Source organism: Phyllobates terribilis, unplaced genomic scaffold, assembly GCF_046119375.1.
Source record: "Phyllobates terribilis strain yellow unplaced genomic scaffold, ASM4611937v1 Scaffold_2__4_contigs__length_985480577, whole genome shotgun sequence".
In the NCBI taxonomy this organism is placed as follows: Eukaryota; Metazoa; Chordata; class Amphibia; order Anura; family Dendrobatidae; genus Phyllobates; species Phyllobates terribilis.
In genome coordinates this window covers 378,761,770-379,050,127 of record NW_027362762.1, presented here as the reverse complement: position 1 = coordinate 379,050,127, position 288,358 = coordinate 378,761,770, and the positions used below count along the sequence as shown (strand labels likewise).

The following is a 288,358-nucleotide window of genomic DNA, read 5'->3' as shown; positions in this document are numbered from 1 at the left end:
TTGGGTCGTTCTCCAAGTTGGGATCTGCCGTGCCTGAGGAGGAGAATTTTTCCGGTGATTTGGAAAGAGTTTGGACGGATGTGCGTGGTAATCTTCAGGAGGCCAACAGAAAATCTAAAGACTACTTTGATAGGAAACGACAGGAGGTTTTGTTCGCTGTTGGTGACATGGTTTGGTTGTCCTCTAGGAATCTGCGGTTAAGGATTCCTTCTAAGAAATTGGGTCCCAAGTTTGTAGGGCCCTTTAAGGTGCTTCAGGTTGTCAACCAATCTGCTGTTAGGTTGGAGGTTCCTACCTCCTGGAGAATTAATCCGGTCTTTCATGTCTCTCTGTTAAAAAAAGCTGTTGTGTCGGATGGTGACGCCTCTGCCTCTGTTCCTCCGGTGGTGGAGGACGGGGAATATGAAATTTCTCGCATCCTTGACTCTAGACGGTATAGAGGTAGTTTGCAGTATCTTGTGGCCTGGAAAGGTTTCGGACCCGAGGATAACTCTTGGGTGAGGTCAGATGATGTTTCCGCGTCCAGACTTATCAGAGCGGTTCACAGGAGATTTCCTGATAAGCCTGGTCCTAGGGGATCCGGAGGATCCTCTTAGAAGGGGGGGTACTGTTAGAACCTTGCTGTTAGTTTTTTTTTCCTTTGCTGGTCACATGACCTTGTTGGCCTATTTAATCCTGCTCCGCCCTTCTGGCTTTGCTGGACTTCATTGTATATCTACTTTCTAGCTAGCCTGTGCTCTGTATCTACTCTGTTAGTTTGCTTGGTCTACGGACCTCTATGTTCTATCTATTTTGTTTGTTCTTCTGTCTGCTACTATTTCTGTTAGGAGGTGTCCCATATTCCTCCCAGTCCTTAGTACTTGTAGGGATTCCCTCCCCACATCTATAGGTCTTCGTACAGACTAGATTAGGACTTTAGCAGGTCTGATCGCAGGATCAGGTTCCCTGTTACATCGTAGGGATTCAGCTGAGTCCTATAGTAGGGACAGATCTCCTCTCTTTCCTTAGCTTTGGTAGCAGAACATAACACTCAGCCAGAGAGGGCTGAGGGGGAGCTGTGGCTCCGTCTGGGCCCAGCTCCAGAGCCAGGCCTGAAGCAGAGAGAGGAAGAAAAGGGAACACAAGGAAAGGCCCAGAGACGCAAGCAGAGGGAACCCTGAGATCCCACGAGTGAACCAGAACGGGTGAGGGGTTGGCAGAGAAGGGTACCGGATACCAAGCTGGTGGAGGCAAATCATCCTTAGCCAGAAACCGGAGGTCGTGGTCAAGCTTTGGCACGACCCCTCGCCACATCCACCAGGAAGGCACGCCACATAGGGTCAGGAAAACCGGAGAGAGGTTTTGCCCCATAAGGCCCGAGGAAGCCGGACATAGGTGGGTCCCTGGTGAGGACGGCCTGTAGGAAGGACGAGAGGGGAGCTCAGGACCACGCTCTGGAACTGCCTGGGAGTTGGCCAAGTCCCGCACCTGGTGGACGCAGCACGGCTCGGGTGGTCACCCTTGGCCGAAGTGACCGGAGCAACACCTGTGAGTAAAAGCCTTGAAACTGCACCACACGTCTCTGAGCTTCCTTGCTGCACCATCACTACCACTATCATTCACATCTGCTACCCTGGGGCCATACCCCTCCTGTTGGGGGTTATACCATCTACGCTACACAACCATATCACCGGCCTCAGCGGTCTGCCCTGCAGCGGCGGCTCCATAGCCGCATTCAACGGGTGGCGTAGTCGAACACTAAAACATCATATACTAATTCCGCCACTTAGTTTGACACCCTGGGCACGGACCGGGTCACCGCCACGAGGACTACTACCCCCAACAGATCCGGCTCCGGGTATTCCTCAAACATGGCCCAGGGGGCGCGTCACTGGCCAATCAGAGGTCAGCAGTTGCCATCAGCACGTGACTGAGGGAGCATGGCAGTGACGTCATTTGCTCCCGTCGCTTGCACACTGAAGTCAGCTGCCTGCTTCAGAAAAGGACGTCGTGTGGCAGGGGAGCCAATGGGAGGTAAGTGTAATTGTTCATTTTTTTCTTTGCATTAAAGAACAGCGCCAGAATGGGGGACATAGACCAGGATGAGGAACATGGGGGATATACAGTTGAAACCAGAAGTTTACATACACCATATAAAAATACACATATGCATGTTTTTCTCAATATCTGACATGAAATCAGAATAAACCTTTTCTGTTTTGGGTCAAATAGGATTACCATAATTTTTAATATTTGCCAAATGCCAGAATAATGAGAGCTAGAGAATGTTTTAAGGCATTTTTATTACTTACTGCAAAGTCAAAAGTTTACATACATTTCATTAGTATTTGATACCTCCAGACAAAACTGGTGTAACTGATCCAGGTTTGTAGGTCGCCTTGCTCGCACCTGCCTTTTCAGTTTTGCCCATAAATTTTCAATAGGATTGAGATCAGGGCTTTGTGATGGCCTCTCCAAAACATTGACTTTGTTATCCTTAAGCCACTTTGCCATTTTGCATTATGCTCAGAGCTTACTCCTTAAGAAAACAGACAGAACGACAGCAAGCTGTGCCTTCCAGAACTGACCAGTGAACAGCTCTCAAATTCTGTTTTTTATTAGATCAAGATTACGCCCACATACCTCCCCTTGATGAAGTCATGTGGGGGCTGATTGTGGGATGTGCTAGGTCTTTCAGAATTTTATAAGATCCCCAACTTACAGGATACCTTCACCCCTGGAGTGACCATGCAGTAGATATCGTTGTCATGTTTCCTACTGTCATTTTATCTTTTTTTTACAGATGAAACATGACATGTATACAGTGGCTTACAAAAGTATTCACCCCCGTGGAATTTTTTGTGTTTTGCTATGTCACAACCTGAAATTTCACTGTTTTTTTGAGGGTTTGCATCAGTTCATGTAAAGAACATGCCTACAACTGTGAACATTTGGTTTTCTTTTTATTTCTTTTCTTTGAAGCAAACAACAAATAGGACAAAATAACTGAAAACTTCAGTGTGCATAACTATTCACCGGACTAAAGTCAGTACTTTGTAGAGCCTTCTTCTGCGACAATTACAGCTGCAAGTCGCTTTGGATAAGTCCCTACGAGCTTTCCACATCTGGCCACTTGGATTTTTGCCCATTCCTCAAGGTAAAACTGCTCCACCTCCTGCAAGTTAGATGGTTTCCTCTGTTGAACAGCAATCTTCAAGTCTGACCACATATTATCAGTTGGATTAATGTCTGGGCTTTGTCTAGACCACTCCAAAACATTTACACATTTCCGCTTTAACCACTCGAGTGGTGCTTTAGCAGAATGCTTTGGGTCATTGTCTTGTTGAAAGGTGAACCTCCATCTCAGTCTCAAATCACTGACAGACTAAAACAGGTTTTGCTCAAGAAAATGCCTGTATTTTGCACCATCCATCTTCCCCTTGACTTGGACCATTTTCTCAGTCCCTGCTGCGGAAAAACATCCCCACGGCATGATGCTGCCACCACCATGTTTCACTGTGGGGATGGTGTTCTAAGGGTAATGAGTTGTGTTGGTTTGGTACCAGACATAGCATTTACCTTAGTGACCAAAAAGTTCAATATTGGTCTCATCTGACCACAGCACCTACCTCCATACATTTGGTGAGTCTCCCACATGTCTTTTGGAAACTCAAAACGAACCTTACAATTTTTGTGTGTTAAAAAAGTCTTTTTTTCTGGCCACTTTTCCATACAGGCCACATCTATGGAGTGTACGGCTTGTTGTGGTCATATGGACAAATACTCCATTCTCTGCTTGGGAACTATGCCGCTCCTTCAAGGTTACCTTTGGTCTCTGTGCTGCCTCTCTGATTAATGTCCTCATTGTCTGGGCTGAAAGTTTTGGTGGGTGGCCCTCTAATGGCAGGTTTGTTGTGGTACCATGTTCTTTCCATTTGATGATAATGGATTTGATGGTACTCTGGGGGTTCATCAGAGAACAACTTTGTCCCTGACTTGTTTGCAGATCTCCTTGGCCTTCATGGTGTTTGGTTAGTGGTGCCTCTTGCTTAATGGTGTTGCAGCCCCTGTGGCCGTTCAGAAAATGTATATACTGACAGACCATGTGACACTTAGACTGCACACAGGTGGACTTCCTTTCACTAAGCATTTGTCTGCTTGCACCAGAAATGTTTAAATGTTTAGGGGCTTCATAGCAAAAGGGGCGAATACAAATGCACATGCTATTTTTTATTTATTTAATGCAAGAAATTTAATTTATGCCTAAATTTTTCTCGCTTGACTTCACCAACTTCACCAGAATATTTAGTGAAGATGCATCACACATAAAATATTTAAACACAGGTTGTAATGTAAAAAAATAGTTAAAAAGCCAAGGGGGTGAATACTTTTGCAAGCCACTGTAGCACCATACATTGGAACAATATTAAATTGGAGGGGTTCTTCTGGCCCTATGGTGATGTGAGTGAATGCATGATGTTCGTTCATTCGCTACGACGCCAAAAATATATCTCCAGTAAATATCGGATTGATGCAAACCTCAATATTCATATCTGGACATAGGAGACAAGGGTCTAACTGCAATTGTCCAGTTTTCATTGAAGAGAACAAGAGTTAACTCTGAAGGTGTTAGAATTTCCTCTTCTCTGCCTCTTGAATATACCGGTGTCAGACTTTGTGTCATTTTCCCAGAAAATCTCCCTGCAGTAATTATCTGGTCACAGGAGGAAGCCCCTACTTCAGTGGAGATGGAAGTGTTTTCTCTCTCATTTCCTTGTTTTAATTAGTCTCTCTGTTCCTAGGTCTAATTAATCCCATATGTTCAATGTGAAGGCCTACTTCAATGGAGGTTGAAGTGTCAGCTTTTCTCCCTTCTCTAGAGATGTCTTTATGGAATTTAAATTTTCTCAAACAGCTCCTCACACCTCACTTGCCCTCCCTATATCTGTCACTTTGTGGTAGATATTGTACTTCTATAGTATACTGGAGTTTTTATTGGACTGACCCAGCTCTGTCTTTGATTATTCTCTTGGAGTACAGCAGTCAGTCAGGACTCATGGCATCTTACCTACCGTGCATAACTCTGCGCTAGATATTATATTTCTATATTACCCTGGTGTGCTTATTGGACTGCCATATTAGTATTCTGATCCAGCTCTGCCTTTGTGCAGTCTTTTGGATTAGCCACTGGATGCACATTCTGTTTTGACCTAGGACTGCCTAACCACTCTCTAATCATTTATACTGCTTGACCTCCTGGACCTCCTGGACTCTAACCCATCTATTCCTGACTACTTATTTTACTCTGATATTGTCTTTGTCCCTAAAACACTTATTCTGAACTGGTCCTCACTACCATTCAGCATCTACTGCATATCTGCATCCCTGTTATTTACATCAGATCTCTATATAAGGGTTAAAGGGTAAAAAAACAGAGAGTCCCTTAGACTCGGCTTAGCACAGTGCTCTTGCAACAAAGCTGATCAATGAAAACTCGCTTTGAGCTGACGGAGCATGCTTTCTAATCTTGGACATCCTCTTTAAGTATGACAAAATATATTAGGAACAGCTCAGAAGTCTATGCCCAGATATTACAATCTCAATCTAAGCAACAGGAAAGAAGACAGAAACCAAACTTTCAAGTTAAAGCAATTTTCCAATAATAAGGTATGCTGTGTTTTTCTTCACTGAGATGTTATTATTTTATAATATTTATCAACTTTACAAATGAAGTCCATTGGTTCTTTTATTGATATTGCAGCCAACTAGTATTATTGATGCATATCTTCTGATAACAGTAGGTTTTCTGGAGAATGGCCAAACCCTTCAAATAAGTACACTATGCATAAAATTTGGCAAGACTATGTCCAAAAGTGGATAGTATCATAAATCCCCTCTACCTCCAACCCTATATGTTATTACTTATTAGACATACAACTTTAGAATTGCCAAGTTGAGTCAGACTCTTTACCTGAATACAGGACTGTAATTCTAAAGCTAAATGGCTAGTTAACGTTGCGCTAGATAAGTGTTTCCCAAACCCCATCCTCACGGCCCCCCACAGGTCATGTTTTCAGGATCTCCTTAGTATTACACAGGTGATTGATTCCTTTACATCCCATTTGATGGATTATTTCAGTTGTATTTTATTTAATGGATGTTTCTAAAAGATGAAATAATTCATAAATATTTATTTCCCTTTTGTTATAAAGCACCAACATATTCCAAAGTACTGTACAGAGACTGTCAACATTCACATCAGTCCCTGTTCCCAATGGGGCTCAAAGGCTACATAATTATGTTTTATCCAAGTGATTATCACAGCACAAGGACCAATAGATACTGTATAGACCTTAATAAGGGATCCTAATATGGCTCAGGTCTAAGAAAAGACCTATGAGAAAAATATATTTTATTACCACCTGTGAAAGTGTAAGGAAGTGAACAAGCGAGAAGACTAGTACAGTTGATGCCTGAGTAACTGCAAGTGAACACTGCCATCTGCTGGTCAGAGGACGAAAGAGAAAGTTAAAGCAAAAGAACTGTAACAGTAGGAACCTAATAGTGGAAGTGCATGTTCCCGGAGAAGAGATTGAAGACGACTCCGGGTCAGGTGACACCTGTGTCACAATTACTAAATATAAAAGGCCTGGCTGGGCCGAGAAGGCTGGAGCTGATGCCAGAACCTGTACCAGGCAGGTCGTGTGGCCACGAAGTGAGCTTACAGCCACCATCGCCACAGAAGGGTCCAAAAGCTGTCAGATGCCAGGAGAAGGTCTGAGCTGTGAGGAAAACTGTGACAAGCACCAGTAGAAGACAGACCGTAAGCAGCGCCAGTAGAAGACCATAAGCAACGCCAGAGACCATAAGCTGTGCCAGTTGAAGACCGTAAGCCGATCCGAACCAGGCTCGACTGTAGCAGAGGACCGTTCCTGTGGACCATTACTTCCAGCACAAATGTACAATACAGGGTGTGGGCTGGAGCTGTGCTTCAGGGAACGGAGATAGCCAGTGGAACGAGGACACTGTATACCAAGTGACTCTAATATATAGGACTTGCGGCCTAGCGGGAAATATCGGTGACCCCCGCTAGGACCAGTGTAACGATCATAGGAGTTTACAGAGACTACGACAGGGCCCAGTACTGAGAGTGTCGCCCGTTACGCTGAGGCGTAAAGGCATTAATAGTTGTTTGACTGCTAGATAAGTGTATATAATAGAACATTGCATAGATATTATATTTAGTCGCATCGCTGTGTTCTTATAGTGTCATAACACACTGTATTGACTGTGCTACTGTTACCCATAATATAGTACTTACTTTGTTATATATATATTTATACAGTATAAATATATTTATTGTAAGGCGGCGGTGTTCACACCGTGCAGCAACTGAAGCAGTGACCCAAGCAAGTCCAACATAAACAGCTTTATTCAGCAACTCACGGGTAAACAGAAAAGTCCTCCGGTTTGCAGCCGGGTTAACATGAGTCCTTAAACAACGGTTGCCGTGGGCAACGGCCGGGCCGCTCAGAGCCTGACGGGTGCAGAGCATTCTCAGGCGTTGGTTCAGCTGCTCACAGGCCCGCCAAGCTTTTCTGCTATGTTTCTAGCAGGTCCCAATACTGAACAACACTAATCCTTAGTGCAGGGTTTTTAAAGGACCTGTGGCAAGAGCCACTGGAAAACCCGGGTTGGAGGGAGGAGGCCTCCCCACTACCTTCCTGTAGCCTCCTCCAAGAAATGAAGGCACTGCCGGGTTTTACTACTCTGCCTTAGCCAGATAGCCTGACCAGGCCAATGCTCACCTTCATTCCTGCATTGAAGCCGCAGGTGAGTTTGTGACTGCAATGCACTCCAATGGATTTAATAGGTCTCTGTACACATTCTGGGGGATATATAACGTCCCTTGTATACGATCCCGGTCACTGCCTCACATATCCCCCCCTCTGTTCAAACTTGTGGGGTTGAACATTTGACACCATACAGGGTGCCCGGGACAGGGCATCCGCGTTTGCCTGCGACTTCTCAGGGCAATGTTCTACAGAGAAACTGAAATTTTGCAGTGACAGGAACCACCTGATGACTCGCGCATTCCTCTCCTTGGCATTCCTCACTCATACCAAGGGTGAGTGGTCCGTCACCAAGCGGAACTGATGCCCGAGTAAATAATAACGTAGCGATTCCAAGGCCCACTTAATAGCCAAACACTCTTTCTCTACCACGCTTTCGTTTTTCTCTGCCGGGACAAGTTTTCTACTCAAGTAGGTGACCGGGTGCTCTTAACCATTCACTTTTTGTGACAATACCGCCCCTAGGCCTACCTCTGAGGCATCTGTCTATACAATGAAGGTTTATTTGAAGTTGGGGCTGATGAGGACCGGCTGTCCACACAGGGCCAACTTCATGGACTGAAAGGCTTCTTCTGCCTGAGGGTTCCACCGAACCATTACCGATTTTTTTCCTTTCAAGAGATCGGTCAGTGCCGCCGTTCTCCCAGCAAAATTAGGTATAAACCGGCGGTAATACCCAAGGATGCCAAGGAACGCCCTCACCTGCTTTGTACTTGACGGTTTAGGCCAGTTTTTTATGGCCTCAACTTTATTGATTTGGGGCTTGATAACTCCTCGGCCAATCACATACCCCAAATATCGGGCTTCCTCTAGCCGTCTCGCACATTTTTTTATGTTTGCCGTTAATCCTGCGGCTCTGAGAGAATCTAACATCGCTTGTACCTGAGATAGATGCGTATGCCAGTCGGTGCTAAAGATGATAATGTCATCTAGATACGCGGACGCATACTGCTGATGAGGCTTGAGCACTATGTCCATCAACCTCTGGAATGTAGCGGGGGCCCCATGTAACCAAAAAGGTAAGACCACATAGTGATATAGACCCTCCGGAGTTATGAAGGCGGTCTTTTCCTTCGCCAATTTTGTGAGAGGTACCTGCCAGTAACCCTTGGTGAGATCAAGCGTGGTAAAGTACTGGGCCTGCCCCAGTCTCTCAATCAGCTCATCCACCCTGGGCATTGGATAAAGGTCAAACTTCGACACTTCATTTAATTTCTGGAAATCGTTACAGAAGCGTAACGATCCGTCTGGTTTCAGAATCAGTATGATGGGGCTAGCCCACTCACTCCGTGATTCTTCGATGACGTCTAACTGGAGCATTTGTTTTACCTCAGCTGTGATGGCTTGCCTCCGGGCTTCAGGTACCCGGTACGGTCTCATTCGCACACGTACCCCAGGTTCGGTGACAATGTCATGTTGGAGAACTGTAGTCCTACCCGGTAGCTCTGAAAACACGTTGGTATTCTGCTGCACCAGCGAGCGAGCCTCCCGTCGCTGCTGTTTAGTGAGAGCATCACTTATCCTGACCTCTCCCCCGGACGCATCCCTGGCTGAAGGTAGAGAACTCTCTGACGGCATGCCCGAAGTGACATCTGTAACCAAACACTCTCGATCTTTAAAAAGGTTTTAGCAGGTTTACATGGTAAATCTGCTCAGGTTTCCTCCTTCCGGGCTGATACACCCAGTAATTTACCTCCCCCAACTTTTCTCGAACCTCATATGGGCCTTGCCACTTGGCCATGAGCTTACTCTCGGCTGTGGGTACCAGTACTAACACCCGATTGCCCTTGTTAAAAGACCTGACCGTGGCTCTTTTATTATATGTGCGCCTCTGGGCTGCCTGGGCATCTAACAAATGTTCTTTCACGATGGGCAAGACCGCCGCAATCCGGTGCTGCATACTAGACACATGCTCAATTATACTTTTATGGTGGAGCCGGCTCTTGTTCCCACGTCTCTTTGGCTACGTCGAACAGACCCCTAGGGTGTCCGCCGTACAATAACTAAAAGGGAGAGAACCCTGTGGAAGCCTGTGGTACCTCACGGACGGCGAACATCAAATAGGGTAGCAACATGTCCCAATCCCTTCTGTCCTTAGAAACCACCTTTTTTAACAAGGACTTGAGGTTTTTATTCAACCTTTCTACTTGCCTGTCGGTTTGAGGGTGGTACACCGAGGTGAGCAATTGTTAAATTTTTAGCAGTTTGCACAGTTCTCTTGTCACCTTAGACATAAAAGGGGTCCCTTGATCCATCAGGATCTCCTTAGGTAGTCCAAGGCGACAGAACATGGCAAACAGCTCCCGTGCAATCAGTTTAGTCGAGGTGTGGCGTAACGGTATAGCCTCCGGGTACCGGGTGGCATAGTCGACGACCACCAGTATATGTTGGTGGTCACGAGCGGATTTTACAATGGGGCCTACCAAGTCCATTGTAATCCGTTCAAAAGGTACCTCTATCACTGGCAGGGGTACCAATTGGCTAAGGAAACTTGCGGTGGGTGTGGTCAACTGACATTCGGGGCAGGATTCACAGTACTTTTGGACCTCCGCGGAAATCCCCGGCCAAAAGAACCGCTGCAAGATGCGCTCTTGCGTCTTTTTAACCCCTAAGTGTCCACCCAGCAGGTGTGTGTGTGCCAACTCCAGAACCACCCGACGGTACGACTGAGGTACCACTAACTGTTCCACGACCTCGTCCCTGATTTTGTCTACCCTATAGAGCAACTCACAGTTGACTACCATGCGTGGAAATACAGTATCTGCACCAGGCTGTTCAGCTACGCCATTTACCTCTAACACCCTTTCCCGCGCCCGAGTCAGAGTGGGATCCTGTAGCTGAGCAGTCCCAAATTTGCCCCGGGACACTTCCAGCTCAGGGATCGATGGGGTCTCCTCAACCTCTCCTGCCAGCACCTCTAGGGGAGAACTATCGGGGTCAAAGTCTGTCCTTAGGTTGGACACCCCTACGGCAGGTACCCCTGACTCGGGTTCGTCGGGTACAGTGCCTGTAACAAATTTTTCCAGGGGAGAGTGGATTTTGTTTTTCCACAGAATGCAGAACAGGGGCAAGTCTCTTCCCAACACAGTCCCATAGGGAAAAGTTTTTACCACCCCACCATATGTTTTATGTCGCCACATGGCGTGGACAAAACTACCTCTGTGGTTGGGTACTCTCGGAGGTCCCCATGGATACACACAGCCCCGACTGTCCGTCCACTGGGGTTGTCTCCTGCCGCCAGTGACCCATGTACCAAAGTCACTAGGCTCTCCGAGTCTAGTGACTGGGCCTCCGTGGGGTATCCATTAACCAGTACCTGGCACAGTTGCAGTTCACTGTCCGGTGGGGGTCGGCGCTCGTCGTGCAGACGGTCTCGGCATACATTGAGACCCGGCGGTTATACCCACAGTCCATGGGCTCTGTAGCCAGGGGGCAGTTAGCAACCACATGTCCCGGCCCCTGACACCGCCAGCACCTAATGGTGGAGGTACTGTTAGGTCTTATGACCGTTTGGGAGGTAACCAGTCTCCTGCCACTCTCACTCCGGGGTATCCCTTCAGCACGGGTATGGTGCTGACTGTCCTCAGCAGAGGGACGCGACCTCTTTCCCGGTTCCTGGGTTGGAAGGGATCGGCGTGACAGCTGCGAGGAGGCAGAGTCTCGGACGAAGTCCTGAGTGGCTGACTAGCGCTCAATCAGGCTGAGTCCCCTAGCCCCACCCAACGTTGGATAGCGGCCGGCCAAGTCCTTACCAGCCGGTCAACCACCACCCTCTCCACCATCTGGGCTGGAGTCAAACACTCAGGCTGGAGCCACCTCTTTACCAGCTGCAAAAGGTCATAAGCCTGAGACCGGGCGGGTCGGGTCTCCACATAGGCCCATGAAAATACGCACTGAGCCCTCACATATGCATTGACCCACAGTTGGGCAAGGATCTCACCTTTGAGCCTCTGGTAGTCCTGGGCGTCCTCCTGACTGAGGTCGAAGTAGGCCTTTTGGGCATCGCCGACCAGAAACGGAGCCACCACTTCTGCCCACTGGCCGGCTGGTAGGTTTTCCCGCTCTACTGTGCGCTCATAAATGGTCAGGAATGCTTCCACGTTGTCCTCCGGTCCCATCTTCCTCAACGCTGAGCGAACCTTGTCCCGGGCCTCTCAACGTTCCGGGGCTGGTGCTGTCGGCATCTCCCGCAGGGCAGCAATCTGTTGCAGCAACAGTTCATTTGTTTTTTGTTGCTGCTGATACAGTAGCTGCTGCTGATTATGCTGCTGCTCCTATTCCTGCTGTTGCCGCTGGAGACTCAGGTGCTGCTCCTGCCATTGTCGCTGAGTGAGTACCAGCTGCTTTAACAGCTCCTCCTTTTTGTCCACGGGGTGGGGCTGAAAGGTGGCCGGCCGGATGGTGGTCATGCAGCTGCCGGTGGCGGTATGCCTCAGTCACAATGTCTATATAAGACCTCACAGCTCACAGGGCATGTCAGACCAAATGAGAATTATGAGCTCAAAGGAACTGCCCAAGGAGCTCAGAGACAGAATTATGGCAAGGCACAGATCCGGCCAAGGTTATAAAATCCTTAAATGGAAGAAGTTTGGGACCACCAGAAGTCTTCCTAGACCTGGCCGTCCCGCCAAACTGAGCAATCGTGGGAGAAGAGCCTTGGTGAGAGAGGTAAAGAAGAACCCCAAGATCACTGTGGCTGAGCTACAGAGATGCAGTAGGGAGAAGGGAGAAAGTTCCACAAAGTCACTGAAGCCCTGCACCAGTCGGGCCTTTATGGCAGAGTGGCCCGACGGAAGCCTCTCCTCAGTGCAAGACATATAAAAGCCCGCATAGAGTTTGCTCAAAAACACACGAAGGACTCCCAGACTATGAGAAATAAGATTCTCTGGTCTGATGAGACGAAGATAGAACTTTTTGGTGATAATTCTAAGCGGTATGTGTGGAGAAAACTAGGCACTGCTCATCACCTGCCCAAAACAATCCCAACAGTGAAACATGGTGGTGGCAGTATCATGCTATGGGGCTGTTTTTCAGCTGCAAGGACAGGACGACTGGTTGCAATTGAAGGAAACATGAAAGCGGCCAAGTACAGAGATATCCTGGATGAAAACCTCTTCCAGAGTGCTCTGGACCTCAGACTTGGCCAAAGGTTCACCTTCCAACAAGACAATGACCCTAAGCACACAGCTAAAATAACAAAGGAGTGGCTTCAGAACAAATCTGTGACCATTCTTGACTGGCCCAGCCAGAGCCCTGACCTAAACCAAATTGAACATCTCTGGAGAGACCAGAAAATGGCTGTCCATTAATGTTCACCATCCAACCTGACGGAACTGGAGAGGATCTGCAAGGAAGAATGGCAGAGGATCCCCAAATCCAGGTGTGAAAAACTTGTTGCATCATTCCCAAGAAGACTCATGGCTGTACTAGCTCAAAAGGGTGCTTCTACTCAATACTGAGCAAAGGTTCTGAATACTGTAAGGCAGCGCTAGTCATCATACTGGGGGATACTCGCTGCACCGGGTAAATTAAGCACACGTGCAATGTCCTTCCGGTATTTTCTCAATACAGCAGTTTATTATGTTATCATAAACCGCTGTTCACACACATGATGTCCATCTTAGTTTGTCACCGACATGTTTACACACTTAACATCCGGGAGTCTCTCAAATAGCAGACAGGCCCAATTGGCCAAGGTCACAGCCTTCAGCAAGGTAATACTATAGCAATGTCCATAACTCAGTCCATGTAACAAAGTGTATTACCTTTGCCGAGTTTAGTTGCTGCAGTCCCTTTAATCCACCACCACTGTGGCTTTGTGGCTTCCCAGGTAGGGGTCTCTAGCCGTCGTCCCGTCTAAGGCTACTGGAATGTTTCACTCACACACATCCAGTCTGCGCCTTTCCGGACTCTTCACCAAGCCTCTGCCTTCCAAGGCCACTAGCATCCACTCACAGGATCCAGTCTCAGCCTTTCAGGCTGCCAGGCTTCACTCAGCCTCACTAGGCAGAACGGTGTCCCACACACATGAGGAACAGGCCTCATGTCTCTCACGCCGAACACACCTGTCTCCAATTACCGGGGTTTATATATCCTGTGCACACATACACCCATACTGACAGGACCTTGCTGATGTCACAGTCATGTGATCAGTCAGCTGTGTGTATAGGTCCTGTGTGCTGTCCCAGTCATGTGTACAGACCTTTACTGTGCATACAGGACCTGTGTGATGTCACAGTCATGTGACCAGTCAGTTAAAGGGGAAGGTACATGGTCAGGTAAAACACATCCTGGACCATTTACAGTAATGCTAGCAAGCTGCTGCATTACATATACCCCCCCTCTGTTCAAACTTGTGGGGTTGAACACATAATATACACAATAACATTATAACCCCCAGCTCACATAGAGACCATGTACTTTACAATTGTGCTACTCAGCCCCTGGAACCTTAGTCAATGACATTAGCCCATTCCTTAGGGACCTACCATTTGTCATTGTCACTGACTTCGTCAGGTCCCCTTTCCGGGTCGTAACCTTGTCAGGTCTTCCCCGCTCCCAGCGGTCAGTCATAATCTTGTCAGACCTCCCCCGCTCCCAGCGGTCAGTCGTAACCTTGTCAGGTCTTCCCCGCTCCCAGTGGTCAGTCATACAGCGGTGTGACTCACATGCCCTGGTATCTAAGGTCCGGTTCGACTCCGTAATGTCCCGTCCTCTATTGGGTCGTTTGTATGGGCTGCTCAAACCTGAGTTACTGGAGGTCTCACTACCTCTAAACCCACGCCCACTACTCTCAGGACATCTTGAAAGGTCCCTAACCCCAGCTATAGCTGTTCTGTTATTTAGGGGGCCCTTTCTCTGTCTGGTCTCGTAACTTCTAGACGGCTGCCATCTTCTGTTACTCAGATGATGCTGTCTATCCACTCGCAGTCTAGCGAGATTCAACTGATCTACCTCTCGCATGTAGGTCACTCGGTACTCCAACAGCATGCGTATATATTCTAGGCTTTCTTCTGTTCCTACAGTGGAGAATGATACCATGCCGTCTTCGTCTGGTATCCAGTCCTGACGATTACGTGGACTGCTTACTTTCACCACACCAGACTTCTTGACCATCATCTGCATGGCTCGACCACTTCTCCCAATGAGCTTTCTCACCAGAACATGAGGCACCCGGATGACCTCTTCACGCATACTGTGAGCTTTCCTCATCAGCTCCAGTTGTCTAACGGCTTGTTCCGTCTTCAACCGGAGAAACCGCTTCGTGCGAATACATCGCCAATGCATATCACTTAGGATCGCCACCCTCTTCACTATGACTTCGGTCATGGACAGAACCACCAGCTGTTTAGCTTCGGAGGTCAAGTACACCTTACAGGCTCCCACAGCCTTCTTAAACTCTTCATGCACGGACTCACGGGTGCATTCTTCCCTCAAATCCTCGGGTACATCTACGAGGCATTTGTACCAAGACGTTTCGGTCTCACCAGTGGTTTCCAGACGATCAACCAGCTCAGGGTTCAGGGACAACTGACTTTCAGCTTCTTCCCCCTGTATGCTTACCCTGAGCTGACTCACAGCTACAAATTCACGAATTTTCGTCTTGACCCCTTCCACTTCATATTTATCTTCTGTTATCATGCTCTTAGCTCTCCTCAGGTCCACCTTCTCATGGTATAAGGGAGTGAGTGCAACGTGTTTGCCCTTTTCCTTCTCCAAGGAGGCCTCGTTCACTGAGTGATACTTTGTCTTGCGACTTTTGAGCCCGGAAACCTCTTCCTCTATTTCCGTCACTCGCCTCTCAGCGGCCCGTCTCTGAAGCTCTTCCTGCTTCAACTGCTCTTTTAACAGTAGAGTTCTCTCAGACCTCTCTTGCTTCAAATGGGCCTGAAGCAATTCCTTGAGCTCCCTGATCTCGGCTCTTACTTCCACCGTATCATCCAAGCTCGCATCACTCGAGGAGGTATCTGCTTCATACCTCCCATCACCAGCGGTCAACTCTTGGCCCTGGTCTGTGGCTTTTCCGATGGACTCCTCCATCCTCTATCGCTCAGCTTCCATCTTGCTGACTGTTTCCTTAAGGTACGTCTCCGCCTTCTGGAGAGTATCACAGGACATCTGTAGCTCCTTCACCTGAGCTTCCAGATCTAGGGTCTTTCCCCGGAGACCATCATTCTCCTCACGGGTGTCTTGCAGAGTGGTCTCAACCACTTGGCGCACTTGCTCTGCACCCGCCTTATCCTCCTCTAGTTTTTCTTTTACCTTGAGGAGATCCTCATAATCTCTCTTAAGTTGTTGCAGTTCCATACCGAACTTTTCATCACACTCCTTCTTGGAGTCACACAGCTCCTGGTTGAACTGTTCACGCAATCGTTCTAGGTTTTGTTCACGCCCAGCAACTTCATGCTGCAGCGCCTCTTTGAGGGCAGACAGCTCTAACTGTACCAGGGAGAAGCGATCTTTCACCTCGCATAACTCATCTTCACACACCGCTTTGTCAATCTGTAATTGAAAAACCTCCTCCTTGATTTTGCGGCTGTCCTCCTTAATTCCGTAGAACATTTCCTTCCAATGGTTAATTTCCGCGTTGCTTCCCTCCATGTCTCGCTGCCAGTTCCTCATAACCTGGTATATTTTCTGCTGCTCAGACTCCAGGTTCAGCTGGTCTGAGGACACGTTCCCCAGGTTTTCACATAACTGCTGCACGTCAATCTGACACTGCGGCCTGATAGGCTCCAGCTCTTGGTCATGATTGGCCGCCTCCCCTTTCAGGGCTGTCGGATCCTGACTCGTCAGTCTCAGTACCGTACCGGAGGTTGCTACTGGCAACGTCATCTCCTCTTCTACCTCTAAAGGAGGATCCACACTTGAAGCATAGGCACACAGTACTATATTCTCTTTATTTTCATTTTCAGGGAGTACTACCGGAGCAACCTTTTTGTGGCCCTTGCGCCGTCGACGACGAGAGGGAGACTCTCTCCCCTCGTCTAGCCCCTCCTGACTGAACTCAGTTTTTACTTTCATAGCGTCACAGTCAGCTACGGGGTCTGAGTCACTCCTCATGGTGTTGTGGACTAACAGGTCACCTCCCACTTTGACGTCACCCCCTTCTACTGGAGTTACCCCGTTATCAACGGTCACATTGTCATTTTTAGGAGGTACCAACCCACAACCAGTAACAATTTCCAGTTTTCTGCAGTCCACACTCTTGTGAAAATCCGCCCCTTTTTTTGTTTCCGCCCCCTTTTTAACAACCACACCGGCAGGGTAATTTTTACACAAAAAATCAGCAGTAGTCTTAGGACTCAGTTCACAACATCTCTTACCACCTCCCCGGGCACTCTGGGACAACACTGGCGCCCCCGGAGAGTCCATAGAATGGTCCACTGCCGCCATTCCATATGGTGCCCACAGCTCCTGCGGTTCCTGCACCATGTCCAGTAAAAGTTTCCCAAATACCTGCTCCGGTCCCAACCGGCCCTTCAACCGCTCAATAGCTCCAGACAGATCTGCTGCTTTGCTCACAGCCATCGCGGTACGCTGTTCACACTAGAACTTCACCGCTCTCCCGGAAAAATATTCGTGGCCCCGCCGAGCCACCGCAAACCAGGTTTGAGTGCGACGATAATCTTCGCAACCCCGCCGAGTTGCCGCAAGATGCTTTAAACTTCGTGAGCCCCGCCAAGCCACAGCAAACCAGGTTTGAGTGCGACGCCAATCTTCGCAACCCCGCCGAGTTGCCGCAAGATGCTTTATCCACACTCGTCGTCCTGTGCCGTTGACGCTAGCAACCGGGCTGTCGTTGCCCGCATCCTCGAACCATATGTAAGGCAGCGCTAGTCATCATACTGGGGGATACTCGCTGCACCGGGTAAATTAAGCACACGTGCAATGTCCTTCCGGTATTTTCTCAATACAGCAGTTTATTATGTTATCATAAACCACTGTTCACATACATGATGTCCATCTTAGTTTGTCACCGACATGTTTACACACTTAACATCCGGGAGTCTCTCAAATAGCAGACAGGCCCAATTGGCCCAGGTCACAGCCTTCAGCAAGGAAATACTATAGCAATGTCCATAACTCAGTCCATGTAACAAAGTGTATTACCTTTGCCGAGTTTAGTTGCTGCAGTCCCTTTAATCCGCCACCACTGTGGCTTTGTGGCTTCCCAGGTAGGGGTCTCTAGCCGTCGTCCCGTCTAAGGCTACTGGAATGTTTCACTCACACACATCCAGTCTGCGCCTTTCCGGACTCTTCACCAAGCCTCTGCCTTCCAAGGCCACTAGCATCCACTCACAGGATCCAGTCTCAGCCTTTCAGGCTGCCAGGCTTCACTCAGCCTCACTAGGCAGAACGGTGTCCCACACACATGGGGAACAGGCCTCATGTCTCTCACACCGAACACACCTGTCTCCAATTACCGGGGTTTATATATCCTGTGCACACATACACCCATACTGACAGGACCTTGCTGATGTCACAGTCATGTGATCAGTCAGCTGTGTGTATAGGTCCTGTGTGCTGTCCCAGTCATGTGTACAGACCTTTACTGTGCATACAGGACCTGTGTGATGTCACAGTCATGTGACCAGTCAGTTAAAGGGGAAGGTACATGATCAGGTAAAACACATCCTGGACCATTTACAGTAATGCTAGCAAGCTGCTGCATTACAATACTTATGACCATGTGATATTTCAATTTTTCTTTTTTAATAAATTTGCAAAAATTTCTACATTTCTGTTTTTTTTTTCAGTAAAGATGGGGTGCAGAGTGTACTTTAATGAGAAAAAAAATGAACTTTTTAGAATTTACCAAATGGCTGCAATGAAACACAGAATAAAAAATTTAAAGTGTTGGTCAAATAAATAGTGTTGGATAAGTACCACTATCTCCTCATTGTCTGCTCAGTTGCATCCAAGTATCCTGCTCACAAAAGAACAAAATAAAACAGGATGGACTAAGAACCATCTGGGTACATATATCCTCTGATTTGACAATAGCAATAGTGCAAATATTTCCAACCAGACACATGCAAAAATTTATATGCTTTGTAAACTACAAATAGCTTTTAATATCTCATTTATATTGCCGGCCAATTGCTATTTCTGTGTCAATCCAGGCACAGTTATATACGACACATTTGTAATGTGATTCCTTGCTTTTAATGTGTCGTTGACATTATTAAAAAGTGACATGTTGCTGTCTTTCTGCACATGCAGTCTCTATGAAAGGATTTCCAATACCATAGTTACTATCAAAATGAATTATAATATGAGCCTGGCAGGATTTCAGTGGGAAGGGAGGCTTTGTAATGTATTGGGTATCATGCCTTCTGAGAAATTTATACTTGAAAGTTCTTCCTTTGATAAAATATACTGTTTGAAATTCATTCTTCTCGTGCTGCACCTGTGGTCCGTGCATTATAATTTTGTGCTGCGACTGTTCTTTTAGTCTGGCATTATTGAAAATCCCATTTTGAAAGAATAGATTATAAATTTCCAGAGCTGTCCCCAATTCATGATTCTTTTCACACCTGTACTATATATAAGAAGAGACACATATTTGCTTTCAGCTTTCACAGTTGTATTTATAACATATGTTTGATATTAATAAAGCAGTTATGGCCAAGCAGATTGGTAGCTGTGTGCATTTTCTTATCTTTTTTTGTAAATGTGCCTGGAAGACATTGCTACATACTATTAGGTAATGGGAAAAACTAGGATCAAGAGGTAATATTTAAAAAATACAGGGTGTAGTTCATATAGTCTTTTTTATGCAGTTGTAAAGCTGGCCATACACATGAGATAGTGTAGCTGTTGGCCAAATTGTTATCTCTCATGACTTCCCCATGCGCATGAATACTCCGTGGAGCATTGATGTCATTTATTTTAGGGAGGGGAGAAAGACACTGCTAAATATCTCTGACCGAGGCTTATACTTTCTGAAAAAAAAATAGGATCAAAGAACTGAATAACAGAGTCGGGAGGCCCCGCCATACACATGAGATGGATGGCCAATTCTGCTGTATGGTGGGCTTGGCTGGCTTTTATATAATGTACTATGCAAAAGTTTTTTTCTGGCTGATGGCACCTCAGGAAATCTTCCAGTTTTGATGGGAAATTCACATAAGATGTTTTGTGTTTCTCTTGAGATTCCCTCTAACATGGATAGAAAAATGCCCCCATTATCTCATATCCCATAAATAAAATATTGAGGCTACGTTCACCTGTGTGTCATGGCGTCTCAAAAGATTCATCCATTATGATTCATTAGAGACACACCATGTCGGGACTAAGAATTGCCTGCTCAAAATGCGTAGATATGTAGAAAAGAAAACCAGCTCACCCAGACTCTAGGCGTGTTGAAACACGGATCTCATGGGACAAAATGTAGAAAATCGATAAGGAAAAAATCCAGATTCATAAAAATTGCAAACTTTATTCGGACATAGAGTTAAACATTTTTCATAACATGATTGTCAGAAGCAACACGTTTCGAATGCAAGCTTTTGATAAAGTACACAGCTTGCATTCGAAACGCGTTGCTTCTGACAATCATGTTCTGGAAAATTTTTAACGCGATGTCCGAATAAAGTTTACAATTATTATGAAGCTGGATTTTCTCCTCATCGAAACGCGTAGACCAGATATCTCTTTCCTCCTTTTCATCCAGTATGTTTTTTAATGCTTCCAATAAATACTATGTTTTAATCTAAGTCCAATTTTGCGGTTGCTGGAGCTACATTTTCTTTCATTCTTTTCATCGCCCAGGAGTCGGTCTGGAGCTTCACTGCACAACACCCAAATATGGCATATTTCCTATACCGGTGAGCTGATTTCAGTTATTTTTTCCTTTGTGTCACACTGATGTAAAAAACATGGACTGTGAGCAGTGTTACTTTTAACATCAACAACAAACATTTGGAATCTCCAGTAAATGTGTCGAAACAGATGAGAACCGAGCCTTAGTATCGCATAGTGTACATACAGTATGCATTGCATGGATAAATACTGAACTTTTTATCATAATGTACATATAGCTATATAAATTCTGCCAGGGATGGTGCTGGAGGGGCAACTGGGGCGCATGCCCTAGACATTGGGTGCCAGCAAACCATTTTATTTTCACCACAGAATTCAGATTAGAGCTAGAGCAGTGAACTGAACCTCAGCTCTGGATTCTGCTGCTTGACATAAGCCATAACACCATATTCATCATGTCTGATTAAAATTCTATCAATTTGACCAAATCATTATTATCAAAAATGAATAATGTTTTCAAACAAAACAAAATGCACAGTCTAATAGCTGCAACAATAAATAGTATCATAGTCATTCGATATTAAGATTAAAGGTGCTCTTTCATTCTGCAGGAAATCAGCTGAGGGTTCCATGTATTCATCTATATATACACATACATCCATACAGCTGCGACCAAAAGTTTTGCATTTTTTTTTTAAAAAGTGTGATTACTTCTGTCTGGTTGTTGTGATGCCATTTTCCTGGTGATTTTACTAAAGCAAATGGTTGTCAGCTATAACAAAATTGTGTTTGACATTGTTTTATTGCTTTATGTGTTACTTGTCAACATTTGCTGGGCCAAATGTTCTGCTTATTTTGTCATGGGTTGTCGAATTTTGACTAAATATTTTTTTTTTATTTTTATGTGTGTTTTTAGGTTAAAACATGGCAAAGACAAAGAAAAATTTATCACCAGATGTCAGGAAGCTTATTATTCTGAGAGTGAAGTCAGGTAAAAGCCAAAAAGTGGTAGCTATGGAATTCAACTGTTCTCAGAGTCAAGGGTCACGTATATTAAAGAAAGAAAAAGAAGGTTATGTAACAGCTGACAAACCTAGAAGTGGACGACCAAGGAAAACTTCCTCCAGAGTTGATCACATTATTAAGAAAAAGTCAATATCTGATGTCCATAAAAGTGTTGTACAGATTTCGCACAAAATGATAGAAGAATATGGGGTCAAAGTGAGTTGCCAAACTGTGGTGCGACGGCTAAGAGCAGTAGGGTTGAATGCATGAGTTCCAGTCAAGAAGCCTTTCATCTCTGCAAAGAACCGGAAGGTCCGACTTGAGTTTGCCAAAGAACACAGCCAATGGAAAGAGACAGATTGGTCTAAGGTGTTGTGGTCGGATGAATCCAGTACAATCTGGTAGTGATGGCAAGCACTATATATAACGCCCAATTGGAAAAAATAATGATGTAAGGTACCAAACACCAACAGTGAAACATGGTGGTGGCAATGTCATGGTTTGGGGCTGCTTTTCTGCATCTGCCATTGGCCCTCTGCATATAATTGATAGAAATGCAAATGCCACCATGTACAAGGATATAATGGAAAATGTAATGCTGCCACATGGTAAAACCAAAGTAGGCAGGGGAGGGAAATTCCAGCAAGACAATGATCTTAAGCACACATCCAATTTAGTCAAAAATTGGTTAGCAAAGAAAAATGTTTGTCTGTTGCAATGGCCAAGCCAATCACCTGATTTAAACCCAATAGAGCACCTTTGGGATGAGTTAGGGTGACGAGCTGGGGACCGCACCCATAGCAATAAAGATGAATTGTTTGCAGATTTGCAAATGGAATGGAGCAAGATCCCTCAAGATGTTTTGAATACCTAGTGGCTTCAATGCCCCGTCGATTTGGTGCAGTAATTAAAGCAAGAAGTTATGCTACAAAATACTAAGTTATGGCATTGTAAACAATAAATTATTCTATATGTTGTGATCAATAAATAGTATATGCAAAACTTTTGGCAGTCAGTTTTCTTTAATTAAATGACCATACCTATATTCAAAAGCATTTTGGTTAAAAGTAAAGTATTGCATGACGACAAATTCATGCACTTTAAATTCATCACCAGGGAAATGGCATCACAACGACCAGACAGAAGTAATCACACTTTAAAAAAAATGGAAAACTTTTGATCGCTACTCGCTACTGTATATATGCATATCTATGTAGCTATAGTTAGAATTTCTCAAGCATTCCATCCATTCATTCAGAAAAGGCCCCAATTATTTCAAGCGTTGGAGGCTAATTTGTGTCTCATTCCAAGCATCCTGCAACTGAACAGCAGAACATCTCTGGCTTGCCAGTTTAACCTCAATTCAGGCCTCATTAGTGCCAATCTTGCTTTATCTGTATACTTTGTCAATCATTTCAGTCGTGCATACTGAAGTTCATGAAAGGGCAGAAGTATTAACTACCAGACTGAAATGTAATTACTTTTCACAATGAGGCAGACGTAGTTTGGGATAGGTCTGGAGTTGCGTAGAACCGGTCTTTAATTTAGGTGGCATATGTTAAAAAGTTGTATGGCAAATGTCTCTACTGTGTCAGTCGGTTATAAAATAGATACAACTTAGGTATGATGTGCTGTACATTTATTCCACTGTTCAATATAAAATTCTAATTGGATATTCACGTTGGATCCTTTTTGCAACCCAGTTCCTGACACAATGAAAATAACTAGATATTGTAGCGCTATGCCAGTGTCCCTGCGTGGTCTCCCTCCCCCTAGCAGGGACGCCGACACACTCACCTCCCCGGCTTCCTCCTCCCTGTCTCCTTTGTGCACACAGTGACTCCCGGAGCCTGCACAGAAGAAAGATGGAGACACTGCCCATACAAGGGTAGATAAGGTATCCATTACTGCATGAGTGTATGGCGCAGGCACGGGATTAAGGCGCCATAACTACACATCACAGGGCAGTGTGACGTGCATGGGAGGGGGGCTTATGGTAATGAAAAAAGGAGGCAGAGATTTCATCCAGGCACCATACGCCCTGGAGCCTGGAAGAAATCATTAACATAAAAGATTAAAAGTATATTTCTCAACATCTAGACCGCAGCTATGAGGCATACAGGTAACACTAGTTTAACCATTCTATTACCTGTATGTCCATAGTAAAAGCTTTAGAGCGTCCCAGGGGGTGACAGATTCCCTATAATATGTGGTTGCACACCCTTTGGAATAAATAACTGCAATCAATTGTTTCCTACAACGATCAACAAGCTTCTTACACCTCTCAACTGGAATTTTGGACCACTCTCCTTTTGGAAACTGCTCAAGGTCTCTGATATTTGAAGGGTGCCTTCTCCCAACAGTAATTTTAAGACACTGGGCACTACATTGCGACCAAAAATCCTTTGGTAATCTTCAGTTTTCATGATGCCTTGTACATAGTCAAAGCACCCAGTGCCAGAGGCAGCAAAACAACCCCAAAACATCTTTCAACCTCCACCCTATTTGACTGTAGGTACTGTGCTCTTTTCTTTGTAGGCCTCATCTGTTTTTGGTAAAAAGTAGAATGATGTGCTTTACCAAAAAGCTCAATTGGTCTCATCTGTCCACAAGACTCTTTCTCAAAAAGATTTTGGCTTACTCATATACATCTTGGCAGACTGCAGTCTAGCTTTTTAATGTTTCTGTGTCAGCAATGGGGTCCTTCTGGGTCTCCTGCCATATTGTTTCATTTCATTCAAATATTGACGGATAGCTCGCACTGACACTGATGCACCCTGAGCTTGTAGGACAGCTTGAATTTATTTAGATCTTGATTGGGGCTACTTATCCACAATCCCTACTATCCTGTGTTGCAACCTTTCATCAATTTTTCTCTGCCGTCCACGTCCAGGGAGATTAGCTACAGTACCATGGGTTGTAAACTTCTTGATGATGTTGCGCACCATGGACAAATGAACATGGAGATCTCTGGAGATAGACTTGTAACCTTGAGATTGTTAATATTTTTCAACAATTTTGGTTCTCAAGTCTTCTCTTTCTCCTCTTCATGCTTAATGTGGCACACACAGACACACGATGCCAAGATTGAGTCAACTTCTCCCTTTTTTATCTGGTTTCAGGTGGGATTTTCATATTGCCCACACCTGTTACTTGCCACAGGTGAGTTTGAACGAGCATCACATACTTAAAACAAAGTTGTTTACCCACAATTGTGGAAAGGTGCCAACAATTTTGTTGGGCCCATTTTTGGGGTTTTGTGTGAAAAAAAATATAATTTTTTCTCAGTTTTTTTGTGTTGTTTCAATACATGCAAAGGAAATAAACATGTATATAACAATGTGTAATTGCAATAATTTTCTGGGAGAAATGCATCCTTTTTTGGAACAATTTCAAGGGTGCCAACATTTTGGGCATCCCTGTGTCTCTACAATGAGCCCAAAAACTGTTACCCCTAGCTTCATCCTCCTCAATGTTTATTTGTTTTCCACTTGGCCCCAGTCAGTCTCTGCTATAAACCTGTCAGACTGACAGAGTATGAAGCTGGAGATCTCTTTGTCAAGCACAACATGGGTTAAACATATTTCTTCACATATGGTAGTCATTCTCCATACGACTGACAGGATATGTATTTTTTTCTTTTTTTTATTTTACTCACTTATATAGCGCTGTTAATTTCACAGTGCTTTACAGACATTATCATCACTGTCCCCATTGGGGCTCACAACCTAAATTCCCTGTCAGTATGTCTTTGGAATGTATGAAACCGCTCTTGTCAGTTGAAGCACAGGTCTAGGGAGCTGTATGTCTTCAGTCTGTAGCCAGTACTGACACGTGAGTAGCTGCAGTTTGAATCATATCAGGGTGAGTACCACCTCAGGATGAAAAATGTATTATCGGAAAACCCTTTTAACTTTTTAAGATTCTACATTATTATTAAATAGGGTTACATAGTATGAGCTTATGGAGTGCCTATGTGCTGGCTGATCTAAGGATAAGTCGCCACGTTGCACTAATGTGCTATGCAGCCAAATACTAAATAGTAAAACTACACAAAGTATACCACAAACTTCCACCGTTTTGTGGTGCAGTTCTTTCCTTTGTGTTTTTTTATTAATAAAACATGTTAAAAATGTGTTCCACCTGTAAAACCGAGAAGTCAATAATCACATTGCAAAATCAATGTATAAATCTAAAGCACAAAGACATGAAACAGTACATCCCAAATACTGGGGTGATTGTAGGAAGTAAAATTATACACTTCTAAGTGTCAATTACCATTTGCTCTTGTTAAACACTTTACATACCCACCAAATGGTTCACCTTCATTCTTTTACTTGACATTTGCCATTTATTTTCCTGAAGGTAATTGTTAGGTTAGTTGAATTTCAGTCTTTGCTGCAGTTTTAACAGTTCCACGCTTAGTGCTATTTCTTATTTAACCCTACACTTTGTCATGGTAAATATTTATACTTTGCTTTGATTATTATTTAGACAATTCATATATCTTTGATAACTTAATATTTTTAATTAGCTTTATAAGTGTTATTCATAAAAGCAATAACACAGGGTGTTGTCTCTGATACAGAGGAGTCTTTGTGTTAAGTTTTCTTTGTTACAGAATGCTGTATACAGCCAGTATTCAAGGACGACTTTGTTATTTTCGATTAAAATACTTTCTTTCCACAATTGAAATATCTTCTCCCTTAGGAGAAGGACAACTTTCACACAAAAAAATCCGTAGCTTGTAAATTCACCTTTAGAGGATGTGCATACATGCCTGGAATGCTGCAGATAAAGTGCTTAATAAATGTTAAAAATAATGACCATATGAACAGCAATGTAAAAATAACTTGCGGTCAAAACAAATTTCTGGTCTATTCTTTACGCGGCTTCCACTTGATAGCCACCACTACTCCATATAGAAAAAAATTCTTAAAAAGGAAACAGTGGCTAGGCTGCGGCAAAAAAGGCTATGCAGATGAGAAAGAAAACACCGCCGGCGTTTTCCTGAACTGTCTTCTGCTTCAAAAACTATGCAGGTACGCCGGCATTTAAAAGACACTGTGTGCACATACCCTTATAACCCAGAGCTGCTTTCAGCTAACCCTATAGCATAAACTAGATTTAAGTGGAGAGAGATGCACATATGTCTGGCCAGCTCTCTCGCCTTCGTCTGCAGCCTGAGAATAATAGGACGCCTGTGTTCCTGTGTGGCAATATCCCCAAATTCTTCCAGATATTGATAGAGTCCATGAGATACCCTACATCATCAGTCACTACAATGAAATTACTTCTCTGATCTACTGAGTCGCATGTATTCTTAGCTTAATGTGAAACATACTGTATGTGATGTTATAGTCTTTTTTATATTACAACTGAATTGACTTTAAAGGGAGTCTGTCGGTAAGATCAACACTTACAAAACACATACAGTGGTGTGAAAAAGTGTTAGCCCCCTTCCTGGTTTCTTATTCATTTGCATGTTTGTCACACTCAAATTTTTCAGATCACAAAACAAATTTAAATATTAGACAAAGATAACACAAGGAAACACAAAATGCAATTTTTATATGAAGGTCTTTATTGTTAAAGGAAAAAGAAATCCAAACCCACAGGGCCCTGTGTGAAAAAGTGATTGCCCCTAAACCTAATAACTGGTTGGGCCACCCTTAGCCACCCACTGCAATCAAGCGTTTGTGATAACTTTCAATGAGACTTTTACAATGCTCTGGAGGAATTTTGGACCACTCATCTTTGCAAAATTGTTGTAATTCAGCCACATTGGAGGGTTTCCGAGCATGAACCGCCTTTTTGGAAGTGCATTGAGGTGAAGGGTACATTGCTGGAAAAGGAAGAAGAAAAAAAAAAAAACTCTTTAAATCTCTTAGTTTGCGAGTGTGAACGAGCTGCGTGTGTCCGGAGCGTAAGTGCGAACGAAAGTAAGTGTGTGACTTGTTTTTCTGTTAAGAGGTATTTGGGAATCCTGCAGAAAATACCTGTGTGAATTGCGGTGAGTGCTGCATTGTGACCTGCTGAGTGCTTTTCTACCTGTTTAGATTTATTGGGCTTTTTAAAACCTATTTTCTCACTACAGTTTTAGTTTCTTAGTTTACTACCTGTGTATTTAAGGGTTAACTACATTGCAATAAAATCCTGAGGTGTAGATTTACTCACAAGGGGTTAATTAAGGGGAAGGGGTCATAATTAAGGGTTCATAAGGGGCAGCTGGTTGGACATCAAGTCCTTTGGAAGTGCATTGAGGTGAAGGGTACATTGCTGGAAAAGGAAGAAAAAAAAAAAAACTCTTTAAATCTCTTAGTTTGCGAGTGTGAACGAGCTGCGTGTGTCTGGAGCGTAAGTGCGAACGAAAGTAAGTGTGTGACTTGTTTTTCAGTGACTTTGGATTCAGGGAGTTTGGAAGGGAGGACTTAGGACTGAATTGCTGACTGTGTTTCATTCTTTCTTTACTTTACTTTTTACTTAATTAATCCACCTGACCTACTTATCTGATTCCCCCGTCCATACTTGATACTTAACTGATCCCCCGCCGATATCTAATTGATACACTTGCACATCCCTAATTGATCCCCGTCCATACACCTATATATAAATAATTGTGTTTTGTACTTGTATATATATATACTGACTGTATCCCCATATTTAGAATGACGTCCATGTTGGCCGGAGCCGTGCAGTGTACATCTTGCGCAATGTATGCATTCCGTGAGCAACCGCTCGAGGATCCATACTGCTGCGAGAGATGTGAGCATATCGTGCACTTGGAAGCCCAAATTCTGGATCTAAGTGCTCAGATAGCGGTACTGAGGAGCATCAACAACATGGAATGGAGTTTGCTGCTCACCGAGCAGACACTCAATGGGTCAATACTGGGGGTGGAGCATAGAGGGGAAGTGCAGGCTGAACAGGCAGGGAGCTGGATAACAGTTAGGAGGGATAGAGGGAAGAAGTATAGGAAGGCTGGTTCAGAACCGGCATTATTGGAGCACGACAGATCCTCTGACCGCCGGGGGAGTATATGCTCCAGTAATGATGGGGAGGGGGGAAGTGTAGGGCAGGCAAGACAGGTTCTGGTAGTGGGTGACTCTATTATTAGGGGGACAGACAGGGCAATCTGTCACAAAGACCGGGATCGCCGAACGGTGTGCTGCCTCCCTGGCGCTCGAGTCCGACACATCGCGGATCGGGTTGACAGGTTACTGGGTGGGGCTGGCGAAGACCCAGCGGTCATGGTCCACATCGGCACCAATGACAAAGTGAGTGGTAGATGGAGGGTCCTTAAAAATGATTTCAGGGACCTAGGTAGGAAGCTTAGGGCAAGGACCTCCAAGGTAGTTTTCTCAGAAATTCTACCAATCCCGCGAGCCACACAGGAGCGCCAACGGGAAGTTAGGGAGGTGAATAAGTGGCTAAAGAGTTGGTGCAAGGCAGAAGGGTTTGGGTTCATGGAGAACTGGGCCAACTTCGCGGTCGGCTACAGGCTCTACCGTAGGGACGGGCTGCACCTCAATGGGGAGGGTGCAGCGGTGCTGGGGAAGAAGATGGCTAATAGGTTGGAGGAGTTTTTAAACTAGAGACGGGGGGGGGGAACCAAGGAAATAGATGGGATGTGAGGCAAGCAAGGGGGAAGGGGAGAAGTGAATATAATGAGGGTGGAGAGGGGGGTGGGGATAGTACAGTTAGATCGTTAGAGAAGAATAGGATGCTAAATAACCCCAAAGTTTTATCTTGCATGCTGACCAACGCAAGAAGCCTGACCAATAAGGCGGATGAGCTGCAGGCGCTTATATCGGAGGAGAGGTATGACATCGTAGGTATAACAGAGACTTGGCTAGACGATAGCTACGACTGGGCGGTAAATTTATTAGATTATAGTTTATTTAGAAGGGACCGGAAACAGGGGAAAGGCGGAGGAGTCTGCTTATATGTAAAGTCATGTCTAAAACCCAGACTAAGGGAAGATATAGGAGAGGGAGAAGAGGGGGTCAAGTCCATGTGGGTAGAGATAGAGGGGGCAAAAAATAATAATAAAATATTACTGGGGGTCTGCTATAAGCCACCAAATATAACAGAGGAGAATGAGAATCTGCTATTAGGACAAATAGACAAAGTAGCAAAACATAATGAAGTGATTGTAATGGGGGATTTCAACTACCCGGATATTGACTGGGAAACAGAAACCTGTAGATCTCAGAAAGGTAAAAGGTTCTTGACAAATATTAAGGATAATTATCTCTCCCAACTAGTGCAGGAACCAACGAGAGGGAAGGCCGTGTTGGACTTAATATTGACTAATAGGCCTGATAGAATAACTGAGGTACAGATAGGGGGGCACCTAGGTAATAGCGACCATAATATTATCGACTTCAAAATGCCCTTCAGTAGGGTTATCAATAAGGGAACAACAAAAACATTAAACTTTAGGAGGGCGAAGTTTGATCAGCTGAAAAAAAGCCTTCAACTTATTGACTGGGACAAAGTTCTTAATCAAAGGAATAAGAATAGTAAATGGGAAACCTTCAAAAGAATTCTGAATACTCAGTGCGAGAGATATATACCGTATGGGAATAAAAAGGCCAGAAATAAGAGGAAACCAATATGGTTGAACAAGAACGTAAAAGGGGCGTTAAATAGCAAAAAAGAGGCATTCAAGAGATTAAAACAGGAAAACAGTAAGGAAGCACTAATGTGTTACAAGGAAAAAACGAGAACCTGTAAAAAACAAATAAAAATAGCGAAGGAGGAAACAGAGAGACGTATTGCTAGGGAAAGTAGATCAAATCCCAAACTGTTCTTTACGTATATAAATAGTAAAAGGATTAAATCGGATAATATAGGACCGATAAAAAGTGAGGAAGGCAAAATCATAGAGAAAGATGAGGATAAAGCTAATCTATTAAATAATTTTTTTTCGACAACTTTCACAAAGGAAATCGAACTAACAGGAGAAATGAGAAGTGACAAACTTAATCCTCCACTAAGTATGACAAATCTAACCCAAGCTGGGGTACAGAAATGCCTCAGTAACATTAAAATAAACAAATCACCAGGACCTGATGGCATACACCCACGGGTACTAAGGGAACTAAGTAATGTGATAGACAGACTGTTATATCTTATATTTAAGGACTCTGTTGAGACTGGGTCTGTGCCACTTGATTGGCGACAGGCGAATGTAGTGCCAATATTCAAAAAGGGAGCGAAAAGTGACGCCGGAAACTACCGGCCGGTGAGTCTGACGTCCGTGGTGGGCAAAATTTTTGAAAACTTCATTAAAGAGGCAATTACGGAGCATCTTGATGCTAATAATCTATTAACCCCGAACCAACATGGATTCATGAGGAATCGCTCCTGCCAAACAAACCTGATTGACTTCTACGAGGAGGTTAGCTCTCGAGTAGATCAGGGGGAACCAGTGGATGTCGTGTATCTCGACTTCTCAAAAGCGTTCGATAGCGTGCCACATAATAGGTTGGTATACAAAATGAGAATGATGGGGCTGGGGGAAAATGTCTGCAAGTGGGTAGCTAACTGGCTAAAGGATAGAAGGCAGAGGTTATAAATGGAATATACTCAGATTGGGTAAGCGTCACTAGTGGGGTACCACAGGGGTCTGTACTAGGCCCAATGTTATTTAATATCTTTATTAACGACATAGTCAACGGGATAAATAGTAAAATATCAATATTTGCAGATGACACAAAGTTATGTAAAACAATTAATACAAAAGAGGACAGTGCAGACCTACAGAGGGATTTGGATAAGCTGGGTAGGTGGAGCATTAAATGGCAAATGAGGTTTAACGAGGAGAAATGTAAGGTCATACATATGGGAAGGAAAAATGGAAGTCACCAGTACTCACTGAATGGGAAATCATTGGGGAATTCAGAGATGGAGAAGGACTTGGGCATCTTGATTGATAGCAAACTAAATTGGAGTGCCCAAAGTCAGGCCGCTGCTGTAAGGGCAAACAGGGTAATGGGATGTATCAGAAGAGGTATAGCTGCAAAGGATGAGAACATTGTTCTTCCACTGTACAAATCACTGGTCAGACCACACTTGGAATACTGTGCTCAGTTATGGGCCCCAATATATAGAAAGGATATAAATGAGCTTGAAAAGGTACAAAGGAGGGCAACAAAATTAATAAAGGGAATGGAGGGACTGCAATACCCAGAGAGGTTGGCAAAACTAGGACTATTCAGCCTGGAAAAGAGAAGGTTGAGGGGGGACATAATAAATGTGTACAAATATGTTAGGGGACAGTATAGAGACCTTGCCCGGGATTTGTTCAAAAGGAGGGATATTACGGTAACAAGAGGGCACTCACTAAGACTGGAAGAGAAAAGGTTTCAGCACCAGCATAGGAAGGGGTTCTTTACGGTAAGAGCAGTGAGAATATGGAATTCACTGAGTGAGGAGACGGTAATGTCGGATTCACTACACCAGTTCAAGCGGGGACTGGATGCATTTCTAGATACCAGGCAGATTTCAGCATATACTTAAAAATAAAATAAAATAGTAGGTTGATACAGGGATTTATTCTGACTGCTGGTTTCAGAGTCGGGAGGGAATTTTTCCTCAGGTGAAGATTGGCCAAATCATTTGGGGTTTTTGCCCTCCTCTGGATCAACTTTAGCAATTACAGAACTAACAGGTCGAACTTGATGGACGCAAGTCTTTATTCGGCTTTACAAACTATGTTACTATGTTACTATGTTACTATGTTTTTAAGGTCATGCCACAGCATCTCAATCGGATTAAGGTCAGGACCTTGACTAGGCCACTCCAAAGTTTTAATTTTGATTTTCTTAAGCCATTCAGAGCTGGACTTTCTGGTGTGTTTTGGATCATTGTCCTGCTACATAACCCAAGTATGCTTCAGTTTGAGGGCACAAACAGATTGCCAGATGTTCTTCTTCAGGACTTTTTGGTAGACATCAGAAGTCATGGTTCCATTTACCACAACAAGTCTTCCAGGTCCGAAAGCAGCAAAACAGCCCCATACCATCACAATACCACCACCATATTTTACTGTTGGTATGATGTTCCCTTTCTGAAATGCTGTGTTACTTCTATGCCAGATGTAATAAGACATAAACCTTCCAAAAAGTTAAACTTTTGTCTCATCAGTCCACAGAGTATTTTCTCAAAAGTCTTGGTGATCATCAAGATGTTTTCTGGCAAAAGTGAGACGAGCCTTTATGATGTTTTTGCTCAGCAGTGGTTTTTGGAACTCTGCCATTCATGCCATTTTTGTCCAGTCTCTTTCTCGTAGTGGAGTCATGAACACTGACCTTAACTGAGGCAAGTGAGACCTGCAGTTCTTTGAACGTTATTGTGGGGTATTTTGTGATCTCTTGGATGAGTCATTGCGGTGCTCCTTGGTTAATTTTGGTTGGTCGGCCACTCCTGGGAAGGTTCACCACTGTTTCATGTTTTCGCCATTTGTGGATAATGGCTCACTGTGGTTCACTGGAGTCCCAAAGCTTTAGAAATGACTTTACAACCTTTTCCAGACTGATAGATCTCAATTACTTTGTTTCTCATTCGTTCCTGAATTTCTTTGGATCGCAGCATGATGTCTAGCTTTTGAGGATCTTTTGGTCTACTTCACTTTGTCAGGGAGGTCCTATTTAAGTGATTTCTTGATTGAGAACAGGTGTGACAGTAATGAGGTCTGTGTGTGGCTAGGGAAATTGAACTCAGCTTCCCAAAGCTGTGATAAACCACAGTTAATTTATGTTTTAAGGGGGAAGGGGGCAATCACTTTTTCACACAGGGCTCTGTAGGTTTGGATTTCTTTTTCCCTTAGTAATAAAGACCTTCATTTAAAAACTGCATGTTTTTGTTTACTTGTGTTATCTGTCTCAAATATTTAAATTTATTTTGTGAACTGAAACATTTAAGAGTGACAATCATGCAAAAGAATAAGAAATCAGGAAGGAGGCAAACACTTGTTCACACCACTATATATGGGCATGCAGGTCTTTGAAAGAGAAATCCATGAACACCTTTATATCTTATATCTGTTGGGAAATTCCCTGGAAATCAGTGTTTTAATTATGCAAATGAGGTGTTAAGTACTCTGTGTGTGATAGCTGGGACTAGTTTGGAAAAAAACTTTAGGAGACAGAGGCCACCAAAAGTGCTCTGTCATGCCCAGAGCATTTGATGCATCATTTACATGTGGATTAAAACACAAATTTCTCAGGAATGCAGCAACAAATAGAAGATATAAAGGTGTTGATGTATCTAGCTTTCAAGGTCCTGCATTCCCATATACAGTATGTTGCTAGGGTGGGTAAATCATAATGACAGATTCCCTTTAAAGGTACCTAGCAACCTGACTGTGGTGCTCTGTCTGAAGTAGAGGCAAAGGCTACGGCCATGCTATCAGTATTTGGTCAGTATTTTTTCTCAGTATTTGTAAGGCAAAACCAGGTAAGGAACAATCAGAGAAAAGGTATAACAGAAACAAGTACACCAATTCTGCATTTATCACCCACTCCTGGTTTTGGCTTACAAATACTGAGGAAAAATACTGATGAAATACTGATAGCGGGGCTGTAGCCAAACACTGATTTCAGCAGTCTATCACTAAGGCTATGTGCCCACGTTGCGGACCTGAAGCATATTTTTTACGCTTCTCCCTGGCGGGAAAATCGCATGCGGATATTACATGCGGTTTTCCCGCCAGGTAGAAGCGTTTGTGAGGCGTCTTTGCATGCATTTCCGCATGCGGGTTATCAAGCACTTCTCCAAGCATCACTTGGAAAAGTGCTTGACAACTTGTTCAGAATGGTAAAAAATAAAAAAATAAACTTTATACTCACCTTCTGATGCATTCTCTGCCCCGTCCGGAGTCTTGAGCGGCTCACGCTGTTGTGTGCAGGACCTGCGGTGACGTCATTGAGTCATGTGGTGGGTCACATGACTCAATGACGTGGCAGGTCCTTCAGACAACAGCGCGACGGAGGGAAAACATCAGAAGATAAGTATAAACTTTATTTTATTCTTTTTTTTACAGGTTCTTTGGTACCCAGGTCTGGATGAGAGTCTCCTCTCCTCCAGACTTGGGTACCATCCGCACATTGATTCCGCTGCGCTTCCGCAAAATTAATGAACATGCTGCGGATTTTTGACTGCAGCATATACGCTGCGGAAAAATCCGCAGCATGGGCATTGACATTGCGGAATGCCATTGGGGACCATGGGGTGCGGATCTACATGCGTTTTTCAAGCGTTTACGCTGCGGAAATTCCGCAGCATATACGCTTGAAAAATGCTACGTGGGCACACAGCCTTAGTGTACCTATCTTTTCAGAATAAGTTGTGTGTGTACATGAGGAGTAAGGCTATGTGCCCACGTAGCAGATTTGATGCAGAGCGTTTTTGCCTCTCTCTGGCAGAAAAGAACGCATGCAGATTTACATGCGTTTTTTCTGCCAGAGAGAAGCGTTTTTTCAGCGTTTTTACATGCGTTTTCGCATGCGTTTTTTCAAGCAGTTTTCCAAGCGATTTTGAGCACCACTTGGAAAAGTGCTTGACAAGTTGGTCACACTATATAAATCCATGCAACCGGCATGGGTTTATAATGTGTGAACAACTGATGCTTTAAATGCAGCATCTATAGTAAAAAAAAAAAAGAGAATTAAAACGTTAAAAATAAAAAAAAAAAACTCACCTCTCCGGTCTCCTCTAGTCTGCTCCCGGCGGCGATCCTGCGATCCTCTCTGTTCGGCGTCCGGCAGTGTACTGTCAGGACCTGCGGTGACATCATTTAGTCAGCTGATGGTCACGCGACCATCACCTGACCGCCGACGTCAGCGGTCAGCGGTCGCGTGACCATCAGGTGACTAAATGACGTCACCGCAGGTCCTGACTGTTATGCACACGCCCGGACTGACTGGCGTGTGCGTGTTTAGTGATCCCACTGGACCATGAACCGGAGAGTGCCTGGAGGGGCGTAACTAAGTATCTGCCCGATCCGACCAAGGTCGCATGACGGCATATGACGCCAGTGCACCAGGGAGGAATCGAGCAGAGGGACCAGGTGCTACTCCAGGTCAGACCCCAGACACGGCTGTTGACCCACACCGGGGAATACAGGAACAGGCAGGTTTGGCTGGCACACTGACTGGTGGGTATAGGCAGGCACGACTGGTATGCAGCCAGGCGGGTATGCAGGCAGGGGGTACAGGCAAGCACGGCTAGAGTGGAGACAGGGAGGCTCTAGCAGGTTGGAGCACAGACGGGATAAGGTCCAATACAGACTGGGACTCAGGAACAGAACCGCAGATGCGGTAGACAAACAGAGCAGAGCGAGGCCGCTGGAGCGGTGAGCAAGAGCAAAGCAGGGCGAGACCGCCGGAGCAGTGAGCAAGACCGCCTGGAGCGGTGAGCAAAGGCAGAGCAGAGCGAGGCCGCCTGGAGCGGTGAGCAAAGGCAGAGCGAGACCGCCTGGAGTGGTGAGCAAAGGCAGAGCAGAGCGAGACCGCCTGGAGCGGTGAGCAAAGGCAGAGCAGAGCGAGACCGCCTGGACCGGTGAGCAAAGGCAGAGCAGGCAAGAACCGCCGGAGCGGTGAGCAAGGCAGAGCAGGCAAGAACCGCCGGAGCGGTGAGCAAGGGTGAGCAGGCAAGAACCGCTGGAGCGGTGAGCAAGGCAGAGCAGGCAAGAACCGCCGGAGCGGTGAGCAAGGGTGAGCAGGCAAGAACCGCTGGAGCGGTGAGCAAGGCAGAGCAGGCAAGAACCGCCGGAGCGGCGAGCAAGGCAGAGCAGAGGGGACAGGGCTCTGTTCAAACGGAACAGACTTGAAGGGAAAGGCAGAACCAGATACACACAAGATACTTGCAATGAAGTAGCGAGTGGACTCTAAACTCACAAACGGAAGTACAGCGACAACGAGTAGGAGTTAGGAGCAGGTTCAGACACTGCAGAAAGAGGGAAGGTACGGACATAGAGCAAAACAGGAAACAGGTTAGGAGACAGTTCAGACAGGAACTGTTACTGCAACAAATACAGGAACGAGCCAAGGTAAAGCCAAGTGCTGGTTCAGACAATGCAGGAGAAAGGGAAGGTAAGGAGATAGAGAGAGAAACAGGAAGCAGGTTAGGAGACAGTTCAGACAGGAACTGTTACTGCAACAAAATACAGGAACGAGCCAAGGTAAAGCCAAGTGCTGGTTCAGACAATGCAGGAGAAAGGGAAGGTACGGACTAGTGTTGAGCCACCCCCGTAGTGTTCGAGTTCGGTTCGGTTCGTCGAACACCCGTGTGTTCGCCGAACTGTTCGTCGAACTGTTCGTCGAACACCTTCGAACACCGTTAAAACCAATGGCAGGCAAACAAAAACACATAGAAACACATAGAAAACACCTTCAAAGGTGTCCAAAAGCTGACAAACTGCTCAGAAGACACAACTAACACATGGAAAAGTGACAAGTACATATAGTCATGCGAAAAGAAAAGAGGTGGAGGAGTAAAAGGAGGGGGAGACACAGATATAGGCATGTCATGCCCTTCTAAAATCCAAAAAGTGAGAAGCCGACACGTTCAGTCCGCTCCTGCCCGTGCCACCTCCGTGTCGCCGGGTTTGTGCCAGAGCCGCGGTGAACCCTGACGGCCAGCCCCCCTCTCCCAATACTGGTGCCTGTCCGCTGGTGGGTCGAGCGAGCCCCCCTGTGGTGGAGGCAGCTCTAAGCTTTTTAATTTAAATTGTCTCTCTAATTTGAATAAATACACTTTAAATCCATTTACAAGGATCTATTGGAGGGCAAGTCTCATGCCAGCAGCCGCGTAATTCCAGCTCCAGTAGCGTCCACTAAAGCTGCTGCAGTTAAAAAGCTTTTATAAGGATCGAGCTCGGCTGTCCACCGCAAGGCATCCTACTGCCAGTCCGAGCCCCTATGCCTTGGGGTGCCTCCTGATGCTCTTCACTGAGCATCCCGTGGTCCCGAAGCATTTCCTTTGAAAAAATGAAGTGTCCAAACTACAGGTGGTGTAGCTTGCTTAACAGCCGGGATAATCCGCTGACTAGCAGACCCTGCTACCATGCACAAAGTATTTCCTGGGCTAGATGCAGTTAAAAATTTGTAATTAGATACTCTCGTTGGATGCTGAGAAAGCATTCCATAGAGTCTCCTGGCACGCCATATATGATTCTCTTAAAAAGCTTGGGGTAGGGGTCTAGGGGACCCTTTTATAGCCAAAATCACGGCCCTGTATCGCAATACGTCACCTAGGCTGAAGATAAATGGAACTGTAGCACCCTGAGGGCTCGGTTGCTACAGAGGTATTGCACCTCACCCAGAGGTGTGATATCTCACTCTCAGGTAAGGATGTAGAGTGGATCAGGACCCGACACCTGCATGCATTACACCACATTGCCGTGGGGCAGGGCGACCAATATGCCCCTGAGATGGGCACGACAGTCCCTGTCCCTGGCTGGAGTGGGGGGAGGGAACACTGAGGAAGGGGAACCCTGTAGTGCAGGAGCAGGGAGGAAGCAGTTCCTGGGTGCATTGAGAAGGGAGTATAAAAGGTGTGCACCATCTTAGTTCAGTGCAGAGAAGTCTGAGCAGAAGTGGCAGGGAGCAGGGGCTCTGCATGAGCTCTGCTCCGGAGGCGGGCCTAGTAACAGAGGCCCAGGCCTGGAAGAGGGAGAAGGAAGGAAGAGGAGCGGAGAAGGCTCCAGGAACGAGGAACGAAGGGATCTCAGGGGTGCGGACGGGCGAGTCGCCACCGCACGCCCGAATCCACCTGCGTGGAGGGGTCAGGCCAAAGGGGGAGACCGGTCCCCGAAACTAGTGGAGGCAGGAAACGACCCTCAGCTAGAAACAGGAGGCTGTGACATTTTATGTGGCGCAGCCCCTCGCTACACCCGCTAGGAAGGCACCACATAGGGTCAGGGAAACTGGCGCCAAGTTTACCAAGAGGAGGCCCGAGGCAGCCGGACAGAAGGGTTGGTAAGAAAGGCCAGACAAAGGACACACAAAGGGGGTCCTGTGAAGCACTCCAAAGTTATCTGGGAGTTGTCTGAGCCCCTCACCTGGTGAGCACAGTACGACGTGGGCAGCCGTTACCTGCAGACGTGGTCTGGATAATAAGAACTGTGAGTAAAGGCCCTGGACTGCATCACTGACTCCGTGTCATTACTGCTGCTGCCCTGCACCATCACCCCCATCCTCCGCATACACTGCCCTGAGGCTATACTCCTCCCGTGGGGAGTTATGCTACGCTCTGCTGCACCCACAACACCAGCCTCAGCGGTCTGCCCTGGAGCGGCGGTTCACTCTGACCGCAATCCACGGGTGGCGTAGTCGGACATTTAAACATCAAAACCACATAAATAGTTCCGCCACTGGTTTGACCGCCCTGAGCCACGGAACCGGGTTGCCGCCACGGAGACTACAACCACCAGCATTCACCAAAAAGGGTCCGGCTCCGGGTGTCCCAAGGCCCAGGGGGCGCGTCAGAACATTTTTATCACCTTTCACAATCACCAATGGGACAAGGCAGGGATGTTCTCTGTCCCCTCTCTTATACATCCTAGTGACGGAGCACCTGCTCTCATCAATTCGCCATAACCCCAATATTAGGTGGATTGAGGTGGGAGGCACCGAGTACAAGTGCTCTCTATTTGCTGATGATGTCCTAGTATATATCACTCAATCACATATATCCATCCATGCTGTTACGGCTGAAATAGATCACTTTGTTACATGGTCAAATTTTAAAATCAATGCAGCGAAGTCTGAGGCCCTCGATGTCTCCCTCCCCAAATCCATATAGGATTCCATCCAGTCCAACTTTCCCTTTGCCTGGCCCTCACAGGGTATCAAATACTTAGGAATTCCTATTCATAGAGACCTCTCCCATCTATGTTATCTTAATTTTGGGCCCTTTATTGAACAACTCCATACAGACCACGGTTGGCAAGTTAGAACTGTAAGATTCACTACGTGAACCACTGGTGTTTTGTGGAAAAGCACATGTACACTGTGTTCCAAATTATTATGCAAAAAGTGTTTAGGAGTGATAAGGGAAGAATTTGTTTGTTTGTCAGTTAAACTCATTGATGGTGATGTGTGTCAGGGCTCTTTATATCACTGTAAGCAATTGCAGACACCTGTGCTAATTAGTTTGGCAGGTGTGTCCAATGAAAGGCAAGACTACTTAAGAAGGCTGTCTCACATTATTAAGCAGCCTACATTTTCTGCCAAAATGGGAAAGAAAAAGGATGTGTCGGCTGCTGAGAAGCAACAAATTGTGGAGTGTTTAGGTCAAGGCATGACTACAATCAACATTGTGCGATGATCAGGATGAAGTGTCTTGGCAATCAAGAAGTATGTAGCTGATTCACAGTACACACTTGTGCGTGCTGATAAGGGCAAATTGAGGACTCTTTCCTACAGGCAATTACGTCAGGTTGAAAGAGCAGCGGCAAAAAAGCCTTGTCATAGCAGCAGACAAGTTTTTGAAGCTGCTTGTGCCTCCAACGTCCCCCGAACAACAAGATGCAGGGTCCTTCAGAGGTTTGCAGCTGTGCATACGCCATCCTGTCGACCTCCTCTATCCACTTCACACAAGCAGAAACGGCTCCAGTGGGCCAAACATTACATGAAGACTGATTTCAAAACTGTTTTGTTCACGGATGAGTGCCGTGCAGCGCTCGATGGTCCAGATGGATGGAGTGGAGGATGGCTGGTTGATGGACACCCCACGCAAACACGGCTACAGCGCCAACAAGGAGGAGGTGGAATAATGTTTTGGGCTGGAATCATGGGGAGAGAGATTGTCGGCCCCTTTAGGATCCCTGAAGGCGCTAAAGATCAACTCCATAATGTATGTGGATTTTCTCAAACAGCACTTCCTGCCATGGTTCAAGAAGAAGAACCGTGTATTTCACAGCAAGATCATTTTTCTGCATGATAATGCACCATCTCATGCTGCACATAAAACATCTGCATCTCTGGCTGATATGGGCATAAAAGGGGACAAACTTATGGTGTGACCCCCATGCTCCCCTGACCTCTACCCCATTCAGAACCTTTGGAGCATCATTAAAAGGAGTGTCTATGATGGCGGGAGGCAGTTCACATCTAAGCAACAGCTCTGGGAGGGTATTCTGTCCTCATGCAAAACAATTGAAGCAGAAACCATCCAAAACCTGACAAATTCAATGGACGAGAGAGTTCAGAAGCTCCTTTCGAACAAGGGGTCCTATGTGAAAATGTAACATCACCTAGAATAAAGTTTTGAGTTGAAAACTGTTTGATTTCAGTTTCTAACAACCTGCTAATGCTTATAATTTCAAAAATGACCATTTTTTTGGTCTTTATTAAAATGAAAAGGTTGATCGAAAAGTTTGGGGGATCTAAGAGTGTGGCAACCCAGTAGTCATGATTACTTCGAATTCTGACAATATGAGGGTCATGCTGCAGGTAGTGCAGCAAGAAGGCACTTATGTGCCTTGCGCATCTCGGAGCCCCAAAATTATTTTCCGGGCTAGATGCAGCTAAAAATTATTATTAATTTTAAATCTGGTGAAGCTTTAGTATAGATGGCCTAATAGGATCAGTGCTGCACACTGCTACAAAGCCCAAATTATTTTCCAGTCAAGATACAGATAAACATGATTAGTAATTTTAAATCTGGTGGAGCTTATTATAGATGGCCTAATAGAATCAGTGCTGCACACTGCTACAAAGCCCAAATTATTTTCCAGCCAAGATACAGATAAACATGATTAGTAATTTGAAAGCTTAAAACGGTTGGTAGGGTGATTTTAACCAATCATCAAGCTTTTACTCTCCCCAGGATGACACAGGGGTAGAAAAGTCGTTTCAGATCCATGATTTGTTCATCTTTATGAACGTGAGTCTGTCTACATTATCAGTGGAGAGCCGCGTGCGCTTATCTGTCAGCACACCACCAGCAGCGCTGAACACACGTTCAGACAGAACGCTGGCTGCGGGGCATGACAAGATCTCCAAGGCGTAAGTGGCTAGCTCCGGCCATTTATCCAGATTGGAAGCCCAAAAAGAGCAAGGGTCCAGTGACACAGTCGTGGCTTCAATGTTTACTTGGAGATACTCCTGTACCATCGTCTCTAGGCGTTGACTATGTGTCAGACTTCTTGTCTCCTGTGGCCTTGCAAAGGATGGGCTAAAAAAGTGGTGAAATGATTCCGCAAAATTGATGTTACCAGCAGATACTGTGGTTCTGTTACGGTTTGAGTGCTGAACACTTGACGGTCCCACGGTTGGCAAGTTGGAACTGTGAGATTCACTACGTGCACCACTGGTATTTTGTGGAAAAGCACATGTAAGATTCTGCAACAGTCTCTGCTGATACTCCTGCATGCGTGCATCCCTTTCTATGGCAGGAATAATTTCTGCAAATTTACTTTTGTACCGGGGATCTAACAGTGTGGCAACCCAGTAGTCAGGATTATTTCTAATTCTCACAATTCGAGGGTCATGTTGCAGGTAGTGCAGCAAGAAGGCACTCATGTGAGTTGCGCATCCAGGAGCACCAAGTCCCTGTTGTGTTGGTGGCGAGGTAACAATCATGCTTCCTTCCTCTGTCCTCTCCCCCCAACCTCGCACAACAGAAATGTGATCAAGGTCTCCCTCATCTGATGAGTCTTCCATCAGTTCGTCCTCCACTTCTTCCTGGGCTCCTGCACCTTCCTCACTAGTTTGGCTGCTACCATGCGCCCTGGTAAAACCATCTCCCCCACCCTCACATGCCTGCCGCCTTGGTGCTGCCGACCGTCTGGACCTTGCAGATGTTAGCCCTTCCGCATACAACTCCTCCTCCTCTACTTCCTCCACCTCCTCTTGTGCCACCACCTGACTCCGAATTCTGTTTAACATGTGCTTCAGAATGTAAATCACCGGAATAGTCATGCTGATAATGGCATCGTCAGCACTAAACATCTTCGTCGCCATTTCAAAACTGTGCAGAAGGGTGCATAGGTCCCTGATCTGAGACCACTCCTCCAGCGTGATTTGCCCCACCTCTGGATCTCGTTGGCCCAGGCTATATGTCAGAACGTATTGCACCAGGGCTTGTCGGTGCTGCCACAGTAGCTGCAACATGTGCAGAGTTGAATTCCACCGGGTAGGCACATCGCATTTTAGCCGGTGAAGTGGCAGGCCCAACGACTTCTGTAGAGATGTAAGTCGCTGAGCTGCGGGATGCGAACGGCGAAAGTGAGCACACAGCGACCGTGCCCTCTGCAGAAGGCCATCTAGTCTGGGATAGTGGGCTAAAAATTGCTGGACAACCAGGTTCAACACGTGAGCCATACAAGGCACGTGTGTGACATTGCCCCGGCGAAGGGCCGCACCCAGGTTAGCAGCATTGTCGCACACGGCCTTCCCTGGTTTCAGGTACAGTGGAGACAACCATTCATGAAATTGGTTCTCCAGAGCTGACCACAACTCCTCAGCTGTGTGACTCACATTTCCCAGACATTTCAATGTAAAAACCGCCTGATGACGTTGAGCCCTACTGCCAGCATAGTAAGGAGGTGTGCAGGATCCCTTCTGCGCAGTTAGAAAGCTTGTGGCATGACCAGACAGGCTTTGGGTGCAGGTGGAAGACCGAGAGGAGGTTGAGGAGGCAGAAGCAGTGGAGGAACTTTGACATAAAGAGGATTGACGCACAACTCGTGGGGACGGCAAGACTTGGACAGCAGCCCCTTGTCCTGCTGTCACCATAGTTACCCAGTGCCCAGTCAGCGACATGTAACGCCCCTGTCCATGCCTACTCGTCCAAGTGTCTGTGGTGAAATGCACCCTGTCACACACAGAGTTTCTCAAAGAAGCGGTGATGTTGTGTGCGACATGCTGGTGGAGCGCAGGCACACCTTTCTTTGAGAAGTAGTGCCGACTGGGCATCTGGTACTGGGGCACTGCGACGGACATAAGGTCTCGAAAATCCTCTGTGTCCACCAGGCGGAAAGGCAGCATTTCTGTAGCCAAGAACTTGCAGATGGTGAAATTCAACCTCTTAGCTTTCTCATGGCTAGGAGGAAATGGTCTTTTACTTGTCCACATCTGAGGGACCGAGGGCTGGCTATTGTGCTTAGACGGGGTTGATAAGGGTGTCCCCGGCAAACTGCCGGTCTGTGAGGAAGATGCAGGCGGAGATGTTAGGTTGCCTTGATCCAAAGGTGGTGCTATCGATGTCGGACAGCGCTCAACACCAGCTGGTGTTACCACCTCCAAAGAAAATGATGACCTGCCAATCACGCTGGCTGTTGCGGGTAAAGAGGTGGCAGGTCTGCGCCCCAAAACAGGTGTGACTGCTGTCCCCCCAGTCACAGAGGATGAAGAGGCCGCGGATGCACAAGATATGGCAGACGGTGGTTGGCCCGGCCGGCTAGGCCGCATTGTAGCACACTGAGCTTCCCACTGCAACTTATGCTTCATGTCCATGTGCCGGTTCATGCATGAAGTACTCAAACTATGTATTTTTTGGCCTCTACTTAGCTTTTGCTGACAAATGTTACAGATAACACGAGTTGGGTCATCTTTATCGATCTGAAAAAATGCCCAGGCTATGCAAGGCTTAGCACCCATGCGACCTGAAGAGCCACCACGACTTGTGGTGAGAGGCAGAGTTGTGTTTGAGGATGCAGTTGTTGACGTGCTTCCAGTACTACGTCTCTGTCCAGGAAGGCGCAACCTGACCTCGTCGTCACTAGCATCTTCCTCCACCTCCTCTGCTGACCTCATCTCTTGGCTGACTGTGGGTTGACAGTAAGTGGGATCTCCAACCTCATCATCATCACCCTGTGCGTTATCACACCCGTCGTCCTCAGAGCCAACCTGTTCCTGCCCTGACAAAAAACTAAAGTTGTCGCTCCAATCAGGTATTTGAGTCTTATCATCGTCTTCCTCATTGTCTCCACCAACAGGAGTTACAGTTTGGGAATGAGGGTCTACATTATGGTCAGAACCTTCTGCGTCTGGTCCTGGATCCGACTCATAAAGATTCTGGGCATCAGTGCAGATCATTTCCTCGTCTGGATTCACAGAAGCGCTGGAGTCGACCTCTGATTCCCAGGCTATAGTATGAGTAAACAGCTCTGCAGACTCAACCATCTGTTCTACCTCATACTCAGACGGGCAGCTGGAGATTTGGGAGCTGTGAGGAAGCAAGTGCGATTGGGGTGACACCTTTGAGGACTGGAGTATTTGTGATGTTGAAGTTGATGTGGAGGAGAGCCCACTTAAAGGAGCACTTGATATCCGTTGAAGCACCTGCTGTTTTTGTGCCTCATCTGGAATTTGTAGCAATTGGCGTGGCCGCAAGAAAGGGATCTTATCACATTGTCCGCTAAAAGAAGTAGACATTTTAGTTTGGCTGGAAGATGGTCTTTCTTCTGCAGATGTTACTGTTGCTTTAACACCTACCCCACGGACACAACCTTTTTTCCCCTTCCCAACACGCCTATTCCCCTTTCCACCAGCAGCAGGCCTTTTTCCACTCATTTTGGTGGTTAACTAATTAACAACTCTGGAGTTGTTTGCACAAAAAAACAATGGATGGGAACCGAGCAGAGCTGAGTGGCCAAACTCTGGTATTAGGCCAAAACTATTGGCTGGGTTAGATGCAGAAAAAAATTATATTCAATTTGCAACCTGATGGAGGTCAGTATAGATCAGGGGTGGGCAATTAATTTTCCCGAGGGGCCACATGAGAGACTGTGACTGTTGGGGAGGGCCGAACCAATAGGCTGAAATTAATTCTGCTCAATATTAATATTAACATATTAATTCTAATTATTATTATTAATGATTACATAAATATGAATTGTGTAACTTAATATTGAGCAGAATTAAGTGTGCTGACATCCCCCTATATACAGCTTGAGCCCCCACACAGCCTCTCTATATACAGCATGAGCCCTACACAGCCCCCCATGTCCATTATGAGTCCCACACAGCCCCACAAGGCCAGCATGAGCCCCACACAGCCCCCCCATGTTCAGCATGAGCCCCACACAGCCCCCCCGTGGCCAGCATGAGCCCCACACATCCCTCCCGTGTCCAGCATGAGCCCCACACAGCCCCCTCATGTCCAGCATGAGCCTCACACAGCCCCCTCATGTCCAGTATGAGAGCCCAAGAGCCTCCCCAGTGTCCAGCATGACAGCCCTCCCCAGTGTCCAGCATGACAGCCCTCCCTAGTTTCCAGTATGACAGCCCTCCTTAGTGTCCAGCATTAAAGCCTCCCAGTGCCCAGCATTAAAGCCCCCCAGTTTCCAGTATGAGAGCACCCCTGTGTCCAGCATGACAGCCCTCCTTATTGTCCAGCATGAGAGCCCCCCAGTGTCTCCAGCATGACAGCCCTCCCCAGTGTCCAGCCTGACAGCCCTCCCCAGTGTCCAGCATGACAGCCCCCCCTGTGTCCAGCATGGCAGCCCCTCCTGTGTCCAGCATGAGAGCCCCTCTGTGTCCAGCATGAGAGAGCCCCTCTGTGTCCAGCATGAGAGCCCCCCCCTGTGTCCAGCATGAGAGCCCCTCTGTGTCCAGCATGAGAGAGCCCTTCTGTGTCCAGCATGAGAGCCCCCCCCTGTGTCCAGCATGAGAGCCCCCCCCTGTGTCCAGCATGAGAGCCTCCCTGTGTCCAGCATGAGAGCCCCCCTGTGTTCAGCCTGAGAGTACCCCCCCTGTGTCCAGCATTAAAGCCCCCCCTTCGTCCAGCATGAGAGTGCCCCCCCTGTGTCCATCATTAAAGCCCCCCCTATGTCCAGCATATACTTACCTCACTCCCTGTTCCCCTGGCGCTCCTGTCTGAGAAGCACTGACTCTCCGCAGTGCACAGGCTGACGCCATCGCGTCAGCTGTTTCTAATGCTGATTGATGGAAGAGCGAGGTAGCGGCCCCTCCTCCACCAATGCATTCACAGCGGATTGAGACCGCGGATTGAGACAGCGGTGACGGCGTGTGGGCGGGCAGTGACGGCATGTGTGTGAGCTGGGAAGGGCATAGTGCGGCCCGTGGGCCACTGTTATCAGCCCCTTGGCAGTCTTGGTCCACGGGCCGGACTGGAACAGCCAGAGGGCCGAATGTGGCCCGCGGGCCGCACTTTGCCCAAGTCTGGTATAGATGGACTAATAGAGAAAGTCCCACACACTGCTAGAAGGCCAAATATTTTTTCAGAGCTAGATGCAGATAAAAATTATTTTTAATTTGCAACCTGATGGAGATCAGTATAGATGGACTAATAGAGAAAGTCCCACACACTGCTAGAAGGCCAAATATTTTTTCAGAGGTAGATGCAGAAAAAAATATATTCAGTTTGCAACCTGATGGAGGTCTGTATAGATGGATTAATAGAACAAGTCCCACACACAGCTAGAAGCCCAATATTTTTTCAGAGGTAGATGCAGAAAAAAATATATTCAGTTTGCAACCTGATGGAGGTCAGTATAGATGGACTAATACAACAAGTCCCACACACAGCTAGAAGCCCAATATTTTTTCAGAGGTAGATGCAGAAAAAAATATATTCAGTTTGCAACCTGATGGAGGTCTGTATAGATGGATTAATAGAACAAGTCCCACACACAGCTAGAAGCCCAATATTTTTTCAGAGGTAGATGCAGAAAAAAATATATTCAGTTTGCAACCTGATGGAGGTCAGTATAGATGGACTAATACAACAAGTCCCACACACAGCTAGAAGCCCAATATTTTTTCAGAGGTAGATGCAGAAAAAAATATATTCAGTTTGCAACCTGATGGAGGTCTGTATAGATGGATTAATAGAACAAGTCCCACACACAGCTAGAAGCCCAATATTTTTTCAGAGGTAGATGCAGAAAAAAATATATTCAGTTTGCAACCTGATGGAGGTCAGTATAGATGGACTAATACAACAAGTCCCACACACAGCTAGAGGCCCAATATTTTTTCAGAGGTAGATGCAGAAAAAAATATATTCAGTTTGCAACCTGATGGAGGTCTGTATAGATGGATTAATAGAACAAGTCCCACACACAGCTAGAAGCCCAATATTTTTTCAGAGGTAGATGAAGAAAAAAATATATGCAGTTTGCAACCTGATGGAGGTCAGTATAGATGGACTAATACAACAAGTCCCACACACAGCTAGAAGCCCAATATTTTTTCAGAGGTAGATGCAGAAAAAAATATATTCAGTTTGCAACCTGATGGAGGTCTGTATAGATGGATTAATAGAACAAGTCCCACACACAGCTAGAAGCCCAATATTTTTTCAGAGGTAGATGCAGAAAAAAATATATTCAGTTTGCAACCTGATGGAGGTCAGTATAGATGGACTAATACAACAAGTCCCACACACAGCTAGAAGCCCAATATTTTTTCAGAGGTAGATGCAGAAAAAAATATATTCAGTTTGCAACCTGATGGAGGTCTGTATAGATGGATTAATAGAACAAGTCCCACACACAGCTAGAAGCCCAATATTTTTTCAGAGGTAGATGCAGAAAAAAATATATTCAGTTTGCAACCTGATGGAGGTCAGTATAGATGGACTAATACAACAAGTCCCACACACAGCTAGAAGCCCAATATTTTTTCAGAGGTAGATGCAGAAAAAAATATATTCAGTTTGCAACCTGATGGAGGTCTGTATAGATGGACTAATACAACAAGTCCCACACACAGCTAGAAGCCCAATATTTTTTCAGAGGTAGATGCAGAAAAAAATATATTCAGTTTGCAACCTGATGGAGGTCAGTATAGATGGACTAATACAACAAGTCCCACACACAGCTAGAGGCCCAATATTTTTTCAGAGGTAGATGCAGAAAAAAATATATTCAGTTTGCAACCTGATGGAGGTCTGTATAGATGGATTAATAGAACAAGTCCCACACACAGCTAGAAGCCCAATATTTTTTCAGAGGTAGATGAAGAAAAAAATATATGCAGTTTGCAACCTGATGGAGGTCAGTATAGATGGACTAATACAACAAGTCCCACACACAGCTAGAAGCACAATATTTTTTCAGAGCTAGATGCAGAAAAAAATTATATTCAATTTGCAACCTGATGGAGGTCAGTATAGATGGACTAATAGAATGATGCTATGCCCAAAAGATTTTACTTCACTAGGTGCAGTAAAAAAATTGGTATTCTATACACAGGTGGTATATCTTGCAACACAGATAGGCTACTCCACTGACTAACACACTCTGCAATAGGCCAAAAAGGATTAGCTTTGCTAGATTCAGCCAAATGCTGTGAAAAAAACTTGCACAGCACTGGCACAGACCTGCCTGGCAAAAACTGATAGGAACTGATGTAACCTAGTCCTGAAAAGGACTCCAATTACAATTAGTCTTTACTCCCACAATCTATCTATTTAAGAGCACAGACATGCCTGATAAAAGTCGTAGGAAATGCTGTAACCTAGTCCTTAAAAGGACTGTAATCACAACTATTCCCTATTCCCAAGCTATCTGTAGATTTGTGCGAAAATTGGCTTGAAATTAACAAGGTATAGCGCACACAGCAACAGCGATGCCGTCTAACACGCAGCTGCAGCAGTGAGAAAATGGTGGCGACGGGGAAAATGGCTTGGTCTTATAGGGCAAGGACATGTGACATACACTGCCAATGACACGTGCCCTTGCTTGTGTGAAAAAAAGCACTTCGCTCCGTGTGTGCGCTGCTGATAGGCTGACAGATTGCACCTCCCCACTGTAAATGCGGGAAAGAGAAAAAAAAATGGAGATCTTCATTGTTCCTGCAGAGATCCATCCCCTGCCCCTCCCCCCACCCCGCTGTACACTCAAACTGCGTATTAACATTAATTTTCATCATTACTGAGAAAAAATCCAGTTATGATTTTGGTGCACGAACAGTTATCAAACATAACCTCGAACAGCCGAATTTTTCTCAAATTGTTCGTGTTCGCCGAACGGCTCGAACACCGCCCAAAACAGCTCGAATTTGAGATTGGCGAACAGTTCGAGTAGAACAACGTTCATCTCTAGTACGGACATAGAGAAAAACAGGAAGCAGGTTAGGAGACAGTTCAGACAGGAACTGTTACTCCAACAAATACAGGAAGGAGCCAAGGTAAAGCCAAGTGCTGGTTCAGACAATGCAGGAGAAAGGGAAGGTACGGACATAGAGAAAAACAGGAAGCAGGTTAGGAGACAGTTCAGACAGGAACTGTTACTGCAGCGAGAAACAGGAGCGAGTCTGGGTATGCGGCCCGCAGAGGGCGGGACGAACAGGCTAGGAGCATGTTCAGACAGGCCTGGAAATACAGCCTCCAGGAAGGCAGACAGGCAGGCAGGCAGGCAAGAAAACACAGAATAGGACGTGGCACATTCAGAGTGCATGAGCACACTGAATGAACACGTTGCTCAGGCACCAGGTTCCAGGTGAAGCTGGTTTAAATATCCAGTGACGGACAGCAATAGGCTAAGGACGCATTAGGGATGTGCCCACAGTAGCTACAAGAAGCAGGAAGAGATCGGGCGCCGCCCTTAAGCAGCCAGAACAGAAGCAAGCAGACAGCATGGAAAGAAGCCAGGCTAGCAGACTGGACTGGTGATCAAGTTTCCGATCTTGCATAGTGGGGGATGGAGCACTATGCAAGAACGCCACCAGGTATGTTACACTGACAGTACACCGTGGGACGCCAAGGAGAGAGAACGTGGGCGGGAGCAGACCTGGGGCCGCTGGAGAGGTGAATATACAGGTTTTGTTTATTTTTAACTTTTTTATTTCTTTTTTTTCACCGCATGGTAGCCGGGATGAAGAGGAGTTGTAGTCTCATCTTCATCCTGGGTACCACACGCACCGCGATTACGCTGCAAATTCATGGCCATTGAAACTTTAATTGAAACCCAGCAAATCCACATATACCTGCGGGTTTGCGGCGTTTCAATGTTCCTCAATGGCCGCGAATTTGCAGGGTAATCACGGTAGAAATGGTCATGCTGCGTTTTGCAACGCAATGCGAATTCGGCGCGCAAATTAGCACATCATGTGCACAGCACATCCGAATTCACATTGCTTTGCATGGCAGACTGTTTTACAAGCGTTTTCGCAGCCGTAAAAACGCCGCAAAAACGCTACAAAAACGCTACGTAGGCAAATGGCCTAACATTATTTCTTGCAATATTGTAGCAGGCATTTTTACCAGATTTTACCCCTGCAGGCTCTGTCTCCAATTTTCACTTGCAAATGACACAGTAGCATGAGATTAGCTGCTCTAGGACTTGCATACACAGTAAATAGAGGGATTCTTGAACTTCTTTCTTTGCAGCACACATACAGTAGCATCACCAGCTGACATTACATACACAGTAGTACCAAGCAGAAATGACACTGGTCATGGAGGTAGGTATACGCTTTTTTATTTTGTGCAGCAGAATTCAGCTATTAAGAATGGGTTGTCCAGTAGTGGGACCCCTTTAATTTCTGCAGCCTGTTTAAAGCAAGGAGTCTAATTTAAAGAGAACCTGTCAGTTGATTCATTCTGCCCAAACAACAAGCAGTATGAATCAGAGCCTGTCTGCATGATTGTTGTCATGTATGTTTTTTCCCCCGCAAAGCTATAGGTGATTGACAAGTCTTTCCCTATGTACACACATGAAATAGACCTCCCAACTAGAGCTGTTATGGGAGTGACTCGCCCCCAGGGCCGTAGGGTACTCGGCAGCCGGGCCTTATGACTGCTTTTGGGGGAGATCACGGTGGCTGGCCCGGTCCGTGACCCAGGGCGGTCAGTGTAAAAAGGGGGATATTTATAGGGGATTTGTCGTGATGCCACCTGTGGTGTCTGGTGAGGACCACCAGCGCTGCTACAGTCCTCTGAGGCAGGTGCTAGGGCAGCTTGAGATGGAACGGCTCCCCATAGGTGGAGCAGGCCTCAGGGCAGTGAAAACGATGCAGGTTGCGCTGGGCGTTGTGGTGCAGGGGAAGCGATGGCGCAGCAGAAGTAACGGACAGAGACAGGGGCTTTGCTTCATTACCTTTACTGGTGCTGTTGTTAGGTACGGTCCAGGGTACTCCAGGTGAAGGGCGCACTTTTGGACTTCACCCCAGTGAGCGGGTATAGGGCCTCCTGATCCGTGTCTGTCTCCGTGTATGTTCCTGGCCAGCCTGCAACTGAGCCTACACTATGTGTCCTGCTTTTACTTCACCTGTTGCTCTGAAGTAGGACCTCTGGTTGGTAACCACTTTCCCTGGACGTCGGGGCCTTCGTGGTTCCTGGTCCTGTAGGTGTCTAGCTTCAAGTTTGCCAGGGACTTGTAGTCCTCCTGGGATTCCGGTTATCCCTACTGGGTGTAAAGGGTCCCTATAGGCTCGGACCTGTGTCCGGTTTGTATAACGGGGTGAGCTTACTATGCTCCTCTGCCCCCTTAGCTCCACTCTCCTTTTTCTCCTCGCTGTCGACCACACTCGGGGCCCTCACTACTCGGCAGCTGGCGTGCTGCGTCTTCACCGCTCTCTGAGCGTCGGCACGCTCTCAGCTCACAGACTCACTTCTGTCTGAGCTAACAACTAACTTCTCACTCAGCTGCCTGGCTCCACCTTCCCTATATATATCCATAACTGGCTCCCTCTGCTGGTCTGAGGTGGAAGGTGGAGGTGTATGAATGTAGTGAGGGCCTCTTGTGGAGAAGTCCATTCATACACCCTTCTGGGTTCTGTGGCACCAATGCGCAGCAGGGCGCCACAGGAGAAGCTGACCGGGGACAGTGCCAGACTAGGCTCATCTCTGACTATGGTGCCCAGGCGGATCCTTAACATATCTTTTCTCTGAAATACCGAAGCATCTTAGAAAAACCATACCTGACTGCGGTCGTGTAGCCAAGCTCTCACCAGGCTCTGATTCATGTGTAAGGTGGTAGACAAAACGAGAGATTCCCGCAATTTGAGGCCTAATAGAGTGTCTACAAGCAAGCGCTGCCATCTACTGGCTAAATATTGCAGGACGAGAGAAAGTAGCAAGAGCCGCATTAGTTGGAACTTCAAGTCGACATACATGGTTCCTGAGGGGAAGAGGTTGAAGGAGACACCAGGTCAGGTGGTAGCTGTGGCACAGTTAATAATTATAAAAGGCTCAGAAGGGTACGGTAAAGAGGAGGAATCGACGCCTGGACCTGTAGCAGGACAGACGTGTGAGGCTGTGGAGTTGGCTTAGAGCCGCCTTTACAAGAGACCAAATCCGTGCAAAGGAACCGAGAGACTAGATCCAAGTGAAGGAACCAAGAGACCAGATCCTAGTGACCAGACCAGGAGATGAGAAACAGGAGCTAGGAGCTCCAAGCCGAGTGAGCAGAGCTAGGGCCGAAAGGGAGTCTACCAGGTCGCAGAAGAGAAACATCCGTGTGAGCTGCAACCTCCAGTGTAGACGTACGGTACAAAAATAAGGGATCGGGGCTGTGCTTCAGAGGACAAAGGAGGCCAGCGTGGAGGGGCGTCCAAAGTGACTTTGAGAACTGGGACTTGTGGCCTGATGACGGAGTAACGTAGACTCCCATTAGGGCTTGTATTACGTTTCATATTGCTGAGAGAGTGACGGAGAGTGATGACGGTTACGGGCCCGATAGAGACTGTGACGCAGTTAGCGTTAAGACATTAAGACCAAGACATCTTTGATAATACTAGTGTTTAGTTGTAATAATAAGAATAGGAATGTGCAGTTAGAATTGTGTAAATATTCCATGTAGCCAAATTTACTGTATTTTCACTGTTGTTATATTCATTTATGTGGTGTAATAGGCACCCCTTTGATTGTATTAATCAAATAAATAAGTGTTGGTTAAGTTGCCACTGTCTCTTCATTCTCTGTGCTGTTGTGTTCGCGTTTCTGTTAACACATACTATCTGCGCTTTTTGCAGCATGAATCGATTGACAAGGCTCTCTATTAAATTTCTTCTGCCCATAGGTTTGCATAAGTTAAAAATAAAATCAAGGTGACTCATCCTCCTCATGTCCAGTGATTCCTTTTTGCTGCTGCTCTCTATTTTCTGTTGATAGGCTGCAGCGGTGACATCACCACTACCGTACTTGTGACCACAGCAGCCATTCACTGAGCTCAGTGGCTCTACAGATTAAGCCACACTACATGTATGGTTGATTTTCCTTTTCTTATAAAACCTGTGAAACTAAATATATTCAGTTGTATCTTTACATCACTTGCATTTTGTGCAGTCTCATTACTCAGTTCATTACCATATGTGATTCTGAAATAACAGTTTCAGGAATGGTTGCTCAATAGAAACTTGCTCAGTGCTTTATTTCATAAAGTATTTTAATTACATTTCCCAGTAACTACTATAGTAGTTCTATTGGAGTAATTACTAAAAGAAGGTATGGAAAATCAAAGAAGAGAAGAATTGTTGATAACAGAATGGTTTAGATGAAAGCATATTTATGTGTGTGAATGGCCCAGTCAAAGTCCAGACCTAAATCCCATTGAGAATCTGTGGCAAGACATGAAAATTGCAGTTCACAGACGTCTCCATCCAATCTCACTGAGCTAGAGCTAGTCCGCAAAGAAGAATGGGAAAAAAATGTCAGCCTCTAGATGTGCAAAAACATACTGCAAAAGATTTGTAGCAATAATTGCAGCAAAAGGTACAAAGTGCTGACTCATAGGGCTGAATAGAAATGCACGTCACAATTTTCAGATTTAGGCTATGTGCACACAATCAGGATTTGAAGCAGAATTTTCCTAAGCGTTTCTGCATCTCCTTGACAGGAAAAACGCTGCGGAAAAACCATGCGGTTTTGCCGCAATTTTGACGAGTTTTTGATGCGTTTTTTCAAGCGTTTTTTTAAGCGTTTTTGTACATCAATGAATGCTTTTGGGAGCTAAATAAAGTTATTTGGTGGGACATTTCTTTAAACCTTGGATTACCATCAGATCAGAACTGGGGTGAGTATATTGGTTAATTTAAATGATTAAAGAGTGTGTCTGTTGTATTTCAAATAAAGTGTTTGCCCTTGTCTGTGTGTTTATTTAACTCTTTACACTTTACTTTAATTAGGTTTTGTCATGAAAGGGTCTGATTGACACCTTGTTATCACCAAACAAAAGAGCTAGGTGTCAGCTGATCCCATTCACTCAATCTTCATTAGCATTTCTATTCACATAATTTATGCAGCAGCTGTGAGGTGCTATTTTTAGCCTAAGAAGGTGCCATTAGGCAAACATGGTCCCTGGCCATTATTAACAGCTCACAGCTGTTTGGTTAGTCTCTATGTCCCCATGAACAGCAAAAAGCAGTGGTTTGGATGCAGTGTATTTTTGCTGCGTCCAATACATGGTGTTCTAATGCCGCACTTTTGTCGGTACATGTGAATCCACCGCATATAATGACACTTCAATCGGTCAAAATTTGCAACGGAGACTACCGTGTCTGCTACAGAAATTGACATGCTGCAGGTGAGTTTGGGTAAGTGGCCACGATCAGGAGCCGCTGCAGGTTTGACGCTGCGTGTTTATACAGCGTCAAACACACAGCGTCCAGATGTTACAGCATAGTGGATGGGATCTCTAGAAATCCCATGTCCACTATGCATGCATCACAGGCAGCAGATCACTCGTGGACACTGACATGCGGCGCGTCTTTCAGGACCGTAGCATGTCAAATTCTCTTGCGGAGTCGCTAGTCTCCGTAACAGAAATTTGACCACTAGAAAATATTGAATACGATAAATCCGCATGGTTCAGTGAACACATGTGGATTTACCTGCGTTCAATAGAATGCAACGTTTTGGACGCAGCAAAAAATATGCGTCCAAAGCGCTGCTACGTCCAGATCGTGGGCACAGAGTCTAAAATTAAAAAAAAAAAATGACGTGGGCTTCCAGGTCACTTTTATAACCAGCAGAGGGATACCTGACCGCTGGTAGCTGATACAACCCCTAGCAAAAATTATGGAATCACCCGGCTCGGAGGATGTTCATTCAGTTGTTTAATGTTGTTGAAAAAAAGCAGATCACAGACATGGCCCAAAACTAAAGTCATTTCAAATGGCAACTTTATGGCTTTAAGAAACACTAAAAGAAATCAAGATAAAAAATGTGGTACTCAGTAAGGGCAATTTTTTTCAGACCAAGCAGAGGGAAAAAAATATGGAATCACTCAATTCTGAGGAAAAAATTATGGAATCATGAAAAACACACACACAAAAGAACACTCCAATACATCACTAGTATTTTGTTGCACCACCTCTGGCTTTAATAACAGCTTGCAGTCTCTGAGGCATGGACTTAATGAGTGACAAACAGTACTCTTCATCAATCTGGCTCCAACTTTCTCTGATTGCAGTTGCCAGATCAGCTTTGCAGGTTGGAGCCTTGTCATGGACCATTTTCTTCAACTTCCACCAAAGATTTTCAATTGGATTGAGATCCAAACTATTTGCAGGCCATGACATTGACCTTATGTGTCTTCTTTCAAGGAATGTTTTCACAGTTTTAGCTCTGTGGCAGGATGCAATATCATCTTGAAAAATGATGTCATCATCCCCAAACATCCTTTCAATTGATGGGATAAGAAAACTGTCCAAAATATTAATGTAAACTTGGGCATTTATTGAAGATGTGATGACAGCCATCATCCCAGTGCCTTTACCTGACATGCAGCCCCATATCATCAATGACTGTGGAAATTTGCACGTTCTCTTCATGCAGTCATCTTTATAAATTTCATTGGAATGGCACCAAACAAAAGTTCCAGCATCATCACCTTGCCCAATGCAGATTCGCGATTCATCACTGAATATGACTTTCATCCAGTCATCCACAGTCCACGATTGCTTTTCCTTAGCCCACTGTAACCTTGTTTTTTTCTGTTCAGGTATTAATGATGGCTTTTGTTTAGCTTTTATGTATGTAAATCCCATTTCCTTTAGGCGGTTTCTTACAGTTCGGTCACAGACATTGACTCCAGTTTCCTCCCATTCGTTCCTCATTTGTTTTGTTGTGCATTTCCTGTTTTGGAGACATATTGCTTTAAGTTTCTGGTCTTGACGCTTTGATGTCTTCCTTGGTCTAGCAGTATGTTTGCCTTTAACAACCTTCCCATGTTGTTTGTATTTGGTCCAGATTTTAGACACAGCTGACTGTGAACAACCAACATCTTTTGCAACATTGCGTGATGATTTACCTTCTTTTAAGAGTTTGATAATCCTCTCCTTTGTTTCAATTGACATCTCTCGCGTTGGAGCCATGATTCATGTCAGTCCACTTGGTGCAACAGCTCTCCAAGGTGTGATCACTCCTTTTTAGATGCAGACTAACGAGCAGATCTAATTTGATTAAAGTGTTAGTTTTGGAAATGAAAATTTACAGGGTGATTCTATAATTTTTTCCTCAGAATTGAGTGACTCCATAATTTTTTTCCTCTGCTTGGTCTGAAAAAAATTACCCTTACTGAGTACCACATTTTTTATCTTGATTTCTTTTAGAGTTTCTTAAAGCCCTAAAGTTGCCATTTGAAATGACTTTAGTTTTGTGCCATGTCTGTGATCTGCTTTTTTTCAACAACATTAACAACTAAATGAACATCCTCTGAGCCCGGTGATTCCATAATTTTTGACAGGGGTTGTATTAGTAGCTGGGTAAGGGGCCATTAACCAACAATGTTCCCTGGCTATTAATATCATCCCACAGCTGTTTGCTTAGCCTTTACTGGCTAGATTACAGGGGAACCCCAGAAATTTTTTTACATGGGGCCCCCCTATAAAATCTAACCAGAAAAGGCTAAACATACAGCTGCGGGCTGATATTAATAGCCAGGGAAGGGGCCATGAATACTAGCCCCCTCCACGGCTATTAATATCATTCCCCAGCAGTCCCAGAAATGGCGCATCCATAAGATACGGCAAATCTGGCGCTTAGCCTCCGCTCTTCCCACCGCCCTGCAGCGGTAACAAGTGGGGTAATGGGGTTGGCGTTCACGTCAGCCTTGTATTGGCGACTGATGTGAAGCCCAGGGTAGTAATGGAGGGCGTCTATAAGACCAGTCCGCGATCTGGGTCACTTCTACAGCAGTGACATCAGCAATCACTGATGTCACCGCTGTAGAAGACAGCAATGTATACTGACAGGAGTGTAAAATCACTCCTGTCAGTATACTTGCTGCTGCAGGAGTGAGGTCACTGGGGTTCATCAGCTAAAGATCAGCTGATCAGCCCCGGTAAGCTCACCATCATGGGAACATTCTTCTGAATTTTCCCACGGTGAGGTCACGTGAACGATCAGCTGATCACTCACGTGACCGCAGGTCCTGGCAGCAAAGTACACTGCTGGGAGAGAGTGCGCTCCCCGCATTGTACTGCTGGCTGCCGGGGAGAGAGCATCACCAGGGACCAGGAGGACACCGGGGGCGCACCGGACTAGTGAGTATAAGGTTTTTTTTTTTCTTTTTACTTTTTTTTTTCTTTTTTTACTGTTGGTGGTTCCCGGCTTTGCTTAGGAGAACTACTGCTCCCCTCAGCAAGAGGGGCGGTCGGATGAGAGGAATAGTCGTACTCCTCTGCTGACCAAATGCCACCGCGTTTCGGCTGTGACTTTGCGCCTATTGGCTTTAATTGAAACGCATCAAATCCGCAGGTATAAATATTATACCTGCGGATTTGATGCGGGCCAATTATAGTCAATGGGTGCGAATTTGCGGCGGAAACGCCCACACAATGGTCATGCTGCAGTTTTTACATGACCATTGTAAATGAGGTGCTCTGGCCTCATCATCTTTCTGGGCTTAAATGACAGGTCACTGAACCTTCAATGACCGGCCTCCTATTTTAAATACTGCGCCCGGGCATTTAATATTGTGGTATTCCAAAAAAAAAAATTGGCTTCAACAAAATGGCACCAGTGGCGGTGCATACGCAGTAGCATCTATCGGCAAGTGATGCTCTCAATCAGCACATGCACCACCCACAGTGTTCCGAGGACCAATGCAGGAGCGTTGCTATGTTCAGCGGTGACGATTTCCTGTTCTTGTGTGCGCCCCTACACTGGTCCACAGAACACAGTGGGCAGCGCATGTGCAGATTGAGAGCATCGTCAGCACCATTTTGTTGGAGCCAATTTTTTTTTTGAAGACCACGATATTAAATGCGCAGGCGCAGTATTTAAAATAGGAGGCAGTTCACTGAAGGTTGAGTGTAGTAGTAGAGCATGGCACTCCTGACAACAAGTGCATAAGTAGGAGCCTAATCCGTAGTATAATATCTATGAAGAACTTGGCACTCATTAGATGTAGAAAAAAGATGATTTTTTTGCAATCCACAGTAAACATATACAGTACAGACCAAAAGTTTGGACACACCTTCTCATTTAAAGATTTTTCTGTATTTTCATGACTATGAAAATTGTACATTCACACTGAAGGCATCAAAACTATGAATTAACACATGTGGAATTATATACTTAACAAAAAAGTGTGAAACAACTGAAAATATGTCTTATATTCTAGGTTCGTCAAAGTAGCCACCTTTTGCTTTGATGACTGCTTTGCACACTCTTGGCATTCTCTTGATGAGCTTCAAGAGGTAGTCACCGGAAATGGTCTTCCAACAATCTTGAAGGAGTTCCCAGAGATGCTTAGCACTTGTTGGCCCTTTTGCCTTCACTCTGCGGTCCAGCTCACCCCAAACCATCTCGATTGGGTTCAGGTCTGGTGATTGTGGAGGCCAGGTCATCTGGAGTAGCACCCCATCACTCACCTTCTTGGTCAAATAGCCCTTACACAGCCTGGAGGTGTGTTTGGGGTCATTGTCCTGGTGAAAAATAAATGATGGTCCAACTAAACGCAAACCGGATGGAATAGCATGCCGCTGCAAGATGCTGTGGTAGCCATGCTGGTTCAGTATGCCTTCAATTTTGAATAAATCCCCAACAGTGTCACCAACAAAGCACCCCCACACCATCACACCTCCTCCTCCATGCTTCACGGTGGGAACCAGGCATGTAGAGTCCATCCGTTCACCTTTTCTGCGTCGCACAAAGACACAGTGGTTGGAACCAAAGATCTCAAATTTGGACTCATCAGACCAAAGCACAGATTTCCACTGGTCTAATGTCCATTCCTTGTGTTCTTTGGCCCAAACAAGTCTCTTCTGCTTGTTGCTTGTCCTTAGCAGTGGTTTCCTAGCAGCTATTTTACCATGAAGGCCTGCTGCACAAATTCTCCTCTTAACAGTTGTTGAAGAGATGTGTCTGCTGCTAGAACTCTGTGTGACATTGACCTGGTCTCTAATCTGAGCTGCTGTTAACCTGCGATTTTTGAGGCTAGTGACTCGGATAAACTTATCCTCAGAAGCAGAGGTGACTCTTGGTCTTCCTTTCCTGGGGCGATCCTCATGTGAGCCAGTTTCTCTGTAGCGCTTGATGGTTTTTGCAACTGCACTTGGGGACACTTTCAAAGTTTTCCCAATTTTTCGCACTGACTGACCTTCATTTCTTAAAGTAATGATGGTCACTCGTTTTTCTTTACTTAGCTGCTTTTTTCTTGCCATAATACAAATTCTAACAGTCTATTCAGTAGGGCTATCAGCTGTGTATCCACCAGACTTCTGCACAACACAACTGATGGTCCCAACCACATTTATAAGGCAAGAAATCCCACTTATTAAACCTGACAGGGCACACCTGTGAAGTGAAAACCATTTCCAGTGACTACCTCTTGAAGCTCATCAAGAGAATGCCAAGAGTGTGCAAAGCAGTCATCAAAGCAAATGGTGGCTACTTTGAAGAACCTAGAATATAAGACATATTTTCAGTTGTTTCACACTTTTTTGTTAAGTATATAATTCCACATGTGTTAACTCATAGTTTTGATGGGTTCAGTGTGAATGTACAATTTTCATAGTCATGAAATTACAGAAAAATCTTTAAATGAGAAGGTGTGTCCAAACTTTTGGTCTCTACTGTATATGACATTTCGGTCTCAGTTTAGACGTTCTTCAGATATACGGATTGCCATAGAATAATATAGGACTCAGGACTATACAGGATACAGTGCATCTGAAAAGTGGGAATACCACTAAAGGTATGGCACCTATAGAAGTCAGCTTCTTCTTCAGTTGACTTCTATAGGTGACATACATCTTCTTTGCTCCTAATGGAACTATACAGTAAATAGCGAAAAATTATGCTCTTCGATGAGATTAGACAATACAGTGTTAAAAGCTGTCCTTATAGAGATATCAGTACTGTAATAGTAGAGATATGAAAAATTCACCTTTCCCGTCATTGTAGCATTGTAGGATAGATGTTAGGCACAGTAAACAAAATAACTCATAGGTATAACAATCTGTATTGATGTACTTTTTAAATTGTATAAATATGGATACCACAAACATGCGAAAGGCACATGGATGGAAACACAGATGAAAATTGACTGATGTTTATAGATGAAATTCAGATGTTTTTTTCATGAGCTCATCTGCATTCAGCTTTAGGCTGCATTCATACATCCATATGACACATCCTAGTGTTGTCTGATTTTTTATCGGACAACGATCAGACTCATAGAGTAGTATTCACACATCCAGTAAAATCACAGACCCAAGAGTGAGATCAGTGTGATTCAGAGCAGGTCCTATTCTGATCCGAATTTGTGGATTAGACTCTGTTATTAAAGTCTATGGGGATCTGTATAAAACGGCTGAAACACAGAAAACATACTTAGTATTTTAGGGTTTCATCTGAATTTGATCCATTTTCACTGATCCATTGCTAAGAGGCAATGGATAAAAAAGTTCAGCCTACCTGCTTCACTGAACAATAAAAAAAGATGAGGAAAGAAAACAGAGGCAACTAGGATGACACTCGAGAAAAAATTAGTCTGCTTATCTAAGATAATAGCACACAGATGTGTGAATGCGGCCTAACAAGCTGGAATGATTTAGAAAGATGAATTCTCTGTCCTTGCACTTCCTGGTACCATCAATTGAACACAGTGCATGTAGTTTTTCAGCATCAGGGCTGGCGTTAGGGTGGGAAAACTGGGCAATTCCCCAGGTTCCCCACTCCCCTAGGAGACTCCTAGTGTTTACTGCATTTACTGAATCCTGCTTCGGAATCTGTGGTGATATCACAGTCATGTGACTGGTCATGTCACCAAGATGTCACCGCAGGTCCTCTACACTGAGGGAGTTTAGAAGAACTGAAGAAGAGGAGACAGACTGGTAAGTATTTGTGTGCAAGTGTGTGTCTGTTCATCTATCTGTCTATTCAACTCTCATATCTACAGTTGTGCTCCAAAGTTTACATACCCTGGCAGAATTTTTCCTTTGTTGGCCTTGTTTCAGAGAATATGAATGATAAAAACTTTTTCACCACTCATGGATATTGGTTGGGTGAAGCCATTTATTATCAAACTACTGTGTTTTCTCTTTTTAAATCTCATTGACAACCAAACACATTCAAATGACCCTGATCAAAAGTTCACATACCCCAGTTGATAATACCGCGTGTTGCCCCCTCTAACATCAAGGACAGCTTGAAGTTTTTTGTGGTAGTTGTGGATTAGGTTCTTTAATTTTTTCAGATGGTAAAGCTGCCCATTCTTCTTGGCAAAAAGCCTCCAGTTCCTATAAATTCCTGAGCTGTCTAGCATGAACTGCGCGCTTGAGATCTCCCCAGAGTGGCTCAATGATATTGAGGTCAGGAGACTGAGATGGCCACTCCAGAACCTTCACTTTGTTCTGCTGTAGCCAATGACAGGTCGACTTGGCCTTGTGTTTTAGATCGTTGTCATGTTGGAACGTCCAAGTACATCCCATGCGCAACTTCCGGGCTGATGAGTGAGAATTTGCCTCCAGTATTTGCTGATAACATGCTGCATTCATCTTTCCTTCAAATTTTACCAAGTTTCCTGTGCCTTTGTAGCTCACACATTCCTAAAACATCAGCGATCCACTTCACCGCAGGAATGGTGTTCCTTTCATCATAGGCCTTGTTGACCTCTCTCCAAATGTAACGTTTATGGTTGTGGCCAAAAAGTTCAATTTTGGTCTCATCACTCCAAATTACCTTGTTCCAGAAGTTTGGAGGCTTGTCTCTGTGCTGTTTGGCATATTGTAGGCGAGATACTTTGTGGCATTTGCACAGTAATGGCTTTCTTCTGGCGACTCAGCCATGCAGCCCATTTTTCTTCAAGTGCCTCCTTATTGTGCATCTTGAAACAGCCACACAGCTAATTTTCAGAGAGTCCTGAATTTCAGCTGATGTTATTTGTGGGTTTTTCTTTGCATCCCGAACTATTTTCCTGGCAGTTGTGGCCGAAATTTTTGTTGGTCTACCTGAGCGTGGTTTGGTTTTTACAGAGCCTCTGATTTTCCATTTGTTAATCACAGTTTGAACGCTGCTGACTGGCATTATCAATTCCTTGGATATTTTTTTGTATCCCTTTCCTGTGTTATACAGTTCAACTACCTTTTCCCGTAGATCCGTTGACAATTCTTTTGGTTTCCTCATGACTCACAATCCAGACACGTCAGTGGCTGGATGAAAGATGCAAGAACCTGTCTGGATCCCAGAAACTCACTCGGTTTTTATGCACACACACTGATTACAAGCAAACAGGTCACAGGTGAGGATGTTACCTTTAGTACCCATTCAAACCCATTTGTGTCAAATTGTGTGCATGTTATCAGGCCAAATTCACCAGGATATGTAAACTTTTGATCAGGGTCATTTGGATGTTTTTGGTTGTCATTAAGATTTAAAAAGAGAAAACACAGTAGTTTGACAATAAATGGCTTCACCCAACCAATAACCATGAGTGGAGAAAAAGTTTTTTTGTTATCATTCATATTCTCTGAAACAAGGCCAAAAAAGGAAAAATTCTGCCAGGGTATGTAAACTTTTGAGCACAACTGTATCTCTCTATCTATATCCATCTATCATATATATCTATCATACCTATCTATTATCTATCTATCTCTCTATCCATCTATCTCTATCTATCTATCTATTTATCTATCTATCTATCTATCTATCTGTATGTATGTGTTCTGTGTATATAGCATGTCTCTGTATGTATGTATGTGCTCTGTGTATACATGTGTATGTTGTTTGTGTATATACATACAGTTGAAACCAGAAGTTATAAAAGACATATATGCATGTTTTTCTCAATATCTGACATGAAATAAGAATAAACCTTTCCTGTTTTAGGTCAATTAGGATAACCATAATTTTTAATATTTGCCAAATGCCAGAATAATGAGAGAGAATGTTTTAATGCATTTTTATTTTATTTTATTTTACTTACTGCAAAGTCAAAAGTTCGCATACACTAAGATTACTTTGCCTTTAAACAATTCTGGACAGCCCATATGATGATGTCATGTGTTTGGAAGCTTCTGATTTTTTTGGCAACATCTGATTTAATTAGAGACACACATGTGGATGTATTTTAATGCAAACCCGAATCACACTGATTCTTTGTGTAGCATCATGGGAAAGTCTAAAGAAATCAGCCAAGATATCAGGAAGAGAATTGTGGACTTGCACCAGTCTGGTTCATCCTTGGGTACAATTTCAAGATACCTGAAGGTGCCTCTTTCATTTGTATAAACAATTATACGCAAGTACAAACAAGATGGGAATGTTCAGCCATCATGCCGCTCAGGAAGGAGACAGTTTCTGTGTCCCAGAGATGAACGTGCTTTGGACCGACATATGCATATCAACCCAAGGACAAAAGAAAAAGACCTTGTGAAGATGATGGCAGAAGCTGGTAAGATTGTGTCAATATCCACAGTGAAATGAGTACTGTATCAACATAGGCTGAAAGACCACTCTACCAGGAAGAAGCAATTACTCCAAAAGAAACATAAAAAAGCCAGATTAATGTTTGCAAATGCACACAGGAACATAGACCTTACTTTTTGGAGACATGTCCTTTGGTCTGATGAAACTAAAATTGAACTTTTGGGGCATAATGATCATCATTACGTTTGGAGGGAAAAGGGAGAAGCTTGGAAACCTAAAAACACCATCCCAACTGTGAAACACGGGGGTGGCTGTATCATGTTGTTGGGTTGTTTTGCTGCAGGAGGGACTGGTGCACTTCACAAAATAGATGGCATCATGAGAAAAGAAGATTATGTGGCAATACTGAAGCAACCTCTCAAGACATCAGCCAGGAAGTTAAAGCTTGGACAGAAATGAGTCTTCCAAATGAACAATGACCCGAAGCATACTGCCAAAATGGTGACAAAGTGGCTTAAGGATAACAAAGTCAATGTTTTGGAGTGGCCATCACAAAGCCCTGATATCAATCCTATTGAAAATTTATGGGCAAAGCTGAAAAGGTGACCTACAAACCTGGATCAGTTACACTGGTTTTGTTTGGAGGAATGGGCCCAAATTCCGACCAACTATAAGGTTATGTTCACACACGTTGTGTTTTTTTCTGCTGCAAATCTGCTGCTAACTTTTCTCTGGCAAGAAAACAGCTGCGTAAAAAATGCGAGTATTTGCTGCATATTTGTTGCGGTTTTTGCTGCGTATTTTTGATCACCCATTACTTTCTATGGGTGAAAAAATGCAGCAAATACGCAGCAAAATCGCAAGTGCATTTTCTGCTGCAGAAACGCTGAAAGAAGTGACATGCTCTATTTTCCAAATACGCAAGCAAGGCAGAAAATACTCAGCAAACAAAAAACAACATTTGTGAACAGAGAATTTTGGTTTCTCATAGACTTTGCTGGAACTGCTAGACGCAGTTGGAAATTTGCATCAAAATCTGCTGCAAAATACGCAATAAAACACAACGTGTGTGAACATAGCCTTATGACTTACTTGCGCATTTAGTCATAAGGGTATTCCTTTCCTTATTCCGTCCGGCTTGTCCCGCCCACTCAATTTGAATTATGCCCCTGGTGTGCGCCGACGTCACATGAATAGACTTGCTGTGGTCACGCTGATGCTGTGAACCCACGCTTGCGCAATGCATATTGAATGGCCGCGCGTGCACAGTGATGACTGGAACCAGCGCGTGCGCAGTGATGATCGGCTTCCGCGCGTGCACAGGAGCCGCTCGTCACTGCGCATGTGCGGAAGCCAATCGTCACTGTGCACGCGCTGGCGCCGGTCATCACTGTGCACGCGCTGGGGCTGATTATCGTGGTGACTCACGGCTGTTCAATACACATTGCGCAAGCGTGGGTCACAGCACCAGCTTGACCACAGCAAGCCTATTTACGTGACGTTGGCGCACACCGGGGGCATAATTCAAATTGAGTGGGCGGGACAAGCTGGACTGAATAAGGAAAGGAACACCCCTATGACTAAACGAGCAAGTAAGATATAAGTACATAAAGTGATTTTTACAAAAGATTACAGCACCAATTTTAGTGCAAAAAACGTGTTAGTGATGCATATTGAATCACTAACAACCTGGGGACAGTTTACATGCTCCAACTGACATGACAGGTTCCCTTTAAGGGCAATGGTACCAAATACTAATGAAATGTATGTCAACTTTTGACTTTGCAGTAAGTAATAAAAATGCCTTAAAACATTCTCTCTCTCATTATTCTGGCATTTGGCAAATATTAAAAATGATAGTAATCATAATTAACCTAAAAGGGGAAAGGTTTATTCTGATTTCATGTGAGGGATTGAGAAAAACATGCATATGTGTCTTTTTATATAGTGTATGTAAACTTCTGGTTTTTAACTGTATGTGTGTAACATACAATGTCTGTGTCACATACAGTGTGTGTGTAGCATCCACATTTATAACTACCAGCAGCGCAGACAAGAGTTCATAGCTGTGAACATGTCAGCAATCGCTGAATGAACAAGCAAAATGCTGCTCATTCATTGGGTGTTTGGATTGTTTATGTCGAAACAAAAATCATTCTTCCCTCCCTCACATTGCCCGATGTAAACTGTAGATGTGCTGCTGATAACATGATACTGTATGAGGACAGATTAATTCAGTAGTAATCGTTCTGTGCCCATCGTTCTTCGTCGACCTGTGTACATTTCCGGTAAACAAGTGCCGAACAACTTCAATATTGTTGATTGTGCTTATTGAATGTCCTGAACTCAGCGCATGTAAATGCAACCGTAATGTTTGTGTTTGATGGTGCAATATGTTAGCATTTGGGGACCCACTTTAAACTTTTGCCCAATGCCCCACTTTGTCTAAAACCAGCTCTTGTCAGACTCAGCAGGCAGCAAAGTGTGCTTTTCTATGGAAACACAACTATGAGTATTTCTTCAGGAGGCATTACTAAAAAGGCAGGCTCTGCTGTGATGATCTAAAACCTAAATTGAAATGCGTTGGAATCGGAGGTGTACATGTCATATGCGCACTGTTAGTTTACTGATAACCAGTCTATTAGTGCGAAAAGCCTGCAGTCTCCTCCGTTAATCAATGGTCAATCGCGTAATTGTCCGGACGATAGGGGGCAGAAGTGAGTTGTTCGCTCCAAAGATAACAGCAGGTAGGTTAAGTGACAATTCCCCCTGGCTGTGATTATCTTGATATTCGCCTGCTTTTGATTTGTTCATTCTGTCTCCCACATATTGCAGTAAGGCTCGGCTCACATTTATCCTGCACGCTGCACTGAGCGCTTATGACTCGCCCCCTGGGCCGTGGGGCACTCGGATCCGGGCAACAGGGCAATAATGGGGGTAGTAGTGGCAACCCGGTCCGTGGCTCAGGATGGTCAGACCAGTGGCAGTCTTCTATATGTTTTGCAATGTCCGACTACGCCACCCGTGGATTGCGGTCAGGACTAACCGCCGCTGCAGTGCAGACCGCTGGGGCAGATGTAAATGTGCAGCACTGAATTGTACAACTCCCCACGGGAGGAGTATGGCCCCAGGGCAGTATATAATGGATGATGGAGGGGATGATTCCGACCTCAATAGCCAGGAAACGGAGGCCTCTTAAACAGTTCAGGGTCTTTGTTAGAACAGGTGAAACGACCCAAAAACAGGCCCGGCTAGGAAGGGGCCTGGATGTCTGAGAACAAGTGGGAAGCTGGCCCTGATCAGGGTGAGGGTGTAGGCCTACCGTGCTCTCTGCGCTATTTCCCTCCTCGTGGTGTAATAGCCCACGTTCCTGAGCTCACCGTGTCTTCTCGCCCGTATGGCTGGCGACTTGGGTCCTTTTTTTACTCTTGGCTTGGTGCAGCTCTGCTGGTCCCTTCTGCTGTGGCGGAACCTCCGGGCTTCTTAGGCCAAAGGACATACAGTCCCCTGCGGACTGGTTATTTGCTGTAGGACTTGGAATCCTAACAGCCTCAGACACCAAAGTCTGGTAGATTAGCTTCTCTATCTGCCAGGACAGGCTCGCTTCGCCTCTTGTCCCTGGCTCGTGGCTCTCCTACTGCCACATGGCCTCTTAGGCTGCAACACAACTGTCTGTCCCTGCTCTGGGACACCTCTCACTCCAGAGACAGGTTGTCCAGTTCTTTCTAACCCTGCCCCCAGTTCCAGCTTTTATAGGGGCAGCCTGCTCCCCCTACTGGCCTGGGACAGGAGGTATTGCATGCTAATGGTCCTTGACCAGAGAACCTCCCCCTTGCTCTCAGACACAGCTTTATTATACATTTGTGGCATCCAGGCCTATGGTGACACACTTACACCAGGGTTTCCATGTAAATCTCTGAAATACATAATTCAGACGGAACCCCCGGCGGAATATTCCCTATAATAAGGCAGATGGAGGCACTGTGGATTCTGTCTGGCCTATGATCCGACGGTGTCCTTCTTTTTAAAAGTTTAGTCGGCCACAATCTTGTGTACTTCTGAAAAGAAGGGTACCACTGAACAGAGGCCAGACGGAGTCCAGAGTAACTCTGTTGCCTCATTATAGTTAATGGATCCTTTGGGGGTTTCATCTGAACAACGTAATTAGGAGATTTAGATGGAAACCCAGATGTAAGTGCTCAGAGTAGAGCGCCGGATAAATGTGATCCAAAATGTTATGTAAAATGTTCCCAACAAAAGCTTCAACTCAATCCAGAAAAAAAGCAAGTCCCCACTTAGGTCCACTATGCCCCCTCCACCCCCAAAAAAATCCAGCGAATTCTGCACAAATCTAAATGCCCCTCTCCCATCTGAGCCCCACAGTGTGCCTAAACAGCGTCCACATGTTTCGCAAGGGTATAATTACCAAAATAGGGTCACTTGAAGGGGCATACTGCTCTTCTTGCACTTAGAGCCTCTGTATATGGAGTCCGCAAACTATTCAAGGAAAATCTGCGCTCCAGGAGGCAAATAGCGCTCCACCCCTTTCGAGTTTCGACGTATGGCTAAGCAGTACTGTACAGCCACATATGGGGTTTTGCCACATTCAGCAGAAATTGTGTGATAAATTTTGGTTCCATTTTCACCCATTTCCCCATGTGAAAATATAAAATCTGGGGCTAAAACAAACTTTTTGTGGTAAAAATTTAATTAGTTTTTCTTCACTGCCCAATGGTATAACATTATGTGAAGCACCTCATGGGTTAATAAAGTTCTTGACTGTGGTTTTGAGGACTTTGATGGGTGCAGTTTTTAGAATGGTGTCAATTTTGGGTATTTTCTGTCATATAGGCCCCTCAAAGTCACTTCAAATGTGATGTGGTCTCTAAAAAATGGTTTTATAAATTTTGCTGGAAAAATAAGAAATTGCTGATCAACCTTTCACCTTTCTAACAAAAAAATTATGTTTCAAAAATTGTGTTTATGTAAACTAGACATGTGGTAAATGTTATTTATTAACTATTTTGTGTGACATAACTCTCTGGTTTAAGGGCATAAGAATTAAAAGTTTGAAAATTGTGAAATTTTCAAAATATTTGACAAATTTCTTATATTTTCACAAATAAATGCAAGTCATATTGAACAAATTTTACCACTATCATGAAGTACAATATATCATGAAAAAACATTCTCAAAATCAGTGTGATCCGTTGAAGTGTTCCAGAGTTATTACTTCATAAATTGACACTGATCAGGTTTAAAAAAATGAGGCTCGTTCATTAACTTACAAAGTGTCTTGGTCCTTAAGGGGTTAATGGGCTGTGTGGCCTATTCCCTCTTTAATCCATCATCAATTAACCAGGTAAAAGATCTGGAGCTGATTCCAGGTGTGGCATTTGCATTTGGAAGCTGTTTCTGTGAACCCACAAAATGAGGTCAAAGGAGCTCTCAATAGAAGAGAAACAGACAATCATTAGGCTGAGAAAAAAAGAAATCTATCAAAGAGATAGCAGAAATATTAGGTGTGGCCAAATCAACAGTTTGGCCCTTTGTGCAAAAATAATAGAGCACACTGATGAGTTTGGGAAAAGGCCTGGACAACCATGGAAGACAACAGTGGTGGATGATCACAGAATCACACTCTGTGTAGGTAGTAGTAGGAGTTTTATTATCCAAGTACACCACGAAGAGAAGACTTTATGAGACCAAATACAGAAGATTCACCACAACATGTAAACCATTAATTACCCTTAAAGGGGTTGTCCAGTCCAAATCGATAAGTCTGTGGTCACTCCATGTGACTGCAGGCTTATGAATCCCCCCAGTGCACACACTGTACGCTGCGGGGATTCGCCGGTTTCTGTGCCGGAACTGGAGGGTATGTATGAGTTATAATTACTCCTGACCAGTGGGCGTGGCCGATTAGAGGGCACGGCCTCACTCCTTACAAGTTGGCCATGCCCACTGGCCAGGAGTATATATAACTCATACATACCCTCTGATCTCTGGCTCAGAAACAGGCGAATCCTGTAGACTTATCGGTTTGGACCAGACAACCCCTTTAAAATAGAAAGGCCAGATTAGGCTTTGCCAAATAAACGTCTAAAGAAGCCAGCCAAATTCTGGAAAAGCATTTTTTGGACAGATGAAACTAAAATCAACCTCTACCAGAATGATGGGTAAAGAAGGTATGGAGAAGGCTTGGAGTGGCACATGATCCAAAGCACACCACATCCTCTGTAAAACATGGTGGAGGCAGTGTGATGGCATGGGCATGCATGGCTTCCAATGGCAACGGGTCACTAGTGTTTATTGATATTCTGACTGAAGACAAAAGCGGCCGAATGAATTCTGAAGTGTATAGGGCTATACTTTCTGGTCAGATTCAACCAAATGCAGCAAGGTTCATTGGACGGTACTTGACAGTACACATGGACAATGACCCAAAACATATTGTGAAAGCAACCCAGGAGTTCTTAAAGGTAAAAAAGTGGAATATTCTGCAATGGGCGAGTCTATAACCAGATCTCAACCCCATCTAGCATGCTTTTCACATGCTTAAGACAACATGTAAGGTAGAAAGACCCACAAACAAGCAACAACTGAAGGCAGCTGCAGAAAAAGCCTCATAAAGCATGACAAAGGAGCGTTTTATTCGTTCATCGGGTGATCAGTATTCAGTTTAAACTAGAAGATAATCGTAAAATAAGCGTTTACTATGCTCAATCACAATTATCTTTCAGTGCAAATGTCACTTAATTTTCAACTTCTGATATGTGTTCTATGTTGTGTTGTGAATAAAATATGGCTATAAAAGATTTCCAAATCATTGCATTCTTGCTTTTTTTTACATTTTACACAGCATTCCAACATTTTGGGAATTGGGGTTGTATAACATTTTCAATATACTTATTGTACAGGCCCTTTAGAGCAATAATGAACTGCTGTTAGTTTTAGGTTAAAGCAGTTTTGGCAAACACTTGTCTCAGACAGTTTGCTGCCCTTTTATTATTATTTGGTTTACTTACCCGAATTGTTACCTGAGCATGGTTCATATTCAGATAAGAGAATTTGTACACACCCTTTGTGTTAAATTCCATAGTCTAAAACACATGGCTATTTTCCCATATCCCTAACCCTACACAAGAATATTATAATTTTAAGCTGCACCTAGTCTTGCCTATAACACTGAACATATACAGTATGTGATAAGCCTATTACGTCGACAATAACCAAGACTGCAATGTATGCAGAGCCTACCTGTCTTACAATAATGCATGAATACTAGTGTTAAAGGGAACCTGTCAGCAGGAATATACATGTTTAACCAAAGGTATGGGAAGAATGGCACAGTCATACTTATTTAATACCTACCTTTAGTGTAAAACTCTGCAGCCTGTTTTTCGTTAAATCATCATGATAAATTTCTGTTTCCTATTTGTGATTCAGGGCGGAATTTGTGGGTGGGACTGTGGGTATGGTCTTCGGCTCAAAGGGCTCAACCAGGACACATCCACTGCCTCTGTTGCATTCATCATCTTGTTCATTTAAATTTTGGGCTGGTGCCATCCTAGCAGTGGGTGGCACTCACGCAGATTGAGCTGTGGCGGAGATCGACGTCCAGCGGTCTTCAGGAAAGTGGTGCATGAGATCTCGGCTTGTCATTGATTATTTAACGAAAACCAGGCTGCAGATTTTTACACCAAACGTATGCATTAAATCAATATGACAGCGCCATTCTGCTGATATCTTTAGTTAAACATGTATATTCCTGCTGACAGGTTCTCTTTAAAGGGAATCTGTCTCCCTCTGGGAGATATCAGACCTCTACTATGGGCATACAGGTTATAGAAAAGTAAATCTATACAGCTGTATGGCCCATAGTAGAGGTTTGATTGTAGAGAAATGTGTTTTTATCAACTCGGTTTTGCACACGCTTGGCATCCCCAGACGCCAAGAAATCCCTGCGTATCTAGGTCCTAAGGCATAGTGGATTCACCTCACCAGGTAAGCCTTAAAGAATCCTAAGACTATGGATCGCAAAAGTACAGCAGCCATAACACTGTTGCCTTTTGTTTCCTTCCAGACCCCTAACTAATGTCCACAAATGGCTCTTTAATTCCTTATGGTCGTATCCAATTCTGGACAGAGAATGTAACTCTTCAGATTGGTGTGTGTCACCCCAGGCCTGGATGCCACAAATATTAAAGGCTGTATCTGAGAGCAGGAGGGAGGTTCCCTGGTCAGGGACCATTAGCATGCAGCACCTCCTGTCCCAGGCCAGTAGGGGGAGCAGGCTGCCCCTATAAAAGATGGAACTGGGGGAGGGTTAGAGAGACCAGAACCCACTTCTGAAGTAACCAGAAGGGTTCCTTAGAGGAAGGGACAGGTCAGCAGCAGCTGAGGAGTCCGTGAGGCAGAGGAGAGACTGCAAGCCAGGGACAGAGGCGACGAGAGCCGGTCCTGGCTGAGAGAAGTACACAACCGGACATTGGGGTCCGAGGCTGTCAGGGTTGCAAGCCCAGCAGCAGAGAACCAACCCGTGAGGGATTTCAGGTCCCTTGGCCTAAGAAGCCTGGAGGCTCCGCCACACAGAGGGACCAGTACAGCAAGGAGAAGCAAAAGGTACCCAAGGCCCGAGTCGCAAGCCATACAGGCAAAGTACACGGCCAGCTCAGGGACGTGGGCTATTACACCACGAAAAGGGGGATAGTCAGTAAGAGCATAGAGAGAGAACGGTAGGCCTACACACTCACCCTGACCAGTGGGCCTCGCCCGAATGCTCTCAGATACCCAGGCCCACTCCTAACCGGTACTCCTGTTGGGTCAGTAATAACATCTGCAATAAAGACCCTGGACTGTTTGAAGCGGACTCTGAACTCTTACTATTGCAGCCTGCACTATCACCCCCAGCATTCACCTACACTGCCCTGAACCTACACTCTTCCCGTGGGGAGTTGTCCTACCCCTGTGCTGCACACCAACACCAGCCTCAGTGGTCTGCCTTGCAGCGGCGGTTATCTCTGACCGCAATCCACGGGTGGCGTAGTCGGACATTCCCAAATCTATAAATAGACTGCCACAGCATTCGGTCTGACCACCCTGAGCCACGGGATCGGGTTGCCTCTACTACCCCCAGCATCGCACAGAAGCCCGGTCCCGGGTGCCCCACGGCCCAGGGGGCGAGTCAGGTGCACTACACGTTGAGGACATTTCTGTTTTGATTTTGCCATTTTCTGATGCACCGGTGCTTTTGGGACTTCTGTGGCTGCGACTTCCTGCTCCGGTAATTGACTGGTCAACTGACCAGATTACCCAATGGGGTCCATCTTGTTTTTGCAACTTCCTCAAAGCACTACGCCAGCCACTTCCTCTAAAACTCTGTTCTGCATCCACTGCCTCCAATTTGCCTGCTTCCTATCAGGACTATCAGATGTCTTCTTCAAGCAGAGGGCCGAGATGCTACCTACTTATTAGCCATATGACTACACCATTCCTCTTCTTCCAGATATAGAACCACCCAGAGGGACAGTTTATCCTCTATCTATCTCTTCCCGGGTCCGAGGCAACGTCTGCCTATATTAAAGAGAACCTGGAGAAGAGATTAATTCGAAAATCTTCATCCCTAGCCAGCTCAGGTTTCTACCTCATAAAAAAGAAAGATGGGTCTCTGAGACCATGTATAGACTATTGGGGCTTGAATAAAATTACTCTGAAAGCCCGACCTCCATTGTATGTCATCTCTGAGTTATTTGAGAGGATTAAAGGTGGTACCGTCTTCACTAAGTTAGACCTGCGTGGCGCTAACCTAAAACGCATCAATGAGTGTGATAAATGGAAGACAGCATTTAACACACCGCAATGGTCACTGTGAATATCTAATGATGCCTTTTGAATTGTGCAATGCACAGGCTGTGTTCCAGCACTTTGTTCCTGTCTATCTGGATGACATCCTAATCTTCTGCAGAGATACAGACTCCCATCGCCTTCATGTCCAGTCTACTCTAAAGAGACTGCGACAAAACCACCCCTATGCCAAGTTTGAGAAATGTGTGTTTGAGTGAAAAAAATTGCCATTCCTAAGCTACATCATCTCTTCTGGTGGTCTTCGTATGGACCTGGAGAAAGTTTTCGCCATACTGGATTGGGCACAGCCAGTTGGTCTCAAGGTCCTCCAAAGATTCCTCAACTTTACTAATTATTACTGTCAGTTTATTAGGTTTAACCTAATATATAAATAAATAATTTAAAAAATTTTGATAACCAGCCAAGGTAAAGCAGACAACTGCAGGCTTATATTACACAGGTCTGCAAGGGTAAATTTTTGAAGAGTAAGATGTGATTTTTTTATATTTTTGATTGCTGAACTCAGTAAAAATATTTTGAAAAATCCCATCACGTACAATATTTTCACAAACACTGACTCCATAGGCTTTTTCCTGAATCATACTTTGACCCCTTTTCGTGACCTTAGGTGGATGATTTTTTTGTCATCACATTGGTTAGAAATAGTTTTTCATGGTAAAGAAGCAGAGAAAATGAATTCCTTCCATACTTTTCTCAAGACTGTGCTCTAGTGTACTGCAGTGATATTCCTGGGTTGGTGAAAAAATTTAACATTGAGTACAATGTGAGCGAGTGAAGACTCTATTGATTCATCCAAAAAAAGTCTGAAAGCTGTGCTACTGCACAATGGCACCAAATGTGCTTCAGTGCCTGTAGGGCATTCTGTGCACTTGAAGGAAAGCTGTGATAATTTAGACTTTATTTTCAAGAAACTTAACTACGAGGATCAAGGATGGTCAATACTTGGTGATCTGAAAGTTCTCTCTTTGCTCCTTGGGCAGAAAGGAGGATATACTAGGTACCCATGCTTTTTGTGTAAAGGGACAGCTGGGATAGGACTCATCACTGGAGCCAAAAAAGTTGGCCAATGAGAACATCTTTGCAACCTGCACTCAAGAACATAGTTAGGCTGTGTCCCCACGATGCGTTTTTTTAAGCGTTTCCGCAGCGGCAAAAACGCTGCAGAAACGCTTAAAAAACGCATGGTGGAAGGCCTGCCATGTTCCCCAATGATAATCCGCATGTGCTGTGCACATGCTGCGGAAAATTCCGCTGCGGATTATCATTGCGGAAAAAAACGCAGCACTAACAATTATTTGCCGCCATTGACTTGCATTAGAACGCATGGAATCCGCTTCAGTAGATAAGGACATGCGTAATGCATGCGTTCGAATGTGCGGATGGTACCCAGGTCTAGAGGAGAGGAGACTCTCCTCCGGACCCGGGTACCATAGAAACTGTGAAAAAAAGAATAAAATAAAAAATAAAGATTATATTTACCTTTCGACGGCCCCCGCTGCGCTCGTCCTTTCATGCCGGCAGCTAGCGATGGACTGAAAGACCTGCGCTGAGTCATAGTCATTTGACGGATCACGCGACGCTGACGTCGGCAGGTCCTTCAGTGTACCGCTACCGGCAGCCAGGACGGAGGGAAGCAAGACACCGGGGGCCATCGGAAGGTAAGTATAATATTTATTTTTTATTTTTTACCATTCTTTTACGGTCACACTATATAAATCCATGCCGTTTGCTTGGATTTATATAGTGTGACCAAGTTGACAAGCACTTTCCAAGTGATGCTAAAATCGCTTGGAAAGCGCTTGTCAACCCGCATGCGGAAATGCATGTGAAGAACGCTTCACTTCCGCATGTCCCTGCAGGAAAACGCATGTACAATCCGCATGCGTTTTTTTCTGCCAGGGAGATGCAGAAACGCTCAGGAAAAAATCCTGAGCATTTCTGCATCGTGGGCACATAGCCTTACAGAAAATTTAGTTGATCCCACTAAAGTTCTTCTGCCACCACTCCACATTAAGCTTGGACTGATGAAAGCAGTTTGTTAAAGCTCTACAGAAAGAAGGAGATACTTTTAAATACCTGTGTATACCAAGTTTCAGGGACTGTCTGAAGCAAAACTGAAGGAAGGCATTTTTGAGGGTCCAGATATTCGGAAACTCATGAAGGACAACGTGTTTGAAACAAAAATGAAAGCTGTTGAGAAAAAGGCTTGGTATTCTTTTAAAAAAGTCGTAAAGAAATTTCTACATAACAACAAAGATCCAAAATTTAAGTCCATTGTGGAGAACAAGCTGATACGTTTCAAAGCCTTGGGTTGTCTGATGAATTTGCAGTTACATTTTTTACATTCTCATTTGGATTACATTCCTGAAAACCTTGGTGCTATTAGCGAAGAGCAAGGAGAAAGATTTCATCAGGATATCAAGGAGATGGAACAGTGATACCAAAGTACATGGAATGTGAACATGATGTGGGACTACTGCTGAATGCTTCATAGAGAAGATCCAAAGGAGATCTATAAGAGAAAAGGTATCAATAGAAGCTTTGAAGAGAAAAGGAAAATGCACAAGAATTAAAGTTACAGAATGAATGTTCAAGAATTTTTTTATATAATATTGTGTACATTTTTGGCTACAATAAAGATTTTTCTTGTTCATCTTGCTTGTACTTAAACTGACGTGCGTTTTCTGCAAAATCCATACGTAATGGTTAAAAATAGAAGTATTTATTTTAAATCAGGGCATAAGAAAACATGAGAATCAGTCATTGGATCTGAAACAATTTTCATAAACCCACATTTTGCATACCTGTGTTATCAGGCTGGGAAGGTCCATGGTTATTGGGCCCTTCCCAGCCTAAAAATACAAGCCCGTAGCTGCCCCAAAATTGGAGCATCACATAAGATGCGCCAATTCTGGCCCTTTGTCCGGCTCTTCCCGATTGCCCTGGTGCGGTGGCAATCAAGGTAATGGTAGTTGGGGTTGATGACAGCTGTGATTTGTCAAAAATCACAGCTGCTATCAACCCCTGGGATTAGTAATGGAGAGATGTCTATCAGACACCCCCATTACTAACCAAGCAATCAAAAATAAAAATACATACTGTATATTCTCGAGTATAAGCCGACCCGAGTATAAGTCGAGGTACCACACAAAAAAATGGGAAAACGTATTAACTTGAGTATAAGTCTAGGGTGGGAAATGAAGCAGCTACTGGTAAATATCCCCATCCTGGTGCGCATTGCTCCCTCATCCCCAATTCTGGTATGCATGGTCCCTCGTCCCCAATCCTAGTATGCATGGTCCCTTCATCCCCCAATCCAGGTATGTATGGCCCCCTCATCCCAATCCTGGTATGCATGGTCCCCTCATCCCCATTCCTGGTAAGCATGGCACCCTCATCCCCAATCCTGGTATGCATGGCCCCCTAATCCCCAATCCTGGTATGCATGTCACCCTCATCCCCATTCCTGGTATGCATGGCTCCCTCATCCCCAATCCTGGTATGTATGGCACCCTCATCTCCAATCCTGGTATGCATGGCACCCTCATCCCCAATCCTGGTATGCATGGCACCCTGATCTCCAATCCTGGTAATGCATGGCCCCTTCATCCCCCAATCCTGGTATGCATGGCCTCCTCATCCCCCAATCCTGGTATGCATAGCCTCCTCATCCCCCAATCCTGGTATGCATAGCCCCCTCATCCCAAATCCTGGTATGCATGGCATCCTCATCTCCAATCCTGGTAATGTATGGCCCCCTCATCCCCCAATCCTGGTATGTATGGCCTCCTCATCCCCCAACCCTGGTATGCATGGCACCCCTCATTCCCCAATCCTGATATGCATGGCCTCCTCATCCCCCAATCCTGGTATGCATGGCCTCCTCATCTCCCAATCCTGGTATGCATGGTCCCCTCATCCCCAATCCTGGTATGCATGGCCTCTTCATCCCCCAATCCTGGTATGCATGGCCTCCTCATCTCCCTATCCTGGTATGTATGGCCCTATCACTGCACACATAAAAAAATAAACACTTATACTCACCTTCCTTCCTCACCTCTGCTCCAGCGCTGCGTCCTGTTCTGCAGCAGCAGCTCATGGAAGCATCTGAGCAGCGCATGACATCACAGCCATGCGCTCTCAGACACTGATGTGAGCTACCGGCATATTCACTCCTCTCTACGCCGGGACTATGGGTGTGGAGAAGAGTGACTATATATTCTCTTTAGTAAGGGGCACTGTCAGCAGGAGCTGCGGCTCAGCGATCCTCCATGCCCTCTACTAAAGAGAATGAATATTCCCTCTTCTCCACGCCCATGGGAGTGGAGAAGAGGGAATATTCATTTCCCTTTAACAGCGGGCACACGTGGTAGCTGCAGCAGCCGGCTACTGCGTGTGCTCTGCTCCTCCATCGCAACCCCCCATCCGTCACCGCAACCCCCCCCACCACTATCCACCAACGAAATATGTATATACTCGAGTATATACCCGAGTATAAGCCGAGGGGGGCTTTTTCAGCACAAAAAATGTGCTGAAAAACTCGGCTTATACTCGAGTATATACAGTACACAGAAACAAAACACTATTTGAATACAGACTCCCCCACACTATCCCTAGTTCACCAATTTATTGGAAAAAAATCCCATGCAGGTTTGCTGTAATCCAACAAATTGTCAAAAACGCATGTACTCCTCACCTAAGTAGATCAATAAAGTTTTGTCAAAGCAAAAAAACAGGAAGTATCAAAAACAAAGAAGCTTTATTTAAACCATGACACACCAAAAAGAGACAAAAAATCCAGCGTCAAAAACGAGATAAAAATGCATGTTAAAAAACACACACAAAAACGCAATGAAAAACCGCAACTAACCTAATTTAAATAACAGGTGCAGAAATGGTGCAGAAATTCTACAGCGTCAAAAACGCACCAAAAGCTCATTGTGGGAATGTAGCCTAAGGCTATGTGCCCACGATGCAGAAATGCTCAGGATTTTTTCCTGAGCGTTTCTGCATCTCCCTGGCAGAAAAAAACGCATGCGGATTGTACATGCGTTTTCCTGCCAGGGACATGCGGAAATGGAGCGTTATTCACTGACATTTCCACATGCGGGTTGACAAGCGCTTTCCAAGCGATTAGCATCACTTGGAAAGTGCTTGTGACAACTTGGTCACACTATATAAATCAATGCAAACTGCATGGATTTATATAGTGTGACCCGAGAGAGTGGTAAAAATAAAAAAATAAATGTATACTTACCCTCCGATGGCCCGCGCTGTCTTGCTTCGCTCGGTGCCGGCAGCGTTGGATTGAAAGACCTGCCGACGTCAGAGCAGGTCCTTCAATCCACTGCAAAGTGGCGGGAAGCAACGAGGAGCGCACCGCGGCCGCCAGAAGGTAAATATACATTTATTTTTTATTTTATTCTTTTTTTACAGATTTTTTAATGGTACCTGGGTGTGGATGAGACTCTCCTCTCCTCTACACCCGGGTACCATCCGCACATTAGAATGCGCCAATTATGCATGTACAGATGCAGTCTTGCGGAATTGGCGCGTTCTAATGCAAGTCAATGGCGGCAAAAACGCAGCATTTCCGCAAAATAATTGGTAGTGCTGCGTTTTTTTCCGCAATGATAATCCGCAGCGGAAATTTCAGCAGCATGTGCACAGCACATGCGGATTATCATTGGGGAATATTGCTGCCCTTCTACCATGCGGTTTAATGCGTTTCCGCAGCTGCAGAAACGCATTAAAAACGCATCGTGGGCACATAACCTAATGGAGTGTTCTAATCTTCTGTGTAAGGAGCACACTGCTACCCTCCTGAGCCAGCTCCAATTATAAGGACAAGACATAAGACATACTATTATATTCCGGATATACTTCAAAATCAACATAAAAAACCTCTGTGTGACCATATCCTTACACTTTGCAGCTATTTCCATTACTTGGGTTATTTTTAAATAGTTATATCAGTTTCAGCATGTTGTGAGAGTAAATCATGATGATCACCACTAGTTAGATTGTGAAGAAATTGATAAAGTATATTGGAACTTTGCAACTAAAAAGATTACATGCTTCATTTGTGAGCAGACATTCACCTGACATCTTTCCGTCCATGTTGCAACCAGATATTTCTTAGAACACATACATGAAAAATGGATGTGGTTTTCATGAATAGAACACGTACCCATTGTAATCTATGGTGCTAGTCACAAGTCCGTATTTTTTCTACGGACCGTGAGACATGTTCGTTTTTGATCTGAGTCACGGGCCAAAATCACTTATGTAAGTATATACGTCCGTGAAAATCACAGACAGCACACAGATGGCATCGGTGTACTGTCTGTGTGCTGTCTGTTAATTCCAAAAACTGAACATTGTTTCACTAAGGACAAAGTCAGATGAGAGTATGAAAAATCTTCCAATTTTCAGCAGTGAAAACTCAGATGATTGTCACACATATGCCATCCTTGTATCCATGTTTTACATCCGTGTGACATGCATGTGGCACCCATATACAGTGGGGAAAAAAAGTATTTAGTCAGCGACCAATTGTGCCAGTTCTCCCACTTAAAAAGATGAGAGAGGCCTGTAATTGTCATCATAGGTAGACCTCAATTATGAGAGACAAAATGAGAAAACAAATCCTGAAAATCACATTGTCTGATTTGGAAAGAAATTCAAAGTTCAAAGGACAATTGTAACTATTTTTAGGGGACATATGCCTCGATAGCAGGCTGAATTGAAAGAGACTTTACAAGGAGAATCAAAGATCAGACAGACTCTTCAGACCATCAGTTTGGTAGCATGGATTTATCCATAGAGAAACAGATTTGGATTCTACATGATTCCAGTCTCAGGGTATATGGCCCTGACTGGAAAGATACTTATCTGCTCCATTGACCATCAGAGAGCCCATGGATACATTTATGGAGACCAGGTTGGGACTATGAAGTCACCTGGCCCCATGGATATGTTGTTTGGGATTGCCAGGTGGGACGCTCCGGTCGCCTGGAACCCATGGAGACATTTGGAGAAGCCAGATTGGGACCAGCCGGTCACCTGGCCTCATGGAAGCTCTTGGAGAGGCCAGGGTGGGACCCTCGGGCCTCCTGGCCTTGTACCTCAGTGGACTGTCAGCTTCCTAAGCTTGCCGCTACCTTCTCTCTGTGTAGTCCGCCAAAAGCGGGGGGCCACTGGTTAAGCTAGTTGGCCCTGGAAGCGTTCCAAAGTCACAGCTGTTCTATTCTGGGTGGGCCAGCGGAAGGGTGAGACTGTGTAATGTTGTACCATCTTGGGTATTAGCTGGGAGTGTTCTATGTGTTTATTGGCCACGATGTGGTTCAATAAAGTATTGCCACACTGTTTTACCCTCACCCTGTGTTGTCTGATTAGTACTACACCCAAGGAAGACCCCGGGTCTTCACAGAGGTGAGTATTGTACTTATTTTTTTTTAAGTCAGTGACTATGTGGTGGCCATAATACTGGAGGACTATGGGGCTGCATTATACTCTATGGGGGAGCTGCATTATACTCTATGGGAGGGCTGCATTATACTCTCTGAGGCGAGCTGCATTATACTCTATGTGGCTGCATTATACTCTATGGGGGCTGCATTATACGCTATGAGGTGGTTGCATTATACTCTATGGGGGGACTGCATTATACTCTGTGGGGGCTGCATTATGCCCTATGAGGGGGCTGCATTATACTCTATGAGGTGGCTGCATTATACTCTATGGGGCATTGCATTTTACTCTATGGTGGGGCTGCATTACGCCCTATGAGGGGGGCTGCATTATACTTTATGGGGGGGCTATATTATACTCTATGGAGTGGCAGTATTATACTCTATGGGGTGGCTGCATTATACTCTATGGGGTGGTTGCATTATATTCTATGAGGGGGGCTGCATTATACTCTATGGGGTAGCTGCATTATACTGTATGGGGTGGTTGCATTATACTCTATGTGGTGGCTGCATTATACTCTATGGGGTGGATGCATTATACTCTATGAGGGGGGCTGCATTATACTCTATGTGGGGCTGCATTATACTCTATGGGGGGCTGCATTATACTCTATGGAGGGCTGCATTATACTCTATAGGGGCTGCAGTATACTCTATGGGGGTCTGCATTATACTCTATGGGGGCTGCATTATACTCTATGGGGGGGCTGCATTATACTCTATTGAGGAATATAGGGAGTGCATTATACTATATGTACTATATGGGAGCTACATTATACTCTATCGAGTACTATGGGGTGCTTTATACTATATTTACTATATGGGGGCTGCATTATAGTATATACTCTATTAAGGACTATGGGGAGTGCATTATACTATATGTATTATATGGGAGCTGCATTATACTCTATCTCTATGAAGGACTATGGGGAATGCATTATACTATATGAAGGATTATGGGGTGCATTGTACTATGAGGAGTGCATTGTACTATATGGAGGCCTATGGGGGGTGAATTATACAATATAGAGGACTATGGTATGCAATATACTATATTGATGACTATGGTGAGTGCATTATACTATAGGAAGGATAAGGGCTGTGCATTATACTATATTGAGGACTATGGGGAGTGCATTATACTATACAGAGGACTATGGGGAGTGCATTATACTATATGGAGGAATATGGAGAGTGCATTATACTATGTGGAGGACTATGGGGAGTGTATTATACTATATTGAGGACCATGGGGAGTGTATTATACTATTATGGAGGCTTATGGGGCACATTATACTATATGGAGGACTATGGGACACATTATATTATATGGAGGACAATGGGGTGTGCATTATGCAATATGGAGGACTATGGGGGTGTATTATACTATGTGGAAGACTATAGGGTGTATTATACTAAACAATCAAAATGCTGCCTGTTTATCGAGTGATTGGAGTGTTTATGCCGGGACAAAAATCATTGTTCTTAGCAGCACATCGCTTGGTGAAAACCACAGATATGCGGCTGATAACATGATACTGTATGTGGACAGATTGATCTATTAGTGATTGTTCTGTGCCCATCATTCTTCCCCAGCCGGTGTAAAGAGGCCAGGAAACAAGCGTCGAGAGACTTCAATATTGTAGATCACACTCGTGGTGCAATATGTTAGCATTTGGGGCCCCATTTAACCGACCCTCGTCCTTACTAATAGGATGCAATAAGGTCGATCTGTATGGGATCCGTTTTTTTGTGCATTCTTAGTATTAAATAGGAGAGTCTCATCCAAAATACTTAGGAGAATAGTGTGTGCTGCGATTTTTTTTTCACTTGTACACTTGGTCCGTGTCAAAAACCTGTAATCTGAACAGCCCTATTGAATTACATTGGTCAGTGTGCAGTCCGATTTTTATTTGGACAGTACACATCCATATAATACGTTTGTCTGAATAAGCCCTAAAGTAAATATTCAACACAAAAGGTTCTTTCTACATGGATGTAATGACCATATGGCAAATGCTGCTAGAATGTAGGGAAAAAAATGACTAATAGATAAAGGAGAAGTAGGAATGGGGAAGAGGTTTTCCTATCTTCCAGCAGCTGTTCCAATGTTTCTGTTTAACTGTTTCATGGCCTGGAGAAATGGTGTGCTCATAAATGGAGCTTCTTGTTGCATTTTTTCTCATTGTCTTCATTGAAGAAAACGGCAACAGAAAAAAACTGTGTAAAACACTCCAGCCACTTTTCTCATAGAAATATTTAGATCCGTTTCTTTAATTAACAAAGCTCTAATCTGTCTTGACGGAGTAATGTGGCAGTACATAGCGTGCCTATGCTTTATATATACTGCATATGTATGTACAAATGGCTTGATGTTCATGTGTTGATTCTTTGAGCATCTTTTTAATTGCTTCATGTTTCCAAAAGGGACAAATGGTTAAAAGAAGTGAGCTGACTATTTTTCAGGCGTGTTCTTCTCTGAAGATGCTATATACTTTACAAAACAATGGGATGGATCAAAAAAACACTGACTGAGGACTCAGGACACTACCCAAAAAACAAATAAAAAAATGCGCTTAAAAAAAAACAAAACAGACTTTCCGGTAACATCTTCCTCTTAGAAAACCCAGCGTGTTCGCCCAGCTGAAAAATCGTTGTGTATATATACCCTAATGGTGTAGCTTGTTCAAGCTAGCAGCATATAAGGGAAGATTTACTAAGCTGATTGCCTCCGAATTCTGACAAAATAATGTGAGCCCCAACCCTTTTCTATGCCTTCTTGCAGGGTCGGCAACACCACCCGGCAGGTGCCGGGGCCCTGAGCAAGAGGGGGGAACCACTCACTGTCGGGGACACCAGCGCACTATGGGGCCCATGAGTCGGGGGAGCTCGGTGCTAGCACCCGCAAGTGGGCCCCTCCCCTGCTTGCTCTGAGCCCCCAACACTTGGAATACTTACCTCTCCCTGTTCCTCCGCAGGTCCAATGTCTTCTGTGTCTTCTGACTCTGTGACATCTCAGGGCAGAGGGCGAAATGATGTCAGTACAGCGCGCCTTCTGTGCTGAGCATTCACAGTGCAGAGAGCTGGAAGACACTGAGGAGTCCCGAGCACTATAGCGGCAGCGGGGAACAAGGAGATGTGAGTATTAGATTTTATTTTATTTTTTTCCGTATGGAGCAATATATGGGGTCCATTATTCTTTTTGGAGCATTATATGAGGCCCCATACTGTATAGAGCAATATATGGGGCCCATACTGTATGGAGCAATATATGGGGCCCATTATGTATGGAGAATTATATGGGGCGCATTATGTATGGAGCATTATATGGGGCGCATTATGTATGGAGCATTATATGGGGCCCATTATGTATGGAGCAATATATGGGGCCCATTATTCTGTATGGACCATTGTATGGGGTCCATTATTCTGTATGAAGCATTATATGAGGCCCATTATTCTGTAAGGAGGACTATCTGGTGCCCATAATACTGTATGGAGGACTATGTGGTGCCTATAATACTGTATGGAGGACTATGTGGTGCCCATAATACTGTATGGAGGACTATGTGGTGCCCATTATTCTATATGGAGGACTATGTGGAGCCCATTATTCTGTATGAAGCATTATTCTGTAAGGAGGACTATCTGGTGCCCATAATACTGTATGGCGGACTATGTGGTGCCTATAATACTGTATGGAGGACTATGTGGTGCCCATAATACTGTATGGAGGACTATGTGGTGCCCATAATACTTCATGCGGGACTATACTGTCTGATCTAAAATTAAAATTTTTGAATCCCCCAGGACACACACTGTGCGCTGTGAGGATTCGCCGGTTTCTGAGCTATTATAGAATTTACAATAGATATCATTCATGTAATGTAAGAAGTGAAATCTTTGGCATTGTACTATATATATATTTCTCTGCCGTATCTGTGCATCATGAATCGTGGTATGTGTTAAAGGGGCCCACTGAGACTCTTTCGCCACGAAAACATGGAGCCGGCCCTGTCTTTTAGCATCACATTTATTATGTGTTTTAATCCCTCCCTGAACAACAAGTAGGCAGGCGTGATTTTCGCAAATCTCTACTACAAAGTAAACCAACTAATAGACCAGATAGTCTAACAATGCAAATGTACTAAACAGCGTACGCCACTCTGCTAAATTTGGCACATTTTAAGACTATCTAGCTTAAGTTTACAGTGAGTAAAAAGTAGAGTTTTTTAAAATTATCCCATTGAGTTATATTGAATTAGGCCTGTCTTTGCAGTTTCCCGCGTGGACAAGCCTGCAATTCATATAAGAGCTGCTGGTTGCTACACTCAGAGCATTTATATTATAGGATGGACTTCATCTGTCTTTCATTCACATTAAAGGGGTATTCCCATTACAGCCATTTATGGCATATCTACTGGACCTCTGAGACCTTTAGGACCAGCACCAAGATAAGAATGGGGTCCTCCATCCCTTGTCACACTAAAAAAGTTGTCGCCACCTGTGCCATACATGCAGGGAACACATGGAGAGATGGTCGCTCCTTTTCTTATTGCAATTTGGCTGTCTGAGTTTTTAATTATGAAGTTAAAACAGTGGTCAGAATTGTACAAATTGGCCTGGTCATTAACGTGCAAACCACCCTCGTGGGTAAAGAGGTTAAAAAATTGCTGATTCAAATCTGCATCAAAAATGGATAAAAAAATGAAAGCAAAATCAGAGCAGATTATTGCGTATTTTGAGATGGACATAGGCAGAGAAAACTTAGCGGAAAAAGCAGTGTTTTTGCACATTGGAACTTGGTTTAAATGGGTTATCTGGGACTTTTTAATTTTTTAAAATTTTTTTCTTATAGGCGTGAGAATTTACAGGCAGGTAGTTGCCCGTCGCCAGTCTCTGTTGGCACAGAGCGGTCACAGACCACTTCTACTGGGGATTCTGTGGCTTCCAGTGACATCACAAATACAAAGCAGCAGCTTCTCTTCAGCCTACTCTGCCAATGTCATGCTGATTGACAGCTGACTCCCCACTGCTTAACTGCAGGGAGCTGGCTGTCAATCAAGATGACGATGATGGTCACACCCGATTGACAGAGCAGCCCGGAAGATGTAGAGGTCAAATGGAGCGTCAGAATCGCCGGCAGGAGCAGTCCATGGCCACTCTGAGCCAGCGCCGGGCAGAACAATCAAGTAATTAGCAACTACCTGTCTGTCAGTTTTTAGCCCCATGAGAAAAAATAAAATAGTCCTGGATAATCCTTTTAAGAGTGACTTAAAATGATCTTACAGCCAAATTAAGAACACTGATACTGATTTTATTATCCAGATAACTATATTAATAGAACTGTTGTATTTTGCTAGAAAAGGTCCTTCGCAGAATCTTGCGTTTGAATATACATGTGACAATATAGGGGCTCCAGGAGTAGACAGATTGCAGTCTGACCTTGCAGCAGACACATGGATACAGTGTGCATTGTAAATGCATAGGCATATTACATAAGGCAAGAATCAGCCTATTGTCTAGTGCCCCACCCCTGGTGATAATGAATATGAGCACATCCGTTTTGTCATCCCTTTGACCAGTCATTGCGAGGAACGAATTGCATGGTGGATTACATACAAGGGGGTTTAAGTTTTCAGAATCAGCAGGGAAGGGAAGGGGAGCTGTGCCTATTTCACACACTTGTGCTTTGGAAATGACACATCGTCTTCTTCCCATCCTCCCTGTCATTGTGTTACTCCCTTATAGAGCTGGAGGGCTGCAATGTGTGAAGAGAACCAGTCTGGCAAGTGTGTGGGGAAACAATTTAAAGTTTACCACACCAAAGCTGGGTCATTGCTTTTATGATCAGATTTCTACAGAACCTAAGGGCTTGTGCCGCCATACAGACTGTCAGACATAGGGAAGGATACCATGGTACATAGAGAATCCTATGGGTCAGGAAAAATCTATATATGCCTCTGATGAAGCTGTGGGGAAATGGAGGTAGAGTTAAGTCCCTATACATATTAGATGAACGTCGTCTGAACCTGCCGATAACGACAGATTTGGCAGACAGTCTAATGTGAATTGGGGCTTTGGAAAGATGATTGTTGGGGACGTTAAAGGGATTGTCCACTATTTGGACAACCCCTTTTCAATCCCCAGTAAAATAATAAAAGCTATACTTCCCTCTGGAGCAGGCACCGTTCCAGCAGTGCCATCACTGGCTCGCGATCCCTGCAGCCAATCATTGGCCATTTCATTCTCCCGTCCTTGAAAAGTAACTAACATCAGAGCTGCGGCTACTAAGTTACTGCCTCCGGATGTCTGATTTGTGAGGTAAGAGTGAAGCAGACGCCGACTGGCCGCAGGGATAACACTGTTATGTCACACGTTCCCCTGGAGAGCCAGTGCCAACACCGCTGGAATGGTGTCGGCGGTGAGTATAGCTGTTATTATTTTACTGGGGGAGAAACATACGAGAAGGGGTTATCCGAGCAGTAGACAACCCCTTTAAGGATCTGGCATGCCCAATTTCAGACTACCAATCCTTTTGTTTTTTTAGAGACAAGCCTCCGCAAAAGATGCGTGGCAGTGGCTCTCTCATAGAAGACACTGGTGAGCTCGGCAAAATGAGCAATCCTGTGTATGCAAAATTGGGAGAGTTTGTCTGCCACTCATCTACGGTTTATGAGGGACTTTAATGGGTTGTTACCTTTCGGACAGTATTTGTCCTTGCAGCAGTTTGGTAAAACATAACAAACCCTACTGTACTCACCTTTCCCAGGTCCACTGGTGACTCCAACATTGCTCCCGGTATCTGGCAATGGCTGTGGAACTGACTATACCTCAACAGCACAGCAACCAATCAGTGAGCTCAATGACTCTAAAGGCGGCATTCCATCTAAACAGGAAGTGCCGCCGAAAGCATTGATTGGTTGCTGACGTGATATCATCACCAGAGTCAATTCTAGACACTTTAAGCGGTGACAGAGATTTGCTGGTGGACCTGGGGAAGGTGAGTATAGCGAGTTTTGTTATGTTTTAAGGCAGAAATTGTCTAAAAGAGGGCAACCCCATTAAAGCCCTACACTTGTAAGAGAGGTATGTTATGGAGTGTAACGGGTCTGGGAGGCGGAACCTCTGGGCTACTATACAAGGGAGCGGTCCTTGTAAGGGAGCGGGTGGCGACCAGGCAGGCAGTCACAGCAGGTGACCGGGACAGTCTCTGGGTGTACGGGCAGGAGGTCACGGCAAGTGATCAGGGCAGTCTCTGGAAGAACGGGCTGGAGGTCACGGCAAGTGACCGGGGCAGTCTCTGGAAGAACGGGCTGGAGGTCACGGCAAGTGACCGGGGCAGTCTCTAGGTAAAGGGTAGGTACGACCTGTGATGGCTGAACCTCCAGGTAGGCTAGCAAGGCAGATGGAGGATGTGTGCTCCCAGGTGAGCAAGCGAGAGTCTCTGGAATAGCAGGTGGTCACAGCACGTGACGGCGGAGCCTCCAGGTAGGCAAGCAGGCAGGTAGCGGAGAAGCGCTCCCAGGTGAGCGGGCAAGAGTCTCTGGAATAGCTGGTGGTCACAGCACGTGACAGCGGAGCCTCCGGGCAGGCAAGCAGGCAGGTAGCGGAGAAGCGCTCCCAGGTGAGCGGACAAGCTGGTCCATAGACAGACTGACCGGAGTTGTAAGGCAGACCGTCGGACCTCAGGCAAGCAGGCAGGTAGCTGATGTGCGCTCCCAGGTGAGCGGGCAAGTTGGTCCTTAGACAGACTGACCGGAGTTGTAAGGCAGACCGTCGGACCTCAGGCAGGCAGGCAGGTAACAGGAAATCAGGCAGGATTAGGACAGCAAGCTGGCAGGAATCTGGCAGGTAACTGGCAGGTAACTGGCAACGGGACCTGAGGGCTGAAGCAGAGTAGAACGGTGCAACAACATTGCTCGGGCACCTCCATTTTGGAGGAGGTGCCTTATATATGGTAAAGTCCTCCGGCCATTGGCCGGGGACTCCTTAGGACGGCACGCGCGGCCCCTTTAAGAGGGAGGGAGGGCGCGCGCGCACGCCCTAAGCACAGTGGCCGGGAAGGAGCGCGCGCTGCCAGCAGAGCGGGAGAGGGACGCCGGGCACGGAGCAGAGCGGTGAGGGGAACAGCGTCCCTGCCTAGCAGAGGGCAGGGACGCCGGCACTACAGTACCCCCCCCTTTAGGCCCCCCCTTTTTTAGGCCAGATAGAAATTTAGCTAGGATGAGAGGGGCATGGATGTTCTCCCGGGGCTCCCACGTTCTCTCCTCAGGACCAAACCCCCTCCAATCTACCAGAAAAAAGGTCTTTCCTCTTATCCTTTTGGTGGCAAGAATGTTCTCTACCTCAAACTCGTCCTCAGCAGAAACCGGAGCAGGAGGCGTACCTGTAGACTTGGAAAAAGAGTTAAGCACCACGGGTTTGAGGAGAGATACATGGAAGGAGTTAGGGATCCGTAAGTTGGCCGGGAGTTTCAATTTATAGGCCACCGGGTTGATCTGACTGATGACCTCCAGAGGACCGATGAACCGAGGCCCTAACTTGTAAGAAGGTATCTTGAGTCGAACATATTTAGATGAGAGCCAGACTTTATCTCCTGGACGAAATTGTGGAGGATCCAGGCGTTTTTTGTCAGCGTGTCTTTTCATACGCTCGGATGACAGAAGGAGTGCGGACCGGGTACTCTCCCATATGGAAGAAAATTTGCTAACGAGAGATTCCGCAGCCGGGTTGTCCACAGAGGTGGAGACAGGAAAAGGAATCCGAGGATGCTGACCAAAGACTACAAAAAACGGGGATTTGGAGGAGGATTCGCTCTCGTGATTATTATAAGAGAACTCGGCCCATGGTAGGAGATCCACCCAGTCAGAATGGTGGGCATTAACGAAGTGCCGGAGGTAACTGGTCAGGTTCTGATTGATCCGCTCCACTTGACCTTTGGACTGTGGGTGGTAAGCGGAAGAGAAGTCCAGGGTGACGTCTAGTAGTTTACAAGTGGCTCTCCAGAAACGTGAGGTGAACTGTACCCCACGATCCGACACGATGTGGAGGGGCAGGCCATGAAGACGGAAGATGTGGCGGATAAAGTCTTTAGCCAGCTCGGGTGCAGACGGAAGGCCTGGCAGGGGAATAAAGTGAGCCATCTTGGAAAAGCGGTCAGCGACCACCCAAATGACCGTACAATCGGCAGAGAAGGGGAGATCAGTTATAAAGTCCATTGCTATATGCTGCCAGGGGGCAGCAGGTACAGGAAGCGGAAGGAGGCGTCCGGCTGGCAGATGTCTCAGGACTTTGTTGCGGGCGCAGGACACACAGGCAGAAACAAAGTCTATTATGTCCTTGTGCAGGGTAGGCCACCAATAGTGCCGGGCAATAAGCTGGAGGGTCTTTTTCTGACCGGCGTGGCCAGCTAGTTTAGACGAATGGCCCCAGTGTAGGATCTTCTCCCGATCAGGTACTGAATACTGAAACAAACGTCTTACCGGGAGGGAGACGATTTAGACTCACGGGAGCCACCTGCATTACTCTGGCGGGATCGATGATATGTTTAGGTTCTTCCTCGAGATCGGACACCAGAAAGGATCGGGACAAGGCGTCTGCTTTGACGTTTTTGTCAGCCGGGCGAAAATGAAGAACAAAATCAAAGCGAGCAAAAAACAAGGACCACCGGGCTTGGCGCGGGTTAAGTCTCTGGGCATGCTGGAGGTAAGCCAAGTTCTTGTGGTCAGTGTAAATTATTACCGGATGAAGAGCCCCCTCGAGTAGGTAACGCCACTCCTCCAACGCCAGCTTGATGGCCAATAACTCTCGGTCTCCTATGGAATAGTTGCGCTCAGAAGAGGAGAAGAGTTTGGAGAAGAAGCCACAAGTTACCATTCTCCCGGAAGATGATTTTTGAGTAAGTACCGCTCCGGCTCCAGAGGAGGAGGCGTCAACTTCCAGGAAGAACTGCTTGTTGCCGTCCGGGCGATGCAGCACCGGGGCGGAAGAGAAGGCCTGTTTTAGGGAAAGAAAGGCCTCCTCTGCTTCGGGCGGCCACTCTTTGGGATTAGTACCCTTACGGGTGAGCGCGGAAATTGGGGCAGTCCGGGAAGAGAAGTGCGGGATGAAGAGGCGGCAATAGTTGGCGAAGCCCAGGAACCGTTGAATAGCCTTCAACCCCTCTGGTCGGGGCCATTTCTCGATGGCAGACAGTTTCTCAGGATCCATTTGTAGGCCGGTCTGAGAGATAATGTAGCCCAGAAACGGAAGCGAGGTCTGCTCAAAGAGGCACTTCTCATATTTAGCGTAGAGATGGTTCTGCCTGAGCCTGAGCAGGACCTGACGAACATCCCTCCGGTGAGTCTGGAGATCCGGAGAGAAGACCAAGATGTCGTCCAGGTACACCACTACGCAGGAGTAGAGAAGGTCCCGGAAGATGTCATTGACCAACTCTTGAAAGACGGCAGGAGCGTTACAGAGGCCAAAGGGCATTACCAGATATTCATAGTGGCCGTCCCGGGTGTTGAATGCCGTCTTCCATTCATCCCCCTGACGGATACGAACCAGGTTGTACGCCCCACAGAGGTCCAGTTTGGTGAAGATTCTAGCCCCCCTCAGACGATCAAATAACTCCGGAATGAGCGGAAGGGGGTACTTATTCTTCACCGTGAGCTGGTTAAGGCCTCTATAGTCTATACAGGGACGGAGAGAGCCGTCCTTCTTTTTGACGAAAAAGAAGCCTGTTCCCGCCGGGGAGGTAGATTTCCGGATGAATCCCCTGGCCAGATTCTCCTCAATATATTCGGACATCGACCGGGTCTCAGCAGCGGATAATGGATAAATACGCCCACGGGGAGGAGAAGTACCAGGTAACAGGTCGATAGGGCAGTCGTATGGTCTATGAGGGGGTAGTGTCTCTGCCTCCTTTTTATTAAAGACATCAGCATAAGACCAATAAGGAATCGGAAGTCCAGGTAGATTAGCTGGGGTAGGAGAAGGACGGACGGGATGAACGGGAACCAGACAGGTCTTATGGCAGCCCTGTCCCCAGCGAAGGACTTCTCCGGTCTGCCAGTCAAGAACGGGTGCATGTTTCTGGAGCCAAGGTAGGCCTAGCAAGAGGGCGTGAGAGAGTCCAGGCAGAACATGGAAGGAGATACTTTCAGAATGCAGCATTCCCACCTGCAGAGTAATGGATTCGGTGATGAGTTGGATGGGGCGTGGTAAGAGCCCCCCATCCACGGCAGCAACAGACAAGGGTACAGCCAGAGGTTTGGTGGGGATGCGGTATTTCTCTACCAGGGACTGTGAAATAAGATTCCCGGCTGCTCCAGAGTCCAGTTGGGCTAGTTCGAAATAACGGTTCTCCCCGTAGACGATTGAAACTGACAACAGCAGGGATGGAGAGGATTTATTCTTGTCTAGGTGGACCTCTCTGAGCGAACCTAGACACAGGCGTTTCCCGACCTCTCCGGGCAGGCACGGATCCGGTGCTCCTTACTGCCACAGTAGAAGCAGGTCCCCTCGGCACGGCGTAAGTCCTGACGGGTCTTGACCATCTTGGTCTGGTCGACCTGCATAGGCTCAGGAGGGTGTACCTGGTTAGAGACAGAAGGAGTGACGGGTTTCTGAAAAGTAGGAGCTAGACGTGGTAACCTCCTCTCACGGGTGACCTCTCTGGCACGCTCCTGGAACCGTAGGTCAATCCGGGTGGCAAGAGTTATTAAGTCATCGAGAGTGGTAGGAATGTCCTGACCGGCAAGTTCATCTTTAATACGGCCGGACAGACCCTCCCAGAAGACGGAAACCAGAGCGTCGTTATCCCAGGCCAGCTCCGAGGCAAGGGTACGGAACCGTATGGCATATTGGCCCACGGTGAGACTTTCCTGACGGAGGCGTAGCAACGATGATGCGGATGAGGTCTTCCGTCCGGGTTCGTCGAAGACTTTCCGGAAAGCCGTGAGAAAAGCAGGCAAGTTGGACACCAGGGGGTCTCCTCTCTCCCATAGAGGATTTAGCCAGGCCAGGGCCTCCCCGGTGAGATGGGACATGATGAATGCAATTTTGGCTCGGTCGGAGTTAAACTGGTGGGACAATAGTTCAAAGTGCAGGGTGCACTGATTTATGAAGCCCCGAGCCTGGGCTGAGTCGCCTCCGAAGCGAGGAGGTGCAGAAAGCCGAGGTCCGGGGTAGGATATCATGGTGTTAGTGGACAGCGGAGCTGCCGGATTGCGAGACATGGCACTGGCGGAGGTTGTTGGTGGAACAGTCAGAGTGTCCAGGCGAGTATTGACATTCCGCAGGTGACCCAGGATGGACTCCTGTTGGGACCTTTGACGGGACAGTTCATGACACAGGTCCGAGAGCGAGGGAGCTTGGGTGCCACCGGGTTCCATGGCCCGAGCAAACTGTAACGGGTCTGGGAGGCGGAACCTCTGGGCTACTATACAAGGGAGCGGTCCTTGTAAGGGAGCGGGTGGCGACCAGGCAGGCAGTCACAGCAGGTGACCGGGACAGTCTCTGGGTGTATGGGCAGGAGGTCACGGCAAGTGATCAGGGCAGTCTCTGGAAGAACGGGCTGGAGGTCACGGCAAGTGACCGGGGCAGTCTCTGGAAGAACGGGCTGGAGGTCACGGCAAGTGACCGGGGCAGTCTCTAGGTAAAGGGTAGGTACGACCTGTGATGGCTGAACCTCCAGGTAGGCTAGCAAGGCAGATGGAGGATGTGTGCTCCCAGGTGAGCAAGCGAGAGTCTCTGGAATAGCAGGTGGTCACAGCACGTGACGGCGGAGCCTCCAGGTAGGCAAGCAGGCAGGTAGCGGAGAAGCGCTCCCAGGTGAGCGGGCAAGAGTCTCTGGAATAGCTGGTGGTCACAGCACGTGACAGCGGAGCCTCCGGGCAGGCAAGCAGGCAGGTAGCGGAGAAGCGCTCCCAGGTGAGCGGGCAAGCTGGTCCATAGACAGACTGACCGGAGTTGTAAGGCAGACCGTCGGACCTCAGGCAAGCAGGCAGGTAGCTGATGTGCGCTCCCAGGTGAGCGGGCAAGTTGGTCCTTAGACAGACTGACCGGAGTTGTAAGGCAGACCGTCGGACCTCAGGCAGGCAGGCAGGTAACAGGAAATCAGGCAGGATTAGGACAGCAAGCTGGCAGGAATCTGGCAGGTAACTGGCAGGTAACTGGCAACGGGACCTGAGGGCTGAAGCAGAGTAGAACGGTGCAACAACATTGCTCGGGCACCTCCATTTTGGAGGAGGTGCCTTATATATGGTAAAGTCCTCCGGCCATTGGCCGGGGACTCCTTAGGACGGCGCGCGCGGCCCCTTTAAGAGGGAGGGAGGGCGCGCGCGCGCGCCCTAAGCACAGTGGCCGGGAAGGAGCGCGCGCTGCCAGCAGAGCGGGAGAGGGACGCCGGGCACGGAGCAGAGCGGTGAGGGGAACAGCGTCCCTGCCTAGCAGAGGGCAGGGACGCCGGCACTACAGTACCCCCCCCTTTAGGCCCCCCCTTTTTTAGGCCAGATAGAAATTTAGCTAGGATGAGAGGGGCATGGATGTTCTCCCGGGGCTCCCACGTTCTCTCCTCAGGACCAAACCCCCTCCAATCTACCAGAAAAAAGGTCTTTCCTCTTATCCTTTTGGTGGCAAGAATGTTCTCTACCTCAAACTCGTCCTCAGCAGAAACCGGAGCAGGAGGCGTACCTGTAGACTTGGAAAAAGAGTTAAGCACCACGGGTTTGAGGAGAGATACATGGAAGGAGTTAGGGATCCGTAAGTTGGCCGGGAGTTTCAATTTATAGGCCACCGGGTTGATCTGACTGATGACCTCCAGAGGACCGATGAACCGAGGCCCTAACTTGTAAGAAGGTATCTTGAGTCGAACATATTTAGATGAGAGCCAGACTTTATCTCCTGGACGAAATTGTGGAGGATCCAGGCGTTTTTTGTCAGCGTGTCTTTTCATACGCTCGGATGACAGAAGGAGTGCGGACCGGGTACTCTCCCATATGGAGGAAAATTTGCTAACGAGAGATTCCGCAGCCGGGTTGTCCACAGAGGTGGAGACAGGAAAAGGAATCCGAGGATGCTGACCAAAGACTACAAAAAACGGGGATTTGGAGGAGGATTCGCTCTCGTGATTATTATAAGAGAACTCGGCCCATGGTAGGAGATCCACCCAGTCAGAATGGTGGGCATTAACGAAGTGCCGGAGGTAACTGGTCAGGTTCTGATTGATCCGCTCCACTTGACCTTTGGACTGTGGGTGGTAAGCGGAAGAGAAGTCCAGGGTGACGTCTAGTAGTTTACAAGTGGCTCTCCAGAAACGTGAGGTGAACTGTACCCCACGATCCGACACGATGTGGAGGGGCAGGCCATGAAGACGGAAGATGTGGCGGATAAAGTCTTTAGCCAGCTCGGGTGCAGACGGAAGGCCTGGCAGGGGAATAAAGTGAGCCATCTTGGAAAAGCGGTCAGCGACCACCCAAATGACCGTACAATCGGCAGAGAAGGGGAGATCAGTTATAAAGTCCATTGCTATATGCTGCCAGGGGGCAGCAGGTACAGGAAGCGGAAGGAGGCGTCCGGCTGGCAGATGTCTCAGGACTTTGTTGCGGGCGCAGGACACACAGGCAGAAACAAAGTCTATTATGTCCTTGTGCAGGGTAGGCCACCAATAGTGCCGGGCAATAAGCTGGAGGGTCTTTTTCTGACCGGCGTGGCCAGCTAGTTTAGACGAATGGCCCCAGTGTAGGATCTTCTCCCGATCAGGTACTGAATACTGAAACAAACGTCTTACCGGGAGGGAGACGATTTAGACTCACGGGAGCCACCTGCATTACTCTGGCGGGATCGATGATATGTTTAGGTTCTTCCTCGAGATCGGACACCAGAAAGGATCGGGACAAGGCGTCTGCTTTGACGTTTTTGTCAGCCGGGCGAAAATGAAGAACAAAATCAAAGCGAGCAAAAAACAAGGACCACCGGGCTTGGCGCGGGTTAAGTCTCTGGGCATGCTGGAGGTAAGCCAAGTTCTTGTGGTCAGTGTAAATTATTACCGGATGAAGAGCCCCCTCGAGTAGGTAACGCCACTCCTCCAACGCCAGCTTGATGGCCAATAACTCTCGGTCTCCTATGGAATAGTTGCGCTCAGAAGAGGAGAAGAGTTTGGAGAAGAAGCCACAAGTTACCATTCTCCCGGAAGATGATTTTTGAGTAAGTACCGCTCCGGCTCCAGAGGAGGAGGCGTCAACTTCCAGGAAGAACTGCTTGTTGCCGTCCGGGCGATGCAGCACCGGGGCGGAAGAGAAGGCCTGTTTTAGGGAAAGAAAGGCCTCCTCTGCTTCGGGCGGCCACTCTTTGGGATTAGTACCCTTACGGGTGAGCGTGGAAATTGGGGCAGTCCGGGAAGAGAAGTGCGGGATGAAGAGGCGGTAATAGTTGGCGAAGCCCAGGAACCGTTGAATAGCCTTCAACCCCTCTGGTCGGGGCCATTTCTCGATGGCAGACAGTTTCTCAGGATCCATTTGTAGGCCGGTCTGAGAGATAATGTAGCCCAGAAACGGAAGCGAGGTCTGCTCAAAGAGGCACTTCTCATATTTAGCGTAGAGATGGTTCTGCCTGAGCCTGAGCAGGACCTGACGAACATCCCTCCGGTGAGTCTGGAGATCCGGAGAGAAGACCAAGATGTCGTCCAGGTACACCACTACGCAGGAGTAGAGAAGGTCCCGGAAGATGTCATTGACCAACTCTTGAAAGACGGCAGGAGCGTTACAGAGGCCAAAGGGCATTACCAGATATTCATAGTGGCCGTCCCGGGTGTTGAATGCCGTCTTCCATTCATCCCCCTGACGGATACGAACCAGGTTGTACGCCCCACAGAGGTCCAGTTTGGTGAAGATTCTAGCCCCCCTCAGACGATCAAATAACTCCGGAATGAGCGGAAGGGGGTACTTATTCTTCACCGTGATCTGGTTAAGGCCTCTATAGTCTATACACGGACGGAGAGAGCCATCCTTCTTTTTGACGAAAAAGAAGCCTGCTCCCGCCGGGGAGGTAGATTTCCGGATGAATCCCCTGGCCAGATTCTCCTCAATATATTCGGACATCGACCGGGTCTCAGCAGCGGATAATGGATAAATACGCCCACGGGGAGGAGAAGTACCAGGTAACAGGTCGATAGGGCAGTCGTATGGTCTATGAGGGGGTAGTGTCTCTGCCTCCTTTTTATTAAAGACATCAGCATAAGACCAATAAGGAATCGGAAGTCCAGGTAGATTAGCTGGGGTAGGAGAAGGACGGACGGGATGAACGGGAACCAGACAGGTCTTATGGCAGCCCTGTCCCCAGCGAAGGACTTCTCCGGTCTGCCAGTCAAGAACGGGTGCATGTTTCTGGAGCCAAGGTAGGCCTAGCAAGAGGGCGTGAGAGAGTCCAGGCAGAACATGGAAGGAGATACTTTCAGAATGCAGCATTCCCACCTGCAGAGTAATGGATTCGGTGATGAGTTGGATGGGGCGTGGTAAGAGCCCCCCATCCACGGCAGCAACAGACAAGGGTACAGCCAGAGGTTTGGTGGGGATGCGGTATTTCTCTACCAGGGACTGTGAAATAAGATTCCCGGCTGCTCCAGAGTCCAGTTGGGCTAGTTCGAAATAACGGTTCTCCCCGTAGACGATTGAAACTGACAACAGCAGGGATGGAGAGGATTTATTCTTGTCTAGGTGGACCTCTCTGAGCGAACCTTGACACAGGCGTTTCCCGACCTCTCCGGGCAGGCACGGATCCGGTGCTCCTTACTGCCACAGTAGAAGCAGGTCCCCTCGGCACGGCGTAAGTCCTGACGGGTCTTGACCATCTTGGTCTGGTCGACCTGCATAGGCTCAGGAGGGTGTACCTGGTTAGAGACAGAAGGAGTGACGGGTTTCTGAAAAGTAGGAGCTAGACGTGGTAACCTCCTCTCACGGGTGACCTCTCTGGCACGCTCCTGGAACCGTAGGTCAATCCGGGTGGCAAGAGTTATTAAGTCATCGAGAGTGGTAGGAATGTCCTGACCGGCAAGTTCATCTTTAATACGGCCGGACAGACCCTCCCAGAAGACGGAAACCAGAGCGTCGTTATCCCAGGCCAGCTCCGAGGCAAGGGTACGGAACCGTATGGCATATTGGCCCACGGTGAGACTTTCCTGACGGAGGCGTAGCAACGATGATGCGGATGAGGTCTTCCGTCCGGGTTCGTCGAAGACTTTCCGGAAAGCCGTGAGAAAAGCAGGCAAGTTGGACACCAGGGGGTCTCCTCTCTCCCATAGAGGATTTAGCCAGGCCAGGGCCTCCCCGGTGAGATGGGACATGATGAATGCAATTTTGGCTCGGTCGGAGTTAAACTGGTGGGACAATAGTTCAAAGTGCAGGGTGCACTGATTTATGAAGCCCCGAGCCTGGGCTGAGTCGCCTCCGAAGCGAGGAGGTGCAGAAAGCCGAGGTCCGGGGTAGGATATCATGGTGTTAGTGGACAGCGGAGCTGCCGGATTGCGAGACATGGCACTGGCGGAGGTTGTTGGTGGAACAGTCAGAGTGTCCAGGCGAGTATTGACATTCCGCAGGTGACCCAGGATGGACTCCTGTTGGGACCTTTGACGGGACAGTTCATGACACAGGTCCGAGAGCGAGGGAGCTTGGGTGCCACCGGGTTCCATGGCCCGAGCAAACTGTAACGGGTCTGGGAGGCGGAACCTCTGGGCTACTATACAAGGGAGCGGTCCTTGTAAGGGAGCGGGTGGCGACCAGGCAGGCAGTCACAGCAGGTGACCGGGACAGTCTCTGGGTGTATGGGCAGGAGGTCACGGCAAGTGATCAGGGCAGTCTCTGGAAGAACGGGCTGGAGGTCACGGCAAGTGACCGGGGCAGTCTCTGGAAGAACGGGCTGGAGGTCACGGCAAGTGACCGGGGCAGTCTCTAGGTAAAGGGTAGGTACGACCTGTGATGGCTGAACCTCCAGGTAGGCTAGCAAGGCAGATGGAGGATGTGTGCTCCCAGGTGAGCAAGCGAGAGTCTCTGGAATAGCAGGTGGTCACAGCACGTGACGGCGGAGCCTCCAGGTAGGCAAGCAGGCAGGTAGCGGAGAAGCGCTCCCAGGTGAGCGGGCAAGAGTCTCTGGAATAGCTGGTGGTCACAGCACGTGACAGCGGAGCCTCCGGGCAGGCAAGCAGGCAGGTAGCGGAGAAGCGCTCCCAGGTGAGCGGGCAAGCTGGTCCATAGACAGACTGACCGGAGTTGTAAGGCAGACCGTCGGACCTCAGGCAAGCAGGCAGGTAGCTGATGTGCGCTCCCAGGTGAGCGGGCAAGTTGGTCCTTAGACAGACTGACCGGAGTTGTAAGGCAGACCGTCGGACCTCAGGCAGGCAGGCAGGTAACAGGAAATCAGGCAGGATTAGGACAGCAAGCTGGCAGGAATCTGGCAGGTAACTGGCAGGTAACTGGCAACGGGACCTGAGGGCTAAAGCAGAGTAGAACGGTGCAACAACATTGCTCGGGCACCTCCATTTTGGAGGAGGTGCCTTATATATGGTAAAGTCCTCCGGCCATTGGCCGGGGACTCCTTAGGACGGCGCGCGCGGCCCCTTTAAGAGGGAGGGAGGGCGCGCGCGCGCGCCCTAAGCACAGTGGCCGGGAAGGAGCGCGCGCTGCCAGCAGAGCGGGAGAGGGACGCCGGGCACGGAGCAGAGCGGTGAGGGGAACAGCGTCCCTGCCTAGCAGAGGGCAGGGACGCCGGCACTACAGTGAGGATGTATGGAGTCGTAATAAGGCTGTGTACATGAGACGTTAAGTGTAAAATACAGAGAGAAGTTCCTGATGTAAAATGTGAGAAAACATAGTTTGAGACTATGTTCACTTGACTGTATATTTCTATGGAAAAAACTGACATCACAAAGACACCACTAAGACTAAAGTTTTTCAATTTGGCTGTTCAGATGACCGAATGTCTACTATGAAAAAAGCATGCCGTAGCTTCATCAGATAAGACTTGACCATTCAAGTCTATGGGTTTACAACAAAAATATTGTATCCAATATGGATCATTCATTTAGCATCTGATTTTTAAGGATACATTGCAATTCTTAACATCAACTGTATTTGGTCTTGTAAATTATTAATAACTGCTGATGTATAAAAACAGATGCCATATGAATTTCAATACAGATAAAAAAAAGTCTTTTTTTTCTGGATGAAAATTGGACGATTTTTTATTTATATGCTAGAGTGAACTTGCCTCATTGACGAAGGAAGCTGTCCGGTAGACACTTCTCCCCATGCTGGACACTTCTTCCCATGCTGGACACTTCTCCCCATGCTGGACACTTCTTCCCATGCTGGACACTTCTCCCCATGCTGGACACTTCTACCCATGCTGGACACTTCTCCACATGCTGGACACTTCTCCCCATGCTGGACACTTCTTCCCATGCTGGACACTTCTTCCCATGCTGGACACTTCTCCCCTTGCTGGACACTTCTCCCCATGTTGGGCACTTCTTCCCATGCTGGACACTTCTCCACATGCTGGACACTTCTCCCCATGCTGGACACTTCTTCCCATGCTGGACACTTCTCCCCATGCTGGACACTTCTCCCCATGCTGGACACTTCTTCCCATCCTGGACACTTCTTCCCATGCTGGACACTTCTCCACATGCTGGACCCTTCTTCCCATACTGGACACTTCTTCCCACCCATGCTGGACACTTCTACCCATGCTGGACACTTCTCCCCATGCTGGATACTTCTACCCATCCAGGAAGCTTCTCCCCATGCTGGACACTTCTACCCATGCAGGAAGCTTCTCCCCATGCTGGACACTTCTGTGCATGCAGGACACTTCTGCCCATGCAGGAAGCTTCTCCCCATGCTGGACACTTCTACCCATGCAGGAAGCTTCTCCCATGCTGGACACTTCTGCCCATGCAGGAAGCTTCTCCCCATGCTGGACACTTCTACCCATGCAGGAAGCTTCTCCCCATGCTGGACACTTCTCCACATACAGGAAGCTTCTCCCCATGCTGGACACTTCTACCCATGCAGGAAGCTTCTCCCCATACTGGACACTTCTACCCATGCAGGAAGCTTCTCCCTATTCTGGACACTTCTACCCGTGCAGGAAGCTTCTCCCCATGCTGGACACTTCTACCCATGCAGGAAGCTTCTCCCCATGCTGGACACTTCTACCTATGCAGGAAGCTTCTCCCCATGCTGGACACTTCTCCCCATGCAGGAAGCTTCTCCCCATGCTGGACACTTCTACCCATGCAGGAAGCTTCTCCCATGCTGGACACTTCTGCCCATGCAGGAAGCTTCTCCCCATGCTGGACACTTCTACCCATGCAGGAAGCTTCTCCCAATGCTGGACACTTCTCCACATACAGGAAGCTTCTCCCCATGCTGGACACTTCTACCCATGCAGGAAGCTTCTCCCCATACTGGACACTTCTACCCATGCAGGAAGCTTCTCCCTATTCTGGACACTTCTACCCGTGCAGGAAGCTTCTCCCCATGCTGGACACTTCTACCCATGCAGGAAGCTTCTCCCCATGCTGGACACTTCTACCTATGCAGGAAGCTTCTCCCCATGCTGGACACTTCTCCCCATGCAGGAAGCTTCTCCCCATGCTGGACACTTCTACCCATGCAGGAAGCTTCTCCCCATGCTGGACACTTCTGCCCATGCAGGAAGCTTCTCCCCATGCTGGACACTTCTACCCATGCAGGAAGCTTCTCCCCATGCTGGACACTTTTACCCATGCAGGAAGCTTCTCCCCATGCTGGACACTTCTCCCCATGCAGGAAGCTTCTCCCCATGCTGGACACTTCTCCCCATGCAGGAAGCTTCTCCCCATGCTGGACACTTTTACCCATGCAGGAAGCTTCTCCCCATGCTGGACACTTCTCCCCATGCAGGAAGCTTCTCCCCATGTTGGACACTTCTACCCATGCAGGAAGCTTCTCCCCATGCTGGACACTTCTCCACATGCAGGAAGCTTCTCCCCATGCTGGACACTTCTACCCAAGCAGGAAGCTTCTCCCCATGCTGGACACTTCTTCCCATGCAGGAAGCTTCTCCCCATGCTGGACATTTCTACCCATGCAGGAAGCTTCTCCCCATGCTGGACACTTCTCCCCATGCAGGAAGCTTCTCCCCATGCTGGACACTTCTACCCAAGCAGGAAGCTTCTCCCCATGCTGGACACTTCTTCCCATGCTGGACACTTCTCCACATGCTGGACCCTTCTTCCCATACTGGACACTTCTTCCCATCCATGCTGGACACTTCTACCCATGCTGGACACTTCTCCCCATGCTGGATACTTCTACCCATGCAGGAAGCTTCTCCCCATGCTGGACACTTCTACCCATGCAGGAAGCTTCTCCCATGCTGGACACTTCTGCCCATGCAGGAAGCTTCTCCCCATGCTGGACACTTCTACCCATACAGGAAGCTTCTCCCCATGCTGGACACTTCTCCACATACAGGAAGCTTCTCCCCATGCTGGACACTTCTACCCATGCAGGAAGCTTCTCCCCATACTGGACACTTCTACCCATGCAGGAAGCTTCTCCCCATGCTGGACACTTTTACCCATGCAGGAAGCTTCTCCCCATGCTGGACACTTCTCCCCATGCAGGAAGCTTCTCCCCATGCTGGACACTTCTCCCCATGCAGGAAGCTTCTCCCCATGCTGGACACTTTTACCCATGCAGGAAGCTTCTCCCCATGCTGGACACTTCTCCCCATGCAGGAAGCTTCTCCCCATGTTGGACACTTCTACCCATGCAGGAAGCTTCTCCCCATGCTGGACACTTCTCCACATGCAGGAAGCTTCTCCCCATGCTGGACACTTCTACCCAAGCAGGAAGCTTCTCCCCATGCTGGACACTTCTACCCATGCAGGAAGCTTCTCCCCATGCTGGACACTTCTACCCATGCAGGAAGCTTCTCCCCATGCTGGACACTTCTCCCCATGCAGGAAGCTTCTCCCCATGCTGGACACTTCTACCCAAGCAGGAAGCTTCTCCCCATGCTGGACACTTCTTCCCATGCTGGACACTTCTCCACATGCTGGACCCTTCTTCCCATACTGGACACTTCTTCCCATCCATGCTGGACACTTCTACCCATGCTGGACACTTCTCCCCATGCTGGATACTTCTACCCATGCAGGAAGCTTCTCCCCATGCTGGACACTTCTACCCATGCAGGAAGCTTCTCCCATGCTGGACACTTCTGCCCATGCAGGAAGCTTCTCCCCATGCTGGACACTTCTACCCATACAGGAAGCTTCTCCCCATGCTGGACACTTCTCCACATACAGGAAGCTTCTCCCCATGCTGGACACTTCTACCCATGCAGGAAGCTTCTCCCCATACTGGACACTTCTACCCATGCAGGAAGCTTCTCCCTATTCTGGACACTTCTACCCGTGCAGGAAGCTTCTCCCCATGCTGGACACTTCTACCCATGCAGGAAGCTTCTCCCCATGCTGGACACTTCTACCCATGCAGGAAGCTTCTCCCCATGCTGGACACTTCTCCCCATGCAGGAAGCTTCTCCCCATGCTGGACACTTCTACCCAAGCAGGAAGCTTCTCCCCATGCTGGACACTTCTGCCCATGCAGGAAGCTTCTCCCCATGCTGGACACTTCTACCCATGCAGGAAGCTTCTCCCCATGCTGGACACTTTTACCCATGCAGGAAGCTTCTCCCCATGCTGGACACTTCTCCCCATGCAGGAAGCTTCTCCCCATGCTGGACACTTCTCCACATGCAGGAAGCTTCTCCCCATGCTGGACACTTCTACCCAAGCAGGAAGCTTCTCCCCATGCTGGACACTTCTACCCATGCAGGAAGCTTCTCCCCATGCTGGACACTTCTACCCAAGCAGGAAGTTTCTCCCCATGCTGGACACTTCTACCCATGCAGGAAGCTTCTCGCCATGCAGGACACTTCTACCCATGCAGGAAGCTTCTCGCCGTGCAGGACACTTCTACCCATGCTGGACACTTTTCTCGGAGCCTGGTTCACGGTTCTATTTAATGCTGCCCATGAAGTAGCTAGTTCCCTGGAAGACAGTAACAGCAAACACTGTCACTTTTGGAATAGGGAAGGCAAACTGATGTCAGAATGATGAAAGATGATTTATTGAATAGATCTCGTAGACCAGATGATGGTGTACTTACGTATTTAGAAAATATATGTTAGAATGGCTGTATAATCCTTTGAGAGAGTTCCATGCATAATAATAAATGAGCATTTTCCAGCTTTTCTGAGTCAGGATTGGCATAAGTTGGGGCACGTACACATCAACGTATGTTCAGTCTGAGTGCTGCCCATGTAAAAAACGGACCTCATAAGCTACTGCAGAAGCTACACTTTACATACGGACTTCAGGTCCTTGTGAAAAATATTGCAGCATGCTGTAGTCTGGTTCACTAGGAGGATGGGCACACAGAGCCAGTCATACCCACAATTTTCTAACGTGACTGGACCGATAAGTTCTATGGCTGTGTGATCTTAGGTTGACAGGAGCGGAAACGTTTTTCAGGGTCTGTTCCAATTATGTACTCCCTTTATGTTCAGTGTATATACCAAGGAAGCACCTCAAAATATGTGCTAATTGTAAAGGCCAGATCTAGCCCAAAAAATATATATATGTTGCGTCATACAATGCCAACATTCAGCTGAATGGTGGTCTATGGATACAGTTACACCAAACAAGCAGAGTAAATGCAATGTAAGCAGAGTGTTAAGAGGCCATGATGGTGAACTGACTCTGCCCCATCATTAGTTGTCAGAGAAAAGAAGGGTTCGGTCTGTGGGATTTCAACACGCTCAATCCTTTTGTCTCAGGTTTCAAAAAATTCAGATAAACTGTCAATTTTAAGAGGTTAATCTCTATAGCCTTTAAAAGGGTCCAGTGCTTGCACTCCACTGCTGATCTTGGTGATTGTTTACAGGCTGAAGTAGTGATGTTAATGCAGGTAACCACTGCAGCCAATCACTTGGCTCAGTGGAAATAAAGATGTAGACTTCAGAAGCAGGCCCATAGTTTGGCTGCAGTGGTCACGTGCGCTATAGCCATGAGCTCACCACTGCAGCCTGTAAACAAAAAATGAGGATCACTTGCGAAGAGGTGGTTGTGAAGCAGTAGAAAAGCGAGTACAGCTTATTTTCTTGTTATTTAGCAGTCAATGGTGTTAAAAAATTTAAAGTTGTCCACTACTTTTTCATTGATACCCTGTTTGTGGGATAGGGCATCAATGTTTGATCGGCCGGGATCCTGCACCTGGCACCCCCGCCGATCAGCTGTTATCGGTGCCGGTGGCCGCCGGCTGGAAGTACTTACTTGCGGTGCTTGGCCATCTAGCTGTAGGGGCCGCCGCAGGGTACTGCACATCCGCCTCCTACTCAATTCAATGGGAGGTGGATGTGCAGTACCCCGTGGCGGCCTCTACAGATAGACAGCCAAGCACTGCAAGTAAGTACTTCTGACAGGTGTCCGCCGTCGCTGATAACAGCTGATCGGTGGAGGTGTCGGGTGTGGGATCAATGAAAAAGTAGTGGACAAATTCTTTAAAGATGGAAAAACCCCTTTATGGCGACGTTCCCACAATGAACTTTTGGTAAGTTTTTGATGTTGTAGATTTTCTGCAACATTTCTGCACCTAGGCCACGTGCACACAATGAGTATTTGGTGAGTTTTTTAACCTCAGTATGTGTAAGCCAAAACCAGAAGTGGCTGATAAATACAGAAGTGGTGACTAGTGTTGAGCGAGTATGTATCATCAACTCTTTTGGCGAGCACACTCGGATGCTCACCGAGTATTTTGGCGTGCTCGGCGTTTCTGACAGGTAATCTCTGCATGTGTCACAGCTGTCTAACAGCCATGACACTTGCAGGTGCGGTGACAGTGAATGAAACGCCAAGCGTGCCAAAATACTCGGCGAGCATGCGAGTGTGCTTGCCGAAAGAGTTAATGATACCTACTTGCTCAACACTAGTGGTGACGTGTTTCTATTATACTTTTCCTCTGACTGTTCAATTTCTGATTTTGGCTTATAAATACTGAGGTAAACAACTCTCCAAATACTCCGCGAAAATACACTGCATTAAAAACTAATCTCTAATTTTATTCCCGCTGCTCCCGTTTCTGTTTTTTACATCCACCATATGTTTCCAGAAATATGGGCCTTTGTATTTTGTGATAACTTTTCTGGTCTTTACTATGGGGGTGGTGCTCACAGGGTAATTATGCAGAGACTAAAACAACCCTTATAAAATCCTGAGAGCAAAAGTCCCATATCTCTGGAACCATATGGCGGATTTAAAAAAAGAAAACACCACAAAAAAATGGAAAACTAAGGGGAGCAGTGGGAATAAAATAATAGCAAAAACTGGCCACTTTTCACCTGGTGACAGGTCCAATTTCATGAGTTGTCGTATAAACAAAACTTATCACCTATCCAAAAAAATAAATGTAACATTATTATTATTATAGCGCCATTTATTCAATGGCGCTTTACATGTGAAAAGGTGTATACATAATAATAATAAAAAAAACCCCAAGTACAATAATTTCGAACAAAACAAGTCACTGACTGGTACAGGAGGAGAGAGGACCCTGCCCGCGAGGGCTCACAGTCTACAAGGGATGGGTGAGGATACAGTAGGTGAGGGTAGGGCTGGTCGTGCAGAAGTATGGTGGAGCGAGGGTTACTGCAGGTTGCAGGCTTGTCGGAACAGGTGGGTCTTCAGCTTCCCTTTGAAGGTTTCCACGGTAGGCGAGTCTGATGTGTTGGGGTAGAGAGTTCCAGAGTAGGGGGGATGCACGGGAGAAATCTTGTATACGATTGTGGGAAGAGGAGATAAGAGGGGAGTAGATAAGGAGATCTTGTGAGGATCGGAGGTTGTGTGTAGGTATGTACTGGGAGACTAGGTCACAGATATATGGGGGAGACAGGTTGTGAATGGCTTTGTATACCATGGTTAGGGTTTTGAACTGGAGTCTCTGGGTAACAGGGAGCCAGTGAAGGGATTGACAGAGGGAAGAGGCTGGGGAATAGCAGGGGGACAGGTGGATTAGTCAAGCAGCAGAGTTTAGGATAGATTGGAGGGGTGCGAGAGTGTTAGAAGGGAGGCCACAGAGCAGGAGGTTGCCGTAGTCGAGGCGGGAGATGATGAGGGCGTGCACTAGTGTTTTAGTGATTGCTGGTGATCTAGCATCGTCAGATCCAGGCGCCAAAAGTTCCCTGTGTGAACTGAGCTGTAGTGGGCATGGAAGACCACCACTCATATACACAGTGAAGGAGGCACTGATGCTCCATTCACACAAGGGACCCCCATTCTTGTGTTTGATGAGGTCCTAGAGGTCAGACCCCAGGGATCATACATTATTATGTATCCGCCATGTTGTTTATGGGGAAATCCCTTTAATTCAGTGACACAAGGCTAGGACATGCCTCCCGCACTGATTAGGACTTGCACCCACACTGGGGGTCCAGCTATGGGGCAATCTTCCAATGCTTATCATAGGGATCACTGCTCCTATTAAGTTGTAGAAAACTCCTTGTGTGATGGGAGTGACAGGACATCATGATGGGCCAATACTTCCATGGTACAATGCACCAGTGTCACAGGACGTGGGCACCTGGCAGGGCAGCGGGTGCCCATGATGGCAGGGGTGGGTGGGTAGGAGGAGGAGAGGAGATGTCAGGGTGCCGGGATTGGTGCTGCCGGCTCCAGTAGCTGTGCTGGCTGAGGATTTTCTCTTCCCCACCCCCTCCCTCTGTCTCCTCTTTGCATGTCTGTGTGTCCGAGGGGAGGAAGAAAGGAAGAAAAGAGGGAGGGGAGGGAAGGAAAGAGACGAGCCCGGATCACTGTGCTGGGAGCTGCCACCTCAACATGGTGTGAGATCGCCATCCTGCAGCCAGGGCACGAGAGCGACGGGCAGGGAGAGGCGCACACCGGAGACCGGGGCCGCTGCACCCCAATGAGGAGTCGGAGCTCTGCACGGAGACCGTGAGGGAGGAGGGGAGCTCGCCCGGCTGTGTCTGCATCCAGGGCGGGGAGGAGGGCACATCCTCTGCCGGGGAGATTACACAAAAAGGGGGCGACCATGGCCAACGACTCGCCTGCCAAGAGTCTGGTGGATATAGACCTCTCCTCCTTGAGGGTGAGTGTGTGCGGGCTGTACACAATAGAAAGGCGTGGGGCGGCCTCCTATACCGGTGGGGCTTGTGATGGCAGGAGCCCTGGCAGCTGCAGACCCCCACCCATCTGATGGAGGCAGGGCTGCAGGAGGCCGATGGGGGGCACTTGTTTGTTTCCTGCAGTGCTCGGGCACAGTGTGTCCGGGCATCGGGCTGCTGGTGACACAGGCACACTGGCTTCCTTTGTTTGCATGTATTGGCATGTGCCTCAAGTGGTGAAATCAAGAAATTAGGGCGCAACAGCTGCATCCATCCATCCCCATAGCCTCTCCTCAGGTCTGCTCACATCATGTCGCCTCTGCTTTCTTCTAGGATCCGGCTGGGATCTTTGAACTGGTGGAAGTGGTGGGAAATGGCACCTATGGGCAAGTATATAAGGTGTGTATATAACCTGGATGTGGAAGGACAGTAAGTGTTCACTGTGTACGATTGTACATCTAAAATGGATTATTACCTCATGTGTGAGTGTGTAAGGTGTACATGGAAAACATTATCTCGTGGAAGTGTGATGGTTGTGAGGACGGTGAGTGTGTAAGGGGTACATGGAAAACATTATCTCGTGGAAGTGTGATGGTTGTGAGGACGGTGAGTGTGTAAGGGGTACATGGAAAACATTACCTCATGTGGAAGTGTGATGGTTGTGAGGAAGGTGAGTGTGTAAGGTGTACACGGAAAACATTACCTCATGTGGAAGCGTGATGGTTGTGAGGACGGTGAGTGTGTAAGGTGTACATGGAAAACATTACCTCATGTGGAAGCGTGATGGTTGTGAGGACGGTGAGTGTGTAAGGTGTACACGGAAAACATTACCTCATGTAGAAGTGTGATGGTTGTGAGGACGGTGAGTGTGCACATGTGTGTAAGCTGTACACCGAAAACATTACCTCATGTGGAAGTGTGATGGTTGTGAGGACAGTGAGTGTGCACATGTGTGTAAGCTGTACACCGAAAACATTACCTCATGTGGAAGTGTGATGGTTGTGAGGACAGTGAGTGTGCACATGTGTGTAAGCTGTACACCGAAAACATTACCTCATGTGGAAGTGTGATGGTTGTGAGGACAGTGAGTGTGCACATGTGTGTAAGCTGTACACCGAAAACATTACCTCATGTGGAAGTGTGATGGTTGTGAGGACAGTGAGTGTGCACATGTGTGTAAGCTGTACACCGAAAACATTACCTCATGTGGAAGTGTGATGGTTGTGAGGACAGTGAGTGTGCACATGTGTGTAAGCTGTACACCGAAAGCATTATCTCATGTGGAAGTGTGATGGTTGTGAGGACAGTGAGTGTGCACATGTGTGTAAGCTGTACACCGAAAACATTACCTCATGTGGAAGTGTGATGGTTGTGAGGACAGTGAGTGTGCACATGTGTGTAAGCTGTACACCGAAAACATTACCTCATGTGGAAGTGTGATGGTTGTGAGGACAGTGAGTGTGCACATGTGTGTAAGCTGTACACCGAAAGCATTATCTCATGTGGAAGTGTGATGGTTGTGAGCACAGTGAGTGTACATGTGTATCTCTCTTTCTATCTATATATATCTATTATATATTCATTGCCTCATGTGGAAGTGTAATGGTTGTGAGGACAATGTATAAGTTATGTATCAAGCTGTGTATACATTTTATATGATGTCCTGTGGAAAGCGGGTACCTTTGTGTCTGTATGACGGTCACCTAGTGATTTAGCCCTCCTAATATAACGGCCTTGTAGGCCTCTACCAGTGACTTCATGTAGTGCGCGATGTAAATGCATGAAATACAGTTTATTACAATATGACTGTAACCACATTTGGGGAATATATATTCTTTTGCAATAATCCTCTTGGTCTTTCAGATACGTGGAGTCTGTGATATATTTATATGTAACCTCTCCTCTATCTGAAGAATAGTATTGGTGTTGGAACCTGGCCAGAAATGACGACATTGCTCTCTCCTTCTCTCCATTTTTCTGGGCCCTTCATGTTCCTCATTTCCTACTCTGTGATGTCTGAAGTGTACATATTCTGTGTGACACCTACTGGCCCACTAGCAATTTTTGAAGCCCTTATGCGACTCAGATGTCACTTATGATATGACAGGAAGGCCGGGATAAACGGTCGCAATTCACAGTCCGTATTCGGACAGTAATGGCCAGACTGTGGGTTCCCTGCCCTGAACTTCCTGCCTCATGTGCCTGAGGTCGTAAGGTCAGGTCTGGAGGCCCATGGTCAGTCCGGTATTGCGGTCCGTATCTGGACTGTGAAATACACTTGTGTGGAAAGATGGGTGAGGTCTCCGTAGGACAGTAGTGCAGGCTATAGAATAGGAGAAAAAGGTACACATTTTATTATCTGTACAATGGTCCAGATTTCAGTCTTCTGGTGCAGATAACACCAATGACCTCTTTTATTTGGTTTCTTTACTAATGCATAGTATGTACTTCTATATCCAGGCCTCACTTGCCCATGTGCTGCTTTCTTGGTAGTCGCCTGTCGCTTTACATGGAGTAACTCCATTGTAACCATGCTTAGGGATGTATTGTATGTTATTAGGGCAGAGTGCTGCCCTTTCTCATGTGACCTTTCTATCCTTGTGTGAAGCTGGCCTCCATCATGTGCCGCCTCATGCGGCTTCAGGGGAGGTAGTAGATACCGGCGTAATTACAGTAAATGGAAGGAGCATCTCTTGGGGTTGCATGACTGTGCCGTGAGTTGTTTTACAGATGTGACTAATAGACAGCGTTGAGACGAGGATGATAAGAAGTGATATCACTAGAAATGGGATAAGCGGAATACAATTTGCACGGTGCACAGACCTGTGAGATTGTCATAGTAATGAGATTAGTACAAGGTATTGTTTGTATACAGTCTAGGTACAAAAATAAAGGGAAACCTCAAGTGATCTCCAAGGATCCAATGGAAAGGCTTTCTGCTGCCTGTATTCACCATTGCTGTAAAGTGTCTACATTAGTGGCCGGACACAGATGTCATTTGTACAGTCTCTGGTTTAGGACAGTAGAGGTTTACAAGTGGTACTGGCAAATATTATATCACGTGAGCTCTGAAAATAGAAAGATAAGGGATATTTATCCACTTCTCTATCATTTTCCAAATTCACTTGTGTCCCTCAGGCTTGGGCTGCAGTGCAACAGTAAGTTGTCATAGAGGATGGTTGAACATGTGGTGGAGACGTTCATTGATTTTATTAGCTCGAAGTTCCATAATGTATTTATATAGACCAAGTTTACATTATTCTTAATAGAGTTCCCTTTCTGATATGATTAACTGTACATTGCATAATAACGTGTTAGAAGTATTATGAATATATCTATTTTAGCCCCAGAGGTGATAAATGGATCCTTGTGTGTGGTTGTCCCAGTCATTATACCATTAATATTCAAGTGGAGCCTGTATTTGTCCATGTCATAATAATGGGGCTCATCTGTCTAATATTTAGCTGAGTGATTTAATAATCTGGCATACTTAAGGAAAAAATTGTATCCAATCTTCTTCCATAGGCATTAACTGCCTATTGCCATAAATAAGAAAAGCCGGAGCTGTGTTTGATCACACTGGTAGTTTCGTTTTAACAGGGGGTTGTACTGGTGGGTCTTGTGTAAGATGAGCTGCTGACCAAGCATGGCCAGGTGATCTAATGTGCTTGTATAAACCTTGAAGGGAACAACGGGTCAAGAAGTGCCTCTACCTATTCACTGTACTGATGGGCAGCGATTCTGAAGGTCATACCCATACCGATCAAATAGGCTATCAATAGGCCTGGAGAGCACCTTTTAAACTTCTGTGACTTGCTCCTTACTAATGGTCGATAATGTGCCTGCGCAAATCAAAAAAGGATAACTTTGCTACAACTTGCCATGTAAAACCGTTCTTACCATGCAGAAGGACGTATATATAGTATTCTGCACATATGGGTCATTCTAAATAGATAAAACTATACGTCCATCGTACGTTAGATGTAAAAAGGTTATCCCGTTTTCTGATGATCTGCTGTCATTCTGTGACTGCAGACTTATGAATAGTGACAGCTTGCAGTGCGTGCACTGTCAGGATTCAACAGTATTGCCGGTGAGTAGGTGGTCACGTGACCGCAATTATGTGATACTTTCGGTCATGTTCCCACTAGACGCACTCGCCTTCTATATTAAGAGAAGCTGAGCATGTCTAGTCTGCACCTAAACGCATGTATGCAAGTCATATTCTTGCAGTCAGGTAACCGCAGCTCTCGTTGGCAATACCGGAGAATCCTAACCGTGTGCTCATGGCACATATTGTCAGGATTCAGAAGTCTGCAGTCCTAAAGATTGACTGCAAACTTTTGTCAGAAGACCAGACAACCTTTTTTGTGTGTTCTTTTGGTTAAATGGGTTTTCCGTCTTTAACCGAACTACAGACTTGCAAATCCTAACATCTTGCGCACTGTGAGGATTCTCTGACACTGGAAACGGCAGTCATGTAACCGCAAATATGCCACGTTCCGATTAGATGAACGCTTCCTCGCTCAAGTGTATCGAGCGAGGCTGGAAGCAGTCTAGTTGGATTGTGGCTAGGAGTATGCATATCGCACACTTGCGGTCACAAGACAGCGTGCACTGCGAGGAGTCATCAATGCCGGCGATGTGTGGGTTCACAGCTCTGCAGTCACATCTAGTGGTTGCAGACTTGTAGTTTAAGACTGGACATCCCCTTTAAGGTAGTGTGTGTGTGTATGTGTGTATGTATGTATAATATTTTTTTATTATCACCTGTTTAATTTAGGATAGCACACACAAATACAGATTTTTTTTTCACCTTTCTGTTGCATAGATATTAGCAATCAAAGAATTTAGCTCATAACAAAAATTAACCTAAAATTCCAAGTAGGTGTTACCAGGTTTCAGTGGGTGCGTGCACTTCTTCCTCCTGTATGATGTTGTCCAAGCTGCAGCAACTTGCAGGTGAAACAAGAACATGGCCTTACCATAGCTCGGCACAAGCTCCTACTGTGAGGCATATAATGAACGACATCCTGACCTCACTACAGAGCCATTATAAGTTACTGTCAGCACAGCAGACCTTCAGAGCATCTTCTGCCAGTCTGTGTGGGTGGGTGTGTGGGATGGGTTGGGCAATACAGTGGAGTTTGCAGTACTATGAGACGAGAGCTGATAGAAGAGATTGTAATGTGACACAGCTAAACTCAGCTGTACTGCTCACCCCCCACACTCAAAGGTGTCAGTAATGACACTTGGGTCTGCCATGCGCTCAGGCTTTCATTATATGCCTCACAGTTAAAAACCTGCTGTAAGCTATGTTGGAGGCGTGTTCGTCTTTCTCCTGGGTGTTGTTACCTACTTATGATTAGGCAATAGGCAGCCTCATACACTGGGAAGTACACATCTCCTCCTATATATATATATATATATATATATATATATATATATATATATATATATATATATATATATATAATATATATATATATATAATATATATTTTTTAAATCTGTATTTACTCTGCAGCCACTATTATGGTACATTCTGTGTCCAGTTCGAGACGAACAATTTTGTGAAAGGTCCTCTTCAAGGAACTTTTTTTTTTTTTTCCATGGACACATACTTATTAGGCATTATGAATAGTGTTGTCCGAGCGTGCTTGGATAAGGAGATAGAGAGAGAGAGAGAGAGAGAGAGAGAGAGAGAGAGAGAGAAATATATATAATAAAATATGGCGCCGTTTAGACATATTTTCACATATTTCCATAGAAATTTGAAAGTTATGTCTAAACAAAAGGGTTATTCTCATCCTCGTTAATGAGTGTTGTTAAATAGGGCTTGCAATTTGCTGAAAAATTTTCAACCGTTCTCAAGATATTAAAGGAATTGAGAAAATGGGGAGGAAGGGAAGGAGAGTTGCAAGTGCAATGTCCCACCCCAAAGCACTTGCAGCTTATTTGCAAATCATTTCAACACTGGATTTCTCAAAGTGCAATTTCTATAATCAAGGTATTGATCGGCATGAAAGCGCCTCTGCATACATGTCATTAGGTTTAAAATTCTCCTGACTTGTTCCCCCTTAATTTTTTTTTTTTTTTTTTAATACAGTATTTGGCTTTGTAGACTGACCAACAGCAGAACAGGCACCGTGCTCACAAGTCTTTTCTATTGAGCTTGTAAGCACTGATTTGAAGCTGGTAAGGAATGGTAAGCTATACTGTTGCCTCCTAATCCCAGCCAGGGTTGACAGGCTAGACAGCAGTAGTGGTCCTTCTTGTAGGCAACAAGTTGTAAACAAGTGTTACTATCTCAAGAACAACTGCAAATTTTATTAAGCAGTAAATTGCAAAAGTAATTGTTTTACATCCAACAACACTCATCCATGAAGATGTTAATAACTCAGCAGTGTGCGCTTTCTCTCTGACTAGCACAATGTAATTTGCAGATTTCAGCATTTTTGTTTAAGCCAATCTGTCATTTGGTGTGTCAGTGTCAAGGAGAACTGGACATTCCAGGTTCTGCACTTTCAGGTGTCTGGCCACGTTCACACTATCAGTATTTGTAAGCTAAAACCAGGAGAGGAGCAATTAGAGGAAAAGTAGAATAGAAACACGTCACCACTTCTGTATTTATCACCCACTCCTGGTTTTGCCTTACAAATACTGATGTAAGATACTGAATGTGTGAATATGGCCTTGGGGTAGAAAGTTGTCATGTGCTGCAGATTTCCCCTTGGAAGAATTTGTTTCTCTATGTTAATGCTGTGTATTTCAGAAAGGATGTTTTTTTTTTTGTTTGGTCTTGCTATTTGTGTCTTGAGTGTTTTTTTTTAATAATCCCTATAGCTATGTTCCTTTGGTTATATTGTCTTGTGCCTGTGATAGTATCTGCATACATGTCAACAATTCCGTCATAAATCTGAAACTATGGCGTAAAGAGTCACCTGTGGTTCTTGGTTTTGGCATGTCTGAACTTGTTCAGGAAGACGGCAGCTTCCTTTTCAATGATATCTGACTGAATAAAAACAAAACCTAGAATAAGCACCAGTGTATCTGCCTCCCACACAGCTGTCTGTCTGTGACACCCCTTGTTCTCAATGAGCTGTCTGTGCTCACTATTCTTGCTGCAGACCACACATTTATTAGCAGTTATGGAGAGGGGTAACGTTAGAGAGGGAAATTCTGTCTTTAAAATGTTGCACAAAGCAAAAACTGAGATTGGGCTGGGGGTCTGACAGCTGTGACCCCAATTGATCCCAAAAAATGAGGCTCTGAAAAGCCCCTTCTGAATGAAGTTGAGCATGCACACAATGGGAGTGCCAGAGATGGTGTAGTAACGTGCCCATTGGGAATTAAATTTTAGGATAAGGTGCTCATGCTTGACCTCTGCACCATTCAAGAGCCCCATTCTTGGGATTGGTGGAGGTCCCATCAGTCAGACCTCCAATGATCAGGAATTTATCCCCTATCCTCAAGATAGGGAGTGGCTTCAGTTCTTGGAACAAAACCCTTTAAGGCTATGTGTCCACGATGCAGAAATTTTCCTGGGCATTTCTGCATCTCCTTGGCTGAAAAACGAATGTGGATTTTACATGCGGTTTTTTTGGCGCGTTTTTGATGCGTTTTTGCATGTGGATTTTTTCCCCAATGCATTGTATAGGCAAATCCGCATGCAGACACGTACAAGAAATGGTCATGTCCTTATTTTTTCTGCAACTAAAATGCGTGCAGGAAAAATCCTGAACATGTGCACAGAACTTGTGAAATGTCAAGGGATAAGGTATGTAATGCGTTTTCGGTGCGTTTCCACGCTGCAAATCCGCACCAAAAACACATCTTGGGCACACGGCCTAAATTATACATTTCCTTTTGCACACAACCTGTAGAAACGCATGGTCATGTTTTCTATTTTTCGCTTGGGACCTCTGTTCTTCCTCCATGAGAATTGGGCTTGTTGGGTTTCAACATTCTGTAATGTGCAGTCTTGAGCAGTGATTTACAGCTACTTGTATACAGTCTCGTACAAGGAAGGCTGTCAATCACTTTATTAGACCTCCCACCGGACTCCAGAGCATAAAAAACATAGATTTGTAGAACAATATTTAGTTTTTCTCATTTAAATTCTTATTCCTTTCTTTGCTCCTTCTGCTGTATACCATACTGCCTGCAGATCAAATACCATGACAGGTTTTCTTTCAGTAATATATATGTCGGTAAGACTGCTCTATCCTTGCTGATTGCTTTTCTGGCTACTTGGGGTCACTGGGTCAATGTAAGGGAGACCAGGAAACATCTGCTGCCTTTTACAATGGCTATGGCACTTAGACTACATCATGGAAAAAGTTTAGTCTGTGGTGTCTAATATTTTTTTTACTCATATTTCTGCTACTAATTAGTATTTTCTTGGATTTTGTGAAGAAAATTAATGCAGGCTGTGCAGACCCATTGTACATATACATACCGCCTGCAATGATTCGATGATTTAATATTATTATTATTAATTATTTTTTAATAGCGCATTATTACTTGAATTGACTGTTGCCTGCAAATCCAATTTGAAAGGCCCTTAGAATATATACTAGCCTGTACCACAAGAAAATAAGTTTCCCCAAGCATCATCATAATCATCATCGTTACATCTGCTCTCTGCCAAATGAATCAGAAGAGTCTGCAAAATCAAGGTGCCTGTGTTTTTTGCATGTTCCTATGATTGATGCCTGGTAAACACTGTGCCCTTGCTTACCTGTCATATCTATTGACCTCGGAGCTGGTAAAGAAGTCCTACTGGGTCTTTCAGCTCACGGTCTCAGCTGGATGATTCAAGGTTTCACAGGGAAGCAATATCAAGGAATATGGCAGTCTTTTAGTGTCTTTTAGTAATCCTCCATTTTGACTTTATTAAAGGGCTTATTTGCAACTAAATTTGGAATGAAACCTATTGGTCAATTTTAAGGATATGAGACTAGTGAATGGCCCAAATCACTAATCAGTTCTTTTTTAAGCTGCCTTCTAACAAGTAATTCCTGTGTTCCCCCCCTTTTAATCCAAGGCTCAGCTCCATACTTTTAGTTGTAGCTATACCAGGTGTTACAGTTCACTACTGCGTAGTCCATTACCAGTGAATCGGATTGAGCTGTAATGCTGCTGAAAGTACAGCACCATTCAGGGCTGGCGTACATCTGTGGACTAAGTTACGCCACTTTTGTAGAGTAATTTATGATGAATCTGTATATGTGAGCACAGAGTTTAAGTATTTTGCAGCGAGTACGCTCCATGAGATGCCTGAAAAAATCACTCAAAAAATGTTTGACCCTTTCCATTCTTTTCTATTGTAAAATGATTGTTGTTCATATGTTCAGTCTTTAGTATTTTTCTTCTGCTTCAGATTTTGACAGTAGTACTACTGACCAATATAACCATGTGCAAAACAAAGAATTCCACAGATCGTATACTATTAACCTTTTCATGACATACATTTACATCATATGTTGTGTCCCTGCCTATGACGCGGGATCACACGCAGTGTCTGCTTTTTTTCCCTGCACATGACTGATTTAATCAGCCATCATGTGCCTTTAAAGGGGTATTGCCAGCTCCAAGATCCTATTCCAATATATAGCAGGTATAAAAATATTAGCATATACCTCCAAATAGAAATATAGTATAGTATTCTGATTCGCTATCTCTCTTACCTCATGTGCAGGCATTGCAGGACCTTAGGTATCCATGGTTATGACCACTAACAACTACCTAACTGTCACTACATCTGTGGTCGTGAACATGGATACCGAAGGTCCTGCAATGCCTGCACATGAGGAAAGAGACAGTGAATCAGAAGACTATACTACATTTCTAATCTGAGGTATTTGCAAGATTTATTATTATTATTATTAATATAATATTACACGTACTACATATTGAGATAGGATCTTGGAGATGGGAATACCCCTTAAGCAGCCGCGGGGACTCTTCATGAATCAGGAGTCTGATTTTATTACACCTCCTCATCAAGACCAGCCGGAACAACTCTGCTGTTCTTGATGAATTGGGCCCAAAGTGGTTTTCTTTATGAACTTTTGTTATCCGTTAGAGAGGCCACATTGATTTTTGTGTGATCCTAAGCACGTAGGGTACACATGTTACACAAAAAGAAATCTGCAAAACCATAAAACCTATAAGGGAACCTGTCAGCTTCCCCAGAACCCACACAACCACAATGTATTTATTGATCCCTTTATTTCCTTCCTAACTAGCCCCTTTTAGAGGCTTATTGATTTCTGTATATGCCAAAAATCTATTTTAGAACTGCGGTTGTGATATGCTAATTAGTTGATTATCAATTAGCGGATGACTAATTATGGGGGTGTTGTTCACCTGCGACTTATCGCCCCACTAAGTATGTTATGTCCCGCTCTGGACGCGAGTCCCATGATCTGCAAGAGCAGCCTCACGGCTGGCTATTTGCACATCTCTGCCTCCTGGGCAATGTGCAGGAAGCTTGGGATATGCTTTCTGGCTTTGTTGACTTGGGACACAGCCTGACGTGACATTGGCTGAGCCAGCGGTAATGTCTAGCGAAGTCCTGCTTCCCTGGGCATGCATAGTGCGCCAATAAAACCAAAGTGCATTGAAGGTCAAAATGAAAGGGGTTATCCAGTATGTTTTCATTGATAGTGTAACCACCAACCTAATATTGATAGGTAATATTGAAGTTTTATGCAGACAGAACAGGCCTAGTACTACTGATGCATTGTATAGTTTGGGAAGTACTGTTACAATCTTGGATGACAAAAGTGGGGCCAGTAATTGGCAGATAGGTGGCAATAGTAATAAATACTAGTAATTCTACAGTCCGTTAAATGTGGTATAAAACCAGAGAGTCCTTTTAAAGGGGTTAGCCACTACATTTGCAGCCCCTTTTTAAATGAAGTACTGACATGTAAAATATGTCAATTCTGTTGAACTTGTTCCTGTTTCCAAAAAATCCATCAAAGTTTTATCATATCTCCGCAGCTATTTTGATACACATTCTTAAAGGGGTTGTCCAGTCTTGTGTGAAAGTCTGTAATCATTCTGATTGCAGACTTCTGATTCCTTACAGCACGCTCTTGATGTGCATAGACGAAATGCAAAAGGTCCCATAAAATTATTTTTTATTTAAAGTCCATTAAAATCCACAAACATTAGTAATTGCAGACGCATTCATTCGTGTATGCAATGAATAAGGACATCTGTCAGAAACTCGTCTACACTTGCTAATGTTTGTGAATTTTAAATAAAAAAGAATTTTATGGGACCTTTTGCTGAATACTTGGCATACTATAAGGCTTTCCGGGCATCGGGGATCCCCTCATCCATGGTTGAGCTGACTGTTCGTGATCCCACTTGGGCTTTCACATTGTCACCATGATTTGCATACTTCCGGCCACATTCCGACTAGACGTGTGTGGCTTCACTTACATTACTTGTGTTGAGCGAGGCCAAGCACGTCTAGTCAGAAAGTAGCTGGAAGTATGCAAATGTCACACAGTCACATGACCACCTTCTCTCGCGCACAACACCGAAGATTCTGAAGTCAGTGACTGCAGACTTTCACCGCAAGACTAGACAGACCCTTTAATGATAATGCTGTTTATATGTCAGCATCTAGAACAGTGGTCCCCAACCTTTTTTGCACCAGGGACCGGCTTGAAGCAAGATCATTTTTCCATGGCCCAGCAAGGAGGGGGTGGGGTGGGCGGGGCTTTGGTCATATGGGGGCGGGGTAATGGAGGGATTTGGAGTTTAGTGCATACTTATCATATAGTGTAGACCAGGTCCCCGCCAGGAGCTATGCCAGGAGCCCCACATAATGTGCTGTGCCAGGAGCCGCATCACTGAGGCCCCATCACGCCCTGCAGCAGGACAGGGCAGCTGTCCTGACAGCTGCTGTTCAGCTGCATTTACTTCATCCCAGGGGCGGACACAGACTGTAGTGGGCCCCTGTGCAAGAAATTTTTGGGGGCCCCCCCCGCCCTTCATAAGGCAACAAAGTTATGTAAACATAACCCCCCCCATGTGCATCTCTCACCCCCCCATGTGCAGCTCACCCCCGTGCATCTCTCATCCCCCTCCGTGCATCTCTCATCCCCCTCCGTGCATCTCTCATCCCCCTCCGTGCATCTCTCATCCACCCCCCGTGCATCTCTCATCCCCTCCGTGCATCTCTCATCCACCCCCCGTGCATCTCTCATCCACCCCCCGTGCATCTCTCATCCACCCCCCGTGCATCTCTCATCCCCCTCCGTGCATCTCTCATCCCCCTCCGTGCATCTCTCATCCCCCTCCGTGCATCTCTCATCCCCCTCCGTGCATCTCTCATCCCCCTCCGTGCATCTCTCATCCCCCTCCGTGCATCTCTCATCCCCCTCCGTGCATCTCTCATCTCTCCCCTCCGTGCATCTCTCATCTCTCCCCTCCGTGCATCTCTCATCTCTCCCCTCCGTGCATCTCTCATCTCTCCCCTCCGTGCATCTCTCATCTCTCCCCTCCGTGCATCTCTCATCTCTCCCCTCCGTGCATCTCTCATCTCTCCCCTCCGTGCATCTCTCATCTCTCCCCTCCGTGCATCTCTCATCTCTCCCCTCCGTGCATCTCTCATCTCTCCCCTCCGTGCATCTCTCATCTCTCCCCTCCGTGCATCTCTCATCTCTCCCCTCCGTGCATCTCTCATCTCTCCCCCCCATGTGCATCTCTCATCTCTCCCCTCCATGTGCATCTCTCATCTCTCCCCTCCCCCCCCATGTGCATCTCTCATCTCTCCCCTCCCCCCCCATGTGCATCTCTCATCTCTCCCCTCCCCCCCATGTGCATCTCTCATCTCTCCCCTCCCCCCCCCATGTGCATCTCTCATCTCTCCCCCCCCCATGTGCATCTCTCATCTCTCCCCCCCCCCATGTGCATCTCTCATCTCTCCCCTCCCCCCCCATGTGCATCTCTCATCTCTCCCCTCCCCCCCCATGTGCATCTCTCATCTCTCCCCTCCCCCCCATGTGCATCTCTCATCTCTCCCCTCCCCCCCCATGTGCATCTCTCATCTCTCCCCTCCCCCCCATGTGCATCTCTCATCTCTCACCCCCACCCCATGTGCATCTCTCATCTCTCCCCCCCCCCATGTGCATCTCTCATCTCCCCCCCCCCATGTGCATCTCTCATCTCTCCCCCCCCCCCCCCCCATGTGCATCTCTCATCTCTCCCCCCCCCCCCATGTGCATCTCTCATCTCTCCCCTCCCCCCCAATGTGCATCTCTCATCTCTCCCCTCCCCCCCCCCATGTGCATCTCTCATCTCTCCCCTCCCCCCCCCATGTGCATCTCCCATTCCCCCCACTCCTAGTTAATTGTATTTAAAAAAAAATAAAACTTGTTATACTTACCCCCATGCGATCCCTGCAGAATCCTGGCGCTTGTCCAAATCGCTGACACCAGGTTCTCCTGACTTCCGGCCATGTGACGGCGCCGTCACATGACCGGAAGTCAGGGGAATCGTGAAGGTGCTGCCGCAGCAGCGCAGCGCTAAGATGTCCCGGACCCGGCGCTTAGCATGCGGCCGGGGGCCCCATGAGGAGAGAGACGCACAAGAGGGGGGCTCCGAGGGGGCTCCTACCGGCCGGGCCCCATACTGGAGTCAGGGCAGTCATGCCCTGATGGCGGCCCTGCTGGAGGCTGGAGGGGCCCCCTCTCCCCGCGGACCGGCTGAAAAACCCCAACGGCCCGGTCCTGGTCCGCGGACCGGCGGTTGGGGACCTCTGATCTAGAAGACTGATTTGGAAAATATATTCCTAGATTTCTTTTGATTTGTGTAAAGACCTCATACATGTTGGCTAAAAAGGTGGAGAGAGCCACCAGCCATCCAGTGTTTATGGGGACCTCCTAAGGGTATGTGCACACTGTGTACTGTCAGCACTTTGAACGCAGTATACTTTATGCTGCGTCCAAAGCGCTGCACACAGGTGAATCCGCATGTGTTGATTGAAACATGCGGATTCACCGCATCCTATACATTGCAGTGATAGAATTTCTCTTGTGGACACTAGTGTCTCAGCAAGAGAAATTGACATGCTGCGGTCTGTAAAGACGCGCCGCATGTCCGTGGGTGATCCGCAGGAGCACACAGACACCTGAAGGCTGCAGATTGCATGCAACCCAAGTGCGCTGTGTACAATCCGCAGCAATTACTGATCGTGTGCACGTACCCTTACTCGCCTTTGACCAATTTATGTCAGGGGTAATAACGATCAGGTAATTTCAATTCAGTTTTCCTATCTGTTTGTCCTGTAGGCAGAGAATCCACTGCCAGATAGATTTGGTAGTGGTTTATTCTGCTCTCCCCATAGAGAACACTAGTGACCGTCATTCATGTGTACGAGGGAGTCTGAATAGATGACATCAGTCAACGCTCACCTAAGGTCTATGGGCACTTTTAAAAGTAGCATTGCCCATTGTTTTATAGATTACACTACATTTTTGAGGACCTGGATTAGTTTTTCTCTTTACATGAATACAATGAACTAGCAATGTGAAATGTATTCCTGTCTCTATTTGCAAGCCAAAGGGGGCATGTGGCCTAGTTAAATATCTAGTCTGCTTGCCCTAACCAGTTAGGTGTTGCGTAATAGAACCAAGAGCTGTCATGTGTTATGGTTGGTTACTGTCACCTTGTTCATGTTGACGCTGGTCACTGACTTGGGTATATTAATCATTTGTTTTATTCTTATATAACCAAGTTGGTGCCAATATTCCATTGTTTTCTGTTGAATACGTATGTCCAATGTACGTGTTTTCTCTTCTATTACTCACATGCCATTAAATTGCCAATCAAAAAATTCACCCATATAGCTTGGCATCTGATTGAATACCAGATAAAGTGGAATTTCACACAGCTTTGTGGCAGCCCTCGCAGTGAAAGGGCTAGATCTCATCTTTTCTACTGATCCAGTGTTGTGTACTTTCTGAAGCTGTTAACTTATGGTAACTGCAATACTAATGTTACAGCTTAAAGTACCGTATATTCCGGCGTATAAGACGACTTTTGAAGACTGAAAAATCTTCTGTCTAGTCTGGGGTCGTCTTATACGCCGGTAATGCTTTTGAACTTTCAGAAATTGACATGCGGGGATACTCTGGGGGTGTTAATAAGCTGCCGTGGCCGTATCCCTGCCATGTCGGAGTTAATATAAGGTGGAGGGAGTTAAAATACGGCGGCGGTAGGTCCAGACAGTCAGCGCTTCTGTGCTGAAACGGACACATCGCTGCGTATTCCCAGCTCCGGACACAGCGCAGGGCTTCTGTGCCGACAGCTTTCACTTGTCACAGAAGCGCTGCGCTGTGTCCGGAGCAGGGAAGTTCGCATCGCTTCTGTGACAATATATGAAAAGCCGGCAATTCAGCAGCGGCATAAGCCGGCACCCGACAATTTAGAATAGAAAGAATAGAGCTTCACACATAGATTAGATAGATAGAAACATGTCAGTCACATATATATGAAGTACAGTGACAGTGTTGCTTACTGTACTTGTCATTTAGTGTAAAGGATTTATTTTAAAAAATGTTAGTGTTTTCGTGCATCGTCTCTTTAAAAAAGCCGGCCGGCAATTCAGCATCTGTACCCGACAATTTATAACAGACAGAATAGAGCATCACACATAGATTAGATAGATAGAAACATGTCAGTCACATATATATGAAGTACAGTGACAGTGCTGGTTACTGTACTTGTCATTTAGTGTAAAGGATTTATTTTAAAAAATATTAGTGTTTTCGTGCATCGTCTCTTTAAAAAAGCCGGCCGGCAATTCAGCATCTGTACCCGACAATTTATAACAGACAGAATAGAGCATCACACATAGATTAGATAGATAGAAACATGTCAGTCACATATATATGAAGTACAGTGACAGTGCTGGTTACTGTACTTGTCATCTAGTGTTAAAATAACGGATTTATTTAAAAAAAAATTGGCGTGGGGTTCCCCTTAATTTTAGTCTCTAGCGGAGGTTAAGCAGACAGCTGGGGCAGATGTTTGAAGCCTGGGAAGGGGGTAATACCCACGGAGCTTCCCAGGCTACTAATATCAGCCCCCAGCTGAATACATAGCCTTTACTAGCTATTAAAATGGGGACCCCCCAAAAAAAAGACGTGGGGTCCCCCCTAATTTAATAGCTAGCAAAGGCTAGGCAGACAGCTGGGGGCTGATATTAATAGCCCAGGAAGGGAGCCATGAATATTGGCCCCCTCCCAGGCTAGAAACACCAGCCGTCAGCCGCCCCAGAAATGGCGCATTCATAGGATGCGCCAATTCTGGCACTTAGCCTCGCTCTTCCACGCTGCCCTGGTGCGGTGGCAGGGGGTAATAGGGTTGGGGTTGATGTCAGCTTATAATGCCAGCTGACATCAAGCCCAGGTTAGTAATGGAGAGGCGTCTATAAGACACCCCCATTACTAACCCCATAGTAAAAGTTAAAAAAAACACAACACCCAGAATAAAGTCCTTTAATTGAAATAAACACACAATTCTTTATTGTTCTAAATTAAACCATACTTACCATCACGCCCATTCCAGCTGAAGCCAACGATCTCCTGCAATAAAAGTAAAATAATAAAGCAACCTTACACGACAGCTTCAGCTCTGCTACATCGAGATGACAGGCTGGACCGCAGCAGAACGCTGCCATCCAGCCTGTCATCCCGCAGACACTGAGAAGCGCAGGCATGCTTGCGCTCCTCAGTGTCTGGCTGTGACGGCATCCAGATGAGCCGACAATGAACTCAGCTCACCTCCTGGACGTCCGTCACTGACAGCGTGGGAAACTTCTACTGCGCATGCGGGGAGCAGGAGAATTTTCCCACGCTGTCAGTGACGTGCATGAGGTGAGCCGAGTTCATTGGACATGATCTCGGCTCATCTGGATGCCGTCACAGTCGGACACTGAGGAGCACAAGCATGCCTGCTCTTCTCAGTGTCTGCCGCATGGCAAGCTGAACGGCAGCATTCTGCTGCGGTGCAGCCTGTCATGTGAATGTAGCAGAGCTGGACCGGTCCTGGGAACCATGGAGAGGTAAGGATGAGGTTGCTTTATTATTTTACTTTTATTGCAGGAGATCGTTGGCTTCAGCTGGAATGGGCGTGATGGTAAGTATGGTTTAATTTAGAACAATAAAGGATTGTGTCTTTATTTCAATTAAAGGACTTTATTCTGGGTGTTTGTGTTTTTTTTAATTACTTTACTAGAAATTCATGGCGGTCATGTCTAATATTGGCGTGACCCCATGAATTTCGGGCTTAGGGCCAGCTGATAATGCCAAGCTGGCCTTAACCCCTTTATTACCCAGTGAGCCACCGCACCAGGTCCCTGGATGAGTTGGGTACAGCGCCAGAAGATGGCGCTTCTATGAACGCGCCATTTTCCGGGGTGGCTGCGGACTGCAATTTGCAGCGGGGGGGGGGGGGCCCAGAAAGCTTGGGCCTCCCTGCGCTGCAGATTCCAGCCCCCAGCTGCCTAGTTGTACCTGGCTGGACACAAAAATAGGGCGAAGCCCCACGTCTTTTTTTTTTTAAGTATTTCATGAAATAATTTAAAAAAAAAAGGGCTTCCCTATATTGTTGTGTCCGGCCAGGTACAAATAGGCAGCTGGTGGTTGGGGGCAGCCCATTCCTGCCTGCTGTACCTGGCTGGACACAAAAATATGGCGAAGCCCACGTCAACATTTTTGGGAAAAATTAATTACAAAATTAATAATAATTTAGGGACTGCATCTTTATTAACCCCTCAATTGTCATTTAGTGTTAAAATAAAGGATTTTTTAAAAAGAAAATTGGCGTGGGATCCACCATCATTATAGTCTCTAGCGGAGGTTAAGCAGACGGCTGGGGCAGATGTTTGAAGTCTGGGAAGGGGGTAATACCCACGGAGCTTCCCAGGCTACTAATATCAGCCCCCAGCTGAATACCTAGCCTTTACTAGCTATTAGAATGGGGGACCCCCCCCAAAAAATGACGTGGGGTCCCCCCTATTTTAATATGTTTATGAGTGACAGTTTTCCTGCTATATACCTGCATGTCATAAGAATTTAAATTAAAAAAAGGACCATGTTAAATTCAAATCTGTTTTTTTTAAATTTTTACCGGTGTTTGGTATGCGTTGGAAAAGGGGTAGTCTTATACGGTGAATATATCCTAAACTCTATATTTTAACAGGAAAGTAGGGGGGTCGTCTTATACACCAGGTCGTCTTATACGCCGGAATATACGGTACACAGTAGTGCTGGAGTATTGAAAAGAGTGTGTGGGAGCCGTTGTAGAGTTTTGTGGAATCCCACTCGGCATGCCTGTATTCCACAATTTTTCCCACCAATCTAGTAAAGTTTAGGAACTTAAAAAGGGCAACCCCAGATTGGTGATGGTAGCTAATTTTCATTTTCAGGGAGACAGAGGACCTTTAAAAGCAATCTGTCACCTAATATGAGGGCAGCATGTTATAGAGACACAGACTCTGATTCCAGTGATGTCATTTTCTCGGCTGCTTGCTATAGTTTCAATAAAATCACCATTTTATCAGCAGGAGATTATCACTAGAGGACTACTAAAGTATCTGTCATGTAGTCATTTTATTTATATTCAGTCGTGTTTTTTTTTTTTTTTTTTTTTTTTTTTCTCTTAAATGGGTTCTCCCACCAGCAAAAGTTCATTTTAATCAATAGATCTTGGAATGATAATAACTTCAACAATTGAATATATTTAAATAAAATGTCCCTGTGCTGAGGTAATATTATAAATGTGGTTTAAGATTTAATTTTGACACGTTTGTCTCCAAACAATAAAAGCTTAATTTTATTTCTGGGAGCACTAGGTATTAAAATGTAAATACAGAATGGTCTACCACTTTAAGAATAGCATATGTACAGAGAAAGGTAAAGTAATAAGTTCTTTGGGATGGGATTCCCTGAAGCTCTAAGGTAATGGTGTGGTCGTCCAAACTATATAGTGGGCTTGTAAAATATATTTCCAGTGAGCATAGTTGTTGAGCATGTTCATCATTCAGAATAACAATGACTTCTAGCTATTAACATGCGTTAGCCGAGCTCTACAGCTCACACTGGCAGAGGAACACACACAGCCATTGTCTGGCTCTGTACCCCAGGCTATTCACCTGTGCACGCTCCGCTCATTTTGAAGGATTGACATGTTGTGCTGTCTGCCATGTCTGAGTCCTGCTTGGTGAGGATGGCTTGTGTATTTTAAGAGATGTTTTGCGAAATTCCCACTTCATTTAGGACTGTGAAAGCTTTGCAGTGTCCTTTTGAATTCAGGATTAGGTAAAACTAGAGTGCCCATGTGACAAATGGGTATGTCCATGCCTTAGAGCTGTGTCCCAGCTGCCTGCTATACCAGTGTTTTTTTTTTTTTAATTTAAAAATACAAAGAATGCAAACCTTGTAAAGTGTGTAAGTCCTGCATCTATATTGTTGACAGTCCATGGAGGGCAGTGCCCCATATTTGAGAGATGGGGATCTACGCGCAGCTTTGTTCAATATAGTGTATGCACACGATCCGGAGCCGCTGCAGGGTTGAAGCTGTGTGTTATGCAGTGTCAAACCCGCAGCGGCCAGATGTTACAATATAGTGGATGGGATTTCTAGAAATTCCAAGTCCACTATGCGCCTGTGGCTCACCCGCTTAAACTGACATGTGACGCGTCTTTCTAGACTGCAGCTTGTCAATTTCTTCGGTGGGTCCGCATGCGGGCTTTCCCCATAGACCTAACCTCTGAGGAAAGTCTGCAGGTAAAAAAAAAAAATGGCGCCGCTCGTTTGTATAAAATGAGCAGAAGCCCCCGGCGGCTATCCCGCTGTGTTAGGGCCGCAGGCGGCTCCGGACAGTGTGCACATATAACGTGTGTGAACATAGCCATAGGGTATTTTGCTGCAGATTTTCAGCTGCATTTTGCAGTACCAGTAAAGTCTATGAGAAACCAGAATTCTCTGCTCACACCGTTGTTTTTTGTTTTTTTTTTGCTGGCCTTGGTTGGGTTTTGGAAAAATAGAGCATGTCACGTCTTTCAGCGTTTTTTCACACATAGGAAGTAATGGGTGGTGAAAAAAACCGCACCAAAAACAGAGTAAGAAAGGCACCTGCGTTTTTTTCAGCGTTTTTGATGGCAAGATAGAATGTTGTTTTTTTTTTTTTTTCACAGAACTTTATGTACATGCATAAATAGAGACAGAAGGACAACCAGAGAAAAGTTTGCAGCAGATTTCGGACGTAAAAAAAAACAAAAAAAACACAACGTGTGTGAACATAGCCTAAGAGTGCAGTCACACATCTGTGTTAATGTCTGTGTGCTGACCACAGACAGACCCACTGAGTATATGGTATTCTGATCCTCTACATTAGATCAGAATAGGATGTGCCATGGATCTCGTTCTCAGACCCGTGACTGGATCTGTGAGACTCTATGGGTCCAAGTGCTGTCTGCTAAAAAAAATAAATAAAAAATCAGACATTGCATACAGATGTGTGAATGCAGTTATTGAGAGGTTTCGTTAATCCCTTCTGACTGGTTTATGCTGCATGGATGGGGCAAGTAGTTTGTCAGGCCAAAGTTTGCAAGTTCAGATTTTTGTGTGATTTAAATGAACAAAACCGGAGGGACCTGTGTTCCACAAAGTCAATATGAAGAAACTGTTTGCCTTGGGATCAGTGATCCCCAGTATGAGTTCAGACATTGAGCTTTGTTTCTTTCTTGTGAATAGGTTTGAGTGCATGCAGAACTGGGACGCCAATGTGTGCATAACCTCATTCCCTGCTTACACTTCAAGTCACACCCTTTTGTGTGAATAAGCAGATACTCTATCATTAATACTTAGAGGCCTGTGGGAAACTTATTAATATGTAGAGTAGTTAGCAATGGATTTAGAAGTTGTAAAAGGCCTGCTACTTCAGGGTTTCTATCCTAGAAGGACTATCTTCAGGGAGGCATGTGCTTAAAGCGCAGCAGGATTGTTTTCAGTAAACTACATACACTGTCAGGTGGGTGCTGTTACACTGATTAACCCCTTAAGGATCCTGGGATTTTCCATTTTTGCATTTTCGTTTTTTGCTCCCCTTGTTCCCAGAGCCATAGCGTCTTTATTTTTCGGTCAATATGGCCGTGTGAGGCCTTATTTTTTGCGGGACGAGTTGTACTTTTGAACGACATCACTGGTTTTACCATATTGTATACGGGAAAACGGGAAAAAAATTCCAAGTGCGGTGAAATTGCAAATAAAAGTGCAATACCACAGATGTGTTTTTTTTTTTTTTTTTTTTTTTTTTAACCACGTTCACTGAATGCTAAAACTGACCTGCCATTCTTATTCTCCAGGTCATTACGAGTTCGTAGACACCAAACATGTATAGGTTCTTCTTTTAAGTAGTGAAAAAAAAATCCAAAGTTTGCTTAAAAAAAAATAAATAAAAATAACGGCATTTTCCAAGACCTGTAGCGTCTCCATTTTTCGTAATCTGGGGTCAGATGAGGGCCTATTTTTTGCGCACCAAGCTGACGTTTTTATTGATACCATTTTGGGGTAGATATGATGTTTTGATCGCCCGTTATTGCATTTTTATTGCACTGTTGCAGCGACCAAAAAACTTAATTCTGGCGTTTAGGATTTTTTTTCTCGTTACGCCATTTACCGTTTGGATTAATTCTTTTTTTATATTGATCTGAACGTGGCGATACGAAATATGTGTATGTGTTTTTTTTTATTTTATTTTAAATGGGGCAAAAGGGGAGTGATTTAAACTTACATTTTTTACTTTTTTTAAATATTTTTAAAACCCTTTTTTTTTTTTTTTTTTTTTACACTTTTTGCTTGCCTCTATAGTCTCCATAGGAGACTAGAAGCAGCAACTTTCCGATCGCCTCTGCTATATAGAGGGGACGAGCAGATCACCTCTATGTAGCAGAAATACTCCTGTGCTACGAGCGCCGACCACTAGGTGGCGCTCATGGCAATCATTACATGATAACCACTGGGGTCTGCTGCAGACCCAGGGTTGTCATGCCCACCCAACAGTGACCCGCGATCACGTGACTGGGTCACCGATGGGCGGGGTAAGTGACGCGCTTCCAGCGTGGCGCTGTTAAATGCCGCTGTCAGAGATTGACAGCGGCATTTAACTGGTTAACACCCATGGGTGGATCGCGATTCCACCCGCGGCTGTTGCGGGCACATGTCAGCTGTAATACGTTGGTTGATGAAATCCGTCCTGTGGTTCTTGTGTAATCTTTACTTTCAGTTTGGAGATAATGATATGCCCGTGCTTCGGGGCTACCTGTGGGGGGCGCTGCTTACATTTATCTGTATGCTATTTATGACATCTCACTGATCCTTCACTGACCAGCCTCCTATTTTACCTAGCCCTGCACTACTAGATGCATTATGTAAAATAGGAGGCAGGTCAGTGAAGGATCAGTGAGATGTCATAAATAGCATACAGATAAATGTAAGCAGAGCACCAGATAGAGCGCCCCCCACAGGCCACCCCAAAGCACGAGCATGTCATTATCTCCAAACTGAAAGTAAAGATTGCACAAGAACCATAGGACGGATTTAATCAACCAAGGTATCATTTTAATCAGTGTAATGTCGGCCACCTGACAGTGTATGTAGTTTACTGAGCACAATCCTGTTGACAGGTGCACTTTTAAAGCATGGTTAACACTGTTTTGACTCGCATTTATTGACCCTGGGGAATGCTACTGGTGCTTGTCAGCATGTCGCATTCTCCCCAAAAAGTGGTTTCATTCAGACACGGCTTTTTATTTTTTTTCCTTTTTGGGCTGACTCTTCAGATGTCGGTAAAACCCATCCAATCCACACAGGCAAATAAGTAAAACAGAGATGTCCATAAATTTAAGTTGAGTAATAATGAGAAATGACACGGGGAAAAAAGTATTGAACGCCTGAAAAAAAGAGAGATGCAAAAAGTCATGGAAAGTCATGACACCAGCTGAAATCTATTGGTAATTAGAAAGCAATCCTGCCACTTAGTGAAAAATATCAGCCACTTCAACTGATGGTTTAGAAAAAGGTATCTCATTACCAAGGTGCCAAACAAGAAACCTCTCATGATGGGTAAAGCCAGTGAGCTGTCTAAAGACTTTCACAACCTTATTGTTGCAAAACATACTTACTGAAGGTTCCAGAGAGCACTGTTGGGGCCATAATCTTGAAGTGGAAAGAACATAATTTCCCCATAAACCTGCCACAACCAGGTGCTAAGATTTCTGACAACAGGAGTGAGAAGAATTGTCCAAGAGCCAAAGACCACCTGCGGAGAGCTTACAGAAAGACCTGGAAGCAGCAGGTACAATTGTTTCAAAGACAACTAAGTAATGCACTCAACGATTTCTCATTATTACATGTAACAATTTGTGGACATCTATGGTTTTATTTATTTGCCTGTGTGGATTGGATGGGTTGTTACCGACATCTCGTGAGAATTTCATGTCAGCAGCACCTTTTAGAAATCTAATTACTTAAAAAATTGAAGAATTGGTGATGTGTTCAATACTTATTTGACTTTTTTTTTTTTTTGGCAGTTTTTCCTATTTCGATTTCAGCATGCTCGAATTCTGGCATAAGTTTTACTCACTTTTCAATAGGCTTCTCAAATCTCATTCCCACAGGACAAACATGCTGCTGGTTTTCTTGTGCGAATTTCTTCACTAAACATCCGCTGTGTATCACATTTGCAGCTTGGTTAATGAGACTCCACAAAATTCTCATTTTATGCTGAGGATTTCACCCTTTGCAAATACTAAGAGCGAAATGTGTGGCAAATATTTCACATTTTCTGCTATGAAATCTGCTGTATTTGCCAAACTGATCTTTGACCAAATACCACAGATTTATTCTAAAAATGTATATGTATTGACCCTTAGGCTGGGATTACATGCTGCAGCCGTGTTTTTGTTGAAACCGTGCTTTTATGCAGATTGATTTGTCTACGTCATTTTGCATTTTTGTGATGGATTGGGCTGTTAATCCACAATGTGAACCTAGTCGAACGCCTCATTCAGACGTTCGTTTTACAAGTACATGTTCTGTGTTTTTCATGGACAGAGCACGTACTTATTTTATTCTATGTTTCTGTTCGCTTGTCCGTGGCTTTTTGTGGATCATGTGTCTGCAGAAAAATTAGAGACCTGTTCCCTTCTGATCCATTTAAAGGGGTTGTCCGGTCAAAACCGATTAGTCTGCAGTCACTGTGTGACTGCAGACTTATGAATACCCCAGTGTACGTGCTGTGGGCGCGACTTTACTCCATACACTTGTATTGAGCTAGACCATGTCCTGTCTAGTGAGGCGGACAGCAAGTGGGCATGTCCGACTAGAGGCCGCAGCCTCGCTCAATTCAAGTGTATGGAGAGTGAGGCCGCGCCCACTGGCCGGGGGTATATACAACCTGTATACACCCTCCGGTCCCAGGTCTTAAACCAGCGAATCCAGACCTGACGCGGTCGCGTGACCTGTCACATGACTAAATGACGTCATGGAAGGTCCTTTTAAGAGCACCGCGAGCTGCCGAAGATACTGTACGCACCGTAGTGCATACCGGGGGCCATCGGAAGGTGAGTATAATGTTGTTTTTTTTTTTTTACTATTGATGCTGCATCGTAACTTGGTCACACAACATAAATCCACGCTGGTTGCATGGATTTATATAATGTGACCAAGTTGTCAAGCACTTTTCCAAGTGATGCTAAAATCGCTTGGAAAAGCGCTTGACAATCCGCACGCGAAATCGCATGTTAAAAACACTTCACAAACGCTTCTACCTGGCAGAAAAAGCGCATGTACAATCCGCATGCATTTTTTTTTCTGCCAGGGAGATGCAGAAACGCTCTACAGCATTTCTGAATTGTGGGCACTTAGCCTAACAGCTTGAAAAATGATTTTAAAATCTGAAATGTTGGCCTACTGAAATGTATGTTCAGTAAATTCACTCAATACTTGGTCGGGGCTCCTTTTGCATCAATTACTGCATCAATGCAGTGTGGCATGGAGGCGATCAGCCTGTGGCACTGCTGAGGTGTTATGGAAGCGCAGGTTGCTTTGATAGCAGCCTTCAGCTCGTCTGGTGTCTCTCATCTTCCTATTGACAATACCCCATAGATTCTCTATAATAGATTCTCTATGGGGTTAAGGTCAGGAGAGTTTGCTGGCCAATCAAGCACAGTGATGCTGTTGTTTTTAAACCAGGTATTGGTACTTTTGGCAGTGTGGACAGGTGCCAAGTCCTACTGGAGAATGAAATTTCCATCTCCAAAAAGCTTGTCGGCAGAGGGAAGCATAAAGTGTTCTAAAATGTCCTGGTAGACGGCTGCGCTGACTTTGGTCTTGATAAAACACAGTGGACCTACACCAGCAGATGACATGGCTCCCCAAACCATCACTGATTGTGGAAACTTCACACTAGAACTCAAGCAGCTTGGATTGTGGCCTCTCCACTCTTCCTCCAGACTCTGGGACCTTGATTTCCAAATGAAATGCAAAATTTACCGTATTTTTTGGACTATAAGACGCACCGGACCATAAGACGCACATAGGTTTTAGAGGAGGAAAATAGAAAAAAAAAAAGTAAGCAAAAAATGTGGTCCTGATGCTCTGTTAAGGAGAAGGGGGTCTGCTGCTGACACTGATTAAGGGGTAATGTCCCTCAATTCTGTTAATATCCCCCATCCCGGTATATATGGCCCCCTCCTTCCTGTTATACGTCACCCTCGTCCCCATCCTGGTATGCATGGCCCCCCTCATCCCTCTTCCTGGTATGTATGGCACCCTTCATCCCGGTATGTATGGCACCCTTCATCCCGGTATGTATGGCACCCTTCATCCCGGTATGTATGGCACCCTTCATCCCGGTATGTATGGCACCCTTCATCCCGGTATGTATGGCACCCTTCATCCCGGTATGTATGGCACTCTTCATCCCGGTATGTATGGCACTCTTCATCCCTGTATGTATCGCCCTCCTCATCCTTCATCCTGTTATGTATGGTCCCCTTCATCACAGTATGTATGGCATGGCCCCCTTCATGCCTCTTCCTGGTATGTATGGCCCCCTTCATGCCTCTTCCTGGTATGCTTGGCACCCCCTGATCCCCGTCACGCTGCACAGAAAAAAAATAAACAATCATACTCACCCCCTCTCTCCTCCATCGCTGCGTCCCTCTCTGTTGCCAACAGGGTTCTCACAGTGTGAGCTGCTCATGGCGTTACTGCCATGCGCCCTCACTTAGCGAGATACTGTGCCAGAATAGTCACTGCTCCCCACGCCGCGACTGCTTGCATAGGGAGCAGTGACCGTTCATTCTCCCTAATGGCGCACACACTATAGCCGCAGCGCGGCTCCTGCTATGCTCGGCTGTCAGCGTGTCCACTATTAAAGTCCATAAATATTCACCACACCCATGGGAGTGGTGAATAGTCATGGACTTTAATAGCGGGCACAGCAGGAGCCGCGCTGCGGGTACAGTGTGTTTGCTATTGGGGAGAATGAATGTTAACTGCTCCCCACGCACGCAGTCCTGGCGTGAGGAGCAGTGACTATTCCGGCACAGAGTGGGACGCAGCGCTGGAGGAGAGGAGGTGAGTATGAGTGTTTATTTTTTTTCTGTGCAGCGTGACGAGGATGAGGGGGGCCATACATACCGGGATGAGGGGGGCCATACATACCAGGAGCCGCGCTGCAGGCACAGTGTGCCGGCTATTAAGGAAAATGAATATTCACTGCTCCCCATGCCCATGGGCGTGGGGAGCAGTGAATATTAATTTTCTTTTGTAGCGGGCACAGTGTAGGCTGCAGCAGGCAGCTGCTGCCTCCTGTGCCCCGCTACTCAGCCGCTGTCGCTTCCCCCATATCCCCCACAGCCACAATATTTATGTACATCGGACTATAAGACGCACCCCCCACTTTTTCCTCCAAAATTTTGGAGGAAAAAAGTGTGTCTAAGGCTATGTGCCCACGATGCAGAAATGAAGCAGAAAATTTCTGCAGCATTTCTGCATCTCCCTGGCAGAAAAAACGCATGCAGATTGTGCATGCGTTTTTCCTGCAGAATACATGCGGATTCACATGCGTATCCACATGCGTTAACGCATGCGGACTGACAAGCACTTTCCAGGTGATTAGCATCACTTGGAAAGTGCTTGACAACTAGGTCACACTGTATAAATCCATGCAAACAGCATGGATTTATATAGTGTGACCGTAAAACAATGCTTAAAATAAAGCTATACTCACCCCCGATGTCCCGGCGTGTGCTGCAGCGCTCGTTTCTGTCTGGTTCCCGGCTGCCGGCATTTCGCGAGACACAGCGGTGAAGGGCCTGCGGTCACATGACTGTGACGTCACCGAAGGTCCTTCAGCGCTGCCGGCATGCCGAGAGAAGCCTTTGGACAGGTGAATATAAATTATTTATTATTTTATTCTTTTTTTTACAGGTACAATGGTACCCAGGTCTGGATGAGAGTCTTCTCTCCTCCGGGACTGGGTACCATCCGCACATAGAGACGCATAGAATCCGCTTGTACAAATGTACAGACACGCATTCTATGCGTCTCAATGCAAGTCAATGGCGGCGCTTCCGCAAAATTAATGAACATGCTGCGGATTTATGAGCGCTGCAGAAACGCTGCGGAAAAATCCGCAGCATGTGCATTGACATTGCGGAATGCCATTGGGGACCATGGGGTGCGGATTACCATGCGTTTTTGATCGGTTTCCGCTGCTGAAATTCCGCAGCATAAACGCATGAAAAACGCATTGTGTGCACGCAGCCTTATAGTCTGAAAAATACGGTACTTTAATCTGAAAACAACACCTTGGACCACTGAGCAACAGTCCAGGTCTTTTCTCCTTGGCCCAGGTAAGACACTTCTGGCGTTGTCTATTGGTCATGAGTGGCTTGACACAAGGAATGTGACACTTGTATCCCATGTCCTGAATACGTCTGTGTGTGGTGGCTCTTGAAGCAATGACTCCAGCAGCAGTCCACTCCTTGTGAATATCCCCCAAATTTTTGAATGACCTTTTCTTAACAATCCTTTCAAGGCTGCGGTTATCCCGGTTGCTTGTGGACCTTTTTCTACCACACTTTTTCCTTTCACTCAACTTTTCCATTAATGTGCTTGGATACAGCACCCTGTGAACAGCCAGCTTCTTTAGCAATGACCTTTAGTGGCTTACCCTCTTTGTGGAGTGTGTCAATAACTGCCTTCTGGACATCTGTCAAGTCAGCAGTCTTCCCCATGATTTTGGAGCCTACTGATACAGACTAATGGACCTTTTTAAATGCTTAGGGAGCCTTTGCAGGTGTTTTTTGCTAATTATTCTAATTTACTGAGATAATGACTTTTGTGTTGTCATTGGCTGAATCATCAACATTAACAGAAATAAACACTTGAAGGTAGAGCCACTGAGATCAGTGATTGGCTGCAGCTGTGTGTTCTGTGGTTGAGACTTGCTTTTGGGAATGGTGAGTAACTATTCCTCCTTTTGTTTTAATCAAGCGATGGCTGATGATTTAAAAACATGATTCTGGTCTCAGGTCCTGTCCTGCCTAAAGTATAGGGGCAGAAGTGCACCCTTATTATTCTTGTCTGAAGCTGACCTGATGTTATGAGATTAAACAGCAGCAGTTCATGACCAGAGGTCACTTGATATTGAATTAGTATTTAATTGACATATGACTGATTCACATCTTGGCCTAGAATGACCTCTAAAGCCCACTATGTCCTGTGCTTAGCTTCATTATAACTGTTACTTTATAGACAAAGGGTTTCTTTTAACATTTACATTGACGCTGAAATATCTTTTTAGTATAAAGAGATACTAAAAGGCTAGAGCCCTAATTGGAGATCAGTGGATCGCTTCACCTGACTAAGATCCAGTAGTCTCTGGACGTGGACAGGAGCTACCTGAACTTCCTTACTCACACGGGTGACGTCACGTAGGCTCAGCTAATCATAAGATGAGCCTGGGATCCCTGAGGGTAAGGAAATTCACGCAACTCCTGTCCATGGCTAAAGACTACTGACCTGGGTCATAGATTGGGGTCGCACGAAGCTATAATCTCAGCTCTAGTCCTAATCCAGCAACTGCCCTGCTTCTCTTGGAAGACTGCTTTCTTAGGCTTTTGTCACACAGCAGTATATAGAAGCTAAAATCAGGAATGGAACCTAGAGGGAGTGAAATCATAATTTTAAAGAAGCCCTCCAATGAAAGTTTTTTTTTTTATTTATTTTTTTTCTCTCTTTAATATACCACTGGAGTGGTGATTTAAATGTAATTCCCCTGCCCCCCTGTCTCATACTGTAGTGCCACCACCTTCATCGCTTTCCAGTGTCACGCCCGTCGGTCTCTGGTGAAAAGTGACCTGCCGGCAGTGCCAGTGTTTCATGGAGCGCGCCGGAGGTGACTTTTCAGTATATCTCTGAGGGCGTTCTGGCTCTCATAGTCTTGTATTGATCTCTTGTGACATAACTTCTAATTTTCGTCTGTCAGAAGTTATGGGCACAATATGGCACCGTGGACCGTTGCGGCGTTGGTAAAAGTTGAAGATGAGTATAAGAACTGGGGAAGGGGACTTAAATGCAAAGCGCCACTCCAGTGCTGAAAGAAAAAACTCGCTGGAGTGGTGCTTTAAGCTGCATTAAAATATAAAGTCTACTGAAAAAGTGCTCGAGTAGATAAAAATAACTAGCACATGCATGGGAGGTTGCTATGGAGATAGACGTTGAGAATCGGTGACCGGATTCATCTCTTATATTCTTTGTTTGTGGATGATATTTTCTTTATCTTTTGCTACTTGCTTAGATTATTATTTTTTTGCATTATTATATGGTGTATTATGTGCTTAGGAAATGTCTCTATTCTACAGTGTTCGTAGTAGACACTGTTGTATATTGGCTTTGTGCACAATAAGGACGGGTTCACATCACATTTTTTGCCACACGTCAATCGGTCCAAAGTCTATTTAAACCACACATGCTGCTTTTTTTTTTTCTCTCCTTTATCTGCGGATGTCCCTCATCTAATTCAAGTCTATGGGGAAAATCTACAAATATAACGCATAATTGCTTAAAGGGGTTGTCCACTATTTATTATCCCCTCCCCAATGTATCCCCCGGGGCCCATAAGTGTTTTTGTAATTACCTTCTGCTGTCCTTATTGCCTGTGAGCGGCGCTATCGCTGGCCGCTCACAGATATCACGTGACCCCCGGTGCTGACATCCGCTGACGTCATGACAAGTCCAGGCTGCAGCCGAGGGTTCTTCTTCTGTGTTCCACTGGTGGATGCTGGGTTGTGGGTGGGGTTACCCCGCACGTCACACCCAGCATCCACCGCGCGCTGTGCCTCTCCCCATTCATTGGGAAAGCGCGCGGTGGATGCTGGGTGTGACGCGGGGGTTAACCCCGCCCACAACCCAGCAACTACCTCGGGGACCCCAGCGCTGAGTCACGCCTCACTTGACGTCACATCAGCTCTGGGTCACGTGATGCTTGTGAGCGGCCACCTATAGCGCCGCTCATAGGCAGAACCTGCAACAGAAGGTAATTACAAATATAGTTATGGACCCCGGGGGGATACATTGGGGGCATAATAAAAAGTTGTGGCCAACTTCTTTAAAAATATATTGTCATGCTGCAGATATTAAAAACACATCGCAGGTCCGTTTAGACAGAGAAAAAAAAAAAAACACAGTAGGCATGAGATTTAGAGAATCCCAGATACTTAGCTGGAACTGTAATAGGCGTGTTTTTTGCGTAACGCATGTACGCAGCAGAAGTAAACGTACCCTAATGAATCTGTGTTTTTTGAGGTGGGCACAAAAATGGGTAACATTTTTGTACCTGCCTCAAAAAAATGCTGACACTGCTAAAAAGGAGGTCCAACAGAGCACAAAGCGACTCATCTGCTTCATACAAAAGCCGCCACAGCCACTGACGTGTGGCAAAACCGTGATCATATCCTTAGTGTGATACAGAGGACTTGGTTTTCAAAATGAAAAGCTAGAATGTTGTGCAGGAAGAGAGCACGTCATGGGGCTGCACAGCGGCTCACCACCACATGGCACGCAGCCAAAGATCGCTCTAGGACATTGTTTCATGGCTGCATAATGCAGGTGAATGGGCTCGCATTGCAGCCCACAGGGTTTTGTAACCGAGACAAATCACCAAAAAGTAAAAATATGTTGGATTTTTTTTTGTATTTTGCTCGTTGCAGTCACAGTACCCTGCAGGTCACAAAGCCATTTACCTACATGGATGTAGCCGGGGATAGGTCGATCTTTGGAGAAAGTCACCATGTGGCCCCAGACTAACTTGGATTCCCTGAACATGAATCCATTGGCATAATAAAAACCAAAACCCCAAACCCCACTTGTAGTGCTGAACACAAATCCATTGCTAGGTTTGTGCTCTGCCACTAGTGAGTCCTTATGTACACAGTGGAGTGTTTGCAGAACTTGTTCCCACAGCAGGGCACGGTGCAGAAATGTAATACAATTATATTGTTAAGTGGTTTGTTTCTTTATTTCCCATGGATTCATGTCTTTAAACGTGCGCCAAGTCTTGGGCAATGTCATGTATAGAAGGCGACTGTTTTTTATTTATATATATATATATATTACAGTACAGACCAAAAGTTTGGACACACCTTCTCATTTAAAGATTTTTCTGTATTTTCATGACTTTGAAAATTGTACATTCACACTGAAGGCATCAAAACTATGAATTAACACAGTCTACCTGTGCTCTGCGCTGCAGGTTTCTATTGTGCAGGCGCCGGAAAGTGACAGTGAACCCCCTGGCGCTTGTGCAATAGAAACCTGCGGCGCAGTGCACAGGTAGAAGGGGCCGCGATGAAGCAAAGCGCGCTCTGTGAGCTCTATGTGAGCGGCGCTTTGCGTATGCCCGGGAAGTCAGGGAGCACAGTGCACATCACAGGGCCCTGTGACGTGCAGGGGAGGGGGAGAATATGAGAATTAAGCAGAGAGGCGGGGATTTAGGGGAATAATAAGCAGATAGGAGCGGTTTGCTTGGTGTCCCCCGGACGCCAAGCCTGTGGAATAAAGAATCAATTAAAGCACTTTTCTCTGCAATCAGACCTCTACTATGGGCCATACAGATATGTATAGATTTACTTTTCTATACCCTGTATGCCCATAGTAGAGGTCTGTATAGCCCAGTGGGTGACAGATTCACTTTAATTCTGTTTACTAAGAAAGAAAGCACAAGTCAGGGCTGTCATACTCAAACACACAGAGGACCAAAATAAAAAACTTTGACAAAGTTGCGGGCCAACCCAGTATACAGCATAATCGGCCCCACACAGCCCTCAATACAGATTAATGGGCCCCACATAGTCCTCCATATAGAATAATGGGCCCCACATAGTCCTCCATACAGAGTAATGGGCCCCACATAGTCCTCCATACAGAGTAATGGGCCCCACATAGTCTTCCATACAGAGTAATGGGCCCCACATAGTCTTCCATACAGAGTAATGGGCCCCACATAGTCTTCCATACAGAGTAATGGGCCCCACATAGTCTTCCATACAGAGTAATGGGCCCCACATAGTCTTCCATACAGAGTAATGGGCCCCACATAGTCTTCCATACAGAGTAATGGGCCCCACATAGTCCTACATGCAGTATAATGGGCCCCACATAGTCCTACATGCAGTATAATGGGCCCCACATAGTCCTACATGCAGTATAATGGGCCCCACATAGTCCTACATGCAGTATAATGGGCCCCACATAGTCCTACATGCAGTATAATGGGCCCCACATAGTCCTACATGCAGTATAATGGGCCCCACATAGTCCTACATGCAGTATAATGGGCCCCACATAGTCCTACATGCAGTATAATGGGCCCCACATAGTCCTACATGCAGTATAATGGGCCCCACATAGTCCTACATGCAGTATAATGGGCCCCACATAGTCCTACATGCAGTATAATGGGCCCCACATAGTCCTACATGCAGTATAATGGGCCCCACATAGTCCTACATGCAGTATAATGGGCCCCACATAGTCCTCCATGCAGTATAATGGGCACCACATAGTCTTCCATATAGAATAATGGGCCCCACATAGTCATCCATACAGAATAATGGGCCCCACATAGTCCTACATGCAGTATAATGGGCCCCACATAGTCCTCCATACAGAATAATGGGTCCCACATAGTCCTACATGCAGTATAATGGGCCCCACATAGTCCTCCATACAGAATAATGGGTCCCACATAGTCCTACATGCAGTATAATGGGCCCCACATAGTCCTCCATGCAGTATAATGGCACCCACATAGGGGTGGTGGTTCTAGTGTTGAGGGCCAAATATAATCACCTTGCGGGCCAGATTTGGCCCACGGGCCAGAGTTTGACATCTATGGCATAAGTGAACCACAATAAGAATATTAAGGGATTTGTTTTCTGTTGCACTGGTTTAAAGCAGGAGTCAAACAAGAGCGTAAACCTGGGGTTAACTGCCTAATAGACTAGACCACTGTGCGAATGAGAACACACCACACCAGGAATGGTGGACTTTCTCTACCATGTTTCTACCAGCCTTGGGTTTGCATGTTGTGTGATACCAGCACTACGTCTGTCTGCTCCAGGTACATTCTCAATACGGATGCTGTTGCAGGGGAAGAAGAGAAATGATCTTCTTGGCTATCACGCCCTTATCCTGTTAACGTCATAGCTCACATAGCTTTGTGCTGGAGGTGCCTGACTCATTATAAACTGGATCTTCTGACTCAGGTTTATTTCCAGCTTCCTGTGCTTTAGTCATTGTTCAGTGGCCAGAGGTGCTTCATCTTTGACACCAGGCTTGTCCTGAATGAAATATGCGTAGAAATGCTGACATTAAAAGACATTGTATTGATATGGGTAGCTTTTATTTATGCATATGCATATATTTTTTTACTAAACTGCACTTCTATTTGTTAGTACTAATTCTTAGTGCAAACTTGCATTTTAAGATGGTCTAGACCAGGGGTCCCAAACTCAGCCAGGTAAATGGGCGACACGTAGTAAAAATGTAAATTTGACAGGCCACGTTCGTGATAAGATGATTTTTTTCAGTGATGCCATTTTTGTTCTATATGACTATTTGATCATCTTGTACCATTTTTTACATATTTTTAGTTTAATGGTGTATATCACATGCTTTATGAGACAAGTTTTCTTTTTTACATAAAACATCATTTTTAGTGGCAAAATATTTTTATTTTGAATGACTTTTTAATTTAGATTTTTTTTTTTTTAATGTCTCCCCCCCAATCAGCCCAATACAGTAATATTGTTTAACAATTAGTTCCACATAGTAATTCTGGTCTAAATCCTGTAATAATGTCACCCATCCTGGTCTCCATTTTGTAGTAATGTACCCTGTCCTGGAATAATGGCCCCATCTAGTAATATCTCCATCCTCTTCCCCCTTTTTGTAGTAATGTCACCCATCCTTGTCCCTTCTTGTAGTAATGCCCCCACCCTCGTCCCATCTTGTAGTAGTGTCACCATCCTACTTCTTGTAGAAATGTCCTCTTTTTTGGAGCAGTGTCGCCATCCTGGTCCCATCTTGTAGCAATGTCCCCATCTTTTAAGCAAAGGCCCCTGAGGAAACCACAATGGATGCTGACACGCGTCGGGCACTCTTTCCCCGTCATTCTCTGTCAGCCATCTCTCAATCCAGGACTTTCTGCTGCACCACGCACTTTATAGGTCTCCGGTAGTTTTGTGCTGACATTATTACGTGTCTTGCACTATTTGCTGCACTTTATCCTTTGTTCAGTGCAATGTATTTGGTAGATAGTGTGGACACAATAGTGTTACGTTACCATAACATAGGCTCCTTAATATTTTTTTGAAGTCTTTTAAACTTTCATCTCCTAGTGCATTATATATCTTTGCAGCATAACATTTATTTGGTAATTATTTTGTTCTGGTGGATCTTTAGAGTTGTGCGTTATTTGTTAGGGTCTGTATGTTATCAGGGACTGTATGCTTTGGGGCATTGTGCTTATTGCAGTCTCCCATCTGTATTATTGAACAGTTCAGACCTAAACATATCGTATATTTGGCGACACATATTTTGTCTTGCTATGATCATCTTGCGTGGTAATAATGCATATCTATGGCTGACCACATGTGCAAATATAAAAGTTTTTTTTGTTCCTGAGATTAATGGCATACTGCATTATATAGAACTTTGCTATCTATATATTTGGTTGCTTGTGAAACGGGGTTCAGCCTCATTCCGGGATTGGTTACCTTTGTCAATGTTTGACATTTTAAAATGTTTTTAGCCTTTTTTTTTTTTTTTTTTTTTCTGCTTGTTCCAAAAAAATTTCATGTATTTATGGTGACCCCTGTGTACATTGCACGTTTCTTTTTCTCTTTCTTTGCTTAAATCATTATTTGCTTTCTACAGATTGATCCCAACTATTGAGTGGTCCCTCCTTCTCACTTTGTTTACAATGTCCACATCTTGTAGTGATGTCCCCCCATTCTACTCCCTTTCTTGTAGTAATGTTCCAAATATGCAGTTTTTAACATGCACATTACAAAAAAATGTTCTCATCTGACCTCGCTCCTTTGGCGAGGAGCGTCCTCTTCCTCCTCCCCACATGATGGCAGTGACATCATGTGCTGCTGGGACTGGCACAACTACCCTGACGGTGACTGGTATAGGTATTGTGGTGCAGAGAGCAAGCAGGTCTCTGTGGCGAGATACAATTCAGTTAAATGTATGTGTCCTCGGACGAACATTCAGCCAAAAACAAGCGCTGACATCAGCGGCCCCCTGACTCCCTAGACGTGTGATTGTCTCGGGAGCTCAGGGGCATGGGGCTGCATAATGGAGCCTTGGGGGCTGCATGTTTGAGACCCTTGATCAGTGGCTCATGCTACTTGACAACTGTGGTGTATCTTTAGGCTGTCCAGTCTTTTACATAATCTATTAATTGGCTTCCTTTGTTCTAGAAATTTTGGCTATTTCTTTTCTGCTAAGCCATGCTCCCTTGTAGGACAACGTGCAGAAATTGTCTTAAAAAAACCCCAAACATAAATTTGGTATAATTCATGAAAGACTGAATTGTAGCGCATTTATCTGGTTGAAATCTCCCCCTATATGTATAAATATATGAATTTGCATCAATACTGCTAGCAATAACTATTCTGATTGTCGCTCTGGATAGTCACTTTCATTTGTAAAATGCAGTATCTGATTATAATAACGAGTGTGCCGTGTGGGGAAAAAATAAATGGTAACATGCACTATTCTTTTGTATTTTGGATTAGACTCGTCTATTCAAGTATGAATCTGATCCCATACGGGTCATTCTTATTGCATCAGTGTTTTTTTTTTTTTTTTTTTTTTTTTTTTAAGGCTACATTGCCATTATTATCTTAGGAAATTGTATTTGATTATGTACATTTTAAACTATTGTGTAAATACGGATACACTAATGGCTTATGGATGAAAATTGGACACTCGTTCATGTTCTCGTCTGATCCCGGCCTTAATGGGGTTATCCAGAATTAATTTTCTTAACCTAATTCTATTTTTATACTGTTAAGGTAAACTTAACCTAATACATCTTCACTGTTGCAGCAGTGACATCATGACTTCAGTGCAGTGAGAGCTGCAGCCGATCACTGGGCTCAGTGGTGATGTCAGTGTAGACTGCACCAGACTTCTGAGCCCAGCGATGGGTCGCAGTGGTCAGGTGCATTCTAGTCATCACATCCTGGCTGCAGCCTGTCAACAAAGACTGACTGCAGTGACTGGGAGGCATTCCTGGACCTGCAGAGGATTAGTTAACCTAACTGTATTATATACTGTTGCCGGATAGAAAATTAATCCCAGTAAAATACTTTTTTTTATTTTTATTTTTTAAGCGTTTGTCGCAACTTCTTAAATGGGTTAAAATGCATAGTGCTTGTAAAAACAATCAACTTTGCCATTTACCTGTTTATTAAAAATGTAAGTTTATAGTTTACTACAAAGAAAGAAGATGATTACTACTTATTGCCTAGGCTACTTCCACCAGGAGCGTAACTATAGTGGTTGCAGCAAAATGTAGGCCCTGGAAACTAGAGGTGCCCAAAAGTTTTGGCCCATATGAAAAGAGCAATGTTATTAAAGATCTGTGATAGTTGCGGGCCATGTTGGAAATATTGCACTGGGTCCATAAGGTTCAAGCTATGCCAATTATGAGGGCTCAGAGCTGGTAGGTTTCTTAGGCAAGGAGTGCAAACGTTGCTCTACAGCTTGCAAGCACTGCTCTGAATCTGAATGGACCTGACCAGCTTCAATGCCATTACGCTCCTCAGATGCTGCCGAGGCAAAGCTACCTCTACTTGCAACATGGGAGAGCACACTGATTACGAGCAGAGTGACCATGCTGTTGGCCGAACTGTCAATCAAAAGTTCACTGTTCTCCCACCACCTACCCGACAAGCAGGAAACCGGGAGGCGGAGGAGAGGTGCACTTCTGAAGAAAGAAGCTTAGACAAATCTTTTAAGTGAAACTTCTTTAGACCATGAACTTGTTTTGGTATTGAGGACTACTGATCTCCAAGTTTTTCAGATATTCCTTACAATGCCCCAGCCCCCACCACGTGTCCCTATAACAGTTGATCCACTCTGAACACATGATTGCAGCTTCATACTGTGTTCCTGGCCAACCTTGGTGTGACCTTGTATGACAGCAGCCGCTCCATTTATCTGGCTTTGTTTTGAAGACAGCCAATGTTTATATTCACACTGTGAACACAAATAGGAGAAGGAAAGTTTCTGCTCTGTGCTCTTTGCACCATCAGCAGAGGAGAAAATCCCTGTTTGCTTTGAGTTCCCACCTCCCCCTTCTTTTGGAAAGAAGATAAACTCTAGGTCAGATTCTTGAAATTTTTTTTTTAACCAGCTCACAAGTATTTTCTTAATAATATTTTGATTTGTTTTTATCTGAGCAAAGTTGCCGTGTATTCAAGTAGCCGTAAATATTAATATAATTCTTCAGCAACTTTCTCAAGTAGTCAAGAACTAATCATCCCTTCGGCCAGAGATGATCTGTTGTGGTCACATGGCTGTCTGGGCTGAACCAGAGTCCAGTGAGAAGCTGGCCAAATTGTTTGCCTAACACTGGTACATGCCCAAATGAGAGTCCAAGCCTTCATGATGTTGGCTTTGACTGATCCAGATAGAGCTAAGCATGGGTTACATCATACTATGTGAACTCCCAGACATTAACATGTGATCTCCATTAAAGAGCTGCTCTGTGCTGAGGGTGCTTGCTGCTATCCAGCTATGACAGGGCACTGCATTGTTCTGCAGTCATCCATCCTGGAGAAACATGTGCTTCCTATTTCATTCAATTGTTTTCAGAAAACCGGATATAAAGATGAAATTGCTGGTGGCAGTGTAAGAAAAGCATATCTAGTTAGAATAATTTTATAGAAATGAGTATATTTTCATTGGGGAGATTTAGGCTATGTGTGCACGATCAGTGTTTGCGAGCAGAAATTTCTGCAAGGTTCTGCACCTTTTGGAAGCAAAAATGCTGCATTTTTGATGCCTTTTTTTTTTTTTTGCAATGCATTATGTAGGAAAAATGCTGGCAAATCCGCACAAAGAATGGACATGCTGCATATTTAAATGCGCATGAAATCCTGAAAATGGTGAATTTTGTGAGTAGGCCTGCACAGAAGAAGAGATCTGAGTGCACATATAATTAGGGGTTTAGAGATTATTTGAATATGGTACGCTGGAGACCAGATGATACTACCTGTCAGAGGAGGTGCTTGAAGCTGGATGTGACAGTGTGGTGGGGGTGTTTGAAGTGGGAATCCTGGATCTTGTTATACTGCCTCATTGTGATCTCCATGGAAAAGTTTTGGTCATCATTTATACCTGTAATGGGGTCTTTGGTTGCCACTACTGTGAGATGGGCAGGAGCTGAATGTGGCTCTCAAGGTCAGAAAGGTTGGGGACCACTGCTTTAGAGGAACCCTTAAAAATGGCACAACATAAAAATTGCTGCCCAAAATGTTTGGAGAAAAGTAGAAAAAAAGGGTTTTTTAAATGTTTTTTTTTTTTTTTTTTTTCATGGCTTTTTAAAAATGCTGAGACAAATGTGTATTAAGTCTGAACTTTACCACAAAATCCATTTTATGCAGTGATCTCACAAATAAAGGTCCAGCAGCGGGTCATTATTCCATGGCCGCTGGATGGAGCCTTGAGGATTGCCTCCTGCCTGTCCATATCCCTAGCTCCTCTTCTGATTAGACAACCTTATGCGATTGTGTGTGTGTGTGTGTGTTGTCATGCCACAACAATAACGGCAGACCAGATTTACTGATTAAAAGAGGAGCAGCAGATCCCATCACATAGGAGGTGTCTCTCAAGGTTCCCGTCCAGCAGCCGAAATACTGACCAGGCCGCTGGATTTGGGTTCTGCAAATTGATTCATCTACATCTACTCGCAGATCTTTAACTCTGCTTTCTCAGTCATCCCTGCTGACATGAAGGCACTTGGTGCTAATTGCGATGGATGAAATGTTTTGTCAGTTTATTTCTACTTTTTAACTTTGAAACGAATAGGAATTACTCAGCTGCCATCACAATTGTGGCCACAATGTATTTTCTTAGCCCAAATTGTGGGAAAACGCTATAGCTTTACCACATTTGTGGCAAAACCAATGAACCATGGCTGCAATATGTGAAGGCATCCTTACTATATAGAAGTGTGGAAAAGTTTCACCACTAAAGTGGGTAGCTTTTGAAGCATGTGATGGGCGGGATTCACCATACCCTTTCCCATCCACACTCTGGCCAAAACAGGCGTGAAAATACCAAGTTGCAAAAAATTTGCGGAATTTCGAGTTGCACAAAAATATTGCAACTTTTCAAATTTCTTTATGCCAGTAATTTGGTGAAGTCACGTTGATTTATCGGGGCCTCATGTTTTGCTGAGAATGTGTGCATATTATTTGCTTTAGGGTCATGCAAAAAATACCCAGCCATTAACCATAAGCTATCAATTTCTACTCTTTCGGTGCCACTTGTAAGGTGAGTATGCATTGTTGTTTTATCTGTCACTATTGCATATAAATCGCACCTGTCAGCAGGATTGTGCTCAGTAAACTACATACACTGTTAGGTGGGCTCCATTACACTGATTTATTTGATACCTTGGTTGATGAAATCCGTCCTGTAGTTCTTGTGTAGTCTTTACTTTCAGTTTGGAGACAATGATACGCTTGTGCTTCGGGGCGGCCTGTGGGGGGCGCTCTATCTGATGCTCTGCTTACATATTTACCTGTATGCTCTTATGACAGCTCAGTGAGGCAGGTCAGTGAAGGCACAGTGAGCTGCCATAAGAGCATACAGATGAATATGTAAGCTGAGCCCCCCCCCCCCCCCCCACAGGTCGCCCCAAAGCACGAGCATTTCATTATCTCCAAACTGAAAGTAAAGATTACACAAGAACCACAGGACAGATTTGATCAACCAAGGTATCATTTTAATCAGTGTAATGTCGCCCACCTGACAGTGTATGTAGTTTACGGAGCACAATCCTGCTGATAGGTGCACTTTAAGAAGGGGTTGCCGAGTAGTGACAGCCCCTTTTGGTGCACTGGGTGAGAAGGCATGAAGCGCTCAGGTTTTATAGCAGAGCATGGCCAGCAGCTGCACCTCTGACCACTGTCTCTGGCAGCTGTGTTTACATAGGACTCCAGAATGCCTGATGCTGAGCTTTTCCACCTCAGTTTATGGTTAGTCGACCTATGATAACTTTGATGTGAAGCGAAATATGCATAAGAACGGTTCTGGGCCAAACTAGTTTAATGGGTGTTAAATTAAAATATAGATAACTGTTTTTAATGTTTTTTTTTATGAATTCATTGGCCACTGATTATGTTTGTAGTTTTGTTTGTTGTTGTTTATTTTTTTTATATAAATATCTCTGCATATCTAGGTTTAAAAAGGTGTTGTACCTGGAATCACAACGCAACCCTTAAATCCATAGATAAATTGTGGTACTTGGCATAGAATTGTGTGTGTGTGTATATATCTATCTTAAAAGAATGCAGCAGCACTCCATATGGCCAAGATACGTCTTGATGAAAATGTTAGATCTAAACTGTTTTGCTCAGCAACGAGTGCTTACAAAAAACGAAGGTTTTTAGTGCAGGTGTTGTATAAACAGCTCTGCTTGCCCTTTAAATGTAGGTGTTTTTAGGCCAGAAGACATGTTTGTCCGTTTAGTTGTAGGCTTGTAGCCCAAGAGTGGCATGTAAGGCAGAGTAGTTACCCATCAGGGGGAGGTTACCTTGCCGTGGTTGATGGGCACACATGAATTGGCCAATTTATGCGCTAAAAACCTTTGTTTTTTGTAAGTACTTGTTGCTGAGCAAAACAGTTTAGGTCTAACGTTTTCATTAAGACGTATCTTGGCCATATGGAGTGCTGCTGTATTCTTTGATATATTTTATAGTTACAGCAGCTGGCACCAGTCCACACTAGGAGGTGCTGGCCAGGTTTCTCTGGTTTGTGTGTTTGTATATATATATATATATATATATATATATATGTATATGTATATGTATGTGTGTGTGTGTTAATTCATAGTTTTGATGCCTTCAGTGTGAATGTACAATTTTCATAGTCATGAAAACACAGAAAAATCTTTAAATGAGAAGGTGTGTCCAAACTTTTGGTCTGTACTGTATGTATGTATGTATGTATGTATGTATGTGTGTATATGTGTATATGTGTATGTATATATATATATATATATATGTGTATATATATATATATATATATATATATATATATATATATATATATATATATATATATATATATATATATATATATATATATATATATATATATATATATATATATATAAAAATTCGATTTGCTTTTATTTGGATTTTAATAAATGCATATGTACATGTTGCACATACAGAAATGAGTGAGACTTAGCTACTAGCTAGAAAACCTTCTCCCTATTTTCTGACTTTTTGTTTTATTGTTGCATTAAGGAGCTCTCCCCTCTTTTGAAGTTGATGTATCAGATCCCTACAGCAACATAGTTTTATGGCGACACCTTTTATAGATGTTGCTCATAAACACTTGCATTCCTTAATTTTACATGGAGTGGCTTACTGACTAAAGAATACCCCAGGGTATGCTATTTCTGTTCCCCCAGTCCGTAAGGAAAAAGTGAGAACTGAAACAGAAGACTGCATGCAATGAGACAAAGACTAGTATGGCATCAAATTCCAAGATTTGTGCATAATTGTATAATTGATATCGGTTAAGTTTTAAACCTTCCTCATACTGTATATACATAGAAAACTGGATCAGTTAGGAATAGCATTTTAATTTGTGCAATAGTCTTCTTCATATATAATATAGTAATTTTATATATTCATTGCACTTAAAAAAATAAAAAATAAATAAAATATTTACTCTGTTTTTCCTTCATTGTAGAAAGGTAATGTGAGCACTGGCCCTTTAAGAAAACATGGTTATTGCTTGAAATGCTTAACTTTGTGAATCTAGTGAGCTAAGCAAACTGCCCTGTATGTTTTCTGTGCTGGATAACTTTTTTTTTCTTACAGGGAATTTGTGTAAATCGCTGATTTGTAGGATGCAGGCACTCCACTGTTCATACATATGCTGGCGTCAGAGCAGTGCGCTGCACAAGTAGACATACGCAGTGTGTGCTGCAGACCGCTGCTAAGCGTCATTGTGAGCCTGTCCGAGCTACTTAGAGCAGGGAGAGGTCCTGAGGCAGGGGTCGGGCTCCAAGGAGATTTTTAGTTTCACAAAACCATTGAACCCTTGCCTTAATTCATGAAAACCCTCCAAAAAAACAATCCATTACTCAACCTATCCATGTCTAACGCAGAGTTCCAGTTTATTGTCCGTAGAGTTGACGTAATTTTGACAGCACTGCAGCTAATTGGCGAGCTCGGAGGCTCATGCCATCAATTCGGCAGCACTGCTGAGCTCACAAAGCGCAGCGCTAGACTTGGGGAGGGTGATAAGAGAACACATCGTCTTGAGAAAGAAGGGGCCCCCTATACAGGAAGTCGTTACAGACCACTCCATGGGCACCCATCATTGGTAGGAAAGTACAGAGTTAAGGTTCATTTCAACTTTAAACTGGCAATGGGCTTGCTGGTTGGTGGTCTTTTAATGGCCTATTTGCTTAAGCTGAGCCAGCTTCAGATGGGCAGTGAATGATCTGTAATAGATTGTTCAGCACGCCTAGGTTGTCATTATTCTCGGCAGCATGAATTCTGTTTACTCAGGGCAATATGAGAACTATGATCTTTCCTGCAAACTAATTGTTCCCTTCACCTGATGGACAAGCATTTTGCTCATTTGTGTGGTGATCGGCAGCCTGCTAGGGTTCTTGGTAACACTCATTCATGAGAATGTCCTGACTACATTTGTGTCCCTTGGATAGTTACTAAAGATGAGAGAATTGAATGACCTGAGACTCTGCTAGCAGCTGTGCCTGAGCCCAAAGCTGTTTGGCTGTCTCTGTTGCTGTGCACCTGAGATGACTCTGCCATGTTCTGATTCGGACTCTGCCTCCATATCATCCTGTATAAAATGAATAACACAGTAAAGCGCTTGCATTCCTTTAGGTGCAGTTTTATGGATGCTTGTCAGCGCTGTTGAAAGGATGAAGTGCACTGCTCTGGAATTAATAGTCTGTTCAGAATGAGGGTTTGATCCTCTTGTGAAGTTTTGTCATTCCTCAAGTAGATAAACTTAGGCTGCGTGCCCACTATGCGTTTTTCAAGCGTTTTTGCCGCGGAATTTCTGCAGCAAAAATGCTTAAAAAGCACTTGGTAATACGTGCCCCATGGTCCCCAATGATAATCCGCATGTGCACATGCTGCGGAAATTTCCGCTGCGGATTATCATTGCGGAAAAATACGCAGCATGTCCATTAATTTTGCGGAAGCGCGGCGTTTTCACCGCCATTGACGTGCATTGGACCGCGTGACATCCGCATCACTACATCTGTACGTGCGGATATCCCACGGTTCAATGTGCGGATGGTACCCAGGTCTGGAGAAGAGGAGACTCTCATCCAGACCTGGGTACCATAGAACCTGTTAAAAAAAACAATTTAAAATAAAAAATAAAGATTATACTTACCTTCCGATGTCCTCCCGGTGTTTTCTCCCCTTCTTCTGGTCTGCTGTATGGGTCGCGGTTTTGTGAAGGACCTGCCATGACGTCATGGAGTCATGTGACCTGTCACATGACCCAATGATGTCACCGCGGTTCCTTCACACCACCGTGAGCTGCCCAAGACACCGGACGCAGAAAACACCGGGAGGACATCGGAAGGTGAGTATAATCTTTATTTTTTACTTAACTTGGTCAAACTACTATAAACCCATGCGGATTTATTGTAGCACATGCGGATTATCATTGGGGACCATGGGGCACGCATTACTAAGCGTTCTTGCTGCGGAAATTCCGATGCAAAAACGCTTGAAAAACGCATAGTGGGCACGCAGCCTAATGTGCCTTTATTCAGAGAGCCACCATTGTATAGCCTTAAAGGACTTCCCTCGTAGGACAAGAATGTGTCATCAAAGATGTTTTCCAGCATGTGGAAAATCAGCAGAAACACTCCATGGTCCTACATCTTCATCCAAGGCCAGCACATGACATAACTCTGGGGTCGCACGTCTGTATGGAATCTTGGGGTATGTGCAGGGGGTTGCATTACTGCTGCAGGTCTCGTTCTAAAAATGGTGTGATTCCGCCACGCATTTCACTTGTTCGCAATGCAATTTGCAGTAACATCCACAGTATAAATTGACGTGCTGCTGATTCCTAATCTGGAGAGCGTTCAGTCTACATAGTGAATATTCTGCTCAGTGTGCTTCTGTAATATGCAGCTGAAAATCTGCACAGAGCTAGATTTCACATACTTGATGATTTGTTTCTTGTAAAAAATTGAAAAATTCTCAGATTACAATTATTAAAAATCTGCACAGAACTTCAATCATCAGAAAAAGGTGAGAAAATCTAAAATGTTCAGGAGTGATGAATTGTTCTGCTAATTATCATAAAATGAGATCTACAGTATAATACAAAAGATGGATCTGCAATGGTTCCTACCTGTATTCTTACCATGGCACTAAACCTTCATGTAACTGGTCATAGTACCAATCCGTAATACGTTGGCCATTACTGCTGTGGGCCCATACCTTCATTACCGAGGCACACATGTTAATGGTTTAATAGGGCTATTGTGCTTTTGTAATACTGTATAAGGTAATGATGCTGCTTTAATAGATCTGTTGCTAGTTAAATACTATTTCAATAACTAGAAACAAAGAAATTGTATCTATTTTGTCAGCCTCTACATGATTCAGAAATTCCTCTGTAATGGATCTGTAATGGTGGTTTAAGAAAAGGATCTGTTTCTTTTTTGCCTTAAAATTTTGGCACAGATGTCTCCCAGGAGAATGTAAATCTCTTCATAACAACTCTGTGGGAACGGCTCCGGTTTATAATCGGGATGCTGGAGCAACGGTCACTGTAGGTCTCTTAACCATTTCAGTTGTTGGTGGACATTAATCTGCCGTATTGAATATGGTAAATCTCCAGCAGTAGGTGAGGCTTTCCCTCTGATTGATGCCCAGGTAGTGGTTCATAAGGACCGGGTGCAGCTCAGCAGTGACCGTGTTCTGGCAGCCAGTGTGGAAGCTGTTTCTCATTTTGTTTTCCCATATGGTGCCAGCAGCAAATGCTAACCAATTTCTGTGCAGGCCTTTTATGGTGCTGGCTCTAGAAATACAGAGCTCCTGTGCATTAAACTGTGCTGAGGAATTTCAATGATGTCATTAGAATTTACACACAATTATTCTCCCTCATTGGGAGGTATTAAGCCATTCACTGTATCAAAGCTCTGCCAGATGTTCGTTTCAGACTTTACTTTTACTAGAGTTCTACCTATCTACATAGTCACGGCCAAAAGGTTTGACGCTGACCATTCTTTTTTTTTTTTTTTCCCGCAAAGTTTGGTGCTTCAGTGTTTTTAGATCTTTAAGTCAGATGTTTCTATGGTTACTGAAGTACAATTTATAAGTCTTTCATAAGTTTTTTACACTTCTATTGACAAATACATCAAGTTTATGCAAAGACTCAATATTTACACTTTTGTCCCTTATTTCTCTGGACTTCATCTTTTATTCGCAATGGCTTGCTGGATATTGGCTTCCAGGCAAAATTCAGACTGATTAGGGTATGTGCACATGATCCGGAGACTCTGTGGGTTTGTCGCAGCGTCAAATATGCAGTGTCCAGACGTTACAGCATAGTGGATGGGATTTCTAAAAATCCCATGCCCACTATGCGTTTCTGGGCACCTGCGGATCAACTGCAAAAACTGACATTCGGTGCGTCTTTCCAGACCACAGTATGTCAATTTCTCTTGCGGGTCCACATGCTGACTTTCCCTATAGACCTAACCTCTTTGAGGAAAGTCCGCAAGTTTTTAAAAAAAAAAAAAAAAAAGAGGCACCGCTCGTTTCCATAATGAACGGAAGCCGCCGCGGCTATTCTGGAGCGTCGGGGGGGCGTAGATTGGTACGCATCGTGCACACTTAGCCTTACTAGTTTATCACAATCCAATCATTAATGGGATTGAGATCTTAGGAGTTTCCTAGCTGTGGACCCAAAAATTGGAATGCTTTGTTCACTGAGCCACTTGGTTATCACTTTTGCCTTGTGACATTGCTTTTTCCAGTGTAATGGAGAACATCGTTCATCACCAAATTGCTCCTGAATCGTTGGTAAAAGCCTTGAAATAGAAGGGCCAACACAGTAAATATTGAGTATTTACATGAACTTGTTGTATTTGTCAATTAAAGCATAAAATCTTATGAAATGCTTAATAGTTGTACTTCAGTAACTATGGAAACGTCTGATAAAGATCTAAAAACAGACACCAAACTTTGAGAACCAAAATTTGTGTTGGGCTCAACTTTTGGCCACGACTGTATACAACTTTCAGTAGGATCAATCTTCCAAAGCTGTCTATATATGCATACAGGTCATAGACGGGTAAATAAAATTATATCTGTGATCCAATATCTTATTCCATGATTTCCTTATACGCAATTGAGCTGTTAAGATCTATGGACTGCACATAGATCTAAAATGGCAGCAAAACTACTCCAAACATCTTTTTAAATGATTTAAAACCCACATCAAAAGCCTTATGTCACGGAGATCTTAAGGTAGACACCGAACACGTGCACCTTTAGCTTGATTTAGTGTGCAAGTGATATAAATGGGGAGAGGGAAGTTAAGCTAGTGCCAAACACCTGAAGTAGTGCTCATGTTGAAATCCAATATAGCTGGTTAATCTCCACCGCAGTGTCTGCTGGGCAGAGTAGACCCCACCGTGCACATTACATTGTCTTCTGGAACTGTTCCTTTTCTGAGGGCTGGCTGACCATGTAATGTGAGGGCACCATTTAGGCTTCCACTAGGTAAGTGCGTAATCAGCAATCTGTTTATTTACCAGCTCTCTTCCTGTAACATCCACATTTCCTTCCAGCATTATCTGCAGAATACAGATGTGCTTTTCTGGCTGATTGTGGGGTTGGGTGGAGGGGGCAGTAGACTGATGTCGAAATGAGCGTTATATTGTCGTTCTAGTAGGATCCACTGAATGATTTGTCACTTTTGTTTTCATTTTCTACTTTACATATCTAATTCATCGTTGCTGTACTACAGCATGTACTGCAAAATGGGGAAAATAATCTACATATATATTAATATATCATATTTAGGCATAGCTTTCATCAGCTTTAGGAGGTTTTCTTTTTGTAGTTTCTCAGTACTTCCATATAGAATGGCCAAATGAATAGAGTGTCAAACATTTCAATAAAGACATGCTCTTGGCATACGATGGCCCATAAAGAAAAATAAACAAAATCCTAATTGTAAAGTGTTTTATGGTCCATGTGGAGATATGTTTGATTTCTTTTTTTTTTTTTTTTTTATGTGTAGGTATACATGAAACATGTCCAAATGCAACGTGACTAGAGCCAAAGCAGTTGCATCATTGTTGGCATGGGTTTTACAGATGATTTGTGTAATTTGTAGATGAGGATGTGTAAATGAATCATGGCATGCTAGTGAGCATGTGTGCGGGAATGGCACAGCTGGGGTCCGCCTCTGCTTTTCCCTCTCCTAGAAACGGTGTTCCCCTTGGATTACACTTGGCATGCACTGATCAGGGGGTATAAATACTCCAGGAAAGCTTTCCCATGTGGTGCGGTCCTCAACTCTGGAGAACACACATGAATGGTTTAAAGAGCTTGAATTATTTCTCCATAGGGATATTACTAATTTAAAGCAGTGGGCATACAAACATCAGACAGACATTACTTATGAGGAAAACCTGCATGCTAAGAGTTGTGACTTAATGTGTACAGCATTTCTACTAAATATTTTTTTATTTTCTTAAGTTTTAAAGTGGTTGTCAGATATAGGAAATGTTTTTTTCTTCACTTCATGCATGGATATCCTTAAAATAAAACCTGTAGCATACTCTTCCAGAACCACCACGGATATAGCATTGGCCTCACCGGAGGTCTGCATCGGAAGCAATGGCTGCTCTTCATGGAAGTCAGAGGATCCACTACAGCCAGTGATTGACTGCAACGATCCTGTCACTAGAAGAGCACGTCATTGGAGAAACATCTGATGACGACGTCTTCTAGTCACCTGACCGATGCAGTGGTCTTTGGTCTTCTGATCAGAGCTGGCATCGCTTCCAGAGTTGGACAACCCCTTTAAGAAGATAATGTTGCATTTTAAGCTATTACCGCTGGTGCTGATGTCCTATGGGAGTGCACTACATCATATGTCTAAATGCTGTTACAAAGAAGCTCAAGTATACTTGGTGCAGTTGCACTTTGGCCCTAGAGTCTAGAGGGCCAATGTGGGAAAACAATAACTATTGAAGATTTGTGGTAGTCACGGGTTCTGTTGGAGATTTTGAATTGAGGCCCATGAGCTTCTAGTTGCGCCATTGCTGATGCATCAACCTGAAATTGTGCATACACATGTGATCTGCATGTCCCATAGACTAACACTACAGGGGATAGCCACAATAACTCATGGTGATCTAGTGACACTGTAAAGTATGTTGGTCCTCTCAAATAGGCTCACTCTGGAGCCTGAACCAAACTTATTTTTATTTTCCCATTTTGATTTTTAGTTTAAAATGCTTGGTAATTTCTACTTCTAGTGTTTTTAGTCTCTAATGACCTGATTTTAAGAAATTCACATGAACATTAGTAGCACTAGACTGACTCATCCGCTATCTTTTGGATTGAAGCATCTAATGAGTGTGAAAAGGTCACTAGGAAGGGAGCCTGAGCAACTGACTTTGTCCATGGACTTCTTTACAGTTACACTTTTAAGGCTGCAAATGTTTTTGTTACTTTTATATCCATTTTCTTTCTATTAAAATCCTTTTTTTTTTCAGGGACGCCATGTCAAGACAGGCCAGCTTGCTGCTATTAAGGTTATGGATGTTACAGAGGTAAGTGATGCTGTACTTTGATCTATTAGCTTTATAGGCCATTCCTGTCAATTTAAATGACCTTTATCAAATCCGATTTACCTCCACCTAAAGTCATGAAATGGGGTCTTTGTCCCATTGAGAACTATCATTTTTAAGTTTGCATAAAAATTGTCTAACTTGATGAACAAGCTTGTTTGATGGTTGACTGCCAACCTGTTTAGAAAAGCCAAATAAGGCTATGTTCACACCGAGTTGCTGTTTTTGTTTAGGGAATCCTTCTCAAAAAATGGCTTTAAAAACTTTTCAGTTTTTTTTAATTTATAATTATGTGAGGCACTTTAGCTACTATGAAATGTTTGTCCAGGGCTGGACAATCCTTTTAACTACTCCAACATCGCCTAATATCCTGGGGAACAAATGGTTCAGCCCCCGTTTTAATCATCTTTAATTGTACTCCCCTTTTTGGTTAATACCAAGGGGCCTTGTCAATAACCAATTTATTTTTAGCTATTTTTCCTTGTGTGGATCCCTTGAATTTTTCCCCTCTATGTCCACTTACAACTTTGAATTCTTCTAAATAAATTGACATCCCAAACTTGGGATGATTCAACAATACTATAACAAAACCACTACTAGTATTGTCTGTATAGAAGACCACACCTACATATCATCTGTATAAAAAAAAAGTCAACACCCACTGGTTGAAAAGCCAGTTTTTTATCCTGTAAAAAAAATCGGGAGAATTTAAGAGCTTTTTACACCTTTGTCACCCATAAAATGTACAAATCCATTGATGAACAAACTGAAATAATTTTGAGGAGGGGAATTTTAAAAATAACAAAACTAAGATAATGTGGTTGCATAATTGTGAATAATCTTAATTGTGGATGTGGTTCTGTTAAGAATTAGCCATTCACACTAATGTTAAATAGTAGTCCGTACACAGTGGTCATCCTTTTTAAAATGATTCTGATTAACCCCATATAAAGTTTTTAGCTGTTCTAGTAAGACTTTCCTGACATTTTCTTAGTTGCATTTTAAAGCAAAAGCCATAGTCTGTAAACAGCTTTTAACTTTCAACAATGAAATCCCTTTGCTGTGTTATCAGTAAGGAGAAAGATACAAATTTTTTTTACAAGGCATAAGATACAGTTAGGTCCATATATGTTTGGACAGAGACAACATTTTTGTAATTTTGGTTCTAGACATTACCACAATGAATTTTAAACAAAACAATTCAGATGCAGTTGAAGTTCAGACTTTCAGCTTTCATTTGAGGGTATCCACATTAAAATTGGATGAAGGGTTTAGGAGTTTCAGCTCCTTAACATGTGCCACCCTGTTTTAAAGGGACCAAAAGTAATTGGACAATTGACTCCAAGGCTATTTCTTGGACAGGTGTGGGCAATCCCTTCGTTATTTCATTCTCAATTAAGCAGATAAAAGGCCTGGAGTTGATTTGAGTTGGTGTGCTTGCATTTGGAAGGTTTTGCTATGAGGTAAACATGTGGTCAAAGGAACTCTCCATGCAGGTGAAACAAGCCATCCTTAAGCTTCAAAAACAGAAAAAAAACATCCGAGAAATTGCTACAATATTAGGAGTGGCAAAATCTACAGTTTGGTACATCCTGGGAAAGAAAGAAAGCACTGGTGAACTCATCAATGCAAAAAGACCTGGGCGCCCACAGAAGACAACAGTGGTGGATGATCGCAGAATAATCTCCATGGTGAAGAGAAACCCCTTCACAGCAGCCAACCAAGTGAACAACACTCTCCAGGAGGTAGGCGTATCAATATCCAAATCTACCATAAAGAGAAGACTGCACGAAAGTGAATACAGAGGGTTCACTGCACGGTGCAAGCCACTCATAAGCATCAAGAATAAAAAGGCTAGACTGGACTTTGCTAAAAAAAGCCAGCACAGTTCTGGAAGAACATTCTTTGGACACATGAAACCAAGATCAACCTCTACCAGAATGATCGAAAGAGAAAAGTATGGCAAAGGCGTGGTACAGCTCATTATCCAAAGCATATAAAACACGGCGGAGGCAGTGTGATGGCTTGGGCATGCATGGCTGCCAGTGGCACTGGGTCACTAGTGTTTATTGATGATGTGACACAGGACAGAAGCAGCCAAATGAATTCTGATGTATTCAGAGCCATACTGTGTGCTCAGATCCAGCCAAATGCAGCCAAACTGATTGGTCGTCGTTTCATACTACAGATGGACAATGACCCAAAACATAAAGCCAAAGCAACCCAGGAGTTTATTAAAGCAAAGAAGTGGAATATTCTTGAATGGCCAAGTCAGTCACCTGATCTCAATCCAATTGAGCATGCATTTCACTTGTTAAAGACTAAACTTCAGACAGAAAGGCCCACAAACAAACAGCAACTGAAAACCACCGCAGTGAAGGCCTGGCAGAGCATCAAAAAGGAGGAAACACAGCGTCTTGTGATGTCCATGAGTTCAAGACTTCAGGCAGTCATTGCCAACAAAGGGTTTTCAACCAAGTACTAGAAATGAACATTTTTATTTACAATTATTTAATCTGTCCAATTACTTTTGGTCCCTTTAAAAACAGGGTGGCACATGTTAAGGAGCTGAAACTCCTAAACCCTTCATCCAATTTTAATGTGGCTAGCCTCAAATGAAAGCTGAAAGTCTGAACTTCAACTGCATCTGAATTGTTTTGTTTAAAATTCATTGTGGTAATGTCTAGAACCAAAATTAGAAAAATGTTGTCTCTGTCCAAATATATATGGACCTAACTGTATACCATGAAACACCGTGAAGACTGTCATCAAGTAGTGGCTTAAATTGGGCTTAACCGTGACATTACTTTTTAACCTGACATCTCTAAAAAATGAATGAAAAGACAAGAAAATGTATCCAAGAAGCATTAAATGAGCTGCAGGAATTTCTGGGAAGTACTGGTTGTATACTGTATGTGACAACAATCTCCTCCCATATGTCTGGCCTGTGTGGATAGAGTGGCAAGACAGAAGCTTTTTCTTACATAGAAAAACATCCCAGCTTGGCTATGTTTTGCCAAAACCTAGATCAAATCTAACAAAAGCTTGTGGAAAAACGTGTTCTGGTCTCATAAGATCAGGATTTTTTGGCCATGATTCCAAAAGGTGTGCTTGGCATAAAGCCAACACTACACATCCCCAAAAGAACACCATACCTACAGTGAAGCTTCGTGGAAGCAGCATTGTACTTTGGGGCTATTTTTCATCAACTGTAACAGGGGCTCTAGTCAAGGTGGAGAGAATTATGAACTGTTCCAAATATCAGTAAATTTTGCATCAAAACCTCCAGGCTTCTCCTAAAAAGCTGAAGATAAAGAGGAATTTTACCTTTTCAGCATGACAACAACCCTAAGCATACATCCAAATCCACAAAAGAATGGCTTTGCCAGAAGAAGATCAAAGTTTTGGAATGGACTAGCCAGTGCCCAGACCTAAATCCAATAGAAAATCTGTGGGTGATCTGAAGAGAGCTGTACACATGAGATGTCCTCACAATCTCACAGATTTGGGGCTCTACTGCAAGGAAGATTGGGGACAGATTGCCAATTCTAGATGTGCCATGCTGATACTCCTACCCAAAAAGACTGAATGCATTTAAAGGGTACTTCAACAAAGTATATGTTTAAGGATGTGCATACTTATACAACCTCATTATTTTAATTTTTTTTTCCCACCTGAGAAGACTTCTGTTTATTTTTTCAGTTGAATTTTACAGATTATAAGTGACATGATTCTTCTTGGTATACTTTTTTTTTTAAATAGGGGTGTGTGTACTCTTTAAATCCACTGTATGTTTCCTTCTTGTTTGGAAAAGGAAAACTGGATTTAGTTGTCTGTAGTCCTGGTGTATTTTCTAGTATTTGCCGGTTTCATTGATTCGTGATTTAACAAAGGAAAGAAGGAAAAGTTTGGCTTATGTTGTCAGGTCTTTATATATCAAAAAGTCGCTTATGCCATTGCTGGCTTTTAGCTACCATCCCTGTGTCCAAACCAGGGTTGCCAACTTGACCTTTTTTTTTTTTTTTCTGGATAATTTATCAAAAAATCACGTACAGACAATACTTTTCAGACACATAGGCAAACCAGGGCTGTGGAGTCGGTGTCAATTTTGGTGGAGTCTGAATTGGGAGTCAGTATAAAATGGACAGACTCCAACTCCTATAATATGAATCTGTGCTACAGTAAATTTATCACTTAAACATGAGCCATGTATGAGGGAGTCGGAGTTGGAGTCAATGTCATAGAAATTGAGGAGTCGGAGGTTTGGCTTACTGACTCCACAGCCCTGGTTATAATCAGGCACCGCTCTGCAGCAGGGCTGACAGCACTATGAGAGACCAACTGTAGGTGCACATGTTTGTAATAAGACAGTCACTTCTGCTGTACTGTTAGTTCTGACCTCTATGTAGAGCTGAGTGTGATTATGAGGGCAAAGTGTCAGTCATTACATATCTCTCTGGTAACGCCTCCTTTTGTTTAAAATAAGCTCTGGAGACAGAGTCTCAGGGAGATCTGTGTCCTGCCCATAGATCCTAACTAGTGATGAGCGAGTGTGCCTCATTGAGGGTATGTTCACACTGTGCGGATTTGCTGCGGTTTTGACGCTGCAGAATTTCTGCACCGAATATGCAAATTAGGTTACTTGCGGTTTTTACATGTGTTTTTTGATGCGGTTTTATGCATGCGTTTTTCATGTTGAAATTAGAGAATAGTTTTTTTTTTTTTTTTTAAACAAACTTTATTGATCATCATGTAGCGGTTTTTGTGTGCGTTTCCGCTGCAGAAATGCTCACAAAACACACATGCGGTTTTTATGCATGCGGATTTTCCTCATCTAATGCAAGTCTATGGGGAAAATCCGCATGCGTTTTCGCAAGAGAAATAGACATTCTGCAGATCTGAAAAACGCACCTCATGTCAGTTTCCGCAGGTGCACAAAAACGCATAGTGGGCATGGGATTTCTAGAAATCCCATTCACTATGCTGTAACATCTGGCCGCTGAGGTTTTGGCGCAGCATAAAAACGCAGCGTCAAAACGGCAGCAAATTCGCACCGTGTGCACATACCCGAACCCTTTCGGCGAGCACGCTCGGGTTCTCGCTGAGTATTTGGGCGTTTCATTCATTGTCGCCACGCCTGCAAGTGTCATGCCTGTTAGACAGTTGTGGCACATGCAGAGATAGCCTGCTCGCTGAAAGGGTTAATGTGGCATACTCGCTCATCTACATTTTAAGAAAAATATGAATTTCTCTGGAATAAGACATTAGATTGCAGATATCAAGGTATCATAACTTTCTATTACCTGGTGTCCATATAGACGGATTAGGAGGGTTGATCCTACTGACAGATACCCTTTTAACAGTGGATCAGTGAAAAAATGAGGAAACACGGATGGAACACTAAAGTACAAAGTATGTTCTCCATGTTTCGTCCATCAAAACTGATAAGACTAGGACAGTGATGTCAAACTCAAATACACAGAGGGACAAAATTAAAAGTTTGGACAAAGTTGTGGCCAAACCTTGATATTTATTTTAAAAATTTTTTACAATTGAAGTTTTTCCCTATCAAATATATAATGGTGCACAAACTTAAAGGGGTTGTCCCATGAACAAAGTACATTTTAATTAATTATTAGAATAACACATTATATTATTCCAATATTTTATGTAAGGGCAGTAAAAAGCATATGGCCTGATTAATATCTGTATTCAAGGTTTTTTTTCTCCTTTGTTATTACATATTTGCAAAGTATGACGCCAACAAAAGTGCCCCCCAAACACGGCAAGATATTCCACCACAGTACGTCCACACGCAAGGTGAGGGTCCTACTGTACCACCCCTCTCTCAATCCACCCCGCAAACTTATGGAGACACCATCACTTTATGATTCCCCAACTGTAATCTTTACACAGCCCACCATACAGTATAATAAGCCCCACATAGTTCTTCATACAGTATAATTGGCACCACATTAAAAAGAAACAAAAAAAATAAAACCCACCTCTCCCAGTTCCCCTCTGCACTGGTCTCTTCAGATCTTCTGCACATCTCGGCACAGCGGGCACATTGTAATGCCATCATCGCGGCCGCTGCGCTGACACATCAGGCGCAGAGGGAGAATGATGGGAGAGGGAGCGTCAGCTGACGTTCCATCCTCCACAATTGCCTTCAACTGTATCGGCATGCAACATGGTGATGCTGGGCGGGGGACCAGAGTTTGAGATATGTGGACTAGGACATTCTGAGTCTCATGGACACGGATCTGTTTTTAAAGCTGATGGATGTGGTGTATGTGGAATAATGAAGCTCTATGGGTCAGTGTTCGATCTGTTTCAAAATAGACAGGAGTAGAACAGGTCACACAGATGTGTGAATATAGCCCTACAGCTTTATTCACAGAAGGCGAAAGGGAGAACTCTAAGCTGGTATTCTGCTCACTGAGATGGAAGGGCTGGAGCTGAAATCTCATTGTCACCATTTGGCCTACTCTATCAGACAATTTCGATATAATTTTTTGCCTATAGCTACTTGCAGACTTTTTGTAGCACTACTGACTAATTTTTAAGAGTTGTTTTCAATGCTGTGCACTGTAGCTGTTCTTCAATGGTTAATCTCTTCTTACTGCTAGAAAAGTCCATGTAGCCCCCAAAATTTGAATATTCTAATTTGATTAAAAATGTCACCATGATGGCGTTTTCCCATAAAATGCCATGAACACGCCTTGCACATGAGAAGGCACATATCTCATGCATTCTGCTACATTTTATTATGTGTCAGTATTGTGTGCCATTTATCTCAAGGTTGGGTCATGTCATTCTGTGATGAGGATAACCAGGCTTGGTGTGTATGAAGAAGATGAATAGATACAATGCAGGACACAGCTCTATTCATTCTTCTGCAAAGGGCAGGCTCTTGTTTGACCATCTGACTATTTGATTGTAAGCATTAGGATCTTCCTTTGGGCGGCTTCTCTTTTTTTTTTTTAAACAAAAAAAAAAAATGCACTTTTCGAAGAGCATACATTACTGTGTCTTTTCATTGATGGTGCCCCTCTGGCTGTATTTTACAGTTTCTTGAGTTTAGCAGAGTACTCTCTGGGACCCACGATAAAAACCCAAGTAAAAGTCTGCACATTTTCCTTAGAAATCTAGGGCAGACTGCTGGGAAAATCCAGGGCTATAACAGACACTTATAGTAAATTGCATAAAGATGGACATTGGAAATAGTGGCGTTAGCTGTATTTCCAGTTGACCAGTTGAGAGAGGTGTGAGTTTTTTTTGTACATGTATGTGCTGACTGCAGTGCTGCAATTTGAACTCTGTGGCTCTGAGCGGCTTGTTCCACCAACGGCGGAGGGGGGAGGAGCTGCTTAACTCAGTCATTGGCTCCAGCACTCGTGGTGGAGACTCAACGCTAGACTGGCGGAGGGTTATTGAAAAGATATATATATTTTTAATACAAACAGCAGTCAGAGGTTCCCTGTAGGAAGGGCTTTTCAATCCTCCTGACATCTGTTTACGTTATGCTTGTATTCTCTATTACATAATATTGCTGGGGCATCTTTCGAGAACTACTGTGTGTGGTTTTCTTTATTTTTGTGTTATTCTTAATTCAACACCAATTCTAAAAAAGTTTGGATGCTGTGTAAAACGTAAAGAAAACAACAATGCAATGATTTGAAAATATCTTGCAGCCATTGTAATGCGGCGGTGTTCACACTGTGCGGTAATGAGGCAGTGACCCAGGAAAAGTTCAAATCAACTGTCTTTATTCTCCAGAAACTCACAAAGTAACGGTAATTGGCATCCTCCAGATCACAGCCAGGCTGCACTGCCGTATCACTCTGAGGTGCATCAGAGTTTTGCCTTCTTGGGCTCTGTGTTCAGGTCACCCAGGCCAGTATTGCAGAGCCTCCTGCTCCGCAGCTTGCAAACACAAAACTGACACACCCAAACCTTTGCTGCAGGTTTTTAAATGAGAACTGTGGACATGAGCCACATTCAAGACCCGGGCTGGAGGGAGTGGACCACCCCACTGCCATCCTGTGGTCCTCTCCAAGAATAAAAGCCCATGCCAGGTTTTACTGAATCTGCCTTGGTCAAATAGCCTGACCAAGTCCAAACTTACTTTTATTCTGCACTGCAACCACAGCTGTGCCTGAGATTGCAATGCACTCCAGCGGGTTCAGTATGCTTCTATGCGCATACTGGGGGATACATACCGTCCATTGCATATAATACCCCTCACTGCCTCACACCATATTTTATTCACAACACAACATAGAGCACAGATCAGAAGGTGAACATTAGACATTTTTTCCATTTCATTTGAAAAAAAAAAAAAACATTTACAAATTGAAGTCAACAACAAGTTGGACCAAAAAGTTGGCACGACCGTGAATACCACTTTCTGATAGACTGTTCTGGTGTACCTTTTTTCAATATGACTCCATGAATACCATTGTGTAGATTTCCCTCTTTTTACAACAGACTTTAAACATATTGGTAAATGAAGAGACCAATTGCTGGAGGTTTGAGAGAGGAATGTTGTCCCATTCTGTTCTTATGTAGGATAGGATTCTAGCTGCTCAACAGTTCTGGGTCGTCTTTGCTGGATGTTACGTTTCAGAATATGCCAAATGTTTTCTGTAGGTAAAAGGTCTGGATTACAGGCCATGAGTTCAACACCCAAATTCTTCTCCTGGGAAGCCATGGTCTTACTAAAATATGCAAGTCCTTCCCTGAAATATAAGAATATATGCGCCCATCCAGAAATTGTCTAACACCTTTTAAAACCTCTATATAATGCTCTGCATTGATGGTTCCTTTCTCGATGTGTAAGCTGTCCATGCCATAGACATAAATGCAACCCCATACCATCAGAGATGCAGGGTTTTTGGATGGCCCCTCTTCTTTGAGTCTGTAGGACAGGGGTGGGGAATCTTCTTTTTTCTTCTGTCAAGGGCCATTTGGATATTTATACCATCCTTCTTGGGCCGTACAAATCATGTGCGAACTCCGCCCATAAAGTACGTCCTGACCCTGGTGTCAGGACATAATCTTTCATTGCACGTGCCTCAGCGCTGAGTAGTGAACACTGTGTGCGCGTGCTAAAAGAGCAAGGAGAAATTAATGGGCTGGCGGATATCAAAATACAGCTGCTGTTCCAAGCACTGCGGTCCCCAGGAATCTGGCCGGGGACGGATAAAAGGTCCTAGAGGGCCGTAAACGGCCCGCGGACCTAAGGTTCCACACCCCAGCTTTAGGACACGGCATCCGTGGTTTCTAGAATGAATTTTAAGTTTTATTTCATCTGCCCACAGAACAGTTATCCCGTTTTGCATCAGTCAATTTTAGATGAGCTTTGGCCCAGAGAAAATGGCAGTGTTTCTGTATTGTGTAGATATATGGCTTCTAAGTATGATCGAGCATGCATTCGTGGATTTCACAGTGAACTGTGTTCACAGACTATTTCTGGAAGTATTCCTGAGCCCATGCAGTGATCTGCATGACCAAATCATGCCTATTTTTAATGCAGTGCTGCCTGAAAGCCCATAGTCTTTTCCCTTCTGCACAAGGATTTATCCAGAATCTCTAAATGTTATGTACTGTAGATGGTGGCATATTCAAAGTCTATGCAATTATACATTGAAAAGTTGCATCTAAAATTTGTGGAACAATTTCAGAAATGCGTTCAGATTGGTGAACCTCCCCATCTTTGCTTCTGAGAGACTGCTTATCTAACATACTCTTTATACACAGTCATGTGCCTTTTTCAGATTGATCCTCCAGCTGTTTTTCATTAGTGTCACTTACTTTTTCAGGCTTTTGATAACTCAGTTTCAACTTTGAGATGTGTTCGTGCCATCAATTTGTAAATTATTTATTTATTTTTAGAGTTCCATTGATTCCATGGTGCTGTACATAAGAAGGGGTTACATACAAGATACAAATATAAATTACAGTCAAGAAACTAACAATGACAGAGGAGAGGGCCCTGCGGGTTTACAGTCTACAGTAAGGCTGAGTGCACACCATGCGGTTTTAATGAGTTTACGCAGCAGTTTTTCCACCGCGGAAACACATTAAAACCGCTTAGTAATAGATCTGCCATGTATAGCCATGATAATCCGCATGTGCTGTGCACATGATGCGGAGCGGAAATTTCCGCATCATCATTGCGGCAAAAACCGCAGCATACCTAATTCTGGCGTGATTCCGCTGCGAATTCGCGCCCATTGACTTTCATTGAATCGCAGCAAACCTGCATGTATAATATCTATACTTGCGGATTTGCTGCGTTTCAATGAAAATCAATTGGCGCAAAATCGCGCTGCGGTTGGTACTCGGGTCGGGAGAGGAGACTTCTACTCCTCTCATTCGACCGCTGCTCTGGCTGATAACAGCGAGAGCAGCATGGATGGGAGGAGCAGCAGTCTGCTCTTCCTAGCCCGCGTGCCTGCGGTAGTTAAAAAAAAGAAGACAAAAGTAAAAATAAAAGAAAAAACCTTTATACTCACCTGTCCGGTGTCCTCCTTGTCCCAGAGGCGATCCTCTCTCGTTGGCGGCCAGTGGTACACTGGAGGGCGTGGGCTTGCGCCCTGCAGTGTACTGCCAGGACTTGCGGTGATGTCGCTGATCACCTGATGGTCGTGTGACCATCAGCTGATAGCTGACGCCGGTAATCAGCTCACCACGGTCTCTAGCTCACCGGGGCTCATCAGCTGATGAACCCCAGTGACCTCCTGCAGCCTGTATACTGAAAGGGGGTGATTTTACACCTCTGTCAGTATACAGTGCTGTATTCTACAGCTGTGACGTCAGTGATTGCTGATGTCACAGCTGTAGAATTGACCTGGATCGTCGTGGGACACTTGTTACTTGGACTGCGTCGTTGACGGCGGAGAGATGAGTAATATTGTTTGGTTTTTATTTACGTTTTTTTTCAAGAGATTGAGGTCTTCGCAGAGGCTTGTAAAAAAAAAATTTGTAGAACCTTGTGTGTTTTATTTCATTAAAATACTTTATTTTAGCCATGTCTTTTATTGAAGAAGCGGCGACCATTTTACCACGCAGTTAGTAATGGAGGAGTCTTATAGACGCCCTCCATTACTAACCTGGGCTTCACGTCAGCCGCCAATACAAGGCTGACGTGAATCCCACCGCTACACAGCAGTGGGAAGAGCAAGGCTAAGTGCCAGATTTGGTGCATCTTATGGATGTGCCAAATCTGGGACTGCTGAGGGGTGATATTAATAGCTGTGGAGGGGGCTAGTAGCCATGGCCCCTTTCCTGTCTATTAATATCAGCCCGCAGCTGTCTAGTTTAGCCTTTTCTGGTTAGATTTTATAGGGGGACCCCACATCAGTTTTTTTCTGGTGTCACCCTGTAATCTAGCCAGATTACACTATGAGCCCGCATTATTCCCGACACATTATGGCTGGTTTCCCAGTCATGCATCAATTCTCTCCACTGGTAGTCTGTGGGTCCTTGAAATACTGGGACAGCACTTGTATGCCTTCCTAGTTGCTTCCTATTGATATCTGATTTTCACATTTGATAGAATCCTTCTTCTATAAGATTCTTCTACGCAAGAAAAAAAAACCGGACTGATTTTTGTCACTGATCAGTTTTTACTATCTGCTTTTTACATATGAAAAAAATTGTTGACCTCTGAATGAGACCTTTAAACAGGTGTCCTAATTATTCAACGCCGTGGTCACAAAATTGTTACTACCATTAGAGACCTTTCTGCTGGTTATTACCATAGATTAGGTTACTTCATAAATGCCACTTTTTAATCATCTAGTTAGAAAAATGGCAAACTCACAAGTCCTCTGTGTCCTTAATTCGCCCTGTGGAGCAATATCTCCTTGATGAAACTTGGTTTCTTTTAGCTAAGGCTTGGCGTCCACTTTAATGTTCGGCCCTGCACAATGGCCTCTAGTAGGTGTGCTTGTCACATATGCAGCAGTGTAGGGTTCCTGGTGAATTATGGGTAGTAATAAGTACGCCTTGTGTTGTATGGGAATTGAGCAGTTGAAAGCATTCATGTCTGCCTTCTACAAGATTAATGAACAAAGCCCCGGTGAAGTCACATGGTCTCAAGATGGTTTTCTGCTCGACAACATGATCCTATCAGCCAAACAACATTGTGGCTTCCTATGACATCACGTTCCTGAAATAAACCGTCAGGAAGGAGTACCTTGGAGCAGACAGCGCTGCAGTACAAGGTGTCCTGGAATGTGTACCATCCCTTCCTGGAAGTGCGAGAGGATAATCACATTTCATTAGCGCTTTCTGCTAGTTCTTCACCAGTGTATTATCTCTTTCAGTGCTGGTAAAACTTGACTTGTGAAAGGCAAAGTGAGGCCAGGCCTGTCCAGGGGTCAGCATTACATCTTCTCAGGTTTGCTAGGATTTTCTATAGCACTGGTGCAAAAACTGCAGTGCTGGGCTGAAGACAGACTGTAGTAGGTATTCTTTCCATAGGAATTCTTTATAGGACGCTGGAAGCTTGGCTGCTAGGAGGGAGACGGAGCGTGGGATTTGTATATAAAAGGATTTGGCATGTTCCTTAATTTAAAGCTGCCAAATGAATCTCTGGATGCCTCTTGTGATTTTCAGGTTGCCAGGCAGAGTGTTGGTGCATTTCTTCCCTGTTGTGGTTTTTGCTCTTCCTGCTATAGTGAGCAGGCTGTGCTATTGGATCTGCAAGAAGCTGATGTGCAGTGATTTGCTGTATTATAGATGAAAGCTGTTCTATCCAGTCCTATTCTCAGGATACACCATATATGCTTCATCATTGGCTGTATGCCAAGTTATAAATAACACCTGACCTCACAAGCGAGCACAGGGACAGCCGCACCGAGCTAAAAGTTGTCCTTCACTTCCAGTAGCAGGCACTGGCATTCTTTACTGAAATCCATGGCCACTGGGATGGGCAGCTGTTGAAAAGAAGAGATTGGAGCATAAAGAGATTTACTACTTAATGTTACCTTCCTTTCAATCAAAGAACATATTTTTACTGTATTTTTATCTGAAGAGCCTATAATATAAATAAACCAACATATAATATTAAAATTCAAAACCCCTAATGTTTTGCAGTTTGATCCTCATTGCCCTTTTACAATTCCAGCTAAAATTCAATCCTTTATTGAAAACCATAAAATATTATCTCCACATGTCAGTCTGGTGACCCATTGCTGTCCCTGTTAGGCCCTGTTCACAACTTGTGTTTTAGGCATGTTTGATGGATACTTGGGGAGTATGGCTAAGAATATACATACAGTACAGACCAAAAGTTTGGACACGCCTTCTCATTTAAAGATTTTTCTGTATTTTCATGACTATGAAAATTGTACATTCACACTGAAGGCATCAAAACTATGAATTAACACATGTGGAATTATATGCTTAACAAAAAAGTGTGAAACAACTGAAAATATGTCTTATATTCTAGGTTCTTCAAAGTAGCCACCTTTTGCTTTGATGACTGATTTGCACACTCTTGGCATTCTCTTGATGAGCTTCAAGAGGTAGTCACCGGAAATGGTCTTCCAACAATCTTGAAGGAGTTCCCAGAGATGCTTAGCACTTGTTGGCCCTTTTGCCTTCACTCTGCGGTCCAGTTCACCCCAAATCATCTCGATTAAGTTCAGGTCTGGTGACTGTGGAGGCCAGGTCATCTGGCGTAGCACCCCATCACTCTCCTTCTTGGTCAAATAGCCTGGAGGTGTGTTTGGGGTCATTGTCCTGTTGAAAAATAAATGATGGTCCAACTAAACGCAAACCGGATGGAATAGCATGCCGCTGCAAGATGCTGTGGTAGCCATGCTGGTTCAGTATGCCTTCAATTTTGAATAAATTCCCAACAGTGTCACCAGTAAAGCACCCCCACACCATCACACCTCCTCCTCCATGCTTCACGGTGGGAACCAGGCATGTAGAGTCCATCCGTTCACCTTTTCTGCGTCGCACAAAGACACGGTGGTTGGAACCAAAGATCTCAAATTTGGACTCATCAGACCAAAGCACAGATTTCCACTGGTCTAATGTCCATTCCTTGTGTTCTTTAGCCCAAACAAGTCTCTTCTGCTTGTTGCCTGTCCTTAGCAGTGGTTTCCTAGCAGCTATTTTACCATGAAGGCCTGCTGCACAAAGTCTCCTCTTAACAGTTGTTGTAGAGATGTGTCTGCTGCTAGAACTCTGTGCGGCATTGAACTGGTCTCTAATCTAAGCAAAAGGTGGCTACTTTGAAGAAGCTAGAATATAAGACATATGTTCAGTTGTTTCACACTTTTTTGTTAAGTATATAATTCCACATGTGTTAATTCATAGTTTTGATGCCTTCAGTGTGAATGTACAATTTTCATAGTCATGAAAATACAGAAAAATCTTTAAATGAGAAGGTGTGTCCAAACTTTTGGTCTGTACTGTATCTGCATTTGTAATGAACAGCATAAGGAAACACACAGATGCGTTCTGTCCACACCATGGACCTATTTATACAAATATGGATGTTTTGGTCTGCAAATCAGACAAAACTCTTGAGGTGTCCTTTTTTGTGCCATTTTTTTCCTAACTACTCTGATGCATACAAAAGTGTGGAAGACTTTTTTGTATTAAATAGGGTTGAAAAAAGTATACTGACCCAACTTATGATTAAAGGCTACACCCTGCAAACACTGGGTGCATAGGGGTCTATGGGCACATCACAGTATATGTTGGAAAATACCTCCAGCATAGATCTACAGGATATGTTACTGACATTTTTTTACCCTTCGGTTCAATCCATCATGTATGATTCTTATCGAATGGTAGTTTAGCTGTGAGCACTGGAAGCATTACCATCATACTGAAGAAAAGTGTAATTCTTCAAATTACTAGGAAGGAGTAGAGTTGAATGGGTTGTAATTTAACCTGCCAAGCCCATTTACCCTCCAGTGGCAGAGGTGGAGGTATCCCATAATGTCTATAGCCATTTAGTGCAGTATTCCAGTGTGTTATGTGGCTCTCTGGCCCTCTGCCTGTGTATCCAAGTAGCGTTTTTTTTATGTTGTGTTTTTTGTTTAAAAGGTATTCTTAAACCTCCATTGCTCACTTAGAAATATTCCCATTAAAGAGAACCTGTCACATGAAAATGAGCTTTATTGCTCCCGGCAGCATTCGGGTTTCAATCACGGGGTTGGCGAGGACGATATAGTGTATAGTGAGCGGCGGCTGTTAACGTGTCACCATCTGCAAGTCAGCGCTAGGGCACGGGGTTACAGCTGCCGCTCACTATACACAGAGCACTGATTGAACCTCGAACGCTGCCAGGAGAAAAAACAGTTGCCATCATTTCCTCCCGGCAGCGAAGCTCGAAGTGCTGGGCTCGAAGTTCCAGCACCGGACAGGTTCAGAACACTTATTAACCTGCAGATTAACCCCATATCTGCAGGTTAGCCCCTTCATACCACAGCCAATTTACATTTTTGTGTTTCTATCCCTCCCCCCCCCCCCTTCCCAGAGCCATAACTTTTTTTATTTTTTTGTCCACATAGACATAAGAGGGTTTGATTTTTGCAGGACAAATTGTACTTTTGAATGGCTCCATTCAGTTTGCCACATAGTGTAAAATGGGGAAAAAAATCCAAGTGTGGGGAAAAAAAAAACAAATCCTGCAATTCTGACTTTGTTTTGGGGAATTATTTTTATGGTGTACAATTGTGGTAAAAATAGCCATGCAATATAATTCTCCTCATCAATACAATTACGGCGATATCAAACATGTCCAGTTTTATTTATTATTTTAGTGGTGAAAAAAAAAATCTGAATTTTGCAAAAGTATGAGTGGTCACCATTTTCTGAGACTTGTAACCTTTTTATTTTTTTGCCAGTGGAGCTGTGTGGCAGCTTATTTTGGCGGGACGAGACAACTTTTTTTTCTTTTTTAGTATCATTTTGGGATAGATGTGACTTTTTGATCGCTTGTTACAGCCTTTTTTGTGGAATTGTGGCAACCCAAAAAAAAAAATATATATAATTTTGGTGTTCGTGAATTTTTTTCGGTTTACGTTGCTTACTGATCAGGTTAATTTATTTTTAGATTTTGATTTGGACTTTTCTTGAACGCCGCCGTTGGATACCACATGTGTATCTTTTTAATATCTTTATTTTCAATGGGGGAAAGAGGGGTGATTTGCACTTTTTTTTTTTTTTTTTTTTCATATTTTTAAACACTTTTTTTTTTTTCCTTTTTTAAATTTTTTTTATTTTTTTATTACTGTTTTATTGTTGGCCCCCTTTAAAGAACTTGAAGATGTAATCGTCTGATCTCTTGTGCTATCACTGCATATGGCAGAGATCGCGGTCTCCTTTGAAAACCGGCCACAGGCCGGGTTTCAAAGGCGCTAAATAATGACAGGCACGGGGATCATCAGCTGACCCCTGGCTATAGTGTCAACCCATCAGTGACCCATGATCAAGTCGCAGGCGTGCCGATGCAGAGAAAATGATGCGCACACACTTCGGCGGGTGTTAATTGCTGTTGTCAGCGATTGACAGCGGCATTTAACAAGTTAACAATCGCAGTCGGAGCATTGCTCCACCCACGATAGTTAGCGGCAGGTCCTGGCTGTAACTCACAGCCATCACCTGCCATGTATGGGGCGGGCTCGCTGCGGTATCCTGCTCCATACACCGTATATATACGGTGGATGACGTGAAGGGGTTAATAGCTTTTTTCACATGACAGGTTCCCTTTAAGCCCATCATTCATCAAGCTGTTTTTTTGCCAGTTTTCTAGTGTAAAACTACTTCAAATGTTGCAAAATTTTAGCGACTTTTGTTTTTTATATTATTTCTGACCATATTTGCTAACTCTTTTAAAATTATGATGATCTACACCACAAAACTGGTTTAAATTGCGACCGAAGATCCTCTGATGTGCCAGATTCATTAGGAGCTACATATTTTTAAAGGCAATCTGTCAGCAGGTTTTTGCTATTTTAATCTGAGTGCAGCATAATATAGAAGCTAAGAGTCTGATTGCAGGGATGTGTCACTTATTAGGCTGTGTTGTAGTTTCCATACAATTGGTGTTTTATCAGCAGGAGATTAACACTAGAAAACAAAGTCTCTGGTACAGAGCAGTCAGGCTAATCTATGTAACCCCTCCACCACCACTGAGTAGCAGCTTGCTGACAATGCACAGTGTACACAGGACGCTGTCAGTCAGCGGTGTGGGGGGGTATACACAGAGCAGAAGACTAAAGGCCCCGTCACGCATAACGAGATCGCTAGCGAGATCGTTATTACGTCACGGTTTTGGGATCGCTGGAGAGTCGTTTTGCGATCTAACTAACGATCTCGGCGGTCGTTGGGACGCTTTCACACAGCAGCTATTTCAACAATCCACACCTTGATAGGGACTGTACTGTGTCACAAAGGCGTGCATAAAATTACTTTTCCGCGCCCCCTCATCTCCGCAAAATCAGGACTCAGTCGAATGAACGGATATCAACAGCCCGGATCTGTAATCCAGCACTAGGTCAGAAACAAAGGATGGAATCGCTATTCTGTTGCCTTCTTTATGCACGGTGGAAAATGAGAACGCTGTAGCGACCACCAATGGGGGACGAGCGGCGCGGAAAAGTCCAATTTATGCACGCCTACATGTCTCAGTTCTGAATCACTAACAAGGTCGTTGATAAGGTGTCAAATACAGCGATGCACACTGCCCAGCGGGAGCGCAACGACCCAGGAGTGGTCCAGGAAGCTTTGTAACGATCAGCGATCTCACAGCAGGGGCCTGATCGTTGCTACCTGTCAGACATAACGAGATCGCTATTGCGTCACAAAAACCGTGACGTATCAACGATCTCTCTAGCGATCTCGTTATGTGTGACGGGGCCTTTAGAATCCTTGTTTGTCTGATGTTGATGTAGCAGAGCTATCAAAACCACACCAACAGCCCAGTAAGTGACACATCCCTGGAATCGGGCACTGTCTCTACATTGTGCCGTTATCCGATTACATAGCAAAAACAATGAATTTGGCAAGTCTAAAGGCCCCGTCACACTAAGCGATATCGCTAGCGAGATCGCTGCTGTGTCACCGTTTTGGTGACTCACCAGCGACCTCACCAGCGATGTCGCTATGTGTGACACTTTGCAACGATCAGGCCCCTGCTGTGAGGTCGCTGATCGTTGCAAAGTGTCCTGGACCATTTTTTGGTCGTTGGCCTCCCGCTGGCCAGCACACATCGCTGTGTGTGACCAGCGGGACCAACGATCTGGCTGGTAACCATGGTAAATATCGGGTTACTAGGGGCACGCGCGCACTTAGTAACCCGCTGTTTACCATAGATACCACTCTGCTACGGTGAGCGGAGGCTCCTGCGCACCGTAGCAGAGTGGTATCCATGGTAAACAGCGGGTTACTAGGGGCACACGCGCACTTAGTAACCCGATGTTTACCATAGTTACCAGCCTGCTCCTGCTTAAGCAGCAGGCTGGGAACGGGAGCAGGACATCGTGGAACGATTCTTTCCACGATATCGCTGCTCCCGTCATCGCTGGTGAGCCTGCCTGTTTCACAGCTCACCAGCGATGTATTAGCGACGCAGCAACGATCCCTGACAGGTCGTATCGTTGTCGGGATCGCTGCTGCATCGCTTAGTGTGACGGGGCCTTTACTCCAGCGTATTGTTCTTCAAGACTTTGCGTACACAACTCCATTCTTGATGAATCGTGGCCATGGTGTACATCGCTGGTAAACCAAGTTAAAGGAAAAAGAATGTGAATTAAAATAAAGCTTTTATGATTTTCTTGATTTCTCATTAAAACTATTTTTTTTATTATCTGTATTATGTTTTTTTGTTCCTTCTCACTAACATAATATTTGTACACAGAGTCCTGACCTATTGACCAGAGCCAAACGGAATTCATGACTATTGCAAGGACAGGAAAATTGAGCAAAGGTTCCCTACTAGCATTTTACTCCTGCAAAATTAATTGTGAGAAGTCCTCCTGGGGAGAATATTTATTATTATTATTATTATTATTATTATTATTATTAATCTTTTTATATAATGCCAACATATCCCACAACGCTTTCCATACATTATCATCACTGTCCTCATAGGAAATTTAGATTATGAGCCCCAATCGGTATGTCTTTTGTAGTGTGGGAGGAAACCAGAGAACCCGGAGGAAACCCACACAAACATGGGGAGAAAATACAAACTCCTTGCAGATGTTGTCCTTGGGATTTGAACCCAGGACTCCAGCGCTGCAAGACTGCAGTGTTAACCACTGAGCCTCCGTGCTGCCCGATATTATAGCCATATGATTAAAGGAAGAGTATGGCATAAAGAAAATAAAGACCCAGTATATTAGACAGTGTTAATTTGTCTTGCAACATTTAATCTTGAATTGTCAAATATAAAAATGTCCTCCACTTGTGGGGAAATATATAGATTAGATAACTCCTGAAGAAGCTGGTCACCCAGAGAAACGCATGTATATGTAATAATTGGTGGTCTGCCCCAATCATTGCTGTGTACAGGAGAAACGTGTCCTTGTCTGGAGCGGTCTGTATGCTGTGCAGGTTATAGTATGATGTTAAATGTATTTTTGGAATTGAATGGATGTCTTCTGTTCTCTTTGTAATCCTGGCTATTTTGAAATGCAAATTGTGCTTAATTACAACCCCTGCCCCTCCAAGGGTCCCATTGTACAGCACAGTAGGGGCAATCATTTGGGCTTTTTTGATACAGATAATAATTATCTCTTTACAACTGAATGAGAGGATATCCACTTTGCATAGTTCTTTTTTTCATGGCTTTCTCTCGTGTACCAACTAAAATAGCTACCGTAACTGTTTCACTGCTTATATTTTTTTAAAATCACAATTCTTACCAAGTTGACATGTTAATCATGTCTGTCAATTTGTACAAGTAGAGAGGATTAAGCCGTCTCTTCTACGTATTTGTCACATTGATTTCGATTTTTTTTTTCAAATACTCGTGTGTGTATTCTTGTAATCCATACTCTGTAACAGATTGAGCCTATGTATTTCATGCTTCATATTTATATATGTAGGAAAGCTTATGATTGCACAGTAAATTATCCTGTTACCTTTACCATATGCACTATGGTTATTTTAATGAATACGAATGATTACTTTATAGCAAAAGGGGCTGCACCAAACTCCTAAACACATCTTAGATCGCTGTGAGCCAAATGCAGCTTCGTCCAACAGTTCTCTTGTGACTCCTCGATGCCCCTGTACACATGAATGCTCAATTACACTAGGCGTGCTTGAGTGGGCTGCTCCAAGACACCTCCGGCAACAGTTTCTGTTGCAAACAGAAAAGTTTAATGGCCCCCCCCCCAACTTCCTCCCCAAATTTTCCCAATACTTCTCTTCCCTAACATCTTCTTTTAGGGGGCCTTCATACCCATAGGATGGGTGCTGTAACATCCCAGGCGGCGTGCTTGCCATCTCCCACCATGCAAGACCGCCAACTTACCTACCAGTCCAGGCTGTGCTCTGTACTCCTTGCTGTGTGCATGTCTCTTGTCTGCTGGCTTAGGACGGCGGCTCTGGTACTTCCTGATTCTTAAGGTTACAGTGTGCGCAGTCCTAATGCGTCCCCAGCCTATTGCTGTGAGTCACTGGATACTTAAACCTCCCCCACCCAGTGGGAGGTGCCTGCAACACTTTCTTTCAGTGTGTTCTGTGCAACTGAGTTGCCAGGTCCTGTCCTGAATCTTGTCTGTTTCCGCCACCCTGGGGGCTGAGTACCCAGGCCCGTTACCTGTATCTGTGACTTCTAGTCTATTTCCGCCACCCTGGGGGCTGAATGCCCAGGCTCGTTCCTGTGTCACTTCCTGTCTGAACTTTGTCCTAGCCCGTTACCTGTTTGTCTCTGTCTGATCCATCCCTTTTCCTGCAGTGTCTGAACCAGTACCGAACTCCTACTCGTTGTCTCTGTACTTCTGTTTTGTGTCCACTCGATACTTCATAGCAAGTACCTTGTGTGTATCTGGTTAAGCTTGTCCCGTGTATCTACCTCCTGTGTTCTAGCTATCTTCCGGTGTTTCCCAGTCTGTTCCATGTGAACAGAGCCCTGTCCTGTCTGCTTCGCACTTGCGGCTTGGCTCTGCTCTGCTTGTCCTCCGCACCTGCGGCTCTGCTCTGCTTCGCTTGTCCTCTGCACCTGCAACTCTGCTCTACTTGTCCTCCGCACCTGCGGCTCTGCTCTGCTCCGCTTGTCCTCTTCACCTGCGGCTCTGCTCTGCTCCGCTTGTCCTCTTCACCTGCGGCTCTGCTCCGCTTGTCCTCCGCACCTGCGGCTCTGCTCCGCTTGTCCTCCGCACCTGCGGCTCTGCTCCGCTTGTCCTCCGCACCTGCGGCTCTGCTCCGCTTGTCCTCCGCACCTGCGGCTCTGCTCCGCTTGTCCTCCGCACCTGCGGCTCTGCTCCGCTTGTCCTCCGCACCTGCGGCTCTGCTCCGCTTGTCCTCCGCACCTGCGGCTCTGCTCTGCTCCGCTTGTCCTCCGCACCTGCGGCTCTGCTCTGCTCCGCTTGTCCTCCGCACCTGCGGCTCTGCTCTGCTCCGCTTGTCCTCCGCACCTGCGGCTCTGCTCTGCTCCGCTTGTCCTCCGCACTTGCGGCTCTGCTCTGCTCCGCTTGTCCTCCGCACCTGCGGCTCTGCTCTGCATCCCAGTCTGTACTGGTCCCTATCCAGCCTGTTTTCCTACCTGCCAGTACCGGGCTGTCTGCATACCAGCTGTGCCTGCCAGTACCGGGCTGTCTGCATGCCAGCCGTGCCTGCCAGTACCCACCTGTCTGCATGCCAGCCGTGCCTGCCAGTACCCACCTGTCTGCATGCCAGCCAAACCTGCCCGTTCTTGCATTCCCCGGTGTGGGTCAACAGCTGTGACCTGGGCCATCTCCCACGTCCCTCCTCGGACCACGGAGTCGATTAAGCCGCCGTGTGTTCGTGGTCGGATCTGGCGAGGTCCCCCTAGTCATGCCCCTCCAGGCACTCCTCGGTTCGTGGCCCAGTGGGACCACTAACCATGCTCACGCCAGTCAGTCCGGGCGTGAGCATAACAGGTGCTTAGCCCCATCAAAATCTGCAGACTGTGTGGTCACTACTCTCAGGCCATTTGCTTTCTACAGTATGCAGCAGTGGAAGGATTATCCGTTTTGACTGGAAAAACCTATTTATGCGATTATTTACACAGCCAGATATTCCAGAAATTTTTGTAACTTGAATTTTTTTTCCTTTTATATCTGAAGGTTTTTTCTGTATATCAATTTTTGAAACCCCTTTTCAGCTAAATGGAATTTGGAAAGAAGACAACTCGGTTTCTTGTATTTACTTTCATCAAAATAGGGTTCATGGCTGAAGCCTCAATATGTTGTGTGTTGTACTGATTGGAGTGAGACCAGCCATCAGTGTAAAGCATTGGCTAGATTCAAGTCGCTTTGCTTATAGGTAAAGGGATGTATGCCCATACATGTAATGTTAGTAGAGCATGACCTGTAACATGGTATATCTGCGTTACACCACATGTCAGGTTTTTTTTTAGCAGCTGATACACTAAACGCTACGGTAATGATCAATGAACATTTTAAAAACCTTTTCATTGTAGTGCTATGCACATATCTGATATTGTTAGCAATAACCGTAAAGTGTCGCCCGTGATTGTTAACTCTGACTGCATTTAACACGCGCTGGCATGGGGGTGGTTCATTCTATGCTTTTATCGACGCACCCTTGACGTGATCTCAGGTCGCCGACTGGTTACTATGACAGCATGGGTTCTGTTGAAGTCCTCTGTGAGGGTCATTACGGAGCTCCCATGAAAGTTTTTAGCATATACTGCAATGCTGTATATGACACAAGTGATCAGACAATCGCAGCTTCAAGTCCCCTAAGGCAGTGGTCCCCAACCTTTTTTGCACCAGGGACCGGCTTGAAGCAAGATCATTTTTCCATGGCCCAGCAAGGAGGGGGTGGGGTGGGCGGGGCTTTGGTCATATGGGGGCGGGGTAATGGAGGGATTTGGAGTTTAGTGCATACTTATCATATAGTGTAGACCAGGTCCCCGCCAGGAGCTATGCCAGGAGCCCCACATAATGTGCTGTGCCAGGAGCCGCATCACTGAGGCCCCATCACGCCCTGCAGCAGGACAGGGCAGCTGTCCTGACAGCTGCTGTTCAGCTGCATTTACTTCATCCCAGGGGCGGACACAGACTGTAGTGGGCCCCTGTGCAAGAAATTTTTGGGGGCCCCCCCCGCCCTTCATAAGGCAACAAAGTTATGTAAACATAACCCCCCCATGTGCATCTCTCACCCCCCCATGTGCAGCTCACCCCCGTGCATCTCTCATCCCCCTCCGTGCATCTCTCATCCCCCTCCGTGCATCTCTCATCCCCCTCCGTGCATCTCTCATCCACCCCCCGTGCATCTCTCATCCACCCCCCCGTGCATCTCTCATCCCCTCCGTGCATCTCTCATCCCCTCCGTGCATCTCTCATCCCCCCGTGCATCTCTCATCCCCCCCCGTGCATCTCTCACCCCCCCGTGCATCTCTCACCCCCCCGTGCATCTCTCACCCCCCCGTGCATCTCTCACCCCCCGTGCATCTCTCACCCCCCCGTGCATCTCTCACCCCCCCGTGCATCTCTCACCCCCCCGTGCATCTCTCACCCCCCCGTGCATCTCTCACCCCCCCGTGCATCTCTCACCCACCCCCCCGTGCATCTCTCACCCACCCCCCCGTGCATCTCTCACCCACCCCCCGTGCATCTCTCACCCACCCCCCGTGCATCTCTCACCCACCCCCCGTGCATCTCTCATCCACCCCCCGTGCATCTCTCATCCACCCCCCGTGCATCTCTCATCCACCCCCCGTGCATCTCTCATCCACCCCCCGTGCATCTCTCATCCACCCCCCGTGCATCTCTCATCCACCCCCCGTGCATCTCTCATCCACCCCCCGTGCATCTCTCATCCACCCCCCGTGCATCTCTCATCCACCCCCCGTGCATCTCTCATCCACCCCCCGTGCATCTCTCATCCACCCCCCGTGCATCTCTCATCCACCCCCCGTGCATCTCTCATCCACCCCCCGTGCATCTCTCATCCACCCCCCGTGCATCTCTCATCCACCCCCCGTGCATCTCTCATCCACCCCCCGTGCATCTCTCATCCACCCCCCGTGCATCTCTCATCCACCCCCCGTGCATCTCTCATCCACCCCCCGTGCATCTCTCATCCACCCCCCGTGCATCTCTCATCCACCCCCCGTGCATCTCTCATCCACCCCCCGTGCATCTCTCATCCACCCCCCGTGCATCTCTCATCCACCCCCCGTGCATCTCTCACCCCCCCCGTGCATCTCTCACCCCCCCCGTGCATCTCTCACCCCCCGTGCATCTCTCATCTATCCCCTCCCCCCATGTGGATCTCTCATCTCTCCCCTCCCCCCCATGTGGATCTCTCATCTCTCCCCTCCCCCCCATGTGGATCTCTCATCTCTCCCCTCCCCCCCCATGTGGATCTCTCATCTCTCCCCTCCCCCCCATGTGGATCTCTCATCTCTCCCCTCCCCCCCATGTGGATCTCTCATCTCTCCCCTCCCCCCCATGTGGATCTCTCATCTCTCCCCTCCCCCCCATGTGGATCTCTCATCTCTCCCCTCCCCCCCATGTGGATCTCTCATCTCTCCCCTCCCCCCCATGTGGATCTCTCATCTCTCCCCTCCCCCCCATGTGGATCTCTCATCTCTCCCCTCCCCCCCATGTGGATCTCTCATCTCTCCCCTCCCCCCCATGTGGATCTCTCATCTCTCCCCTCCCCCCCATGTGGATCTCTCATCTCTCCCCTCTCCCCCATGTGCATCTCCCATTCCCCCCACTCCTAGTTAATTGTATTTAAAAAAAAAATAAAACTTGTTATACTTACCCCCATGCGATCCCTGCAGAATCCTGGCGCTCGTCCAAATCGCTGACACCAGGTTCTCCTGACTTCCGGCCATGTGACGGCGCCGTCACATGACCGGAAGTCAGGGGAATCATGAAGGTGCTGCCGCAGCAGCGCAGCGCTAAGATGTCCCGGACCCGGCGCTTAGCATGCTGCCGGGGGCCCCATGAGGAGAGAGACGCACAAGAGGGGGGCTCCGAGGGGGCTCCTACCGGCCGGGCCCCATACTGGAGTCAGGGCAGTCATGCCCTGATGGCGGCCCTGCTGGAGGCTGGAGGGGCCCCCTCTCCCCGCGGACCGGCTGAAAAACGCCAACGGCCCGGTCCTGGTCCGCGGACCGGCGGTTGGGGACCTCTGCCCTAAGGGGATAAGCAAGAACAGTAAAAAGTGTGTAAAAAAACAAAACCCCAATAAGTTTAAGTCACTCTCTTTACCCCATTAAGAATGAAGATGATAAAATACTTGTGGCATCGCCGCTTTCATAAAAGTCTCTGATCTATCAATATAAAAATTATTAACCTGGTTGGTTAACGACGAGAAAAATTCAAGAAAGCCAAAATTGTTTGTTTTTTTTTGACTGCTGCAATACCACAAAAATGCTGTAACAAGTGATCAAAATATCATCTCTCCTAAAATGGTATGAATTTAAACCTCTTTCTCCGCAAAAATAAACCCTCACATAGCTCCATCGACTGAAAAGTAAAAATATTATAGGGCTCAGAAAATGGCGACACAACTTCAATTTTTTTTTTCACCACTAAAATAATAATAATAAAAAAAAGTTTGGTGTCACCGTAATCGTATTGATGAGGAGAATCCTATTGCAAAGTCATTTTTACCACATATTGTACACCATAATAACAATCCCCAAACAACGTCAGAATTGTGTCCCCACCCCTACCCCAATTTCTCCCCATTTGGGAGTTTTTTCTTCTCCTTTTTCCAGTACATTATGTGGTAAAATGAATGGTGTCACTCAAAAGTACAACTCATTCCACAAAACAGCAAGACATATATGGCTATGTGGACAGAGACATAAAGTTTATGGCCCTGGGAAGAAGGGGAGAAAAAAAATGAAAACGCAGAAATGGAAATTTGCTGCATCATGAAGGGGTTACTTTTGGGATTTTCACACTGGGGCTTTTCTTTCGTTACTTTTTTCTTTTTGACTCACTGTCCTCTTAAGAGTTTACAGGAGATTTATTAGATGCAGGATGACAATGACAGGTACCACCTTGATACACAGTTGAAGGCACAGGGTCCACCATTCACAGTAGGCAAGATCACAGATGACCCTGCTCCCCCTCCCCTCACAATGACTCGCTCATTAGATGCTTCAAGATAGGGAGAAGATCTGACCATTATGTCTATGTACATGTGTTGTTTCCTGTAACAAAAAAAAAAAGTATGAGTCTAAAAAAGCCCCAGTGTGAAAATTTTGAAAGATGTGATATGTAAAACAAATTTAAAAAAATTACATTGGACACAACCTGATTTTAATCGGTAATTTTTTTTTTAATGATGGCTTCTCTTTAAGTAGTGATTCGCATGTATTACTAGTGCTGCATTTCTCAAATCTGTTACACTTCAGTCACAACACTGCACATCATAATGGCAGGGAAAACTCCTCATCTGCTCTTGTGACTGAAGCTTTTTTGGAGGGTGGAGAACCCTCTTACATGTCCAGTTTGCACTCTGAGCAGCTGTGAGCACTGACTTCATTGTCAAGCATGGGAGATTAATGCTGCGGCTGTGGGAGGTCCTGTAGCTTTATCACTATGTGAAAGAAATTCTGCCACTTAAGCATTTCTGTGTCATTCCTGCTATCCCAGGCTTGTTTAGGTTACACAGTACTGCAGTATGGATTGAAGGAAGAGAAAAAAATGATTAACAGTAGTTGGCTGAAGCCTGCCAACTCCTACACTGAAGCAGCAAATAATTTTGGTCTGGCTCTTGTAGCAAGGAAAGACATTAACTAAGGCTCTGTTGTGTGTCTGCTTCTTTTTATCCCAGCATGACCTCGGCCAGACTGCTATAATCTAAATGCACAATGTTGATGTAGTCAGTAGGTCAAATCCTCCTAGTAATCTGCTCACACCTGGGATGGGGTGTACTCTCCAAGAAGCAGCTCTGCTGATAGGCTCCTGGAGTGCTTGGAGTGAAGGATTAAAACAGGCTCCCAGGTGACAGTGGATTTACTGTGCCATATGGCGCAGGCTGTTATGGATCTCACAAATACGTTTTATTGTGATCTTTAATGAGTGGCTTTTTATTAAACATTAGTGTTGCCTGATTTTTATCTCTTTGTGCACCAAATGTGATCTATGAATGCAGCTACTGTTGTCCATATGTCTCCCTCAGCCATTTAAGTCTAAAAATGCCTCCTATCAGTGGCTTACATGCCAGGAGAACAAGGGTTTGGGCATGTTGGGTTGATGGTCTCTTCAGAGAGGAGGAGGACTAGAATTCTAGTGCCACTTATTTGGAAGTAGCAATCCTAAAAGTCAATATTAAGCCTTGCCACATGACTTAGGATAAAAGTCAAGCCAGAATCTCAATTTGCAGACACTGTGTGCTGCCCCTCATTACTGCAAAGTGTGAGATGTGGTTTGGCTAGGTGAGAGGTGTCGGACTGGGATCCAAGAGGTAAGAGAATGACATTCCTAGTCTGGCATGCCAATGTGAGGGGACTTTTAAGCTTTGCAATGCTCCTTTGAGAAATGAAGTATGCAAATTGGCTCTATATTGACTTTTAGGATTGCTGCTTCCAGTAGGTGGCACTACAATTCCTTTGAAGAGGGAATTTGCATATTTAGTTTATCAGAGGACCATTGCAAGGTTTAAACTTCCTCACGTTGGCATACCAGGCTTGGCATGTCCCTTTCCACATGGAGAAACCTTACCCCTTGGATCCAGGTTGAAGAGTATGACAGCAGTTTGTCTCCCTATTAAATTGACATGCCTGAAAATACATGTCTATGGGAAAATGGCTGTCTGCTCTCTTATCTGGTTGCCCAACTTTATTTACTAGGTCCAAACTGAACCTGAGATAGGTGAGGGAAAAAGATAGCCTGAAATGAATCTCCTGTCCTGTGTGATGGACTGCAGTTCTGCTTATGTTTGGCTTCTGTGCATCGACACAAGCAAACATAAGAGGTCAATGCATGGGGTCCTGATGTACATTAAGGATAGCAGGAATACACAGACAGAAAAAATGGAACAGCACCAATACCTTGAAGAAAAAATAGAATGCTGGGCCCCCCTAGTGCATATCCAGTCATAAAATGGCTAAAAAATGAAAAAAAAGGCAGCACGCCAAAATAAGCAAAAAGAAAAAAGGACCTTAAATAGCCCATGTGGCATGGCACTCCACATGGGCTATTGAAGGTCCTTTTTATTTTGTTTACTTCTTTTTCCTTACTTTTAAGTTGATGTACATGCAATGTGTAGGAGTATGTTGACACTAGCCATAAAACAGACAAAACCTAAGCAAAACAAAATGAACATATACCCTGCTGTAAGTAAGTAAAAATCTACAATGCATATAAACATGGGGTACTTGGCAAACATTGGTTTTGATTAAAAATAAAAAACATCAAAAAGCCATCTTACCAGCACCAAGGAGCGTGAAAGCCATCCCACCAGTGCTAAGGAAAAGTAACTCTGATGGACCTGGTCCAGTTATATATGACATGATTTTTTTTTTTTTTTGTAAATTTTCCTTTATTGACCCATGTCCTTGGTAGGATTTGAACCCAGCAGGGCTGTGGGGTTGGTAAGCCAAACCTCTGACTCCTCAATTTCCCGGACTTCCGACTCCACAGCACTGCTTCACTACTGAGCATGTACATAAAGTGCAGCCAGGGCTTCGGTGTCCAGACTCCTAAAATATATAATAAATTGGGTACAGTAGTACAATGCAGGATGTGCTGTAAATGTTTTCATAAGAATTTAAGAAAGTTATGAAAAGTCCTATAACTCTTTTCTATTTCTGATCTAAGGATCTCTGCTTTTAGTTGAGATGAATCTGTGCGGCACTTTATGTACATGCTCAGTAGTGAGGCAGGGCTGTGGAGTCCAGAGTTAGGAGTCAGGGAAATTTTTGAGTCGTTGATTTGGCTTACCGACTCCACAGCCCTGACTATGCAGCACCGATTCATCTCAACTAAAAGTCTAGATTCTTAGATGAGGAATAGAGCAGACATTAATTGGACATTTCATAACTTTCCCAAAGTCTAATGGAAAAATGTACAGCACATCCTGCATTTTACTACTGTACCAATTTATTATATATTTTAGGAGTCTTGAGTCGGTCCATTTTATACCGACACCGACTCCACAGCCCTGGTTGCAAGGATATGCTTCTAACCACTGAGCCACCGTGTCGCCCATAACGTAAAAGCCTTCCCACCAGCTCTAAGTGCATATGTTCATTTTGTTTCTATCTTCGGTTTTGTCTGACAGGTATCAGTAGATGTGACTTCATGGCCTCGCTCATTATTGTGTTAGTCGCATGCATTGCCATCAGATCAAAATTCGGGTAGCAGTCGTGTAACTTCCATTGGCACACATTGCCATCATTGACACATCATCGTGAGTCCTAGTGAAGAGCTGAGTAACTTATAACTTCATATGATGACTACTAGTGTTGAGCGAGTATGTTCTATTAACCCTTTCGCCAAGTATGCTCGGGCCGAGCTCCGAGTATTTACAGCTGCTCGGTGATATGTTTGAATCGCTCCCATGTGCATGATTTGCAACTGTTTGACAGTTTTACTACATGAGAGGAATGTCTATTTCTTACACATTCCTCACATGTAATAAAGCTGTCAAACAGTTGCAAATCATGCACATGGGAGCGATTCAACCTTATCACCGAGCAGCTGTAAATACTCTGAGCTCGTCCCGAGCATACTCGGACAGGACATACTCGCTCAACAATAATGACTACCTTTGTCACAAATTAGTTTGTAAATCTTCTGATCTGCTGGATCTGTCTTTGTCACCTGTACGTGAAATGGAAATCCGTGATAACGCTAGCTCAGCCATGCAGCTGTAGATCACTCAAGCGACTAGAGGTCAAAAGGACCCATTCTGTCATGCGTCGGGCACTGCCGAGTCCAAAACTGTCTCCGGAAGTGACTTTGTCTCAAGAATTGCATGTTGACAGCTTCATGAAATCAATTTTCTTGGGCAAGCGCAGGTTCAGACAAGTCTTAAGATCACCACTGTCGAATGGCAATCATTAGCTAGAGTGTATTAAAGCATGTCACCACTAGTCTCCTTAGCAATGGAAATGGCGTGTTAGGTGATGGATCGTGATGGAGTGATGAATCCCTTCTGGCAACTTGATGAACACATTTGGGTTCTGAGAATGCATGGAGTAATGCTACCTACTGGAATGGATAGTGCTTACTGTAAAATTACAAGGTTTTATATCAGTTTGTCTAGGCCATTTATTTTTACTGTAGGTTAAATAGAAAAATATTTCTTTTTTTTAGTCATTGCTTAAAAATCCAACTACAGGCCGTAAGCTATGTGCAGTGATTTTTATTTTTAACATTTAATGGTTCCAAGGGGGCACTTTAAAAAAAAAATAAAAATTGTTTATACTGTTGGGCAACCCCTTTAATGGTAATGTTACAGGATACAAAGACAATTTGTATGCTTTTTAACCTTGTGGCAGCTGTTCACAAGCGCTCAGGAAAGAACTCTCCAAAAACTAAGTCAAAAGATTGATGACTTTAAACAAACAGACTTCCATGTGGGAACTACAGCAAGCATCCAATATCCTATAGCACTTCAAAACCCCAGCAAGTATATGCATTTTTTATACTTTATACTCTCCCTCTATACCCTTCTGCAATCCATCTAGCATAGCATGTGCTGAAGCCCTACCGAAGTAGTTCATTCAGCATTTCCATCAACTTCATAATCGACACAATGCAGCAGACGTGGGAATGTTCATTAGAAGGGCCCAAGAGGGGCCGAGGAGTGATTTGTGGATGATTGACATGTGCTCTTTATACCCTTTCCAAACAGATTTTGGGGGCATGCCTGCGAGTATACATAAGATTATATCAGTATACTCCTAGTTCGGTGAGGTATAACCTGGTTAGATAAGTTTGTGTTGCTAGGAAGTCTTGACAATTTCCCTTAACCCCTTCCCAACATTGGGATATCTGTTTTTGCATTTTTGTTTCTTCCTACCCTTCTTCCAAGAGCCATAACCTTTTTTTATTTTATTTTTTTATTATAAATTTTCTGTCCACATATGAAGACTTGTTTTTTGGTGGATGAGTTGTACTTTTGAATGACATCATCCATTTTATCATGCAATGTACACTATTCTGAGACCTGTAACATTTTCATTTTCCAGTCTTGTAGCTGTCTGAGAGCTTGTTTTCTTTTTGCATGGCAAGTTGCCTTTTTTTTTTTTTACAACATTTTGGAGTAGATGCAACTCTTTTATTTATTTTTTTATTGTGTTTTTTAGTGGTGTTGCTGAGGCCGCTTCAATTTTTTTTTTGTTTTATCACTGTGTTTACTGGTCGGGTTCATTACCTTTTAAAGGGAACTTGTCACCAGAAACAACACAGTTAACCTGCAGATTAACCACATATCTGCAGGTTAACAGCGTTATTATGCTGCCCGGCGCCTGCACACAGCCGAATGCAGCGGGGAGAAAATTAACTTAACTTTATTCTCTCTGCCAACATTCGTTATTCAGTCAAGGGGGTGGGGGGTGGTGCCGGTTCAGTCACCAGCTCTGAGTATACGGAGTGGCGGCTGTAACCGTGCCTCCGGCATTAGGGCCGGCTGTCAGTCGGGGGCGGGGAAGCGATTACAGCTGCCACTCTGTATTCTCAAAGCAATAAGTGAACCCACGGCATCCCCACCCCCATGACTGAATGCTGAATACTGAATGCTGGTGGGGAGAATAAAGTTCATTTTCTCCCCGCTGCATTTGACTGCGTGCAGTTGCCGGGCATCATAATAACGCTGTTAACCTACAGATATAGGGTTAATCTGCAGGTTAACAGGGTTATTTCTGAAAATCACATTTTCCTATGAAGCCCAATCACAGGCTGGACACTATCAGAACACCATAATGGCAGGCACACAGGGGTCATTGGCATCCCTCTGGCTTTAGATTAGGGTGTCCAATGAACTCATATGGGTGTAATGGTTAGATGTTTACATACTTTTCACCGTAACATGTGTATAGCAGTAAAAATATAAGAGGTCTATAAATACCTTTTCAGCACTTATTTAATATTTTTATTAAACTGTGGGGAAATTTAGTTTAGCTCTAACACCAGATTACCTTTGAAACTGTGCCAAGTACAGAGAGGAGGCAACAATGAAGGGAGGATTTGACATGAGTATCATATTTCAGGAGCATTTAGACTTTGAAAAATATGAGCATATGGTGTTTGTAATCCTTCCTGTGACACCAGCCTTCCTGTCTCCCCTTACAATCAGGTGGGATCAGTTCACCCAAGTAACAAGGCTTTCTTATGTCCCTGCCAGACTCTTGTTTTAATCTGAATGATTTACAAGTACATTTCTTCATTAAATGTGCTAATACTGTGGGTGAAAAGTTTTTGATTTATGAATCAAAATTCTGAGACTGGAACACCAGATTCATTCATTTAAGGGTTTACTGCTTGTGTTTTAAGTCTCTCACTGATCCTTTGCAGCCACTTGGGAGGGGAGGTGACCGTACGTGCTCCCAGGGGGAGGGGAGGTGACCGTACGTGCTCCCAGGGGGAGGGGAGGTGACCGTACGTGCTCCCAGGGGGAGGGGAGGTGACCGTACGTGCTCCCAGGGGGAGGGGAGGTGACTCCAAAGACATACTGACAGGGAATGTAGATTGTGAGCCCCAATGGGGACAGTACTGATAATGTATGTAAATTGTCTGATTTGTAAAGCGCTGCAGAATATGTTGGTGCTATATAAATAAAAACTTTATTATTATTTTGTGCCCCTAGAGGGAGGAGAGATCACTTATGTGCTCCCCATGTATTAAGTACATCAAAGTATGTCTGCACTGAGCTCACGGGAGGAGCACAAAACTGATCTCCCCTCTGAAGCTGCTCACTTAACTTCTGACATTGCTTCTATGACAGGAGGCAATGATGAAGGGGGGACCCGCCCCAAACTGTGGGCACCCCAGTGACTCCTGCATAGTCAGCATGCATGCGCAGCACTAGAGGGTTGGCGTTCAGGCAGTGCTCGCTTCAGCCAAGTGAGCGCTGTCAGTCAGTGAGCTGCACAGTAAGCAAAATGAGGGAGGCCACTCCAAGGGTGCACCAAAGCCAAACCAATTTGCCTATGTTATATAAAGAGTTTTCAAACTAGTTATAACAGTGAAAAGTATGCTGCTAATATGATTTTTATAGGGCTAAGTCCCCTACATAATAGTTTAATTCTTCAGTTTCAATTTCGGGGTGACAATCACTGTAATTATGGTAGGAATTTTTTTCTTGCCCTTTGAGGTCGTATGTGATGGACTAATTTCAAAGCTAGATAAGTTGCCTATACGCCTGGTCACTGGGGCCTTGTGCTTTCCACTGCAATGTCCATCGTCTGACTGGCTCCTAAATGAAACCAGATCTCCACCAGGATTTCCTCTGAGAATATTTGAAAGACTTTGTGGCATTTTTTTTCTCTTGTGTGTAAAATAAATAAATAAATACATTTGTGGGTGGAAACTGGGCAGATTATCTGTGCAAATAAAGTACAAGCCACATTTGAATTGAATTGTAACTTTTTAAAAGTTAGTAAATTGCAAACTCACTCCAGCAGGGGGTAAGTAAAGGCACAAGTGTTCTATTGAAAGATGTGCCAAATTTGTCAAACTACATGCAAGATAATTTTGATAAATTTGGAGCAAGTTTTGGAAACACAGCCACAAAAGGAACTGACGCTAAAAAGTGCCTAAGTTCCCCCCACCAATCCATAGATTTTCTTTTATTTTGTGATGTCATCATGATTATATTTAATGGGTTCTCTTTTTCAAAAAGGATGAAGAAGAAGAAATCAAACTGGAAATCAATATGCTGAAGAAATATTCCCATCACAGAAACATTGCCACTTATTATGGTGCTTTTATCAAGAAGAGCCCTCCTGGGCATGATGATCAGCTATGGGTAAGCTGAATACCAATACCATTTCATTTCATGTACCATCCTTGCATTAAAGCCCATACCTTCTATTGAATTAGGTACACTTCTGGGCTAATAAACTGAAAATTAGCTACAGTAATTCTGGTGCAAATCATAGTAAATGCCACTAAACCCTACCCACTCTGTAGAAACCCACAAAATGGAAAAAAAAAAAAAAAAAAAAAAACGTTTTTAGTACAAAAAAAAAATCCGTGACTTTGTTACAATGACCTTTAGACAGTGGTGTATTCGCCCTAATTACCAATAAAACTGCTTCTTTCCTTAGCCTTAAGGAGTGCTCATATCTGATCGGTCTATGTGCCCACGATGCAGAAATGAAGCAGACATTTTCCTGAGCATTTCTGCATCTCTTTGGCAGAAAAACGCATGCGGTTTTTACATGCATATTTGATGCGTTTTTGCATGCGTATTTGCCATGCGTTTTTCCAATGCATTGTATAGGCAAATACGCATGCAGAAACGCACAAGAATTGGTCATGTCCGTATTTTTTCTGCGAGTAAAATCTGCGCAGAAAAAATCCTGACCATGTGCACAGAACTTGCAGAATGTCATAGGAAGTCATGGGATAAGGTATGCAATGCGTTTTTGGAGCGTTTATGCGCTGCAACTACACACCAAAAACGCATCGTGGGCACACAGCCAAAGAACAAACATGAGCAATTCTAATGAAATACCGGCCTGTTTTCAATCCTGACAATTAGGTGGTCCTAGGAGGGTAATCTCCTTATTTCCTGTGTGTTGTGGGGGTCCTAGTCAAGCTGTCTCACCCTGGGCATTGTAAGCAAACAAGCCAGTAGTAAGAATCAAAATGTATGTTGAATGAGTCTGATCCATACAATGACTGTGCTAGGGAGTGTGACACCAGATGTATTCATCTTTTCACATTTATTGAAAAAGAAAATACAATTCTTATTTAATAGAAACTGGTGTTACAAAAGTTGGATTGGCAGCCATGGAAATAATTTTTTTTTTATTTTTTATATCGCAACTCCCATAGATGATCATCGTAACTGCAGCAATATGACCATTGTATTGCTACCATTCTGGTAATAATTGTGGATCCTGTTTTGGATGCAGTTGTGGATCTTCCACTGTTTTATGGCTTTGCTGCTGTACATGTGCCATGCTGTACTTAATGAATGCTTTTGGTTTCTCAGCTTGTAATGGAGTTCTGCGGTGCTGGCTCAATCACTGACCTGGTGAAGAATACGAAGGGGAACAGTTTGAAAGAAGATTGGATTGCTTATATCTCTCGTGAAATCCTGAGGGTGAGGAAGATGTGCTTTCTTTTACGTGTGCCTGCAACTTTTTTTTCTTTTCACCTCTGAAATATTAATCATGTGGTTAAGAGCTCTGCTACTTCTAAAGGGGAGGTTTCTAGGTCCATTTAACAGCATAAAGGAGCTTCTTACATTCATGTAAAAGTACACAGGCTGAGGGTAAATTATCCTTAGTATACTATGTACAAAGACTAGCTGTTGGCTGGGAATCATCCTCTTTATTAAGTTATACATTTTTCTAATTACTGTAGCAAATGTTAAACACAATCTAGTTTTCTTTTCTGAAGTTGAGCTACTTATTTTTTTTCTATTTTGCGCAGTACTCTTCTCTGATGTTGAGAATGTTTTGACCTCTCTAAACAAACATAATGTTCTTTTTAGGACACATGCCATGGGTTAACATAAAAAATGGCACATCTTTAAAAAGTAACCACTGTTATTATTTACTATTGATTTATGAACAAAATAAACGAGAAAATAATAAGCGTTGTAATTTCCTATTACAGAAAGCCTCTCTATTCTCCACATGGACTGATCTTTCATTCTCAAGTCTTAGTTCACTTGTAAAATGTGTCTTCAGTAAATACAGATTTTCCCATTACGGAGTTAGATGACAGTTGGTGCTCATAACATTCTATGGAGAACTGTGACTGTTTCAGGTCAACTTGCAGCAGAATGGCTGTGCCTGCCTCTAGCTCCTCCCTCCATAGAATTTTAAAAGCACCAACGGTCCTCTCCTATCTCATAAAAAAAAAAAATAAATCTATCACTTCCTATGTATTGGAAGTGAAAGATCAATCCAGGAGTGGAAAGAGGCAAATTTCACTCATTTTAAGAAATGTTAAGTTGCTTATTTTCATGTACATTATTGATTTGTGAAATAAAAATGAAAAGGATGGTTACTCTTTAAGCGCTCTAGTCTCATATGCAGTTGCTGACCCTCTTAGGACAAATTAAGATAAGGCAGTTTTGATGTGCAAATTACAGTACATGTAGATGAGATCTTAAAGCGCCATCCAGACTTGGTGGAAAGTTTCCTTGTAAAATAACAAGCATGTTGTGACTTTATAAATCTGCAGCATGTTGATTCTGTTGTGGAAATGCCAACAATTTTCCCCATAAATTTCAATAATTTTAGTGTATAAGGAGGACACACAATTCATGTGGATTTTGTTGTGAAACCTCCACAGATGTTAAGCAAGATCCATGGCAGTTACCTGTATATTGCTGGAGCACTTCTATTGTAAGCAACATTGATGCCATGCAGAGCGATAGTAGTGTCTGGCATTGCAATGATGGTTCCTGGACCCAACTAGTAATATATGATGTGTAGTGAGTAATGGTTACATATAGTAGCAGCTGTAAGACTAATGCAGGTTAGGCCAAATGCTAAGCTGAACATATATATGTCTTCCCTAACTTTGGTAATATTCATATTACTTCTTTTTAGAAAAGTATAGAGTGTGTGGGCTCATGATATCCTGAAATCCAGCCCGTTTGATGCATTATTCTCACAATCAGGACACCTTGCGAGAGAGTTGGGACTCATGCAGACATCCATGGATTTCTGTCTGATTTTTGGACCGCTAATGTGCGGGCTGGCCGCAGCTCTCCCGATCTCAGCTTGACCGCTTCATCTATTTCTAAGAGGCTATCGCGCTCTGGTTGGGAGACCTGCGGTCAGTCCATGCATTAGCTGTCCGAGATCAGACCGAAATCCAGTGACGTATGCATGACCCTTAGAATTTCCCACCAGTGATGATGTACAATACAAAGTTATATTGTGGTACAGTGTTAGCCAGAAAAATCGATATAAATACTTTTATGTCCAAAAATGACCAAAGTATTCTCGGAGTGATACCTTTTATTGGCTAACCAGAAAAAAAATATATATGCAAGCTTTCAGAGCACAGAGGCTCCTTCTTCAGGCTATATTACAAATGAATTGATAAGACAAAAGGCACAACATTTAAGAGATGTTAACGCAAGACATTTGTTCATGAGTAGTGATGGGCGAGAACTAAAATGCTCGGGTGCTCTATGCTCGGGTCGAGCGCATTAGAATACTCGGGTGCTCGACCCGAGCAACGAGCCCAATGTAAGTCTGCGGGAAGCTTGAGCATTTTTCAGGCTGTTCCACCCGGCGGTCTGCAAAGGGCCTAAAAATTGCCAAAATCGGTGGGAACAGTGCTCAAATTACATGGGAACAACATGGGGAAGACCATTGAAGCATTTCTGACTCCCAGGTCACTGCCGTCAACAACGTTGTCAGAGGTATTACGCCACATTTACGGACTCACAATAAAACATACAAAAACTAAACCAAAATGGATTTTCCTGGGAAATATGTTAAGGAACATCCTTTCCAGGGTAATGACTTGTATATAAGGCAAAATAAATATACAACAACAAAAATACTCCTCCACACCTTGGGCTATGTTCTCACGTAGCCTTTGTGACACGTTTTTGCACTTATGTATTGCTTTCAACCAAGACAAATGCATTCACTGGTAAATGTCATTTCAACATTTTACAACCTTATCTGGCCATGTGGTGTGCGAGACATCATCAGACACATCCTGTTTCATTTATGATGGAGGGACTCTGAAAGTCACAGCCTATTTTTATAGGGCCATCAGGCGGCCCTTACTATTCTTAGAGAGCCATCAGCCGGCTATGCTTTGTTGTTCCCATTATTAACGAGTGGGTCTCCTATACTGTTATTGCATATGCAGTGACTGCAAACGCTGCCAAAAATTTGGAGGAACTCCAATGCCCCTTGCAAGACACGTAGAGGAGGTGATATGGTGGTGAATGATATGGTGATGGAGGATAAGGAGGAGGACAAAAATAGACAAAATCAGGAAGCGTATACCCATGTCTGGGTGTGAAGACAGGTGCATGGGAATAGAATTACACCTCCCAAGAAAAGACACTGTTTTTGAGTTTAGGTTATGCTGCTATCATTAGGTGGTGAGAAGTCTGGCCCAATCCAGCTCTTATTCATTTTTATAAGAGTCAACCTGTCATCATTTTCTGATAAAACTCTAGCGGCAGGGCAGGCCAGGATCTCCAAGGCGTAGAGTCAGTTTATTCCACGTGTCCAGCTTGGATACCCAGTAATTATAAGGCACAGAGGAATCACGGAGGACGTTGGTACGGTCGGCAAGGTACTTCCTCACCATCTTCCCAAACTTTGCACTCCTTGTGAGAGTACCCCGCGCCTCAGGGCCTGTAAGATGGGAGGGTCTGAGAATACTGTCCCAGAACTTTGAAAGTGTTCCCCTGCCTCTGCTGGATTGCATTTGTCTCTCTCGGCTGTACAATAAACTGTGCCCTCTGCTGCCAGCGTTTTCAGATGGGAATTTTTTTAATTGAGCAACAAGGGGCCTTCTGGTACTGCCCCATTTTAGTAGACCTGTCTGCCTCTGGAATAAAAGATATAAAGTTCTCCTTGTAGCGTGGGTCTAGAAGTGTCACCAACCAGTAATGACTGTCACCCAAAATTTGGAGAACGCGAAGGTCATGGGAAAGGAAGCGTAACATAAAGTCAGCCATGCGTGCCAGGCAAGACTTCCGTGTCCTCACCAAGAGGATGACTGACCATGCTCTCCAAGTCCTCCTCCTCCCTCCTGTCCTGAGGCCATCCACGCTGAACAGACAGTTCTGCAGGTAGTACCGTCTATAGTGCATAAAACTAGCTCCTCCTCCTCTTCCTCATTGTCACCTAATCCACGTTGGGATGAGATGAGGCTTGGCTGTGTGTAATCACCCTGTATGGTTCCTTGCTCCATCTCATCGTGCTCCGTCTGCAATGCATCCTCTTTGATTGTGAGCAGAGAGCATTTCAGAAGACAGAGAAGCGGGATGTTGACGCTAATTATGGCGTCATCGCCGCTCACCATCTTGGTGGAGTCCTCAAAGTTTTGGAGGATGGTACATATGTCTGACATCCATGTCCACTCCTGAGGTCTTATGTGTGGAATCTGAATTGAATACCGACGGCCTTGTTGATGCTAGTAGTCAACAACTGCCCTCTTCTGCTCACAAATCCTTCCCAACATCTGCAATGTAGTAGAGTTCCAACGTGTGGGAACATCACACACCAGTCTGTGAGCCGGAAGCTGCAAAGGCTGCTGAAACACTGCAAAGGCAACGGAAGCTGTAGGTGACTTTCTAAAATGGGCACACAGGCGGCGTACTTTGACAAGCAGATCCAGCAGCTCCGGGTAGGATTTGAGAAACCGCTGAACCACGAGTTTAAGCATATGGGCCAGGCATGGTACGTGTGTGAGCTCGCCTCGCCTCTGAGCCTCCACCAGGTTCCGGCCATTGTCACACACGTCCATTCCTGGCTGCAGGTTCAGCGGTGTTAGCCATAGATCTGCCTGCTCTTTCAGAGCTGTCCACAACTCTTCAGCGTTGTGCTGTTTGTCACCTAAGCATATTAGCTTCAGCACAGCCTATTTCCGCTTGGCTGAGGCAGTGCTGCAGTGCTTCCAGCTTGTGACTGATGTCATTTCGGAGATGGAGGCTGAAGAGGAGGAGGATGAGGTGCAGGAGCTGTGGAATGTGGGGGCAACCCTGATTGACCCAGGGCCCGCAATCCTCGGCGTCGGGAGGACGTGTTTTGTCCCAAGGTACGACTGGGTCCCGGCTTCCACTATGTGAACCCAGTGTGCCGTCAGTGAGATGTATTGTCCTTGCCCACAAGCACTTGTCCACGTGTCCCTGGTTAGGTGGACTTTCCCAGTAACTGTGTTGAGGGCACGGCCAATGTTGTGGAACACGTGCTCGTGTAATGGGGGGACGGCACACCGGGAGAAATAGTGGCGGCTCGGGACAGAGTACCCAGGGACAGCCGCCACCATCAGGTTGCGGAAAGTTTCCGTCTCCACGAGCCTAATGTGAATTTAGTAGTGTGGCCTATGGGGTGTTGGCTGCGTATTTGCGTTAGTGTTCCAAGGACTGGGCTAGGGACAACTGAACGCTGCACTGGGACAAGGACGTGGACGTGCTTGCTGATGGTGCTAGTTGAGAGTGTGCAACAGGTGCAGGGCAGGAGGCATCTTCACATAGGACATGGACAGAGGATTGGCTTGCACGCACAACAGCGGAAGAAGCAGTGGTGCCACCCGCAGACACTGTTCCTGGACCCTGGGGTTCAGCCCACTTAGTCGGGTGCTTTGCTGCCATGTGCCTGATCATGCTGGTCGTGGTCAAGCTGGTAGTTTAGCTAACCCTGCTGATGCTGGCCTGGCATATGGTGCAAATGGCCTTTTTGGGGTTATCGGCAGAGTCTTTAAAAAACAACCACACTCTGGAAGACCTAACAGTTGTACTGTCAACTTCCGTCGTGTTGATGTTACAGGGAAAGGTTGCCCGCCTTCTGTCTGCGGCCACCACACTGCTTCTTCCTGCCTGTTGTGGTGCCAAGCCTCACTCCTCCTGTGTGCTGCTGTCCTCTCTCTGTGTGTCCCCCTGCCATGTTGGGTCAGTTACTATACCATCCACCTCCTCGTCTTCATCCTGACTTTCTGGCAATTGTGTCTCATAATTGTCCACCTCTTGTGACACTTTCCCACCGTCGCCTTCGTGTGACCGTGGCTGATCAAATATTTCGGCATCGTTACATGCGATCTCCTCTTGACACGCTTGAAGTGAACCGGGCGAGAGGCATGAATCTATAAGTGGAATAGTGCACAGCTCTTCAGAGTGTCCAAGTGTGGGATCAGTTGTCTCTGGGCACACGGCATGGTGGGAGGAAGGAGGATCAGGGTGAGGAACATGCAGTCCAGACTCACGGCTACGGAGACTTGACCGTGTGGAAAACAGGGGGGTGGTGGTGGCTAAGTGACTAGAAGCATTATCTGCTCTCCAACCAATAACTTTTTGACACTGCTCTGTGTTCAATAGTGGTGTTCTGTGGTCCCCTATTAATTGAGAGAGGAAGGTCAGGTGAGAAGATGTGGGTGTTTGTTGTGGCACAATTTCAGCTAGCCCACGGCCTTGTCCTCTACATGCACCATCATCACCATCACGTCCACTTCCCCGTCCCTTGCAATGCACCTTGCCCATTTTAAATGGAGGACAATATTTTCCACAATCACTACAAATGGCTGAATTTGAACCGCAGTGATACGTGTGACGGACAAACCACAGTTTTAAATAGCTGGCCTGTAAGTAACTATTTTTAACAGCGAACTGGTGTCAATAACTTCGCTAACACACTGTAACAAAATTTCAATGGAGGCCAGAAATGGCAGAATTTTCAGCGCACTTATATGTGATCCGTGTGATGGAGAAAACACAGATTTAAATAGCTGGATTTTTAGCGCTGTAATATGGAAAGGACTGCAGTGATAAGATCTGCAGTGATAACAAGCAAATGGAGCAGAAAAACTGTGTTCTTTGGATTGCTTTTAAAGCAAATAATCAGGATTAAGAGCCAAAAAAAATTATTCCTGGCCCCTGATACCTGTAGCTATTTCTACAAATATCTGTAAAAGCACCAGCAGACAGAACTGGAATGGACCCTTTTGCTATGTGCACTACAGTCTGCTATATACCCTGCCTGCCTGCCTAGCACTGATATCTCTGCAGCTGGATTAGTCCTCAGAAGGACTGTTAGTTGAGATGGATATGTGTCTCTAACATAGTTTGGTACACTTACACTAACTAGAAACAAGCAAATCTCTCCCTAGCTCAGCAGCAGCTCTCCCTACACTGTCTGATCCGGAGTGACTGTGACGAGCGTGGCGACGCCAGGTCTGATATAGACCTGATGACGCTGTGCGGCCAGCCAATCGCTGTAATGCCACAACCAACATGGCTATGGCATTACAGTGAGTGGCAGGCTATCCCTGCATGTTCATTGGCGCCAACATTGCAGGGAGGGGACCTGAGCTTCCGCCGAGCAACCCTGGAAATACTCGGCGATCACCAAGCAGTAGCGAGCATGCTCGCTCTTCACTATTCATGAGGTGTAAGGGGTGATGCCTCCTAATGATAAATCAGAGATCAAATTTAGGGTTTTTAGTTGCAAATGGCGAGTCTGTGGGAATTTTTAATAATCTGGAAACCATCTGGTGGAAGTGTGAATTGAATCCATGTAGTGAGTCATAAATCCAGGTGTTTGCTCAATTCCTTGACAACAGGACTGAATCTTTCTTATCAGTTTGAATTCCCAAATTTTTCTGTCTGTCGTCCTTGAAATTATCTTTCAGTATTAAAACTTTTAGATCTCTGGATCCAGTGTCCCAGTCCAGGATCCAGTGTGTCTGGATACAGTCCCGAGGCACAGAAATGTTTTCCCACAGGCGTGTCCAGTTCATTCTTAATTGTATCTGTGTAAATTCATTCTGGTTTGCAGTTTTTGCATAGTTTCTCCAATATAAACTCCTTCCGGCCACCTTGTACACTGTATCATGTACACCACATTGGAGGATGTACATGAAAAGACATCCATGATTTTGTAGTCCTGATTTGTGTTTGGTGTGCAGACTGTATTTGATGGTAATATGTGGGTACAAATTTGGCATTTTTGGTTTTTACATGGGAATGTGCCCGTCACTGATGGTGATGAGTGTCCTCTCATCACCATGTCTTGCTGTAACATCTCTTCAATTTTGAGCCTTTTTGTCTTATCAATTCATTTGTAATATTGCCTGAACAAGGAGCCTCTGTGCTCCGAAAGCTTGCATTTAGATATTTTTTTCTGGTTCGCCAATGAAGGTATCACTCCAAGAATACTTTGGTCATTTTTGGGCATAAAAGTTTTTAAACCCACCAGTCATGAAATTGTTGTTGGAACTTTGAAAAAATCTCATCTATCCTTTTGATTGCAAGCAGCAAGCCAAGTCCATACCCTACAGTGTGTGACATTTTACAGTTGTCCTCTTCTTTGTAAGATGTGCACTGTATTATATTGCTGTATGAATGGAGATTATACATTTTTTACATACCGGTACATCTCACTAAATTAGAATATCATCAAAAAGTTAATTTATTTCAGTTCTTCAATACAAAAAGTGAAACTCATATATTATATAGAGTCATAACAAACAGAGTGATCTATTTCAAGTGTTTATTTCTTTTAATATTCATGATTATGGGTTACAGCCAATGAAAACACAAGTCATTATCTCAGTAAATTAGAATACTTTATAACACCAGCTTGAAAAATGATTTTAAAATCTGAAATGTTGGCCTACTGAAATGTATGTTCAGTAAATGCACTCAATACTTGGTCGGGGCTCCTTTTCCATCAATTACTGCATCAATGCGGCGTGGCATGGAGGAGACCAGCCTGTGGCACTGCTGAGGTGTTATGGAAGCCCAGGTTGCTTTGATAGCAGCCTTCAGCTTGTCTGCATTGTTGGGTCTGGTGTCTCTCATCTTCCTCTTGACAATACTCCATAGATTCTCTATAGGGTTAATGTCAGGCGAGTTTGCTGACCAATCAAGCACAGTTATACTGTTGTTTTTAAACCAGGTATTGGTACTTTTGGCAGTGTGGACAGGTGCCAAGTCCTGCTGGAGAATGAAATTTCCATCTCCAAAAAGCTTGTCGGCAGAGGGAAGCATGAAGTGCTCTAAAATTTCCTGGTAGACGCATGCGCTGACTTTGGTCTTGATAAAACACAGTGGACCTACACCAGCAGATGACATGGCTCCCCAAACCATCACTGACTGTGGAAACTTCACATTTGACCTCAAGCAGCTTGGATTGTGGCCTCTCCACTCTTCCTCCAGACTCTGGGACCTTGATTTCCAAATGAAAATGGGAACTCTGGGACCTTGTGGAATGTGTCAATGACTGCCTTCTGAACATCTGTCAAGTCAGCAGTGTTCCCCATGATTGTGAAGCCTACTGAAACAGACTAAGGGTCCTTTTTTAACGCTTAGGAAGCCTTTGCAGGTGATTTTTGTTAATTATTGTCATTTACTGAGATAATGACTTTTGTGTTTTCATTGGCTGTAAGCCATAATCCTCAACATTAACAGAAATAAACACTTGAAATGGATCACTCTGTTTGTAATGACTCTATATAAGATATGAGTTTCACTTTTTGTATTGAAGAACTGAAATAAATTAACTTTTTGATGATATTTTAATTTAGTGAGAGGCACCTCTATTTTCCGGTTTATGTGTTTGATAAATGCACTTTGTTTGCGTTTTGGTTACACCAACACCTGCTTAAAAGCTGGTAGTCTGCAGATAACATTCATCCACTATCCTCTGGGCCCATCAGCTGTAACGCTGACTTTACTTTGTCTCAACCTTGTGTTCCTAACGTTGTTTCTATATTGTTCATCACATTGATTGCCAGCTGCATCCCGTTTATAAATACACTAGGATTAAGTTCTATGGGTTAAACACACAGGTTGTCACTGCTTTTTAATTATTTTTTTCGTAATTTTAGCAGACTTTTGTATTATAATATCCCAACAAGTCAGTGCTGCATCTTTTCATCACGTTCACTCTAAACTCAGACTTTGTTTTATTTCATGTGTTCTTTTTTTAAGGGCTTAGCTCATCTCCATGCTCACCACGTAATTCACAGGGATATCAAAGGACAGAACGTGCTGCTGACTGAGAATGCCGAGGTGAAGCTGGGTAGGTACCTATAACAGATAATCACTAGGTGCACACATTTTTGAGCCAAAATAAAACAAAATCCTGGAAAATATTTACATAAAACAATAGCTACATAGAGAAAATAAAGTTCTATTCTCTCTCCAGCCTCTCTTCCAGTTAAGTAGGTGGCCCCATAGGCAGCCGGTGCTCTGTACACAAGTGCTGTAATCTGCGTCAGTGGGTATGATTGCAGCTCTTCCTTTGTGACAAGAGCACTGATTGCTCACTGTCGCTGCCTCCGCCCCGATGACTGGAAGCAAGCCTCTTAACAGAGAATATAACTTAAAGGGGTATTCCCATCTCCAAGATCCTATCCCAATATGTAGTAAGTGTAATATAATAATATTAGCAAATTCTTCCAATTAGAAATGTATAGTTTTTCTGACTCACTACGTCTCTTTCCTCATGTGCAGACATTGCAGGACCTTGGGTATCCATGGTTACGACCTCTAATATAGTGACAGCTAGTTGCTAGTGGTCGTACTAGCTGTCACTATATTAGTGGTCGTAACCATGGATACCTAAGGTCCTGCAATGCCTGCACATGAGGTAAGAGACGTAGTGAGTCAGAAAAACTACTATATTTCTAATTGGCGGTAGTTGCTGATTATTATTATTATTTATTATTAATAATAAGGCTATGTGCACACGATGCAGAAATGCTCAGGATTTTTTCCTGAGCGTTTCTGCATCTCCCTGGCAGAAAAAAACGCATGCAGATTGTACATGCGTTTTTCTGCCAGCGACATGCGGAAATGAAGCGTTATTCACTGACATTTCCGCATGCGGATTGACAAGCGCTTTCCAAGCGATTAGCATCACTTGGAAAGTGCTTGTGACAACTACGTCACACTATATAAATCCATGAAAACTGCATGGATTTATATAGTGTGACCGAGAGAGTGGTTAAAAAAAAATGTATACTTACCCTCCGATGGCCTGCGCTGTCTTGTTTCGCTCGGTCCCGGCTGCCGGCAGCAGTGGATTGAAAGACCTGCCGACGTCAGCGTCGCGTGACCCGTCACATGACTCTGACGTCAGCGCAGGTCCTTCAATCCACTGCAAAGTGCCGAGAAGCAAGGAGGAGTACAGCGCGGGCCGACAGAAGGTAAGTATACATTTATTTTTTATTTTATTCTTTTTTTACAGATTTTTTTAATGGTACCTGGGTGTGGATGAGACTCTCCTCTCCTCTACACCCGGGTACCATCCGCATATTAGAACGCTTGAATTACGCATCTACATATACAGTGATGCGTAATCCATGCGGTCTACTGCAAGTCAATGGCGGCGAAGACGCAGCACTTCCGCAAAATAATTGGTAGTGCTGCGTTTTTTTCCGCAATGATAATCCGCAGCGGAAATTTCCGCAGCATGTGCACAGCATATGAGGATTATCATTGGGGAACATTGCTGCCCTTCTACCATGCGTTTTTAATGCGTTTCCGCACCTGCAAAAACGCTGCGGAAACGCATTAAAAACGCATCGTGTGCACATAGCCTAATAATATTATTATTAGGAATAATAATATCTACTACTTATTGGGATAGGATCTTGAAGATGTGAATACCCCTTTTAATTTTCTCACTTCAATCAAAAATCCAGTTAGACAGCTGAATATGTCTGGAATGTGATTTACTTGCAGATTAGCACTATGGCTTTGGGAAAGTATCTTTTTTTTCTCATGATCATTTCCCTTTAAAAAAAAAAGTATATATTGCATGTCCTAAAATGTTTGATATACTATGCTATTTTTTTGCTCATGAAAATACTTGGTCATTTCTCAGTTGTTAAGAGCAATGCCTCAAGCAGCTTTTGGATTAGAGAGATCTTAAATGATAGGCCATGCTTTCCTAATTGGCTTATCAGGCCATGGTGAGCTAACCGAAGTAGTCCAACTCCTCAAATAGGACATGTATTAACTGGAGTTTCCATAAACATTACGTAAGGCTGTGTTCACACGATGCGTATTTCATGCGTTTCCGCGGCGTTTTTGCAGTTGCGTAAACGCCGCGGAAACGCATGAAAAACGCATGGTAGAAGGGAAGCAATGTTCCCCAATGGAAATCCGCATGTGCTGTGCCCATGATGCGGATTTTTCCGCAGCGTTAACGCTGCGGTCAAAAATCCGCAGCATGTCAATTAATTTTGCGGAAACGCGGCGATTTCGCCGCCATTGACTTGCATTAGAACGCGCCAATTCCGCAAGACAGCATTTGTACTTGCGTAATTGGTGCGTTCTAATGTGCGGATGGTACCCGGGTGTGGAGGAGAGGAGAGTCTCATCCACACCCAGGTACCATTAAAAAAGCTGTAAAAGAAGAATAAAATAAAAAATAAATGTATTCTTACCATCTGTCGGCCCGCGCAGCGCTCCCGCTTGGTTCCCGGCACTTACAGTGAGTTGTAGGACCTGCGGTGACGTCAGAGTCATGTGACGGGTCACGTGGCGCTGACGTCGGCAGGTCTTTCAATTCAAAGTTGCCGGCAGCCGGGAGAACAGATTGAGCAGGACAGCGCGGACCATCGGAGGTAAGTATATACACTCTCTCGGGTCACACTATATAAATCCATGCTGTTTGCATGGATTTATATAGTGTGACCTAGTTGTCAAGCACTTTCCAAGTGATGCTAAAATCGCCTGGAAAGCGCTTGTCAATCTGCATGCGGAAACGCATGTGAATCTGCATGTGGATCCGCATGTATTCTGCAGGAAAAACGCATGCACAATCTGCATGCGTTTTTTCTGCCAGGGAGATGCAGAAATGATGCAGAAATTTTCTGCTTCATTTCTGCATCGTGTGCACATACCCTAACAGTTCATGCAGTATAATGTACACTGCTCAAAAAAATAAAGGGAACACTCAAATAACACATCCTAGATCTGAATGAATGAAATATTCTCATTGAATACTTTGTTCTGTACAAAGTTGAATGTGCTGACAACAAAATCACACAAAAGTCATCAATGGAAATCAAGTTTATTAACCAACTGAGGCCTGGATTTGGAGTCACCCCCAAAATTAAAGTGGAAAAACACACTACAGGCTGATCCAACTTTGATGTAATGTCCTTTTAACAAGTCAAAATGAGGCTCAGTATTGTGTGTGGCCTCCATGTGCCTGTATGACCTCCCTACAACGCCTGGGCATGCTCCTGATGAGGTTGCGGATGGTCTCCTGTGGGATCTCCTCCCAAACCTGGACTAAAGCATCCGCCAACTCCTGGACAGTCTGTGGTGCAACGTGATGTTGGTGGATGGAGCGAGACATGATGTCCCAGATGTGTTCAATCGGATTCAGGTCTGTGGAACGGGCGGGCCAGTCCATAGCTTCAATGCCTTCATCTTGCAGGAACTGCTGACACACTCCAGCCACATGAGGTCTGGCATTGTCCTGCATTAGGAGGAACCCAGGGCCAACTGCACCAGCATATGGTCTCATAAGGGGTCTGAGGTTCTCATCTTGGTACCTATTGGCAGTCAGGCTACCTCTGGCTAGCATATGGGGGCCGCGCGGCCCTCCAAAGAAATGCCACCCCACACCATTACTGACCCACTGCCAAACCAGTCATGCTGAAGGATGTTGCAGTTAGCAGATCGCTCTCCACGGCGTCTCCAGACTCTGTCACGTCTGTCACATGTGCTCAGTGTGAACCTGCTTTCATCTGTGAAGAGCACAGGGCGCCAGTGCACGGTGTTTGGCTGTGAGCACAGCCCCCATCTGTGGACGTCGGGCCCTCATACCACCCTCATGGAGTCAGTTTCTAACCACTTGTGCAGACACATGCACATTTGTGCCCTGCTGGAGGTCATTTTGCAGGGCTCTGGCAGTGCTCCTCCTGTTCCTCGTTGCACAAAGGCGGAGGTAGCAGTCCTGCTGCTGGGTTGTTGCCCTCCTACAGCCCCCTCCACGTCTCCTGGTGTACTGGCCTGTCTCCTGGTAGCACCTCCAGCCTCTGGACACTAAGCTGACAGACACAGCAATCCTTCTTGCCGCAGCTCGCATTGATGTGCCATCCTGGATGAGTTGCACTACCTGAGCAACTTCTGTGTGTTGTAGAGTCCATCTCATGCTACCACGAGTGTGAAAGCACAACCAACATTCAAAAGTGACCAAAACATCAGCCAGAAAGCATTGGTACTGAGATGTGGTCTGTGGTCCCCACCTGCAGAACCACTCCTTTATTGAGTGTCTTGATAATTGCCAATAATTTCCATCTATTGTCTATTCAATTTGCACAACAGCATGTGAAATTGGTTGTCAATCAGTGTTGTTTCCTAAGTGGACAGTTTGATTTCACAGAAGTTTGATTTACTTGGAGTTATATTCTGTTGTTTAAGTGTTCCCTTTATTTTTTTGAGCAGTGTATCTTTTTATTATAAGCTTAAACACCATATCTCGGGCAATGACCCCATTTTCGTATTTTTGTTTTCATGGTCGAGAGACCACTAGACAAACTCCTATTTGTATAGCATGCCACAGACCTTCATCAGACTTGCAGTCATTATAAATAGACCTAGCCTACTGACACACATGGCCCCACTATGTCTTGTCACATACTTAGAGGAGTGGGAGTGAATTATACTAAATGTAAACTATCCAGTGAACCCCCGGTTATTTAGTGAGAGGTTTGCAGCCATGGGGCAGATTGTGCTGCTTCTCTAGCAGCCTCATATAAAGCTTGTGGGTGCTGTTGTCTGTATGGCATATACATCCCCAGTGTCATTTTAAGCCTTTGTTGAAGGATGAATGCAGTTGATATTTCTGTAGTCTTATTACTTTGCAGCATTACTTTTCCAGCTCTTGGCAAATATACTATATAGAGGGAATATGGATTGCAAAAAAGTGTTTCAAAGCTTTCTAATGATCTTTATATTTTTCATGGTAAGTAATGTGCAATAGATACGGCCATGTAAATGAGCCATTGGGGACATCATGTTGTTCTCCATAATTTTTTTTCCTTTTAGGTAATGCAGTGGTGCAAAATGATATTGATTACATGTCATCCGATGAGTTCCTAATGAGCGTTGAGAACACTTTACAGCTTATAGATCAGCTGACTAGGCAACCTTTACCTAGATGTGTTTCAAGACCTCAATACCTCAATGTGTGCTCCTCTGTCTCCTATAGTGGATTTTGGTGTCAGCGCACAGTTGGACAGGACAGTAGGTCGGAGAAATACATTTATTGGTACACCATATTGGATGGCCCCAGAAGTTATAGCCTGTGATGAGAACCCCGATGCTACCTACGATTACAGAGTAAGTTGAATATTTTGATTTTAGTAGGGCAATGTAAAAACTGGACTACTGAATTTAGAGGTCAACTCTTGGTTTATTTGGCCCATGTCAGTGTCATCCATTGCCACGTTCTGTAGGCAGCATTTGCAGTAGGCTTGAGGGGCGGTGCTGCATGATCTGTAGGTTACATATGACTGACCACTGTAGACTGTTTTGTACAATTACTGCTTAAAGGGAACAATCAGCTGACTCATGATGCCTGAGCTATGGGCCGAATGAATCGGACACCAACTGTGTTATTGCAGACATGCATGGTTTGCTATGAACTGCTGCAGCACTGAGCTGACTAGTCCGTTACGTCCTCGCCATCTTCTCCCCGCTCTGCTCAGCTACTATACCAGGTCTCTCCCTATACACACCTCAGGAGAGACCTGTCAATCCCGGTAAGTTGGGCTGGGAGAAGGCAGCATGGCAATACCTCTGTGACTAGTCACCTTATTCCGGCTGCCGTTTTAAAGTATGTTTTATCTGAAACCTACAGTAAGCCGGTCTGTCATTTATTTCTTGGTGATGATTTATGATTAAATTCATTAATATGAGTGATTTATGTAAATACTAAAAAAAAAAATTGCTCCTTTTTTAATTTCCAATAAAAACGGTTTTCTGGTACTGAAGATGTTTTTTAATATTACAGAGTGACCTTTGGTCTTGTGGTATCACAGCTATTGAGATGGCAGAAGGAGCACCCCGTAAGTTATAATGATGTGGTTTATGATGAAGGATTCCATACAGATTGTTTTATGCCGTCCAATTGACATTTATTTATTTTTCCAAAGCCCTCTGTGATATGCACCCAATGAGAGCGCTGTTCCTTATCCCGAGAAATCCTCCTCCACGGCTAAAATCAAAGAAATGGTGAGTTTCTGATGACCTCGCATGCTGGACGATCTTCCCTATTACCCTGGAAAATGCTCAAGGACTACCAATAGATCTGGTCTACGTGCCTGAGTCATTGTTGCACATCTGCCTTTTTTGTTTAAATTTAGCATTGGATTAGCATATTTTTGATTTGAGTCAAATTCTTCTTTTAACTTGGAGCCATGTACGGCTCATATCTTGAAGGGGTTAAGTCTGTTTTATGTATTCGCTTGTTTTTTTTTAATGTTTGCCAATATGGAGGGGGGTTTTGTTTATCATATGCTTGCCTCAAATTCATCGAATGCAACATTTTTAAAATGATTTTTTGCACAAATGTACTCCAGTACCCACCACCCCCTCCATTAGTGGTTTTATGTTTTCATGTCTGAATCTTTTTTTTGCAAGAGGTGACATTTTTGTAAAACATGCACCTTTTTGTCTAAAAAGGCACAGAAGAAAGGTAAAAAAACAAAGCCCATTTCTATTTTGTGCCAAATCCACATGCATCTTTTTCAAGAATTTGGTGCAAGAAAAATCAACAAATACCATATGACTTAAAAAGAAAAATGATAAAAAAAAAATTCTTGTTAAAGGGAATCTGATAACTGATACATGCTGCCATCGGGCTGCGATCATACTGAGATGTTTCGAAGAAAAACATACTTTAAAAGCCGCAGGTAACCAAGCCGCGTGGGAGTCTAGTCAAAAAGCTGTGTCCCTGGCCGCTTCTCCTTGCCCACTTTCCCGGAGTGACTGGTCTCTCCCTGTTGGCGGATTTTAAAGTACTGTTTGTTTTTTCTCTAAAAATTACAAAATACATTGGGTAATAACAATTTATAAGAATAATAACCGTTCTGAAAACATTAAACCTGCTAGTGGTTAGAAGGGGTGTGAGGGTGTGGGTTTCTTTTTTTTTTTTTTTGAATGCCGCAAAAAAATTTAATTGGAAGTGATCATAACGTCATAACGATCCCAAAATGGTATCAATTAAAATGTCTGCTCACAGAGCAAAAAAACAAGCCCTCTTACACCTCCATCAACAGAAAACTAAAAATGTTTTTTTTTTTTTTTAAATGTTATTTACAAATTTCTGCAACATTTAACACTAAAATAATAATAATAAAAAAACTGGACAAGTTTGATAGCTCCATAATCGAATTATCCTGGTGAATCCTGTAATTACCAGCTTCAGTGCGCACGCTCTGTGACCTGTGGCTCCCAGCGTGTGCGCGGTCAAATTATCGTGCGGTTACCGCATGCGCAGTGACACTGCAACGGTGACCGCACGTAAATTGACCGCGCATGCGCCGGAAGCCAAAGGTCACAGAGCGTGTGCACTGAAGCTGGTAATTACACAGCCTCAGTGCGCATGCGCCGGACCAGCGACCCAACGTGAGCAAATGCGCATGCGTCCCACAAACATAGCGCTTGCCAGGAGCAGTATTCAGATGTCATGGGTGGAGCCAGCACTAACTGAACGGGGCGACCACCCATGACTGAATCTGAGAATCACACCCCTATGACTGAATACGAGCAGGTAAGACAAAGTATATAAGACGTTATAACATCATTATACAACCACCGATTTTCATAAAAACAGCTTGTTAGTGATGTACATTGCAACACTAACAAAGCAATGGGGGCAGTGTACATAGCAACTAGGACGTGACCGGTTCCCTTTAAGAAAGCCCTGAGCTTTTTACCATAGCTGTAAAGCAGATGCCATAAAGTACACACGCTTGGCTGTACTGACTAAAGAGGACATGTAAGTCACTGCTGTAGCAACCCCCTGGAATTTACAAAAGAATAGAAATAACATATTATTATTTATCTACTACAGAAATAAATTGAAATACCATAAGGTGGCTTAAGGTTCTGTTCACATGGCACAGGTTTTCCTATGGCAAATAAGTTGTGTTTTTTTTTTTTTTTTAGTTTATTTGATTAGTTGTACATTGTCCAGCGAATTAGTACGTGGATAAATGCCATTTGGATATAATAGAAGTTATCGGCTCATTCACATGCATTAAGGACATAACATCAGTGGATTCTGTCAGCATTTAGGCACGCTAATGCTTTATTTCTCTCCACTTGAACACTGTGTAGCTTTGAAACCAATTTACTGAAATGTTATATGATGACAGGTTTGTGCATTTTGTTCATTAAGGTGTGATTATTTTCTTTTATTTGCTGGTATATTTACCTCACAAACAGCCGCCACAACTGGAAGCATCATGTAATTTTCGTTTTACTAATGCACCCTACTAACGATCTAATTAGTTGTTTCATTCCATATGTACATGTATTATTTTCAGTGAAGCTTTATGAGAAGGCGCATTATTTTAATGCTTATTCATCCCATCTTTGTTGTTGGCATATGCTGTGTGCTTTCACATTAGGTATCAAATGCTTGCATACTTAATATTCTGTATACATAATTTTATTTTTGTTTGATCTGCTAGTCAACAGTTGCCTCATTTGCCTTTTGGAAGTTAGTAAGGACTTTTAGAGCAATTACAATGTTGAAATATGAAGCCTTCCTTGAGGACCCCTTGAAATTTCATAACACTTTGGATCAACTTAAGTCCAAATATAATTTTATGATTGCTCTATTTGTCCATTCTGATGGTATTCAGCATTAATGCTTTTATGGGATCAAATAAATAAAAATTGGCATGTGCATATGTATTCACCCCTTTTGCTATGAAGCCCCTAAAAACTTCTGGTACAAGCAATTACCTTCATAAGTCACATACTTAGTCAAAGGAAGTCCACCTGTGTGCAATCTAAGTGTCACATGGTCTGTCAGTATGTACACACCTTCTCTGAAAGGCCACAGAGGCTGCAACACCATTAATCAAAAGACAACCAAACACCATGAAGGCCAAGGAGATCTCCAGACAAGTCTAGGACCAAGTTGTTGAGAAGTACAAGTCAGAATTGGGTTGGGTTCTAAGAAAAATAAAAAAAAAAATCCCAGTCTCTGATGATTGTCCTGAGCACCATCAAATATATTATCATAATATGGAAAGAACATGGTACCACAGCAAACCTGCCAAGAGAGGGCCACCCACCAAAACTCAGCCTGGGCAAGGAGGGCCGAGAACAAAGGTAGCCCTGAAGGAGCTGCAGAGAATTCCCAAGCAGAGACTGAAGTATCTGTCCATATGACCACAATAAGTCATACACTTTATAGAGGTGGTCTTTATGGAAGACTGGGCAGAAAAATACCTTTTCTTACACGCACAAATTGTAAGGCTCGTTTTGAGTTTGCCTAAAGACATGTGGGAGACTCCCCAAATGTATGGAGGAAGGTGCTGTGGTCATATTAGACCAAAATTGAACTTTTTGGCCACCAAGGTAAACTGTGTCTGGCACCAAACAAACACGGCTCATCGCCCCAAGAGCACCATCCCCACAGTGAAACATGGTTGCCTTGAGGAATGGGAAAAAATCCCAGTGGCAAGATGTGGAAAGTTCATAGAGACTTATCCAAAGCCACTTGCAGTTGTAATAATAGCTGCAAAAGGAGGCTCTACAAAGTACTGACTTTAGGGGGTGAATAGTTATACACACTGAAGTTTTTAGTTATTTTGTCCTATTTGTTGTTTGCTTCACAATTAAAAGAAAGCCAAACGTTCACAGTTGTAGGCATGTTCTTTACATGAACTGATGCAAACCCTCAAAAAAAAACAACTGAAATTCCAGGTTGTGAGGTAGCAGAACACGGAAAATGCAGAAGAGTGAATACTTTTGCAAGTCACTGTACATTGCAGTGGAGCTGTAAGTAAACAGCTGTTTTATGCCTTGCCAAATTCATTTTGATTGAGGCCTGGAGTCTGATTCAGCCACTCTAGTATCTTTTTTTTTTTTTCTTTTTCTCTTGTTAGAAAATATTTTCCGATATTGCAGTTCTCTTTCAGTCTTCAGCATGTTTTTGCCTCAGTTTTTAGTTACTCCTTTAAATGCATGACCCAGGACTGCCACAATGAAGTATCTGCAAAGCTTTCGAATGCCACCAACTTGCTTTATTGTGAGGTTGGGAATATCGCCTCAAGTTTTAGAACAGTTTAAGGTTTGATGTCTGTGTCATGACACTTACCTTCTGGTAAAATGCTGCAGAGAAATTCACATGCACTTTTATTTTTTATAGTTGCCACTGCACATTTGTCTTAGGTCTCTTGATGTACTCTGGTAAAATTGTTTTACTCCTATATGGCTAAGTGCCCAAGATGCAGAAATGCTTCGGATTTTTCCTGAGTGTTTCTGCATCTCCCTGGCAGAAAAAATGTATGCGGATTGTACATGCGGATATTACATGCGTTTTTCCTGCCAGGGACAAGCGGAAGTGAAGCGTTCTTCGCATGCATTTCCGCATGCGGTTTCAAAAGCGCTTTCCAAGCGATTTTAGCATCACTGGGAAAGTGCTTGACAACTTGGTCACACTATATAAAGCCATGCAACCGGAATGGATTTATATAGTGTGACCGAAAGAATGGTATAAAATAAATATTATACTTGCCTTCTGATGGCCCCCGGAGACTTTATCTGATGCGTCCTGGCTTGCCGGCAGCTAGCGGTACACTAAAGGACCTGCCCACGTCAGCGGTCGCGTGACCCGTCACATGACTAAATGACATCTGGCAGGTCCTTGAGTCCACCGCGATCTGCCGGCAAGCCAGGACGCATCGGATAAAGACACTGGGGGCCATCAGAAGGTAAGTATAATGTATATTTTTTGTTTTATTATTCTTTTTTTTACAGGTACTATGGTACCCAGGTCCGGAGGAGAGTCTCCTCTTCTCCAAACCCGGGTACCATCCGCACGTTGAAAAGCATGGAATCCGCATGTACAAATGCAGTGAATCGGATTCCATGTGTTCCAATGCAAGTCAATGGCGTTGAAAACGCTGCGCTTGCGCAAAATAATTGGTAGTGCTGTATATTTTTCCGCAATGATAATCCGCAGCGGAAATTTCCGCAGCATGTGCATAGCAATACCAATATCAACCGTGTGCACATACCCTTGTGCTTTTTCTTAAGAGTAGTCCAGTCTGACTGCCGTCTTTTAGCAGGGATCTGCCCGACTGCCGACTTTTAGCAGGGATCTGCCCGACTGACGACTTTTAGCAGGAATCTACACAACATGCACATGGCCAGGATTCTTTGATATTGTCGGCGAGAGCGGCCAGTCATGTGACTACAGATATGTGATTTGCATACTTCCAGCCAAATTCCGACTAAACTTGTTTGACCTTCCTCAATTCACTTTTAGCAGAAGACTGGACAACTTTTTAATGATGTTATATTCTGGTTATATTCTGGATTCCCCCCACACTCAAAATACTGATGGGGAAATTAGATTGCGAACCCCAATGGGGAAAGTGATGACCATGTCTGTAAAGCGCAGTGTAATATGATGGCGCTATATAAACAAGTACAATAAATAATAGTTGCCGTGTGTGCTTATATTCTCTAGTATATATTTTTGTATTATATACATATTTAAATGTTTTTTTTCTCTGCAGGTCAAAGAAGTTTTTTAGTTTTATAGAAGGCTGTCTTGTGAAAAATTACATGCAACGTCCCCCTACAGAACAGTTACTAAAGCATCCATTTATAAGAGACCAGCCAAATGAAAGGCAAGTCAGGATCCAGCTCAAGGATCACATAGACCGGACCAGGAAGAAGAGAGGAGAGAAAGGTTAGTGGTGAACAGCAGTTTCTAGACTCGTAGCTAAATCATGGCCAGTCCTGGAATATGTAATTGAATGACTTGACACTCTAGACAAAGTCCATTTTATATTGTTTTTGTTTCTCTTCACCATGTCTGCTTTCAGATGGTCCCAAAAATGTAAATATGACTTTGCTAATGCCCATTTTATTCTAGTACCAGCAAGCTTCCATTATCTGCCTAAACTTCACATGTTTGTGAATTATTTCAAGTTTGCTGGCTTAAAGGTTGTAAGTACTCTAGGACAGGTCATTAATATCAGGTCACAAGGGACTCTGCACCCTCACAGATCAGCTGTTTGCAGCTCTCCTGCAGCCCAATGTGCACAGTATACTTAGCCTTTACAGCACATCTCTGTACACTGTGTAGTGTCCTTCTTCAGGCACTGCAGCTCTGCCTTTATTCACTTCAGTGGGAGCGGAGTTGGAATACCTGAGAACACACTGCATGGAGCTGTGCAGTTCCGGCTCTGTGCGCTATGCACATCCGGCTGCTTTGGGAGTTGCAAACAACTGATTGGTGGTGTGAATGGTTAGATCCTCGCCCGTCTGATGCTGATTATTTTCTCTTTCTATATATGTTCAGGTCAGGAGACCTTCAGCCGGTCTATGCACTGCTGTCCGTGCTTGGACTGATATATGCACTTCTGAATGAGGCCCAAGTCTGCATTGGGGATAATAACAATTTGAGAGCATTTTTTCCTTAGAATTCTGTTTCGCTGCTTCGTGGTTGCTTCTCCTGGAAATATATGAAAAAGTTGACAATTGAATGTTCCCATTTGCTTTGTGAAAAGGTTGTACATTGTCAGCCCTGGTTGGTAAGTTGGTAGGGGCACACTTTATTGACAAGGGGAATGGCAACACCCATTTGTAAATCTAGTTCTGACATTTCCAGGAGAAACACCAAAGAGGCAGCAAAAGCGTTCTAAGAAAAGATGCTCTTAGACTGTTATTTTCCAGGTACTTGCTGTGACGTGCTTGTGTGCCGCACAGCGCTGTTCACATTACTCTGTAATAGAAGCATAGACATACCTGTCTGTCATTCCTGTACATATGTTATGTTGGGGCGCTGAATCTGTTATGTTGGGGCGCTGAATCTGTGGCACGACAGTAGCTAGTACTAGTCTATAGGTACATAACCTGCATAAGAGGAGTGTGAAGTGAATAGTATGTCCGTAAAAAGTGTGCAGAGCCAGTGTAACCCATAGTGCTGTAATATTACACATGCAGGGAAACCCAGCATATGGATTATGAAGCATGGGCCGTGATTGTAAGACTTGTTACACATTGTCCCTTTATTTGCACGGAGTAACTGAACATATTCTTCAAAAATGTGGTTATTGCTTTTCAAAACTATGAAACTGTTGATCTTGCACATAATTGACATTATGTAGACTCGACTAAGTTCATGAATATGGCTGTGAGTAGAAATATATAAACCTGAAACATTAGATATCTTCATGACAAATTCCAGAATGATTAATTTCAGAAGGAATAATGCAGTGTGTCAACATATATAAGGCAGTGCAATATGAATGTCATAAATGGTTTGTCTTAAACATGCTCTGCGTAAACCATTTTCTTTGTTGTTTCTACCCCCCCCCCCCCAAAAAAAAAAAAAAAAAAAAGATGAAACGGAGTATGAATACAGTGGAAGCGAAGAGGAGGAAGAGGAAGTGCCTGAGCAGGAAGGAGAACCAAGGTATTTCCGCAGAACTTTACAACTTTTTTTTTTTAATTAATTTACTTTTTTTGTATTTTTATGTTGATGGCTTCTGTGGTGTTTGAGGGTTAAACATACTGTGAAGTACATTTTTATTAAAGGAACCAGTCATCTGATTTGTACTGCCCGAACCACAGGCAGCAGGAATCCTAGTTCGGCTGCGTCATTGCAGTAATTGAATGTCTTCTGCCCACTGCCCTGAATGGCATAGTGATCTCGCATTGCGTCAACACCCGTCTCTGGCTTTTGCAGGCTATTGCAGTCATGTCTGTTTCACTCTGAAATGCTGTGACATTTCAGGAATAGAATACTTCCAAAAAGCCGACCGGGCACTATGCTTCTCAGACGACTAGTGGAAGGCAGGACACCTGCTGGGTTCTCCCTGTCCCACTCTCCTTGACTGACGGGTCTCTGCGTGTTTGTATATAGGGGCAGACCTATCAGTGAACTGCTGTGGGGAGAAGCCGACGGGGACCTGCTTCAGACTAGTCATTCAAGATGCAGAATTTATGGTCGGCTTTTCAAAGTATGCCTTCTCTGAAATGCCGCAGTGTTTGAGTGAAACATATGTGGTTACAGTAACCCAGCCACACTATGATTCATCCTGCCAGTGATTCGATCAGCATGAAGTAAATGGCGGGTTACCTTTTTTAAATCCTTCATTTCATAGTATTGTAAACTGTGCACCAAAAATCTTTATTCTAGTACCATATCTGTACATTCAATGGAAGCCCATTTTATTCCGCCATCTCAACTGCATATGTAAGAGTAAATGGTATCATTGGAAATGAACCCCATCTTTTTGTCTTATGGGAATGACGTGCAAAATATCAGCAGCACATAAAATCTTTAACAAAGCCCTACCACCTGAGATAAGCATTTACATTGCTTAGCTTGTATATTAAGAAATCCCTGCTTAATTATTAGGAATAGTGTTGGGGTATGAACTGCACTTCACTAAATTATTCAGAGGATGCTGTTAAGCTATGGTCTGTTTTTACTTGTGTCCGAATGTATCAATATTCTCCTTTCAGCTCAATTGTTAATGTGCCTGGGGAATCCACCCTTCGACGTGATTTCCTGAGACTGCAGCAAGAGAACAAGGAGCGTTCTGAGGCCTTAAGAAGGCAGCAGCTGCTGCAGGAGCAGCAACTCCGAGAGCAGGAGGAGTACAAGAGACAGCTATTGGCAGAGAGACAGAAGCGCATAGAACAGCAAAAAGAGCAAAGGAGGCGGCTTGAGGAGGTACAAAATCGGCCGAGCGTTCATAGTGACACAGCTGTCAAGTATATGGACCCTTGGACAAGGCTTTAATTGTATTCCCAGTTAAAATGGAGAGTAATATCTTAAAGAGGGTGTCCTCTCTTCTGATGAAAGCCTGCAGGATTTCCTGGTGTATCTGGTGAGAGCAGCAAGTCACTCTCAGCAGCACCACTGGAGAATCCTGACAGCGTGCGGTGTGCACGCTGTAAGGATTCAGAAGTCTGCAGTCTGACTTTCATTAGAAACACTACTAGTTGATCCTGTGTTGCAGAGACACGATACACAGCTGAATTACAGTTGTCACCCTCTTTCTCCCCCTTCATCATTCTGGTCACTGCCACGCTGTTTCATTCCATATTGTAACAGCATGGATGCCTACAATGGCTCCTCTTTTCCAGGTGCTTGGGCTAATTTGTTCCCATGTTGTGTGCCTCCCTTCTTGTCGTAAACTTAATTTTAAGCTTTTTCTACTAGAGACTCCTTGCTAAAGTAAAACATGGGTTTAAGTAATAATGGGGAAGCAGAAATGCTAAGGGCAATGCACAGTCATTTACTTTGGTCGAAAATACATCTTCTTATATGTCCTGTTGTGATCAAAGAGAAGTTACCATTGGGTCTTGTAATTTTACGGTGAAAGAGAATCTGACAGCTTCTCTTGGGTGTATAGGGAGACCTGTCACAGCAGGGCAGCAGGTGAGAAGTGGCCTTGGACCAGTCTGTCTGACTGGTCTTCCATGCGGCTCAGTCTCCGACAACTATTAAACTATGACTTTCTCTGAAATGCCGCAGTGTTTCATCGGTAAACGTGGCTGAATCATACAACCAGTGCCTGATGCTTTCTGCTCCCAGATCGGGCAGTATCAACTGTCAGCGTCACGTTAAAGTAGCACCCCAACACTTTATTTTTTTTTGTTGCTTGTGCATTGGTACGAAACCAGTAATATAGTTTTTTGCAGCATACCTGCTCTGATTTAGTTTTTTTTACCACTCATTTCCTTCATTACAACATTGTGCTTCAACTCATTGTAATTCTACTCATTTTCCTAATACAGGGCTCTATCTTCCCTGCTTAACCATAAAGCTGAATAACATTAGGCTGTCTGCAGCAGTAATTTAGGAGAGCTCACTTCCTTGTTTTTAAAGAGTTCAATGTATAAATGTATCTAGTAATTTTTGACCAAATTGTATTAAAAAAAAAAATAAATAAAACGGTGTGCTAGGCTGAACATCCACTTGAAGGCACTAAGCATTTCTTATGGTAACCCATGCTAAAGTATGCCAGAAATGCCTCGATGAGGTACAAATCCAATTTGTAGGCAACAGGTTCCATAAAATTTGCTAGAAAAAATAAAGCAGCATGCGATACTGATCTGTCCAAGAAAATGGCAGTCTCATAGCTAAAACCCAACAGATCCGATTGTAGGCAGTGGAGTTGATCAGATACTGCTGATGTTGCTTGTGTATTGGAACCGTTATTTGCCTTGTTCTGTAACAAATCAGAAGTAATATTTAGGCTGTGTGCCCACTATGCATTTTTTAAGCGTTTCTGAAGCTTCCATTCCGCTGCAGAAACACTTAAAAAACTCTTGGTAGAAGGTCTGCCATGGTCCCCAATGATAATCCACATGTGCTGTGCACATACTGCGGAAATTTCCGCTGCGGGTTATCATTGCGGAAAAGTCCGCCGCACTACCAATTATTTTGCAGAATCGCGGCGTTTTCGCCGCCATTGACTTGCATTGAATCGCATAATATCCGCATGACTACATGTGCACATGCGGATATCATGCGGTTCAATGTGCGGATGGTACCTGGGTTTGGAGAAGAGGAGACTCTCCTCCAGACCGGGGTAAAAAATATACATTATACTCACCTTCTGATGGCCCCCGGTGTCCCCAGCAGCTCACGATGGTCTAAAAGGACCTACCATGACGTCATTTAGTCATGTGACCGGTCACGCGACTGCGGACGCCGGCGGTCGCGTGACCCATCACATGACTAAATGATGTCATGGAAGGTCCTTTTAGACCACCGGGGACACCGGACGGATCGGATAAGGACATCGGGGGCCATCAGAAGGTAAGTACAGTATAATATTTATTTTTTACCATTCTTTTACGGTCACACTATATAAATACATGCCGTTTGCATGGATTTATATAGTGTGACCAAGTTGTCAAGCACTTTCCAAGTGATGCTAAAATCGTTTGGAAAGCGCTTGTCAACCCGCATGCGGAAATGCATGTGAAGAACGCTTCACATCCGCTTGTCCCTGGCAGGAAAAACGCATGTACAATCCGCATGCGTTTTTTTCTGCCAGGGAGATGCAGAAACTTTCAGGAAAAATCCGGAGCATCTCTGCATCATGGGCATATAGCCTTATAGATGAGAACAAAGCTTCGTACGGACTCTGCACAGTTGTACAGTCAGAGCTCTGGGCTTGAGGTAGTCGGACAATGATTCTCTTTATGGGATATTGAGGACAAATGGCTAGCGTTACTGATTAAATACTTGACAAATTGTATAAGTGTGATTTCTCTAAATTTCTTGATTTTAAAAATGTAGTGTCACATTGAGGTAACTAGTCATAAATGTACTATGCTGTGCAACTGGTTCCATCTATGCAGCGTGACTATGTACATGATGTGAATGTACCGTATATACTAGCTAGTTCAGTCTACGCAGTGGAATATGTACAGTTGAAACCAGAAGTTTACATACACTATATAAAAAGACACACATGAATGTTTTTCTCAATATCTGACATGAAATTAGAATAAACCTTTCCCGTTTCAGGTCAATTAGGATTACCAAAATTTTTAATATTTGCCAGAATAATGAGAGAGAGAATGTATTAAGGCATTTTTATTACTTGCTGCAAAGTCAAAAGTTTACATACACTAAAATTACTATGCCTTTAAACAATTCTGCACTGCCCATATGATGATGTCATGTGTTTGGAAGCGTCTGATTGTTTTTGACAACATCTGAGTTAGAGACACACCTGTGGATGTATTTAAATGCACACCTGAAACACACTGCTTCTTTGTGTAGCATCATGGGAAAGTCTAAAGAAATCAGCAAAGATATCAGGAAGAGCATTGTGGACTTGCACAAGTCTGTCTCATCCCTAGGTACAATTTCAAGATACCTGAAGGTGCCTCGTTCATCTGTATAAACAATTATATGCAAGTACAAACAAGATGGGAATGTTCAGCCATCATACCGCTCAGGAAGGAGACGGGCTCTGTGTCCCAGAGATGAACGTCCTTTAGTCTGACATGTGCGTATCAACCCAAGGACAAAAGCAAAAGACCCTGTGAAGATTATGGCGGAAGCTGGTAAGATTCCGTAAATATCCACAGTGAAACGAGTACTGTATCAACATGGACTGAAAGGCCACTTTGCCAGGAAGAAGCCATTACTCAAAAAGAAGCATAAAAAAGCCAGATTAATGTTTGCAAATGCACATAGGACCAAAGGCCTTAATTTTTGGAGACTTGTCCTGTAGTCTGATGAAACTAAAATTGAACTTTTTGGGCATAATGACCATCGCTACGTTTGGAGGGAAAAGGGAGAAGCTTTGAAGCGTAAAAAAACACCATCCCAACTGTGCAACACGGGGGTAGCAGCATCATGTTGTGGGGTTGTTTTGCTGCAGGAGGGGCTGGTGCACTTCACAAAATAGATGGCATCATGAGAAAAGAAGATTATGTGGTAATACTGAAGCAGCATCTCAAGACATCAGCCAGGAAGTTAAAGCTTGGACGGAAATGAGTCTTCCAAATGGACAACTACGCGAAGCATACTGCCAAAATGGTAACAAAGTGGCTTAAAGGGAATCTGTCACCCCCTGGGAGTTATCAGACCTGCTACTATGGGCATACAGGTAATAGAAAAGTAAATCTATACATACCTGTATGGCCCATGATAGAGGACTGATTGCAGAGAAAAGTATTTTTATCTATTTGGTTTTGAACAGACTTGGCGTCCGGGGGACGCCAAGCAATGCCCGCCTATCTGATTATTATTCCCCTAAACCGCTGCCTATCAACCTACTTACCAATTTCCCTCCCTCCCCCGCACGTCACAGGGCGCAGTGACGTGCGCTTTCCTTCCTCCCCTCCCGGCGCATGCGCAAAGCGCAGCTCTTATAGACTGCGCTTTGTTTCCTCCGCAGTGCTCTATTGCGCAGGTGCCGGGGAGTCACTGTGACTTCTGCTCCAGTGACTCCCGGCGAATAACAAGAAGGTTTTCTGCGGCACTATGCTCATACAAACCCGGCCGGGAGGAAACAAAGCGCGGTCTATAAGAGCCACGCTTTGTGCGTGCGCTGGGAGGTGAAGAAGGAAAGCGCACATTACAGTGCCCTGTGACGTGCGATGGAAGGAGGGAGAATGGTAAGTAGGCCGATAGGCGGCGATTTAGGGGAATAATAATCAGATAGGCGGGCATTGCATGGCGTCCCCCGAACGCCAAGCATGTTGAAAACCAAAAAGATAAAACTACTTTTCTCTGCAATCAGACCTCTACCATGGGTCATACAGGTATGTATAGATTTACTTTTCTATAACCTGTATGCCCATAGTAGAGGTCTGATAACTCCCAGGGGGTGACAGATTCCCTTTAAAGATAACAAAGTCAATGTTTTGGAGTTACATCACAAAGCCCTGATCTCAATCCTATTGAAAATGTATGGGCAAAGCTGAAAAGGCAGGTGCGAGCAAGGCGACCTACAAACCTGGATCAGTTACAGCAGTTTTGTCAGGAGGAATGGGCCCAAATTCTGACCAACTATTGTGAGAAGCTTGTGGAAGGATATCCCAAACGTTTGACCCAAGTAATTCAGTTTAAGGGCAATGGTACCAAATACTAATGAAATGTATGTAAACTTTTGACTTTGCAGTAAGTAATAAAAATGGCTTAAAACATTCTCTCTCTCATTATTCTTGCATTTGGCAAATATAAAAAATCATGGTAATCCTAATTGACCTAAAACGGGGAAGGTTTATTCTGATTTAATGTCCGATATTGAGAAAAACATGCATATGTGTCTTTTTATATAGTGTATGTAAACTTCTGGTTTCTTCTGTACATGATGTGAATGTACCGTATATACTAGCTGGTTCAGTCTATGCAGTGGAGTATGTACATGATGTGAATGAACCAGCTAGTATATACGGTACAGTCTATGCAGTGGAGTATGTACATGATGTGAATGTACCGTATATACAAGCTGGTTCAGTCTATGCAGTGGAGTATGTACATGATGTGAATGTACCGTATATACTAGCTGGTTCAGTCTATGCAGTGGAGTATGTACATGATGTGAATGTACCGTATATACTAGCTGGTTCAGTCTATGCAGTGGAGTATGTACATGATGTGAATGTACCGTATATACTAGCTGGTTCAGTCTTTGCAGTGGAGTATGTACATGATGTGAATGTACTGTATATGCTAGCCGATGACTGGCCACTTGTTTAACTATTTTTCTTTTAAACTCTTCTGAGTAGCAACAGAGAAGAGAACGTGAATCTCGACGGCAGCAAGAAAGAGAGCAAAGAAGAAGAGAGCAGGAAGAGAAAAAAAGGATGGAAGAGCTGGAGCGAAGGCGTAAAGAAGAAGAGGAACGTAGAAGAGCTGAAGAAGAGAAAAGACGGGTGGAGAGAGAACAGGTACACCTTAATGAGTAAAGAATATACAATATTTTAAGTTGATTCAGTGAAACCGTAAACCTATTTTCTTTCCATTTTGATTTACAGTTAAATGTAATCTGTTCTTTCCCTTTATCAGTCAGTTCTGACTAGGGGGAGGCTATTGGCTGTGTTAAATTAGATCACAGTCTAGTAAAATCTCCTCAACCCCAAGATCACAATTTCAGCTCGAACAGATCAAGTATTGAGAATCTCCGAAAACCACATGCTTGTGATTACTATTGCCAGCTCTTTGTCATGTGCTGCATTTTCTAAGCTTTGTTCTTCATATTTAGCTGTCCTTTCAAGGAAAAAGCCACTTGAACTGTACATGCTGGGAAATTAGCAAGTCTACACAAGAAAAATTTCCCTTCATATATGTTCTCTCCTCCCAGCACTTCATTTAAAGGAGAATTAAACATAATTCACTCAAAGACAAATGGGCAGCAAGCAAAAATCCATCAACCCTCTCTACTGTCCTATAACACACTTGAATAACTTATTTAATATACTGCTTTTCTTTTCCATCTTCAGTCTCTAAGGAGGCATCCATGTTTTCTTTCTCCTCTATTCCCCTCTTCTAATAGTAGTACATATGAGCCATCGAGTCTAGATGGAGGGGGTTGAGTTTTGGCTGCATACTCCCTGCACAGTTGACATTGCCATTTGGTCTAGAGGAATCTTCATACCAATAGTACAAAATATATATGGTAATATCAGCTGTAATATCCATTGGATCAGCAGTAGTACACATGCAGTGGCACCAGAAGAAAGTACCTTACTGATTCATGGTGGCACAGTATATAATGGCCCACATAAAGAAGCAATGGGCCAAAGAACAACACAAGCAAGCACTTGTTCATTGGCTGATCACCATGTTTATGCAGACCTTTAAAAGAGTTATTTTTGGCGGCACACTTCCCCAACGATCCTATTACATGTAATTTGCGCTCATATAGTTTACATTTGCTCTTGTAAAATGGCCCTTAAATGACTTGTTCATTTTTTTTTGTCATTTTTTTTTGATGAATGATTCTCATTTTGGTGGGATTTCTGCCTGCGTAAATAGTTTGTAAAGCATTTTTGTGATCAATACAGTCTTGGGATCCATTTACATGGACTGGCCGGGGGCACTATACAACTGCTGATGGGTAAACTCTTACTGATCGCTGGTCGTTTAAATGTCTGTGTAGACCAAAGCACACGATGCACACTTGATCGATCATAGATCGCTCAGTGCACATAGGCTGCCATAGTTCTCGGCAGTGTGAGTCCTGCTTACACACGACTATGTACTGCTTAGAAAAAATTTTTTTTTTTGCACAGCACAAAAATTATTTCACCTAATAAATGAGCAATCGGCTGCCTGTTTATACGGCAAGATAATCGTGAAATGAATGCACCTTCATGAATATCTTGCAGTGTAAATGCAGCTTTAGCCTCTGTTCACATGTACGCTGTTCAGTTCTGTTTGTCATAGACTCGGAACAACAAAATTGACAATGTTTGATTGGATCTTCCAATGTAGATATGTGCATATCCTTACTAATTGCTCATGTTGGGACAACAGCAGATTGCATATACCATTGTCCTAATACTACATATACACACGCATTATACATCATCAAGAGAGCGGTGTTTAAATAGGCAATTGATGTCCTTCAGATGAATAAGTTGTCCAAGAAGAACATATTGATGACTCCTCTTTAGGACAGGTCATCAGTGTCAGGTTGATTGGGGTCTGACACTGCACTGCCTCTGTTATTTGCGGTTGCCAGATGTAAACTCTTTAGTGTGTTTACAGAATAGGAGCTGTTCTGCAGCACCTGGCAGCTGCTCTTACACATTGAACAAAGCTGCAAAACCCAGGTCTATTCCATGTGTTTATTTATGGTGGGCTTGAAGCAAAAAACAGCTGATTGGTGGTATAGGAAACCCATTGATGGGTCATCAATATGTTATCCAGGAAAACCCATTTAATTCTCCATTTGCCTAGTTGTGTAGTGGTAAATTCCCCCATATAGCTAGACTGACATGCCATTCAGGGCCCTGGGAGAGAGACAGTCTACATTCACAATTGCAGCACCACAGTGCTAGTTGCATTAATACTATTAGATGCATCACTTCAGTATTGTGTATATGTTATAAACAATGTTTTCCTCACTTTACGGCCCTGCAAAACCTGTTACCCAGCTTATCAGATCTGCCTAGTTTTGCAAGTATAAATCTTCAACTTTGATATTGTAGAATAATGAGTGTGTAGATGATGGCTAAGACTCATGGTGAACCTGTAATGGACAAATCTGCTGGTTCTAGACAGTTTTGCCTTTCAGAAACCTGAGAAAGCCCAGTAACTTTCAGAATGTAAGGATATGTGTACAAGTGAAATATATTTTCTCAACTCAATTCAAGTTTTTGGTGTGTGTTTGTGTGTTTGTGTGTGTTTTTTTTGTCTTTTTTCACAAACCCCCTTAATATAGCCACAGTTGACCTACACACATTAACACAATACTGAGTAACTAAATGCAGTTGACATGTAAAACTCGCCTATTCCAGGTAGAAATCCTCAGCATTGCTGAGACTCTATTCTAGTCAAATGGGATTAGACCTCTCCCCCGAACTTCCGGCTTCAGACATGATGGAATGCTTGTGGCTGATACCAGCCGGTCTCCAAGATGGATGGGGCTGGAAGGAAACGTTTTTTCTTTGTCTGCAACCTTTCAACAAATCTACTTACTGCTGCAGCTTGCTGAACTGTGGACCTGATATTTTTACATTATATCATAAATCTGAATATTGTCTTTCTTTATGCCCACCGTTCTACAGCCATTTTATAGTTTCATGTGGTGCCTTTGTGATTGCATTCTCTGTACCACATGCGTTTTTTCATTCATGCAAAAGTCAGAAAGATGCAATATAATGATCTGTTGTGTAAATAGCTCATCCAGTAAACCTACCCAGTCCAAATTATTAAGAACTATGAGACGGAGGCTTTGGAAAGTTGCAAATGTAGTGATTGTCAACCAGTGCACTACTGTTCTGATGTAGACAAACCCCAATGATTTTAATGTAGCTTAGTGCTCTTAATAGAACAGGTGTAACCTAGGATGAAAACAAAATCCCTGCAGTAAATAGTAAAAGTACTGCATGTAAATAATATAGGATACTTAGTTGACACTATTTTGATAAAAAAAAAAAAAAAAGCATAAAAACCATTCCACTGCGACGAGGTATACCCAATCGGGATGGTCCTATCTCTAGTACTTTACCTCTATGTCAGCAGGCCTCAGTAGATGGGAGCATCTGCCTGTGGAAAGCTATATAGACCTAATACACTACCTGAAAAACAGTGAGCTGCGCCTCTGTATGTACAAAGTACAAAAACCTAAATAAATAATATGCAGTAGAACAGCTGTCTATAGAGTAGCATGTTGGCTGACAATGTATAGATTGCTACCTCCCATGTGTCGGGTTAGAAGGCACAGCTCCGGACAGTGTAAATGGGGACTGTGCACTAAAGTTGAGGGAGCTGCAGGACATTAAAAGGTGTATATGGTCTTTTTTTAACTATATAGTGCCCTCTGCTGGAAAAGTAGCCATAAATTTGATAACTTTGATCAAACTATTAACTCTTTAAACAGCTATTTCTTTTTAGAGCATCCTAGATACCTGACACCACCACTTAGGCTATGCGCACAAGTTAAGTATTTCTGCACCATTCTTGCATCCCTTGGCAGGAACAACACAGCGGCAAAAAATGCACGTTTTTGGTGCAGATTTTTTCCATTCATTGTTACGAGTGAAATCTGCAGCAAAAACGCTGAAAGAATTGACATGCTGCAGATTAAATCTGCACCAAATCTGCAAGTCACAAATAAGCAACATGTGCATGAGATGTCAGGAATCTCATTCACTTTGCAGGCATAAAAAAAGCAACAAATTTGCAACATGTGCACAGGCTCAAAGTGTTCTCTTATTGGTGATGTGCAGTGCATCAATGAGTTTTATTAGGTACTATATGATCTGACCCCACACTGTATAAATCTTCATGAAGACTGTCAGACTTCCATAGAAAAATGTGCACAACTTCCAACTTCTTTGCAAAGGAAACCGGAGAGTAAAATGCAAACATAACCTAAAGAATGGTAGCGTAGTGCTGTTACGTGTCATAATACAGTTTCTGTGTTCCTAGATATTTGGCAGTTCGGTGTTGAATGCTGGATTAATGGAATGTGATATATAAATGTAACATTAAAATGAATATTATGTACAAATCTTGCAATTATTAAGTTACAATTAATTAAATGGCCACTAAAAATGTGAGTGCTTTCTCATCTTGCAATACACCCCAAAGTCTCCATTGTTTTCAGTGTGCACATTTTCATTCTAAATTGTTTTTACATGTGCCTGGTGTCTTTTAAGTTGTAGTTGTTGGCATGTGGCAATGCCATCAGTACATGTGCGTTTTACACACTGCTCAGGTTAACAACCTGAACCCTCCAAAATGTTTGTGTGACAGGATTATATCAGACGACAGCTGGAGGAGGAGCAGAGGCACTTGGAGATCCTTCAACAGCAGCTGCTTCAAGAGCAGGCCATGTTACTGGTGAGAGTTTCCTGGTGATCTGATGCCGTAGTTGTAGCAGGTTGTGGGGGTCAGCTTTGTCTCGGCAGCTGCACAAGCTGTACAAACAATTAGCTGGTGTGGGAAGTGCCATGTCTGCACCCTAGATTGACAGGCACAGCTACATGAAGTTTCTGTGTTCAGAAGTTGTAAAGTTCTATTAGGAGGCAATACTCCTCGTGAGTATAAAGGAACACATGGAAACTCCAAATGAGTTAGGAATTTTTGCTTTATCTTAGGATGCATTGAAATAGTCATATGCAGCATTCTTGCTGACCTTCCCATTTAGGCAAGTGTAGTGTGTCATCATAACCTACTACCACAAGCACAAAAGTAGAACATTCCACCTTTAGAATGTCTAGGTGCAGTCATTTTTTGCTATGGTGGGAACAGTTTCTCCTTATAAGGCCACAGCCCCACTATCAGTATTTGGTCAGTATCCGGTCAGTATTTTTTCTCAGGAGTGGGAGCCAAAACCAGGAGTGAATGATAAATGCAGAATTGGTAACTTGTTTCTATTATACCTTATTCTCTGATTGCTCCTCACCTGGGTTTGGCTCCCACTCCTGATAAAAAAGATTGCCTGTATAGGAAATCATCTAGATGCCACAAAGTAAACCCTTTGAGTATTCACACTAATATAGTCATTGCTGATGCAAGAATCTTTATATAACGTTCCATTCTAATAAGCTGAGATTTTCAAAAGTTAAAGAGGTTTGCTACTTTATCTTAAAGGGAATCTGTCAGTAGGTATCAACCTTCCTAAGCCATCTACATGGGCATGTAGATCATTGAGAGTTGAATAAAGTGATGTCACAACACTGTAGTGTGAACTAACCCAGTACAACAGAGTATGACAGAAGTCTTATTACAAACACATTTGCTGCTGTCCCTCTATATTGCTGTCAGCTCTGATGTACTGCCCTTTCCCTACACTGGCTGCCTGTGAGATAGGAGCTGAAACACTAAGCGAGGACACCTGCAAATGTATTTGTTGTGTTTGTAATGAGATAAAGTTCAACATTACTGCAGTTTGTCGTCTGTAATCAGGCACAGCTCTGAGAGAGGGCAACTGTAGATGCACATGTTTGTAATGAGGCAAAGTTAACTTCTGCTGTACTGTGTTCTGATTTCACTGCAGAGCTGTGTGTGATTATAAGAGCAAATATGCAAACTGTCTTTTCTGAGAGACAGTGTCAGTCATTGCATATCACTGGTAATACCCACTTTCATTTAAAATAAGCTGTAGATGCAGATTCTTGGGGAGATTTGTGTCCTGCCCATAGATCTTAATGGTTCATTTGCATATAAGAAAATCATGGATTTTCTGGAATAAGACATTGTATCACAGATGTCAAGATCATTTTATTCAATTTCCTGTGACCTTAAAGTCCATACAAAGTTACAGAAGGGTAGATTCTACTGACAGATTTCCTTTTAACCCCTTACCGACATCCATGATATACGTACTGTACAACTTGGTAGTGGGTGTATGGAGCAGGCTCACGTTGTGAGCTTGCCCCTCACCCAGCAGGTAATGTCTGTGTTTTAAAGCAAGGACCTGCCTCTAACAGCCACAGGTGGAACAGCGCTTTGCCCGCAACTGTTAACCTGTTAAATGCCGCTGTCAAACTGACATCCGCATTAACTGCGCACCAGCATGGGGGCACGTCATTGTATGCTTCCATTGGCACTCCCCTGACACAATCGCAGGGCGATGATGGGTTGCTACAACATCCGGATTTGTTGCAGACCTTCGTGCCTGTCATTAGAGATCCCTTAAAACCCAACATATGGCTGGGCCTCAAAGGAGACCATGATTCTATGCAACAATACTGTGGTATTGCAGTGTATGGTACAAGCAATCAGACGATCGCAGATTTGAGTCCTTAAAGGAGAAAATGCCAAAATTACATTTTTTGGGTCACTGCGATTCCGCAAAAAAAGGCTGTGAGAAGCCATCAATATGTCATATCTATCCCAAAATGGTATCGGTAAAAACGTTGTCTTGCCTCGCAAAAAAAATAAGCCCTCACACAGCTCTCTCGATCAAAATATGAAGTCTTTGCGGGTCTCGGAAATGGCTATACAATACATTTTTTTAAAAATTTGTGATAATTTTTTTTTACCACTAAAATAATAAATAAATCTGGTTAAGTTGGTATTGCCATACTTGTATTGATGAGGAGAATAATTTAGGCACGTCATTTTTACCACACTATGTATGCCGTAAAAACAATTCCCAAAAAATGTCAGCATGTCGTGTTTCACGCAATTTCGCCGGACTATAATTTTTTCCCCATTTTCCAGTACATTATGTGTTAGAATGAATGATGTCATTCAAAAGTACAACTCGTCCTGCAAAAAAACAAGCCCCATACGTGTACAGAAAAATAAAGTTATGGCTCTTGGAAGAAGAGGTGGAAAAAACAAAAAAAATGGAAAGTGGCCATTATTTGGAACATTATTTTGTGGCATTTATGAATATATAAATAGTACAAGTACTCCTGAGCGTTAGTGCTGCCGGTCTCATAGACTGCACAGCTCTGTCCTTCAAAATAGCGTCTGATGGAGGAGCAATGTGACCAAAGCTGTCAATCAGCTTTTCCATGCACAGTGTTTTTCAAGTGGTGGAGGTTGATGGACAGGACTGGTCACATTCTCATCCACCAGCAGCCATAATGAGAACATGAGAGCTGTACAGGAGGAGAACCTGTAATACTGATATTAGCAAGTGCCAAAAATTCATGTCCCCCCAACATTAATAAAAAAAAAAATAAAATAAATAAAAAAAAAAAAAAAAAAAAAAAAGCTGACACCCTACAGGCGTAATGTATTAAATTATTGCTGATGAGAAACACTAGACGGTAGCTTGCCTCTTCTCTCCATAACTGCTGTACTCACATGATTGCCACACCCAGCACCCTGATTATTTGTGGCTTGGATCTGATAACGTGAAAGTTCTTGAATGTATCCAAGACTGTTTGTGTTAGTTCTTAGTGAAGTGAAAATTTAGTTTGGAAGTCTCTAAAAGCCTTAAAGTTTGTGTCAGTAGTTTTGGCGATTCAGCTGCACTTTCTGGCACCAGACTGCTGAAAAGACCCCTTATAACCTTGTTTGGTGGGCACAGACCGTATCTTCCAAAGTAATTTATATAGTGTCTGGCGCAGATATACTCATATTAGTTATTATGTAGCATGCTTTCATGCAGTATTTTATAAATGTTTACTCTTGATTTTAGGAATACCGATGGCGTGAAATGGAAGAACACCGGCAGGCAGAAAGACTACAACGTCAGCTGCAGCAAGAACAAGCGTATCTTATGTCTCTACAACATGATCATAGGCAGCAACCTCAGCCACAACAACCACCACCACCACAGCAGCCACAGCCTCAGCAACCCCAAGTGCAACAGCAAGAAAGAAGCAAGCAAAGTTATCACACCCCTGAACCCAAACCCCACTATGATCAGACCGAGCGTGTGCGAGAGGTACAACCCTTGGATTTGTTTACAAATCTATAGCCTATGTATATAGATTAAATTTAATGTGAGTATTAAAATGTGCCTTCTCTTTATATCTGTGCAGGTGGGGTTTTTTTGTTTTGTGCTAACCTGAGTAGTTTTCATAGCACTTTTGTCTTATTTAGAAAGCAATGACCCTTTGTGCGTCCATGTCTTGTTTCTGGTACAGGCAGAAGAGCGTCTTAGGAAAACTAACCAAGGCTCTCCTGAAGCACAGTCAAAGCAAACAGGGAGAGTGTTGGAGCCATCAGTGCCTTCAAGATCCGAGTCCTTTTCCAATGGGAATTCTGAGCCTGCTCAGCCTGCCATGCATAGGCCAGTGGAGCCTCAGGTATCGTAAATGGGAAAATCTTTAAAGACTATCCATATTTATACGTCATTGACCAAAAATGTGTTGGTCATCGCTGCCTCCACTGATACATCTATCTATCTCCAGTCAGGTGCTAATGGAGTGCAGCAGTATTTTAAAGATGACCTGTCACCAGGTTAAAAGTGGTCAGTCTTTGTTCTTAGTCCCGCTGCTCCCCTGAATAATCGGTTTATCTTTTAACAATATGGACTATAAAAAAATTTATATAGATGTCTTTTTTGTGCTTATTCTTATGTTTTTTAGTAGGGGGATGTTGCTCACGGGATTGTCTGGGGGCATGTGTTTTAGGCTGCTCTGCATAAATTATCACTTATATCGTCAAACAGCCCATTATAAGTTAAAGATATATACAATGCACTGTTCTAAAGCCAAAACCAGATGCACCTAAAAAAAAAAATAGAGCTGCACATAAAACATTATAAACACTTTTATCGTTTGCTCATATTTGTTATAATTTTTATTGATGCATATTAATACAAAAATAGAATTTAGCATAATTGAAAACCTCAAGAGTGATGGTCACTGCAGAAAAACTACAATTAGAAAAGAGGAATAATTTAGATTATGACCAGTAGATGGCGATGCAATAATATTCCAACAAAGTACAAGTGCATATATAAATAATTGATCCATAAAGCCAGAACAGATTAGCCACAAAGCTGAGACTGCAAAAAATAAAACAAAAAAATTTGATTACTTCTTCAACCCCGACGCTTGTTTTGCATTTTGCTTTTTCAAGGTTTTGTCACGCATTAATGCCCTGTGAGCAATACTCATTTGGTAAAGTCCATAAAAATTAGCACCAAATAGGCCCATGTCTCTGGAACGTGTGGTGAGTTAAAAAGAAGAAAGAAAAAAAAAAACGAAAATACACTGGAGTAGCGGCAATAAAATAAGACCAAAAACTGGCCACTTTTCACCTGGTGACAGGTCTTCTTTAAAGAGGTTATCCACCACTGGACAAACCTTGCTTAATCAGTTCAACGCCGCATGGAAAATTAAAAACCATATATACTCTATCCCCCCCGCAGCAGCAGTGTTCCATCAATATCTGTGCCGCTACATAAGGGGGAGTATACATTGTTTTATTTTCTATGGGGCACTGTATTGATTAAGCAGGTGTAGGGTACAACCCCTTTAAAACCTGTGAGCAGGATGAAAGTTTTTACGTCCTAGTTTTGACTTGATGTAGGGGAAGGGGTACATTGGGAAGTGCTGAAAATTTGCTGTACGCCCTGGTATGGTTATATCTCTTACTATATAGCCTCCATTGATCCCAGGGGAGGACACATGAACTTTTACTAAATTTAAGAGGATATCTAGCCGCTGTGGGAATGAATATGGCAGTATTCAATGGGTCTCTGTTGATCCTCTATGTGCCTTTGTTCATTGAGAAAATACAATTTTTATTAAAATGTAAGTGTGACACCTGATGTGTTACGACATTGCTTTTAAAGGTGAATATTATCCCTCACTGATTCATAAACCACGTGCCTCCATGCACCATGGTCACCTTTTTAAAAAGATAAAAAATAATGATTCTCATTTTAAAGTCTGTGTATGTAGTCTAATTCATAAAGGTTGTACAAGCCAGAAATGCATGCATTTAGATAGGAAATGTCCCTAATGGTGTCCATATCCATTAGTGTATATAGCATTCAAATATAAGTATCTCCATTGTATTTTGTCCTTGGTGTGCATTTTTCTTTTCATGACAAGTTGTGCATGAGACTTTTGCTCGGTAACTAACAATAATTTATCATATTGCCAGTCCATCATTCATTCATTATTTTCCCCTACAGCTATGTCAGTGAGCCTGCTTTTGTCTTGTTTTTGTCATTTTCTGGCTTTTTAAATTCTTTTCCATTGGAATTAAAAAAGTTAGTGATGCCAGTGCACCTCGTAAATGTTTTATGTCTTGTTTTCTTGTAAGGTACAATGGTCTCATCTGGCATCCCTCAAGAGCAATGTTTCCCCTGTCTCGCGATCCCATTCCTTCAGTGACCCTTCTCCCAAATTTGCACCTCACCATCTTCGTTCTCAGGACTCACACCCACCCCCACGCAATGAAGTTGTAACTTCTGACCCTAAATCTGACATACCTGAACCCAACCAAAGGGTTTGGGCTAGATCAGACAGTGAAGAGGTGCCACCAAGGGTAAGATGTAGTAATTAGTAAGATGAGCACTCAGTGTGTAGGGTCATGTTGTGCCACAGAATGGTGCGAGTTATATTCACCCGTGCATCAGATTGGATTTGCTGATAATGACTGTAATCTTTATTCACAGGGCAACATTTTGCCACTTTTATGTACTGGCTTACGTCCTGAATAATTATCACACTACAGTACATTGGGTTAGGTGGTATTTTTTTTTAGTAAGTAGCATTTAGTTCAGCTACAGGTGCCTTACTGACCAATAACTGCAAATAATGCCTCTGGTCTAAAGTAAGCAATGTTTTATATTATTTGTTCTAATAGGCCATTATTTAGGCCTTAGTGGGAATTTATTTATACATTCCAGGATTGTTTAAGTGAATAATATCTATTTATATTCATTATACATAGATATATGTCTGTGTGCTTCCTTAAGGGCTGTGGAATCGGTAAGCCAAACCACCGACTCCTCAATTTCCCTGACTTCAAACTCCGACTCAACGACTCTGCCTCCACAGCACTTCCTCACTACTGAGCATGTACATAAATTTCAGCACAGATTCATCTCAACTAAAAGCCGAGATCCTTAGATCAGTAATAGAACAAACCTTTATAAGACATTTCATAACTTTCCCAATTTCTTATGAAAACATGTACAGCACATACTGCATTGTACTGCTGTACCCAATTTATTATATACACTGCTCAAAAAAATAAAGGGAGCACTAAAATACCACATCCTAGATATCACTGAATGAAATATTCCAGTTGCAAATCTTTATTCATTACATAGTGGAATGCGTTTAGAACAGTAAAACATAAAAATGATCATTGTAAATCAAAATTAATATCCCATGGAGGTCTGGATTTGGAATGATGCTCAAAATCAAAGTGGAAAATCAAATTACAGGCTGATCCAACTTCAGAAGAAATGCCTTAAGACAAGGAAATGAGGCTCAGTAGTGTGTGTGGCCTCCACATGCCTGTATGACCTCCCTACAGCGCCTGGGCATGCTCCTGATGAGGTTGTGGATGGTCTCCTGTGGGATCTCCTCCCAGACCTGGATTAAAGTATTAGTCAACTCGTGGACAGTCTGTGGTGCAAAGTGGCATTGGTGGAGGAATGAAACATGATGTCTCAGATGTGCTTGATTTCTATTCAGGTCTGGAGAACGGGCAGGGCAGTCCAAAGCATCAGTGCCTTCATCATGCAGGAACTGCTGACACACTTCAGCCACACGAGGCCTAGCATTGTCATGCATCAGAAGGAACCCAGGAACCCAGGGCCCACTGCACCTTCATATGGTCTCACAATGGGTCCGAGGATCTCATGCCAGTACCTCTGGCTAGCACATGGAGTGCTGTGTGGCCCTCCAAAGAAATGCCTCCCCACACCATTACTAACCCACTACCAATCCGGTCATGCTGGAGGATGTTGCAGGCAGCAGAACGTTCTCCACGGCATCTCCGACTGTCACATCTGTCATGTGCTCACTGTGAACCGGCTCTCATCTGTGAAGAGCTGAGAGCACCAATGTGGAATCTGCCAATCTTGGTGTTCTTTGGCAAATGCCAATCGCCCTGCACGATTTTGGACTGTAAGAATAACACCCACTTGTGGACGTCAGGCCATGATACCACCCTCCTAGTCGGTTTCTGGCAGTTTGACCAGACACATGGATGTTAGTGGCCTGCTGGAGGTCATTTTGCAGGGCTCTGGAACTGTTCCTCCTTGCTCAAAGGAGGCGGTAGCATTCCTACTGCTGGGTTGTTGCCCTCTTACGTATTCCTCCACGTCTCCTGGTGTACTGGCCTGTCTTCTGGTATTTGCTCCATGCTCTGGACACTGTGCTGACGGACACAGCTACCCTTCTTGCCTCAGCTCGCATTGATTTGCCATCCTGGATGAGCTGCACTACCTGAGCAACTTCTGTGGGTTGTACTGTAGACACCGCCTCATGCTACTGTACCTCTAGGGGTGAGAGCAATGACAAAATGCAAAAGTGACCAAAACAACAGCCAAAAAGGATGAGGACAGAGAAATAGTCTGTGGTCCCCATCTGCAGAAGCACTCCTTTTTATAGGGGGTGTCTTTCTAATTGCCTATCACTTCTACATGTTGTCTGTTCCATTTGCACAACAGCAGGAGAAATTGAGTCACAATCAGTGTTTCTTCCTAAATGGACAGGTTGATGTCACAGAAGTATGATTTGACTTGGAGTTACTTTGTGTAGTTTAAGTATTCCCTTTATTTTTTTGAGCAGTGTATTTTAGGAGTTGGACCCGGTCCATTTTATACCGACTCCACCAAAATGAACACAGACTCCGATTCCACAGCCCTGCTTAATACAGCTTCACTACACAGTATTCGGTTTTGCAGCTTTTATCCATGTAACCTCCTTATATTGTTTTACTTCTCATGCGTTAATAAGTCAGCCACAGTTTTCATTGTGTGCAGCCTGAATTGAAGCTTCTTTAGTCAAAATAAGAAACCTCTTGAGATAAAATAAGTATCTTTGAGAACTAGTAGCTTGGCTGGAGTTGACTCCATTTGTATTTGTTATTTTCTTTTTCTGTTCATTATATAGGTGCCTGTAAGGACAACATCAAGATCTCCGGTGTTGTCACGAAGAGATTCTCCTCTCCAGGGCAGTGTGCAACCGAACAGCCAAACTGGACAGAGGAATTCCACAAGGTAGGTCAAGTGAGCCGAGCAGATTGCTGATGTTGGCACACTATGACTGAAAATGATTTTCTTTTATTGCATACAGTAGCGGTCGTAAGTTTGGACACACCTCGTGCAATGGTTTACCTTATGGAATATGCACATTGTAGATTCAGACTGAAGGAAAAAAAACACAAATGTACACACACAGAAATAAGTGTGGGAAACAAATCCTGATCGATCACCTGACCTCAACCCAATTGAGATTGTTGGGATGAGTTGAACCTCAAAGTGAAGGCAAAGCCGTTAAGTGCTCAGCTCCTTTGGGAGCTGCTTCAAAACTGGAAGTCATTACCTGATGAAGCTGCTTGAGAGAGTGCTGAGGGGGTGTAAAGCTTACATAAAAACAATATAAATATCCTGGTATACAGGATAAACAGTTGTAATATATGTAAAAAACTACTTGGTTGACCTTTTTTTGATCAAAAAAGCATAAAAGCCATCTCACCTCGACATGGTGTACCCAATCAGGATGGTCCCTAAATGTAGGAGCTCACCTCGCAATGTGCCAGCTGGCCAAAATAGATGAAGGCAGAGAAAGACCTGGACTTACTGTATCTTACACCTGCCTTTTGAAAGCTAAATAGGCAGGTGCACAGCCCAAATGTACTAAGGTAGATTTTGGTTTTACAGAATCTGGTTTGTTTCGCGCACATTTCTTTACTCCTTGTTTCCATGTGTGTTCTGTTGTGGTTTTACTGCCTTTAGTCTTAATCCTACATTGTGCACATTTAAATAAGAAAATAGAAAACCATTGCTTGAACAAGTGTGTCCAAACTTTTGACTGGTATTAGACATTAAGCTAATATAATTGAATTGCAAAAATTAAAATACTTTTTTGTTAAGTAGGTTGTTCTTGTTTTTGTTTTTTTTATATTTAGCAATATTGAGCCCAGATTGCTTTGGGAGAGGGTAGAAAAACTTGTACCCAGACCTGGCAGCGGCAGCTCTTCTGGATCCAGTAATTCCGGTTCCCAAGCAGGTTCTCATCCGGGATCTCAGAGTGGTTCTGGAGAGCGCTTCCGCGTGAGATGTGAGTGAGCTTCTGGGTTGGCTAGGTGGCATACTACAACTTCATTCTGGTTTAATTAAAGTAAATGAAAAAAACCTTTGTCAGATCTATCCTTCTGTTCTACAATTTTCAGAAGTCCCACACATTGCCAAACGGTTATTCCATGCTTACTTGCTGCATATGTCTGCCTTTTTAAGATGGGTCCAAGGTCCACTCTTATCAATCTTTGTTTAACTTATCTGGATATTTTCTCCCTTGTTAGCATCCTCAAAATCAGAAGGGTCACCATCTCAGCGTCCTGAAAATACAGCCAAAAAACCCGATGAAAAGAAAGAAACTGGAAGGCCTACCAAACCCACTGTAAGAGCACAAGCTTCCCTTTTCTGAGAGTCATTCCTGTATGTTTGTGCATAACCATGTCTATGTATGTTGAAATAAGAAGGAAAGAGCGGAGTATGCAGTACTCCCTTTTTAAATCCCATAGACTTTTGAAAAAAAAAATCATGTGTTTTTATTGTGATTTTAAAGTACAAAAATTGTACGGAAAACAGTTCCTAACCCTACAAGACTCGGGCAAATTATGCAACACTGTAAAGGAAAAGGGAAGAAAAGTCTGATATGTATAGATTCATGACTTTATTCTAGCCTTCTGTCCCTTTACTTAAAATTGCTGGGCATCAGCGAAGGCAACACGGTTAGGATATGTTGACTTGTTGGTTTTTTTGCCCCTTTTTTGCGTTTCTCAGGCTTATTACATGTGATTTGTTTATAGTAAATCTTAATAAAGTTGGTTTTATTCACCAAAAACACTCTAAAAACGCAGCACAAATGTTATGCTGCCTTTTTCCAGTTTCTCATTACTTTCAGTGGGTAAAATCGTTGTAAAAATATTAGAAAACTCCGCTATATATGTATTACATTAAGTATACAGAACACCTCAATTTCTGTATGACATAGGACTGCGGCCAAATCCTACTTGCACTAGATGTAAAATAAATCCTGCAAACTTACTACACATGATGTGGTCCTGTCCTAATCTGAAACCTTTCTGGAAAGGGGTGTTGGAAATTATAAATGGGGTTTATTCAATTCACATAGTCCCTACTCCTTTTGTATGTATACTGGGGTATGTTGAGGATCTGACTAGATGAATATGGTAAGACCTCTGTGTCCCGTATGTTGTTCATGGCTAGGAAATTAATTGCTCAATATTGGATTACGGATCAAGTCCCTGCAATTCCAGAGTTTAATAAATAAAATCAATTGGCTATTGAATTTAGAAAGGGGCATTTATTTAAAAAGGAATGTTATCACAAAATGTGTATAGCTCTGGGCCCCATGGATTGATGGATCAGGGTTGGCATCAAGAGAGTTCCAGAGATACAATTTGGGCCTTTTTTGAACTTTCCAGATGCATTACATTTCTTGGCGACACTTTTCCCAACATACTCGTATTCATCTGTATTTAATCTCTGTTATAACAAGTTAACGGTAACCAACTAAGTATATCTTCTCCTTTAGTGAACTGTGGTTCTTCCTTTTTCACTTGGATGTGACTTGTTATACTTTGTTGGGGGGTGGGGTTAGGAGGCAGGGTTTATTATATTTTTTTGTATGTAATTGTTCTTAAAATTTTCAATAAAAACATATCTAAAAAAAATAAATTTAGAATTGAAGTTCTGCAGATTTTCACAAACCCTGCAATGCTCAAATTGAGATCTCTGAAATTCCAATGCTTTTTTGCGTGCTGCAAAATGCACCAAAACCACGCCAAAAAAACCTCTTCAAAATCGCCACATGTGAACATACCCTTACAGTGTTAACGTTTGTTCTGTGTCACAAAGGGCATCTATCCTGAATTCAGACTCGAATCTCAGCAAGTCTGAATTTAGGATTACTATAAAGTCAATGTTATAACAATCCCAGCGATATCATCAAAATTTCTTGTGGGAATACCCAAATTGCCAGTCCATGGTGCCCACGCATTTTTTTGACCGCTTGATTCCACCTCTTACTTTAGATTACTCCCTTAGATTTTAATAGAGAGGTGGTGTTTGTTCATGGCCTTTTACATTAGAGTACATGGTGAGTTCACCAATCTGCGAACATGTGTTATTACATAGGTGTGGGTCCCATCTTTGGGAACCTCATTGATGGCATACCGTTCATTATAAATAACCTCCATACTATGTTCCTAGGCAAGGGATACTTCTTTAATCATTCATGTGTGGATGCTTGCTACTTTCATTTAAACATGTTTGTGTGTGTTACCACTAATATTTTGTCTCCCTTTTTTGTCTTTTTGGTTTGTTTTATGCATTCTAATCTGAATGGGCTTATTCAGGGAGAAGTGGTAAGTGGAACCTAATTGATATTTTGCTAATTGCCAGGCTGGCCAAAAATCCTTCTGAAAGCATTGGTAGAAGTTGATCTTCTCACTGAGCCCTTTTCAATTAAACACTCAGATTTATCCTACCTACCAAAATATACAGTGGAGTAGTAGCAGCCGCACCTTGCCTCAAATTGGTTGTGGCATAACTAAGGGGGTTGACAAAGAGCTTTCCAAAATAAAATAAGCTGCGGTACATATTCAAAAATGAAAACCCAAAGCTTCAAGTGGAAAGCTTTTTTTTTTTTTCCCCCCATGAGATTTCGTGTAATAGGCAAATTTTCAATAATTGTTTGTTTTAAATCCTGTTTGTATTAGGAGCCCCTTGTGTGGTTTATAGTTTTGCTGTAGTTTTTTTGGAAGCACAATTACGATTGAACGCTATGTTTATCATTCAGTTTTTTATCTTTCTGTTCTTCTAAAAAAGGATCTCACTGCATTGGCAAAAGAACTTCGTGCTGTGGAAGATGTGCGGCCTCTGCATAAAGTAACAGACTATTCTTCATCCAGTGAAGAATCTGGTACCACAGATGAGGAGGATGATGACCTGGAACAAGAAGGAGCAGATGAATCCACCTCCGGCCCTGAGGATGCCCGAGCTATGTACGACTTGCAAGCCTTCATACTGCTTCTGACCTCTCTTGTCGAAATAGTTTTAAGAACTTTTTATACACATTTGTTTTTGTTTTTTTGTTTTTTTCAATGCATAGGTCCTCATTAAATTTAAGTAATGGAGAAACGGAGTCTGTAAAAACGATGATTGTCCATGATGATGTGGAGAGTGAACCTGCCATGACTCCTTCCAAAGAAGGCACTTTAATTGTCCGACAGGTATGAACGAACCAGTAACTAGAATATAACCAACTCATCCATTCATGCTGTTCATTTACCCGCATCTCATTCGTGTTCTCAGTTAGCACCCATACCTTTTGGCAGATTACTTTTGTTCCTTTGCATGTGCAATACATAGATGAAGTCCCATTAATTTGCAGCTTTCTGCATGCTCTGCCACAGACACTCTACTAACCTAATAAACCAGTGGTTTTCTGAACCAGAAGACTGTGCAAACCCTTTTTATGACCACAGGCACAGATGAGACCCTCTGTGATTTTTATTTTTTTTTTCTCCCCCTTAATGTTTAAAGTAAACAATGGGTTAATCCCCATAACTAGAGTGATTTATCTAAAACACTAACATTTTAATTGGTGCATAAAATGTGTGACACAATATTAAGCTTTTGCTTCAGAAAATACAAAGTTTATAAATTGGATATATGACTTCATACTTGGTGGTCCAGCAGTTTGCTCAAGGGTAACTTTTGTAGATCTTTTTATGATCTGACTGGCCACTTTGACATATGCATTAATAGAAATTATTTTAAAATTGTGACCATCCTTGCCAAATATTCAAGGCAAAAAGGGATATGGTATTTTGAAAAAAAAATCAAAAACCCCCTTCATACTGACTGGCCTCAAGACATGAAGTTACTTGGCATCTAGAACTGCCTCCCCCACAATCGGTTATTGTAGTCCAACGTGTAGAATTTTCCAGGGATAGTATGTACTTAAGCAGCACTTGAACAAGACAAGTGTGCCTGTTTTTTCTACAGAGTACAGTTGACAAAAAGCGTGCCAATCAACTTGAGAGCAATGGCTTTGCCGGGCGCATTCACCTCTTGCCAGATCTGTTACAGCAAAGCCATTCCTCCTCCACCACCTCTTCCCCATCCTCAAGTCAACCGACACCCACCATGTCCCCACAGACACCCCAGGACAAGTTAACTGCTAATGAGGTATGTCTGACACTAGCTGGCTGCTTTGCTCAGGAGGCATAATTCCCACAGTGGATGGTAACAGTGTGGTCATGAGCTTCTGAATAATGCCACCCTAGATTATTAGTCCATACACAACTTAACATCACCACTCTATTCACGGGTTGCACCATCATCTGCATGTCTTATTGTACATTGCTACACTAAAGGATCATGGGAAATGACAGCAGTAAAAATGTTATCCATGCTCTGTCATCCACTACTTTCCCTCATATGTACTTGATTTTTTCTGTGTGTTCAACGATCATATTTATTTGTGTGTCCTTCTTAGCTACTTTTTTACACTATTAGGGAATGTTGATTTCTTTGTGATGGAGTGTGCAGAACCGAAGTAATTTGACATGTCACTATGTAGATTAAAGAAGCACTCTGGGTTTTATTTCTGTATCCCTGCACTCCCCACCTGATTGCCTGGTCACCCTCTGCACTTCTTATATATTGTGCACTTACTCCCATGCACTTCAGACACTATTAGACTTTCAGATTTCACTCCCATGATGCATCAGCACAGCATTACACAGAATTTAGAGCCAGTACCAGCTGTCTGCTGTGCTAACAGGGGTTGTCCTCTCCTCTATATTTTCCTAAATTCATTAATAGATCTGTATACAGTCAGGAGGATGAGCTATCATCTTCTACACTAGCTGTGTAATAATCTTCATCAAATTCTCATCAACATGGAGAAGGTGTACAACATTCCATGTGATTTCATCATACAGGGAGTTCTGGCTCCTGAAATGCTGACACCCCGAGGAGAGCATAAAGCCATGTAATTCTCAGGAGGTCACCATGTGATCACATGACATGATTGTCAAGAAGTATACTTGGAATGTTCAGATGGGTAAAGCTAGCTGAATTATACTGAAATCTATATACAGGGGCACGAATGACAGATTGCAGTAAAAAAAACAACTGAGTGCTATTTTAAAGGAGTATTCTCAAGTTTGGAAGTCATCCCCTATCCATAGGGTCGGGTATAACTTCCTGATTGATGGGGGTCCGACTGCTGCGATCCCCACTGATCTTAAGATATGGGGCTCTGAAAAGCTTTGTGTAAATAAAGCGAAGTTAATCAATTGCACTGGTGCTCCATTCACATTTATAGGAGTGCCGAAGACCAGCTGAGTGCAGCACTTTTCTATCTACAACGATCCCATTAAAGAGAATCGGTCAGCAGGTTTTTGCTATGTAATCAAAGAGCACCGTAATATAGGAGTAGAGATCCAGATTACAGCTATTTCACTTACTAGTGTGTGTTTTGCTGTTCCAATACAATCAATGTTTTATCAGCAAGATATCATCAGTAAAGGACAGCTGGCCTCATGCATCCTCGTCCAAACATATCCCCACCACTGATAGTTATCAGCTCTCTATACAATGTACACGGAAAATTGTGGTGTGGGTAGGGGTATACACAGCTCAACAACTGAGCTCTGTTAGATCTGCTGCAGAGAAAACTGTGTCTCTATCATAACTGCTACACCCAGTAAACTAAGTGGCGCATAGGGACAGAGACCCTGATTCTTATGCTGCTGTCAGATTGCATAGCAAACACATGCTGACAGATTTCCTTTAAATAGGAACGGAGCAACAAAGCGTATGATCGACCTCCGCTTCAATCACACAGTTTTCGGGATCGGAGGAGGTCCCAACAATTGGATTCCCAGTGCTCCTGATGCTATTCCCTATCCTATGACTAGGGAATAACTTCAAAACTTGAGAATACCCTTTTAAGTTATCTACAATAGTTTTTTTGAGAACTGATTCAGTATACAGTAGTTTGAAGATGTATTTATAAAGTAATCCAACAACTAGTGTTCTAAAATACAATCCTATTTTTTTTGTTGGTACTGGTAATTCTTTGAGAAGTCTATGGTGGACAATTATATACATCAATATGTGGAAGAAAAAAATATATCCCAGCAGATTAAACAGTCATTAATCATCAAATCTGTCCTTGGTTTCTTTTACTAGGACTTAATGCAAAAAAAAAGTACAGAGGCCCATAAAGTGTTAATCGGAAATCAAATTTGTGCTTCTAAATATATTTGAAGTGTAGTGTTTATAGTAACTGGTAATAGTACGATTATAGTAACGGAAAAGGAAAAACATGGGTAGTAAGGATGGGAATTTTTGGTGAAAACTTAGAGACTGTCAGCACAAAATGACTGTTCAAAGCAAGTGCTTGGTGCACCCTTGGCATGGTCAGGCATTTAAGTGCACCCTCCCACCTTCTTGTTTATCTCCGCCCTGTTCTGTCACTATACAGCTAGAACTGTCAATCACAGAAGGGAGATGGGGGGGGGGGGGGGGGGGACAAGTAGGTGGGAAGGTGCACTGAATTTTGGCAATGCCAAAAGTGCACCAAGCTCCTGTGCTTGGTTTGAACATTAAACTGATGAGTCACGTTAAGAGATTGTCTTTATATTTACTCAATGTATTTATTTTTTTTATTTTTCATGCTGTAATCCATCCATGATTATGTCAGCAATAAATACTATGGATCTCAGATCCCCACCAATCTTACTTTTCCTACCTGTCAAATAAAAAATAATAAGTGACAAATAGTGTTGAGCGATACCTTCCGATATCAGGAAATATCGTATCGGATTGGATCGGGCCGATACCCAAAAAGTATCGGATATCGCCGATTCCGATACCGGAAACCAATGCAAGTCAATGGGACACAAATATCGGAATGAAAATAAACCCTTTCTTTCCTTGTAGGTTAATTCTACATGAAGTAAAACAACTAAGAATAATGTAGAATGACATGAAAAGCCGGCAATTCATCAGCGGCATTCACCGGTACCCGACAATTTACAACAGAAAGAATAGAGCTTCACACATAGATTAGATAGATAGAAACATGTCAGTCACATATATATGAAGTACAGTGACAGTGTTGCTTACTGTACTTGTCATTTAGTGTAAAGGATTTATTAAAAAAAATATTAGTGTTTTCGTGCACCGTCTCTTTAAAAAAGCCGGCCGGCAATTCAGCATCTGTACCCGACAATTTATAACAGACAGAATAGAGCTTCACACATAGATTAGATAGATAGAAACATGTCAGTCACATATATAAGAAGTACAGTGACAGTGTTGCTTACAGAACTTGTCATTTAGTGTAAAGGATTTATTTAAAAAAATAATAGTGTTTTCATGCACCGTCTCTTTAAGAAAGCCGGCCGGCAATTCAGCATCTGTACCCGACAATTTAGAATAGAAGGAATAGAGAATCACACATAGATTAGATAGATAGAAACATGTCAGTCACATATATATGAAGTACAGTGACAGTGTTGCTTACTGTACTTGTCATTTAGTGTAAAGGATTTATTAAAAAAAATATTAGTGTTTTCGTGCACCGTCTCTTTAAAAAAGCCGGCCGGCAATTCAGCATCTGTACCCGACAATTTATAACAGACAGAATAGAGCTTCACACATAGATTAGATAGATAGAAACATGTCAGTCACATATATATGAAGTACAGTGACAGTGTTGCTTACAGAACTTGTCATTTAGTGTAAAGGATTTATTTAAAAAAATAATAGTGTTTTCATGCACCGTCTCTTTAAGAAAGCCGGCCGGCAATTCAGCATCTGTACCCGACAATTTAGAATAGAAGGAATAGAGAATCACACATAGATTAGATAGATAGAAACATGTCAGTCACATATATATGAAGTACAGTGACAGTGTTGATTACTGTACTTGTCATTTAGTGTTAAAATAAAGGATTTATTTAAAAAAAAATTGGCGTGGGGTTCCCCTTAATTTTAGGCTCTAGCGGAGGTTAAGCAGACAGCTGGGGCAAATGTTTGAAGCCTGGGAAGGGGGTAATACCCACGGAGCTTCCCAGGCTACTAATATCAGCCCCCAGCTGAATACCTAGCCTTTACTAGCTATTAAAATGGGGGACCCCCCCAAAAAAATGACGTGGGGTCCCCCCTAATTTAATAGCTAGCACAGGCTAGGCAGACAGCTGGGGGCTGATATTAATAGCCCAGGAAGGGTGCCATGAATATTGGCCCCCTCCCAGGCTAGAAACACCAGCCGTCAGCCGCCCCAGAAATGGCGCATCCATAGGATGCGCCAATTCTGGCACTTAGCCTCGCTCTTCCACGCTGCCCTGGTGCGGTGGCAGGGGGTAATAGGGTTGGGGTTGATGTCAGCTTATAATGCCAGCTGACATCAAGCCCAGGTTAGTAATGGAGAGGCGTCTATAAGACACCCCCATTACTAACCCCATAGTCAAAGTTAAAAGAAAACACAAACACCCAGAGTAAAGTCCTTTAATTGAAATAAAGACACAATTCTTTATTGTTCTAAATTAAACCATACTTACCATCACGCCCATTCCAGCTGAAGCCAACGATCTCCTGCAATAAAAGAAAAATAATAAAGCAACCTCATCCTTACCTTTCGATGGTTCCCAGGACAGCTCCAGCTCTGCTACATCGAGATGACAGGCTGGACCGCAGCAGAAAGCTGCCATCCAGCCTGTCATCCCGCAGACACTGAGAAGCGCAGGCATGCTTGCGCTCCTCAGTGTCTCTCTGTGACGTCATCCAGATGAGCCGAGTTCATGTCCAATGAACTCAGCTCACCTCATGCACGTCACTGACAGCGTGGGAAAATTCTCCTGCACTCAGCGCTTCAGCGTGAGAATTCTCCCACGCTGTCAGTGACATACATGAGGTGAGGTCATGTCCAATGAACTCAGCTCACCTCATGCACGTCACTGACAGCGTGGGAAAATTCTCACGCTGAAGTGCTGAGTGCAGGAGAATTTTCCCACGCTGTCAGTGACGTACATGAAGTGAGCGGAGTTCATTGGACATGACCTCGGCTCATCTGGATGCCGTCACAGCCAGACACTGAGGAGTGGAAGTATGCCTGCGCTTCTCAGTGTCTGCGGGATGACAGGATGGATGGCAGCGTTCTGCTGCGGTCCAGCCTGTCATCTCGATGTAGCAGAGCTGAAGCTGTCGTGGGAGCCATGGAAAGGTAAGGATGAGGTTGCTTTATTATTTTACTTTTATTGCAGGAGATCGTTGGCTTCAGCTGGAATGGGCGTGATGGTAAGTATGGTTTAATTTAGAACAATAAAGAATTGTGTCTTTATTTCAATTAAAGGACTTTTTTCTGGGTGTTTGTGTTTTTTTAAATACTTTACTAGAAATTCATGGTGGTCATGTCTAATATTGGCGTGACCCCATGAATTTTGGGCTTAGGGCCAGCTGATAATGCCAAGCTGGCCTTAACCCCTTTATTACCCAGTGAGCCACCGCACCAGGGCCCTGGATGAGTTGGGTACAGCGCCAGAAGATGGCGCTTCTATGAACGCGCCATTTTCTGGGGCGGCTGCGGACTGCAATTTGCAGCGGGGGTGGCCCAGAAAGCTTGGGTCTCCCTGCGCTGCGGATTCCAGCCCCCAGCTGCCTAGTTGTATCTGGCTGGGCACAAAAATAGGGCGAAGCCCCACGCATTTTTTTTTAAAATTATTTCATGAAATTCATGGAATAATTAAGAAAAAAAGGGCTTCCCTATATTGTTGTGTCCAACCAGGTACAAATAGGCAGCTGGTGGTTGGGGGCAGCCCATTCCTGCCTGCTGTACCTGGCTGGACACAAATATAGTGCGAAGCCCCACGTCAATTTTTTTTTAATTATTTCATGAAATAATTTTTTTAAAAAAGGGCTTCCCTATATTGTTGTGTCCGGCCAGGTACAAATAGGCAGCTGGTGGTTGGGGGCAGCCTGTTCCTGCCTGCTGTACCTGGCTGGACACAAATATAGGGCGAAGCCCCACGTCAATTTTTTTTAAAATAAGTCCTTTATTTTAACACTAAATGACATTTGAGGAGTTAATAAAGATGCAGTCCCTAAATTATTATTTATTTTTTAATTAATTTTTCCCAAAACTTTTGACGTGGGCTTCGCCATATTTTTGTATGCCAGCCAGGTACAGCATCCAGCTTCTATGAACGCGCCATTTTCCGGGGTGGCTGCGCACTGCAATTTTCAGCGGGGGGAGGGGGGGGGCAGAAAGCTTGGGCCTCCCTGCGCTGCAGATTCCATCCCCCAGCTGCCTAGTTGTACCTGGCTGGACACAAAAATAGGGAGAAGCTTCACGTATTTTTTTTTTTTAATTATTTCATGAAATTCATGAAATAATTAAGAAAAAAAGGGCTTCCCTATATTGTTGTGTCCAACCAGGTACAAATAGGCAGCTGGTGGTTGGGGGCAGCCCGTTCCTGCCTGCTGTACCTGGCTGGACACAAATATAGTGCGAAGCCCCACGTCAATTTTTTTTAAATCATTTCAGGAAATTCATGAAATAATTTAAAAAAATTGATGTGGGGCTTCGCCCTATATTTGTGTCCAGTCAGGTACAGCAGGCAGGAACGGGCTGCCCCCAACCACCAGCAGCCTATTTGTACCTAGCCGGACACAACAATATAGGGAAGCCCTTTTTTTCTGAATTATTCCATGAATTTCATGAATTTAAAAAAAAAAAAACGTGGAGCTTCGCCCTATTTTTGTGTCCAGCCAGGTACAACTAGGCAGCTGGGGGCTGGAATCTGCAGCGCAGGGAGGCCCAAGCTTTCTGGGCCCCACCCGCTGCAAATTGCAGTCCGCAGCCGCCCTGGAAAATGGCGCGTTCATAGAAGCGCCATCTTCTGGCGCTGTACCCAACTCATCCAGGGCCCTGATGCGGTGGCTCACTGGGTAATAAAGGGGTTAAGGCCAGCTTGGCATTATCAGCTGGCCCTAAGCCCGAAATTCATGGGGTCACGCCAATATTAGACATGACCACCATGAATTTCTAGTAAAGTATTTAAAAAAAACACAAACACCCAGAAAAAAGTCCTTTAATTGAAATAAACACACAATTCTTTATTGTTCTAAATTAAACCATACTTACCATCACGCCCATTCCAGCTGAAGCCAACGATCTCCTGCAATAAAAGAAAAATAATAAAGCAACCTCATCCTTACCTTTCCATGGCTCCCACGACGGCTCCAGCTCTGCTACATCGAGATGACAGGCTGGACCGCAGCAGAACGCTGCCATCCAGCCTGTCATCCCGCAGACACTGAGAAGCGCAGGCATACTTCCACTCCTCAGTGTCTGGCTGTGACGGCATCCAGATGAGCCGACAATGAACTCGGCTCACCTCATGTACGTCACTGACAGCGTGGGAGAATTCTCCTGCACTCAGCGCTTCAGCGTGAGAATTTTCCCACGCTGTCAGTGACGTGCATGAGGTGAGGTCATGTCCCATGAACTCGGCGCACCTCATGCACGTCACTGACAGCGTGGGAGAATTCTCACGCTGAAGCGCTGAGTGCAGGAGAATTTTCCCACGCTGTCAGTGACGTGCATGAGGTGAGCTGAGTTCATTGGACATGACCTCGGCTCATCTGGATGACGTCACAGAAAGACACTGAGGAGCGCAAGCATGCCTGCGCTTCTCAGTGTCCGCGGGATGACAGGCTGGATGGCAGCGTTCTGCTGCGGTCCAGCCTGTCATCTCGATGTAGCAGAGCTGAAGCTGTCCTGGGAACCATGGAAAGGTAAGGATGAGGTTGCTTTATTATTTTACTTTTATTGCAGGAGATCGTTGGCTTCAGCTGGAATGGGTGTGGCGGTAAGTATGGTTTAATTTAGAACAATAAAGAATTGTGTCTTTATTTCAATTAAAGGACTTTTTTCTGGGTGTTTGTGTTTTTTTTAAATACTTTACTAGAAATTCATGGTGGTCATGTCTAATATTGGCGTGACCCCATGAATTTCGGGCTTAGGGCCAGCTGATAATGCCAAGCTGGCCTTAACCCCTTTATTACCCAGTGAGCCACCGCACCAGGGCCCTGGATGAGTTGGGTACAGCGCCAGAAGATGGCGCTTCTATGAACGCGCCATTTTCCGGGGCGGCTGCGGACTGCAATTTGCAGCGGGTGGGACCCAGAAAGCTTGGGTCTCCCTGCGCTGCAGATTCCAGCCCCCAGCTGCCTAGTTGTACCTGGCTGGACACAAAAATAGGGCGAAGCGCCACACATTTTTTTTTTTAATTATTTCATGAAATTCATGGAATAATTAAGAAAAAAAGGGCTTCCCTATATTGTTGTGTCCGGCTAGGTACAAATAGGCAGCTGGTGGTTGGGGGCAGCCCGTTCCTGCCTGCTGTACCTGGCTGGACACAATTATAGGGCGAAGCCCCACATAATTTTTTTTTAATTATTTCATGAATTTCCTGAAATAATTAAAAAAAAATTGACGTGGGGCTTCACACTATATTTGTGTCCAGCCAGGTACAGCAGGCAGGAATGGGCTGCCCCCAACCACCAGCTGCCTATTTGTACCTAGCCGGACACAACAATATAGGGAAGCCCTTTTTTTCTTAATTATTCCATGAATTTCATGAAATAATTAAAAAAAAAAAAACGTGGAGCTTCTCCTTATTTTTGTGTCCAGCCAGGTACAACTAGGCAGCTGGGGGATGGAATCTGCAGCGCAGGGAGGCCCAACCTTTTTGCCCTCCCCCCCCCGCTGAAAATTGCAGTCCGCGGCCGCCCCGGAAAATGGCGCGTTCATAGAAGCTGGATGCTGTACCTGGCTGGCATACAAAAATATGGCGAAGCCCACGTCAAAAGTTTTGGGAAAAATTTATTAAAAAATAAATAATAATTTAGGGACTGCATCTTTATTAAGTCCTCAAATGTCATTTAGTGTTAAAATAAAGGATTTATTTAAAAAAAAAATGGCATGGGATCCCCCATAATTTTAGTCTCTAGCGGAGGTTAAGCAGACGGCTGGGGCAGATGTTTGAAGCCTGGGAAGGGGGTAAAACCCACGGAGCTTCCCAGGCTACTAATATCAGCCCCCAGCTGAATACCTAGCCTTTACTAGCTATTAAAATGGGGGACCCCCCAAAAAAAAATGACGTGGGGTCCCCTCTATTTTAATAGCTAGCAAAGGCTAGGCAGACAGCTGGGGGCTGATATTAATAGCTCAGGAAGGGTGCCATGAATATTGGCCCCCTCCCAGGCTAGAAACACCAGCCGTCAGCCGCCCCAGAAATGGCGCATCCATAGGATGCGCCAATTCTGGCACTTAGCCTCGCTCTTCCACGCTGCCCTGGTGCGGTGGCAGGGGGTAATAGTGGTGGGGTTCATGTCAGCGCCAGCTGCCATGAAGCCCAGGTTAGTAATGATGGCCGTCTATATGACACCCCCATTACTAACCTACAAAGTGTTAAAAAGAAAAAACACACTACACCCAGAAAAAAATAATTTATTTGAAATAAAACACCATTTTATTTAATTCTTAGTTTACTAAAAAAAAAATAGTTACCTGTCCACGTTCCTGCGCTGATCTCCCATGCACAGCTGTCACATCTGGAGATGGTGACAGCTGTGCATGGCTGCTGTAAGCTCACGCTGCCGGGAACACGTCCGCTCCCGGCAGCGGGAGCCACTGACTGAGGTCACCGGAGTGCATTCAGGCAGCGCAGCTCCGGAGACCTCCTTTACGGCAGTGCTGTACCGTGGGAATTTCTCACGATACAGCAGTGCCGTAAAGGAGCTAACCGGAGCAGCGCTGCCTGAACTCCGGTGAACCCTTACGGCCCCGTCATTCTAGCGGCGGCAGCGGTTCAGAGCGGTCACATTCTATGTGGCTGCTCTGAACTGGAGATCTTCGTGGGACACTCGTGGACTGCTACGGAGGGGTAAGGATAAGGTTGTGGTTTATTATTTTATATTTTATTACAGGAGATCGATGGCTTCGGGGAATTAGGTGTCTTGGTGAGTATAGGTGTAGTTTTTTATTTTTTACTTTATTTTAGGTGGCGATCGGCGGGGACAGGTAATGTATGAACTAATTTCTTTTAGGTAACCACTGGCCACCAATGACATGTATCTAACATTTATTGGGGACACAGTAGGGCAATTTAAATAGCAGGATCAGGCTGATGGGAACTACTGCTCCCATCGAGCTGATCCTGCTGGCACGAGTGGACGGGGGACAGACATAGGCCGATGGGAGTAGTAGTGTCACATCGGCCTATGTCTGCCCGCACACACACCCGCACACATCGCACAGACACCCCGCACACACACCCCGCACACATCGCACAGACACCCCGCACACACACCCCGCACACACACACACCCGCACACACACACCCCGCACACACACACCCCGCACACACACACACCCGCACACACACACCCCGCACACACACACCCCGCACACACACTAATCATGACGGGTCTGGGAGGAGTGGCTGACCTGTGCGGCCGTGGGAAAGTTGATGTGAGTTCATGCAGTCAAGCATGAACTCACATGAACCCTCTGAGGGCACCGCGGCTACTTCAAATGAACAGCTGATCGGCATCACCTGATACCTCAGCTGTTCATTTGAAATAACCGGCGGGAAAGCGCAGCACAGAACGGGAAAGCCGGCGGTGAAGTCTTTTCACTGCCGGCTTCCCCGCCCGGGTCCTTCGCTCCTTGGTGCTGTGCTCCCCGCCCGGTCCTAATTTACGATCGGGATGGGAGGTGGCGAGGGGAGCGGAGGATCGGGGTGGGAGGCTGCGGGGAAGCAGTATGGGGCTGCGTGATTGTTTAAAAGCCGGCGGCTTTTTACCGCGCGCCGGCTTTTAAACAATCAGGAGAATTCTCCCACGCTGGGATGGCATTCTGATGACAAGCTGGATCGCAGCTGAGCGCTGCCATCCAGCTTGTCATCCTTCAGAGACACTGCAGAGCGCAGGCATTATGGGAACTTCCGATTCCGGTATTCGATATTATAAAAGTATCGGAATTAAGTATCGGAATTCCGATACAGTGAATATCGGCCGATACCCGATATTTCAGTATCGGAATGCTCAACACTAGTGACAAACCTTTTAAAAGGAACCTGTTAATATTTTTTTTGCCACCTAATTTGAGAGTAGCATAATGAAAGGGCAGAGACTCTGATTCCAGTGATATCACTTACTGGACTGCTTGCTGTAGTTTTCCTAAAATCATGGTTTTATCAGCAGGATGTAATCACTAGAGGACTGGTAAACCGACTGCCATGTAGTCCTCCATATTTATGAGCTGAGCTCTTTATAACCCAACCACTGATTGGCAGCTTTCTGCCTATGCACAGTGTACAAAGAAAGCTGGCAATCAGTGATGTGGGCGTGGGGTTATACAGAGCTCAGCATTCAATGAACTGGTAGATCTGCATCACATAAAGTAGTGATTTTTTTTATCAAAATACATCATGCAAACCCGTAACTGATACATTGCTGGAATCTGAGTCTATGCCTCTACATTATTCTGCTCTTAGATGGGGTAGCAAAATTCTGGTGAAAAATTCCCTTGTAAAGTCAATGTGACATCAGAAATTTTTCACTTTTTTTTATTTTGGTAAATGTATTTTTTTAAATGGACTTGGACAATGTGTGTTTATTTCATATTGCAATCTTCTGTATTTAAAAAAAAAAATTGAAATCTTGCAATATTCACACTGGCTACTGGGATTACAGACAGGATTACAATGACACTGAACACCTCTATACACAGGATCCACCAATCACAATAGGTGATTTCACCCCTGCTCCTTTCACAATGACCTTTGCACATTAGATGCTTCAGTACAAAAGATAGTGTCTGAGTCAGTCTGTTGCTGCTAATGTACAGGGGGTTTCCTGAATCAAAAATCATAAGGCTATGTGCCCACGATGCAGAAATGCTCTGGATTTTTCCTGAGCGTTTCTGCATCTCCCTGGCAGAAGAAACGCATGCGGATTGTACATGCGGATTGTACATGCGTTTTTTCAGCCAGGGCCAAGCTTTTGTCAGGCGTCTTGCACATGCGATTTCTCATGCGGGTTGTCAAGCGCTTTCCAAGCAATTTTAGCATCACTTGGAAAAGTGCTTGACAACTTGGTCACACTATATAAATCCATGCAACCGGCAACCGGCATGGATTTATATAGTGTGACCAAGTAAATAGTAAAAAAAAAAGGAATAAAAATAGTAAGAAATAAAAAAAAAAACAAAAAAAAACATTATACTCGCCTTCCGATGGCCCCTGGTCTCCCCGATGGCCCGCGGTTGTGTAAAAGGACCTTTCATGACATCATTTAGTCATGTGACTGGTCACGCGACTGCCGACGTCAGCGGTCGCGTGACCTGTCACATGACTGAATGATGTAATGGAAGGTCCTTTTACACAATCGCGAGCCACCAGGAAGCCAAGACGTACCGGATAGAAGACCGCGGACCATCAGAAGAGGAGTATAATGTGTTTTTTTATTTTTTAAATTCTTTTTTTTTTTTTTTTTTTACAGGTACTATGGTACCCGGGTCTGGAGGAGAGTCTCCTCTTCTCCAGACCCGGGTACCATCCGCACATTGAACCGCATGATATCCGCATGTTCACATGTAGTCATGCGGATATTAAGCGATTCAATGCAAATCAATGGCGGCAAAAACGCTGCGATTCCGCAAAATAATTGGTAGTGCTGTGGATTTTTCCGCAATGATAATCCGCAGCGGAAATTTCCGCAGCATGTGCACAGCACATGTGGATTATCATTGGGGAACATGGCAGACCTTCTACCAAGCGTTTTTTAGGCGTTTCTGCAGCGGAATTGCCGCTGCGGAAACTCTTAAAAAATGCATGGTGGGCACACAGCCTAAGTCTAATTAGATCCAGTGGCCAGTGTGAAAATGATATGATTTCTTATTTTTAATACAGATTGTCATATGAAAAATAAAATATCAAAATGTAAAAAAATACATTTAACATAAAAACACGATTGTAACTAAAGGTAATTTTCTGCTTTTAAATGGTGATTTTGAATCTGATGTTCAGAGTAGATTCCACTTCTTAAATATTGTATGACAATAGACAGGACTAGATATGACACTACCTATCCTTGAGTCAGAATGCACACATTGCTATTCTTCAGGCACATTGTCCCTACATTCATGTAAGTGTTGTGGGAGGGCAGCAGATATTACAATTCTCTCCTGTAACGTGTGTATTTTTATAGAGCAGTTTGCTTTTGGTTAGTGTGCTGATATTTGTTGGATTTTAGCAATATTTTTTCCCCAATTTGCTTAACTCGCTTCTTTTTAGCTTTCCATTTGCATTACGCACTTTCTATAAACCCCTTTGCTTGTCCTGTATATGCAAGCTTTATCAATCAAAACGGTTAACTTAGAAACATAGAAGACCTGTTTCCTGACGTATATTAAGTCTGAACAATGGTGTTTTGTTATGTGATGGGGTAGGATGTTTTCCCTCTGAGCTCAGCAGTCTGCATAATGATGACTTTCTCTAATCTAGTTGGTGGATTATCATTTTTAATTGTAATAATTTTTTCCTTTTTTCTTGCCATGGTAGTTTTTTCACTTACAATATTTTCATTTATTTTCATTTGCCTTGTGAGATTATGTAGATGGACACTACAAATGTATGGAACACGCGTACATATGTCATAATGTAATTTTCCATCATACTTCTAACTTGGTGTAGCCAATGTGCTGCCCTCTTTGCTCCCATGTCTGAAGGGTGTTCATTATGATTTTGTTGTTCTTGTTGGCTTTCTTTTCTGACTTTTCATGTATTTTTCCTTGCAGACCCAGTCCGCAAGTAACACTCTTCAGAAACACAAATCTTCTTCCTCATTTACACCTTTTATTGATCCTCGTTTACTCCAGATTTCTCCATCCAGTGGAACAACTGTTACATCAGTGGGTAGGTACCCTCCTAGTAGTAGGAAAGGGGCTTCATTTTACGCAGAGGAGGAATTAATTGGACATACGAAAGACAAATAAGTGCATTCTTAAATCCTTCTGACTTGGGGAAGTCTATAGTAACTTTGCTTCCTTAAGATGACCATTCTCTGTATCAATTATTAGATTTGCTTTGCTCTCATTTTGTAATCTTGGGCATGTGTGAACAAGAGTGTATGTTTCTTGTGCTCCACGCTAACTGCTTCCTTGCTTCTAACAACTTTACAGTGCTCATGACTTTACCACTTTTACATAGGTCTGTATTCCACTAATGTAGCTTGACCGCTGCGATCTGTCATCTCCGCATATACCAGCAGTGCAGGGGGAGACACACTGAACTGGGATTAGCAGTGTGTCTATTAGCCGCATCAATCACTGAAAAAGCATTTCTTCTACATATCTGCTGTTTTCCTTTTGTTCATTTCTGGAAGGTCATTATTCAATGACCCAATACGTATTTTATTTGTGGTGTTGTTGACCATGGTATGATAAAACTGAATCTAACCTTCATTTCTACATCCTGTGCGTTGCTGGCCACCTTTTCAATAAAGGTTTGATACTTCACTGCATGCAGAGCTTAGTTTCTTTTTTTTCTTCTTTTTTTTTTTAAACCCAAACATTCAAATGGGATGTTCAGCATGCTAAATTTGTGGGTCATATCTATCCGTGTCTTACAGCTGTAGTCACAGATTATATACCCAACCCTGTTAAGTAAACTTCAGAGCTCCCTAATGTAAACCTTCTGGATTGTCTGTGTTGGCAGTGTATATATACCTAGGGCCCTGTGTTTCCCCCACACCTTGTAGTGCCGTCTGCCTCTCCACCCTGCTTGCTGTGTGCAGTGTAATAAGAAATGAAATGATAAGGTTTTGTCATTGAACATGTGATTGCTTATATCTTTCAGGTACATACATGCGCACACTGGAAGCTAACCTTAAAAATACTAATTTTATTTTAGTGGGATTTTCCAGTGAAGCGCTGAGGCCCGATGCTATGAGGCAGGATCCCACAAGGAAAGGATCCGTTGTTAATGTTAATCCCACAAACACAAGGCCACAGAGTGATACACCGGAGATTCGCAAATACAAGAAGAGATTTAATTCTGAAATTCTTTGTGCAGCGCTATGGGGTGAGCTACTGTGTAAAAGCAAAATATAGATAGTGCAATATCTATATTATATTAGAGTTTCTGCAACCAAAATGTTGCTTTTCTAACTTGTAGCTCAAGCATGTTATAACAAAATAATTCATTTTTTCCAATATGAAATGCGTAACAAGCACCTTACTGTGCACGTTGACATTCAGCTGGCACGTGACTCCAAATACATTGAAGCCTGGTGCTTCAGTGATGGTCCTGCAGAGCTAACCAAACCCATTTGACTTTTTCACTGCCAAGCAAAATTTTCAGAAAAGGTTTCTTTTCATCCTCCCATAAGAATATAGTATATTATATCTGCTCCTGATGGGGCCCAAATGTAAACCAAAAAAAAAACAACCCAAAACACTGTTTAAATTCATTTTATGTGACTCACCAAGATATAAATACATAGATATGAATGCATTGCAGCAAAAGGCCAGTCTAAATAATTGGCTTAAAATGCATTTTTTTTTTATTATTGAGAACAAAATGAGGCTGTCTTACTGCTCAATTAATCAGGCATACAGTATATACACATTAATGGGAAATGGAGCTCTGTTTTTCGAGTGATGGTTCATTTACTATGGAACATTATATTTTCAATTATTTGACTTTCTGCGTTCGTGACTGACAAGCTCCAAGCACTTTTTAGGGGACTACCCATAGTTGAGTTACAGGTATTCTTAAATAATTAGCATTTTAATTAGTTAGATTAGTTGCAGTTGACTTGTTTTTTTTCTATCCATCAGTCTCCTACAATGACTTTTTTTATTTTTCATAGTGTACAGCTGGTTTCCATCAAGCTCTGGCACCATTGTCTGTCCAGACACTGGCGGGGTGTGTGAATTAGTTACATGCCAGGAGAGAAATTAGCTCCCAGCATCCCAGCCCCCTCCCTCTAGCCCAGGGGTCTCAAACTCAGCTGGGTATGTGGGCCGCACGTAGAAAAAAATTATTAAATTTGACAGACCACATTATTTGCAGGATGAGACATTTTCAGTGATAGCATTTTTTTCACATACAACTTTTTGATAATTTTTTGGTGCTTTTTCTTTTTAATGCCATTCATCGTATGGGTTATGGTAGAATTTTATAGCTGTTCACCTTCTCATATCAAATGCCCCCATCCTGGTCACCTTCTTGTAGCAAATGTCCCTATTTTGGTCATCTTCTCTTAGCAAATGTCACCATTGTTGCCACTCTTAACATACACCTAAAAAAAAATCCTTCGCACCTAACTGCGCTCCCTCGGCAAACAGTGACCTATTCCTCCTGCGTAGGTGGGGTAGCACATGGTAGTGACGTCATACCCTGGCTGCGCCGGAATGCCGACGTCAACTGTTGGCCTCTGGTTGACCTGTGGCTGTTAGTGGTATTGGGGTGTAGAGAGCTGGTCTCTGCACCACAATACATTTCATTTGAATGTGCTTCCAAGGACGCACATCCTGCTGAAACGAATCACTGGCATCGGGGGCCCCTGGACTGGGCCACGATCATCACAGGGAGCTCCGGTGCCTGCGGGCTGCATGAATAGTGTTTGAGACCTCTGCTCTAGCCCATTGAATTTTATACAGTAGTTATTTACTCACCTCCATCCCCCTTACACTCATCTCCTGACAAGCTTCTGCACCAGTACCCAACATCTCTTCTCCCAGAGCAGTTCTCTTAATTACAGCTCTCACTGTCCGGAGCTTTGTGCCCTGCTATTTTTATATGTAAATATCTTAATAGCAGTGTACACTCCAGAACAAACCATTGATAACTGAATGTGTTGCAGCAGAGCTTGTGCTGAGCTTTATAGTTATACTGATACTACTTCTCTGCTTCTCACCAGAACTGTCACTCAAGGAGTGTCCGTCCCACCAAAAACCAGGAAGTGAGGAAACTGTAGGGAGACTACATAGCTCTGTGCTGCCCAAAAGACCTCTTGAGAATGCCCCCTTTTCAGAAAAATTACTTTTTTTTTCATATTGTAGCAAAAGGCAATGTTCGTATGTTCGCATACTTTTTTTTTTGTTAATCTGGTCTCTGTTGAATGCGCAGAAATAATTTGATAACCATTTTAATAGGAATAATTCCTGTTTTTTAATAATTGTGTTTTGCATCAGTGTGATGTTTGTAGATACCTGACACTTATTACAATGCTTTACTCTTTCTCTTTTTTTTTCTCACAGGTGTGAATTTATTGGTTGGCACTGAAAGTGGATTAATGCTCTTAGACAGAAGTGGTCAGGGAAAAGTCTACCCCCTCATCAACAGAAGGCGATTTCAGCAAATGGATGTCCTTGAGGGTTTAAATGTCCTGGTTACAATATCAGGTAAAGTTGCACCTATAAACCCTCCAGAGTCATATGCAGAATTACTGCAACTGGGGTAAATAAGTTTACTTAGCCAAAGCAGTGAACATTTTAAAGGGAACCTGTCACCAGAAAAAATTCTATTAATCTGCAGTTTAACAGCGTTACTAACCTGCCCGGTGCCTGCACTTACCTTAACCGGGGGTGCGGTTACAGCCGTTGCTCTGTATTCTCAGACGGGTGACTGAACCAGCTCTGGAGTCACCCCAGTGACTAAAACCTGAACACTACCGGGATAAGCGAGGGAGGGGTGAATAAAGTTAATTTTATTCCCGCAGTGTTTGGGTAAGTGTGGATGCCGGGCAGGTTAGTAACGCTATTAACCTGCAGGTTAATAGCGATTTCTCTGGTGACTGGTTTCTTTTAATTTTTGTGATGTGTTTTAGTGGATTTGTTGGATCTATTAATGACTTGCTTTATTTATCACATGATTATAATTCTATGGCCTAGATTTTTATTTATATTACTTGCTTGTATAGCACCACATCATCACTGTCCCTGTTGGGACTCACACTCTAAATTCCCTATCTATATGTCTTTGGAGTATGTGAGGAAACCGGAGAACACGAAGGAACTCAATCAAACATAGAGAGAACATATAACTCCTTGCAGATTCTCGATCTGATACTTGGACCCTCTAAAGCAGGGGTGCACAACCTTTTTTGGTGCAAGGGCCACATTGTCATACTGAACCAATCCAAGGGCCGCACTAAAAACTAAAGGGCTATTACCTTCTATTTAGAAATAGATTCTGCTCCTAAATCCACATAAAGTGTCAAATACTCCTTAAATATGTTTGTGACTGATCTTCATGGGAAAAACTCCTATAGTGCACACAGTGCTGCTTTTTTTCCACATTATTCTGAACATTTTGCACTAAAACAAATGGGAAGCTTATTTAAAGAGTAATATTTTTATGTGGATTTGCAGTAAAATACACTTCTAAATCTTTGTAAGAAACTGTGTAAACAGGCCCTAAAGAGTAAGAGGTCATCCATGCACAACGCTTCAGAGAGTAGATCATGGGTACTTTGCTTTACCTAATGATTCAGAACTGCCATAAACTACAGTGGAGAGAGCACTGACACAGAGGCCGCCTGTCTGATGCACATACACCTTTCTAGAGTGCTAAATGGGTCCAGAGACCCCGTTCTCCTGATGTACGAGGCATCCAGAGATGTCTACATAGTGCACCATCAGTACTTGCCAGTCCTGCTCCTCAGCTGCCGGCCACATATACCTAACCTGTCACTTAAGCATTTTTCTGTCCATATGGTTAGGACCTGCATAGAATAGCTTTGGCTTTGGGGTCCGCATGTGGCTCCCGAGGCGCAGGTTGTGCACCCCTGCTCTAAAGGGTTTATTTCATGCCTCTCGGTTTATTAGCTGTATTGTCATGCAGTGCTTTTTAGAAGTGGAGCATGGAGTTTAAGGCTAAAGTAAAAGGCTTATTTATTTAGTAGGGAATACTTAGCTTTGCCACATCGAGAAGCACTGCTCTAAGGGACCCCTCAATGTGCCAAATAGAAGGACAGCAATAAATATTAATAATAATCTTTATTTTTATATAGCGCTAACATATTCCACAGCGCTTTACATACATTATCGTCGCTGTCCCCATCGGGGCTTACAATCTACATTCCCTATCAGTATGTCTTTGGAGTGTGGGAGGAAACCGGAGAACCCGGAGGAAATCCCACCAAGGATGTTGTCCTTGGTGGGATTTGAACCCAGGACCCCAGCGCTGCAAGGCTGTAGTGCTAACCACTGCGCCACCGTGCCGCCCTAAATATTATGCTTCAGGCAGTAGTAGCCTTACAACAACAATTCTTTTAATAGCGTTGATCTAGGTCCAGCTAATTCTCCATTTCTATTACTTCATAACCAGAGCGTGCATGATGCTGCAGCCACTGGGCTCAGCAGTGATGCCAAGGTATTCGGCACAAGACCACTGAGCCGAGTGATTGGCTACAGCAGTTTTATAATCTACAGGCATGATAGCCCCCCTTCAGCCTGTCAACAAAGACCAAGGGTAGCGGTGGAGAGGCAGTGCTGGACCTCTGGAGAGTAAATGACAGTTATTTGTTGAGTTTTTTATGCGATTGTAAGCTTATGGACTGAAAACAAAAAAAAATGAAAATCCTTTTAACTATGAACCATGCAAGAACCAGCAGAGCTGCGTAATATAAAAAAGTATTATATATAGCTATGACCTTGACATCTGAGTAAAGAAAAAATGCCACAAGAAAGAGGTTTCAAAAACCATGACAAATTATTCTTCTGAAAAACAATTGTCAAGTCATCCTTAATGCCTAGATTTATTTTACATTTTTAAGTGTTGTGCACTTTGTTTTTAACAGGAAAGAAGAACAAGTTGCGAGTGTACTACTTGTCTTGGTTGAGAAACAAAATTCTCCACAATGACCCAGAGGTTGAGAAGAAACAAGGTTGGACAACTGTTGGTGACTTGGAGGGTTGTGTGCACTATAAAGTTGGTAGGTATATAAGTTCATTTATATAGTATTTGAACATTCAGAATTGATTCAATTATAATATTCATATTCTGCAAAAACTTTTTACAATGAATCTCTATAGCCTAGATTAAAGGGAGCCTGTCATGTTGAAAATGGTATCTGATCTGCAGGCAGGATGTTTTAGAGCAGGAGAAGCTGATCAGATTGTTATACATTTTGGTAGGAAAAGTTTTAGTAAAACATACATTTTATTCTTTGGAATCCCCGGTGTTTTTATGCATAAGAGTCCAGTGGGCGGTCATATTCAGCGATTGATCATCTTCCCTGTATGACTGTGTATGCAGAGATAGCTGTCAATCACTACTAGGACCGCCCACTGGACTAGTATACATATAAATACTAGGGATTTCAGTGAATAAGATACAAGTTATACTGAATCCTTTTCCCACAAACCTATGCATCATTCTGCTCAGCTTCTCCTTTTCTATACCATGCTGTCCACAGTTATAACTTCATGTCCTACGCGGTTGGTTCCCTTTAAGTATGAGTCTCTTCCCTGTTAGGCCAGTGGTGAAAATACCAGTTGATAAATTTATATTTAGCTATAAAACGTAGCTCCAATATGCATATTTTTAGCGATATATTTCAATATGTTCCTCATGTTTTTTTTTCCCATTTAATATTGAAGAGTTTAATCGCTATGAACATCTTTGCACTGATTTTTTTTTTTTTATTGTCCACTTACATAATGCAGGAATAAGCGACTTTCCAGACCGTCTTCCATTATTAATAGAGCTGTTGCTTCTAAAATAGATCAGACTGTACACTTCTTCTGTGTAAATGTCTGCGGTCGCCTCCTTTTTCTGACCAGGAAAGGGGTGGTAGTTTATACATGGCAGGTGAGAAAGGGAGGAAAGTGTCAAGGGAGAGCGGACCAGACAAGCTATACAAAGGGTAGGTGAGAAGAAAACACCCTGTAGATTTTGCAGGGGCATGGAGAGGAACATTGCACACTCCTCCGCATTAAAGAGAAGCTGTGCAGGAATGATACTGTCCTAACACCTGAGAGCACAGGGGTCTACATTTAAATGAATGGTGACTGCAGCCTGAACCTTAAAGTCCCTCTCCAGCTGAGTTGTTGTTTTTTTCAGCATTTGTTAGCCATCTGTTACACACGTTCAATAAAATACTATTCGGTTCTCATCTTCTGCCATTTCCAGCACTGCTCCAGGTCTCTTGCATCATATGACCATCATTACCAGCTGGTGCCACATAGCCAGTGTACCAGAAGACACCTTCTCAAAGTTAGTCTGCGACTTCGAACAAGGCTCACATAGATTGACATTAAGAAAGGTATTAACGGTCTGCTTTGTATGTCAACTTGAAGGAGCTGTGGTTACATGATGCAGGTGTGGGACCGGAGTAGTGCGGGAATGGCACAAGACTACATCCAGTAAATTTTCTTTTTTTTTTCTTTTCATGCACACACTGTAATACAAACATACAGAGACATGTGGTCACTGATTTACTGCGACAGAGGGGCATCGAAGACCGCGGTGTCTGATTACACATACTTCTGCACTGATTAGAAGCGCTACCCGTTATATTAGACAGTGCAGGTTTCTGCTAGCAGAAAAAATCGAAAGTCATATGGAGCCACTGTATAGCATCAGTTTCGTTTTTTTTATGGATATTTACAATTCTATAACATAGGAAACTGTAAATGGTCTTGTAATTTAGGAATATCTGATGCTATAAAAAAAATGGATGTATATGGACTGCGCACGGATGACTAGTGAGAAAAAAATTGTCCAAGCTTTCTGCATGAAACTCTAATGTATGTTTTTATATATATATATATATATATATATATATATATATATATATATATATATATATATATATATATATATATATATATATATATATATATATATATATATATATATATATATATAGATATATATATATATATACACACACACTCTCTCTAGTGAACCTACCCAACCTGTGTAGAATAGTTCTTTCCTACACAGGGGGGTCACCACAAAAACTGTGTACCATGTGGTATGTGTTTTCTTTTACCGATGGATCCAGCCAGATGTGACCACTGTCTAGTATAGAACTCCTAAATATCTATGCCTGACAGTGACCACAAATACGATCTGTTCTTAATACATGCATTTCTAATTATTGTCAGGTATCGTCTAAATAGGTCAGTAAACACTCAAACAATGAGGAAAAAGTATTGGTTAGCAGGCCTAAAAATCATTATCGGCACGTCATCTTGTCCTTGTAAACAGGACTTGCTGCAGCTAACAAGATATTCACAGACCTGGGAAAATTGCCCCCGCAGGCCACATCTCCAGGCCTTTGTCGATGACAGCTGGCCTGACGACAAAGCCAGACGAGATTGGAGATGGTGATTAAACTGATCCATGATTCTGATATTTAACAGAATGATAATTTTGATTCGCTCAGTCATATTATTGGTGGAAGCGTGTGCTGCTGAAGGAATCTGAGAAGCTGCTGAGATCCTTGCTAGCAGAGCTGCTCAATCTTTAGTGGGAGCGTTCACGAGGAATGCAGTGAGCAGATGGGACGACCTTGCCCTTTTACTGTATATAGCTGCCAAGTCGGCTACTGAGTGGGGCCTGGAGAGTGTATTAAATAAGACCTGGGAGGCGGCATTGTGTGCTGGAGTTGTGCTCTTTAGGTTGCAGCACTGAAGCTACCTCGTTTCACACTTAACAAGTTTGTGTGCAGAAGAGCACCGCGGCATCTCCCTGGAACTTCTCCGGTCAGCTCAGGCTGATGGGAGGTAAAACACGTCTGCTCATTTTTAATTAGGAACACTTAGCCCAACAGTGAAGTGCACTCCTCAGCACATACAGCCTTCAAATGTAGTATTCTATGTGTCTGTTTCCTCCATCCTTCATTGGTGAACTGTTTCCCAAGTGCTCTCCTACTACCCCATCATGTACTCTCATGCCTCCTCACCCTAGTGAAGGGGGTTAACCTTTCCTCTCCCATTAAGCCCCTCACATGTGCTCTCTTTAGTGATGATCCCCATCCACTACATGGACCAAAGCGGTGAGATATCTTTATTGCAGTCCGAGTGCTTTCCTTGAAAAAAAGACCTCAAACGGATCACGCTCATTCCAGTGTTATCCAGCATGGTTGTTCAGATGAGTTTTTTTTTTTTTTTTTTTTTACATGGACCAAATGTCCACTTACAATAAATCAAAACATTCACAATTTTCTGTATTTTGATTGAAATATGTTCATGAGTTAAACAAAAAAGCAGCTTCACCGTGTCCTATTTATATGACTCAGTCCGTCTTACAATGTTGTGGGTCTCCAACCAGTAGCCGTGACTTACGGCTTCACATAAGAAAATAATTTTAGTGAGTCCGAAAAATATTTAAAATCCTCAATTTCTTACAAAATAATTTAACAGATCATACAGGTTGGGAATACATCTCAACTCGTTTCTGGCAAAAAGCCCTTATTCACTGAGATACAGATTCCTTATGATACATGGTATAAAAACAAATGGTAACCAACCATTGATCAATAAACACATGTTAACATTCAATCACATTAGAGAATAATTAGCATAATCACAAGGCTAAATCACAAGGAAAACCAGAAGGAGGAAAAAAAACCTGCATTCAAATCCCTAAAATTTAATATAGGTAAAGAGTATCATTCCTATGGTTCATACCGTTGGGGTATCTTGTATCAAGTTTAATGATGCTTAACTCTACAATTCTCTCTGAACATGAGATCAATATCTTAAATAAAGGGACTCATTTTGTTCCTAATCAGGATTTTGATTTATTTCAAGCGATTCTAGATGTAAATAAACTAGCCAGATTATTGACAGTAAAAAAGCATTTTTTTTTATTATTTTTGGGACTCACCAAAATTATTTTCTTATGATCAGGAGTTGTCTCGTTTTGCTTTTTAACTCCATTTACCTGAATATAAATGAGCTGCAGTATCAAATATAGTCCAAGGACGGACTGTTTCTGAGACAAGTGCGCTAAAGGTTCTGGACAACTCCTCTAAAGATCCAGCAAAGTTTGACTACTTTTGAGGAGAAGTCCACAAGTTTAGTTCCATCATGAGTCATTTATTAGAACTTGTGTATGTTTAGATGGAAACTTTGTACTTTGGGGTAGAGAGGGACGCTGCCATTGGAAGTGGTTTGATCAGACATTTGCACAATGGAGGTTAGAAGGTAAAGTACAGAACATGTATGTAGTGTAAGTGCGCACACTGTACTAATGGTATGTATTTTAACATTTTCTTCAGTACTGGCCAACCCGCAAGTAATATATATTGAGTACTTTCTTTCAGAAGAATGTCATAATCCTTATAGTGGCCAAATGTTTTTCTAGTTTAATATTTCCTGTTTTTCTTTTACTTTAGTAAAATATGAACGCATCAAGTTTTTGGTAATCGCTTTAAAGAGTTCAGTGGAAGTCTATGCTTGGGCGCCAAAGCCATATCACAAGTTCATGGCCTTTAAGGTTTGTAATCACTGATTTTCACAAATTAAGAATATGCTCCTTTCCTGACTTTAAGTTTTATTTTAAATTAAAAACTTTAAACATTTTCTGAAATCAAATCACAGATCATGCAATCCCTCATCCCTTCTGGCCCTGAACAAAAAAATACATTTCCTGCCCATGCACCTCTACGTTAGTTCAGCCAATAGCAGAAAAAAATGACGTGTAATAAATACAGGCGGGATTGATAAACCTAAACCCAAACCACATACCCCTCCCCTTCCCTATATGCTAGAATATATAAAATGTTTAATAAACCCTAAAAGGGACAAAGGGGTCAGGTATATTGCTTTACATGCTCCACCCTCCCAAGTGGGTCGTCAAGCTCTTCTATTAACTTAACCCCTGTTCCTGGCCAAGAGCTACAGCAAACCCAGATGGGAACTGATTAATTCTCTAAACCATTCTGGATGGAATCCATAACTCTGAAATGCCACCATATTTGGCAGACACTCCCTTCTCCAGAATTGATAGGCAGTTTATTAATAACTTCCTGTACACTTGGACCCATCTCCTCTATCCAATGGGCTAATCACTTTCTTGCCATATAAAGCATTCTTGCCACCGCAGCCTTTCCTGACTTGTCAGTCTCGAGTTCCTCTATATACCACAGAATATACTCCAGTGATGAGGGAAACATTTACAGAATGGACATTATTAATTGTCTGTGACTCCCTTCCAAAACCTTTAGGTGTGGACAGGTCTACATCATGTGAAGCAGATCTGCCGATGGTGACTTGCATCTAAGACATAGGGACTCACCCCTCAGCCCTATATCCTAAATGAATTAAGGTGTTCTATATGTCTGAGACCTTTTTAAGTTTTTTTACTGTTAAAAAAAAACATATAGATCAGTTTTTCAATTTTCCGATCATCATTCTTTCCTTGCAGTCATTTGGAGACTTGGTACATAGGCCTTTGTTAGTTGACCTCACGGTTGAAGAAGGACAGCGGCTAAAAGTGATTTATGGATCCTGTGCTGGTTTTCATGCTGTTGATGTGGACTCAGGAGCTGTCTATGACATTTATCTACCAACACATGTGAGTATTGTAAATAGTAGAACTCATTGTGGGCTGTGAGAGATTATTCTACAGATCTTTATCATATATCTGCAGAACATGTAAGCGTTTTGGAGTTACAGAATGTAAAAAATTATAAGTATGAAGGAGTTTTGCTGTTTCTGTATATACACTACCATTCAAAAGTTTGGGGTCACCCAGACAATTTTGTGTTTTCCATGAAAACACATACTTTTATTTATCAAATGAGTTGCCAAATGAATAGAAAATATAGTCCAGACATTGACAAGGTTAGAAATAATGATTTTTATTTGAAAGAATAATTTTCTCCTTCAAACTTTGCTTTCGTCAAAGAATGTTCCCTTTGCAGCAATTCCAGCATTGCAGACCTTTGGCATTCTAGTTGTTAATTTGCTGAGGTAATCTTGAGAAATTTCACCCCATGTTCCCTGACTCCCCTCTCACAAGTTGGATTGGTTTGATGGGCACTTTTTGTGTACCATACGGTCAAGCTGCTACCACAACAGCTCAATGGGGTTGAGATCTGGTGACTGTGCTGGCCACCCCATTACAGATAGAATACCAGCTGCCTGCTTATTCCCTAAATAGTTCATGCATAATTTGGAGGTGTGCTTTGGGTAATTGTCCAGTTGTAGGATGAAATTGGCTCCAATCAAGTGCTGTCCACAGGGTATGGCATGGTGTTTCAAAATGGAGTGATGGCCTTCCTTATTCAAAATCCCATTTACCTTGTACCACTCTCCCACTTTACCAGCACCAAAGCAACCCCAGACCGTCACATTACCTCCACCATGCTTGATAGATGGCATCAGGCACTCTACCAGCATCTTTTTAGTTGTTCTGCATCCCACAAATGTTCTTCTGTGTGATCCAAACACCTCAAACTTTTATTTGTCTGTCCATAAAACTTTTTTCTAATCTTCCTCTGTCCAATGTCTGTGTTCTTTTGCCCATATTAATCTTTTCCTTTTATTAGCCAGTCTCAGATATGGCTTTTTCTTTGCCACGTTGCCCTGAAGGCCAGGATCCCGGAGTCGCCTCTTCACTGTAGACTTTGGCACTGGCGTTTTGCATGTACTATTTAATGAAGCTGCCAGTTGAGGAGCTCTGAGGCGTCGATTCCTCAAGCTAGAGACTCTAATGTACTTGTACTTGTCTTGTTGCTCAGTTGTGCAGCGGGGCCTCCCACTTCTCTTTCTACTCTGGTTAGAGCCTGTTTGTGCTCTCCTCTGAAGGGAGTAGTACAAAACCGTTGTAGGAAATCTTCAGTTTCTTGGCAATCTCTCGCATGGAATAGCCTTCATTTCTAAGAACAAGAATAGACTGTCGAGTTTCACATGAAAGTTCTCTTTTTCTGGCCATTTTGAGAGTTACATAGAACAAACAAATGTAATGCTCCAGATTCTGAACTAGCTCTAAGGAAGGTCAATTTTATAGCTTCTCAAATCAGCCAAACCGTTTCTCAGCTGGGCTAACATACTTGTGCAAGGGTTTTCTAGGGTTTTCTAAACATCCATTAGCCTTCTTACACAGTTAGCAAACACAATGTACAATTAAAACACTGGAATGGTGGTTGTTGGAAATGGGCCTCTATACACCTTTGTAGATATTGCAATAAAAACAAGACGTTTGCCGTTAGAATAGTTATTTACCACATTAACAATGTATAGAGTGTATTTCTGATTCATTTAATGTTAGCTTCATTGAAAAAAATGTGCTTTTCTTTCAGAAGTAATGAAATTTCTAAATTACCCCAAACTTTTGAACGGTAGTGTATATGATCGGATTTTAAATCCTAAACTCTTTGTGTTCTAGAATGGAGATTGTCAACTGTATTTGAGTTGAGGCAGTTTGCCTTAAAGGGGCTGATTTAAACTACTTTGACGAGCCCTGCTTAAAATACATACAGCTTATACTCTCCTCTCAGACTGGTGGCATTCCGACGATGTTGGTGCTGTGCCTGCCGGAACTCGCGTAACATTATGTGAGCGCTGCAGACAGTCAGCGGCCACCAATTAGCTGCTTCTCTCACACTTCCTTTGGATGAAACGTGAACATCTGGGAGTGGTGTGAGCACAGCATAACAATATCACGTGAGTGTTGGCAGATGCCGCGTGCTGAGATTGCTGGAACGGCATTGGTTTGTGAGGCGCTTTATAAGCTGTTTTTATTTTCACTGGGACCCTGATTATTTTAAGGGGTTGTCCAAGTTATGAAAAACACCATTATGAGGTTGTCTGCATTAGGCCTTTCTGTGTTCTGAGATAACTAGGAATTAACACATTAGTAATGTCTCCCCTCCTTATTGTACTCGTATTACAGATCCAGAGCAGTATCCAGCCGCATGCAATTATTATTCTCCCAAATACCGATGGTATGGAGTTGTTGGTTTGTTATGAGGATGAAGGAGTATATGTTAATACTTACGGCAGAATCACCAAAGATGTGGTTCTACAATGGGGAGAAATGCCGACATCTGTTGGTATGTTTTACATGGCAGTAGACTTTATTATGCCTTCATTTGTTTTTCTACAATGTATCTAAAAGTATCTTATTTTTGTTATTAAAAAAACAAAACCTTCCTAATAAGTAATAACTTGTTGCTTCTTTCTAAATGCATGTTTAATTTTTTTCAGCATACATCCGATCTAACCAGATAATGGGATGGGGCGAAAAAGCCATTGAAATTCGATCTGTTGAGACTGGACACCTAGATGGAGTTTTTATGCACAAGAGGGCACAAAGACTAAAGTTCTTGTGTGAACGGAATGATAAGGTAAAACATCACTAGGCAGCGTTGCAAATTTTTATGTGAAATATTTTCAGAGCTAAAAAAATGTTTGGTTCTTTGACAACGAAGGACAGCCGCTTTAATTTTTCGCTTCATTTTTTTTCATGTTCGCATTTTAAAGGGAACCTGACTGCTTTCCTAGGACTTCCCTTTAAGAGCCATAATGGCTTTTTTTGTCTATGCATCTGTACAAGGGGTTGTCTTTTGGTTCAGTTGCAAATTTTCAATGCCACAAAATTGTTTTACCTAGAAGTTGATGGTTTAACTTATCACCTATCTTGAGGATTTGATGACTGCAGCCAATAGCCTAAGGCTCCTCAGCTGAAGAAGAGGTTCTGCAATGCATGTAGGTGTAGATCCATGGGTGGGGTGTGGTGTTCTATTCATTTCCTATGGTACTACTAGAGAATACCGAGCACTATTAGTGAACAATGTTCAGTGACTATGCGGTGCACATACTTGACCACCGCTCCATTCAGATGGCAGTTGCAAAGCCTGGATCTGGTGGGGGGTCCCAGCCGTGGATCCCCCCAACTATCTGCAAGTTATCAGCTATCCTATAGATCAGTGATATCTTACTAAGTTGGCACAACCTTTTTTACTACTTTTGATTGCTTTATAGTGATGACTTTATATGCCTGACACTCAGCCCTCTAAAAATTAGCATCTGGTCCAGACCTGCTTCTACAGACATCTATACTTACTTGTTCAGCAGTCTGCTGATCTGTTAAACTTCTTTTTTTTTTTTAAATCTCTCCCACTCTAGTTGTAAGTAAATATAACATGACCACTAGGAGGCAGTATTAATCACCTCTTAAAAGCTATTTTCTAACCTAAATATTTGTCACTGCAAATGACATTCTATTAACTGTTATGAATTTTTCTGATCCCTATTCTCTACTCTGTACACAGGTTTTCTTTGCTTCGGTGAGGTCTGGTGGAAGCAGTCAAGTATATTTCATGACCCTGGGCAGGAGTTCTCTTTTGAGCTGGTAACAAGTGGAACTGCTGACATCTCCCCTAAAGTCTTTGTAATCTCCGTAACTTGAAATCATTTGAAACTGGAGTACAACCACATTCATTTAGTGGATTTTGTGTTTCTAACATAGGGGAGAAGATTACAGAACCTCCCTGCAGCTTGCAAGGCAGCTGGGGCTGTAATGCCTTTGTTGGGTGCTACAAACATCTAAGGGTTCTACTAACAGACACTTCCTCTTACTTTAATTCTGATGCAAGTAAGATGTGAAAGAATAAGTCACACTAAAAGCACCCCTTCACCAAGAAAAATTGGAATTTTACACAGTCCAAGAGAACTTATCAAGCCTTTCTGATGATGCACAGCTAGGCTTACTAATATTTCACTTATTTAATTTAGTGGGTTTTTTCTTTTTTTTTTGTTTTCTGATGTTGATTATGACAAAGGAAAGTTCATATAATAAACTGTATTTATAAAATGTGAAAGGCAGCCGCTAACGTTTATTTGATTATTTTATTTTTTTTGGTATATGCCGTCTTTGGCCAATGTTGTGAATTATTGAATTTTGCCGCTCTACTTTTTTTTTTTTTTTTTTTAAGTTCTGCATCCCTGCGCAATGTGTCACAGTATTAGCGCTGCCTCATCCATAGCTTTTTATAAAGTTTCTCCTAGAAATCAACACTTAAGCTTGCACACAGTCATCGTGGCCTAAATCTGTACTGTAGAAAGGGAACAAAACAGGGTTGTGGAGTTGGACATTGCAGGCAAATTCCAATCAACTTATTTTTTTCTCCTACCTCATTCTGAGTGATGCACAAACCCCTTTTGTGCCATGAGACTTGCATGATCATTGCTGAAATCTTGGCCACTCAAGGGTTTGATAAAGAGGTTGACTCATCGTCAATATACCTTGAATGTGTAATTTTAATACCAAATTGATGCCACTGATCGTAGTTCATCCTCACTGGCAGAAATTGGCATTAACAATGGCACAAAACAATGCGGAGGTGACAAAACACTATAGGGTTCATTGGCTTTCACCTTTCAGTTTAATATGTACCATTTTCACACAAACCAGTAGGGCTTTCTCTTAAGAAAAAAGCAGATGTAGCATCAGATCATCCAGTTTAGGCTAGTTCTAAAGTGTACGTCACTAGAGGGGTGTGAAGAGGGTTGGCTTATTCCTGAATGGAAGGTGTGTGTGTATATATATATATATATTTTTTTTTTTAAGAATGCAATGCACTAAAACAATTCTAAGAATGTAGTTATAATAATACTTATTCTTAACAGACATACTGTACCTGTGTTTAGATGTATGATTCCCAGTTCTGACTTTTTTTTTATTAAGAATATAAAATAGTCTGCTTTATTTTCTGAACGTTTTGACATTTGTAATAAATGTCTGGACAGGGAATAATAACCTGCTTAATGACTATCCCATTGTTGACTTGAGGATCCTGGAGTATACGGTTGTGGTTGATGTAGCAATGCACAGTGTCATTCAACTCTTTTTGATGGACTCTTCCTTTCTGGTGTTAAGTACATTGTTGACAGCTGCCTTAAGCTGTTCATTTGTGAACAGTTTCTCTTTTTAATCTAGAAATAGACTACTCTTACTTTGTTTCTGCCATTGTGTTAAAGCATTATTTGTTTTCTTGCGATCTCCATTTTACATACAATAATGAAATGGAGTGGACTATGGTGATGTGGTTTGTTTGCGGATAGGCGAACAGTTGTCAACAATCGATGCGGTAAAAATAAAAGCAGTGGAATGAATATATTCCACTATTGCCCCAAATGTGTGCAGTCACCCCCACATATACACCTTCATTCAAGTGGTGTGAAAGCCCTTATTTTCAATGGGAGAAAATTAAGTCTGGATTTTTCTTCATTTCTCCCAGAAGCACTGAAAAGAAACGTTCATGTGTACATTTTGTTCCATTCTGTATACATATTAAAGAGCAGAGTTCCTAAGCTTTCTGAATATTGCTTAATTCTGTCTCCAGTTAGTCCAGTGTAAGCGATTTATCAGTGGAACCAATATTGGGCACAAAAGCTGATCTTAAAAATGTTAAACTTGCTGAAAGAGGAGATGTAAGGAAGGAAATCAAATTTTCTAAAATGTCTGTGATAGCAAGCATAGTTGATTTACTTGCTTTTATTGGGAACCATTTCTAGTCAAATAATTCCAGTATTAACGCCACAAACCACTATGTATCAGAAAGCAGAATGCATTTGCTCTTTGATTTAATTCATAAGAAATTCTAGCGTTGAATTGCTGAAACTGTATGACTGCTGTGTTGCTTATTTTTTCTGTTTTCTGCACATGTGACATTGGAGAAAATGTTTACATTTTTGTTAAACTAATGTGCATCACATATTTATGTTTTTTTAAGTGAATTTTTTGCATAATTTTAGTAATACACCTTTTGTGACCTATAACCTCATTTTTTTTTCATTAATAGTGCGAAAAGGCAACAGTGACAAACTGCATAAAATTACTAATTGTATAACTGCAAAGCAGACTTGTGTCAAGTAAACATTTTCGGACATTTTGCAGTGCTATCTAACTTATGTCTACTGTGTTTCATGAAAGTTCCTATTTTCCCAATTTTTTTTCCCTTAAATAAAGTAAAATTGACACCTACATATATATGTGGACTGCATTCATTTTGTAGATTGCAGTGGTGGAGCAATACTGTATTAGCCCTTTGTTTTAATACAGTGCCTTGTAAAGTATTTGCCCCCCTTGAACTTTTCTACCTTTTGTCACATTTCTGACTTCAAACATAAAGATATAAAATCAACAACAAGTGGGACACAATCGTGAAGTGGAACGAAATTTATTGGATATTTTAAACTTTTTAAAAAAATTTAAAAACTGAAAAGTGGGGCGTGCAATATTATTCGGTCCCTTTACTTTCAGTGCAGCAAACTCACTCCAGAAGTTCAGTGAGGATCTCTGAATGATCCAATGTTGTCCTAAATGACTGGTAATGATAAATAGAATCCACCTGTGTGTAATCAAGTCTCCGTATAAATGCATCTGCTCTGTGATAGTCTCAGGGTTCTGTTTCAAGTGCAGAGAGCATCATGAAGACCAAGGAACACACCAGGCAGGTCCGAGATACTGTTGTGGAGAAGTTTAAAGCTGGATTTGGATACAAAAAGATTTTCCAAGTTTTAAGCATCTCAAGGAGCACTGTGCAAGCGATCATATTGAAACATAAGGAGTATCAGACCACTGCAAATCTACCAAGACCCAGCCGTCCCTCTAAACTTTCATCTCGAACAAGGAGAAGACAAAAGGCCCATGATCACTCTGGATGAACTGCAGAGATCTACAGCTGAGGTGGGAGAGTCAGTCCATAGGACAACAATCAGTCGTACACTGCACAAATCTGGCCTTTATGGAAGAGTGGCAAGAAGAAAGCCATTTCTCAAAGATATCCATAAAAAGTCTTGTTTGAAGTTTGCCACAAGCCACCTGGGAGACACACCAAATATGTGGAATAAGGTGCTCTGGTCAAATGAAACCAAAATCCAACTTTTTGGCCACAATGCAAAACGATATGTTTGGCGTAAAAGCAACACAGCTCATCACCCTCAAAACACCATCCCCACTGTCAAACATGGTGGCAGCATCATGGTTTGGGCCTGCTTTTCTTCAGCAGGGACAGGGAAGATGGTTAAAATTGTGAAGATGGACAGAGCCAAATACAGGACCATTCTGGAAGAAAACCTGTTGTAGTCTGCAAAAGACCTGAGACTGGGTCTTCCAACAAGACAATGATCCCAAACATAAAGCAAAATCTACAATGGAATGGTTCAAAAATAAATAGAATGGCCAAGTCAAAGTCCAGACCTGAATCCAATCGAGAATCTGTGGAAAGAGCTGAAAACTGCTGTTCACAATCGCTCTCCATCCAACCTCACTGAGCTCGAGCTGTTTTGCAAGGAAGAATGGGCAAGAATTTCAGCCTCTCGATGTGCAAAACTGATAGAGACATACCCCAAGCGACTTGCAGCTGTAATCGCAGCAAAAGGTGGCGCTACTAAGTATTAACTCAAGGGGGCCGAATAATATTGCACGCCCCACTTTTCAGTTTTTAATTTTTAAAAAATTTTTAAATATCCAATAAATTTTGTTCCACTTCACGATTGTGCCCACTTGTTGTTGATTCTTCCCCCAAAAATTAGAATTTTATATTTTTATGTTTGAAGCCAGAAATGTGGTAAAAGGTAGAAAAGTTCAAGGGGGCCAAATACTTACACAAGGCACTGTAATTTCATGGATTGACTTGTACTTTCATTTAGTCTCTATTGAGTATGTTATGTGCAGAAGATCGATGTATAAAATTTATGTCTAGGTATAGCGTGGCAAGTGCGACAGTGCCACAACTTAATTGGAATCTAATCTTTTTTTGATTAGTCAAAACTGTTACGAAAAGATTAGATTCAAGTAACTGACTATAACTTATCTCCTAATAGACACTATCTATTGCAACACATGATACATTGCATATCTGTTGGCTAATCTATGTATTTCATACTATTTTAAAATCAACAATTGAAGTGACCTTAGTAAATGTATTCTTCAAAAAAAAGCATTTTTTCTTAGAGCTCTGTAATGTGTCATTCCTCTATTATTTCTATTACAATAAATTGACAACTGGATGTTACCAATTGAGCAGGGGTTATCCCTACACAAACTGTCCAATTAATGCTGAAAGTTCAGGGGCATACTCCTTTTGGAAAGGCAAATGGTAACACCCAGTTGTATTTTTCTTCACAAATCTGAAGGAGGTATAATGGAAGAATGGCACAACGGAGTTATAAGAAATGAAATTCAAAACATTAAAATATTCACGGAAGGGTCCTCTTTGACTTACAGATTACTCGTCTATTTTACTTTTGTAAATTAAAGTTGTACTGTTATTTAGATGAAAAAAATCTTATACTGCACTTGATACTTGTACTAGTCTTGGAGTTTTTGATCCTTCTAATTCACTGGAGAACACAATTTTCATTGAGTTAGAACTGACACTTGTTTTTGACTAATTTTTGGCTTCTTAATTCAAAAGTGACCCGAGTATTTCTGTATCACAACAGCGTTTTAAGCTACGGGATACCTTCCCTTTGTCTACAAGACCATACAAAATGTTTATACAATGGAAAATAATGCAAAACATAGCCTGAACAATGTTTATTTAAAGCTATTTTGTTTATACAGAGGATTTCAGTGTGACATCCGGGCCAATAGAACCTCTGCACGACCCGTTCTTGAGTTTATCTACCCCCAGATGGCCACCCAAGACATGTGAATTGGCCATGTCCAACACCTTCCGTCTATGAGGTACTGGTACCAACAATTGTTCCACTATCTCCTCCCTCACCTTAGTAACCCGGTACAACAAGTCCCCCCTCAACATGAAATAGGGAAACCTGGTGTCAACACCAACTCCTGTGCTATGCACTTTATAACTGTTACCTTATTGAATGCTTCTTTTAGAGTTGGGTCCCTATGTTGGGCGAACCCAAAATTCTCTCTGGTCACCCCTATCTCAGGAATGTCTGCCTTAGAGGATACTACTTTCTCCTTTTCTCCCATTACTCAGAAGGGAAACCTGTTAGACTCTGGGTTTGGTGAGACATTTTAGGGCCAATCCATTTCTTATTTGAGCAATCAAAGTCTCCACCCCTCCTCCACAACTCCCAAAACAACACAGTCCCGACCTATGATAATTGGGTGCAATAAATCCTAGACCATGCTGACCTCATGGGACTCGGTACCTCGGGCTGTGTCAATGACCACTCTGGCCACCGGATAGTCTTTAGCATCCCCGTGACTGCAGCGGACACCCACCTTCTTCTCAGGGATCAATTGGAGAGGGAGTGTAGCCCTCATGTCTAGTACTCCAGTCATTTGCAGACCATTCACTTTTACAGGACAAGCTTGGGCCCCTCGCTGGGTGGACAGTCCACACTGTAAGCTGGATATGCGTAGAATGAACACTGGCGTCCCATGCTCCAGTCCATTTGCTCAATGGTCATGGGACAATGGGTAGCTATATGACCTGGGCCGTGACAGCTCCAGCAAATTACAACTCTCGATGAGGCCTTCGGCATGACCCCGCCACCCCCTTGGATTTTGGACGCCCCACCCCCTTTTTAACCTCCGTTCCCCAGTATGGAGTGGGTTGTTCCCCCCCCCCCCCCCCCCCAATCCGCCTGATACCTTTTGAGCAGTCTGACCAAGTCATCGGCATTCCGGGGATCTCCCTTGCCTATGAAAGTCTGCATCGGGCTCTGAAGGGAGTGCGCCACCCGGCTGTAACCACTTTTGGACAAGGTGCAGCAGATCAAACATTTGAGAGCGATAAGATTTGTCACGGTGATATGCCCAGTGGTGGACCCTTTGTGCCCTGACAGACATTGTCGCACCCAAGTGTGCCAAAAAAAGAAATCAGGAAGGGGGAGATGCTGTGGGCCTCAGGCTGGGAGAAGGAGGTGTTCGGTAGTTTGAGGCTGCGGTGGGCTCTGGGCTTTTACATAATGCCGGCGGAGTCCCCGCACTTTCCATAGTTTACACTGAGGTGGACTTCGGGAAAATGACAGTCGGTGGCGTATGTGCTGATTGAGATCTCGAGATTTGCCTCCGTTTTCCCCTACCCCTGGTAAGCTACCGTAAGGCTGTGTGCCCACGATGCGTTTTTTAAGAGTTGGCAAAAAAGCTGCAGAAACGCTTAAAAAATGCATGGTAGAAGGCCTGCCATGTCCCCCAATGATAATCTGCATGTGCTGTGCACATGCTGCGGAAATTTCCGCTTAAGGTTATCATTGCGGAAAAAAAAGCAGCACTACCAATTATTTGGAGGAAGTGCTGCTTTTTCGCCGCCATTGACTTGCATTAGAACGCGCCAATTCCACAAGACTGCATCTGTACTTGCGTAATTGGCGCGTTCTAATGTGCGGCTGGTACCCGGGTGTAGAGGAGAGGAGAGTCTCATCCACGCCCAGGTACCATTAAAAAAGCTGTAAAAAAAAAGAATAATAAAAAAATATATATATACTTACCTTCTGGCGGCCCGCGCTGCGCTCCTCCTTGCTTCCCGGCACTTCGCGATGGAATGAAGGACCTGCGCTGACGTCAGTCATGTGACGGGTCACGCGACACTGACATTGGCAGGTCCTTCAATCCACCACTGCCAGCAGCCGGGACGGTGAAGCAAGACCGCGCGGGCCATCGGAGGGTAAGTATACATTTATTTTTTTTTAGTTTTTGACATTCTCTCGGGTCACACTATATAAATCCATGCTGTTTGCATGGATTTATATAGTGTGACCAAGTTGACAAGCACTTTCCAAGTGATGCTAAAATCACTTGGAAAGCGCTTGTCAACCCGCATGCGGAAATGCAAGTGAAGAACGCTTCACATCCGCATGCGGAAATGCAAGTGAAGAACGCTTCACATCCGCATGTCCCTGCCAGGAAAACGCATGTACAATAAGCGTGCGTTTTTTTCTGCCAGGGAGATGCCGAAACTCACAGGAAAAAATCCTGAGCATTTCTGCATAGTGTGCACTTAGCCTAAATACGGAGTATAAGATGCACCACCATTTTATTAAACATGTTTTTCCTATTTCCCCCCCCAATATCTGTGGTGTTTCTTATAATCCGCAAAATACGATACTGTCGGTGAGGTTATCTATGGTTGTGTGATGAAATGGACATGCAAATCAAGATCTGTTGCTGGCAGCTTCCTTGGTAATTGCCGACCAGTGACTCAGATGTGCCTGATGGTAGAGAAGTCCTGAAATGCTGCAGGCCATGGTAGCACATTCAGGCTACGCAGGCTGCTCACAGTAGGACAAGCAACATGTATCATGGTCAGCAATTGCAAAGGGAACTGCCAGCAGCGGATCATCAGATTTGCATTCCTATGTGCATTCAGTGTGGCAGAACGTTCCTCAGACAACCATTTAATATACACCTTGCCATGCTATCAATGAGGTTAAGTTCATATATTTCTGCAAATTAACGAAAAAGAAATCTAAATCAAATCAATATTTGGTGTGGTCATCCTTTGCCTTCAAAATGGCATCAACTCTTCTAAGTACACTTACACAAAATCAGGGATTTTGCAGGTTTATAGTCATTTATATACATAACCAAATATACCAAATTGAACAAGGATTATCAATTTTATATGTAGGTTGAAAGTCATAAACTGTAACAAAGCAGTATTGTAGGAGGCTTAAAACTGGTGTTAGAAATAGCCAAAATGTGTTTCAAAGGTGAGGTTGCAAAAGACCTTTTCATATTACCATTCATATACCATGGCAAGACTGCGCACAACAATAAGGCTATGTGCCCACGATGCGGAAATGCTCTGGATTTTCTCCTGAGGGTTTCTGCATCTCCTTGGCAGAAAAAAACGCATGCAGATTGTACAAGCGGATGTGAAGCGTTCTTCACATGCATTTCCGCATGCGGGTGTCACTATATAAATCCATGCAACCGGCATGGATTTATATAGTGTGACCGAAAGAATGTTAAAAAATAAATATTATACTTAACCTTCTGATGGCCCCTGGAGTCTTTGTTCGATGCGTCTCGTCTTGGCGGCAGCTCGCAGTACACTGAAGGACCTGCCGACGTCAGCGGTCGCGTGACCTGTCACATGACTAAATGACGTCAGCGCAGGTCCTTTAGTCTACCGCGAGCTGCCGGCAATCAGAGACCAGCACACCGGGGGCCATCAGAAGGTAAGTATAATATTTATTTTTTATTTTATTCTTTTGTTTTACAGGTTCTATGGTACCCTGGTCTGGAGGGAGAGTTTCCGCTTCTCCAAACCCGGGTACCATCCGCATATTGAAACGCATGGAATGCGCATGTACAGATGCAGTGATGCGGATTACATGTGTTCCAATGCAAGTCAATGGTGGCGAAAACGCAGTGCTTCTGCAAAATAATTGGTAGTGCTGCGTTTTTTTCCGCAATGATAATCCACAGTGGAAATTTCCGCAGCGTGTGCACAGCACATGCGGATTATCATTGGGGACCATTGCCGACCTTCTACCAAGCGTTTTTTAAGCGTTTCTGCAGCGGAATGGCTTAAAAAACGCATCGTGGGCACACAGCCTAAGAGAGTAGGTAGTTATTCTGCAACAGCAAAGTCTCTCCCTAGGCAAAGATTTCAAAGCAGATTTGGGTTTCAAGATGTGCTGTTCAAGCTCTTTTGAAGAAGCAGAGAGGAATGTGGACAAGGATCCCTAGTACAGCAGATGCAAGACGTAGTGATTACTTTCCTTTAAAATGAAAAGATGTCCAGAACTGCCTAGAGATGAGGAATGGTAGCTACTACTGGGACCCAAGTACACCTATCTACTGTCAAGAAAAGGCTGGCCAGAAGTGGTCTCCATGAAATAATTGTGATTGTAATTAATTATGCCCACGAACTAATAAATTTTCAACTGTTCTGTCCACTGCACCTGCATAACTGTATAAAATTAATTATTATGTCAAAGAATGAGTGTTTAAGACGTTAAAGGGATTGTTCAAAATGTGAAAAATAACAGCCGCTTTCTTTCAGTACCACAACTACGTACGGGTTTTGTATCGTATAGCCCAATTCACTTCTATAGAGGAGATGAAGTGGCACTCACAACTTATAAATAGGCGTGGCACTGTTTTAAGAAGAAAGCGGCTATATTTTTCTAATCTTAGACAGTCTAAGAAAGCCCTAATAGCCACTGTGAAAATGTCAAATGATTTTTTATTTTTAATAAACATCATGATAGAAAAAAATTATTTAAATCACATTTTTGTTACATGTAACCAAACAAATTTGTCTCTTAGAATGCATAACAATCTCTTGCTTCAAGTGTGTATATATGACTGTACACAGCATAAATGAGCACACCCCCTAAGAAAAGTAGGATTTTTATCAATATCTCACTGAATATAAGAGCAATTTCCAAAGTTTTAAAAAGACAAGTTTCAGAGAACATTTTTTTTTAAATCATAACATGAAATAAGAAAAACAAAAAAGATGCCAGACAAAAAGGTAGAAAACAAACATTATGTATAAAAAGATAACAATTATAATAAAAGGAGACCATAAATATTGCAGGCATCTGAAAAATGCATTTGGGTGGGTTAATGGAGTAAATGCCTATCACAATGCAGTAAAAACATTAGATGCATGTGACATAGTCTATACAACATAATGGGTACTAAATTTGGCAAACTAGTTACTCCCCAATCATAGGCGGATTATAATGAGGGCAATCTGCGCTACCACCTGTAGTGTGCGTATAATGTGTACGGCACAAATATCCCAGCAGGCAGAGGCGGTAGCCCCCTGACTGCTCCCCCAGCAGCTGCGCAGGGCTCCTGCCCTGTGTGTGGCCGTGTCTGCTAGCATGACGTCATGCAGTGCGCACTGCACTACTGCTTACCACCGGAGAGGAGCTGGATGACTGGAGCCAATCAGGGGGATGGTGTGTGTGTGTGTGTGTGTGTGTGTGTGTGTGTGTGTGTGTGTGTGTGTGTGTGTGTGTTTTTGTGTGCGTGTTTGTTTGTCACAGTTTGTGTGTGCAGATATCATTGTGTGATGTCTGTTTATATGTATTTGTGTTTCAAACGTGTTTATACGTGTATGTATATGTTTGTGTGTGTGTGCATGACTGCGTGCTACCTCCCTCTGTATCTGGGGGGTGCCGCATGGCCTCCTGCTGTGTGTCTGGGGGGGGGGTGCCGCGCGGCCTCCTGTTGTGTGTAGGAAGATTGTGGCAGCTCATATTGTATGTAGGGTCTCATACTGTATATAGGGTTATGTCCGCATACTTAATTGTGCTCAATATTGAGTCATACTATTAATGTAAAAAAAATAATTGTTAATATTGTGCAGAATTAATTTAACATGAACTATCACATGATCTATCAAAGGGGGATCATGGGACATGATACATCGTGTGTGTGTGTGTGTGTGTGTGTGTGTGTGTGTGTGTCATGCCTTCTAAACTGACCGGGGCCCTTGCTACTCTTAATCCACCTCTGACCCCAATATGTGCACCATACCACCATTCAACAATTGCCAGTCAAGGAGCTGCCATGGCAGAAATCATAGAAGGAAATCTAAGCGCATGTGAGGCGAATGGTATATTAGTAGTAGGCCAAATAGCCACATCAATTGCTTCACTAGGCATGCACATGGATATGTATAAAGGGACACCACCTAAATATGATGCAGTTTCGTACAGCAAGTTATTAGAAGATGGATACCTCAGCAGCGAAAAGGAAGACTATTAATGGATGAAAAATGTAGCCATAACAAATATACATATACACACCCAATGCGTGTTTCACTGAGGCTTCTTTTGGGTGAACAATAAATGGCCAGAGTGACAATTTAAGCAACCTGGTATATTAACAGGGATGTGTAGACTTTATATATCTACTGTATCCATTGTCTGAGAGCCAGCTAATCTCATGCTGCACTTCCAATGGGAATTTTTTATACTCTTTACTGCCCTCATCACGTTTGACAGTATTACGATTGACCAGTGCCATCTCTTTCTGCCCGAACCATGAAGCAAAGCTTATCTTCCCTTGTTCGGCCCCCTTGTACAGTTATATGTTGTAGAGATTCTGAATATTTTCTTTGCTGCATCATAGCATCTGTTCCAGTATAAATAATAGTTGGGATGGCATCCTAATGGCAATGATTAGTTAACTCCAGACTTGTCTTATGGACAGCTAATGTCAGAGCTTAAGGTGGCCATTAACATTTAATTATTTTTGCAAGACAGGCCAATTCTCCTCAAGGGCAGATGTCAGGGGAGAATGTGGCAGTTGAATTTCAACATGCTCAATCCTTAGGTTCTCAGGTGAGATAAGCCTAGCAGCAACAAACGCCCCCCGTTGCCATTAAGAGCATATGCTCGGCCGAGAATTATTACAAGTGTGGTGGTACCAAATACAGCGGGTGAAATAAGTATTGAACACGTCACCAATTTTCTAAGTAAATATATTTCTACAGGTGCAATTGACATAATATTCTCACCAGAAGTCGGTAACCACCCATCCACTCCACACAGGCTAAGAAATTAATTCATATATGTCCATAAATTGTATGTAATAATGAGAAAAGACAGGGGAAATTATTATTGAACACATGAAGAAAGAGAGGTGCAAAAAGTCATGACACCAGCTCAAATCTATCGGTAATTAGAAAGCAATCCTGCCACTTAGTGGAAAATATAAGCTGCTTCAACTGGTGGCCTATAAAAGGGTGTCTCAAAGGTGCCACACAAGGTCCATCTCATGATGGGTAAAAACCAGTGAGCTGTCTCATGCCCTTCGCAACCTCATTGTTGCAAAACATACTGATGTTATTGGTTACAGAATTTCTAAGCTACTGAAGGTTCCAGTGAGCACTATTGGGGTCATAATCCCGAAGTGGAAAGCGCATAATTTCACCATAAACCTGGTACGACCAGGTGCTCCTTGCAAGATTTCAGACAGAGGACTGAACACAATTATCAGAATAGTTGTTCAAGAGCCAAGGACCACCTGTGGAGAGCTACAGAAAGATCTTTAATCAACAGCTACAATTGTTTCAAAGAAAAGTATACATAATACAATCAAACTACATGACCTGTAAGCACGCTCACCACGCAAGACTCCATTGCTGAACAAAAGGCATGTTCAAGTTCATTTAAAGTTTGTTCAACATTTAGACAAGCCTGTGAAATACTGGGAGAATACAGTCTGGTCAGAGGGGACATCATGGTGAGAAAAATGGGCCAAAATCACACCTGAGCAATGCACTCGACTAGTTTTTCCATACAGGAAGCGTCTTAAAACTGTCATCACCAAGAAAGGCTTTTTGACAAAGCATTAAATAAATTTCAGTAAGCGTATTTAATACTTTTTCCCGTGTCATTTCTCATTATTAAACATAAGTTAATTTACGGGCAACTATGGTTTGACTTCTTTGCCTGTGTAGATTGGATGGGTTCTTCTTACCGACATCTGGTGAGAATTTCATGTCAGCAGCACCTTTAGAACTTTGATACGTGTTCAATACGTATTTCATCCGCTGTAAATATATTCTATAGTTTACTATTCATGACAAACAGTAATTAAACTTTTTATATTTTAGATAGTTTTTAAACTTTTAGTGGCTTTATGTTGTAATTCTTTCATAGCTTGTATAATGCTTTGGAATACTTTAATATTTACCATTTCATAGCATATTGTTTTTCAGTGTTACAGTGACCGGTATCAGCCCTCTACCTGTCATACTCTCTAGGCACTGCTGTCACTATTGATTGCTGTATTTTAAAAGTTAGAGAGTTGCGACCATAGTTATCTCTGATCATATATGTTGGAGCAGGATGACAGCTGTATAATACAGCAGCAACCAGCAGGTGATCATGCGGGCACATATATATACCTATATGGCCATATCTGCCACTAGGCACTTGAGGACAGGTGCTTAGGGTGGTAGTGCTAAGGGATTTGTGGGTGGAGGAAATGGCACTTGGATGTTTATACCCAATTCTTTGATTTCCAGATTGGATGCGCCGCAGATGAGGTTGGGTTTCTTGAGCTGTGTATTAGAATATGAGCCTAGTCCAAGATTTTTTAAAACTATTTCCTGAATGATTCATTAAAAATGACAAAAAAGCCCTATAGATGCTCTCCGGCTAAGTGCCCACGATGCAGAAATGCAGCAGATTTTTTCCGCATCTCCCTGGCAGGAAAAACGCATGTGGATTTTATATGCATTTTTCCTGCCAGGTAGAAGCGTTTGTCAAGCGTTTTTGCATGCATTTCCGCATGTGGGTCATCAAGCGCTTTTCCAAGCAATTTTAGCATCACTTGGAAAAGTGCTTGACAACTTGCTCACACTATATAAATCCATGCAACCGGCATTAGTTGAAAAAAAGAATAAAAATGGTAAAAAAACCCCCAAAAAACATTATACTCGCCTTCTGATGGCCCCTGGTCTTTTCTCCGTTGCGTCCGGTCTCTTGTATGGCTCGCGGTGGTGTGAAAGGAACTTCCATTACGTCATTTAGTCATGTGACAGGTCACACGACTGCCGACGTCAGCGGTCGCGTGACCTGACGCATGTGTAAATGATGTCATGGAAGGTCCTTTCACACCACCGCGAGCCATACAAGAGACCGGACGCAGCAGAGAAAAGACCGTGGGCCATCAGAAGGTGAGTATATGTTTATTTTTTATTTTTAATTCTTTTTTTTAACAGGTTCTATGATACCCGAGTCTGGAGGAGAGTCTCCTCTTCTCCAAACCTGGGTACCATCCGCACATTGAATCGCTTAATATCCGCATGTGCACATGTAGTGATTCAGATATTAAGCAATTCACTGCAAGTTAATGGCGGCAATTAACTGCGTGTTCGCAAAATTAATGGACATGCTACGTATTTTTCCGCAATGATAATCCGCAGTGGAAATTTCCGCACATGCGGATTATCATTGGGGACCATGGGGCACGTATTACCAAGCATTTTTTAAGCGTTTTCGCTGCAGAAATTCCGCGGCAAAAACGCTTGAAAAACGCATAGTGGGCACGCAACCTTCGAATAGAGTTATAGCAGAAAACAGCAGCTCAGCTTCTGTTCAGTTGAATGAGTTGATGTGCAGTACTCGGCAGCGGCGCTACAGTGTGTACAGGGCTGTGTTGCTCAGCTCCATTCACTGTTTACATCCGACTGCTGTCAGAACTGAAGAGACATTTTATTTATTTATTTTACTCACCATTAGTTCACAGCACTTTACAGATATCATCACTGTCACCATTGGGGCTCACAATCTAAATTCCCTATCAGTATGTCTTTGGAGTGTGGGAGGAAACCGGAGAACCCAGAGGAAACCCATGCAAACATGGGGAGAACATACAAACTCCTTGCAGATGTTGTCCTTGGTGGGATTTGAACCCAGGAGCCCAGCTCCGCAAAGCTGCAGTGCTAACCACTGAGCCACTGTGCTGTAGAAGATCGATGGATGGGTTTTCAATATCAAAGACCACTTTATAGTCTCAATTAATGATCTAATTGAGAATGGAACTGGGCCTGGATAGTAATATAGCCGTTGTCCTATCATGCCAGGAAGATGGCAATAGTCTTTTTTTCAGTAGTACTGACAACTTTGAGCTTTCGATCTACCATTACTCAAACATAGTCCAAATAGGAACACTAGTATGTATAATAAAAAGTGTATAAAGAAATGCTGACACTGAAATAGTAAAGATGGAATCTACAATAACAGATGCAAACTCATAACCATAATATAAACCTATAAAGAACTGAGTTCAAGAGCACTTAAATGAGAAAATATATATTTTTATTAGATAAGCAATATGTTTAAAATTAAAGATACTGGAGTTTAAAAACAGAACCACAAGGGCAAAATGTCAACATGGCAGAGATGGTAAATACAGGCAATCAGGGGTAGACCTATCATTGGTGCAACCTGAGCGGCCTCATAGGGCACAAAGAAGTAAGGGGGCCTATTTCTAGCTCCAAAGCAGGTGGAATTGTGCATTATGATGAGATGAGCTTCTGGGCTGCAAAAGACCCATATTTTGTTCACACACTTTTTAGCAGGAGTTTTTCTTGTTAAAATGTGTGTCTTATAGTCCAAAAAACCCCGATCCCCAATCATTATAACATCACCTTTATAACATTCTTTCTGCTTTTATTTGCTGAACAGTCTCTTCCTCTTCCCACTTCCCAAATATTATGCAACATATACATATGTAATACTGAACACACATATAAACTTGATATTTGCTATTATGCCTTTTTATTTATGTGTATTTATAATTGTTGTTATTATAGAGAGTGTTCACTTTTTGGGGGTAATTTTATTTTCTAGGTTTTTTAAAAAAAACAACTTTTCAATTGTATGTCATTAACATTTTTTGCATCGTTTGCGTTCTACAACCCCTGGCAAAAATTATGGTATCACCGGGCTCGGAGGATGTTCATTCAGTTGTTTAATGTTGTTGAAAAAAAGCTGATCACAGACATGGCACAAAACTAAAGTCATTTCAAATGGCAACTTTAGGGCTTTAAGAAACACTAAAAGAAATCCAAATTAAAAATGTGGTTCTCAGTAAGGGTAATTTTTTTTCATACCAAGCAGAGGGAAAAAATTATAGAATTACTCAATTCTGAGGAAA

The 288,358-nt window shown here is 43.9% G+C and overlaps 1 protein-coding gene across 8 annotated transcripts; it reads left to right on the top strand.

The window, feature by feature from the left end:
* Nucleotides 1-108,464: 108,464 nt before the first annotated feature.
* MAP4K4 (mitogen-activated protein kinase kinase kinase kinase 4) lies at nt 108,465-272,802 on the top strand. Of its 8 annotated transcripts, none has more exons than XM_073664767.1 (32): nt 108,466-108,888; nt 109,238-109,303; nt 158,578-158,634; nt 192,673-192,798; nt 193,993-194,103; nt 203,644-203,734; nt 208,889-209,019; nt 209,693-209,747; nt 209,835-209,913; nt 215,445-215,620; nt 217,279-217,351; nt 218,407-218,617; nt 224,152-224,313; nt 228,851-228,937; nt 232,197-232,445; nt 232,648-232,809; nt 234,782-235,006; nt 237,592-237,698; nt 238,610-238,761; nt 239,003-239,100; nt 241,557-241,732; nt 241,840-241,960; nt 242,739-242,921; nt 256,618-256,735; nt 257,732-257,902; nt 260,086-260,229; nt 262,629-262,763; nt 267,180-267,280; nt 268,211-268,360; nt 270,683-270,842; nt 270,997-271,136; nt 272,064-272,802. In XM_073664767.1, exons 1-32 carry the CDS (start codon nt 108,832-108,834, stop codon nt 272,145-272,147), a joined length of 4,158 nt encoding a protein of 1,385 aa, XP_073520868.1. In that variant the 5' UTR covers nt 108,466-108,831; the 3' UTR covers nt 272,148-272,802. The 8 variants fall into 8 exon arrangements, with proteins under 8 accessions (XP_073520869.1, XP_073520868.1, XP_073520867.1 ...); XM_073664766.1 differs by having other exon boundaries at nt 257,678-257,902; XM_073664768.1 differs by lacking the exon at nt 228,851-228,937 and having other exon boundaries at nt 108,465-108,888; nt 257,678-257,902.
* The last annotated feature ends 15,556 nt before the right edge of the window (nt 272,803-288,358 follow it).

Excerpts from the sequence above, each read along its gene's own strand:
- MAP4K4 (XM_073664766.1), top strand. The coding sequence starts at position 108,832 with ATGGCCAACGACTCGCCTGCCAAGAGTCTGGTGGATATAGACCTCTCC. Across the intron at positions 194,104-203,643 it reads TCTCTCGTGAAATCCTGAGG|GGCTTAGCTCATCTCCATGC; the intron begins GTGAGGAAGATG and ends TCTTTTTTTAAG. Across the intron at positions 241,733-241,839 it reads CCTGAGGATGCCCGAGCTAT|GTCCTCATTAAATTTAAGTA; the intron begins GTACGACTTGCA and ends TTCAATGCATAG.